The sequence below is a fragment of the Pseudorca crassidens genome, chromosome 1 (genome assembly GCF_039906515.1).
Source record: "Pseudorca crassidens isolate mPseCra1 chromosome 1, mPseCra1.hap1, whole genome shotgun sequence".
Classification (NCBI taxonomy): domain Eukaryota; kingdom Metazoa; phylum Chordata; class Mammalia; order Artiodactyla; family Delphinidae; genus Pseudorca; species Pseudorca crassidens.
In genome coordinates this window covers 191,464,964-191,711,975 of record NC_090296.1, presented here as the reverse complement: position 1 = coordinate 191,711,975, position 247,012 = coordinate 191,464,964, and the positions used below count along the sequence as shown (strand labels likewise).

At 41.5% G+C, this 247,012-nt stretch overlaps 5 protein-coding genes across 19 annotated transcripts; 2 read left to right on the top strand and 3 right to left on the bottom strand.

The window, feature by feature from the left end:
• Positions 1-15,947: 15,947 nt before the first annotated feature.
• MEIG1 (meiosis/spermiogenesis associated 1) lies at positions 15,948-24,212 on the bottom strand. Its single transcript, XM_067704240.1, has 3 exons — positions 23,971-24,212; positions 20,657-20,823; positions 15,948-16,133 (listed from the first exon to the last, which is right to left on the bottom strand). Exons 2-3 carry the CDS (start codon positions 20,792-20,794, stop codon positions 16,005-16,007), a joined length of 267 nt encoding a protein of 88 aa, XP_067560341.1. The 5' UTR covers positions 20,795-20,823; positions 23,971-24,212; the 3' UTR covers positions 15,948-16,004.
• Positions 24,213-37,297: 13,085 nt separating this feature from the next.
• Positions 37,298-94,309, top strand: DCLRE1C (DNA cross-link repair 1C). 4 transcript variants are annotated; one of them, XM_067703933.1, is made up of 14 exons: positions 37,298-37,500; positions 51,190-51,241; positions 53,846-53,930; positions 57,684-57,743; positions 59,786-59,841; positions 60,376-60,477; positions 60,900-60,972; positions 61,118-61,258; positions 65,062-65,163; positions 83,229-83,365; positions 83,896-83,950; positions 88,671-88,759; positions 89,869-89,963; positions 92,515-94,309. In XM_067703933.1, the coding sequence occupies exons 1-14, from the start codon at positions 37,392-37,394 to the stop codon at positions 93,489-93,491; spliced, it is 2,133 nt and encodes a 710-aa protein (XP_067560034.1). In that variant the 5' UTR covers positions 37,298-37,391; the 3' UTR covers positions 93,492-94,309. The 4 variants fall into 4 exon arrangements, with proteins under 4 accessions (XP_067560034.1, XP_067560036.1, XP_067560037.1 ...); XM_067703939.1 differs by lacking the exons at positions 37,298-37,500; positions 51,190-51,241 and adding an exon at positions 52,779-52,822; XM_067703935.1 differs by lacking the exons at positions 83,229-83,365; positions 83,896-83,950.
• A 3,889-nt stretch (positions 94,310-98,198) lies between these two features.
• Positions 98,199-120,266, bottom strand: SUV39H2 (SUV39H2 histone lysine methyltransferase). Of its 2 annotated transcripts, XM_067703942.1 has the most exons (6): positions 120,120-120,266; positions 117,384-117,529; positions 103,621-104,292; positions 101,497-101,643; positions 99,629-99,758; positions 98,199-98,857 (listed from the first exon to the last, which is right to left on the bottom strand). In XM_067703942.1, the coding sequence occupies exons 1-6, from the start codon at positions 120,148-120,150 to the stop codon at positions 98,751-98,753; spliced, it is 1,233 nt and encodes a 410-aa protein (XP_067560043.1). In that variant the 5' UTR covers positions 120,151-120,266; the 3' UTR covers positions 98,199-98,750. The 2 variants fall into 2 exon arrangements, with proteins under 2 accessions (XP_067560043.1, XP_067560045.1); XM_067703944.1 differs by lacking the exon at positions 117,384-117,529 and having other exon boundaries at positions 120,120-120,249.
• Positions 120,267-128,036: 7,770 nt separating this feature from the next.
• On the bottom strand, positions 128,037-162,688 carry LOC137205649 (heat shock 70 kDa protein 14). 11 transcript variants are annotated; one of them, XM_067703920.1, is made up of 15 exons: positions 162,518-162,687; positions 161,320-161,400; positions 161,162-161,244; positions 152,939-152,987; positions 152,713-152,818; positions 151,482-151,572; positions 150,446-150,550; positions 149,198-149,359; positions 147,826-147,981; positions 145,792-145,894; positions 144,152-144,250; positions 131,760-131,972; positions 131,171-131,344; positions 129,080-129,150; positions 128,037-128,211 (listed from the first exon to the last, which is right to left on the bottom strand). In XM_067703920.1, exons 1-15 carry the CDS (start codon positions 162,572-162,574, stop codon positions 128,133-128,135), a joined length of 1,629 nt encoding a protein of 542 aa, XP_067560021.1. In that variant the 5' UTR covers positions 162,575-162,687; the 3' UTR covers positions 128,037-128,132. The 11 variants fall into 11 exon arrangements, 10 of the variants coding, with proteins under 10 accessions (XP_067560021.1, XP_067560028.1, XP_067560024.1 ...); XM_067703927.1 differs by lacking the exon at positions 152,713-152,818 and having other exon boundaries at positions 152,950-152,987; positions 162,518-162,688; XM_067703923.1 differs by lacking the exon at positions 144,152-144,250 and having other exon boundaries at positions 162,518-162,686.
• A 186-nt stretch (positions 162,689-162,874) lies between these two features.
• CDNF (cerebral dopamine neurotrophic factor) lies at positions 162,875-180,601 on the top strand. Its single transcript, XM_067703906.1, has 4 exons — positions 162,875-163,180; positions 173,308-173,435; positions 174,505-174,646; positions 178,674-180,601. The coding sequence occupies exons 1-4, from the start codon at positions 163,066-163,068 to the stop codon at positions 178,850-178,852; spliced, it is 564 nt and encodes a 187-aa protein (XP_067560007.1). The 5' UTR covers positions 162,875-163,065; the 3' UTR covers positions 178,853-180,601.
• The last annotated feature ends 66,411 nt before the right edge of the window (positions 180,602-247,012 follow it).

The following is a 247,012-nucleotide window of genomic DNA, read 5'->3' as shown; positions in this document are numbered from 1 at the left end:
AATATTTTTGGCATATTATGCTTTATTATTTCAAGAAAGGTAAAAGCTCAACTGAAACGCCCCAAAAGATTTGTGCAGTGTATGAAGAAGGTGCTGTGACTGATCGAACGTGTCAAAAGTGGTTTCACGCTGGAGATTTCTCGCTGGACGATGCTCCACAGTCAGGTAGACCAGTTGAAGTTAACAGCGATCAAATTGAAACAATAAATGAGAACAGTCAACGTTATACCACGCAGGAGATAGCCGACATACTCAAAAATACCCAAGTGAAACGTTGAAAATCATTTGCACCAGCTTAGTTATGTGAATCACGTCGATGTTTAGGTTCCACAGAAGTTAAGCGAAAAAAATCTCCTTGACCATAGTTCCTCATGTGATTCTCTCCTTAAACGTAATGAAAACGTTCCGTTTTTAAAACAAATTGTGACGAGCGATGAAAAGTGGTTACTGTACAATAATGTGGAACGGAAGAGATCGTGGGGCAAGTGAAGTGAACCACCACCAACCACAACAAAGTCTGGTCTTCATCCAAAGAAGGTGATGTTGTGTATATGGTGGGATTGGAAGGGAGTCCTCTATTATGAGCTCCTTCCGGAAAACCAAACATTAATTCCAACAAGTACTGCTCCCAGTTAGATCAACTGAAAGCAGCACTCAACAAAAAGCGTCCAGAATTAGTCAACAGAAAACGTATAATCTTCCATTAGTATAACACAAGACCACAGGTTTCTTTGATGAGCAGGCAAAAACTGTTAGAGCTTGGCTGGGAAGTTCTGATTCAACTGCCGTATTCACCAGACATCGCACCTTCATATTTCTATTTATTTACGTCTTTACAAAATTCTCTTAATGGAAAAAAATTCAATTCCCTGGAAGACTGTAAAAGGTACCTGGAACAGTTCTTTGCTCAAAAAGTTTTAGGAAGATGGAATTATGAAGTTGCCTGAAAAATGGTAGAAGGTAGTGGAACAAAAGGGTGAATACGTTGTTCAATAAAGTTCTTGGTGAAAATGAAAAATGTGTCTTTTATTTTAACTTAAAAACTGAAGGCACGTTTTGGCCAACCCAATATATATAATATAGTAGCCAAAATTATTGAGTCCTTACCATAATACCAAGTAACTTATGATTATTATCCATTTAATCCTCACAAATGGGAACCATTATTATTCCAGCTTTACAGAGAAGGAAACTTAATTTAGAAGCCTAAGGAAGTTGCCCAAGTTCGAACGGAGTAGGAGGCAGACAGAACTCCAGAATTCATGACCTAACCGTACAATTCTATAACTTAGCTTAAGAAACATATACTATTTATATCCTTTTTAAATTTTAAAAATAAATGGAATATAAGTTGCTGCCTAGAGTCTTGATTTTACAAGTCTTGATTTTTTTTTTTCCTAAAAGGATAAAAGGTAAGAAGACTACACAGGCCATTTGTAAGAGCTGTGGCTGGTTAAAATTACCCAACATGCTGGGACTGTTTTCAAAGGAGAAGATACCAAGCTGAGCCTAGAATTTACACACTCCTGAAAAACAGATTTCAGTTAATCTCACCACCTGACATTTCTATCTTTTTGGTCCCTACTGCAGGGCTTCTTTTGGTCTGACTTTCTCATCTGAGAACAGCTATAACCATATTGAATCAATCGTTCTTTCAAGCAGTGGTGAAGCAGTGTAACCAAAACAAAGGCATGCGTCCCACAAGACACAAAGGACAACATTAACCATAGATTTGTGGTGGAAGAAACTCCCCCAAATGTCTTTCAAAACAGAGATTAAATACCTGTGGCCAAAAAATGCAAAATTTTCACCCTGGAGGACCGGCAGCAGAGCACAGGCAATTTCATCAACCATCTGGTAGATGTCACTTGGAAAAGGATCTTCCAGCCGACTTTCTCTCTCAGCAAGCCTTATGGCATGCACTGCAGATTGAGGAAGACAGTTAATACATAGAGACAGCGAGAGGAATGCTGTGATACTGTGAGAGAGCTTATGTTAATATGATGGGAGCAGTTTCAAAGACATGAATAGCAATGGTCAATGTAAGGAGAGAAAAGTTTTGGAATTTGCTGACTAGAAAGAGCACGAAGTACAGCAGACAAAATATCTGAAAAATATTCTCCAACTATAAAACATTTAGAAATACTAGCTGAGTCACATGTGTGCAGAGTTTGGCTCACAATAAGGTAAATGGAATACCTAGAAGAAAAAAAATAAGAGGGGAGTGAAAATTCCAGTCATGAGCCTGTGCTAACAGAATGGCTGTTTATTGCTTGTACCAGGAAAATAAAATACCAGGTTTAAAGGGTGGCCAAAAGGGACAAGGCATTGGAGTGCCTTAAATTTTTGAGAAAGGCAGATAGACCAATGGAACAGAATAGAGAACTTAGAATCAATATTGTGAAAGTAACTATACTACCCAAAGCAATCTAAAGATTCAATGCAATCCCTATCAAATTACCAGTGGCATTCTTCACAGAATTAGAATAAATAAGTTAAAAATATGTATGGAAACAACAAAAGACCCTGATAGCCAAAACAATCTTGAGAAAGAAGAACAGAGCTGGAGGAATCACACTCCCTGACTGGACTACAAAGCTACAGTAATCAAGACAGTATGGTACTGGCACAAAAACAGAAATATCGATCAATGGTACAGGATAGAAAGCCCAGAGATAAGCCCTCACACATATGGTCACCTAATTTATGACAAAGGAGGCAAGAACATACAATGGAGAAAAGACAGCCTCTTCAATAAGTGGTGCTGGGAAAACTGGACAGCTACATGTAAAAGAGTGAAATTAGAACACTACCTAACACCATACACAAAAATGAACTCCAAATGGATTAAAGACCTGAATGTAAGACCAGACACTATAAAACTCTTAGAGTAAAACATAATAAAAACACTCTTTGACATAAACCACAGCAAGTGGTCTTTTTTGACCCACCTCCTAGAGTAATGAAAATAAAAACAAAAATAAACTATGAGACCTAATGAAACCTAAAAGCTTTTGCACAGCAAAGAAAACCATAAACAAGATGAAAAGACAACCCTCAGAATGGGAGAAAATATTTGCAAATGAAGCAACGGACAAAAGATTAATCTCCAAAATATACAAACAGCCCATGAAGTTCAATATCAAAAAAACAAACAACCCAATCCAAAAATGGGCAGAAGACCTAAATAGACATTTCAGCAAAGAAGACATACAGATGGCCAAGAGGCACATGAAAGGATGCTCAACATCACTATTAGAGAAATGCAAATCAAAACTACAATGAGGTATCATCTCACACCGGTCAGAATGGCCATCATCAAAAAAATCTACAAACAATAAATGCTGGAGAGGGTGTGGAGAAAAGGGAACCCTTTGGCACTGTTGGTGGGAATGTAAATTGATACAGCCACTGTGGAGAACAGTATGGAGGTTTCTTAAAAAACTACAAATAGAACTACCATATGACCCAGCAATCCCACTCCTGGGCATATACCCTGAGAAAATGATAATATTAATATTAATTAATTAATTAATATTAATAAATATGCATGTTTTAATTTCTAAGGCAAACCTTTAAAAGAACAGAAACACATGATATGCTACCCAAACTGGAAGAGAGGAATGTTTAGTGAATCAGAAAGAAAGGAGAAAAGTAAGGAAAAACATAGAACAGGTAAAACAAGCAGAAAATACAAAATAGCAGATTTAAACCCCAAATATCAGTGACTGTGTTTTATATTACATATTAATGGACTAAATTCTCTAGGAATGATTCAAAATTGTCAGATTTGGTTAAATGCTGTGTGTATGAGACATATCTAGTAAGATATTACTCTTATGATTTTGAAATAATTTCAAATGTGAAATATTCACTGCCAGGCTCTGGCACAGAAGAAACAAGTTCTGAAAGATGACTAGCTACCAGCTAGGCAGTGGAAAAGAAGGCATGGAGAATGGAGTGCCAGAGAACAAGGCAGAAAGAACAACAGGTGCCTTAGCCCCAGAAGTGAGATGGTGCATGGTCAGTTCAGAAACTGAAAGGATGTGGATTTGTATATGGATGGAGGGCAGAGCATGGATGGGAAGGTGGTGAAAGAACAAGCAAGTATATAAGTAGGAGACAGATTGTGAATGACCTTGTGAGCAAGCAACTTGAAAGGTTTGGGACTTGATCTTAACAACGATGAGAATCCATGGAAAGGTACACTGACCAGAATCACCTTTCAGGATGATGCCTCTGACTACAAGGTCATGGCAAAGAGAAAGTTAGGAGGCTCTTGTAAGATCTAGGAGAGAAAGGATGATACTTGGGGTAATCCTAACATTAGGAAACACTTAAAGAAGAGTTACTAAGGGCCAGGCATCACTCATGATTTTAATATGTATTAAGTCTTTAATTTTCACAATTATGTGGACATTCTTCCCCCCACATGGTGAAGGTATTATTATAAAATATTATAAAATTATTATTTTATTTTATTTGTTTTTATGGCTGCACTGTGAGGCTTGTGGGATCTTGGTTCCCTGACCAGGGATCGAACCCATGCCCCCTGCAGTGGAAGCACGGAGTCCTAACCACTGGACTGCCGGGGAATTCCCAAGGTATTATTATTATCTACATTTTGAAAATGAAGAAACTAAGGCACAGAGATGTTAAGTGAGTAAAAGACACATGTTGGCGAGGAGTAGACCCAGATAGCCTGGTTCCAGAAGTTGTGCTCTTAAACCCCAGTATACGCCACCACACTCTGCATTGTGCATTGCGTGCCACAGCTGCTTCCACCCCTGGAGTCCATGGGATTTGGTGATTTATTAGATATGAGGAGTGTGGGAGAGCTCCAAACAGGATGACTCCCAGCTTTCTGGCTTAGGCAACAGACAGAGTGTGTGGTGATGTCATTTCTAGAGACAGAAAACAGGAGAAGTGGATTTGGGGGAAAGGTGGTGTGTTTCGTTTCGGATTGTTAAGGTTAAGGTATCTGTGAGGCATCTGTGGGGGGATTTCCAGAGAGTATTTGGCTGTAGGGATCTGGATCTCAGGAGAGTGTCTGGGAGTAGATTTGGGGATTGTCTGCCTCAAGGGGAGGGCATGAGAAGGCCTGCAGAGAACTGAGAACAGTGTTCTCAACTGGGAGTGGAGGCTGGGGAGGCGTAAGAGACTCCACGCCATATCAGACATATACGGCGGACGCTCTTTCTAGAAGAAATGCCCCTGCCTATTTATTGCATTGGTGCCTGGTGCCATTGTGGGAGTGGAGGTGAGGGTTGTGGATGCCCTCTCTCAAACCCACCCATAGATTCCGTAAGGGTCAGTGGGTTTCAGGTTAAGAGCGACAAGAAAATGGGTGAGGACAGAGCTCCAGGATTCACTAGTATCGAATCCAAGGGAAGCTTGGATGGGGCAGCCAGGAAATTAGGAAAAGTGAGCAAGAAGCCCCTTCAGGAAGAGGGCCCTCTGCCGCAGCTTGGGCCCTACACTCTGGACAGTGGTGTAGACATCATTTCAGCAGGACAGTGCTGGCTGAGGGTCTCAAAAAAACACCTACAAGTGCAACTTTATAGGGAGATATTTAAGACTCCAGCTTTTTTTTTTTTTTTTAATGAGCTGACCATTTTTGCCAGAGTGCAGCGTGGTCATGCTACAGACACATGAATGAGATTGGCAAATTCTCTGAGAACCTGCCCTTCAAAGCTACCACCGCATCCCCTCTTAGTGACTTTTAGTACATCCAGTGTTTTCTCCTGAAATCTCTCCAATATGGGTCAAGTTGCCAGAGACTCCTACACCTGCTGTTTGCCCCACGGGCTGGGGTGTGCCTCTCCTGATCCATCCAGACTGCGGTCTTGGCCTTTGGCTCTCTGCCTTGTCCGTACAGCTTGGAGAAGTCTTGTTCTCGGGCAGAGTTGTTGTCAGAGTAAAGACCAGCACTTACAATGAAGAGGCCGCTTAAGTTCAATGCCTCCCAAATGTAGAGACTTCAGGCCCAGGAGCTGTGGGCGTGCAGGATTCCTGGACCATTCCTTTGCCCCATTCAGATGCTCCACTGTCTGTGGACAGCTCAGGAGAAATGGGTTGCATATTTGCTGAAGAGACCACCAGGGAATGAAGTCTGCCCGTGTAGACATCCTGTATGCATTTTATTCTAAATGAATTAGAAAGCTAAATATTTTTTCCCAAAAGTTATAAAGCTAAAAGTGAAAAGGTTATAGGAAGATACTTATGTAATGTTGGAATTGGGAAGACTTTCTAAGCAAGGTAGCCGTAAGGCCATAAGGGAAAATTTTAAATAGTAGACCCCATAAAAATTTTGTGTCTATAAAGGAGAAAATACCATAAATTAAGCTGAATGCTAAAAACTAAACTGGGTAAAGTATTTGCAGTCTGAACAATAGACAACAAACTAGGCAATGGAATATAAGCAGAGGGTAGTATCTCTCATAGGCCTGTTGTGAGGATTAAATGAGATTAAAGTGCCCAAAGTAAAAATTCTTAATAAATGACAGGTTCTATCCGTGCTTTTATAAAGGACACCTACAAATCATTGTTTAAAAAGATGGATAATGGAAAAAGGATATGAATGAGCTATTTGTGGAAAAATATAAATGGCCCATAAACATATGAAAAGATATGTAGCCCCACTCCTGGTTAAATAAAGGAACATTAAATCTACAGTGAGATTTTTTTCTACCTTTCAGATTGTCGGGGATGAAAAAGAATGGTTATATTTCAGTGCTGGCAAAGACATAGGGAAATTGCTGTTCTCATTTACTGTTTGGTCCTTTGTTCTTCTACAGGTAAGGTAATTTTTCCTCTCCGGCTCTTTTCATCTTTGGTTTTCTGTAGTTTGAGAATGATTTGCCAAGATGCCATTTTAGGGGCATTTATCCTGTTTGGCGTTCTCTGAGCTTCTTGGACCTGTGGGTTAGCACCTGCTTTTGACTTGGGGAAATCCCCAGTCATTATTGTTTCAAGTATTTCTTCCATTTCTTCCTCTCTTCTCCTTCTGGTTCTCCCATTACACATATGTTATACTCTCTGTAGTTTTCCCACAGTCCTCGGATGTTCTGTTCTGTTTTTTCCATCTTTGTTCTCTTTGCTTTTCAGGTTTAGGGGGGTCTCTGAGGTTTCCACTGCTGTATCCTCAAGCTCAGAGATTCTTTCCTCAGCCACGTCCAGTCTACCAATAAGCCCATCAAAGACATTCTTCATTTCTGTTGCAGCGCTTTTGATTATTCTCGGTTCTTTCTTAGGATTTCCATCTCTGCTTACATCACCCGTCTGTTCGCACGTGCTGTCTGCTTTGTCCATTTGAGCCCTTAGCATATTAATCAGAGTTGTTTCGAATCCCATGCCTGATCATTCCACCGTCCCTGCCACGTCTGGCTCTGATGCTTGCTGTATCTTTCCCAGGCGTGTTTTTGGCCTTTTGGAATGCCTTGTAGTTTTTTCCGGATAGCCAGACATGATGTCCTGGGTGAAAGGAACTGCTGTAAGTAGGCCTTTGGTCATGCGGTGGTGAGGCGTGTGGGGCGGGAGGCATTGTGGGGTCCTGTGATCCGGCCTCAGTCTTTCAGTGATCCTGCGCCTCTGGACCGTGAGCTCACAAATGTGAACGGATGGCTAACGGGGGCTGGAGTCAGTCATTTCTTTTCCCCAGATTAGTTAAGCTCTGACCGTAGCCCAGGTTCTGACCGTAGCCCAGCTGCTTAGGCTCTGGTTGACTAGTTTCTGCTGAGGACAGACCTTGTTAAGAAGCACAGACGTCTGGCATTTTTCAGAAATGATTCCTCTTCCGCTCCCTCTACCAGAAGCACGAGGGGATTTTTCTCTGCTCTCTACTGTGGGAGCCTGACTGCGCTCCTGAGGGTAGAACTCACAAAAGCGTGGGAGACCCTGTGACTGGGCTCCTGACTCTGGGTCTTGTTCACATGTAGCCTCCAGGGCTTTGTGAATTGCGGTCCAGGGGTTCCTGCCTGAGCGCTGGCTCCCATGGAGGTTACCACGCGTGAGTCTCTGCTCCCAGAAGCTGTCTCTCCAATCTTAGGGGCAGCAGTTTGTCCTGTGTCCCTGCCTCCCACCCTTAGGGATCTCAGAAGAACTGTTGACTTTTCAGTCTGCTGGGATGGAGTGGTAATCCGTGGTAATCAGCCTCCGGAACAGGCTGATTAACTGTACATTTTCTTTTTTGGGGGCCGCACCTCGTGGCTTGTGGGATCTTAGTTCCCCAGCCAGGGATGGTACCCACGACCTCGGCAGTGAAATCTTGGAGCCCTCACCACTGGACCGCCAGGGAATTCCCCGGACGAGGTCCTCTCGAAAGGTGCATCTGCAGTGTTTCCTTAGCGGCCTCCTCCACCCAAGCCGACACCACTGTGGGGAGCTGGAGGCGTCTGGGCTACTTCTCGCATCTCAGCCACCCTGAGGCAGTGGCAAAGCACACACCTCTGTGGGCCTGGATTTCCCCCACTGCCTCAGGGGATGGGTGTGAGATCCGAGGACAGTATGAACGAGGGAAGGAGGGGTGCTGGGCCATGTGGTCTCCAAGGCGCCTTTTGGTTCTGACATTCTTCGATTTCATGACTTGCCAAGTTGGAAAATGGCATGCGATGCGCCTATGCTCCTTCACCCCCACCGGGTCAGTTCTACCTCCGTACCTCCTCCTGGGGTCTCAACCCAGCCCCACGAAAAGAAAGGGTGAGATGCTTTTGACTCGGAAGAAAAACAGGGCACGGAAGATGGTGTCGTTGGTGCTATTCCCAGGATTTGGAATGCCACTGCTCCAACAGGCCAAGCGTTCTCTGGTCTGTGGCCTCCTTTTCTCTCCTGTTGCTTTTCTCCACGTTCTAGAAGGTGCGGCGCCTTCCCTCGCTGCATTCTCTCCCAGCTCCTTCTCAACTCCTACTTCCAGCAAGTTGAACGAAGGACCCCAGCTTTTCAACTCTCAGGGCTTCCCAGTGGAAAACTGACTCTACATCCTCAGACACTCTGCAGTGTCAGCAACAGCTACAGTGGTACCCAGGGTGGACTCCCAAGATGACACGTCATTCGTCCGTCGTGGAGAGTACCTACAAGACCAAGATGGCAGGCCCCAGGCTGCTTCCAGCCTCAGCACAGTCTGCCACAGGCTAGCTTTCCTTCACCACCATTAGACCCCAGGATGGCCTTGGCCTTCTCCCATCACTGCCTTTTCTTCTGGAGTTCCTTGCCCATCAAAGAAGGCTTCCGTGCCTCCTGTAAAAATTTCTTCACCTCTTTCTCTACTAGCAGTTCCACGTGCTAAGGATTATTGGGTGGGGCAGCCCTCCTTGAGTTAGAAAAGGTCCATACTCTCCTTAGGGCCATAGGTGGCTATCTGGCCCCAGCTCACTTAACTAAGAGGAGCGACTTTGTTGAACAGCCAGCAGGCTCCCACTGCCAGCAGCTTTCCCTAAATTTCCACATTACCTGGCCCTGTCTGTCTGTCTGTCTCCTTTACTATCTCCACACCTCTCCCTCCCCTGCCCTCTCTTCCTCCCTCTCTTCTTTCCTTCCTCATCCTCTACTGCTTTCTTTCTATGCATATGTTAATGGTAAAGAAAAAAAAAGGAGTCGGTCATGCTTTTACGCCTAGATTTTTAACTTAGGAAAGGACTTGACCTTTTCTGTCACCCAGTATCTTGATTAAGTACATCCAGAAATCTGAACTTATGACCCTTAAAAAGTTAGGAACCACTGATTTCTAGCAATTATTCTTGCTAAGTACAAAATCCAAAGTCAGTAAAATCGCTGAACGAGATCAATACTTTCCTTCCTTGATAGGTATCAGAACGAAGAAAGCTGTTTTTCTCATGAGATAGAAAGGTAGAGAGGAATTTAATTTCCACTTCTCTGAATTTAAGAACATTTTGACCTCATGCCTTCTGAGAACCCCTTTAGAAATCCCTTCTCATGCCAGAAATGGCAGTAGTGAGAAGCCTAATGTATGTGGCACTTTGACCAGCAAGTCACAAAATTCTCTGCGATGCACCTGTTGGGGTAGTTTTCACTTACAGGATTTATTTGTGTTCTTGTTGAGAAGCATCACGCTAAGATTTCCACAAACTGCCTATTACCTTCCGGGCAATAAGGCAACACACGAAAGATGCTGGACAGTAAAGATGCTGGACAGTATCCATAAGGCCCTAGGGCAGTTTTCATTAAAGTTTTCATCTTTGTTTTATAGATTATGTGTGGTAACAAGAGGAACCCTGTACACCACTAAAAAATCATTCTGTGAAAGACAGAAAATAACAAGATAAATTAAGCGAAAGTAAAATAGCTTTTCCTCAATGCAGAACGTCTAGGTAGCTGCAGTTTAGAATGAATAGAAAGGTACAGGGAGGGCTTTGAAGCCGACATGCCGAGTTCGTCTCCCAACTCTACCATCTAACCAGCTCTGTGACCTGGGGCCAGTTACTGAATCTCTCTGTGCCATATGGGGTTACTGTGAGAATTCGGGAGTCTCAAATGTTAGCTGTAGTCCTTTTGGTTAGAAAGAAATACACCAACATTGTAATATATTTGGTATTTGAGCATGAAACCATAGGTGACTTAATTTTTCCTACTTAGGATAATTTCCTAAATGTTGTTTAATGAACGTGTACCACTTTCAAATAAAAAAAAAAAAAGAAAAAGAAATTCATCCAGAGTTTCCATTTCGGAATCCACTTGGATTCCATTTTCCAATGGACCCAACTTATTCTGGTAATAAATTATTCCTACCTTTATATCCTAGAGTTCTACCTCAGTTGTAACAATAGAATTCTATTTTGTTAGTTACTAGTCATTGGTACTATTCTTACTAGTTTGTTTAGTATTAGTATTATTCATTCATTCATCTACCCACCCATCCGTACTAGGTCTTCGGTACTAAGTGACACAAAGACGATAAACATGGGCAGTTCTGCCTCCTTGACTTCATCGTCTTGTAAGGAGACAAGGGGCGTGAGAAAACTGAGTGTGACAAGTGCTGAAATAAAAGGGCTCTATCAGGGGAAGGACCTCTCACCCAGATTGGAGGCGGTAGAGACCGTGAGGAAAGTCTTCCTCTGAAATGCGGCCCAGCTGAGCAAGAGGAAGAGTGGAAGCCAACCAGGAAAAAAGCATCGGGCTGGCTTGTGGGGAGAGCCACATGCGGCCAGTGAGAAGCCTTAACGGTCTGAAAACAGGTCAATTAGGTGTGGAGGTTGGAAGCTTTCAGAGAAGACGCCCAAGGACTAAACAATGACGAGGTCATGAAGGGCCATGCGGAACACTGGGTGGCATCGACGCTTCGTTTTCAGAATGATAGGGAACTTCCAAGAGTTTTACCAGCGAGGCAGCTTTCAGATTTGCGGTTTAGAAAGCTCACTCTGGCCGCAGTGAAGATAATGGGTCGGAAGGGACGAGAGCGGAGGCTGGGAAACCAGCGTGGAAGTTGGGTGAGGCCTGGGAAGGTCCCAAGGTCGGGAGCTTCTGTCCCTGTGGAGTTGGGGCATGACACCCTCTCCATACAGATGTTTGTCCCACACCCTGGGAAGCTGTCTGAACCCTCTGCTACTGGGATTCTGCGGACGCTTCGTCACTAGGCATGATGGAACATTAGCTCCATTTCTAGCCCCTCTCCCTTCTCTGGAGGATGTGGGGTTAGGGCTGAAAATTCCAAGCTTGATCTTTTTGGTGACCAGCCCCCATCCAGGAGTTCACCCAGAGTCACCTCAGTGGAATAAAAGATGCGCCCAGTCCTCTCGTCACTTAGGAATTTACAAGGATTTTAGGAGCCCTGTGTCAGAGACGGGGGTCAGAGATGAATATGAGAGCAAGAGATGCTTCTGGGGGGGGGGTCTCACACTTAGGAAGTTGTGAAACCATGCCATCCAGATTGGGACTTGAACCCACATTCTTCTAACTTAGATCGCACACCTGGTCTCAGGACTTAAGGAAGCTCAGGTTCTTGATGTCTCATCGCAGAAAGAATTCAGTGAGAGACAAAGTCATAGGTAAGAAGTGGATTTATTTAGAGAGAAACACACTCCACAGAGTGTGGGCCATCTCAGAAGGCAAGAGCAACACCAGGGTATGGGGTTCTCTGTCTTTATATAGGGCTGGGTAATTTCACGGGCTAATGAGTGGGAGGAGTATTCCAGCTATTTTGGAGAAGGGGCGGGGATTTCCAGGAATTGGGCCACCGCCCACTTTTTGACCTTTATGGTCAGCCTTGGAACTGTCATGGCGCCTGTGGGTGTGTCATTTAGCTTGCTGACGTGTTACAGTGAGCGTTTACTGAGTCTCAAGGTCTAGTGGAAGTCGACTCATCCACCATCTTGGACCTGTTTGGTTCTATTCAGTTTACGTCGTGTCCTCGGGCTATGTCATTCTTTTAAAGGTTGTGCCCTGCCCCCTTCCCTCCTGTTTCAGTTACAAGGGTTTCAGGAACTCTGTGCTAGCAACTGAGGACAGATGTGTGTGTGTGTGTGTGTGTCTGTGTGTGTGTATAGTTTTTTTTTCTATGATCTGACCCCAGAGATTATGGTTTAACTGGAATGGGGTGGGGTCCAGGCATCAGTATTGTTTAGATAATGCCTTGTGCTATTCCAGTGCACAGCCGGGCTAGAGAACCAATGAATGTGGAAGAATAAATACATGGTTAGTGAGTAATCAGCTGCTTCCTGACAAGCATCACCAAGTGCAACTTAATGGCAGAAACGAAACAGGTTTCTGATCCCCTGGAGAGAGGGGTCCTCCCCAAGTGCTCACTCATACTGGGGATGTCCTGCCAAGCTGGGGAGCCTGGCCCTCTTGCTGCTTCAGTCTGAAACCGGCAACTGCGTGTTAGGACAGCTCTTCTCCAGTATCTAGTATGGAACAGGACTGGGGTTCTCTTGCCATCATGGACCAAAGCCTGTGGGCCAAGTCCCAACACAGAACAGACACCCTACTATGAGTGACTGCCAATGCCGCTCTCCACAGCACCATACTGGTTAGCTGGCACAAGCACTTATGAAAAGTGGCCAAAAGGAGCTGAGAGGAAAGTGGCTTACCCATTTTTTAAGAAAGATTGGCACCCGCTATGCTCCCCATAAGGCACATTGGGAAAGCACTGGTCACACGGACTCAGCGAACCAAAACTGCATCTCGTGGTCCCAAGGGCCATGTTTCTGAAGTGAGTCTTGCTGCAGAGAGATACCATCGCATTTAGAACAGTCGAGCTAATTACTGAGAGCTTTCCAGATAAAAACTGCCTGACCAACTTCCTTGGATTGAATCTGAACCTGTAGCAAAATGTCCAAAGTGGCAGGCCACGGCTGACCTCATGCTTACTTCGAGACTACGGATGGTTACGGCTTCATCTATTCCATGTCAGTGTCCACTTCCTACCGCTGCTCTAACAGATCACCACAAACGGTGTAAAACAACATGAGTTTATCCTGTTACGGTTCTGGAAGCCAGAAGTCTGAAACGGGTCTTATCTGGTAAAACCAAGGGGTTAGCAGGGTCGTGTTCCTTTTGGAGACTCTTGGGGCTTTGTGTATTCTATGCTCCTTCCTTGCACGTCGCAGGCCTCTGCCTCCTTCATCACATCTTCTCTGACTCTGACTTGCCTTCTCCCCTCTTTAAGGTCCCGGGTGATGACACGGGGTCCACCTAGGTTTTCCAGGATAATGTCCACATATCAAGTTCTTAATCACATCTGCAGTGTTTCTTTAGCCATATAAGGTACCACGTCCACAGGTTCCAGGAATAAGGATGTGGTTGCCTTTGCAGACAATTATTCTACCACAGTAATTTTTTTTTAAAAGCATTATCAGATTCAGAAGACCTCCTATGCCCAGCACCCAGTGGTGTGCCAAACCTGGAAGACAGACAGTGACAGAAATCCTGACCATAGAGGTACAGATAAATGACTTGAAACAAGTGCTAAATAAGATGACCCCAGGCAGCATGGGAAAGGCACAAAAGAGGCTTACCAATCTATTTATCCTTTCCACGATGTGTTTGTTCTGAAAAGGCACACTTTTGTTTTGTTTTTTAAATGTTCACATCTTTTGCCTAATTTTATTATTTTTATTTTTTTTGCCTAATTTTAATTGTCTTGTCTTAATATTGAGAATTCATTATATACTGTGGACATAAGTCCTTTATTTTGTGTATGTTTTGCAGACTTAGTCTCCCAGTCAGTGCCTTGCCTTTTCTTTCTTTTTTTAAAATATTTATTTATTTATTTTTGGCTGTATTGGGTCTCTGTTTTTGTGCACGGGCTTTCTCTAGTTGCGGCGAGCAGGGGCTACTCTTCGTTGCATGCGTGGGCTTCTCACTGCGGTGGCTTCTCTTGTTGCAGAGCACGGGCTCTAGGCGCGCAGGTTCAGTAGTTGTGGCACACGGGCTCAGTAGTTGCGGCTCACAGGCTCTAGAGCACAGGCTCAGTAGTTGTGGCGCACGGGCTTACTTGTTCCATGGCATGTGGGATCTTCCTGGACCAGGGCTTGAACCCGTGTCCCCTGCCTTGGCAGGCGGATTCTTAACCACTGTGCCACCAGGGAAGTCCCAAAGGCACAGTTTTGAACTGGGAAAAACTAACGGAGCTTCGTGGGACAGGTAGTTCTGGAAAACAGGACCTGAAGTTGAATGAATTGATATATGTGAGCTCGTAACCCAAAAGCTATTTAAAGGTCAGAACTTATCAATGGGAACAGAAAGTCTTATCAGTGACAAAAAAGTTATAATGAAAATGATATCTTTCATCTAGTTAATTTCAAAGCCTCAAGGCTCACTGATCTGGGGGGACTTCTTAAGTCTCCCGGGGTTTAATTGTCTTCTTTGCACGTTAGCACTTGGGCAGTTTCTGCAGTGATGCCAGGCAGCACTGGAACACGTCTTCTATGGTGGTGGTGGCGGGGAGGGGACCCAGAAGCTGACACCAGGACCAGGCTCCAAGTCCCAGGAGGTGATTCAGGAGGGAAAGAGCCGCTGGCAGGGGAGTGGGGGAAGGGAGCAAGGATGGAAGAGAACCAGTTGCCTACGTCATCCAATGAGTTACTGCTGCACGTGAGCAAAGATTAACCTCAGGTTGATTCCTCCCTGCGGAAGCAGGTGGCTGGGCCTTTGATACCTCTCCGCCCCAGGCACCATCATTTCTTGGCATTTTCACTCAACTCAGTGAGAGGCAAAGGACTCCAGAGGCAAGAGAAAGCCCCTCGGGCCACAGAATGCAGGTCTAGCAGTTCAAAGTGATGGGCGTGGGGGGACTAACCTCTACACAACCGCTGCAATAGTTTCAAGTGGGGCTCTTTCTTCCCCTGCGTAGTACAGTAAGTCTCCTGCATACGAACCTTCAAGTTGCGAACTTTCCAAGATGCGAACGTGCGTTCCATCAGTGTCAGGCATGAGTGGAATTGCCGCTCACCCTCCATCTCCTATCGCTGACGATCCTTCAGCTCTACCATCGCCCACCTCCTCTCCCTCCTCCAGTCAGTAACTCTTCTTGCCGGCTCACTCGATGTCAGCCCCTGGATGCCAGCTGTTGTGCTGTACTACTGTCCTTTTCAAGGGACTGTACTGTAAGAGTAAAAATGTCTTCTTTATTTTTTGTATTTTTTATGTATTATTTGTGTGAAAGTATTCTAAACCTATTACAGTACAGTACTATATAGCCGATTGTGTTAGTCGGGTACCTAGGCTAGCTCTGTTGGACTTACGAACAAACTGGACTCACGAACGCGCTCTCAGAACAGAACTCGTTTGTATGTAGGGGACTTACTGTAGTTATGCTACCACGGTTAAAACGGGAAGAACCAGACCAAGGCGGGCACCAATGGAATGCTACTGCAGTTATATTTTAGAACAGAATGGGATGATTATTAGAGACCAAGTTTCATGGCTTTTGTGTCTCAAAACATTCCATTGAAGTCTGCATTTTGGAGTCTTTTGTAAAATGACACTTACATATGTAGAATCAAACAGTGGATTTTTAAAAAGATAATGACAGGTAATACAAAGAAGTAAGGCTAGTAAGCATAAATTTTCACTTTGTGGACTTCCTTGTCATCACATTCCCTCTGTCTGTTGTAGTAATAGAAAGTATTGTCCCGTCTCTGAAGTTTCTTCACATATCCTGTCTCTGGCCAACGATCTACCTGTATATTGAAAACCAGAGTACCAATATTGTAATGTTGATGTTCTTTTTATATAATATTTCACTATCAAACAGTTAAAAACACAAGTCACATCAAACAATTAAAGTACAACATTAAATTTAAAAATACTTGAGCTCTTAGTGATATCTTACACACACACACACACACACACACATAAAACACACAACATACGTTAAGTGGCAGCCTTATACTGCAGGGCAACTAATTCAGATCCCAATTTCTAGATTTAAATTTCTACTCTGCAGCCAAGATAAAACATTCAAAATAATCTAAACTTTATCCTTATGTTTACAAACTATTTTAAGCATTATTACTTACTAACTTCTAAAAATAATACCCAAGGAGGAAATTAGGGCTAGGCCCAGGCCACAGGGGTGACTAAAGGAAGCAGTTAGACTAGAGATATCTCAATCTCTACATCTAGAAAATCTCTGTATCTAGAGAAATACACGTGTATTTCCTCATGTCCATGTTTCAAGTTCACACTTGAAAACTCAAGTTTTCATAGAAATTGAGGTCATGAACGTAGTCCTTAGCAATCTCTTCTTACCTTCTCCCCACTAGTCTCTCTCGTTTGCCACATTGGTTTGCTTACTTGATCGTTCGGCTCGATCTTTTTGGACATTTTCCTCCCCTTCCTCTCTGAATTCGCGTTATACTTTCTTGCTCAGGTCAGTGCATTTCTGCTGTGGTTAGGTATGTTGCTTCTGGATTGTGTGACATGTACTCCACCACTGTCAAGACCCTAGTATTTCGCTTTTGTGTTCCCGGCATAAAAAACAAGTCCTGTCCTTCAACATCATCTCTACAGGCAGCTACTCATTCTCCAATCCCCCACTTATAAATCACAGCTTCCAAACTGGAACACGAACATGCCACGCATACAAAAGAACACACATCCTTTATTTTCTAGCAACACATTTTCGCTTTCTTCTGTGGTCTCGTTTATTTAGGAGTTAGCAAAAACGGGTAGCAGCCTATCTGGTAAACCTTGGCAGGCTCTCTGACACGTACATCATAGAGAAAAGCAATGCTTTCCATCACTTAGGTCAAGCCTGCCCTTTGTTGCTTCCATTACCCTCAGCAGAGAAAGGAAGAAGTTCTCAAGATACCGTTACCGCTGTCTTCCTCTTGGGGCCAAGAGGCTCTCTCATTTAGTAGGGTCCCCCAACCACCTTATTCAGTGAAGAAACAGTACACTGCTGCTGCTTCAAAATACCCACAGCACTTTATGTGGGATTGAGGAAGGAGACAGATGGGCCCAGGCTGAGCAGCTGCAGCCAGCCTCCTGCTGACACCTCGAGATAAGAGGCCAGCAGGAGCAGAGCCCTGATTGGGTGGAAGACAATGTGACCACAGTCTTCTCATTCTTGTGGCAAAGGGGATTTTCCAGCTGGACACGTGCGCAGAGAAGGTCCTCAGTCTCGGGAGGTGCCAAAGGAGAGAGGAGCCACCAGCCCATAATATGTCCTGCCAACCTCCCAGAAACCTTCACGCTGGAATCCATCTTGGCTGAGAGATACGTGTGCACCCACCAGGAAGGACCCTGAGTCAGGCCAACTGTGAGCATGAACAGGACAACTGGCCAGAGGTAACCCAGAAGACTGCCCCCATGTAAGCGATCTCAGCCACCCCTATTGCGTGCAACTCTGAGTCTGCCTGTGTGTTCTTCAACACATACTTTACTCCCAATGAACACTTTATCTGCTTCACAATCTTTGTCACTTTGCTGAATTATTTCTTCAAAGAAGACAAGGACTGAGGTCCTACTTCCAGCTGCCTCACCCTAGGAAATCGGGGGGGCTTCCAAACAGATGTGCTGGTTCTGCCTCATCAACCTCTAGGATTTTTTCTTTCTATAACCCTTTGCTCTTTCATAATTTTTTCTTCTTGGCTTTCTACCCATCACTCCCATTCAACCTAGGAAACCTTAATTCCTTAGAGAATGGTGGAGGCGGGTGATATGGTCCTCAAGTCAGCGCTCCTTGGGCAGGAGATCAGTAAGCACTAATAGTGCCCATAAGGACATGTGCTTTAGGTAAGGACAAGAACATCACCCAAACCCTTCAGACCACTGCCAATCAAGGCAAGCCTTCAGTTATCCTCCTGTCCATCCTTTAAGGCCCACTGCAAATGCCTCTCGGGGCATGAAGCCCTTTTGGAAGATTGTGAAGGAAGAAAATTTTATCTTCCTTTAATTTTGGGAGGCATATATTTTCACTTGCATAAGTTTTTATTGTTCGTCACTCTTAATCTTCCACTCCAAGATACAGGAATAATAAAAGCTATCATTCACTGAACACCATTCATTCACTCAACAAACTACTACTGAGCACTACAATGGGAGGCACTTGCAACACATGGTTTCATTTAGTTCCTGAGACAATTTTCTAAAGCAGGCAGTGGCATCGCCATTTTACACTTGAGCTCAGTAAGGGTTATGAACCTTGTTCAGGGTTCCCTAGCCAAGGAGGAGAGCCAGGATGCAAAGCCTGGGCAGACTGATTCCAAATCCTGTACTCCAAATTTCTTGAGGTCAGGCACTTGTTTTTATATCTATTTTTTTAAAGCACCTGGCACAGAAATTTGCACATGGCAGGTACCCAGTAAATATACACTGAAGTGAAATGCAAAACCTCTCTACAACTGTCAAGTCATACAGTGGATCGGGTTGTTACACACACACACACACATACACAACGCTCAGGTGCTTTTTGGGACTTCCCCTTTAAGGGTGTTGTTTGTGTTCCCTTAAATCTGATCTTATCTCAGTCTCTTATCTCTTATCTGATCTCAATCGCAACAGTTTCTGGGGTGGTTGGTGGTGTAGGTGCATCAGCGCCTGTGTGATCACCTTGCCTATATGATCCTGGGTCTTACACACCTTTCAGGGGCATTGCCTATCCCAATCTTAAGGCAAGTGCATGAAGCTTATGTTTGAACTGTATTAAAATGCTGATGCTTGTGTTTTACAGCTATTTAGAAGCCACAGATGATAGAGTAATGAAAACTCCCTTTTGGTAATGGGGACCAAAGAGTAAAATGCTAGTAGATATGAAGAAATGATATGTGAAAGTCATAGTCAGCCATCAAACCCTCATTTGATCAGTATGTTTAATTTCATTCTTTACCACCCCTCATAATCTCTACTGAATTAACATCCGTTAAATGAAAGAGTCTATTACATTTTAGCTCTGTATTGCCTCCATCTTTTTTCCTATCTACTTTTTTAGGACGTGTTAAGTAGAGATCAAAGAGTAGAATGAAGGAAGAAAAAGAATATGGGGATCTGAAAAACCCATCTAAGAATTAGTCTCTGAACAATGGTGAGTTAATAATAAAAAAACATAAAACAGAAATAAAAAACAAGTTAATAATAAACACTTTGTTGCAACCTCAGCTCTAAAAATTAAAATACATTTATGAATACTATGTTATATTCTATAATATCCTTCCGAACTCAGCCTCCTAGTATTCAGTAGAATAAATGAATTAAAAAAATCACATTATAAACTGGGGCCGTATCTAGATTTTGGTATAATCTTTGAAAAGCAAAACCATGTCTCTAGTCTCTCAAGAAAGTCTGGACACCGCGATGAAGAGTGGCCCCCGCTTGCCACAACTAGAGAAAGCTCTCGCACAGAAACGAAGATGCAACACAGCAAAAAAAAAAAATTAATTAATTAATAAACTCCTACCCCCAACATCTTCTTAAAAGAAAAAGAAAGTCTGGAATACACAACCAAAGTCGGGAGATTTTGTCACCTAAAGAAGAATTTAACCCCTTTATAATTTGTGGTAAAAATAAAAAAGAAACAGGAAAGAAATAATAGTTCCACAGCAAACTGAATATCTGATAATAGAATTACCTTAGGGAGAGAAAATGACTCTGCTTTGATGGTCTACCATAAAAGATTCACAGCGCAGTTGTCAGTAAAAGCTAGAAAATTCTTAATGTTTCTGTGCTGAGGAACCACCTCTTGCCTCAGTCTGCCTGAAAATCATTCTTCCGGGCCTCAGCTCCCCATCAGTAAAACGAGAGGCTGGAGTAGAATTCCCTTTTAGTATTCTCTGGTTCTTTGCTGGTGGTGGGTTTTTTTGTTTGTTTGTTTGTTTGTTTTTATTAATTAATTAATTTATGGCTGTGTTGGGTCCTCGTTTCTGTGCGAGGGCTTTCTCTAGCTGTGGCAAGCGGGGGCCACTCTTCATCACGGTGCATGGGCCTCTCACTATCGCGGCCTCTCTTGTTGTGGAGCACAGGCTCCAGACACGCAGGCTCAGTAATTGTGGCTCACGGGCCCAGTTGCTCCGCGGCATGTGGGATCTTCCCAGACCACGGCTTGAACCTGTGTTCCCTGCATTGGCAGGCAGATTCTCAACCACTGCGCCACCAGGGAAGCCCTGGTGGTGGGTTTTTTTTTTTTTTTTTTTTTTTTTTTTAGTGCTTTTCACCACCTAACAAACTCATATTGAGTTCAGGTTTGTAGAGGCATAAATCTTACCATAGCAACTTGCTTCACTTGTTTATATTCAATTTCATCTCGATATCCTGCGTGTTGAAATCTGTACAGATTTTCTATCTCTTCTGACCACTTTTTGGCATGACTTACTGATTTTGGTTTCAAGTCAGAACTAGCCATGGCTACAGAGGTCTTATTACCAGTTATTTCTGAAAATGTGAAAACAACATTAATAGATAACATAATAGTGACAGTTTGGGAAATCCCTTTAAGAATGGACAAAACTAGCATTTAAAAAAAATTAGAGAGTTAAGAATCCCAGTAAATATATTAGATTTTTAAACATTCAATTCCAAGAGTGAGAAGGATTCATGTTCTATTTTGGAAATAAAATAAAATCAACCCTGAAAGATACATAAAATTGCATTCAGAGTTATAGAGTGCTGTCCTAAATGCTGCAGACTAATTCTGCTATTTCAGACAATAGTTTATACATTTCTGAAATCACACTCCTCGTTTTAACTGCTCAGGAGATTGTCAAAATATCCCACCACCATTTCATTTAATCATATTCAAAACTTTATCTCCCTTTTTGTCCGTTAAGGGAATGTAAGATCAGTCTTCTCACTCTCTTCCTTTTCTTCTTACTGGGAAGCAATGGTTTCTTCCTCTTCCTTTTCTTGACTGTTTCGAAACATGCCAGTCACTGCAGTCCACTGACTTAGGCCACTGTGTCCTGATGTGAGAAGATGGACTATTAACACAGTCAATGACAGCTGTGTGGCTGTCCTGACACTGAGATCCCTGACTTTAAAACAATGTAGTCCTTAAAATTAAATTTTCAGCTCTAGTTCACGTAACAGTCTAGTCACCAAACTTGTATAGCCAGTTTTTCAAAGACATAATCTTGCACTTGTTTTTTTGGTGACTTCTTATTTTATTACCAAAATATATCATTCATTTAACATTTATTATTATATGTAATATTATATAATACCTATTATATACAATATATGTATATTTTAATATTATATAATTATTATATATTAATATATGTTACAGTCATTTATTAAAATAAAGTGCCCAGAATTTTCACCATGATTCCTTGAATTCATTCTTCTATTTAAATACGTTTCTATTGGCTGAAATACATTAAAATCAGACCTAATAAAGTAGGTTTCATCCTGTAAATGAATTCAAAGTTTTGAATTTTTTCAGTTATAATTACAAATGCTTATTATGTTTTGTTGTTGTCGTTGTTTTTTGCGGTAAGCGGGCCTCTCACTGTTGTGGCCTCTCCCAGGCTCCGGACGCGCAGGCTCAACGGCCATGGCGCACGGGCCCAGCCGCTCCGCGGCGTGTGGGATACTCCCGGACCGGGGCACAAACCCGTGTCCCCTGCATCGGCAAGCGGACTCACAACCACTGCGCCACCAGGGAAGCCCAGCAGTGATACTATCTTAATTTTTGTTTCACCCAAGCCATTTCTGCTTGAGGCTTGGCTTTTTGATATATAATAAAATACTTTTATTTACTCAAAGTCATTCAAAAAGTATTTTCCGGGCTTCCCTGATGGCGCAGTGGTTGAGAGTCCGCCTGCCGATGCAGGGGACACGGGTTCGTGCCCTGGTCCGGGAGGATCCCACACGCCGCGGAGCGGCTGGGCCCGTGCGCCTTGGCCGTTGAGCCTGCGCGTCCGGAGCCTGTGCTCCGCAACGGGAGAGGCCACAACAGTGAGAGGCCCGCGTACCGCAAAAAAAAAAAAAAAAAAGTATTCTCCTAAATGTTATCTATGTAACCTTTCATCATTTTCAAACATTTAATAGAGCAGAAAAATATGCTGCATTCAGCTTAACTACTGGGGAAATCGCCATTTTTCTCAGTAGAAATATGCATCCCCCTAAACATATCAGGCATTTGGGAGTTCCCTGGCAGTCCAGTGGTTAGGGCTCTGTGCTTCCACTTCAGGGGGCACAGGTTCAGTCCCTGCACAGGGGAACTAAGATCCCGCATGCCACGCGGCCAAATAAATAAATAAACATATCAGGGATTTCAATACTCTGCTTTCCCGAAATATCTAAAGGGGACATGAGTGTATTTTCACCATAAGAGGAACCCTAGTGGCTATACTATATGGTGATGGTGTAAATTCTTTTGGTCTATCTTACCACTTACTACTTATTAAAAACAGAATGCAACTAAAACTAGGAAAGATCAACTTAAAATTCCTTAAAGATTTCCGTGGTTCCCAGAAATTCACTGGCAGCACTAATTCTGCTGGTAGCCTTCAGCACTGCGAAAGTTAGTGGTTTCTTTAATGACAGCTGTGGCAAAAAATAATTTATATAAAATACATTTGACCTCTGTAATACTAAGCTGTGTCTGGAAAAACAGGAAATGGCAATGCCTGACTCTCTAGTTTGCAAAAATCAAATTTTATTAAACAGTATTAGGGTTTATGTGGGTATTTAAAAATCCCACCAATATTAAGTCCGTGACAATCTGAGGTTTTAGTCTAACAGAAGCCTTTGATGTAATTTCAAACTCCCTTCTATGCAAAAAGCCATCCATCACCTTCTTCTAGCTCTGAAAAGTGCTTTTACTTTTATAGTCGTATTAAAACCCCAAGAGCTATAAGAAAGGCTAATCTTCCATTTCTTTCCCCATTTTATTTTTTCTATTCCTAGACACAGCAGAATACGGCGGAGGGGCCTTTTAACTAGCATGTAACCTGGACCAAGTCAGTTCACTCTCTCGGGCCTCTGCTTCCTGAACTGAGAAGAGGTCTCACTAGATTATCTCTACAATTCTTACACTTCCCTTCCCAAAGTTTTTGGGGGTTCAGCTGAACAACAGAATTGGTTTCCATAACAGGCCTTGGTGGTCCATGGTCCAGGTGTGCTAGTGTGCATCTGCACAGCAGAAAGTCCCTCCTTTCGGGGACCCCGCGAGCTGACCGATGGGGCTTCTCTGGTCCCTCAAACTTTTTTTTTTCTTCTTCCAGAAATCAACAATCACGTCTGTAAGGTAAAATCTGCCTAGAGAAGGCTGAGATGGAGAAAGTATCCTAAACCCTGGGATCAAATGACTGACCTGCAGGAGGAACTCAGAAAGGAGCCCCCAGAATCGAGACCCCTAAAGACAAAGGGGGCGCGGAAACTACGGAGACTCGAAATTAAAGACCCTTCCTAAAAAAAGAGGAAACGAGAAAGAAGAGGAGCGAGGTGGACATATCTCAGGTACCCAGAAGGAGCAACGGGGCAGAAGGGGCGGAGCCTGGGCTTCGGGGCGGGGCCTGGCAGGCACAGGGGCGGGGCGGGCACGGCCCGGCCCCCCGCAGTGACGCGCCCACTCACCCGTGGGTCCTGCTCGCCTGGGTAACCCTCGTTCGGCCACCCTTGAGAGGCCGGGGCGCCCCGCCTGGGAGCTCGCCAGCGAGTCCGGTGGTGCTCGTGTTCTCCACTCGGGATCCGTGGGCTGGGCTGGGCCAGCGAGAGGCCAACTGTAGCGGCCTCGGCGACACTCGCTTCGCCCGGCAACGCCCAGCGCAGCACGAGCGCTCAACTCTTTCAGGCCCCTTTGTGCTCGCTCAGGCCCCGCCCCCTGCGATCGGGCCTTTGTGCGCAAGCGCGTGGGCGGGGCCCAGTTTGGAGAGTGAAAGTCGATCGCAGGGTGGAGCCTTGCAACTTCTCAACCCCACTTCGAGGTGGAGAGAGGACTGCTTGCCGCTGCATCAATCACAGACGGAATTCCTTAAAAAAGCCGGTCAGAGAACAGAGACCATTGGTGCTTCTGGTCCCTGATGGTAGATACCTCCTATCTGTCCCACCTCTTCTTATTTTGTTGGAATTAAATGAGCCAGTCCACTGGGTCGAGCACAGTGCCTGACAATTAGTAAACCTATGAGAAATGACACCTATAGCTTTATCTTTTCCCAACATTACCTACATTATTAATCATTTAAAAGACTGCCTATTTACTTACAACTCACAAATTTATTTCCTTAGACCAGATCTCTCTCCAAATTCTAGACTTGTGTAACCAACGTGTATTCAACGTCTGTCTGGTTGTCCAAAACAGCCACCCTCCGAGCACCCACCCTCAAACCTGCCCCTTCCACGCTCTCCCCCTTTCGGTAGGTGGTCCCTAGAGTCCACTTTCTCTGGCCCTCCATCAGCAAAATATCCATCCATCCGCAAAACCTGTTGGCTCTACTGATCCCATCCAGCGCAAGCCACCATCACCTTTCCCCCTCTGGTTATTGCAATAGTTCCCAACAGGCTCTTCTTGTCCCCTGCAGTCCATTCTCAACAAAACAATAGGTTCGATCTTGTTAAAACCTAAACAAGATTATGTCATTTCTCTCTCCCAATCCTGCAATGGCTTCCCGTTTTACAGAGTAAAAACCAACAAAGCCCTACAAGATTTGCATGCAATCCCTCCTCCCTTGCTCTGTAGCCGGGGATCACTCTGCTCCAGCCACACTGGCCTGGCTGTTCCTCGCCCTGCTCCCACATTAAGGATTTAGATGTAGCTGCTTCCTCTGCCTGGAATGGTCTTCATTTATTCCCTTGGCTAACTTCCTTGTTTTTAAGTCTTTGTTGATATCTCAACTTGCCCATCCCAATCCCTGTAGCTCTCTCTTCCCATCACGTTCTCTATCTGTCTTACTATGTTCTCGTGTTTCTTTTTTCCACAAGACTTATCGCCTTCTAATATACTATTTATATTGCTTGCTTCTTTTTTTTCCTTTTCTTAGCATAATGCTTTTTTATATTGCTTGTTTCTTTTTCTTTCTTTTTTTTTTTTTTTTGCGGTACGTGGGCCTCTCACTGCTGTGGCCTCTCCCGTTGCGGAGCACAGGCTCTGGACGCGCAGGCTCAGCGGCCATGGCTCACGGGCCCAGCCGCTCCGCGGCATGTGGGATCTTCCCAGACCAGGGCAAGAACACTTGTCCCCTGCATCGGCAGGCGGACTCTCAACCACTGCACCACCAGGGAAGCCCTATATTGCTTGTTTCTTAATTTTATTATTTATCTTTCACTAGAATGTAGTTTCCATCAAGAGAGAGATCTTGTTAACTAAATTCCTAGAACAGTGCTTAGCACTCAGTAGGTACTAAAACAATATATTCTGAATAAATATCTTTCACTACCACTGCCACTATGATGCTGTGGAAGCGGTACAGCATGGTGCCTAGGACATTGGCATCTAGGGCATGACCTTGGATTTGAATCTGGGTTCTACTACTTAAACTAAGTTTCCTTAATTGTAAAATGAAGACAAAAACTGTACCTATCTGATGGGGTTGTTGTGAGGATGAAGAAATAAATATACACCTAAATGTATTTAGGACAGCATCTGGAACTGCATAAACGATGTCAATAGATATTATTTCCACTAGAACGTGCGCTCCATTACCGCATGGGCTTTGCTTTGCTCACCGCTGAATCTTTAGTGTCTAGAACAGTGTCTAGCACATAGTAGATGGTCAACAAGTATTTGTTAAATGAAAAAATGAATTCTCACTATCGTATTTCCTGGAGTGTTGCAGTAGCTCCCTACCCAGACACCCAGCCCCAGACTGAGTGGTCTTTCTAAACTTGAATCCAGTGGTTCTCAAACTTTAGCATCTATCAGAATCCCCTGGAGGGGAAGGTGTGTTAAAACAGACTGCCATGGGACTTCCCTGGTGGTCCAGTGGTTAAGACTCTGCGCTTCCAGCACAGGGGGTGCGGGTTCCATCCATGGTTGGGGAACTAAGACCCCACATGCCAAGTGGCACGGCCAAACAAACAAACAAAAACAATCAAACAAAAAAACCCCCCAAAAGACTGTTGGGCCCATCCCCAGAGTTTCTGATTCAGTAGGTCTGGGCTGGGGGAGAGAATTTTCATTTCTAACCCATTTCCAAATATACTACTGGTGATGTTCTTCCAGGTGTCATATTTTGAGAAATACTGCTCTAATCTCACCTGTCACTGCCTTGTTTCAAACCACCCTGGCTTGCCACTGTCACTCAAGTTAGAGTTTCAACTCCTTGGCTTGGTGTACAAGACCTTCTTGATCTGGTCCTTTCCTTAAAATAATTTTCTTATTGGTGTGCAGTTGATGTACAAGATTATATAAGTTTCAGGTGTACAACATAGTGATTCACAATATTTAAATGTTATACTGCACTTATGGTTATTATAAAATCTTGGCTATAGTCGCTGTGTTGTACAATATATCCTTGTAGCTTGTATATTTTATACATAGTAGTTTGTACCTCTTAATCCCCTACCCCTGTCTTGCCCCTGCCTGCTTCCCTCTCCCTACTGGTAACCACTAGTTTGTTCTCTATATCTGTGAGTCTGTTGCTTTTTTGTTATATTCACTAGTTTAAAAAATTTTTTTTAGATTCTACAAATAAGCGATATCATACAGTATTTGTCTTTCTCTATCTACCTTATTTCACTTAGCATAATGCCCTCCAAGTCCATCCATGTTGTTGCAAATGACAAAATTTCATTCTTTTTTTATGGCTGAGTAGTAGTTCACTTTATATATATATATCTATCTCCTCTTATTTACCCATTCATCTGTTGATGGACACTTAGGTTGATTCCATATCTTGGTAATTGTAAATAATGCTGCTATGAACCTTGGAGTGCATGTATCTTTTCGAATTAGTGGGGATTTTTTTTTTTTTTTGATATATACCCAGGAGTGGAATTGCTGGGTCATATGAGAGTTCTATTTTTAGTTTTTTGAGAAACTTCCATACTGTTTTCCACAGTGGCTGCACCAATTTACATTCCCCCCAAAGTGTACAAGGGATCTCTTTTCTCCACACCTTCACCAATATTTATTTGTGTTCTTTTTGATGATAGTCATTCTGGTGTAAGGTGATATCTCATTGTGGTACTAATTTGCATTTCTCTGTTGATTAATGATGTTGAGCATCTTTTCATGTCCCTGTTGGCCAGCTGTATGTCTTCTTTGGAAAAATGTCTGTTCAGGTCTTCTACCCATTTTAAAATTAGATTGTTTGTTTTTTTGCTGTTGAGTTGTATGAGCTGTTTAAATATTTTGTATATTAACCCCTTATAGGTCGTATTACTTGCAAATATTTTCTCCCATTTAGTAGGTTATCTTTTGGGCTTGTTGATGGTTTCCTAGCTGCGCAAAAGTTTTTAAGCTTAATTAGGTCCCATCTGTTTATTTTGCTTTTATTTCCTTTGCTTTAGGAGACAGACCTCCAAAAACATTGTGACAATCTTTTATTTTAACTTTATCATTTATTTATTTATTTGGCTGCGTTGGGTCTAAGTTGCTGCGCGCGGGCTTTCTCTTGTTGTGGCGAGCGGGGGCTGCTCTTCGTTGTGGTGCGCGGGCTTCTTATTGCAGTGGCTTCTCTTGTTGTGGAGCACAGGCTCTAGGCACACAGGCTTCAGTAGTTGTGGCACGTGGGCTCAGTAGTTGTGGTGCGTGGGCTCAGTAGTTGTGGCTCGCAGGCTCTAGAGCACAGGCTCAGTAGTTGTGGTGCATGGGCTTAGCTGCTCCGCGGCATGTGGGATCTTCCCTGGCCAGGGCTCGAACCCGTGTCCCCTGCATTGGCAGGCGGATTCTTAACGACTGCACCACCAGGGAGGTCCCACATTGTGACAATTTATGTCAGAGTGTTACGCCTATGTTTTCTTTTAGGAATCTTATGGCTTCTGGTGTTACATTTAGGTCTTTAATCTATTTTGAGTTATTTTTGTATATGATGTTAGAAGTGTTCTAATTTCATTTTTTACATGTAGCTGTCCAGTTTTCCCAACAACACCATTGAAGAGACTGTCTTTTCTCCATTGTATATCCTTGCCTTCTTTGTTGTAGATTATTAGCCATAAATGTGTGGTTTATTTCTGGGCTCTCTGTCCTGTTCCACTGATCTATGTGTCTGTTCTTGTGCCAGTATCATACTGTTTTGATTACTGTAGTTTTGTAGTCCAGTCTGAAGTCAGGGAGTGTGATTCCTCCAGCTCTGTTCTTTCTCAAGATCATTTTGGCTATCAGGGTCTTTGGTGTTTCCATACAAATTTTAAAACTATTTGTTATAGTTCTGTGAAAAATGCCCTTGATATTTTGATAGGGAATGCTTTGAATCTATAGATTGCCTTGGGTAGCATGGTCATTTTAACAATATTAATTCTTCCAATCCATGAACATGGTATATCTTTCCATCTGTTTGTGTCGTCTTCAATTTCTTTCATCACTGTCTTATAGTTTTCCAAGTACAGGTTTTTTACCACCTTCAGTAGGCTTATTCCTAGGTATTTTATTCTTTTTGATGTGATTGTAAATGGGATTGTTTCCTTAATTTCTCTGTCCAATAGCTCATTGTTAGTGTACAGAAATGCAACTGATTTCTGTTTATTAATTTTATGTCCTGGAACTTTACCAAATTCATTGATGAGCTCTAGTAGTTTTCTAGTGGCATCTTTAGGGTTTTCTATGTATAGTATCATGTCATCTGTAAACAGCAATAGTTTTACTTCTTCTTTCCAATTTGGATTCCTTTTATTTCTTTTTCTTGTCTGACTGTTGTGGCTAGGACTCCCAATACTATGTTGAATAAAAGTGGCAAGAGTGGGCAACTTTGTCTTCTCCCTGTTCTTAGAGGAAGTGCTTTCAGCTTTTCACCATTGAGTTTGATGTTAGCTGTGGGCTCGTTATATATGGCCTTTATTATGCTGAGGCATGTTCCCTCTATGCCCACTTTCTGGAGGGTTTTTATCATAAATGGATGTTGAATTTTGTCAAAAGCTTTTTATTGAGACAATTATATGATTTTTATTCTTCAATTTGTTAATGTGGTATATCACATTGATTTGTGGATACTGAAAAATACTTGCATCCCTGGGATAAATTCCACTTGATCATGCTATATGATCCTTTTAATGTAATGTTGGATTCAGTTTGTTAATATTTTGTTGAGGATTTTTGCATCTATACTCCTCAGTGATACTGGTCTGTAATTTTTGTGTGTGTGTGATCTCTTTAATTTTGGCATCAGGGCGATGCTGGCCTTGTAGAATAAATTTGGAAGCATTCCTCCCTCTGCAATTTTTTGGAATAGGTTGAGAAGGTTAGGTGTTAACTCTTTTGTAAATGTTTGGTAGAATTCACCTGTGAAGCCATCTGGCCCTGGACTTTTGGCGAGTTTCCTTTTTATTATTACTGATTCAGTTTCATTACTGGCAATTGGTCTGTTCATATTTTCTATTTCTTCCTGGTTCAGTCTTGGAAGATTGTGCATTTCTAGAAATGTGTCCATTCCTTCTAGGTTGTCCGTACTATTGGCATATAGTTGTTTGTAGTATTCTCTTATAACCCTTGGTATTTTTGTGGTATCAGTTGTAACTTCTTATTTTTCATTTCTGATTTTATAGATTTGGGCCCTCACGCTTTTTTTTCTTGATGAGTCTGGCTAAAGACTTGTCAATTTTGCTTATCTTTTCAAAGAATCAGATCATTGATCTTTTCTATATATATATATTTTTTAGTCTCTATTTCATTTTTTTTTTTTTTTTTTTGCGGTATGCGGGCCTCTCACTGCCGTGGCCTCTCCCACCGCGGAGCACAGGCTCCGGACGCGCAGGCCCAGAGGCCATGGCTCATGGGCCCAGCCGCTCCGCAGCACGTGGGATCTTCTCGGACCAGGGCACGAACCCACGTCCCCTGCATCAGCAGGCAGACTCTCAACCACTGCCCACCAGGGAAGCCCTCTATTTCATTTATTTCTCCTCTGATCTTTATAATTTCTTTCCTTCTACTAACTTTGGGTTTTGTTTGTTCTTCTTTTTCTGGTTCTTTTAGGTATAAGGATAGGTTGTTTATTTGAGATTTTTCTTATTTCCTGAGGTAAGCTTTTATCGCTATAAAATTCCCTCTTAGAACTGCTTTTGCTTCATTCCATAGATTTTGGATCATTGTGTTTTCATTTTCATTTGTCTCCAGGTATTTTTTGATTTCCTCTTTGATTTCTTCAGTGATCCTTTGGTTGCTTAGTAGCATATTGTTTAGCCTCCAAGTGCTTGTGGGTTTTTTTCTTGTAGTTGATTTCTAGTCTCATAGCATAGTGGTAAGAAAAGATGTTTGATATGATTTCAATTTTCTTAAATGTACTGACGCTTGTTTTGTGGCCTAGCTTGTGATCTATCCTGGAAAATGTTCCATATGCACTTGAAAAAAATGTGTATTCTGCTACTTTGGGATGGAATGCTCTATAAAAATCAATTAAGTCCATCTGGTCTAGTGCATCATTTAAGGCCAGTGTTTCCTTATTGATTTTCTGTCTGGATGATCTATTAATTTAACTGGGGTGTTAAATTCCCCTATTATCATTACGTTACTGTCTTTTCTCCCTTTATATCTGTTAATATTTGCTTTATGTATTTAGATGCTCCAATATTGTGTGCCTATGTACTTACAATTGTTATAATTTCTTCTTGGATAGACTCCTTGATCCTTATGTATTATCCTTCCTTGTCTCTTATAACAGCCTTTATTTTAAATTTACTTTGTCTGATATAAGTATTGCTACTCCGGCTTTCTTTTGATTTCCATTTGGATGGAATATCTTTTTCTATCCCTTCAGTTTCAATCTGTGTGTGTCTTTAAGTCTGAAGGGATTCTCTTACAGGCAGCATATATATGAGTCTTGTTTTTGTATCCAATCAGCCACTCTATGTCTTTTGATTGGAGCATTTAGTCCATTTACATTTAAGGTAATTATTGATATATATATGTTCTTATTGCCATTTTGTTAATTGTTTGGGAGTTGTTTTTGTGGGTCTTTTTTTTCCCTTCTTTTGTTCTCTTGCAATTTGATGATTATCTTTAGTGTTATATTTGGATTCCTTTTTCCTTTTTTTTTTTTTGCAGTATGCGGGCCTCTCACTGTTGTGGCCTCTCCCGTTGCGGAGCACAGGCTCCGGACGCGCAGGCTCAGCGGCCATGGCTCACGGGTCCAGCCGCTTCACGGCATGTGGGATCCTCCCGGATCGGGGCACGAACCCGTGTCCCCTGCATCTGCAGGCGGACTCTCAACCACTGCGCCCTCCTTTTTCCTTTTTTATGTGTATCTATTATAGATTTTTGATTTGTGGTTACCATGAGGTTTTTAAATAAATAAATGTGTGTGTGTGATTGTTTTAAGTTGCTGATTAATTTTAAATGCATCTTAACTCTGCATTTATACTCTCCTCTGCTCACAATTACTATTTTTGATATCATATTTAATTTCTAACTGTTTTGTGTATCCCTTAACTGCATATTGTGAATATAGATGATTTTACTTATATTATCTTTTAACTTTCCTACTGTCTTTGTGTGTGGATGATTCACTACCTTTACTGTATATTTGCCTTTACTGATGAGCTTTTTCCTTTTATAATTTTCAGATTTCCAGATGTGGCCTATCCTTTTTCACTTAGAGAAGTTCCTTTAACATTTCTTGTAAAGCTGGCTTGGTGATGGTGAACTCTTAGCTTTTGCTTGTCTGTAAAGATTTTGATCTCTCCATCAAATCTGAATGAGAGCCTTGCTGTAGAGTATTCTTGGTTGTAGATTTTCCCCTTTCATCACTTTAAATATATTGTGCCACTCCTTCTGGCTTGCAGAATATCTGCTGAAATGTCATCTGATAGCCTTATCAGAGTTCTCTTATACATTACTTGTTATTTTTCCTTGCTGCTTTTAATATTCTCTCTTTATGTTTAATTTTTGCCATTTTAATTACAATGTGTCTTGGTGTGTTCCTCTTTGGGTAAATCCTGTATGGGTCTCTCTGTGCTTCCTGGACTTGGATATCTGTTTCCTTTCCCAGGTTAGGGAAGTTTTCAGCTTCTACATCTTCAAGTATGTTCTCAGCCCCTTTATCTCTTTCTTCTCCTTCTGGGACCCCTATAATGTGAATATTAGTATGCTTTATGTTTTCCCAGAGATCTCTTAAACTGTCCTCATTTCTTTTCATTATTTTTTTCTGTTCAGCATCAGTGATTTTCACTACTCTGTCTTCCAGGTTGCTGATTTGTTCCTTTGTATTGTTGATGCCTTCTAGTGCATTTTTCATTTCAGTTATTATATTCTTAATTTCTGGTTGTTCTTTACAGTTTATAACTCTTTGTTAAAAACTTCTAACTTCTCACTCTGTGTATCCATTCTTCTCCCGTGTTCTTTGACCATCTTACCTATCACTACCCCGAACTCTTTCTTGGGTAGATTGCCTATCTCCACTTCACTTAGCTCTTCTTCTGGGATTTTATCTTGTTCCTTCATTTGGAACATGTTCCTCTGTCACCTCATTTTGCCTAGGTTACTGTTTTTATTTTTATGTGTCTGGTAGATTGGTCGTTTCCTGACCTTAGAGAACTGGCCTTTTGTAGGAGATATCCTGTGCATCCCATCAGCACACTCCCCTCTTGTCACCCGAGCTATAGGTTCCCTCCTCTTATGAGGGCTGTTGGGTCCTTCTGTTGTGGCAGGCTGACTATGTAGGCAGGTTGGTAGGCTTGGTTGGCCGCTGGTCTGGTTTGTTGCCAGGCCCTGCCTTGTATGGAGGCTGCCAGCCACTGGTTGGTAGGACCAGATCACGAGGTGGCTGACTGCAGAACCCTGTGTGTAGGGGTGGTCCTGGGGCTAGTGCTGACTCACTGGTAGGAGGAGTCCGGGTCCAGAAGACTTTGGAGCTGTTGCTACCCACTGGTGGGTGAAACCAGGTCCTGGAGCTAATGCCAGTCTACTGGCAGGCAGAGTTGGCTCCTGCAATCTTGTTGCATGGCCCGGGGTTGGGGTGGGGTGGGGTCTCAGAGCTGGTGTCAGATTGCTGGTGGGTGGGGCTGGTTCCTGACACAGCTGGAGGCAGGGTCTGGGGCATCTTGAAGCTTTTATTGGCCTGCTAGTGGGCAGGGCCAGGGCTCAGCTGGTCCCAGTGCAGGGTCTGATCTCCTGGTAGGCAGGCTGGGTCCACAGGCTGTGGAGCTGTGGTTTTCTCGTGACTGGTGTCTGCTCCCCAGTGGGTGAGGATGGTCTAGAGGCTAGAGCAGGCTCGCTGGAGACTGGAGCCAGGCCCAGGGGAGTATGGGGCCAGTGCCCGCCCACTGGTGGGTGGAGATATGTCCTGGGCCCTCTGGTAGGCAGGGCTGTGTCCAGTAGCGGCTGGGGGCTCAGGAGGTAGTGAGGCAGCCTGTCTGCTGGTAGGTAGGGCCGTGGGCCCATGCAGTTAGTTGCTTGGCCTAAGGCATCCCCGCACTTGCCCCTGTAGGCTGTGGGGCCAGGGCAGGGCTGGGTCCTGGGACTCATAAGCTAGAGAAAGGGTTCCGTACTGGTGCTTGCCAGTGCCAGTGTCCACAAGGTAGAGCAAGCTCCTAAAACTGGCTCCGAGTGTCTGTGTCTCCAGGAAGAGCTGCAGTCGCCTCCTGCCTCTCTGGGAGACTGTCCAAGATCAGCAGGTAGGTTTGACCCAGGCTCCTATTAAATTACAGCTTCTGGGAATTCCCTGGTGGTCTAGTGGTTAGGACTCTGCACTCTCACTGCCAAGAGCCCAGGTTTGATCCCTGGTTGGGGAATTCAAATCCCGCAAGCCGTGCAACGCAGCCAATAAAAATAAAAAACATTTCAGCTTCTGCTCTAGGTCCCGGTGTGCATGAGATTTTGTGTGTGCCTTTGAAGACTGAAGTCTCTATTTCCCCCAGTCCTCTGGCACTCCCGAGAGCATACAGTTTTCGTTTTCTTGTGATGAGAACTTTTAATACCCACTTCCTCAGCCACTGTCAAGTATACAGTACAGTATTGTCAACTATAGTCGCTGTGCTGTACATTACAATTCCCGTGATTTTTTTCATCTTATAACTGGAAGTCTGTACCTTCTGACCACCTTCAGTCATCTCTCCCACCCCTCCCCCACCTCTGGCAACTACCAGTCTGTTCTTTGTTTCTATGAGTGCAATTTCTTTAAAGTCCACATATCAGTGAGATCATATAGTAGTAAATACCCCGAATAAATAATAATAGCTAATATTTATTGAGCTCTTACAGTTTTCCAGGACGTTGTGTGGACTTCATTGTTACCACCATTTTAAGATGAGAAAGCTGAGTTATGCAGAGGTTACCTTAACCAAGATCACATAAATAGTAGTGGCTCAGATGCAGCGCTATCCAGAGCCTGTATTTTTTATAAAAGAATAGCATAGGATACAGTAAATTTATAATGCAAGTTGTTTATATTGTCAACTGAAAAAAAGAAAGCACAACCTAAAAGTTGAGACTTATGTTTTATTTGGCAGACTGAGGACTTAAGCCTGGGATACAGCCTCTCAGATAGCTCTCAGGGTCTGTTTCAAAGAGGTAAGGGAGGAGCTAGGATATATAGGAGTTTCTGCAAAAAACAAAACAACAACAAATCAGGTAGTCAAACATCAAAAAATTATGGCTAATTAAAGAAAAACCAGACATCTCCTTGAGTGCGTTTCTATGTATGGGAGGATGCAAGAGTCTGGGCTTACTGAAATTATTCCCTTGATCTGCACCTTAACTATCTAGGGCTGGTATCCTATTTTTCTCCATCCTGAATCCCCTCAGGGTGCATTGTTGAGGGGGGGGGGTAACTGCAGTGGCTGATTTCTCGATGGCTGAAACATCCTCTGCTGACTGATATGGCAAGTGACATTCTTCCTCCACACTATGGACAACGATTTATAAGTACATAAAATTAAGAAAAAGATATTCTGTACTGAGTTCCTAACAAAAACTTGTATCTACCTCAATAAGTAGTTTTTAGGTATTTAACATAAACTTAATAGCAGTTTTCTGTCCTTCTGGGACAGAATAAATTGAGGACTTGGAAGTCCAAAGAGCTTTGAGATTGCAGAAGGATAGAAATTCCCAGCTGGGGAAGGAGGACATAGCAATGACTAATCATGTTTCACTCTTTTCTTTATGAGCAACCACAAGAGGCATTTCTCCTGGGACTTAGTATCCAGGTAATTGGGCTTCTTCCGAAAGTCCATTTCATCTGTATTGTGAGGATGCCAAAGTCTAGTAAGTGACTGAATCTTCCTCTACAAGAGCCAATATTACATGTGCTTGGGCTATGCTTACCCATCTTTACTATTTTATACCCTATCTTTTAATCCTGACTCTCTGTTTGCCTTTATTCTCTTGTCCTGTATCCATTGTTTAGAGGAGGGAATAAACACGGGGACAAATAAATAAGAATACGAGCCTCATCTTGACCTGTATGGCCAGGAGCTTCATTGTCAGAGGTAGACACACTGGATTCTGCAAATACCAGGCTCAGTGCAAGATTTGGTTTTAGGTATAGACAGCCTAGTCACAGCGACAGCCTTCTTTTATCCTATGACAAACCATCTTATGCCAAATCAAAGGTGTTGGCAATGTACACTAGCAGGGTGTTTTACTCAGATTCGTGACAATGTGTCCACACCTCCTCCCTCTTCTCCCCCCCCCCCTTCCTCCTTAGCATTTCACCAGAATCTGTATTTGAATAGAACTGTCTGCCGTGGCTGCAGGGAACACGCCGATATTCTCTGAGGGTGGCATTCTGATTCTTGTTTTCCCTGGCTAGAACGCATTGTTACTGAATTTATTCCTACATTACGTTGTGTCTTGTGGAAGCATTTATTTACCACGTTCTGCAAAGTTCTTGTCTCCAAATAGATTGAAAATGACTCGTAGGCGCATCTTAGTCGTCTCTGTCATCACGGCAGGGCTTGTTCGGTGCTGTGCACAAAGTAGGACTTCAAGTATTGGAGTTGTGATTAATAATACTGTGGTGTCAAAGGAGACTTGCTGCTAAGGGGCGCGGGTAATGCCATTGTGACTATTCGGTGAATGTTAATACTTTAGCAAACCTTTTCATAAAGTTGCTTTGGTGGTGAAAAAATTCCAGACCTTTCGCCCATTACCCTACCAATCTTTTTTCTTTTATACATCTTTCTAACTTCCAAAAGAAAAAAAAAGTTAGAAAAAAGAAAAAGGTCAAAAGGGGTGGAGGTAGGGGACACTAGCAGCTCAGCTCTCCTTGGGATCTTTACTTATCTACCCTAAGATCATGCATCTGAGCTGTGATCATCAGGGATCGTGGATTTACTCCGTTTGTAGATTACGTATAAAGGGAAGCAGGGACTAAGAGTTTTCGAATCTACCACAAGACTGATACCGTTTTCTCACATAATTCTGACATTTATCCTATAAGGTAGACATTGGGAAGGGACAAGAAAGAGGAAGAGAAGCAAAAGAAGGCTTGCAGGATCGCAGCTGACAAGCAGGAAGTGGAATGCATCCGATTTCAAAGCCAAGCGCCGCATCCCTGGGTGGAGCCGCCTGTTCTGGGTGTTGTCTCCCTTGGCGTTCTCGTTCCTGCACAGACACGGGCAACTCTTCACCAGAGTGACACCGTGTTATGTCAAGGTATCCGGGAGGAGCCTCACTCCTCGCACTGCACCCTGGATTCCTCCACCCGTCCTCCCAGCTTTGAGCGCAGGGTAGCCCAATTAGTTGGTTTCACCCCGCAGGTCGCGGGCTGCGGGAACTGACTGGAAGCTCCTTGGCGCTGCCCCCCTCCCGCCCCCCGGGCCGAGGGGCTGCTATGATTGGACGTGGCTGCGCCCGGCCGGCCAATGGTGAGGCGGCGGCAGCTTTCCGGAAGTGGCGGCGCGGCCGGTGGCGGCTGGGGCTTCCGTTGCTTTCTAGGCTGGGGGCCAGTCCGGCCGGGTTGGCGGACGCAATGAGCTGCTTCGAGGGGCAGATGGCCGAGTATCCAACCATCTCCATAGACCGCTTCGACCGGGAGAACCTGAGGGCCCGCGCCTACTTCCTGTCCCACTGCCACAAAGGTGAGCGAGCGCAGCGCGTGCCCAGTCCCGGGCAGCCGGGTTGCGCGGGTTCGGGCCCCGCAGTGAGGTCGTCCAGGGGCTGGAGGGAGGGAAGGCGGGGGTCGGGGTCCTTCAGGAGGGAGTTCAGGCTTTGGGAGGCCAGGGGAGAGACTAGCGACTCACCTTGTCCCGGCGGGCTCTTCAGCCCGTCTGACGATTTAATTCCTCATCGGTACCGCGGGACAGAACAGCGACTCCCAGTTGTCACTGACCCAAGCCACTTTGATCAGGCACAACTATTCGATTTTGGGGGAAGTTCTCCCAAGGCCCAATAGTCAGAGGTTGGCAAGGATTACTTAGTTCTTCCCCCATATCCTCGCGATCATGTTATAAAGACAAGTTTAGATGAAATTGTGCCACACCCGCAGACATTGATTAGCAAGCATGCACGCACTCAAATTAAACATTCTGTCTGTAAGCTCGGCGAAGTGCAAGCTCCGCCTCCTTATAGATGTTCTTTTCCCCCATGAAAGGTTCATTTTGGTCTAGAGGCAGGATGCGGTTTACTTTACAGACGGCCAGGTCAGGCAACCAGAATACCAAGATTTCACAGCTGGAGGCGGTTAGGACTTAAGCTTGGAGCATCACCCCCTAATGATATGGTCCCGAGGCTAGATGCTCCAGGCAAGACTGGAGCGTCTCTAAAACATTTTAGCCGGTCTCCAGAGCTGGAGCACCACTAACTTCACAACCACTGTCCATTTTTAACATCTGGTATGCTGACTGACACGTCACTAACTTTACCTATGAAAACAGGTTTAGTATTCATTGTGCTAATTATAATTAGCACAGCCTTGGGCATTGACCAGAGATGAAGCTTAACTGAAGCGTTCTAGAAGCTGCCTCTTGGAGTGTGGACTCCCAGAGTAGCTTAAGCAGGATGCCCCCAACCCCACTTTTGAGGAGTGACTCATACATATTCACGTATATATCACACGGTGTGATTTTAAAGTAAATTACAGATATCAAAACATGCCCTTCATCACACAGTTGATGTGAAGATCAGCTGTTGTCTTGTGTGTGGAATCACTCACTTTAACCTGGTGTAAATCATTGAAATTTCTGCTTTTGGGGAATGGCTCTGCTTTCTGGTTCTAAGTCCCTAATTCTCTCTCTTTAATGACGAAAATCTGGACCTCCTCTATCAATTTGCTAAAAAAGCACATGAGCCTCTGTGAGGGTCTTTCTGCTTATTTTTGAGGACAATATTTTTGTTTTTGTCTTGTTTTTCATTGAGAAGCCACTGGTGGAGGAGGATATTTTTACCTTTTGTGTTGAGTCTGCCAGCATTTCTGAACTCACATGTGGTGGCCACAATTAAAGAATGGATTTGGGGCTTGGCCTTCATGTTTTGGAGTAGTGAGTTTGGAGAATGAGTTCATCTAGAGGAATTTGTTCATTTGTTTTTGTATTTATATTATTTATTGATTTTACTTTTTAAATTGAAGTGTAATTGTGAAGGCAGCATCATTAGTTTGTACATTAAGCAAGACTCTCTCCTGTCCAGCAGTGTATAAGAACTTTTCCTGTGCTCTAATCCCACGTGGGTCTGTTTTCCCAATGAGGAGGTAAACTGATCAAGGGCAAGAACTCAACTTCTGCTTTCTGAGGTTTGCCACATTACCTACTGGTGGTTTTTAACCTTTTTGGGAAACAAGACTTCTTTGGATGTGCCATGGACTGAATTGTGTCCCCCCCCCCCAATTCATATATTGAATCCCTAACCCCCAGTGTGACTGTGTTTGGAGAAAGGGCTTTTAGGAGGTGATTAAGGTTAAATGAGGTCATAGGGGTGGGGTCCTAATTTGATAGGATTGGTGGCCTTCGAAGAAAAGGAAGAGAGATCTCTCTCTCTCCACATACACACTGAGGAGAGGCCATGTGAGCACACAGCAAGAAGGGGGCTCTTTATAAGGCAGGAGAGGCCTTACCAGAAACCAACCTTGGCACCTTGATCTTGGACTTTAGCTTCCAGAACTGTTAGAAATACATTCTGTTTAAGCCACCCTGCCTGAGCTGACTAATATAGAATATCTGACAAGGTCCATGGACTCTTGTTTAAAAAAATACACATGAACATGTTAACATCACAGTTTGATAGAAGTTGAGGTGGGCCATGGACCCGTTTGATGCCTCTTTATGGCCCATCTGGAACCCAGCGCTGTGCTCAGGGCAGACTTGACTAAGCACCAGTGAGGCCTGGAGGACACGAGGGGACCCGTGACCCGAGATAGTGGCCCAGCGTGGGGGAGGACCCCTTCCGGAGACCACTTAAGATGATTTATTCTGGTCAAGGAAAAGGAAAAAGGCCCTGGAAGGGAGATGCTGGGTGCAGTCCTAGCATCACAAAGTAAACTCCCCAGATTCCCTTGACTGGGGTGGTGGGCTGGGTTGTCTTGATAGGACGGGTTGCTGCACACTGAGGTAGTTTGGAAGCCTGGAGCAGAGTCCTGAGTCAGCCTTGTGTTTGCCGTGACTCAGACTCTCTGGAAACCCCCATAAGGGAGAGTCCTGCCCTGGCATGCACTCATTGGCCCTAAAAGCATGGACCAGGAGTGACCTGAGGAGATGCACACTGTGAGGGGGCAGGTGGACTGTCCTGTGGCGGCACGTGTTTGGTCAACGTCGCCCACTTGAGGTGTGGTGACGGCCTTGTTTTCAAGAGTTAAGGATTGTCACATACAGATTTGAGGGCACATGTGTTGGTGGTAATTAGGATAATTAGATTTTTTTCTTGTGGGTTATTGTTAGGCTGTTTAACATTGTCTCCCCATCAACCCAGCTGGACTGCCTTTGCCGTTTGCCTTCATCAAGGGTGGTAACAGGCAGTGTTTACATAAATTAATCAAAATGCAAATGAAAGTCATTTTTGATAAATGATTTGAGGAGGAAAAAACTTTCAAAATAATCTACTTGGTTATAGTTTTTTTTTTAAGTAAAATTAACTTTCCAGCAGCATTTATGTATTAATCTTAAAAGAGCTGGAAAAAAGTTATATAGAGAAAATAATTTTGTATAATTAGCTTTAAACTTATTATCAGTTTTTAGAAAACTTATAATGAAGATTGTTAATTCGTGGTGAGACAGCAGTTTTCATGGCTGAATAATATTTCATTGTGCATATATACCACATCTTCTTTATGCATTCATTCACTGATGGACACTTAGGTTGTTTCCATGTCTTGGCTATTGTAAATAATGCTTCAGTGAACCTGGGGGTGCAGATATCTTTTTGAGTTAGTGTTTTTGTTTTCTTTAGTTAAGTACCCAGACGTGGAATTGCTGGATCATATGATAGTTCTGTTTTTAATTTCTTGAGGAACCTCCATACTGTTTTCCATAGTGGCTGCACCAATTTACATTCCTACCAACAGTGCACAAGGGTTCCCATTTCTCCACATCCTTTTCAACATTTGTTATTTTTCTTTTTGATAATAGCCAGTCTAATGGGTGTGAGGTGGTATTTCATTGTGGTTTTGATTTGCATTTTCCTGATGATTAATGATGTGGAACATCTTTTCATGTGCCCGTTGGCCATCTGTATGTCTTGGGGAAAATGTCTATTCAGATCTGCCCATTAAAAAAATCAGATTGTTTTTTTGCTGTTGAGTTATGAGTTCTTCATATATTTTGGATATTAGTCCTTTATCAGATACATGATTTGCAAATGTTTTCTCCTATTCAGTAGATTTTTTCATTTCGTTGATGCTTTCCTTTGCTGTGCAAAAACTTTTTAATTTGATGTCGTTTGCTTAGTTTTGCTTTTGGTGTCAGATTCAAAAGATCACCACCAAGACCTATGTCAAGGAGCTTACGGCCTATGTTTTCTTCTAGAAATTTTATGGTTTCAGATCTTAGATTCAAGTCTTTAATCTATTTTGAGTTAATTTTTGTGTATGGTATATAAGATAATGGTTAGGTTTCATTCTTTTGCATGTGGCTGTCCAGTTTTCCTACCACCATTTATTGAAGAGACTGTCCTTTCCCCATCATATAGTCTTGGTTTCTTTATCCTATATTCTCAGTAATTGACACTATATGTGTGGCTTTATTTCTGGGCTTGCTATTCTGTTCGGTTGATCTATGTGTTTTTATGCCAGTACCATACTGTTTTAATTACTATACATTTGAAACAATACATTTTGTAACCAGGGAGCATGTCTCCAGTTTTGTTTTTTTTTCAAGATTGCTTTGGCTATTTGGGGTTCTTTTGTGGTTCTATACAAATTTTATGATTATTTGTTCTATTTCTATGAAAAATGCCATTGGAATTTTGATATGGGTTGCACTGAACCTGTTGATTGCTTTGGGTAGTATGGACAATTTGACAGTATTGATTCTTTCAATCTATGAGCATGGAATAGCTTTACATTTATTTGTGTCATCAATTTCTTTTATTAGTGCTTGTAGTTTTCAATATACCAGTCTTTACTTCCTTGGTTAAATTTATTCCTACATATTTTATTCTTTTTGATGTAGCTGTGAATGGGATTGTTTTCTTAATTTCTCTTTCTGATGGTTATTTGTGTGTAGAAATGCAGCAGACTTCTGTATGTTGATATCCTGCAACTTTACTGAATTCCTTTATTCTAACAGTTTTTTGTTTTTAATATATCTTTATTGGAGTATAATTGCTTCACAATATTGTGTTAGTTTCTGTTGCACAACAAAGCGGATCAGCCATATGCATACACACGTCCCCATATCCCCTCCCTCTTGAGCCTCCCTCCCATCTTCCCTATCCCACACCTCTAGGTCATCGCAAAGCACCAAGCTGATCTCCCCGTGCTATGCTGCTGCTTCCCACTAGCTAACTATTTTACATTTGGTAGTGTATATATGCTTTTTTTTTTAACTTTCGAATTTTATTTTTTTACACAGCAGGTTCTTATTAGTTATCCATTTTATACACATTAGTGTATATATGTCAATCCCAGTCTCCCAATTCGGTAGTATATATATGTTGATGCTACTCTCACTTTGCCCCAGCTTCACCCTCCCACCCCATGTCCTCAAGTTCATTCTCTATGTCTACATCTTTATTGCTGCCCTGCCGCTAGGTTCGTCAGTACCGGTTTTTTAGATTCCACATATATGCGTTAGCATGTGGTATTTGTTTTTCTCTTTCTGACTTACTTCACTCTGCATGACAGACTTAGGTCCATCCACCTCACCACAAATAACTCAATTTCGTTTCTTTTTATGGCTGAGTGAGATTCCATTGTATATATGTACCACATCTTCTTTATCCATTCGTCTGTCAATGGACACCTAGGTTGCTTCCTAGTCCTGGCTATTGTAAATAGTGCTGCAGTGTGGTACATGACTGTTTTTGAATTATGGTTTTCTCAGGGTATATACCCAATAGTGGGATTGCTGGGTCGTACGGTAGTTCTATTTTTAGTTTTTTAAGGAACCTCCATACTGTTTTCCATAGTGGTTGTATCAATTTACATACCCACCAACAGTGCAGGAGGGTTCCCTTTTCACCACACCCTTTCCAGCATTTATTGTTTCTAGATTTTTTGATAATGGCCATTCTGACCAGCATGAGGGGATACCTCACTGTAGTTTTGATTTACGTTTCTCTGATAATTAGAGATGCTGAGCATCTTTTCACGTGCCTCTTGGCCATCTGTATGTCTTCTTTGCTGAAATGTCTATTTAGGTCTTCTGCTCATTTTTTAACTGGATTGTCTGTTTTTTTGATATTGAGCTGCATGAGCTGTTTGTATATTCTGGAGATTAATCCTTTGTCTGTTGTTTTCATTTGCAAATATTTTCTCCCATCCTGAGGGTTGTCTTTATGTCTTGTTTATGGTTTTCTTTGCTGTGCAAAAGCTTTTAAGTTTAATTAAGTCCTATTTGTTTATTTTTGTTTTTATTTCCATTACTCAAGAGGTGGGTCAAAAAAGATCTTGCTGTGGTTTATGTCAAAGTGTGTTTTTCCTATGGCTTCCTCTAAGAGTTTTATAGTGTCTGGTCTTACATTTAGGTCTTTAATCCATTTGGAATTTATTTTTGTCTATGGTGTTAGGTAGTGTTCTAATTTCATTCTTCTACATGTAGCTGTCCAGTTTTCCCAGCACCACTTATTCAAGAGGCTGTCTTTTCTCCATTGTATGTTCTTGCCTCCTTTGTCATAAAGTAGGTGACCATATGTGTGTGGGTTTATCTCTGGGCATTCTATCCTGTACCATTGATCTATATTTCTGTTTTTGTGCCAGTACCAAACTGTCTTGATTACTATAGCTTTGTAGTATAGTTTGAAGTCAGGGAGCCTGATTCCTCCAACTCCATTTTTCTTTCTCAAGATTGCTTTGGCTATTTGGGGTCTTTTGTGTTTCCATACGAACTGTAAATTTTTTTTATAATTCTGTGAAGAATACCACTGGTAGTTTGATGGGGATTGCATTGAATCTGTAGATTGCTTTGGGTAGTGTAGTCATTTTCACAATATTGATTCTTGCAATCAAGAACATGGTATATTTCTCCATCTGTTTATGTCATCTTTGATTTCTTTCATCAGTGTTTTATAGTTTTCTGAGTACAAGTCTTTTGCCTCCTTAGGCAGGTTTATTCCTAAGTATTTTATTCTTTTGTTGCAATGGTAAATGGGAGTGTATCCTTAATTTCTCTTTCTGATTTTTCATTGCTGATGTATAGGAATGCAAGAGATTTCTGTGCATTAATTTTGTATCCTGCAACCTTGCCAAATTCATTGATTAGTTCTAGTAGTTTTCTGGTGGCATCTTGAGGATTTTCTATGTATAGCATCATGTCATTGGCAAACAGTGACAGTTTTACTTCCTTTCCAATTTGTATTCCTTTTATTTCTTTTTCTTCTCTGATTGCTGTGGCTAGGACTTCCAAAAGTATGTTGAATAAGAGTGGTGAGAGTGGACATCCTTGTCTTGTTCCTGATCTTAGTGGAAACGCTTTCAGTTTTTCACCATTGAGGATGATGTTGGCTGTGGGTTTGTCATATGTGGCCTTTATTATGTTGAGGTAGGTTCCCTCTATGCCCACTTTCTGGAGAGTTTTTATCATAAATTGGTGTTGAATTTTGTCAAAAGCTTTTTCTGCATCTATTGAGATGATCATATGGTTTTTATTCCTTAATTTGTTAATGTGGTGTATCACATTGATTGATTTGCGTACATCGAAGAATCCTTGCATCCCTGGGATAAATCCCACTTGATCATGGTGTATTATCCTCTTAATGTGCTGTTGGATTCTGTTTGCTAGTATTTTGTTCAGGATTTTTGCATCTATGTTCATCAGGGATATTGGTCTATAATTTTCTTTTTTTGTGATATCTTCTTCTGGTTTTGGTATCAAGGTGATGGTGGCTTCATACAATGAATGTGGGAGTGTCCCTCCCTCTGAAATTTTTTGGAAGAGTTTAAGAAGGATCAGTGTTAGCTCTTCACTAAATGTTTGATAGAATTTGCCTGTGAAGCCATCTGGTCCTGGACTTTTGTTTGTTAGAAGATTTTTAATTACAGTTTCAATTTCATTACTTGTGATAGGTTTGTATATATTTTCTAATTCTTCCTTTTTCATCCTTGGAAAATTGTACCTTTCCAAGAATTTGTCCATTTCTTTGTGGTTGTCCATTTTATTGGCATATAGTTGTTTGTAGTAGTCTCTTATAATCCTTTGTATTTCTGCAGTGTCAGTTGTGATTTCTCCTTTTTCATTTCTAATTTTATTGATTTGCGTCCTCTGCCTTTTTTTCCTTGATGAGTCTGGCTAAGGGTTTCTCAATTTTTTTTATCTTCTCAAAGAACCAGCTTTTAGTTTTATTGATCTTTGCTATTGTTTTCTTCGTTTCTATTTCATTATTTCTGCTCTGATCTTTATGATTTCTTTCCTTATACTGACTTTGAGTTTTCCTTGTTCTTCTTTCTCTAGTTGTTTTAAGTGTAGGGTTAGATTATTTATTTGAGAGTTTTCTTGTTTCTTGAGGTGAGATTGAATTGCTATAAACTTCCCTCTTAGAACTGCTTTTGCTGCGTCCCATAGGTTTTGGGTCATTGTGTTTTCGCTGTCATTTGTTTCTGTGTATTTTTTAATTTCTTCTTTGATTTCTTCTGTGATGTCTTGGTTATTTAGTAGTGCACTGTTTAGCCTCCATGTATTTGTGTTTTTTACAGGTTTTTTTCCTGTTATTGATTTCCAATCTCATAGTGTTGTGGTCAGAAAAGATGCTTGAACTATTTCACTTTTCTTAAATTTTCCGAGGCTTGATTTGTCACCCAAGATGTGATCCATCCTGGAGAATGTTCCATGTGCACTTGAGAAGAAAGTGTATTCTGCCACTTTTGGGTGGAATGTTCTATAAATATCAATTAGATCTATCTGATATATTGTGTCATTTAAAGCTTGTGTTTTCTTAGTTATTTTCTGTTTGGATGATCTGTCCATTGGTGTAAGTGGGGTGTTAAAGTCCCCTACTGTTAATGTGTTACTGTCTATTTCTCCTTTCATGGTTGTTAGCATTTGCCTTATGTATTGAGGTGCTCCTGTGTTGTGTGCATATACATTTATAATTGTTATGTCTTCTTCTTGGATTAATCCTTTGATCATTATGTAGTGTCCCTCCTTATCTCTTGTAACAGTCTTTATTTTAAAGTCTATTTTATCTGATACAAGTATTGCTACCCTAGCTTTCTTTTGATTTCCATTTGCATGCAATATCTTTTTCCATCCCTTCACTTTCAGTCCATATGTGTCCCTAGGTCTGAAGTGGGTCTCTTGTAGACAGCATATATTTGGGTCTTGTTTTTGTATCCATTCAGCCAGTCTGTGTCTTTTGGTTGGGGCATTTAATCCATTTACATTCAAGGTTATTATCAATATGTATGTTCCTATTACCATTTTCTTAATTGTTTTGGATTTGTTTTTGTGGGTCTTTTTCTTCTTTTGTGTTTCCTGCTTAGGGAAGTTTCTTTAGCATTTATTGTAAAGCTGGTTTGGTGGTGCTGAATTCTCTTAGCTTTTGCCTGTCTGAAAACCTTTTCACTTCTCCATCCAATCTGAATGAGATCCTTGCTGGATAGAGTAATCTTGGTTGTAGGTTTTTCTCTTTCATCACTTTAAGTATATCCTGCCACTGCCTTCTGGCTGCAGAGTTTCTGCTGAAAAATCAGCTGATAACCTCATGGGGATTCCTTTGTATGTTATTTTTTGTTTTTCCATTGCTGCTTTTAATATTTTTTCTTTGAATTTAATTTTTGTTAGTTTGATTAATATGTGTCTTGGTGTGTTTCTCCTAGGGTTTATCCTGTATGGGACTCCCTGTGCTTCCTGGACTTGGGTGACTATTTCCTTTCCCTGTTAGGGAAGTTTTCAACTATAATCTGTTCAAATATTTTCTCAGACCCTTTCTTTTTCTCTTCTTCTTCTGGGACCCCTATAATTCGAATGTTGGTGCGTTTAGTGTTGTCCCAGAGGTCTCTGAGATTGTCCTCAATTCTTTTCATTCTTTTTTCTTTATTCTGCTCCTTGGCAGTTATTTCCACCATTTTGTCTTCCAGCTCACCTATTCGTTCTTCTGCCTCCGTTATTCTGTTATTGATTCCTTCTAGTATATTTTTCATTTCAGTTATTGTGTTGTTTATCTCTGTTTGTTTGTTCTTTAGTTCTTCTAGATCTTTGTTAAACATTTCTTGTATTTTCTTGATCCATGCCTCCATTCTATTTCTGAAATTCTGGATCATCTTTACTGTCATTACTCTGAATTCTTGTTCTGGTAGGTTGCCTATTTCCTCTTCATTTATTTGGTCTTGTAGGTTTTTACCTTTCTCCTTCATCTGTGACATATTTGTGTGCTGTCTCATTTTTTTTTTTTTTTTTTTTTTTTTTTACGAGTGGGATTGTGTTCTTGTCTTACTGGTTGTTTGGCCTGCGGCTTCCAACACTGGAGTCTGTAGGCTATTGGGTAGAGCTGGGTCTTGGTGCTGAGATGAGGAACGCCATGAGCCCTCACTCTGATGAATATTCCCTGGGGTCTGAGGTTCTCTGTTAGTCCAGTGGTTCAGACTTGAAGCTCCCACTGCAGGAGCTTCGGCCCGACCCTGGGCTTGTGATCCAAGATCCCGCAAGCTGCATGGGGCGGCAAAAAAAAGAACAATAACAAAGTAAAAAATAAAATTAGACTAGGAAACTAACAGATATGTTAGAAAGAATATAAAAATAAAAGTATAGATGAATCAACAACTGGAAGGTACATCAGTACCACAATAGTAAAAAAAAGAGGAGGAGGGAAAAGAAGAAAAAAGGGGGGAAGGCCTTGGCTGAGGAGGGCGGGGCCTAAGCAAGGGCGAGGTTTGGGTGGTGGTCGGGGCCTATGCTCAGGACCCACAGGGCTGGAAAAGGTCCTGGGGGCCGTGTGGGGTGGGGCTTAGGCTCAAGGAACAGAAGGGGCCCAGGCGTGCCCCCCACCCCTGGTCTCAGAGGGCAGGGGACCTCACCTGGGAGCCCAGCAGGCTTCCTGGGCTCTAGTGGGTGGGGCAATCGCCCTCCGCTCCTCTCCCGCTCCTCCTGGATGACCCCTCCCACCTGCCTCTCCTGATCTCCCCAGCCTCCCTCCTATGCCTCCAGGATCCATGTGGCCTGGATCAGGCTTTGGGGGGGGTGGGTACTGGTTTGGGAGCTCAGCAGGCTCCCTGGCCCAAGTGGGCCGGGAGATTGCCCTCCACTCCTCTGCCGCTCTTCCCAGAGGGCCCCTCCCTTCTGCCTCTCCTGATCTCCCTGGCCTCAGGGGCACTGATCCTGTCTGGCACCCACTTCTCCTCCCCTCTCAGTCCCCCTACATCCTACCGGTTCACTTTGGGGTTCCTCCCATCTCCTTGGGCGTCAGAGTTCCCCACCCGCAGCCTTCAGGCACCCTAGTTGTGGGGAGATGCTAACTCTGCGTCTTCCCACACTGCCATCTTGACCAATATTCCTCTAACAGTTTTTTGATGGAGTCTTTAGGGTTTTCTATATATGTATCATGTTGTCTGTAAATAGTGCCAGTTTTACTTCTTCCTTTCAGCTTTGCATACTTTTTATTTCTTTTTCTTGCCTAATTCCTATGGCTGGGATTTATAATATTATGTTGAATAAAAGGCAAGAATGGGTGTTCTTGTCTTATTTCTGATCTTAGAGAAATAGCTTTCAGCTTTTCACCACTGATTATGATGTTTGCTGAGAGCTTGTCACATATGGCCTTTATTATATTGAAGTTTGTTCCCTCTATACCTGATTTATTGAGAGTTTTTAATCATAAATGGATGTCAAGTTTTGTCCAGTGCTTTTTGTGCATCTGTTGAGATGATTATATGGTTTTTTATCCTTCATTTTGTTCATGTGATTATAACATTGACTGATTTGTGGATGTTGAACCAAATTTGCATCCCTGGAATAAATCCCACTAAATCATGGTGTCTGATCCTTTTAATGTGTTGTTGAATTCTGTTTGCTAATATCTTGTTGAGGATTTTTTTCATCTGTGTTCATCAGGGATATTGGTCTGTAATTTGTGTGATGTCCTTGTCTGGTTTTGGTATCAGGGTAATGCTAGCCTCGTAAATTGAGTTCTTTGAATGTTTGTAGAATTCACTAGCAAAGCCATCTGGTCCGGGACTTTCGTTTGTTGGATATTTAAAGTTACTGATATTAGTAGAGATATTTAGTATCCTTACTAGTTATCAGTCTATTCCGATTTTCTGTTTCACCATGATTCAGTCTTGGTAGGTTGTATGTTTCTAAGAATTTATCCATTTCTTCTAGGTTGTCCACTTTGTTGGTGTATAATTGTTCATAGTAGTCTCTTACCCTTTCTTTTCCGTTTTAAGAGTTGTAATAGCTCCTCTTTCATTTCTGATTTTATTTATTTGAGTCCTATCTCTCCCTCCCTCCCTCCCTCCCTCTCGCCCTCCCCCCCTCCCCCCTTCTCCTTTGTTGCTTAGTCTAGCAAAGGCTTGTCAATTTTGTTTACCTTTTCAAAGAACCAGCTCTTAGTTTCACAACTTAGTTTATTTTCTAATCTTGGTTATTTCCTTCCTTCTGCTAATTCTGGGCTTTGTTTTTTCTTCTTTTTCTAGTTTCTTGAGTTGTAAAGTTAGGTTGGTTATTTGAGATTTTTCTTGTTTCTTGAGGTAGGCATTTGTCTCTTGACCTTCCCCCTTAGAACTGCTTTTGCTGCAACCCACAAATTTTGGTATGTTTTATTTCCATTCTCAGTCGTCTAAAGGTATTTTAAAATTTCTCTTTTGATTTATTCTTTGACCCATTGGTTGTTCAGTAGCATGTTGTTTAATCTCCACTTATTTGTGAATTTTCCAGTTTTCTTCTTGTAATTAATTTTAATTTCATACCATTGTAGTTGGAAAAGATGCTTGATATGATTTTAATCATCTTAAATTTATTGAGACTCATTTTGTGGTCTAATATATGGTCTATCCTGGAAAATGTTCCATGTGCACTTGAGAAGATTGTGTGTTCTGTTGCCTTTGCATGAAGCGTTCTTTATATATTTGTGAAGTTCATCTGATCTTATGTGTTGTTTAGGTCCAATGTTTTGTTACTGATTTTCTGACTGAATGATCCATCCATTGACTTAAGTGCAGTATTAAAGTCCCCTGCTCTTACTGTATTGCTGTCTATTTCTCCTTTTAAGTCTGTTAATATTTGCTTTATGTATTTAGATGTTCCTCTGTTGGGTGCATAAATGTTTACAAACGTTATATTCTCTTGTTGGATGGACCCAACAAGAGGATATAACATTTGTAAATATTACATTATCATATGTAACATGATAACGTCTCTTATTAGAGTCTTTGTTTTAAAGTCTGTTTTGTCTAAGCTTTCTTTTGGTTTTTATTTGGAATTAGGATAATTAGAATTGGTTTGATTTAACTAAGCAATTTCAAAATGTTTGGTTCTTGTTATCTGGGCTTTTGCATGCTAAAGATTCAAAATGTAATATTATAATGCACTATATATTTAATGTACCATTTGGTTTAAATGTTACCTTTCTTTAAAAGTCACCTTTCTGTGTTTGTTAATTTGGCAAGCTGTGGAGCAAGCCTCTGTGGGTAGCAATAACCCACCTTTCAACACAGCAGTCACAGTAGGCTGAGAAGATAATGAAACTCTTCTTATTCTGGCCTAAGCCTGAATGGTTTTCTTGAGGATTCCATGGAAGCAAACTTGAATTTCCAGATGGACTAACTTTAGTGACTGGAATTGAAGAGGTCACAGAGAGCATGGTCTGAAGGGTGGTTGGACTGAAATGAAAGAAGAGAGTAAAGGAAAGTGATGGAAGCAGTTCTGAATGAGGTCATGCATTCTTCTGTGGCTACTCTGAGTGATTTAGACTCTGCCCTAAGATGCAGAGGATCATTCTCCTTTTAAATGGCTTCTGTTGGCTCAGAGGTGGTCAACTTTTAGTGGTTCTTTTCCTATTTTCAGTGGATTCTTCATCTGCAGAAGCAAGAGCCAGTAGCTCATACAAATCAGTGCTCCTATAAAAGTGAACCTCTCATTTATTTTCTCTTGAAAGGAAGCCTAAAAAGAACAGACAGCTCAGTTTCCTTGGGCCAAGGAATCTTCTGAAAAAGATAATGTATTTATGATTTCTGATTCTTTTGTTTTCAGATCACATGAAAGGATTAAGAGCCCCTACCTTGAAAAGAAGGTTGGAGTGCAGGTAATTTCTTTTCTTTTCTTTTTTAAAATTATTTATTGGGCTGAGCTGGGGCTTAGTTGTGGCATGTGGGATCTTCGTTGTGGCATGTGGATCTTTAGTTGCAGCATGTGGGAACTTTAGCTGCAGCATACAAACTCTTAGTTGTGGCATGTGGGATCTAGTTCCCTGACCAGGGATTGAACCCAGGTCCCCTGCATTGGGAGCGCAGAGCCTTAGCCACTGGACCACCAGGGAGGTCCCCAGGTAACTTCCTTTGCTATTTATTTGTGTGTTCTATTTTTTTAAGTAAAAATTTTAATTGAGCTGTAACATCTACATAGAAAAGTACTCACATCATATGGGAATAGTCTGATGAACTTTTATAAGTGAACACATGTGTAGTGTCTGCCCAGTCCAAGAAATAGAACAGCATCAATATCCTGGGACAGAACCCTGTCCCTCCCCCAGTCAGTCTTCCCCACCCACAGGTAACCTCTCTTCTGACTTTTGTCATCATCATTTAGCTTTGGTTGTTTTTGAACTGTATTTAAATAGAATCATACTGAATAGACTCTTCTACTTGTTTTCTTTTACTTAACATTATATTTGAATGATTCATTCATGCTATTGGGTGCAGTAATAGTCTGTTCATTTTTATTTCTGTAAGAGTGTGTCTGTGTGTGTGCGTAAATGATTGTTCCATTATAAAGAGTCATATAATATTGCTGGATCCTTTCTTAAAGCTGAGTCATTGCATTCTTTTCCTGCAGTCATTGCCTAAGTCAGATTCCAAATTCTCAAGATATATGCAGTTGACCCTTGAACAACACAGTGGTTAGGGGCACCGACCTGCTATGAGGTCAAAAATCCACATATAACTTTATAGTTGGCCCTCCCTATCCTGGTTCCGCGTCTATGGGTTCAACTAACTGCAGATTGTGTAGTACTATGGTACTTATTTAGTGAAGAAAAAAATTCTGTACGTAAGTGGACCCTCCCAGTTGAAATCCATGTTGTTCAAGGGTCAACTGTATATAGAAAGGACCCTATTGACTTTTTGACTATTTGATCTTTGACTTAGCAGGCTTCTTTGCTAAGTGATATCAATAGTCTGTGTTTTTGATAATGGTAGCTAATATTTATTAAAAATATATATTCATGGGCTTCCCTGGTGGCGCAGTGGTTGAGAGTCCACCTGCCAATGCAGGGGACACGGGTTTGTGCCCCAGTCCAGGAAGATCCCACATGCCGCGTGGCAGCTGGGCCCGTGAGCCATGGCCACTGAGCCTGCGCGTCTGGAGCCTGTGCTCCACAACGGGAGAGGCCACAACAGTGAGAGGCCCGCGTATCGCAAAAAAAAAAAAAAAAAAAGGAAAAAAATATATATTCATACTAGATGTTGAAGATACAGTAGTGAGGAAAATAGGCAAAAATCCCTCTCTTCTTGGAGCTGACATTCTCCTTAGAGCCTCTTGATGATATTTTGAATAGATACTATTATTATTTCTATCTTACAGATGAGGAAACTGAGGAACCAGAAGGGTTAAATTAGTTGCCCAAGGTCACGCAGCCAGTAAGTGGCAGGACCAGGATTCCCACCAGGTCTGTCTGATTTTAGAGCCTATGTATTAGTTATCTATTGCTGCGTAACAAACTACCCCCAAACTCAGTGACTTAAAACAACACTGATCATGTATTCTCTCTGTCTGTTTCTATGGGTCAGGAGTTCTGACAGGGTACAGTGGGGATGGCTGGTTTCTGCCTGACTGGGTGTCGTATGGGGGCTGACATTACCTGAAGGCTCATTCATTCAATGTCTGACATCTGGGCTGGGGAGACTCAAACAGTTGGGGCACTTTGGGCATCTCTGTCTCTAAAAAATAGCTCTTCAGCATAGTGGTTTCAGAATAGCGGGACTTCTTAAATGGAAACTAAAATAAAAGTGTATGTCCCAAGAGAGGGCCAGCGGCAGCCGCACTGCCTGGAGATCTAGCCTCGAAAGGCCTGCTGTATTATGTCCATCACGTTCTGTTGGCTAAGGCAGTTACAAAGCTCTGTCTGGGTTCAAGGGGAGGTTAACACAGACGCCTCCTGTCAGTGGGGGAACTTCCATGACCACTTTGTAAGAAGACGGTGTGTGGTTAGGGTGTATACGTCAGTGTGGGCATCTCTGGAAAGTATGATCCGCTGTAGACTGTATTCCTAACCTCTGAACTGGAGTGTTGAATTTTTAAAGATTGTCATGAAGTTGATTTCTGCCCACTAAACATAAACAGAATAGATTTATATGAAGTAAAAGGCAGCCGTCTCCTGTCCCACTTCCCTTTCTGCAGAGGTAGTTTACCATTGGGTGGTATCTCTCCAGACATACCTGATTGTCTAAAACCTGTGTCTTTAAGATGAGAATGGTGAGGACCAGCCTTTGAGGAGGTCAGAGGACACAGTATTTTCCCTCCTCTGCTTCTTGCCCGTCCCTTTATAGTCTCGATGGGACTGAGGTGGGCACTGGAGTATTGGCCTGCCAGCTCAGTTTCTGAATTATTCAAGGCAACTGACATACTTTGAAACATATTTCCTAGTCACCCAGATGTCTCATTCTCGATTTTTTTGGTCTCTTGTTTTCAGCTTGAAGGTGTACTTATACTGTTCGCCTGTTACTAAAGAGCTGTTGTTAACGAGCCCGAGGTACAGATTTTGGGAGAAACGAATCGTAAGTTTTATTTTTTGAATGACACTAATTCTCCTTCCAAGTGGGAAATACGTTTTGAGGTGTATTGAGCAAAGCATTGGCATTATTCACAGCCCGCTTCCTCCACACTGTATTTACCCACAGTAATTACAGTGTTGCTGGTCAGCCTTTGTAATTCATTAGCTTGGAAGAGGTTGGCATTTTATCGCTGCTGATTTTTCTTTCTTGTCCCTCAACATGTTGACCTAGATTCTTAGTTTTGTCTAATCTCACAGGCTCTCTTGCTGAGTTACGTTTTATTACTTTAAAGTATAAAACATTCATTAACATAATTGATAAATCCTTTTATTTAGATCATGGGATAGATTAGGAAAAACAAACAGAATTTATGGGTTATAATAAGAAAGGGATAACAATCAGAATGAAAATAGAATGGATACTTTTGAATGTGGCAGAATAAAATGGATCTATCCAACAGAAGGTAAAGGGGAGAAAAAAGCATGGCACGTTGAGAATGCGAAGATGGTGGTACAAGTTCTATTATAACAGTAATTGCTATGAATATGAATGGATTTACTTCAACCCTGGATCAAAAGACAAATTCTTGGTTTGGGCTAAAAAAAAAAAAAGATCCACCAGTCTTGGTCTACAAGAGACATAAATTACTCTAAAGGAAAAATGCAGGTTAAAGGGGAAAAAATAAAAAGGAAAAAATATAATGAACAATTAGAAGCTAAACATGCCAGAGTGGCAACTTTTATATCATACAGAGATTGAAGGCAAAAAAAAAATATCATAAGCGTCAAAGAAGATGTTATTTACTATTAAAAGGAACAACCTTTTAATAGTATCAAGAAGATATGAACATAAATGCAATTGACAAAGTAGCCTCAACCTGGATGCAGTAGTACCTGACCACCCAGTGCTTGAGCAGAGGAAGAACCACGAGGAGCAGATAGCATCAGGGTTTGTGATATGGATTAAACCGTCAGGAACTGGGGGTGCTGGCAGAGAAGTCTGAACAAGCATCACCAAGAATGTTTGATGTCTGATTGCTGGCAGCTTTCCGCTCCCACCTCCACTTGCCCCACATCTGGGCAAACTGATTAAAAAAAAAAAAAAAAGCCTGCCCCTTCCTTGGTGCCTACATGGATTTCAAACATGCAAGCCCAGGCCCACCCTGTAACCACGATAAAAACCAGGGCCACCTGCTCCCATTTTCTCAGGTCACAAAAACCACTTCCTCCCAGCCTGCTCTCCCCAGAAGGTCCCACAGTGAACATACCGCAGTGTTTTCACACTCTCTTCGTTCATGTGTGGCATCTTCAGTCTTAGCCTCTGATCTGTCAGTTGGGGTGGGATCCGTCCCCCCTCTGCAGAGGGACACAACAGCAAGGCTGTAACCTTGGCCTTGGTATTAGACCTGAAGTTACTGTGGGTCAATCTGGCCAGCAGTCAGGAAGGAAAGCTGAAAAAGGAGAGAGGAGCAGAGATAGGCTGGAGTCCACAGGGACAAATGGGGACCCATGTCTGCCTCCCACTCCTTGGTCACTGAGTTCCACACACGTGGCCCAGGGCTCCAAGAAGCTCGGGAGGATACCCAGCGGAAGACGGAGCTGCCGCCATACTGCCCATGTCGGTGAGGTAAGCCAACAGGTCAACAGCGTACCTGGGCTGTTATAATTTCTGGTGCCTTTCAGAGCATTGAAAAATGGCTGCTAGTTCACGTCTGCCTTCCAAATCTCACACAGGTGTTTCTTGTGGCCACTGCTAACCTGGAAGTGTACCTGGAAGGGGCTTGTAGGATCATTCCAGGTCAGCTGAGTGGATGTAGTTCAAGGCCACCTCATAATCTAAGGGAGAAAGGGTAGCTGGAGAGCTACCCAGACCACTCTCAGAAGCTGAGAGATGAGGGAGACAGGAAGTAAGTGAATGTACAGAAGATTTAAATGGCGTAATTAATACATGCGAACCAAACGAAACACAGAGCTTTAAACCGAACAGAGAGGAGATCTTTGGGTAAACTTGGAAGGTTTATCAAAACTGAGCATGTACTACGTCAATAAAGAAGTTTCAAGAAATCCTAGTGATCTGTTCTTTTACCATAATACAATGGTAAAAGATGGTAATACAATGGTAATACAATGATGTTGGAAATCAGACATACAAGGAGAGTTAAAATCATCCCATACATATGGGAGCTAAATGCATACCACAAGCAACTCTAGGTTAAAGAGGAAATTGTAAAGAAAAACATACAATACTTAGGACTGATGGACAATGAAAGTGTGACATGTCAAAGTGTGTGGAGCACAGCTAAGTTAGTACTTGAAGGGAAATTGAGAGCATTAAATGCATTTCTTAGAAAACAGACTGGAACTAAATGGAATAAGTCTTTGACTCAAGAAGAATGAAAAGGAGCAACAAAGCAAACCTAAGGATATGTGAAAGAAGAAAATAATAGAAAAGGACAGGTTAGTGATATAGAGACTAACTACCACAGAAAATAAAAGGGAAGATTAACAAAAGTAAAAGCTGGTTTCTAGAGAAATAGAGGTAAATTTAGGGACTTCCTGGTGGTCCGTCAGTTAAGACTGTGCTTCCAATGCAGGGGATGCGGGTTTGATTTCTGGTTGGGGAACTAAGATCCCACATGCCGCACAGTGTGGCCAAAGCAAAGAAACAAAACAAACAAAAGAAAACAAAACGAAATAGAGATAAATCTTGCCAAGATCGATTAAAAGAACAAAGATGCATATAAAAATACAGAATGATAAAAAGGAAAATACCTATTAATAATAGCAGTGCCTTGTCTTGAAAATTAATATGATAGTATATTCAATAGTTTAGACACAGTGGATAAATACTGGAAAAGTAGGAAAATACCAAATTGAGGGAAGAAAAGTAGACCACTTGAATAAAGAAGTAGGCGTCAAAGACATTAAAACAGTTTTCAAAGAACCCTTCTTCAAAAAAGCCCCACACCCAGATGGTTTTATAGGTGCGTTTTGCCAAATGTTCAAAGAACAAATGATCCCTGTTGTAGGAGAGACTAAAAAGATAAGCTGCTCAACCTCACTGGCAGAATGGATAGTGATAGTAAGTGGGGGAAAAAGGGCCATTTCACGTGTGAATATCCTAATTAAGGTCATAGCTGACTGAATCTCGCAGTATTAAAAAATAGTGTATCACGAATACAGTGTGTTTATTCCAGAAATGCAAGGATATTTTCACACCTGAATTTCAGTCACTGTAAATCTTATGACATCAGTGGGCTAGAAAGGTGGGAAATTCTGTTTATTCAACAGCTACTTACTGGATGCCTCTCTGTGCTCCTCGCTCTTCTAGTAAAATGTGCACGTACACGCCGACCTTTTCATAGCAGCTCAAATCTGTGAATTAGGCCAACGCACCATGGACTGATGGCAGACTGTGTTCTGCAGCAGAAAACCTAAACACATAGAATACATGGAGAGGTGAAGGGAGGAAAATTGAATTCATAGATGTAGGCTTGCTGTGTCTGAGGATGTGTAAGTTTATAAGCCATTCAATCCATATTGCCACATCAACTTCAGGAAAGGTACTGTATTAGCTTTATCATGTTTGGGGCTGTTAAACCATTATTATAGTGAAATCAGAAATTGTTCCACAGAGAGTCTGTAACGTCTCTTAGTTCCCTTTCTGTGTTTGAGATGGCAAAGGCATATAAAGCCATGAAAACCCATGAAAATGTATAATGCAATGTATACATGACCTCTTATTTTATTTTAATAGATATCCATTGAAATTGAAACTCCTACCCAGATATCTTTAGTCGATGAAGCGTCAGGCGAGGTAACTAAATATTAAATACTGTGTTTTTAAAAATTATTATTATACCGATCATTAAATGATTGTTTGTCTTTCTCCATGATTTGATTGCTCACGTAACCAGAAATAAAATTTATAGTAAATGAGTGAGTTTGTAGGGAAAAAACGTTTGTGATGTATTTATTTTCTACATCCGAAGGACTGGACCATGTGGGAACTGCTTCTGTTTAGTGTCACATGCTAACTATAGGAGCTCCATAGAAATGATGTTACCATACAGTGTGATTGTCACATTCATTAAGTTTATTATAATGTTCAGGATATAAAACCGTGCTTAATGTTTTTGCAGCAAATTTATGTATATTGTGATCTTTTTTTTCTGAATCATTTTCGTATTCAAGAAAAAGACATTGTCCAAGTGGATCCAATTTATTTTTTTGTCCTTATATTTAGAGGCAGGTACTTTTGTGTTGTGCATTTATCTTTTTTAATAGTAAGTAGGAGTACCAACCCACCTTTTCTGTATTTATTTATTTTTATCTCAAATTATACCTAGGGCTAGGCAGTGTTTTCCTAATCTTCTGGCAAATCTAGTTAATATTTGTTCCATAGCCCGATTAGAACCTGCTCTGTGGACACGTTTAACTCTGAAGGGTGTCCTTGGTGGTGTGACTGTGATGGGACAGGGGCCAACATTTCACATGTCCTCCCGGGAGGAGATCAGGCATTGGAGTACTTCTAGACTTACTGTCCTGAGGGAGGGGAGAGGGATGGCCTGAACCTTCCTAAATGCCATCCTGAGCTCAGTTAGCTGACACTTTTGGGGATATGCTGTCAGTGCCGGTGGCCTGTAATGTGTGTTGGTGAAAGGCTTTCTCAGAATCGGGCACCGGGCAGCAGGTGGCTCTTGGTGAGCTGAGTCCAGCCGCCCTGCTCTTGTCCTTTCCATTTCTCCTCTCCCACTGAGACTGTGTGTCTCCAGCTCCAACCAGCGAGAAAGCCCCTTCTAAAGGGCCTTTGGAACGAACGATGTCAGACATCCAGGGGGAGTTACCATGGTCGAGTGGAGAGCTGACGCATCCAGAGCTCTGCCCCACCACGTACTGAGCCCCGAGAGGCTGTAGTGCCCATGAGGCTCCGCCTAACAGGACAGTACAGCGTGCTGCATGGTGACTTGGGACCAGGCTGCATCAGACTTTTTTTTTTTTTAACTGTCCGTGTGGCTTGCAGGAACCTAGTTCCCTGACCAGGGATTGAACCCGTGCTCCTTGCAGTGGAAGCGTGGAGTTCTAACCACTTGACTGCCAGGGAATTCCTTTTTATTTTTATTTTTTTAAATAACAGCTTTATTGAGACATAATTCACATACCGTACCATTCACCCCAGTTAAAGTACACTGTTCAATGGCTTTTAGTGTATTCACAGAGTTGTGTATCCATCACCACAATCAATTTCAGAATATTTTCATTGCCCAGAAAGAAGTACGGGACCCTGTTTCTCCCTCCCCCCAGCTCCTGGCCACTGCTAGTCTAGTGTAAGTCTCTGTGGATTTGCCCATTCTGGACATCGTATTTAAATGGACTCATACAGTGTGCGGTGTTTCGTGACTTCTTTCACTTTGCATAATGCTTTCAGTGTTTATCCATGGTGTAGGATGTATCAGTTCTTCATTTCTTTTTTTGGCCAAAGAATATTCCATCGTGTGGCTAGACCACATTTTGCCGGTTCAGTCGTCAGCCAGTAGACATTTTGGCTGCTTCTCCCCTGGCTAGTGTGAATAACGCTGCGGTGAACATTCACGTTTTGTGTGGACCTGAGTTTTCGCGTCTCTCGCGTGTATACCCAAGAGTGGAATTGCTGTGTCACACTGTAACTCTCCGTTTAACCATTTGTTGTGGGTGAGGATTCCACTTGTTTCCAGGGTTTGGAGAGTGGGGAAATGAGGAGAGAGGCACACCACGTTCTTGGGAAGTAGTTGTGTGTGTTGTATTCAGGAGGGATTTGTTTAGCTGGGTCCCAATGATAACTTGTATGATTATTATTTTCTTCTTTTATTTTCTTTTTAGAAGGAAGAGATTGTTGTGACTCTCTTACCAGCTGGTCATTGCCCAGGATCAGTTATGTAAGGGGCTCATCTATTTTGCCCATTTATTTTGTGTAGATATGTATTATATTTGTAGAAATAAACTTGTAGGGTCTAGAAAATAACCTGTACAGGGAGGTTCGAGTCTTATGATGGCAATTCCTGTAATCTTTGCTTCCAAATTGAACTTGGGGGACTGAGGTGCAGGTCACGTTCGAAACGTGGCTTTCTTACAATGGAAGTCTTCAGTAGCAGTCTTTCCACTGGCTTTGCATTTTCCCATCACATGGATTTTTCTCTCCATGAGCAGGGATGACCTCAGTACACAGTGGAAGGTGCTGATGTATTTCAGAGGACATTTCTTGCAAACTCAGCGATATCTCCATCATGTTATTATTTTCCCCCTTTGGGAAGAGGTGCAGCTGAGTGCCTGGTGTGGTTTAGTGCTGTGGAAGTTCCATTATCATAGTGGCTGTGCTTGGCAGGCAACATGGGCTGTGGATTTAGTATATATTTGCTTTATTAGGATTTTGTCTGAGACTTAGAAGTCACTGAGGTCTGTACCCTTTTCAGGTTTTTATTTCAGGGCAACAATGGGACCGTCTTGTACACGGGAGACTTCAGATTGGCAAAAGGAGAAGCTGCTCGAATGGAGCTTCTGCACTCTGGGGGCAGGTACTCTGGGCTTTACGTAATTCTTGAATGTTAAGGCTGCACTGTTTTAAAGGTTTTATTGTTCTCCCCCCCCCAAATATGAGCCTTTGTTTCTATTAGAAATCTAACTCGATTATAATAATATTTGTAACAGTAAAGCAAACTTTTCCTCTTGAAACGAGGTAATGGTAACATTCCGTGTGCTGACTGCGGTAGTAGTTACGTGAATTGGTCACAAGTCACTGAACCACATATGCAAAATCTGTGTTATTTTGTTATATGGAAATCATTTCCTGACAAAGTTGTTAATAAAAAAAAAAATTCCAAATGGAACATCCATTTGGATGTCTTAGATTTTCTCTCTCTAACGAAGAGTTTAGATTTTATCCATATTTTATTTCCCATGAGGTGAGTCACACCCCTTGTTTCATTTTTGTTTTCAGAGTGAAAGACATCCAGAGTGTGTACTTAGACACGACTTTCTGCGATCCGAAATATTACCAAATTCCTAGTCGGGTACGTCTCCCTGGAGCACGGCCCGCATTTCTTAGAGGGAAGCTTGTGGGATTACAGATCGCATGGTGATTGTCTCCATTTGCGTGAATATCTGGGAATCCTGAGAATGGAACAGCGTTAACTGCCTTTGAACCTTCCTGCCCAGGAGGAGTGTCTGCACGGGATCCTGGAGCTGGTTCGCAGCTGGATCACGCGGAGTCCATACCACGTAGTGTGGCTGAGCTGCAAGGCCGCCTACGGGTACGAGTATCTCTTCACCAACCTCAGCGAGGAGTTCGGAGTCCAGGTGCCTGACGGCTCTTTCTTTCCTCTTGGTCCTGTCCATCCTCCCAACTCTGCCTTTCCCCTCCTTCCCCCTTTCCCCCCAAGCCCCCCCCCCGCAAAAACTGGAAACCGTGACAGCCTTTGTCGTCTTTGTTTATTCGCTTCCTCTTGGGAGGAATTGACAGTGGGAAGAGCCCTTTGGTGAAAAGTCCCCTAAAGGAAGTAGTTTTTCAAAACTGTGGGTCATGAAACAAATTCAGTGTTTGTGACCAGCAATGAGAATAAAATTGAACTAGGAAATATCTGAGTGTATTGCTTACAGTCAGAATAAACATTGTCCTGTGAAAATTTGGGGAATCAGACACGTACATATCTAGATCTTCCTCGACTTAACCACAGGGCTACGGCCCAATAAATGCATCGTAAGTTGAAAATCTCATTGAGTCAAAATGTATTTAAATACCCCTGACCCACTGAACACCATAGCTTAGCCTCAGCTACCTTAAACCTGCTCAGACTTGAGGACACGGGGAGGGGGAAGGGGAAGCTGGGACGAAGTGAGAGAGTGGCATGGACATATATACAGTACCAAACGTAAAATAGATAGCTAGTGGGAAGCAGCCGCATAGCACAGGGAGATCAGCTCGGTGCTTTGTAACCACCTAGAGGGAGAGTGGGAGGGAGACGCAAGAGGGAGGGGATATGGGGATATATGTATACATAGAGCTGATTCACTTTGTTGTACAGCAGAAACTAACGTGACATTGTAACGTAATTACACTCCAATAAAGATGTAAAAAGAAAAAGCGCTCACAACACTTGGATTAGCCTACAGTTAGGCAAAATCACGTGACGCAAAGCCTATCTTACAATAAAGTGGGGAGTGTCTCGCGTTATTTATTGAGTGCTGTAGTGAAAGTGAAAACCAGAATGGTTGCCTGGGTCCAGAACGGTGGTCGGCGTGTGGACGGTGGCCGTTCACCCGCGGGATCGCGTGGCTCACTGGGGCGGCAGCTGGCTGCGGTGCTGACCAGCATCATGAGAGAGGATCGTACCGCCAGCTCAGGAAAAGATCGTAACTCAGAATCCGAAGTCCGTTTTCTACTGGATGCATATTGGTTTCTCACCATCGCAAAGCCGAATAATCCTGGGTCGAGCATCCCAAGTTGGGACCGTCTCTACATACATGCTGCGTATGCATCCTCGGTTGCCGTGGAAACATATTTCTTACTGGGGGTCATGGTCAGAAGTGTGTGAAGAACGCTGTGCTGAGGCACTGAGCCTCCTCCCCATGGACGATTCACATCAGGTCAGGCTGGGAGCCAGTGTTCGCCCGTCCCTTCCAGGTGGCTCGATGCTGGGCTCTCGGGACCCTGGGCAGCCGGGTGAGCATGCCAAGTGCTTCCTGCAGCGCCCGCTTCCCATGAGAGGAGATGGAGTTTTGGTGGCGACTCTGGACAAAACGAAACGCTGGAACGAGTCGGACATTTAAATTCTACTTCATTCGTCAACTTTTACTATCTATCCCCCAGCTAACAGACTTGTGCTAAGAACTTAACACTTATATACAACGTAATTTAGTAAAACTGAAAAGATTTAGTGCTTCTGCATTTGCAATTTAAAAAATTCCTCCCTCCCTCCCTAAGCCCTTACTTCCTAAGCCCTTCTTTCCTTAATTCCTTCCTTCCTTAAGTTTTTGTGTCCAAATGTTTTTGGTGAAAAGCTGCCAATTCTCCGTTTGGGGAAGGACTTGCTTTCATTCTGAGATTGTCGTTCTTATGTTCTTTGGTGTTCAAATGGTCCTTTAAATTAAAATCACAGTGGTAATAGGTTGTATGTTGCACACATTTTACTATTTGCTTTTTTTTTTTTCTCACGTCCTCTCTTGGCAAAATATAAAGGTAACAACCACTTACCAGTCCCAAATTTGTTTTGTGAATTTTAGTGGTGTGTGAAATCGAAAAGACTGGAAGCTCCTCCAGCTCTGCGGCCTCATAGGGAGAAACCCTGGGCCGAGGAGGGGTCCAGGGATGGAGGTGGGGGAAGAGAAAGCAGGCCTTAGGAAGGTGACCCCGGAAGCACCCCAGAGTGAGCCCTCTTTCAAGTCTCTTAATCCCTCTGTAGGGGTTAGAAACAACTCTAGAGAAGGAATTTTAAAAGGGAGAACAGTGAGGTTTTTTAATTTAAAAATTTATTTATTTATTTATGTCCATGCTGGGCGGCATGCGGGATCTTTGTTCCCCGACCAGGGATCGAACCTGCGCCCCCTTGCAGTGGAAGCGTGGAGTCTTAACCACTGGACCACCAGGGAAGGCCCTGGTGAGGTCTTTTGATAGAGGGACCTAAGAGATGATTTATGGCAACCTTTTCAAGCATCTTCATTTTTGTGAGGATGAAAGTTTCTCCCTGTTTCTCTGTACATCTCAGAATTTGCCTCTTTTATATCCTTCTTAGGCCAGAAAAGTCAATTCCTTGTTACTTCTTGTTACTCATTAGTAAACAGGTAGTGAGAGGAATAAGGATAAGTTACAGGATCTCACAGGATAAGTAAGAAGTCATGCTCGGGTTCTTTTTTTAATTTATTTATTTATTTTTGGATCTGTTGGGTCTTCGTTGCTGCGCGCGGGCTTTCTCTAGTTGCGGCGAGCGGGAGCTGCTCTTTGTTGCAGTGCACAGGCTTCTCATTGCGGTGGTTTCTCTTGTTGCAGAGCACAGGCTCTAGGCGCGTGGGCTTCAGTAGTTGCAGTACGCAGGCTCAGTAGTTGTGGCTCACGGGCTCTAGGTGCGCGGGCTTCAGTAGTTGTGGCGCACGGGCTTAGTTGCTCCGCGGCATGTGGCATCTTCCAGGACCAGGGCTCGAACCTGTGTCCCCTGCATTGGCAGGCGGATTCTTAACCACTGCGCCACCAGGGAAGTCTCATGCTCGGGTTCTTGCTATAGCTGTCTTGGTATTAATTACCACAGCGATTTAACATTATTCTAAAGTGTTTTGTTATTCAGACTTCAAAATGAGCATACTTTTTTGAGGAGTGCTATTTCATTATCCTTGTATTAATCTAAGTATTTGCTATTTACTCAAAACTACCCAGAAAACGATTCAAGTAAAACCGACATGTGGGTTTTAACAATTTAAAACATATTCGCTTTAAAATTCTAAAGGTGGCTGAGGTTTGTTTTGTTTTGTTTTGCTTTTTTGCATCTGCCCTCCTCCTTTTCATCCAATAAAAAGTGTGTGGAAAGGGAGGGCCTGGGTCTCCACTTCCTCGTCCCACTGGCCTCCCTCTCCCCCAGCTGCCCGTATGCAGCGTGTTGTGTGTGTCTTCATGAGCAAGTGATTCATTTGTTTAGTATTTTATTTATTTTTTGGCTGTGCCTCATGGCTTGTGGGATCTTAGTTCCCTGACCAGGGATCAAACCCGGGCCCCGGCAGTGAAAGTGCCAAGTCCTAACCACTGGACCGCCAGGGAATTCCATGAGCAAGTGATTCTTGATTGTTCTCTGCAGAACACCCCATATTTAGAATAAAGCTTGACATAGAGCAGGTGCACAATAAATATGAATCGAATGACTCTTGATGGATCAATCCAATGAAATCCACCAGCCGAGTCGCCAGACTTTTCATTACCACCCACAACGGGTGGTAACGCAGACTGCTGGAAATGGGATCTCAGCGTCCTGCGTTGAAATAGCTGAAAACTAGGCTTCGAGGAAGAAGAAAGACTTAGTTTTAACTGGATGATTTGCCCTTGCCTAATTACCCTTGAACACTTTATTTACAGGAAATACAGTTCCAATAATGTGCTTTATTTGTGTTGTTTTCCTCAGGTTCACGTGAATAAACTAGACATGTTTCAAAACATGCCTGACATTCTTCATCATCTCACAACAGACCGTGACACTCAGATCCATGCGTGTCGGCATCCAAAGGTATGAGGTGAAGTGTTTCTCTTATTGTTTGTGTGATCCATGAAAAACAGAATTTTAGGTCCAGAAGGAATCTCAAATTCCATTTTGTTGGCTCTTCAATTTACAAACGTAAAAACTGAGGCTGAGATCTTGTTCGTAGATGAAGGTCATGCAACTACACATCACTGTATTCCATTACCGTAAACTTCCTAATTAGGAAACAGACACAGATATTCAGTACTTTTAATTTTTTTTTACATCTTTATTGGAGTATAATTGCTTTACAATGGTATGTTAGTTTCTGCTTTATAACAAAGTGAATCAGTTATACATATACATATGTTCCCATATCTCTTCCCTCTTGCGTCTCCCTCCCTCCCACCCTCCCTATCCCACCCCTCTAGGTGGTTACAAAGCACTGAGCTGATCTCCCTGTGCTAAGTACCTGCTTCCCACTAGCTATCTATTTTACGTTTGGTAGTGTATATATGTCCATGCCATTCTCTTGCTTTGGCACAGCTTACCCTCCCCCCTCCCCATATCCTCAAGTCCATTCTCTAGTAGGTCTGTGTCTTTATTCCTGTTTTACCCCTAGGTTCTTCATGACATTTTTTTTTCTTAAATTCCATATATATGTGTTAGCATACGGTATTTGTCTTTCTCTTTCTGACTTACTTCACTCTGTATAACAGACTCTAGGTCCATCCACCTCATTACAAATAGCTCAATTTCGTTTCTTTTTATGCCTGAGTAATATTCCATTGTATATATGTGCCACATCTTCTTTATCCATTCATCCGATAATGGACACTTAGGTTGTTTCCATCTCCGGGCTATTGTAAATAGAGCTGCAATGAACATTTTGGTACATGACTCTTTTTGAATTATGGTTTTCTCAGGGTATATGCCCAGTAGTGGGATTGCTGGGTCATATGGTAGTTCTATTTGTAGTTTTTTAAGGAACCTCCATACTGTTCTCCATAGTGGCTGTACCAATTCACATTCCCACCAGCAGTGCAAGAGTGTTCCCTTTTCTCCGCACCCTCTCCAGCATTTATTGTTTCTAGATTTTTTGATGATGGCCATTCTGACTGGTGTGAGATGATATCTCATTGTAGTTTTGATTTGCATTTCTCTAATGATTAATGATGTTGAGCATTCTTTCATATGTTTGTTGGCAGTCTGTAAATCTTCTTTGGAGGAATGTCTATTTAGGTCTTCTGCTCATTTTTGGATTGGGTTGTTTGTTTTTTTGTTATTGAGCTGCATGAGCTGCTTATAAATTTTGGAGATTAATCCTTTGTCAGTTGCTTCATTTGCAAATATTTTCTCCCATTCTGAGGGCTGTCTTTTGGTCTTGTTTATGGTTTCCTTTGCTGTGCAAAAGCTTTGAAGTTTCATTAGGTCCCATTTGTTTATTTTTGTTTTTATTTCCATTACTCTAGGAGGTGGGTCAAAAAGGATCTTGCTGTGATATATGTCATAGAGTGTTCTGCCTATGTTTTCCTCTAAGAGTTTGATAGTTTCTAGCCTTACATTTAGGTCTTTAATGCATTTTGAGCTTATTTTTGTGTATGGTGTTAGGGAGTGATCTAATCTCATACTTTTACATGTACCTGTCCAGTTTTCCCAGCACCACTTACTCAAGAGGCTGTCCTTTCTCCACTGTACATTTCTGCCTCCTTTGTCAAAGATAAGGTGACCATATGTGCGTGGGTTTATCTCTGGGCTTTCTATCCTGTTCCATTGATCTATCTTTCTGTTTTTGTGCCAGTACCATACCGTCTTGATAACTGTAGCTTTGTGGTATAGTCTGAAGTCAGGGAGCCTGATTCCTCCAGCTCCGTTTTTCTTTCTCAAGATTGCTTTGCCTATTCGGGGTCTTTTGTGTTTCCATACAAATTGTGAAATTTTTTGTTCTAGTTCTGTGAAAAATGCCAGTGGTAGTTTGATAGGGATTGCATTGAATCTGTAGATTGCTTTGGGTAGTAGAGTCATTTTCACAATGTTGATTCTTCCAATCCAAGAAAATGGTATATCTCTCCATCTATTTGTATCATCTTTAATTTCTTTCATCAGTGTCTTATAATTTTCTGCATACAGGTCTTTTGTCTCCTTAGGTAGGTTTATTCCTAGGTATTTTATTCTTTTTGTTGCAGTGGTAAATGGGAGTGTTTTCTTGATTTTACTTTCAGATTTTTCATCATTAGTGTATAGGAATGCCAGAGATTTCTGTGCATTAATTTTGTATCCTGCTACTTTACCAAATTCATTGATTAGCTCTAGTAGTTTTCTGGTAGCATCTTTAGGATTCTCTATGTATAGTATCATGTCATCTGTAAACAGTGACAGCTTTACTTCTTCTTTTCCAATTTGGATTCCTTTTATTTCCTTTTCTTCTCTGATTGCTGTGGCTAAAACTTCCAAAACTGTTGAATAAGAGTGGTGCGAGTGGGCAGCCTTGTCTTGTTCCTCATCTTAGTGGAAATGCTTTCAGTTTTTCACCATTGAGGATGATGTTGGCTGTGGGTTTGTCATATATGGCCTTTATTATGTTGAGGAAAGTTCCCTCTATGCCTACTTTCTGGAGGGTTTTTATCATAAATGGGTGTTGAATTTTGTTGAAAGCTTTCTCTGCATCTATTGAGATGATCATATGGTTTTTCTCCTTCACTTTGTTAATATGGTGTATCACGTTGATTGATTTGCGTATATTGAAGAATCCTTGCATTCCTGGAATAAACCCCACTTGATCATGGTGTATGATCCATTTAATGTGCTGTTGGATTCTGTTTGCTAGTATTTTGTTGAGGATTTTTGCATCTATGTTCATCAGTGATATTGGCCTGTAGTTTTCTTTCTTTGTGACATCCTTGTCTGGTTTTGGTATCAGGGTGATGGTGGCATTGTAGAATGAGTTTGGGAGTGTTCCTCGCTCTGCTATATTTTGGAAGAGTTTGAGAAGGATAGGTGTTAGCTCTTCTCTAAATGTTTGATAGAATTCGCCTGTGAAGCCATCTGGTCCTGGGCTTTTGTTTGTTGGAAGATTTTTAATCACAGTTTCAGTTTCCGTGCTTGTGATTGGTCTGTTCATATTTTCTATTTCTTCCTGATTCAGTCTTGGCAGGTTGTGCATTTCTAAGAATTTGTCCATTTCTTCCATGTTGTCCATTTTATTGGCATAGAGTTGCTTGTAGTAATCTCTCATGATCTTTTGTATTTCTGCAATGTCAGTTGTTACTTCTCCTTTTTCATTTCTAATTCTATTGATTTGAGTCTTCTCCCTTTTTTTGTTGCTGAGTCTGGCTAATGGTTTATCAATTTTGTTTATCTTCTCAAAGAACCTGCTTTTAGTTTTATTGATCTTTGCTATTGTTTCCTTCATTTCTTTTCCATTTATTTCTGATCTGATTTTTATGATTTCTTTCCTTCTGCTAACTTTGGGGTTTTTTGTTCTTCTTTCTCTAATTGCTTTAGGTGCAAGGTTAGGTTGTTTATTCGAGATGTTTCCTGTTTCTTAAGGTAGGATTATATTGCTATAAACTTCCCTCTTAGAACTGCTTTTGCTGCATCCCATAGATTTTGGGTCATCGTGTCTCCATTGTCATTTGTTTCTAGGTTTTTTTTTTTTTTTTTTAACATCTTTATTGGAGTATAATTGCTTTACAATGGTATGTTAGTTTCAGCTTCACAACAAAATGAATCAGTTATATATATACATATATTCCCATATCTCTTCCCGCTTGCGTCTCCCTCCCTCCCACCCTCCCTATCCCACCCCTCCAGGCGGTCACAAAGCACCGAGCTGATCTCCCTGTGCTATGCGGCTGCTTCCCACTAGCTAACTACCTTACTTTTGGTAGTGTATATATGTCCATGCCTCTTTATCGCTTTGTCACCGTTTACCCTTCCCCCTCCCCATAGCCTCAAGTCCATTCTCTAGTAAGTCTGTGTCTTTATTCCTGTTTCACCCCTAGGTTTTCCATGACATTTTTTTTTTAAATGCCATATATATGTGTTAGCATACGGTATTTGTCTCTCTCTTTCTGACTTACTTCACTCTGTATGACAGACTCTAGGTCTATCCACGTCATTACAAATAGCTCAATTTCGTCTCTTTTTATGGCTGAGTAATATTCCATTGTATATATGTGCCACATCTTCTTTATCCATTCATCCGATGATGGACACTTAGGTTGTTTCCATCTCTGGGCTATTGTAAATAGAGCTGCAATGAACATTTTGGTACATGACTCTTTTTGAATTATGGTTTTCTCAGGGTATATGCCCAGTAGTGGGATTGCTGGGTCATATGGTAGTTCTATTTGTAGCTTTTTAAGGAACCTCCATACTGTTCTCCACAGTGGCTGTATCAATTTACATTCCCACCAACAGTGTAAGAGGGTTCCCTTTTCTCCACACCCTCTCCAGCATTTATTGTTTCTAGATTTTTTGATGATGGCCATTCTGACTGGTGTGAGATGATATCTCATTGTAGTTTTGATTTGCATTTCTCTAATGATTAGTGATGTTGAGCATTCTTTCATGTGTTTGTTGGCACTCTGTATATCTTCTTTGGAGAAATGTCTATTTAGGTCTTCTGCCCATTTTTGGATTGGGTTGTTTGTTCTTTTGTTATTAAGCTGCATGAGCTGCTTATAAATTTTGGAGATTAATCCTTTGTCCATTGCTTCATTTGCAAATATTTTCTCCCATTCTGAGGGTTGTCTATTGGTCTTCTTTATGGTTTCCTTTGCTGTGCAAAAGCTTTTAAGTTTCATTAGGTCCCATTTGTTTACTTTTGTTTTTATTTCCATTTCTCTAGGAGGTGGGTCAAAAAGGACCTTGCTGTGATTTATGTCATAGAGTGTTCTGCCTATGTTTTCCTCTAAGAGTTTGATAGTTTCTAGCCTTACATTTAGGTCTTTAATGCATTTTGAGCTTATTTTTGTGTATGGTGTTAGGGAGTGATCTAATCTCATACTTTTACATGTACCTGTCCAGTTTTCCCAGCACCACTTACTCAAGAGGCTGTCCTTTCTCCACTGTACATTTCTGCCTCCTTTGTCAAAGATAAGGTGACCATATGTGCGTGGGTTTATCTCTGGGCTTTCTATCCTGTTCCATTGATCTATCTTTGTTTTTGTGCCAGTACCATACCGTCTTGATAACTGTAGCTTTGTAGTATAGTCTGAAGTCAGGGAGCCTGATTCCTCCAGCTCCGTTTTTCTTTCTCAAGATTGCTTTGCCTATTCGGGGTCTTTTGTGTTTCCATACAAATTGTGAAATTTTTTGTTCTAGTTCTGTGAAAAATGCCAGTGGTAGTTTGATAGGGATTGCATTGAATCTATAGATTGCTTTGGGTAGTAGAGTCATTTTCACAATGTTGATTCTTCCAATCCAAGAACATGGTATATCTCTCCATCTATTTGTATCATCTTTAATTTCTTTCATCAGTGTCTTATAATTTTCTGCATACAGATCTTTTGTCTCCTTAGGTAGGTTTATTCCTAGATATTTTATTCTTTTTGTTGCAATGGTAAATGGGAGTGTTTTCTTGATTTCACTTTCAGATTTTTCATCATTAGTATATAGGAATGCCAGAGATTTCTGTGCATTAATTTTGTATCCTGCCACTTTACCAAATTCATTGATTAGCTCTAGTAGTTTTCTGGTAGCATCTTTAGGGTTCTGTATGTATAGGATCATGTCATCTGCAAACAGTGACAGCTTTACTTCTTCTTTTCCGATTTGGATTCCTTTTATTTCCTTTTCTTCTCTGATTGCTGTGGCTAAAACTTCCAAAACTATGTTGAATAAGAGTGGTGAGAGTGGGCAACCTTGTCTTGTTCCTGATCTTAGTGGAAATGCTTTCAGTTTTTCACCATTGAGGATGATGTTGGCTGTGGGCTTGTCATATATGGCCTTTATTATGTTGAGGAAAGTTCCCTCTATGCCTACTCTCTGCAGGGTTTTTATCATAAATGGGTGTTGAATTTTGTCAAAAGCTTTTTCTGCATCTATTGAGATGATCATATGGTTTTTCTTCTTCAGTTTGTTAATATGGTTTATCACATTGATAGATTTGCGTATATTGAAGAATCCTTGCATTCCTGGAATAAACCCCACTTGATCATGGTGTATGATCCTTTTAATGTGCTGTTGGATTCTGTTTGCTAGTATTTTGTTGAGGATTTTTGCATCTATGTTCATCAGTGATATTGGCCTGTAGTTTTCTTTCTTTGTGACATCCTTGTCTGGTTTTGGTATCAAGGTGATGGTGGCCTCGTATAAGGAGTTTGGGAGTGTTCCTCCCTCTGCTATATTTTGGAAGAGTTTGAGAAGGATAGGTGTTAGCTCTTCTCTAAATGTTTGATAGAATTCGCCTGTGAAGCCATCTGGTCCTGGGCTTTTGTTTGTTGGAAGATTTTTAATCACAGTTTCAGTTTCCGTGCTTGTGATTGGTCTGTTCATATTTTCTATTTCTTCCTGATTCAGTCTTGGCAGGTTGTGCATTTCTAAGAATTTGTCCATTTCTTCCATGTTGTCCATTTTATTGGCATAGAGTTTCTTGTAGTAATCTCTCATGATCTCTTTTATTTCTGCAGTGTCAGTTGTTACCTCTCCTTTTTCATTTCTAGTTCTATTGATTTGAGTCTTCTCCCTTTTTTTCTTGATGAGTCTGGCTAGTGGTTTATCTATTTTGTTTATCTTCTCAAAGAACCAGCTTTTAGTTTTATTGATCTTTGCTATTGTTTCCTTCATTTCTTTTTCATTTATTTCTGATCTGATTTTTATGATTTCTTTCCTTCTGCTAGCTTTGGGGTTTTTTTGTTCTTCTTTCTCCAGTTGCTTGAGGTGCAAGGTTAGGTTGTTTATTCGAGATGTTTCCTGCTTCTTAAGGTGGGCTTGTATTGCTATAAACTTCCCCCTTAGAACTGCTTTTGCTGCATCCCACAGGTTTTGGGTCGTTGTGTCTCCATTGTCATTTGTTTCTAGGTATTTTTTGATTTCCTCTTTGATTTCTTCAGTGATCACTTCATTATTAAGTAGTGTATTGTTTAGCCTCCATGTGTTTGTATTTTTTACAGATCTTTTCCTGTAATTGATATCTAGTCTCATGGCGTTGTGGTCAGAAAAGATACTTGATACAATTTCAATTTTCTTAAATTTACCAAGGCTTGATTTGTGACCCAAGATATGATCTATCCTGGAGAATGTTCCGTGAGCACTTGAGAAAAATGTGTATTCTGTTGTTTTTGGATGGAATGTCCTGTAAATATCAATTAACTCCATCTCGTTTAATGTATCATTTAAAGCTTGTGTTTCCTTATTTAATTTCATTTTAGATGATCTGTTCATTGGTGAAAGTGGGGTGTTAAAGTCCCCTACTATGAATGTGTTACTGTCGATTTCCCCTTTTATGGTTGTCAGTATTTGCCTTATGTATTGAGGTGCACCTATGTTGGGTGCATAAATATTTACAATTGTTATATCTTCCTCTTGGATCGATCCCTTGATCATTATGTAGTGTCCTTCTTTGTCTCTTCTAATAGTCTTTGTTTTAAAGTCTATTTTGTCTGATATGAGAATTGCTACTCCAGCTTTCTTTTGGTTTCCATTTGCATGAAATACCTTTTTCCATCCCCTTACTTTCAGTCTGTATGTGTCTCTAGGTCTGAAGTGGGTCTCTTGTAGACAGCAAATATATGGGTCTTGTTTTTGTATCCATTCAGCCAATCTGTGTCTTTTGGTGGGAGCATTTAGTCCATTTACATTTAAGGTAATTATCGATATGTGTGTTCCTATTCCCATTTTCTTAATTGTTTTGGGTTCGTTATTGTAGGTCCTTTCCTTCTTTTGTGTTTCTTGCCTAGAGAAGTTCCTTTAGCAGTTGTTGTAGAGCTGGTTTGGTGGTGCTGAACTCTCTCAGCTTTTGCTTGTCTGTAAAGGTTTTAATTTCTCCATCAAATCTGAATGAGATCCTTGCTGGGTAGAGTAATCTTGGTTGCAGGTTCTTCTCCTTCAACACTTTCAATATGTCCTGCCACTCCCTTCTGGCTTGCAGAGTTTCTGCTGAAAGATCAGCTGTTAACCTTATGGGGATTCCCTTGTGTGTTATTTGTTGTTTTTCCCTTGCTGCTTTTAATATGTTTTCTTTGTATTTAATTTTTGACAGTTTGATTAATATGTGTCTTGGCGTATTTCTCCTTGGATTTATCCTGTATGGGACTCTCTGTGCTTCCTGGACTTGATTAACTATTTCCTTTCCCATATTAGGGAAGTTTTCAACTATAATCTCTTCAAATATTTTCTCAGTCCCTTTCTTTTTCTCTTCTTCTTCTGGAACCCCTATAATTCGAATGTTGGTGCGTTTAATGTTGTCCCAGAGGTCTCTGAGACTGTCCTCAGTTCTTTTCATTCTTTTTTCTTTATTCTGCTCTGCAGTAGTTATTTCCACTATTTTATCTTCCAGGTCACTTATCCGTTCTTCTGCCTCAGTTATTCTGCTATTGATCCCATCTAGAGTACTTTTAATTTCATTTATTGTGTTGTTCATCGTTGCTTGTTTCATCTTTAGTTCTTCTAGGTCCTTGTTAACTGATTCTTGCAATTTGTCCATTCTATTGTCCATTCTATCTCCAAGATTTCGGATCAACCTTACTATCATTATTCTGAATTCTTTTTCAGGTAGACTGCCTATTTCCTCTTCATTTGTTAGGTCTGGTGGGTTTTTATCTTGCTCCTTCATCTGCTGTGTGTTTTTCTGTCTTTTCATTTTGCTTATCTTACTGTGTTTGGGGTCTCCTTTTTTGCAGGCTGAAGGTTCGTAGTTCCTGTTGTTTTTTGTGTCTGTCCGCAGTGGCTAAGGTTGGTTCAGTGGGTTGTGTAGGCTTCCTGGTGGAGGGTACTAGTGCCTGTGTTCTGGTGGATGAGGCTGGATCTTGTCTTTCTGGTGGGCAGGTCCACGTCTGGTGGTGTGTTTTGGGGTGTCTGTAGACTTATTATGATTTTGGGCAGCCTCTCTGCTAATGGGTGGGGTTGTGCTCCTGTCTTGCTAGTTGTTTGGCATAGGATGTCCAGCACTGTAGCTTGCTGGTCCTTGAGTGAAGCTGGGTGCTGGCGTTGAGATGGAGATCTCTCCGAGATTTTTGCTGTTTGATATTATGTGCAGCTGGGAGGCCTCTTGTGGACCAGTGTCCTGAAGTTGGCTCTCCCACCTCAGAGGCACAGCACTGACTCCTGGCTGCAGCACCAAGAGCCTTTCATCCACAGGGCTCCTTAATTTGGGATGATTGTTGTCTATTCAAGTATTCCACAGATGCAGGGTATATCAAGTTGATTGTGGAGCTTTAATCCGCTGCTTCTGAGGCTGCTGGGAGAGATTTCCCTTTCTCTTCTTCGTTCTCACAGTTCCCAGGGGCTCAGCTTTGGATTTGGCCCCGCCTGTGCGTGTAGGTCGCCGGAGGGCGTCTGTCCTTTGCTGAGACAGGACGGGGTTAAAGGAGCCGCTGATTCGGAGGCTCTGGCTCACCCAGGCCGGGGGGTAGGGAGGGTCACGGAGTGCGGGGCGGGCCTCAGGCCCGGCGTGACGCTGCAGCCTGAGGCGCGCCGTGCGCTCTCCCGGGGGAGCCGTCCCCGGATCCCGGGACCCTAGCAGTGGCGGGCTGCACAGTCTCCCCGGAAGGGCGTGTGGCTAGTGACCTGTGTTCGCACACAGGCCTCCTGGCTGCGGCAGCAGCGGCCTTAGCGTCCCATGTCCGTCTCTGGGCTCCACACTCTTAGCCGCGGCTCGCGCCCGTCCCTGGAGCTCTCTCAAGCAGCGTTCTTAATCCCCTCTCCTCGTGCACCAGGAAACAAAGAGGGACGTAAAAGTCTCTTGCCTCTTCGGCAGGTCCAGACCCCTCCCCGGACTCTCTCCCGGCCAGCCGCGGCGCACCAACGCCCTGCAGGCTGTGTTCACGCCGCCAACCTCAGTCCTGTCCCGGCGCTCCGACAAAAGCCGGAGCCTCAGCTCCCAGCCCCACCCGCCCCGGCGGGCGAGCAGACAAGCCTCTCGGCTGGTGAGTGCCGGTCGGCCCGATCCTCTGCGCTGGAATCTGTCCACTTTGCCCTCCGCACCCCTGTTGCTGTGCTCTCCTCCGCGGCTCCCAAGCTCCCCCACTCCGCCTCCCGAAGTCTCCACCCGCGAAGGGGCTTCCTAGTGTGTGGACACTTTTCCTCCTTCACAGCTCTCTCCCGCTGGTGCAGGACCCGTCCCTATCCTTTTGTCTCTGTTTAGTTTTTTCTTTTGCCCTAACCAGGTACGTGGGGGGTTCCTTGCCTTTTGGGAGGTCTGAGGTCTTCTGCCAGCGTTCAGTAGGTGCTCCGGAGGAGTTGTTCCACGCGTAGATGTATTTCTGGTGTATCTGGATTACTGTGATAGCCTTCTGCCTTGTCTTCCTCCTTCTGCCTTGGCCAACTTCAGTTCTCCGCCACATTCTGCATGATCCATTCTGGAGGTTGGGAAGTCCAAGATAAATGTGCTAGCAAGGCAAGTTTCATTCAGCGGTCTCACCCCTCGGCTTGTAAGTTGCTGCCATCTTGCTTTGTGCTCTCTAGGTATTTTTTGATTTCCTCTTTGATTTCTTCAGTGATCACTTCGTTATTAAGGAGTGTATTGTTTAGCCTCCATGTGTTTGCATTTTTTACAGATCTTTTCCTGTAATTGATATCTAGTCTCATAGCGTTGTGGTCAGAAAAGATACTTGATACAATTTCAATTTTCTTAAATTTACCAAGGCTTGATTTGTGACCCAAGATATGATCTATTCTGGAGAATTTTCCATGAGCACTTGAGAAAAATGTGTATTCTGTTGTTTTTGGATGGAATGTCCTGTAAATATCAATTAAGTCCATCTTGTTTAATGTATCATTTAAAGCTTGTGTTTCCTTATTTATTTTCATTTTGGATGATCTGTCCATTGGTGAAAGTGGGGTGTTAAAGTCCCCTACTATGAATGTGTTACTGTCGATTTCCCCTTTTATGGCTGTTAGTATTTGCCTTATGTATTGAGGTGCTCCTATGTTGGGTGCATAAATATTTACAATTGTTATATCTTCTTCTTGGATCGATCCCTTGATCATTATGTAGTGTCCTTCTTTGTCTCTTCTAATAGTGTTTATTTTAAAGTCTACTTTGTCTGATATGAGAATTGCTACTCCAGCTTTCTTTTGGTTTCCATTTGCATGGAATATCTTTTCCCATCCCCTTACTTTCAGTCTGTATGTGTCTCTAGGTCTGAAGTGGGTCTCTTGTAGACAGCATATATATGGGTCTAGTTTTTGTATCCATTCAGCCAATCTGTGTCTTTTGGTGGGAGCATTTAGTCCATTTACATTTAAGGTAATTATCAATATGTATGTTCCTATTCCCATTTTCTTAATTGTTTTGGGATCGTTATTGTAGGTCTTTATTTTCTCTTGTGTTTCTTGCCTAGAGAAGTTCCTTTAGCAGTTGTTGTAGAGCTGGTTTGGTGGTGCTGAACTCTCTCAGCTTTTGCTTGTCTGTAAAGGTTTTGATTTCTCCATCAAATCTGAATGAGATCCTTGCTGGGTAGAGTAATCTTGGTTGCAGGTTTTTCTCCCTCATCATTTTAAATATGTCTTGCCAGTCCCTTCTGGCTTGCAGAGTTTCTGCTGAAAGATCAGCTGTTAACCTTATGGGGATTCCCTTGTGTGTTATTTGTTGTTTTTCCCTTGCTGCTTTTAACATGTTTTCTTTGTATTTAATTTTTGACAGTTTGATTAATATGTGTCTTGGCGTATTTCTCCTTGGATTTATCCTGTATGGGACTCTCTGTGCTTCCTGGACTTGATTAACTATTTCCTTTCCCATATTAGGGAAGTTTTCAACTATAATCTCTTCAAATATTTTCTCAGTCCCTTTCTTTTTCTCTTCTTCTTCTGGAACCCCTATAATTCGAATGTTGGTGCGTTTAATGTTGTCCCAGAGGTCTCTGAGACTGTCCTCAGTTCTTTTCATTCTTTTTTCTTTATTCTGCTCTGCAGTAGTTATTTCCACTATTTTATCTTCCAGGTCACTTATCCGTTCTTCTGCCTCAGTTATTCTGCTATTGATCCCATCTAGAGTACTTTTAATTTCATTTATTGTGTTGTTCATCATTGCTTGTTTCATCTTTAGTTTTTCTAGGTCCTTGTTAAATGTTTCTTGCATTTTCTCTATTCTGTTTCCAAGATTTTGGATCATCTTTACTATCATTATTCTGAATTCTTTTTCAGGTAGACTGCCTATTTCCTCTTCATTTGTTAGGTCTGGTGGGTTTTTACCTTGCTCCTTCATCTGCGGTGTGTTTTTCTGTCTTCTCATTTTGCTTATCTTACTGTGTTTGGGGTCTCCTTTTCGCAGGCTGCAGCTTTGTAGTTCCTGTTGTTTTTGGTGTCTGTCCCCAGTAGCTAAAGTTGGTTCAGTGGGTTGTGTAGGCTTCCTGGTGGAGGGGACTAGTGGCTGTGTTCTGGTGGATGAGGCTGGATCTTGTCTTTCTGGTGGGCAGGTGCACGTCTGGTGGTGTGTTTTGGGGTGTCTGTGGACTTATTATGATTTTAGGCAGCCTCTCTGCTAATGGGTGGGGTTGTGTTCCTGTCTTGCTAGTTGTTTGGCATAGTGTGTCCAGCACTGTAGCTTGCTGGTCGTTGAGTGGAGCTGGGTGCTAGTGTTGAGATGGAGATCTCTGGGAGATTTTCGCCATTTGATGTTATGTGGTGCTGGGAGGTCTCTTGTGCACCAGTATTCTGAAGTTGGCTCTCCCACCTCAGAGGCACAGCACTGACTCCTGGCTGCAGCACCAAGAGCCTTTCATCCCCATGGCTCAGAATAAAAGGGGAAAGAAAGAAAGAAAGAGAGAGAGAGAGAGAGAGGGAGGGAGGGAGGGAGGGAGGGAGGGAGGGAGGAAGGAAGGAGATAAAATAATATAATATAAAGATAAAATAAAATACAGTTATTAAAAGAAAAAATAATTATTAAGAAAAAAAATTTTTTTAAAGAAAAAAAAAAACATGGACGGATAGAACCCAAGGACAAATGGTGGAAGCAAAGCTATACAGACAAAATCTCACACAGAAGCATACACATACACACTCACAAAAAGAGGAAAAGGGGGAAAAAATCATAAATCTTGCTCTCGAAGCCCACCTCCTCAATTTGGGATGATTCGTTTTCTATTCAGGTATTCCACAGATGCAGGTACATCAAATTGATTGTGGAGCTTTAATCCACTGCTTCTGAGGCTGCTGGGAGAGATTTCCCTTTCTCTTCTTTGTTCTCACAGCTCCGGGGTTCAGGTTTGGATTTGGCCCCGCCTCTGCGTGTAGGTCACCGGAGGGCGTCTGTTCTTGGCTCAGACAGGACGGGGTTAAAGGAGCAGCTGCTTCGGGGGCTCTGGCTCACTCAGGCCGGGGGGAGGGAGGAGCACGGAGGCAGGGCGAGCCTGCGGTGGCGGCAGAGGCCGGCGTGACATTGCACCAGCCTGAGGCACGCCGTGCGTTCTCCCGGGGAAGTTTTCCCTGGATCCCGGGACCCTGGCAGTGGCGGGCTGCACAGGCTCCCCGGAAGGGGGGTGTGGAGAGTGACCTGTGCTCGCACACAGGCTTCTTGGTGGCGGCACAGCCGCCTTAGCATCTTATGCCCGTCTCTGGGGTCCGCGCTTTTAGCCGCGGCTCGCGCCCGTCTCTGGAGCTCCTTTAAGCAGCGCTCTGAATCCCCTCTCCTCGCGCACCAGGAAACAAAGAAGGAAGAAAAAGTCTCTTGCCTCTTCGGCAGCTCCAGACTTTTCCGCGGACTCCCTCCCGGCTAGCCGTGGTGCACTAACCCCCTGTAGGCTGTGTTCACGCCCCCAACCCCAGTCCTCTCCCTGCGCTCGGACCGGACCGAAGCCCGAGCCTCAGCTCCCAGCCCCGCCCGCCCCGGCGGGGGAGCAGACAAGCCTCTCGGGCTGGTGAGTGCCGATTGGCACTGATCCTCTGTGCGGGAATCTCTCCGCTTTGCCCCCACACCCCCGTTGCTGCGCTCTCCTCCGCGGCTCCGAAGCTTCCCCCCTCCGCCACCCGCAGTCTCCGCCCGCAAAGGGGCTCCTAGTGTATGGAAACCTTCCCTCCTTCATGGCTCCCTCCCACTGGTGCAGGTCCCATCCCTATCCTTTTGTCTCTGTTTATTCTTTTGCCCTACCCAAGTACGTGCGGGGTTTCTTGCCTTTTGGGAGGTCTGAGGTCTCCTGCCAGCGTTCAGTAGGTGTTCTGTAGGAGTTGTGCCACGTGTAGATGTATTTCTGGTGTATCTCTATTACAAAGGGTAGGTTTTTTGGGTTCTTTTTTCTGTTCCATTTCCTGAGACACAATGGGTCTTCAGCTGTGGCATGAGGATCACAGGGTTTGGTGTCCTTTCTTTCTTGGCTTAAGGCTTTTGTTCCTGCTAGTGTTGAAGGGTCTCCTGCAGAGGTGGTGGGGGGTGGGGGCTGTGGCTCACCGTGGGGCAAGGACACTGGCAGCAGAAGTTGTGGGAAGTACCCCTTGGCATGAGCCCTCCCAGAGTCTCAGTACTTTTAATTATTAATGAAATATATTTATACAATTGATACGTGTTTATTTGTAATGACTTATGTAATGAACAGTTTATTTGTAAGGAAATTAGTAACATGTTAGAGCTTATAATTTAAGAAAACAATCACAACCCGTTGTGATTTACTTTTTAAAAAAATAAATTTATTTATTTATTTATGTTTGGCTGACTTAGGTCTTCGTTTCTGTGCAGGCTTTCTCTAGTTGCGGCGAGTGGGGGACTTCTCTTCCTTGCGAGGCGCAGGCTTCTCATTGCAGTGGCTTCTCTTGTTGCGGAGCACAGGCTCTAGGTGTGCGGGCTTCAGTAGTTGTGGCACGTGGGCTCAGTAGTTGTGGCTCGCAGGCTCCAGAGCACAGGCTCAGTATTTGTGGCTCACAGGCTTAGTTGTTCCGCGGCATGTGGGATCTTCCCGGACCAGGGCTTGAACCTGTGTCCCCTGCATTGGCAGGCGGATTCTTAACCACTGCGCCACCAGGGAAGCCCGTGATTTACTTCTGAGACTCATGACACGTGCGCATTTATAAACTTTATTTTCCTTCTCCTCATTTGAGATAAATGTCTAGATATAACTTTGCTTTGAATTTTGAAATAGTTACATGTATTGCTGGTCCAATTTCAAATGAATGTTTTTAGTGTCTTTGAAACTCACTGGTAATTGGTTTTCTGATGCCACCATAGAACTCCCTTCTCTTATTACCTGCCAGGTGTTAAATTTTAAATTGGCCTTCAACATTTCCATTTTAATTTATATTGTCATTCAATGTCACTGCTACTAATTAGTCATCTTCACATGTAGGGGTATGTGTGATCCTAATTGTTCTCTAAATCTTTAATCTTAGCATTCATATGCTGAGTAATTTTTATTTTAGTAAACAGTGCATTTATACATTTAGATAATCATTGTAACAGTAATATTAGGGCTTCCCTGGTGGCACAGTGGTTGGGAATCCGCCTGCCAATGCAGGGGACACGGGTTCGAGCCCTGGTCCAGGAAGATCTCACATGCCATGGAGCACCTAAACCCGTGCGCCACAACTACTGAGCCCGTGCGCCCCAACTATTGAGGCTTGCATGCCTAGAGCCCATGCTCTGCAACAAGAGAGGCCGCCGCAATGAGAAGCCCATGCACCGCAACGAAGAGTAGCCCCCGCTTGACGCAACTGGAGAAAGCCCACGCACAGCAACAAAGACCCAACACTGCCAAAAATAAAAATAAATAAAATAAATAAATTTAAAAAAAACAGTGATATTAGCTCCATCAGCCAAAATCCTAAAGTAAATTTGCTCAGCACTAAAGTAAAGCAAAATTTAAAAACAACAACAACAAAAAACGATTCTTATCCATAGCATGGAAGATTCTATTTCAGACCACTGCAGGAGAGCTACTAGGTAAGAAATTACTTTTGATGATTGGTCAGCTGCATACTATAACTTGCATCATGAATTTATTTCATCATTCTGTTTGTATATGTACACACACACATACACATGCAATGAATTAATGGATGGATAAAAACAATGTAGATACAAAGTAGAAACTGTTTTGTCCTTTTTCTTTTGGACTTGTAGTCTTTGCCCCTACCATGCCCCGTAACTATTTTAATTGGCAGATTTCTTTTTGGTCTAAATTTTCTCACAAACCACAAAGTAGCTTAACTAACCCCCTGTCATTTCCCACATGGCTACTCGCCTTGAAACACTACTTCTAGCAGCTTAAGGTATGTGCCTCAGGTCACATAGCCTTAAAAATATTCAACAGAGCAGCCTGCACAGCCCTGGAGCACTCTCATCCACAGCCTCGTGGGAAACAGCACCAAAAGTGCTCCAGTGATGTTTGATTTGGATGGAGTGTTCATGGTTTCGAAGGATTCCTATCTAAATGTAATGTCTTTGGGAAAATAGTCGCATTGGTTTTCAACCTTTTAAAAACACATGTTACTTTCCTCTCCAACTTTATTTTGATAAATTTTAAAGCAGGGCTTCCCTGGTGGCGCAGTGGTTGAGAGTCCACCTGCTGATGCAGGGGACACGGGTTCGTGCCCCGGTCCGGGAGGATCCCACATGCCGCGGAGCGGCTGGGCCCGTGAGCCATGGCCGCTGAGCCTGCGCGTCTGGAGCCTGTGCTCCGCAACGGGAGAGGCCACGACAGTGAGAGGCCCGCATGCCGCAAAAAAAAAAAAAAAAAAAAAAATTAAAACAGTAAATTTGTTAGACTAGTACAAAGAACACCATGTACTCTTTTATTTTAAATTGAAGTGTAGTTGATGTACAATGTTATATGTTACAGTTGTACAATGTAGTGATTCAGTTTTTAAAGGTTGTATTCCATTTATAGCTACTATAAAATATTGGCTCTATTCCGTGTGTTGTACCATATATCCTTGTAGCTCATTTTAAATCTAAGAGTTTGTAGCTCTTAGTCCCATGCCCTTATTTGCCCCTCCCCCTTCCCTCTCCTCACTGATAACCACTAGTTTATTCTCTATATCTGTGAGTTTTGTTATATTCACTAGTTTGTTGTATTTTTTAGATTCTACATATATCATACAGTATTTGTCTTTCTCTGTCTGACTTATTTCACTTAGCATAATACCCTACAAGTCCATCCATGTTGTTGCAGATGGCAAAATTTTATTCTTTTTTATGGCTGAGTAGTAGTTCATTGTATATATTTTTATGAACCACATCTTCTTTATTCATTCATTTGTTGATGGACACTTAAGTTGATTCCATATCTTGGCAGTTGTAAATAATGCTACTATGAACATTGGGGTGCATGTATCTTTTCAAATTAGTGTTTTTTTTTTTTTTCTGGATATATACCCGGTGTGGAATCACTGGGCCATACAAACACCACGTCTTCTTCCTCTGGCTTCCCGTGTGTTAACACCATCACGTCTGCTCCCTGACGTACTCTGTGTCTGTCTCTGTGTAACTAGCACCCCCACCCCCCAATCCACTTGAGAGTCAGTTGCAGATGCCATGACACTTTGCCGTAAACAAGGACGTTCTCCTGCACGACCACAGTACAGTTCCCACACTCAGGAAGTTTAGCATTGATACGACCCTACTGGATGTGATGGAGTCCATATTCAAATTTCCCTAGTTGTCCCAATCATGTCCTTTATGGCTTGTGGAGGGAAGAGCAGGGCCTCCTGTTCTTAATACAGTCATCCAGGATTTTATTAAGAATCATCTTTTGCATTTGCTCAGGCCTCTTCAGTTTCTTTTCATGTAGATCAAGTCTCAAACCTTTTGCTTTTCTTTCATCACACTGACATATTTGAAGAGTTCAGGTCAGTTGTTTTGTGGAACATTCCTCAATTTGGGCTTACCTGTTTCCTCATGTCTATATATATATATTTTTTTTCATGTCTGAAAACTCATCTACATTTGTTTTTGAGGCCCTGCCTACAAACAGATTTGTTGAAAATATTAAACTGCTTTACTATATTTTTAAAATCTTTTTTAGGCAGAGGAATATTTTCAGTGGAATAAGTTACCCTGTGGCGTTACCTCCAAAAATAGAATTCCACTCCACACAATCAGCATTAAGCCATCCACTATGTGGTTTGGAGAAAGAGCCAGAAAAACCAATGTCATTGTGAGGTAAGCAAGCAGTGTCTTTCAAGAGAAACCTTGCCTTGAGGTAAATCGATAGTTGAAATGCAATCTAGCCTAAGCCTAAGAAGAGGATATATTATAATTTTGGAAAATAACTTCTGAAATTTAAACTCTATTTAAACTAAAGAGATGTGGCTTTCAAAGCTGTCTATTGACTAATACCATTAGCCAATATTTCCTGGGGTCTACTTGAGTTAGACAGATGAGAGGGTTAGAGACAGGGCCTCTTGCCTGGCAGAGAGTTAGAAACTGACGTTGTATGAAGTAGAAGCCTTTGGTGGAGTAGAGGAGTCCCATACTGATCACCACGTTTTAGCAAATTTCCTTAACGTTGGCCATTCAGAATGTCTACAAAAATTTACATTTCTGGAAAGAGTTCCCCCTTGTCCCAGGAAGAAATTCTTTTTGGTAAGGTGATTTCATACTGCAGGAGCCTGAATAAGAAGACTTGAAATTTAGAACTTAGCTTAGTTTTGATAAGTGACCTTTAATTTTGTGTTTTCGTCTCACTTTAGGACTGGAGCGAGTTCGTACAGAGCCTGCTTTTCTTTTCACTCCTCCTACAGTGAGGTAAGAGGACCTCATATACTCCCCTTTGTGGCTTCTGCGGGCATCTCTTTTTCTACCGCTTAAGACAGGTTGTGGCTTTTCCTAAAGAAATTTAGGGAAGACATCTCAGTGGATGAGCTGTGTTACTAAGTCTAAAGGAAATTGCTATCATCACTTGTTTTCAGCCTAAACATTGAAGAAAACATATGATTAAGGTTTTCTTTCCAACTTGCTTTCTAAATGTATTTTAAATTCCCCACTTCAGTTCTGTTCATGTGTCATAAAAAATCATAAATCTGACTGTTTAGCACTTGGAACTGTATTCAGTGTCTTGTGATGACCTATAATGGAAAAGAATCTGAAGCTGTACACCTGAAACTAACACAATATTGTAAATCAACTATAGTTTAATAAATAAATTAAAAAGCAAACAAGCAAAACATAAAAAGCTTCCCCAAGGAAGTAATAGTTAAGAAGATAAAAGAAGATACTCCAACATTATACAAGCCAGGGAATATAGCCAGTATTCTATAATAACTATATGTGGAGTATAACCTTTCAAAGTTGTAAATCACTGCATTGTGTACCTGTAACTTACATATAATATTGTACATCAACTATACTTCAGTAAGAAAAAAAGAAGATTGAAAAAAAAAGAATCGTAAATCTTATTTGAAGGAGTACTACAGATAAAATCTCATTATTGGTAGCCTTAGGGTACTGTGCAGATTCTCGGCCTCTTCCAAAATTTGATTGTACTGAAAAGCCGTTTAAAAAATTGTCCTGAATATTCAGCAATGAGGAAGAACAAAGGTGACTGAGGTGTAGACCCTGTCCTTAGGACGTAGTATAGTAGAATTATTCAGTTGAAGAGGGCTTAAAATGGTATTGTTATGGTACTTTTTTTTTGGCTGTGCCACACGAAATGCGGGATCTTAGTTCCCCGACCAGGGACCGAACCCGTGACCCCTGCAGTGGAAGCTGAGAGTCCTAACCACTGGACCGCCAGGAAAGTCCCCGTTATGGTACTTTTTATATAGGAAATTGACATACTAGAATGGGAACCTGACATATGTAATTTATTTGCAGAATCCTCATGCATTTCCAAAGTAAATGCTAGCATCTTACAAGTGCAGGGATTCAGTAATTTCATATATTGGAGAAAAAGCAATATAAAAGCTGGCTTTTTATGACACTTTAAGTCATACATAATTTTAGTTTTGCCCTTTCTGCACTTAACGCATTTCCCTGATAGTGATTATTTTTGTATTGGGGGTACATGGATATAGCTCTGCAGCAGTAAGCATGGGCATGGTGATGATTTGAACAGGTGGATTCTTGCAGAGCTCCAGGTAGCAGCATTTTTTTAAAATTTTTTATTGAAGTATGGTTGGTTTACAATGTTGTTAGTTTCTAGTGTACAGTAAAGTGACTCAGTTATTTATATATATAAATATATATATTTATCTACATTCTTTTTCAGATTCTTTTCCCTTATAGGTTATTACAAAATATTGAATATAGTTCCCTGTGCCATATAGTAGGTCCTTGTTGTTTATCTATTTTATATATAGTAGTGTGTGTATCTGTTAATCCCAAACTCCTAACTTATCCCTCCCCTGCCCCCTTTCCCCTTTGGTAACCATAAGTTTGTTTTCTATGTCTGTAAATAAGTTCATTTGTATCACTTTTTAGATTTCACATATAAGTGATATAATACTTGGCTTTTTCTGACTTTCTTCACTTAGTATGATAATCTCTGGGTCCGCCCATGTTGCTGCAAATGGCATTATTTCATTCTTCTTTATGGCTGAGTAATATCCCATTGTATATATGTACCACATCTTCTTTATCCATTCGTCTGTCGATGGACACTTAGGTTGCTTCCATGTCTTGGCGATTGTAAATTGTGCTGCTATGAACATTGGGGTCAGGTAGCAGCATTCTTTTCAAGTCAGCCAGAAAACTGTAAATGATTATTTGGTATCAAAGTATCCCAGTGACATCTCTCTTCAATAGCTGGGTTTAGCTTCCAGGTGCAAATGGATTATTTGAGAGTAGCCTGGAAGTAATTCATCTGGATGGTATAATTTAGTTAACGTTTTCTTTATCAGTTTATCCTGACTTTTAGGTTGTTGTCAAAGCCCCTTCCTGGTGATCTGTCCTGGGCTAGGCATCTGGCCCAGCATCACTGTTGCTCAACCTTCCTCTTACCCCTCAGCATCCTTTTCTGTCTCAGTCACAGGGAGGGCTTCTAATTGGGGAAAACTTTTCAGTCAAAACTGCTCTTATTTCTCTTCTTCAGTATAGTTAGCAGCCAAGTTGGGAAGCACAGCCCTCCTGGGATTCCATAAAGTTAGCTCCCAATGGGGAGGCATCTCCCTGCTGCTTGGGTAGAGGGGTGGAGCGGCTGACCTGCTTCCTCTCTTCCCTCTCTCCTCGGATGACAGCAGTTATCCTGCTTGTGGCGGGGTTACCCTGAGCTCTGGTTACTCATCTTCTCTCACTGTGTCCAGTGAGAAGAGAGAGGCTTTCCGGAAAACTGCTTTAATTAATACGCCTATATCCTGTGTATAGAACACGCTGAACTATATTTAAAAATGTAAATAGTAGGGGGCATTCCCCAGCGGTCCAGTAGTTAGAACTCTGCGCATCCACTGCAGGGGGCACGGGTTCCATCCCTGGTCAGGGAAGGAAGATCCCGCATGCCGCATGGCGAGACCCAAAAAAAAAAAGGAAAACAAATGTGAATAGATTTAAAGATCATTTCCTTTTTTTTTTTTTCCCCAAGTACGGTTGATCCTCATTATTTGCGGATTCCTCATTTACAAATCTGCCTGCTCACTGACATTTGTTTGAATCCCCACATCAGCGCGAGTGGCGCTCTGTGGTCATTTGCAGACGTGCACAGCAGGGCCGCAAAAGATTTGAGTCGCCCGACACGCACATTCCCGACTCAGGTCGCACATGGTGGCCTCCTGCCTTCTTGTTTCAGCTCCCGGGCTGTAAACGAGTGTCCTCTTTGCCGTCTCTTACTGCTGCGTTTTCCATATTTGTGTGCTTTTTGGGGTGATTTTGCCGTTTGAAACAGCCTCCAAGTGTAGCGCTGAAGTGCTCTCAAGTGTTCCTAAGCTCCAGGAAGGCCGAGATGTGCCCTGCTGAGGCGGTGCCTGTGTCCGATAAGTTCTCTTCAGGCGTGAGCTGCAGCGCCACTGGCTATGAGCTCAGCGTTCATGAATCAACAGTATATTCTACGGACGATATCTTTAAAGAGAAGCACACATGAAAGAAGGTTGTGTACTTGATCGGTTGACAAAGCGCTGTGACTGGAGGTTCAGGGAAACACTGTATTTATTTCCGCCAGGAACAGTGGTCTACTGTCTGCAGTGGCTTATGGAGTGGAACTACTGCACAGAACCAGAACGGACTGTGTTAATGGGTAGTTTTAAGGCAGGCATCTGAAGAAAGGGCATCGGTGTGGACCAGTGGGAGAGGATGCCCTCTCCTGGGTATCTCTTGTCTCCTTGTGACCACTTCATCTCTGAGTAGATAGGGGCCATTTCTGGTGTGGGTCTGACCAGACTCTCTTCATTCTTATTCCCTTCAAAAGCCTCGGATTTCTACCAGCCTCGACTCTGGATTGATTATGCAAATCATATAGGTTGTGGGCAAGGTAAATAATGGCTTCTTTTTGCATGCCTACTCTGAAAGTACAAAGGAAATTGTTTATGAGAAGTATCCAAAGAATGTATCTGTTCCTGTCTTTCCCCTTTGTCTTAAGGTTCCCATTTTATTTGAATATAGAGTTATTAATAATTCCTGGGTTCCCTACCTCTTTTGACTTGGTGCTTTATTTGAAAAAGTTGGGTGCTAATAACTACTTTGTATCTCTGTCTCCCCATTTGCAGAAGGGAATAAAAATCTTTGTGTTGTCATTACCAACTTTGTAATAGACAGTTTTATTGAATGTTCAACTATGTGCCAGGTACCAGGGCTAAGCACTTTACCCACATTATCTCATTTATACTTTTAGATGAAGACTCTAAGACTCAGAGACGTTAGGTAACTTAACCGAGACCACAAGCTCACCAAGATCTAATAAGTGGCAAAGCAGAAGCTCTTCTGGGTTGTTAGAGGTGTTTTGAGGAATAGTGACAGAAGCCCTCCTGTTTAGCATTCTGAGCTTTGCAGAAAATCAAGATATTCACATTTTGGCATGTCCTTGTTTAGATTAGAGTAAACCCTGAGAACAAATCAAGCAATCTCAAAGATGTGGTTCCCCTTGGTATTGCTAACGATTATGTCGGAGGAAAGAAATGCAATTCTAAGACCTTGTTTCCTTGTGCGTCTTAAATACTCAGATGAATTCTCACTTCCTTGAAGGGGATTGGTTAACTACGGGTGAGTGACCCTAGATAAGGGAACTAATGTCATCTGAAGAAACGGAGGCTCTGCATCCCATTCATCAGTGATCCTCACTCCTTACTGGAGAACAGAATCACCTGAAGAACGTCCAAACCTACTGACCTCCAGGCCCCATCATAGCTCAGTTAGGGGACTTTTGGGGTTGGGTCTGTCTTCTCCTAGGAGGTCCCCAAGTGCTCCCCACGTGCAGCTAGCATTGGGACCACAGTCTTGAGAGACTTCTACTTCTCTTTCCCCGCATCCCTTTATCTGCTGCTCTAACGCCGGGGCTCTTCGCCGTAGAGATAACTGATGCATTTTATTTTCCTTCTTCCAGATTAAAGATTTCTTGAGCTACATCTATCCTGTGAATGTATATCCAAATGTCATTCCGTTAGGCACAACTATGGGTAAAGTTCAAGAAATGTGAGTAGTTACTACTTGTGGGACTTGTGTTTTTGGGCGGGATGGATCCAGAGAATAGTTTTGGGCCGGAAACCAGGGGCAAGGATGTAAAATGGGTGTGGCTGTAAATATGGTACTGGTTGGGAGTATATGGGCTTTCCTCACGTGAGTGTGTTAACATAAAATCCTAAACGCTTCTGGGAATCTGGCATAAGGAAGCCGTTGCAATACTGAATTCCCTGAATGCCAGAACGTGTTCCTCTATTGCTTAATAGGTTATTAGAATAGGACCTGCTTTTCTGCAGCATAAGAACAAAGATAAAAGTTTTGCTTTCCCCCCAATCCTACAATTAGATGAATATCTAGCAGGTTGTTTTAAGTGCTTGTATTTACCACTTTATTATACTGAATTTTTTTAAAAATAAATTTATTTGTTTATTTTTGTGGTACGCGGGCCTCTCACTGTTGTGGCCTTGCCCGTTGCGGAGCATAGGCTCCGGACACGCAGGCTCAGTGGCCATGGCTCACGGGCCCAGCCACTCCGCGGCATGTGGGATCTTCCCAGACCGGGGCACGAACCCATGTCCCCTGCATCGGCAGGCGGACTCTCAACCACTGCGCCACCAGGGAAGCCCCTAATTTTATTTTATTTATTTTTGGCTGCGTTGGGTGTTCGTTGCTGCACGCGCGCAGGCTTTCTCTAGTTGCGGCAAGAGGGAGCTACTCTGTCGCTGGGTGTGGGCTTCTCATTGTGGTGGCTTCTTTTTTGCGGAGCACAGGCTGTAGGCGCGCGGGCTTCAGTTGTGGCACGCAGGCTCAGTAGTTGTGGCTCACAGGCTCTAGAGCGCAGGCTCAGTAGTTGTGGCACACAGGCTTAGTTGCTCCGCAGCATGTGGGATCTTCCCGGACCAGGGCTCGTACCGTGCCCCCTGCATTGGCAGGCGGATTCTTAACCACTGTGCCACCAGGGAAGTCCCTGAAGTAATTTTTAATTATTAAACAATGCTTTTCAGTTTTGAAAAGTAGTGGTATGGTTTCCCCCATAGTTAGGTTTTTATAATCTCTAAAAGTGATGCTTACATTCCAGCAACTTCCCAACAGGAAAAATAAAATATTCGTATTCATTTCAGCTTAAAGCCTTTATGCCGATCTTCCCAAAGTACTGAGCCAAAGTATAAACCACTTGGAAAATTGAAGAGAGCAAGAACAATCCACCTAGACTCAGGTAAGAAGAATGACCTGGAGTCCCAGGTGTGGGTTTCCCTGCAAGACCGCTTTTCAGGGTGCTCTGGTCTGTGAAAGCTGTCTTTTTTACTTTCTTCATGATGTCTTTGGAAGTATAAAATTTTAAATTTTTGATGAAGTCCAATTTAATTTCTTTTATAGCTTGTGCTTTTTTTGCTTTTGGTGTCATATCTAAGAAACTCTTGCTTAACCCAGGGTAATGAAGATTTACTCTCATATTTTATCATTTCTGGGTAGTTTTGACTTTTTTCCTTATTATATAGGGTATTTTCCCACCTTTCTACACGTCTGTGGTAATTTTTTGAATGCCGTGACTATATAATGGTATATTTAATCTGTCGTACATGTTAGGTTATTTTGAACTTTTCACTTTTATAAATATTGTGATGAGCGACATTATGTGTAAGTCTGTTTCACAGCTTTCATTATTGGGTTAAATTGTAGAAATTATGGTGCCTGACACATACATATTGCCCAATTGTTTTCCAGTAGATTATACCAGTTTATACAGACATCAGCAGTACACGATGGTGGAAAGTACCTATGAATTATGACATTTGTCTTTTTTTATTAGGTTTAGGTGTGTTATCAGTTTGTGTAAATGTTAAGGATTTCAACACTTTATTGTGTTTTCTGTTATATGCCTTCCCATTTTCATAGAGAGAAATTTCAAAATTTTATATTGTCATAACAGAAAGAATACATAATGTCAGAATAAACTTCTAATAGTATAGAAACTTTACTTTTTTTTCCAGATACATACAGGTGAGTTAATGTGAGAATGTTTTGACAGATTATTTTTACAGTTGAAACATACCACGATACTGGTATAGTCACTGATCCAGAAGAACATGAAACTGTCCAACTTAGAGGTGATACAAAAAAGTTCCACAGAAAGGTAACTGGCACATTAGTGGAGGAGCTGTAACAAATTAATCCGTGGCTCAAAATGAAGCCATAATTTGGAGACCAGGGTGACTCCGAGTATAGACCCTAGACATCTTAGTCACCTTAAGTCCTTTAGAAAAGAAGATAAATAGCTGTTTGTTTAAACAACTGTAGTTGTAATACAGAACACTGGACTTCGGTCTCCTGACTGCGCACTGTCACACATCTTCTCTGGGCCTCCCTCCTCACTGGTAAAATGGGAGCTGGATGATGGTTTCTATTCCCCCTCCGCCTCCCTTTAAAAGCAGCTTTTAAAAATGCAGTTTTAAGCTACATCCTTTATCAGTGGGAAAATAGTTAACTTATAATTACCTGCTTCTTAACAGGAGGTTCTGCACTAGAACATAAGCTGCCCTCTACAGTAAGTAGCCTCATGAGCATTTTATTTCCTTCTTCGAGGTTAGGTTAGGTGCCATTAGGGCGCAGGAAAGTATCTGTCTTCCCCCCAGTTCCGTGCCATGTCATTTTAATTTATGTAAATTTCATCCTCCACGTAAGGTCCTCATTTTCAGAATGTAAGTGGACGGGGCTCACTCCAGGCTAGTGCAGCATGCTTAAGACAGTAAAATGACACTAGATGTGGCTTATTCAGTGTCTTGGTTAAAGCTGACTCGATCTGTGTGTCCCCCAGTGTCTCTCATGGCCTGTGCTCTTGGCATAGGGCTGCATAACAATCACCAGAGACTGGGTGGCTACTTCTCACAGTTCTGGCAGCTGTTGGGATGTCCAAGCCCAAGGTGCTGGCAGATGTGGTTCCTGGTAGGGGCCCACTTCCTGGCTCTCAGCCACCTTCTCACTGTGCACTCACATGGCCTTTCCTCTGTTCATGGGCATGGAGAAGGTGAGAAATCTGCTTCCTCTTCTCACAGGGACACTAAAATCCCATCACACGGGTCCCCCCCTCATGAGCTAATTATTGTCTAAAGGCCCCACCTTCACATACCACCATCACACTGTAGTCAGAAATTCAAATTATGAATTTTGGGAGGACACAGACATTCAGCCTATATAACATGCATAAAGTAGATATCAGAAAATGTTCACAGAAGGAAAATGTTAGGAAAAAATTGTCTCTGTTAGGTCAATCAGCCAACTCCTTGAGCATCTACTATCTGCAGAGCACAGCGAGTTTGCAAACGTATCTCTTAGTCTGGGTGGTTCAAAAACCTAGCTGATGTACAGAATTGGCTGTAGAACTTAACTTTAAAAGTAAATTATTCGGTCCTACTTTCAGGGACTCAGTAGGTGTGAAATGAAATGTAGAAAGCTGTTTTATTTAAAAAGCTCTCCAGAGGAGAACCACTGATTAAGGCTCTGTGGCCTTATTTGGGGAGCACAGATCTTTAGTCTCAACGCACAGTCTGGCTTTATGACAAGTTGAAGGCTGGTAGATAAATTGTTCAGAATAGCCCAAGAATACAGGGCCTTTTAACTTCTCTTGGAAGAAGAGTGAACACCCACTAATTGCAATTCCATGAATTAAAAAATATAGCTAAGAGCTACAAATTGGATTTTTAATTAGAAGCACAAATTGGTTCCTTTTGCATTGTGTTACCTACACACCTGTTCTGTTTATCCCACAGAGGAGGACGATGACAGTGACCTCTTTGATGATCCTCTGCCAGTACCTTTAAGGCACAAGATTCCAAACCAGCAAACTCTTCACCCTGAGGTATTTCCCACAACTGCGATATCACAAAACCAGCCTGAAAAACAGAGAGAAAGCACAGGATGCTTCAGAGCAGAGAGTATGCCAACTTTTCTTTGGGCAGACTTTATAGATTGTGAGGAATCCAACAGTGAAAGTGAAGAATCAGAAATCCCAGCTTCAGCTCAAGGAGACATGGGTCCTGTCCCACAGCTCCAGAAGAAGGCTGACGGGGAAGTACCACAGTGGGAAGTGTTCTTTAAAAGAAGTGCTGACCTCACTGATGATGACTGTTTGGAAAACCTCCCGTCCTCCACAGAGGCAGGGGGCTCTCAGTCTCCGAAGCTTTTCAGTGACTCCTCTGATGGGGAATCAACTCACATCTCTTCCCAGACGTCTTCCCAGTCAACACACATATCAGAACAAGGAAGTCAAGGCTGGGACAGCCAGTCTGACACTGTTCTGTTATCTTCCCAAGAGAGAAATGGGGGTATGACCTCCTCGAGCAGACGCGTCTATAAGCCAGGAATCAACAATACTCTTGCCCCTCAGATCGAACAAAATGTACTTTGCCCAAAGGACACATATTCTGATTTGAAAAGCAGAGATCAAGATGTAAGTATAGCCTCTAGTGTTGGAGAAACAACTACTCTAAGCAGCGGGAAGCACATGCCTCAGGAGAAAAGGCCACTGAACCTTAGCAGCAGCGCGGATTCACAGAGCTCCTCTGATTTTGAAATTCCCGCCACTCCAGAAGCCGAGCTACCTACGCGAGAGCATTTACAGTATTTCTATGAGAAGCTGGCAACAGGGGAGAGGATAGTAGTTGAAAAAAGAAAACGCTCACTTCATTCTAGAGCAACCACTAAAAAACCTATACCAAGAGATAACAGTCAAAATCCTAACAGATAAATTAAAATGGAATACTTAAAAATGTTCCTATAACCTAAAAGGTGGCAGTAAAGGGGAAACGGAGGACCAAAAAATAGAGGGAAAACACAGGAAACAAGATATGGGAGAACTAAATCCAAACCTATCAATAATTACATCAAAACAGGAAAAACCATAAACCAACTATATACTGTCTATAGGAAGCTGACTTCAAAAGACTTGGGTAGGTTTACCAGTGAAAGGATGGAAACCTTTACCATGTAAACATTACTTAAAAGGAAGATGGAGTGGCTATGTTACTAGTGATAAAGCATCCAGTTCACTGAGACAGAAGCCTAAAAGTACCGTACAACTTTGGACTATACAAAGCAAAAACAACTGAAAGGAGAAAGACACACTAATGCACAATTACAGCTGTAACAATTAGTCTACAGACTATCAGCAAGGATACAGAAGAACTGAACAGCACCGTCAACCAACTGGATTTAACTGACACTACGAACACTTCACTTCATCCAACAGCAGAAGACACGCTTCTCAAGTTTACAAAGGACGACGTTCACCAAGACAGACCATATCCTGGGTTGTAAAAATACTTCAGATTTAAAGAATAAACTTGGATCTATTACCATAAACTGATGGCGATAGAAGAAAGTCAGCCCCTTACCTATCTCAGGTGTTCCATCACTTAAGAGTACTGATGTGAATACCGTGGTAAAATCAAAACCTAAAAGAAAATACTTAAAAGGCATTCAGCTTCCTTAAAGTCCATCGATAGGTTATGTTTTTGCATAGTTATGTATGTGGATTTAATAAAGTTCTTAGCAAACATCCATAAACCCTTTGGTTTGCTGACATTTCATAGATTAAGAAAGCAAAAGCAGAGATTTCACTTCAAACAAGTTTAAGCAGAGTCTCTAGAAAACAATGTTCGGATCAATTAAACAATGAAATGCAGTATCACCATGCTACATTGTAATTAAACCAAAAATCAGTACTGGAGCCACAAAACTAATTAAGGTTGCAAGACTTAGAGTCAGCGGGAAAGGAAGATAAACTGGGTGTTCAGGGGAACCAATGTCAAGTGGACCCAGGAAGCCAGCCCTCTCACTTGTCCAGAAGGGAATTTTCCATTCCCAAATATTGGCAGAAGGATAAATTAGCCCTTGTCCATTGACATGGGAGAAAAACTGGACAGTGGCGACTACACTTCAAATTTCGGCTAAGAAACTGGCACCAGAGAGGGGTGAGGGGAAGGAACCGACACGATTATTAAGGGTCAGGGCTGAGAGTAAGGGTGCAACTCCTTTCTGACTGTTCTCTGAGGAATATGTTGGATCACAATTTATAGCACGTGTCTCTGCCCTAAATTACTCAACAGTAAGTTTTATTAATATGTACACCAACACAGACTGGTCTGAGCATAGTAAGGTAGCTGAGGGCAGAGGTGTGTAAGCAAGCATGTGAAGTTTAAAGGGAACACTGACCCCTTTCTCTCTAGCTCAGATGCTACCCTGAGCTTCTGATGAAATACACTCTACAGACTCAGTATGATTGGGGCAGGATTATATATTACTCCATTTTGCCCAGCTCCCCGACGAATACCATTATCTAAATTCAAGGTGATGAATATATAAGTCACTGGAGAGAACCGGTAGGGACTGCACAACGTTCAATACTCGTAACTACAACAGGCCTGTTACAGGAACCCAGAGACTTCATTTTTAATCTTAGGCTCTAAAAACTAGTTACACTTCATAATTACACATCACATAATCAAATGTTACTACTACATACATTTGTATATATTCACTGACATTTAAGACTTCATTTTAATAGTATAGCTTATGATCCAAGGTGGGTGTTTAAAACATGCCTGTAAACATTCTTCTGAATATATTCTTAGCATTTTATAATCTCACCATGAATTTAATATTCCATACTGCCACATTTTCATTGTTGCTTCATAGGCAAGCCTGGCATAATAAACGCTGGCTGAACGAATTTAAGCGCTAAGCACTAGAACAGACGTCGATCAAAAAACTTGTAGTGACCACCAAATATTTTAAAGTACAGGTTTATAGTACAGAGTAATTACAGCTAATTCTTATATATGGTACTTACTCTGTGACAATGCTCGATTCTCTTACACACTCTCTCCTCCTCACAACCGCCCTTTGAGGTAGGTACACTTACTATCCCCACTCACAGATGAGGAGGTGAAGGCACAGGGAGGTCAGTCCGTGTAGTTCGTAAGGGGTGAAGCCACGACTCAAACAAGGCACTTCAGGCCCCCAAGTCCATGCTCTTAACCACTCTGCACTAATGCCTCTCAAAAAGAGCATAGAAGTGGGCAGGGTTAATTACAGTGGCTACTTGATTTTTACTTCAAGAACTGTGACGTATGAAGAAGTGAAAAACAAGTTTCAAGATACGTCACAAAGGAAACCCAGTGGCTAGCTACATTTGCCTTAGAGAGGAATCCAGGACTTGGAAGTTTGTTTAAACTAACAAACAGTAGAAATGGATTTTTTAAAACAGTCTGCCTGAAGTTGGTCAAATATTTTAAAAGTAGTCAAGTTTAGTTTATGATCCTGGGGATGTTAACGTTCCCTAGCCGGTCTAAGCCTGTTTTTCCAGTATGCTGCTATAAGGAGGACGGCACCAACCTCACAGACTCATGAGAAGCACAGGAGTACGGATAAAGGGCTTAAGACTTGCTCAGAGATCATTAGCTCTAATTCTAAAATTCCTCTGTACTTCCAGGCAGTACTTAGCACAATATGTTTAAGTACCTGGTGACTAATAGTAATGCTCAAAACTTTTAAAAAGTATCCGTCTACCTTATGCTAAGTGTAAAATTCTACTTTGATATTCAAATGCATGAATCATGACAATAATAGACTTTCTTAAAAGTAACATTTAAAGGAATGGTATATAAACCTTTGGTTGATCTCAATAACAGGTAGTCATGAATACATCAATATTTTTCTGCCCTTTTTGTAGCCTTACTGGAAATGACAGTAAAATATTCAGAAATAAAGCTAAGCCATGATAAAATAGAAAGTCAAATGCCAAACTAAATTTATTTTGCTAAAGAGAAACTGTTGAACTATAAGAAAAATAAGTGCAGTCTAGATTTTGTGCATATGTGGGGAAAAAACCCTGAGATTACCAGTTGTGTACCACAATCCTCTTCTGGAGATACCGAGAACAACGGTACCGATACAACTTGAACAGTGGATTAATTTACAGTTTAAACTTGATCTAAATATTGCCCTTGAATATTTGCTTTATATTGAGAGAACAAATTCTGACAACTTAGGGAACTAAAGAAGCTAAATGTTGACTTAAAACAGTTAAAGCTCCGAACAGCTTCGATTAAATAGTTTCTATCATTTTACTGCTTAAGTTCAGCTTTTCAACAACTTAAGGGTAATGCAGGTTTTTAAAAATTTCAAAGGTTCATTACGTTTCTATTAATAAGGACAAGACAAAACGGGTTTACCGAAAACAGTCAACCTCCCTTTGTCCTCCAGCTTTACATTTCTTTAACAGAGAGTAGACAAGATCAAATAACTAGACAGTAAAACATTGACCTTTTAAAAAGAATGGTACAATTACATCTTTGAACCTGTGAGAATTATAATTCAAAGCAAGTTTGGCCTGTAAACCTGTGACGCTTTTTTACCACTGACACCATGTGACTATTTTTTCATAAAGAAAAAAATGGCACTAAAATATTTTTTTCCTTGACACCTTCGGCAAATTTTGGTGAGCAGACAGAATATACTCTGAGACTCCAAACATGTAAACAATTTACCCTATGTTATGAAAGAGCAAAATCCCGTGATAGCAATATAACAAAGTGTAGCTTCTCCCAAAAAAGAGGTTAAGGATGAAGATGTGAAGTGCTGCTTTCTTAAAGTCAGCTCAGCTTTACCCAAGCTTACTGTAGGTCATTAAAGCCTCGGGCAGGGACCTCTGGCAGAACTTAATTAAGAATACCAAGATTTAGACTTATCTGCTGCATTCGCCTTCATGTTGGACACCGTGATTAGAAGTCCCAGGATCAGAAAGAGATGAAAATATAGTTTTTCTGGACTGAGGTTTCACTACATAGGAAAAAACAAAAACAACAAAAAAACCCCAAACAATGAATATATTCCATTTCAGTCTTCATAGTTCAAGTAATAAATGGTCATAATTCAGACACGCACTTTGGCCAAGCCAAGTTTAGCTTTATCACATTAAAAAAATTCATGTATAAAATAAGTATCAGTTCAAAATATAGATCACTTCTTAAAAAGGGCCTGCAGGCCCTTTATTTATTATAAAAATAATTAAATTTGGTGGAAAGGAAATGTTAAAATTACCTGAAAATTCAGAAAATGTAATGTTAATTATAGTGAGGAACATTATCGTTACATACAGCCGCTCTCAGGGGGCATCTCGTTTTACTGTGGAGGCCAGAGCTGCTCAGCATGGACCGCCTACTTCATGTTATCAAGTGCTGCATCCCCCCTGCCTGGCACTCCAAAAAACCCCCCTGGGCCCAACCGCCCCATCCTTTCAAAGAAGCATAACCGCTAGCCGTTCTAGAATTTCAGGGGGAACATTTTGGGTATTTTTCTTCTACAGGATTAAAAAATATTTTAGAATTACTGGTTCAGACATCCACCGCTCCTAGTGGTCTAGATTGCTTCAAAACATTAAATCAAGCTGTAATTAAACTTTTTTACATTTAATTTTAGACCTTAAATTTCTGTATCATTAAGACCTCAATGTTTTAATGAAAGTAGAAAATAGAGTATAATTCAGTATCACCTATTTGTCTCAAATACAAGTACAATGAGTAGTAAGTAGGTAAACAGGAATGACAATAACAAAAATAGAACTTGTGTATTTGTCCAATAAGAATTAACTCTATTTCTCTAAATTCAAGGTGTATGGCAAGTCGAATATTTGATCTTAGTGACTATTACATCATTAGTTTAACACTTAAACACTGAAGGAGGCAGTTCTCTATTCACACAGACTTCTTTCTACACAGATCTGTAAACAGTCTGAATATGTATATTTCAAATTAGTCTATGTGACCCTGTGTTCCTCTCTTCAGAAGCATCAGTAATGCATTTGGCCAATAGTCTGAAACACGAATTGTAAATTAACATAGTGTATAATCTTGATAATATGAAAAGAGTCCCAAATACTTATTTTTTAAAAATGGTAACATTAGGAAAAAAACTATAATCATCATCAGTTCTATTTCCTGAAAATTCAGTTGAGGTAACCTCTGCAAGTCACAGCTCCACATTTGCACACAGTTCTGGCCCTCTTTTTGGCTGGGCTGTGGTCAACAGAATCTGAAGATATATCTCCAGAACCTGAATACGTAGAAAAAGAAATACAGAAGAGTTAAGACAATTCATAATGAGTTTCAAATTTTCTTTCAGTTGTAAATTGACAGAATCTTTACAAACTGTCTTGAAAGGATGCTGTGGGCTAGTAAGAGGTAAAGTGTATGTTATTAGTCCATATTTATGAGAATGGATTTGTGAAATGATGAAACTTACTAGTAAAATCCAGTATACACGCATTCATTTCATAAATTGCTTAAGAGCCATAAAGCAAGGTCAAGTAGTAACAATACGTAAAGGGCATCATACTTAGAAAAACAAAGAAAAGAAAACACATGTTGTCACAGTAAAGCAAACAGAATTAAATGTTCTCTTTAAAAGCCAGATTCAGTTAGGAATGGAATAAGCTCATATGTGATTTAAATCATATTTTCAATCTTACGAATATACATCTTTCAGTAAATATTCAGAAATGTAGGCTTAAAATTTTTTAAATACAAGTAATATTGAGAAAAGATGTTATAATAAATAAGCTTCTGTATGGAAGTTCTGAAAAAAGCAGGCAGCAACATGCTGTAGAAGAAAGAGCATTACTCAGCCCAAGATCAGGCAGACCTGGATTCTAGTATTAGCTCTGTCAGATTAGCTTTGTGCCCTCAGCAAAAAGACAAACTCTTATAGCCTCATTTTTTAAAACCTTAACATGAGTTTGGTTCAGATACTCTAAGGTCTTCTCCTATTCTGATTAGATTCTTCACACTGAAACTCCACCAAAGAAACTGTATTTGAAAATCATACCTTTCATTTGATAATCAAAAGTGAGCTCTTCTCCAGCATTTATAGTTCTCGTGGAAAATAATGCTATTCGGGGAAGACGGGTGTCGAGGTTATCAATGAAAACGTTGAACACCTGAAGATTCGGGTCACACTAAAAAGGAACGTGAGAACCCACTGAAGTAAAATTGACATGAACGAGCTCTTCTACATGCTATATAAAATCTTTAATTTCCCGAAGTATTAGTTTTAAGTTCTACTAGAAATTAACTTGCTTATTGTTTAGAGGTCTTTGAGGCATGCACATTTAAAAATACTGTGTTCCCTTACAGAAAATTTCAGACATACATAAAACTAGAGAAAATAATATAGTAAGTCCACATATATCCACTATGCAACTTTAAAGCTTATTAACATTTTTGTCAATCTTGTTTCATCTAGTCCCAACTTCTTAATTGTTTTTGGGGAATTTTAATGCAAATGTTAGATAACATTATCATTTCACCTGTAAATATTTTAGTAAGGTATATATATATATTTTTTGTTGTTGTTGTTGTTGTTTGCTTGTTTCTGAAATTTTTAATTTAATATTTTTGGAGCATGTTTCACAGCCGGTAACTAAAACCACAGAAGGTGCAACTGCAGATAAGGAGGGACTACTGTATCAAAAGTTTATTGAAGAGCCTAGAAAGATTCAAAAAATGCCCAAGTAGAACATCTAGACATAGAAATAGAATTATTGAAATTAAAAGTAAAACATGCTCTAGTAAGGCATATTTAAAGAACTTGAGTAACTTTTAAAATAATCAAATCAGCATTTTAGAGCTCAAATTTCATGTTGCATGGGGTTTCATTTCTTAAACTTCTGTTTGGAATTGCTCAGCATTTCGAGAACTCGGCACTACATTCTAGCATATGCAAGAAAGATCTGGTGAATCATACTGAGAAATCAAAGTAACTATTTAATTGTCCTTGAATAGAATACATCTATTTGGAGAGTATCTCAATTTTATCGTTAAGAAAAAATTCAACATGTAAGTAAACCAGGAAACAAAGGAGTCAGAAGGTCCCTGACATTTCGTTACTAATCATAAACTAGTTTTTTGGTATAAAATCCATCAAAAGATTAACATGGTCTACCTCCTTATATGATCAGCTATAGAACTTATGCTCCAAGAAACATTTTCCTTGTAATCTATGAAATGGAGATAATGTCATCTAATCTATAGAATAATGTCAGTCTCACAAGCCTAATACTATGTTATCCATCTAGCACTTAGGAGGTGTCCAGTAACTCCTAACCTCCCTTACTTTTGGAAATAGTTTTTATAGAGTATAAGGTTCTGGAGTTAAGGGTCCAAGTGTATTCTAAGTTCTTTTCAAACAAGAATTAAGAATACTAATTCATAATTTAGAAAAGTAGCCCTAAATACTTCCTCTAGAAATTCTTAAATTTTATAAAAATGTTAACATGTTTACATTTTAAGAGAACACGGCAAATCTACCCTTCTTTAGTTGTGTATCCTAAATTTAGCTGTGTTTACTTCTGTAACCCATATAGTTATGTGTTAATTCTTAAACTTTTTACCTCTTAACTCCTCTGCTCATTAATTTCCTCCTCTATACGAGGACAATACCTATCTCATAAAGTTGTTGGAAAGTGTAAATGAAGTAACATATGTAAAGAGTCCTGCAAAATGGATGTTATTTGGTAGGCACCTCGATGAATTTTCCTAAAACAGCAATAATACCAGGAATTAACAGAAGAGGCCCTTGTATTAAAATACTTTGAAGATAATAAAAGAGTATATAATTTAAAGACAATTATTCCTCAAGTATGGAAAATCTTTTAAAACAGTACTAATTAGTCCTGTCTATACTTTCTCTCTTACACTGTGATTCACAAAATGAGACACATTTCCGTATCGAGCTGCATCCACTGTGAATTCATCAGATTCATAGTCCAGATCAAAGAGATATGTGATTCCTTTGTTGTCATATAACTGCCCCCGTCTTTCAGCTTCTTCACTTGTGATAACCTAAAAAGAAAAAACTATAGTATATTATATAGCTATTGCTGAAGAAACACCCATCCATAAATCTATTAGTTAACATATTAATGCCTTCAGGTGCATAAAAAGAAGTAAAAGTGCCATCAAAGTAAACATTCACATAAACTAAAAGAGCTAGATGAACAGAGGAGGGCAATCAGAGAGGAGAACGGGTGGCGCAAACGAAGTATGACTGTTCAAATGAGAGTGAGGACAACCCAACAATCAGCAAGCGGAAACAGTACCCACCTTCGATTCTCATTTATTTGATATGTTCAAAAAAGCTACACAACTACAGCTCTGTGTAAGACATAACAGAGTGTAAAGGACTAAATTTAGAAGTAGGTTTGCTCTAAATAGGCTCTGAAGGCATTTTTCCTATAACGAATCTGTGTACAGTTACAAATGGAAATTTGTTACAAATACAGGAGAGAAGGTACGTTAAATTTGCGGTCAACTGTTTGGAAAGTGTAGTTTTGTAGAATACGTGGTTTTCATGAAATTCTGTAGCTCACAGCCATCATCTATACAGTTCTGCTCTGAAGAACACAGCCTGACCACACGCTCAGCTCAAGAAACCAAAAATGGCTCAAGTGATTCATGGTGTCAACCAAATTTAGCTGCCACATTCAGTAAACCAAAAGAAGAGAACAATTTGATTATACAAGGTCTAGTATTCTGAATAGTGATTTATAATAATCTGCCATTATCTAAAAATTTCAGGATCAAAATAGGGATGCAGTTTAACCTCAGAATTCTGGATGAATACAGATAATTAAAGGGGATCTAATTCCAAACAACTTTTAAAATACCTGGTTTGACAACCCCAGACATGCAGTCACACTCATTGTTCTAGCCACAGCTTAGCCCACCACTCAGTTTGAGGAGGTGTGGTGTACGGGTGAAGTGCAGCGATTCTGCAGCCTTGGTTTTGAACCTCGGCTCTTCTTTACTACTAACTAAGTGACCTTGGGCGAGCTGCTTAATTTCTCTGTGCCTCAGTTTCCTGCTGTACAATAATGGAGGAAATACTACCACCTCACAGAGTTGTTGAGAGAATTTAGTAAGAGTTGAAACGCAAGGTGCTTAGAATAGTATGCCTAAAATAGTATGTGGTAAACACTATTTTTTGTATATAAGCATTATATGTATAAAAATAAATGTGCTCAGTAGTTGGTATTTTAGAGAATGGTCTTTGTAGCTGAGTTACAGATGCAAAGAGTTTGGATTTTTCTTATCGGTGGCTGCAATAAATGTTTTTTTTTTTTTTTTTTTTTTTGCGGTACGCGGGCCTCTCACTGCTGTGGCCTCTCCCGTTGCGGAGCACAGGCTCCGGACGCGCAGGCTCAGCGGCCATGGCTCACGGGCCCAGCCGCTCCGCGGCATGTGGGATTTTCCCGGACCGGGGCACGAACCCATGTCCCCTGCATCGGCAGGCGGACTCTCAACCACTGCGCCACCAGGGAAGCCCAATAAATGTTTTTATGTGTACTTTACAATACTTGCTCATAAAACATTCATGTACTCTACAGTATCATTCATGCTGATGCAAAATTGAGTTTTGCCAACTACACTTAATCATATTTGGTCAAATGGGTGAAGTAAATTACAATTTAAAAGTTTCTAAGTCAGGATGTATTTAGATCTGATATTCTTCTTAGGACTTTTGTGTAAAAATACTGGTCATATTTTCAAAGTTGCAAACGCCAGTTTCAATGACTATGAGTGGGTGTTTGTTGAAAGGCGACTCTACTTCATTTGTCACTGCGTATAATTTTTTTTGTTCACATTCAAGTTTGTATTTCTCATGATGCCAGTGAACCCTTCCCTCAAACCTGAAGTCTGTACATATCTGCAAACGGTAACAGCAAAACGTACCAAGCGTGTTTGTTACTGAGGTAAAAGGCGGCGCCTCAAGAGCACGAGCCTCCCGCACACTGTGCGCTATGAGAGAAGCGAGCGTACCTCTCCGACATACTCCATGACAAAGCTCCTTCTCCTAATCTTCACGAGGGTCTTTACGCCCCAGCCACAGCCATTGCTGGTCCGAAAGATGCAAAGTGAATACTGCGTGCCTTTTTGGACAATCCTGTTGGGACAATCGGGTCCACACTGACACCTTGAGTTGCATTCGTAAATGGGGGTGCCAGGTGGGATTTTAATTTGCTGATTTTTATTATAAGCCAAAAGAACTCCAGCTTCAGCAGGACAACATTTCTCAAAGAAGCAATCTGTGCATGAACAACCAAAGGTGGCTTCATTCACTAAGCTGATTCCAGGAGCTGGTTTGTATTCATTAATGTAGTAGAAGTCTGAAGGGGGGCCCTCTAAGTCCACAGTATTTTCAACAAAAATCATTCCTTTGTGATTCTTCCTTCTGTTGAGTTCATCCTGCCATCTCTGCAGAGCTATCCTTTGTTTAGCCTTCTTTACAATGTATTCAGCAATGGCAGGTTTCAAAGCTCTGTGATTTTCTTTTAGAGTTATTGCTTTGCCTTTCTTTACCTGAGATAAATAATTATGCTTGTCATTAGAGAACTGCTGAAGCAGTAATGGGCACTTGAGATTTTGCAAAGGTTCCCAAGTATTTGTAGAATCTGGCCATCCTTTCCATTTTACAAGATAATATTCCATATCCTTAAAATATAAAAGAAAATGCAAATCAGATTATGACAGACCCAATTACTGTAATATCTTAAAGAGTAAGGTATTATCATTTTTCTTAATAAAGTTCAGAATACACAGTCACAAGTTACTAGCAGATGAAATACAAATCATAAAAATAAAACTATTTTTCTTTATATTACATAAACTATGCATAGAATTTAGATGTGGCATGACGTTTGACCAGAGACAAAAGAGTCGCACCTGGAGAAAGATAAAAGTACTGAAAGTCATGAATATGTTACCAAACAGTGATCAAGTGACACAAAATATATTGATCTTGATCATGGAAATAAGTTGTCCCAAAATGAATAATTTATGACCCAGCTCAGTGGCTAGCTTGGCCAGCACAGATGTAGGCATCCTCTAAGGTCCGTAATTTCATATTTTACACTGGCTGTGAGGGAAGTTCTTTTTCTCAATGTCCTGGGCACACATCCCCTAGATTTTCTAGAGTGAACTGTTCCATACAGTCATTCCTGGCTGCATGTGGCTATGGAGCACAGGAAATGTGGCTAGTCTGAATTGAGATGTGCTCTAAGTGTAATACACACTGCACTTCAACAACTCAGCACAAAAAAATAACGCACAATATTTGTTAATTTTTAAAAAATATTTCTTAATGTGTAAATATCGATTACACGTTGAAATAATATTTGGGGTTAAATTAAATGTATTACTCAAAGCAATTTCACCTGTTTCTTTCCATTTTGTTTAACACGGTTACAAGGAAATTTAAAATCATAGTCGTCCTTCGGTATTCACCAGAGGATTGGTTCCAGGACCCCTCTCGGAACCCAAAATCCACAGATGCTCAAGTCTCGTATGTAAAATGGCACAGTATTTGCATATAACCTACTCATATACTTTAAATCATCTCTAGATTACTTACAATATCTAATATAATGTGAATGCTATATAAATCGTTGCCAACACATGGCAAATTCAAGTTCTGCTTTGGAACTTTCTGGAATGTTTTTCTTTTGCAAGTATTTTCGATCCGGGGTTAGTTGAATCCTGGGGTGCAGAACCGGAGGACACATAGGGCCGACTGTATACATATGTAGCTTGTACTATATTTCTATTGAACAGCACAATTCCAGAGAGTTCTTACCTTAGACTCACCCGCGGCTGGATTAGGTGGCAGGCCTTCAAGGCACCAAAGATCAAATACTTTGACTTATCCCTCAGACTGCTGCTGGCCACCATGGTACCTGAAATCTTGCCTTCCCACCCCAGTGACTAGCTACGGTTTCTTCCCTTAAAGCCAGGCAATGCTATGTTAAGTTTCTCTTAAAAAAGGTAGTCTAGTGTACGTAAGAAAAAAATTTTTCAAGTAAAGTCTCTCAATTTTGTCTTTGTTCTCTGGAATAGTGAACATATATCCACGAGTGCTAGGGTAAAAGGCCTTCTGAAATATGAAAGTGATTAAACTGCATTCTACGGTTTTTAGTTATTTTAATTCATAGATATTGATAAAAACTTAACTGGGATACATTTGCTTTTTCCTGAAATTTTTAATAAAGGTTTTATTATAAAGTAAGGATGTTTTACTAGTCATAGTTTATTAACGCCAAGTGGCCTGGCAGGTCTAGGCAATGTGGTATAAGCCGCACTGTGGAGGCACCACTGGGGGAGGGGCACTGAGGCAGCTTTGCAGGAGGTCACCTGACGAGTGAGAGGGCTTATCTTCATCTCGAGGTTTTATTATATTCTACCCAATAAGCAGTAATGCTTGTTAATTAAAAGACCTTTGCTTCTTTGTGAAAACGGTCAAAATATGTTTTGTTAAAAAAAGTGGCTCAATTATGGTGTGCGCATATGCACAAAAACTGTACTTCTATGAAAATATATACTATGATTCCAGAAAAAAAAAAAGCCTAGACATATACTGAAGTGTCAGTCATACTGGCTCACTAAAACGTAACATGGATTTCTCCCTCCTGAGGTGACTACTACAATTCGGGATTGCTGTTGGCAGATATATGCTCAATAATAATGAGATCCACTTGGCAGTATCTAACATTACCGATTCCCCTTAATGATGAAAGTTAAAAATGTTTCTGATTCCAAAATAAAGCAATGCAACCCTGGTCCTCTTTTTTTTTTTTTCCTGCTGTAGTTTTTCCTACCATAGCCCTGGGTTATACCAAAGTTACCAGCAAACAATGAAAGAAACAGAAATGGTGGCTTCAAGTCAGATGATTAAGCTAAATTATCATTCAGCAAAACTAAAAACACTATGCCACTGTAGTCAACTTCCAAAATAATGTTTTATGATGAGTCGCTTGCAAGTTTGGTATGTTAATCACATTGTACCTACCTAATTTACGGATGGTAAAGATGCTTCAAAAACCTGAGTGCTACAGAAATATTAGTAACGTTTTATTTCTACTTTGTAGACTCCTTTTATTTTATAAGCCTTGTTTTACTTTTAAAATCAAAAAAAGATCTTTCCATTTTGAAAAATAAGATAATTTTATACAGAAAAATCAGTTTGACTTAACAAATTCAATTACTTCAATACCCTAAAATTTCAAATAAAAGTCAAAAATTTCTTAAGTCTCATAGGATATCAGTATCTTATTCAGATATGCAATCAACTCTTGATTACCTATAGAAATGGAGTGGAGTCATAAAAATGGTCTGTTAATCATTCCTGTATAATTTGGAATGCATCTTATTAATTTTTTTCTTCAAGACATTTTCCCCACTATGTTTAGCTTAGGTTAAATTCATTCAAATATTTTAGTATCTATTATGAGCATATGAAAGTTTGGTCACTAGAGGGTGTGATGAGATGCAAGGTAATACTAGCCTTTAGGAGCAAAATCTCGCTGGGAAAGGAAGGCAATAGTATGTAAAATAAGTAGCAGTGCAAGGTGGTACAATTTTAAATGCCAAAACAAATAAGACAATAGATACCACTAAAATACACAGAGGGAAATCAATATAGGTCAATGAGAAAAAGGTACAGAGGAAGTAGAACAAACTACACTGTGAAAGATTGATAGCATTTGTTGGGTAGGGCACAGGGCAGGCAGGATGAAAAACACAAGCAGAAGCCTGGAGCTAAGATTTGCGTGAAGTATCCAGAAAACAGTGAAGAGATGGACTTAGCCAGCTTTACAGTTTAGAACACTGAAGCGAGAGAGAGAACGGTAACGGCAAGGCAAGAGCAAATTCCGGACAGCTCTGAACACCTGACTTTATCGTAGGCCAATGGTTTTTACAATTCTTAGAAACCATGGTGTTTCTGTGGGGAGCTTCATTCCATGTAAATACATTTAATTCCATCTTGTCTACTAGGAACTGCACTTACACAATGCAGACACTCAGGGCTCTGTCTTTGGCCCCTTTTCACACTAAACAAGGGTTCATCTCTTTTGAGAATCTGAAGAAAGCCACAGACCTTCCCCTATCAAAAGTCACATGTATGATACAATGGGTAAATTCAGGATATGTGGATTCCAGACTAAGAATTCTTGCTCCAAATGTTCTCTCTGGGCAACCTCTTCACTCCAATGGTTTTAACTGTATGCTGATTCTCCCAAAATTTTAGCTGCAACCCCATATAGTCAATAGCCTACTGGATGTCTGTCCCACAGGTTCTTAATCAATCTATCTACATGGAACTCGCCACTGTTGTTCCTGAATGGTTTCTCTCTGTATTCGCCATCAATGGCAGCCTTACCCCCACCTACCTAGTCACACAAGTCGCAAACCACGTCAATCTCACCTCTTCCTTCCTCTCAACCCAACCCATCACCAAGTTTCTCCACATGCTTCTTCTGGCCCACCTCTTTCGCCAGAATGCCCGTTCCTGCAAGCCTTCAGCTTTGCCTGGATTAGGACACTGATCTCCTACCGGTTTCCCTGCCACCAGACTGATAACACTCCACTCTGTCCTCTACTAACGTGTAGTTTTCTTATAAAAACAAAACATCCACAGTGCCAGCCATTCTGTTATTTTCTTGCTTAAAAATTTTAATGGCTCGCCCACTGCCTAAAGAATTAAGCTCAAACTTCCTATTATAACAAAGATCATTCTTGACTGGGTCGCTGATGCCTCCCTGACTCAATGTTCCAATGTGGCCCATTCACACACCGCCCTCCAGCCACACTGAACTGCTGTTAGTGACTGAACATGCCAGGCCTTTTCATACTTTTCTGTTGCTTTGTTCACCCAGTTATTTCTAATTAGAATGTCTTCTTCCATTTGCCTACTGAACACTTATTTCAGTCTCATCTTTTATATGCAGAAAAACCTACTCATCTTTAAAACTCAGCTCAAATGTCATCTCTCCCGTGAAGTCTTCCCTCCCTCTGATTACTGCCAACTCGTGTTCCCATTTCTAATCTAAACTATAAGCCATTTGTGGGGAAGGAAAGAATCTTATTCTTTGCAGCCCCAGAACCAAGCACAATTCCCTACTATATCCTAGGCTTTGACTAAATGTTTCTGAATGTATAACGAAAAATACAACTACCAACACGTATGCAATATAAAAATCACAACAGTAACGATATGAATCCTTAAAAGAAATACAGGCTGCTCAACTTAACCTGGAGATAGCAATTCATGGTTTTTCAATATTTGTTCTGTCATCTGCTGTCTGTAGTCAGTAAGTGGTAGCTAGCACAAACACTTTAAAATACATATACATATGGGGGCACAAAAAAGAACAACAAAAAAAATCTGCCTTCCCATTAGCTATTTTTCCCCTGCAAGTTTTGAAGTAATCACAGTATTCACTATTAGTGGTAGAACAGCCTTAATCTGATTATGAAAATCCCAGTGTTCCATGAGAACACAGTTCGAGAACTATTACAGTCAATGGAAAGTCACTAGATTTCCATACCAGTAACCGACAGAGGGTAGGAGTTTGGGGGCCTGGGTTAGAGGCCCAAGGCTGACACAAATGAACAACATGACCTTGGAGAAGTCCCTCTTGGAGCTCTGCTTTCCTGGTCTCTAAAATTCAGGTTTTAGTCTAATGATTTCTGTTATTCCAGTTCTTAACCAATCACTCTTAAGTGCAATCAGTCTTTTAGGAGTATGACTCTATTGTTAAATGTGGCTATTTTGTTAGTATGTGGTAGTATGTGGCCGTGCAGTATAGTGGTAGTCCTAGAGACATAGAATGATCTGGATACTTTAAGAAATCAAAGCTTTGGTTAGTATTTCTTTAATATTTGATTCCTAAGCAAGAAGCCCCACTGATGTGCATGGGTGTCCTTCACTGATGAGATGAGGATGTTAATAAAGAGAACCCAGTTTTGTCAGAAATTTTTCTGTATGAAGGGGTGACATGGCAAGAACATGGCACAGGAAAATCACACAGCAGTGAGACTACCACAGTTTACATCCTTTGAGTTCCACTGGACCTGACATGAGCTCATCACAGTAACCACCTGCTTGTTCCCCCAGCTAGCATTCTTTCCACTTCCCGAGCTGGCTATTTCAGACCTCCTCCACTTCCCTCAGGAGTCCCTATCCCACCGCCTCCCCCGTTATTTTCAGTAGCACGTGACCCTAGCGTGGAGCTAGACAAGAAGGGGACCACAGACACAACAGGAGAGAGGCCCTTCCTCCGTCAATTACCCCCATCTCCTGTCCCTTCAGTCTCTTGCTCTCTCCTGATCCTCTCTAGCATCTGAATCTCCCTTATTTTTTTTTTTTTTTTGCGGTACGCGGGCCTCTCACTGTTGTGGCATCTCCCGTTGCGGAGTACAGGCTCCGGACGCGCAGGCTCAGCGGCCATGGCTCACGGGCCCAGCCGCTCCGCGGCATGTGGGATCTTCCCGGACCGGGGCACGAACCCGTGTCCCCTGCATCGGCAGGCGGACTCTCAACCACTGCGCCACCAGGGAAGCCCTCCCTTATTTTTTAAAGGCAAAATTAAACTAAACCTCCTTTGAGATATAAATGCTTGAATAAGTAAGGGATCTTGAAAAGATATGATAAATTACTAAAAGGTCAGAGATCGGAGACTAAGGTATAGTCTCAGTATAAGATGCTTTATAACATGCAATTTTTAAAATCATATTATCTACTCGGATTTTTTTTTAAATTAAAAATTATAAACACCCTTAGACCCTACATAGCCCTTCTTCAAAGCTAGAGTTCTGGAAGGAGTCGCCCATACCACTTGACCCTACTTTCTCACCTCCAACTAATTCTTTAATTCATTCTATTTCGGCTTCTTCTATCCATACCACAGAAATGCTCTAAGGGTGTCAATGACCTGTCCATTGCTCAGTCCAGAGGGAGCTTTATGCTTCTTTGACCCACTGGGTATGACTCTATTTTACTGACATTATCTCCTCCTCAGGCTGCCGTGTTTACTCTTCTGATTTTCTTCCTACCTTTCCTGCCAGTTTTTCTCCGTTGCTTTGACAGTTCTTCCTGGGAGTACCACTTACTGTTCCTCAGTCCTGGCTCTTCACCTGTTTTCTTTACTTGGATCACTGCAATGGCCTCTTACCCTTTCAATCCACTCACGGCACAACAGCCAGAGTGATATTTTCAACACTCCTCTCTCCCCAGTTCACTCCCCTGCTCAAAACTACAAAATATTTCCCTATTGCCCTTAAGATAAAGTCCAAAATTCCTTTCTTGGCCTACAAGAAAATGCACTTTCTGGGGCCTGCCCCATCCTTCCAGCCTCATTTCAATCCCTCTATGTTCCACTCACACTGCAAATTCCTTGAAGGAGTCAGGCTCTCTTCTGACTCAATACCCTCCCCCATTATCTTTTCACCCTTTAGTACTAAGTTTAAACATCAGTCCTTACGGACACCTGCCTACTCTCTCCAGGATGAGCTAGAGCCTTCTGTTACATTAGCCTTACCTCAACTATAATTAAGTCCTTCGTACAATGATATTTAAGGTTTTTCTACTCTCACTGAAAGATAGACCCCATGATATCAGGGACCATGCCTCTGTGTCATTCTCTGCTGAGATTGCTAGTGCCCAGTGCGTGACATGGTAGATGGTAGAAGACTGGAGAAATATCTGCAGAGTTAATGAAGGTGTAACTGTACCCAGTCCTGGGGCTTCAATCCCCATCTTCTTGCCAATCGCTTCAAGAACAATGCTTCCACTTAGTTCTCACTCTTGATTTGGAGCCACATTTCCAACTATCTACTGGTCGTCTTACACTTAAATGCTCTCAACCTTCTTCTCCAACTTCAATCTAGTCTTCCTATCCTAATCCTCCTTAAGCCTCATCTTCCTATATTCCTGGGTCTTGGTGAACAGTATTACTCTCCACTCCATGGCAAGCTTTCCTAGATGTGGATCCCTCACTGCTGGATCCCCAGCCAACCCCCTGACCACTAAACCACAGACTTAAATTTTACATCCACTATAATTCAAAATATCACCAACTTATCTTCATCTTTATTGTTACTACTTTAGTTCAAGCACCATCTCTTCTTGCCCAGATTACCACAACAGCCTTTCAGAATGTGTTATACATATGTCATTCCCCTTCCTGCCAATCCACGTTCCTCACTGCGGAGAGAAAACTCTCTGAATTGCACATCTGATAGTGTCACTCTTTTCAGAACCGTTCAGGTGACTCCCCACTGCTGCAGGATGGCTGGAGTTCCTCTACTCGTCTCTCACTGTCTCCCACTTCCAGATCCTACCACCCCATTCTCTATGTTAAAGCCTTAAGGAAAGACTCTACTCATCTTATCAGGCCCCCGCTGGATATTACCTTTTCTGGGAAGCCTTCTCTGACCAGCCCAGGCATACCTCTCACAGATCACATCATGATGTCTGCCCTAGCACTTATTATACTATTGCATTGGGTGATTTACTTGTCAATCTTTTTCACTGGGCTGTGAGTTCCTTAAGGTTAGGGACAGTTTCTCATGAACCTTTATTTTCCCACTGCCTAATGTAGTACCTGACACACAGAAGAAACTCAAATGTTTATTGAGTGAGACAACAGAAAGGTGAAACCAGAGATATCAGGCAATAAATTGCTGCTATAATTTAAGCGTGACGCTATGGAGGTCTAGTCTAACAGTGACGGTGAGGACTGGAGAAATCACTGACACAAAACCCAATTCAATTCATCAACCATGAACTAAATACCCATTACGTACTAGGGGCTATAGTAAGACACAGTCCTGGCCCTCAAATTGTTGCCAGTTCAGCAGGTATGAAACAAAGCTACAAAATGTGAACAGCTCTAGAATAATGACAAGAACAGTGCTTTATAAGTCCTGAATATAAAGCAATTAATTTTGCTAGAGGTGGGGAAGGGAAGAAGGCTCTATGGTTGGTGGTAACCTTTCAGTTGAACTTTGCAGGCCATGCAGATTTTGCAAGGAGAGAAGGGAAACAATATTTCAAAGAGGGAAGTGGATGAGAAAAGCAAAAGGGCACAAAGGTGCATGATGTGTTCAGATATTGGAATATAAGCTATGTTTGTTTTTTAGCTAGATTCTCAATGCTTAGAAGAGTGCTCAGCTCTTAGTAGATACTCAGTAAACCTTAGCTACATGGAAGAATTTACAAGTATATCAATGAGGTAAGGAAGTAGGAAATGTTACAAGAGAACATACAAGTAGGGTATGTTACAAGTAGGGTATGTTACAAGCTGGAAAGGGGGCTGGTGGCCAGATGATAACAGCCTTAGTCCAAAGGGTCTCAGCTTAGACTGGCAGACACCAGGGAGCCATTTAAAGGGCTAAAGGAAGGTCCTAATGCAATCAGAGCTGTGTTTCAGAAACAACTGTAATGGCTTTGAAGAATATGGTACTGAGACAGTGTCTTTCATGAGCTAAATGGAGGGGAACACATAAGAAAAGGATAGGGTGTTAAGATCTTTCACCTGCCCTGAACATGAGAGACAGACAGACAGAAAGACAGAAAAGGTAGAGGTACGTTCAAGTAATACTGGCTTACAGATTCAGTTATCTGTGTTAGGCAGGATAAGAATGAGGAATAGGGATCCCCTGGTGGCGCAGTGGTTGAGAGTCCGCCTGCCGATGCAGGGGACACGGGTTCGTGCCCCGGTCCGGGAAGATCCCACATGCCGCGGAGCGGCTGGGCCCGTGAGCCATGGCCACTGAGCCTGCGCGTCCGGAGCCTGTGCTCCGCAGCGGGAGAGGCCACAACAGTGAGAGGCCCGCGTACCGCCAAAAAAAAAAAAAAAAAAGAAGTGAGGAATATAAGTGGGCTGTAGGAGGACATAAGTGTGCAAAGCGTGCTTATTCCAAAGCAAGGAACCAAAAGGAGAAGGATGAAGGAGAAACTAGCAGCAAAAGTTACCCAAACTGAACTATAATACTCAGAATTCTGTAGCATAAGAAAGAAAACTGGCAGCTCCTTCAATGTAAGCACAGACTCCTTGGTAACTTACTCTGTCTGTCAAAGTATAACAGGAATGAACAGGAAAAGACAGAGAGGTAGAGACTACATAATCTGATGACCTATTAGATGTAGAGGGTAGGGAGGAAGGAAGAATTAAAAAAGTATGAAATTATAAGGTTAGGTAACTGGGAGTATTATGATTCTGTCAAACTAGGTAGGGAACACTAGATCAGGACACAGATTTGAGGGAGGAAAATGGGTACAGTTTTGAAAACGCTGAATGTGGTAACTGTAGGGTGTCCAGCTTAAAATGAAGCTCAGAAAGAAGTCAATGCCTCACAAAGATCTGAGGGTCATGAGCCAAACAGACAGAAGTAGAAACCACTGGGAAAGAGGTCGTCTGCAGAGCAGCTTCGAGGTGAGAAGGGGGCCAAGGACAGAGCCTTGGAGATTATGTATGAACACTTCAGAAGGACAGGTAAGAGACTGTAAAGGAGATTCAGAAAGAACAGTAAGAAAAACTGGTGGCGAAAAGAAGTGGAGATAGAGGTGAGTAACAATGATGAGAGTACACCCCTCTACGGCATGACCGCCGCAGGTCAGTCTCCGCTCACAGTAACCCCACGAGCCGCTGCCGTAAAGATCCTCATCCCGTACGGGAAGCAGCGAAGGAGAGAACCTACGCAATGTGCTGAAGGTCACGCAGCTAGTACGTGGTAGAAGCAGAATGTGAACCAGAACCTAGGCAGTCTCTCCAAGACACGAGTTTCAGAGAAGAAAAGAGTAGCCAACAGTGTTAGGTGCTGCAAAGTGGCACAGTAAGGTCTGAGGTCCTCGAGTGTGGCCTTGAGGAGGCCACTGCCAGCCGCCAATCAGACAGAGGGGGTTCAAAAGTCAGTAACAAGGGGAAAGGCAAGCTACAGCAGAAATGTTTTGCAAACTGTGTATCTGATAAGGGACTATCTAGAATACACAAAGAACTGTTACAACTCAATATAAAAAGACAAACAGCCCAATTTAAGAAAACAGGTAAAGGATCTGAATAGACAGTTCTCCGGAGAAGATACACAAATGGCTACAAGCAGCAGTCCCCAACCTTTTTGGCACCAGGGACCGGTTTCGTGCAAGACAATGTTTCCATGGATTGGGGTGGGGGAGGCGGGGGGAGGATGGTTCAGGCGGTGACGTGAGCGACGGGGAGCGGCAGGTGAAGCCTCGCTCACTCCCCGGCCGCTCACCTCCTGCTGTGCGGCCTGGTTCCTAACAGGCTGCGGACCGAGAGCTATAAGCACTTGAGAAGATGCTCAGCATCATTAGCCATCAGAGAAATGCAGATCAAAACCATGAGACACTCCATACCCACAAGGACAACTATAATCCAAAAGTCAGATAATAGCAAGTATTGGTGAACATGCAGAAACTGAAACCCTCATATGCTGCTGGGGGGAATGTAAAATGGGGCGGTCACTTTGCAAAACAGTTTGACAGCTGCTCAAATGGTTAAACACAGAGGTACCATATAACCCAGCCATTCAACTCCTAGGTATATATCCAGGAGAAATGAAAACACGCCCACACAAAGGCTTGTACATGAATGTTCATAACAGCATTACTTATAATAGCCCCCAAACAGGAACAACCCAAATGTCCATCAAGCGATGAATGGATAAATTATATGTGATATATCCATACAATGGAATATTTGGCAATAAAAAAATGAAGTATTGATACGTGCTACAGCATGAATGGACCTTGAAAACATTATGTTAAATGCAGGAAGCCAATCATAAAGGATCACATAAATATTGTACAATTCCATTTATATGAAATGTCCAAATAGGCAAATCTATTGAGACAGGGAGCCATTGAGATTCCAAATCTATTGAGATTAGTGGTCGCCTAGGGTTAGCGGGGAAAAGAGATGGGGAGGTTTGGGGGGTGATGGCTAAGCAGTATGGGGTTCTTTTTAGGGTAATGAAAATGTGCTACCATCTCCACAAAAAGTTTTAGAATAATTCTGAGAGGGTACAAAAACCTTTGAATTGTACAGTTTAAATTGGTGAATTGTAGGGTATGTGAATTATATGTCAATAAAGCCGTTTTTAAAAAGTTAATGGGAAATGAAGTAGAAGGAAAAGACAGGAAATGCTTGAGTGGGGATGGAAGACGTAAGAAAGATTTCGGAAGGTTAAGGAAGATCTGAATAGGTTTATTGATTAAGATAAAGCAGTGGAAAAACAGTGCTTGATACAAAAACGACATCAGAGAGCTTCCCTGGTGGCGCAGTGGTTGAGAGTCTGCCTGCCGATGCAGGGGACACAGGTTCGTGCCCCGGAGCGGCTGGGTCCGTGAGCCATGGCCGCTGAGCCTGCGCGTCCGGAGCCTGTGTTCCGCAACGGGAGAGGCCACAACAGTGAGAGGCCCGCGTACCGCAAAAAAAAAAGGACATCAGAGATTAAGCAAAGTCCTAAAGGGGATGGGTAGGAAGAAAAAAGAAAAATGGTGACACCTCTGAAAGAATGAACAAAGATACAGATAACTGGTGTGAAGGTAACTTGAAAGTTCATCCTTGAAGGATCCAGTGAGGCAGAAGTCTGCAGCTGAATATGAGAGGGGGAGGGATACAGTCAGAAGTCCAGAGAAGTAATAAAATTTGGGGAAACTGATGACAAAAATGGAAGGAGCAAGCAAAAGATAAAAAGCTTGTCAAGTAGAACTGAGCAGTGCAAGAATAGAAATAATATGTAACGGAACCAAGAAGTGTGATTATATGACACCTGTGGCTAGACTGGTCAGGCCAGGGTTTATAAACTGAATTGGCAGATGACAGGGTTGTTTTGGGGTTGAAGGCTGCTGAGAGTGTAGGTGAAATGCTTCATCATAAAATCCCACTGAGTGGGGAAGTCAGTGACACCAAAAAGAAGATGGATGTTTCAAAGGAAGAATGGGATTTAATGACTGAATCCATATGGAGGATGAAAAAGAAGGAAAACAAAGAATTAAACAGGATTCCTGATTCATTCATCTGCAAGAATGGACAGATTAATTAATTGAAACAGAGTTCTTGTAGAGGAAGTAGACTACAGAAAGGTGAATTACTCAAAAATACATTGTAAGGTTTAGATTGAAAGAGCTTCTTGAAGAACAACCCTGTAGAGGAACAGAAACAAAGTGAGGCCCAGAGAAGTTAAATGACTTTACTGAAGTCATGAGGTTCTAGACGAAGCCTAAAAATGACTGTGAACTCCAGGCCATTTTATTGCACAACAGAACCTCACTGCTAGCAGGAGTTTGACAGGATGGCAGGAAACACAAACGGTGATGCTTCTTGAGGAGATTCAGTACCACTAAAATTGGCTTGAATTTCTAGGTTCATCTCAGGTGATAGTGGGGAAACATGATTCAGGAACAAAATGAATGACAGGAGAAGCCAATCTCAGATAAAACATTTGCTCTGGTAATCCACCTGGAGATAATCAAGAGTTGGATGTAGAATGATATTGATATAAGCACCTTGAAATATTCTAATACAAGAACATTTTATGCTTCAAAATCCTCTCAATGTTATTTGGCAAAACAGATGATAGGACACAACTTTATTATGGCCAAGAATTTTAACCATTAAGAAGAGTTCTGCTTACTTTTAAGGTTCTTTTTATGTCACAGAAATATGAAATACTGAATTGAAGTCTGATTAGGTCTCTTTTAAGGGTCTAGATATTTGCCTTACCTTTTCTACCTTGTAGTCACACAAGTATTCCACCTCATAATTGTTTAGATTCCTTTTGGTGATTCCAATCGATTTACATGTGAGCTTTTCTTTTCTACATAATTCCTGAAGAGTATCAAGTGAAACTAGGCAAGGCACACACCAAGCTACAATAAGAAAATAGAATTCTTTACTAGTGAAATAGCTACTCAATTAAAATAAAACAAAACAAAAAACCAAAAGAAAAAAAGGGGAAAACTCAAGACCTCTATATCCCCACCCTTCAAGTGGCAATTTTATAAGACTAAAAATTCATATGACAAGGAACCATATACACGTCTTTAAGAAAAAGTTAACCATTAAAGAACTCTCTTGGTAAATTGGTCTTCCTGGATTTTCTCATGGGTCTCTATCCTACATGTTTAACTGATGTCAATTTCTACTAGGCCCCCTGAACAAAATGTTTCATGTCTATAAGCTTGCATTAGATTATATATAGATGCAAAAGTCGAGATAATATTTTTGACTTTTTCATTGTATTCTACACAGAATTGCTCATTTAATAAAATGTAGATCTCAAGGACACGCTCATTATTGTTAGAAATACATCTTAAATATATTTTAAAATAATCTTACATTGTTAAAAAGTAACAATGTAAGATTCTTAGTTGAACAATAAGAACTGAAATCTAATTGAAATCTAATTCTATAGTTACATACTCATACATCACATGGCCTACTTTTCCCATTTTGGAAGGTTGCATAAAATTTTAACTCCGATTTTGCCCATGCTGCAATGTATTATTATCAAGGTCAATAAACCCAGGAGTTAAAATAAAACAACGGAGAGTATATTGAGTTTTGTTACTACTCATTTCCTATATTGCTTCCAAAGCCAAGAATGACAATACAGAGAGTATTCAATTTACATAATCCACACACCAAGCTTGAAGAAAGTCAGCCGTCCTCATGATCAACCTTGTAGAAGCCAATAACTAACTCTGCTGCGGAAGATTTTACCCTCAAATTCCCGTAAACAGTATGCTACCATACTGCATTTAAAGTATGTTAACACAAACTGATATTTAGAAACAGGTAATGAACCTGGCTTTATGGCTAGCGCTAGTAGAAGCACCAGGGAGGATCAAGAGGTCCTCTGCCCCAGGCTCCGCCAGGCCACCGAGCTGCATGATTTTAGGGAGGTTTCCATCTTTCTGGGTTTCAGCTTCGCTGAAAAAAATGGCAGGGTTGGAGTAAACTGGGATTACCAAACAAAATTTATCAGTAAACGCTGGCTTTACTTGGTAGCTCTCCAAGGTAGTGGTGATAACCTTTTGGGTTAGAGGTAATTTCCAGAGAGGAGAGAACAGCTGGTCTTCCTATAATCTCCCCTCGCCCTCCCCATCTCACACCGGGATTTCACGGTCAGAAACCCTCAAGTACGATTTCCACACGTGCCCCCAACCCCTTCCAAAAAAGGATGCATGATTCTAGACCAAGAAAGCGAAAAGGATTTTCCCCCAAAATATCTGGGGGGCGAGTCTGCTGGTTTTGGAGTGGTGGTTTGGGGGGAGGGGAGCGGCAGAATAGAAACGACCCCTGTATTGACATAACCTCAGGATGTTTTGTGTAAAAGGTAACCTCATTATGCTGATCACATGCAGAGGAGGTTCCTCTGGGCTATCTACCCAGCGTGGATTTGTCTGCCGTTCCTACCATTTTCACCCAGTCCGAGTTACACGAGGATTCAAGACGCGACCCTCCACGGAAATGCTGTTTTGGGGAATAAGAAAACTTGGAACATAAAAAACTGCAAACCCCCTGCCCCCACGGCAGAAAAATAATTCATTGGTAAGATTAAACATTTCATGACCACCACGAAAACTTGACACTAGTTCCACACTAACCCCTAGCGGAGGAAAAGTTGGGGGGTAATGAATCCATAATCCACGCAGAGAGGCGCAGCGCTGGAAAATACCTTTCAATTCTATAAGGCAGTGAAAGTTCCCGTCCTTCAGCGCGCGCACAAACACACGTTAGGCACCGAATTCTTCGGCGTCCACATAAATACCTCGCAAGTTACCGGGGTGGGGGGGGGGAACCGATTCCCGTAAGCCAGGGGCTGCCGCCGCCAGTACCCACTTACTGGGGTTCTCTGCAACGGGGACCCGCCCCTCCCGGTGCGTCCGCATCGGGGTGCATCCTCACTCAGCCTTCACACCTCTGCCCCGACCTCTCTCCGCTCCTCTGACACTGTGGTCACACTCACCCCACGGGGTCCTCCCGCTCCCCAGTTCCGAAGCCAGCCCGACCGCAAACGTCCCGCTCAAACCACCACAAAGGAGTCGCGCCCCCAGCGTGCCCACGGACCTCGAGCCGCGCCGGGCTCCGCCGGGGCCGCCCGGACGCCACCGCACGGCTGCCCCGCGGGGAGGGGGCTCGGGCGCGGCGGGCGGCGGGGGCCGGGCCGCCGGGTCGGCGGGCCGGCAGCGGTGCGCGCGGGCCGGGCCTCGCGGGGGTCGGGCGCGGGAGGGGACTGAGGGCAGCGGGCGGGCCGAGCCGCGAGGAGGGTCAGGGGCCGGGGGCAGGGAGGAGCCCGAGGCGCGCGTCTGGGGGCCGCGGTGTCAGTGGCGCGGGAGGCGGCGTTTCGCCGCGTCGCGCTCCGGCCGGCCCGCGCGTCCCGGCCCCGCTTCCCGGGCCTCGGGAGTTTGCCCGGCGGACGGGGGACAGTGCGGGGCGCCGCTCTCCAGCCCTCACCTCCTCGCGCCTCGGCCCCGGCCGCCGCCATCTTGAGGAGCTTTCATTCAAACTGGCGCGGTCTGACCGGATAGCTCAGCTGGCCTGACGCCCCGCCCCAGCCCGGCCCGCGCGGAACTCGGGGGCCGGGGCGGGGGACTAACCCGCGAGGCGTCCTGACGTCAGCGGAGGCCGACACAGCCGCGGCGGCGAGTGCGCCTGCGCCCCAAGTCTCCTCCGGGCGCTCGGAGGGGCGGGGCGCGGGGGTGGGGAGCGCTACCCTAGGTGAAGGGCCACCTGCCCTGGCCTGGCTGGCTTAGCGCCTGATTCAGGGTACCGACATTAGGCCTTCCCACGCTTGTTAGTTCTTCTACACGGGCGCTACGTGTACGTTATGCAAAATTGCAAACGCAGAGCGGAGCTATGCGGTGCAGAGTACGTTTGGCTCTCACACCTGCTCCTCAGCCACCTGAGCCCAACTGGCCATTGTTAACGTTTCCGTCCACGCTACGCCCCTAGATCACAGGTTCTCAAAATTGGCTGCACGTTGGGATCACTTACAGGTTTTGTATTTTGGTTTCACTCTCGGAGATTTGATAGGAATGGGGTGCAACCGGGACGTTGGAATTTTTTAAAGCTCCCCAGGTGATTCTAAGTGTGCAATTTGAAACCACTGTTCTAGATCAGTGCTTCTCACACTTGAATGGGCAGAGGAGTCTGGGCATCTGGTTAACATGCGGGTTCGAATTAGGTAGGTCTGGACTGGGACCTGAGGTTCTGCGTTTCTGACGAGCTCCCAGGCTACGTCCCACACCAGTAGCCAGGCTGCGGGATGCCCAGTTCCCCTCACCGGGCCCACACCGGTCTCCACCCCCCAGCCCGCCCCCATCCAGCCGTAGCACCGCATCCATGGTGATTGTTCTAAACAATCTGAGGCAGAAGCCTGCCAAGAGTAAATTGCGAAAGTTCGGTAGAAAGCCGTTTGACGTCTACCAAGGATTTTTAAAAGAAATTTGTGTAAAATAAAAAAATATTTTAAAGCATCCTGTGTAAGTTTGACATGTTGGAAATAAACACAGAACATTAAAGGAATTAATTTGTTTTGATTACGTTATGAAATAGTGTCTAGTCATTTAAAAAGATATTTATGAAGCCTTTGGTGTCATGGAGAAGTGTTTAACAGAACTTCTTAAGGAAAACATAAAAACAAAAAGCTGTAAACATACAGAGTTTCAACTATGTAAGGAAATGTATAGGAAGATAGATAATAAGATCTCTGGGAAGTAGTTTCCTTTTTGACTTCTTGTTTTTACATATTTTCTATAATGAGCATCTTATTACCTTGATAATAAGGAATAAAAAGTCCTCCAACCTTATTACATGGAAAGCCCTTTGTGATATGGGGATTCCTGCCCACTTCTCAAGCCTCATTGCTCATCATCTCCTCCTGTTCTAATTCGTAACTTCCTCGAATATTCATTTCCCTGCTCCTTGTCTGCAGGACTGTTCTCTCTGCCTAGAAAATGCCTACTTTCCCCGTCTGTGCTAGGATTACTCCTACAGACCCTTTAAGACTTGGACAGAGGCTCACCTCCAGCCAAGCCTCTTTCTGGGGCTTCTCCCCCGCCCCCGAATGTACTCTCTGCTCTTCATATGTGTTCTTACACCTAGGAAGGAGGAGAGCATCCATCCTCACCAACTGCCCTCCTGGTTTTCCCCCCCCTCATTGGCCACTCTTCACTCCCCCTTCTGGCTCCCTTTCCTCTATCCAACCTAAATGCTGGGGTTCCTCAAGGCTTGGCCTTGAGACATTTCTCTTATGCTTTTTCCCTAAGTGACTGCCTCAATTCCCATGAACTTAAATATCTTTATGGTTAAGATTCCCAACTTTTTGTCTCCAGCCCTGACCTCTACTCCGAATTCCAGACTTGAATATCCACGGTGTCTAGCTGACACATCCACTTAGGTGTTAAACAAACATCTCAAATTGAACATACCCCTTATTTACCTGGGATAAGTTCCAAGACCCCCAGTGGATGCCTGAAACCACAGATAGTACTGAACCCTATATATACTATGGTTTTTCCTATACATACATGCCTATGATCAAGTTTATTTTACCAATTAAGGGATTAACAACAATAATAGAACAGTTATACTGTAATGAAAGTTATGTGAATGTGGTCTCTCTCAAAATATCTTGTATGACTACTCACTGTGTTCGTAACTATTGCAGTTTGAGGTGCGACAGCAAAACTAGCACAAATTTCTTTTTCCTATTTGTTTTTACTGAAGATGGTGGCAACCTCAGCATATGACTTTTTCCCCTTTCCTTGCTAAGTCGAGAACTTTCACCCTTTCACTTAAAGCAAGTACTTTATGGATTCTCTTTGGCATATATGAATTGCCAGCATCACTCCTCGTGTGCTCTGGGGTCATTGTTAAGTAAGATAAGGGTGACCTGAACACAAGCACTGTGATACTGTGACACTCAATCTGATAACCCTACGGCTACTAAATGACTAAGGGGCGAGATACGCTGGACAAAGGGATGATTCATGTCCCAGGTCGGCCAAGATGTCATCACGCTACTCAGAACAGTGTGCAATTGAAAACTTATTGATCATTTCTGGAATTTTCCATCTTGTATTTACAGACCAAGGTTGACTGTGGGTGACTGAAACCTCGGAAAGTGAAGCCTTGGGTGAGGGGACTAACTGTACTCATAAGAGTACCCTTGATTTTTGCCTCCTGACCTGGCCTTCTCCACGCTAGGCCCATGAACCATCTCATCTCCATACACTGGTACCACCTGCTCAGGTGTTCAAGAAGTAAATCTAGTCGTCACTTCCTATCCTCATTCTCCAAATTAATTCCATTAGCGAGTCGTGTCAGTGCCAGGTCCAAAATACACCTTGATTCTGCCCCTTTTCTCTATCACTACTGCTCTTAGTACAGGCTGTCATTTCTCAACTGGAGTCCTGCAAAAGCCTACGTGGTGTCACTCCACTATTGCTCCCCTCCAGCCCATCTTCCATACAGCTGAAAAAGTAGCCTTAAACCGAAGTGGGACATGTCCTCCTTCTGTTCTAAGTTCCCAGTGTGCCTGGAATACAACCCTAACCTCTGATGGCCTACACAGCCTCGTGGGACTGCTCCCTGAGCCTTACTTTGTGCCCCTCTCCCTCTGCTTGCTGCTCTCTAGGACTTGTTTCACTGATTCAGAAATCTGCACTGTGCATCTATGTGCGAGGTACTGTACGAGGTGCTGGGAATGTAACAATGGACAACGAAGAAACAGACCCTCTCCTCAGAGAGCTTATATCCTTGTGGGAGGAGCAGATAATAAACAAGGAAATAAATAACTTAAGGCAGCTCTAAATTACTTCCTAGTTCAGAGGACTCTCTCTCCCCACATGGCTGGGTCTCAGCTTAAGTGTCACTTCTTCAGAGGCCTCTCCTGGTCACCCTGTCTAAAGGAGATATCTTTGGTCTTCTATTCTTTCTCCTTTGCACTCTTAAGTGCACTTATCGAAACTTGCAGTTATCTTGTCTGTTTTTTGGGTCTTGATCAGTTTCACTACAAATTTATAGAATGAATGTATTAGACTCTTTTGTAAATCAATTGTTTCCTTTGTTTTTCTGGTTTTGGATCCCATTAATTCCAGAGGACAGATTAGGCCTTGTGTCTTCAACACGCATCACTGTGCCTACTGTCTAGAGCAGCAACTCTCAATGTATGGTACAGGGACCCTAAGACCCTTCCAGGGGCTCTTAAGTTCAAAACTATGTCACAAGAATACCAAAATGATGTTATCTGCCTTCTTCACTCTCCTCTCACGAGTATATGAAGTTTTCCAGAGGTTACACAACTTAGATATTGAAACAGATTGAATGAAGAAGCAGATAGCAGAAAAGAGCAATCTTCTTAAGCCAGACATTAGAGAGATTTGAAAAATGTAAAACAATACCACTCTTGCCACTAAATTTTTTTGAAAAGTTTTTTCATAAAAATGTTACTTATATTAACATTTTTTATTTAAAAAATGATTTTAAAAATATCTTGGTTTTAATTTCTACATGGTGAATAACAATGTATATAACGAATACACACACAAGTTAGGTTCTCAATAATTTCTAAGAGTGTAAAGGAGTCATGAGACTAAAAAGTCTGGTAAATCCTGGCTATAAATGAAGAGGGAAATAAAAAGGCACTAAGAAGCATACACCAGTGTCCTCAAGAAAAAAATTAAAATACAGGATTATGCCTCCATATCCCAGTTTTTTTTTCATAAAGACCACTGAAAATATATTTCTGGAGGGATATGGAATGTCTCCTTTCCCATTTAAACAGAGTTTCTTCTTCGAGAGGCAGAGAAGAATAGTAGAACGGACACCAGAAAATGTGAATTTAAATTAAAAAAAAAAGGGGGGGCACATAATGTGCTTAGGATAGTAAGCAATCAGAAAAAATTAAGTTTACCAAAAAAGCACCTGAGTATTACTTCAAAATCCACCATTTATTTGCTGTGAGACCTTGGGAAGTTATTTAACTTCTCTGAATCTATTTCCATATCTAGAACACAGAAATAGGGAACTCCCGGGCAGTCCAGTGGTTAGTACTCTGGGCTTTCACTGCCAAGGGCCTGGGGGTTCAGTCCCTGGTCAGGAACTAAGATCCTGCAAGCCACACAGTGCAGCCAAAAACAAACAAACAAACAAAGTAGAACACAGAAATCATACATGCCACAGTACTCTCTCTATTGCAACTACTCATGTGGTAAAACCACAATTTAAAAAGGAAAAATGAATTAAAGCAAATTAACAGCAGTATTATTATAAATGTTACATGGTCACTCACAGTTATTTTAGAAATCCTGGCATTTTCCCATAGGACTTGTTTTTGTGCTCTGATACTTTTTTCAATCTTTTTTTAACTTAAAAAAATTAATTAATTAATTTTTTGGGTTGCATTGGGTCTTTGCTGCTGCACGCGGGCTTTCTCTAGTTGCGGAGAGCGGAGGCTACTCTTTGTTGTGGTGTGCGGGCTTCTCGTTGCGGTGGCTTCTCTTGTTGCGGAGCACGGGCTCTAGGTGCACGGGCTTCAGTAGTTGTGGCACGTGGGCTCAGCAGTTGTGGCTCATGGGCTCTAGAGCGCAGCCTCAGTAGTTGTGGTGCACAGGCTTAGTTGCTCCGCGGCATGTGGGATCTTCCTGGATCAGGGCTCAAACCCGTGTCCCCTGCATTGGCAGGTGGATCCTTAACCACTGCGCCACCAGGGAAGTCCCTCAATCTTTAAAAACTCTTTGCGATGAAATATTTTGTGGCTTCCCAAGACTTTCATAGCATTACATATACTGTGAATATATTATGTATTATTATATATCATATTGTATACAGGCATTTCTTTCTGTATTTATATTTGGCTCCGTCCTTTAGACAATGTCAGATATGTAAATAGGCAAAATTATAATTTGACATAACATTCTGCTGGTAAAAGCACTCAGGTGTTTAAACATATATGAGATACTGCAAAGATAATTAGAAAGTGATTGAAAAGATTATCAAGATGCTCACCAAAAATATCTTAACAGTTGTTACTCTGGGTGGTAGAATATAGGATGTTTTATATTACCTTCTTTTTAAATTTTAATTTTATAATGAACATGTATAATCAGAAAAATGTTAAAGGTATTCTCACCTTAAAAAAAAAAACTAGAAAATTTAATTGGCAAATCTTCCGTAAATTTAGAAGAAAAAAAAGAAAACTTGTTATTTGTGGATACAAGAAAATTTGGGAGTACAGTTGACTCTTGAGCAACACAGGCTGGAACTGTGCAGGTCCACTAACAGGCGGATTTTTTAAAATAAATAGGTACTACAAGAGCTCCGCGGTTGGTTAAACCTATGGACGTGGAACCACAGATATGGAGGGCTGACTGTAAAGCTATGTGTGGACTTCAAACTGCGTGGTGGATCGGCACCCCAACCCCCAAGTTGTTCAAGGATCAACTTTATATTTCACTGAGCAACAGAGCACTTTTGATGACAATTTCAAATTTGGTATGTTTGGGGGAAAAAAAACGTGCAAAGATGACCAATAAAGAAGCAGTGGTATTCCTTTCTCTTTCTACGGTATTTCTAAACAAACCATAAAATATGCAAAAGTTGTATTTACTGGCCATTGTCCTGTAGGATACAAAGATGACATTGTTATTTTTTCTTCCATGTAATTCACTTATTCAATAGACATTTACTGAACACCGATGTTCAGGGATTATTCTAGGGGCTAGGACATGATGGTGCCTAAAACTTAAGAGTCTCTTGCTTTCACAATGCTTAATAATCCAGTGGAGAAATAAGTAAATAAGCAGTCAAATAAGTAAATTATTACATGGATATGGAAGTAAAGAGAAATCTTGAATAAATCCTTATGATATTTTATTCTATAAGTTTCAATAATCTATTTCAGGGGTTGACACACTTTTTCTGTAAAGGGCCAGACAGTAAATATTTAAAGCTCTGTGGGTCACACAGTCTGTTGCAACCATTCAACATTGCCATTAGAGTGGCAAACAACCACAAACAACACATACACGATTGAGTGTGGCTATGTTCTGGTAAAATTTTATTTACAAAGATAGGTGTGGGGTAGGACAGACACATTGCCAATAGTTTGCCAACCCCTGGTCTAAAGAGCTAACAATAACTACAAAATAAAATCCTACAGCACTTTTCCAAAGCATAACTGAAAGCATTTAGATGTAGCAGTTCAACTAGTTCAGCTGGTATCTTCCTATTTTCTGAAAATACTTAATGGCTTATATATAATTATTTTATTTCAAAGTTTTTGTAACTTGGGAAAAGATCATAAAAGATAACTAAGTACTCAGCCTTAGTCAAAAGGATATACCTTTGAGGCTCCCTCTTTGTGGACTTAGACTCATACCTTAATTTTCCTTGTGTTTCTGTCAATAATTTGATGCAGAATAATAATAAAAAATTTAAGTTTGGTTTCTGCATCTTTAGAAATAGAAGATTACTGCCATCTAACTCCATAAAAAGCAGCTATAATAATAAAGCACATCCCAAAGCTTGAACAGGTGGAAAATAGCACAGTTTTAAAATTTTACTGAGTAAAGATATTTCTTCTCAGTCTGCTGGGAAACAAGGAGAGAAATGAATGGAAATCCTCTCTTGGTAATAAAATCTAGAGTCTGATGTACACAGCTCACCTTCAAGCTCTCCCCTCAATACAGGCAGATTACTTGTCTTGTTTTACTAAGAGAATAATCTTTTTCCTTAGTAACCCACTGAGTATTCTCAATGCACTAGTCAACATTTTCTGGTGAACAGAATGTGGCTAGCTCTCTCTTCAAAATAAAAAAATCTTTCAATTTCAAATGAGAAACATATCTGTTAGAGGGAAAAATCAAACTTAACATAATTGTAAAAAGAAAAAGTGCCTCTCCCCTATTTTCCTCCACCAAAGAAGCCACCGTTAAAAGCGTCTGGTGTTTAGTCTTCTACACTTTTCTCTACATATGTCACATGCATATTTATAAACAATTATTGAGTTTATGAGTTTAGTTTTTTCTTTTAAGCAAAAATGGTACCTTACTTTGCATATGGCTCTGCAATTTTGTTTCATTTAATATCAAAGACTTTTAAATTGTTCTTAGTTACCTAATAAGAATTAACAAACGACTTCTTAAAATCAGAAGTTCTAAAGACAGAAACAATTTTAAAATGCAACGTTAAATTTCTGGTAAAGTTTCCTTTAATCCACTCAAACAATTTAATTCTAAATAGCTCCATGGTAGAAAAAGTTCCTTGTATTTCTCACTAATAAAGGAAATCTTTAATGGAAAACAAAAAAAAAAAGGTTGCAACACTTAGCAATATACTGTAGTTAAAATAGAAACATAAATCATACAGTTCATTCAAAAAGTATTTTAATATAAACATCATTTATAAACAAAACAAATAATGTTGATATTTTAGTTCTAAAAACTTCGTGGTTTCTCTCAAACACTAAGATGCCACCTCAATAGTGATTGCCTCACATTTTCCGGTCTCTTGATCTGTGCATGTCACGTGTAAAGATCCATCCCTAAGCAAACAAAAAATAAATAACAATTCATAAGCTCGATATATAAAAACAGATAGTCCTTAAGAAATTACTTGAGGACTTTGAGTAAACAAGAGATCATTTTACTTTTTGAAAGAAGAGCATTAAGAGATAAAGAAGAGACACAACTTTATGTCTTTACATTTAGAACCGTATGCCATAATTAGGTAGTTGTTCTTAAAAATTTCCTCCTAGATCACTGTGATTAAAAGTTGTATTCCTTGAGAAATGATGATGATAAATACCTTAAGCTGAAAACTTTATGCAAGTTCAAGAAGTATCAAGCTGTTTTCAAGCCCAGGCCATGGCAGACCTACCCTAATGAATTCTACATTTTGGCTAATTATGGTTTGTGGAATGAATTGTCCTTAATGTTAATTTGGAACTGATTTACTTGTAACACATAGTATTATGGATGGACTGTTGTTAAGGAAATGATAATAGCTGGATTTAATTAGTAATTTATTTTCTACAGATTTCCTGTTGCAATATTGAAATAAACTTACCCTTTCATAGGACAAAAAATCAATTATGTAAATCTCAGAAAATTATATTTAAAGTCGATGAAAATTGTATCTCAAACTTGCATGGACCAGTTTTTTAGGTTGACTACACCCATAATAATCAAAGAGTTCATAAAAAATTCAGAGTGCAAACGACCTGAGATATACTTTTCTTTGTAAATATAGTAATTTTACAGGGCAAAAATTTAAGTTACTGATAAGATCTTTATAAGTTTTTAATAAATGATTTTCCCAGAATGACAACAGGTTAAGAATCAATAAACTAATAAAAAAGGTCAAGTCTCAAAGCAAATTTTCTTAACATCAGAAGTAGTTTAATTTTTCACCTTTTCATAGTAAGAACAGCTAATATGTCACGTAATCCATTTTCTTTTTTATCTAAATCCTGGAGTACAACCTGTTTAGGCAAAAATAATACAACGATGATTTAGTACTTTGACATATTAATAAACTGATGCATCAATTATTCCAATGGACTAAATCTTACTCATTACTGAAATGAACCTTTTAAAACAGGGCCGTTTTCAATTCTCCTACCATTTATCATAATTTGGAAAATAGAATTAAGCTTTCTTAACTGACAACATGTCTCCTCTAAAAAGAGGGCATGTAAGATAACTAATATATTTAATATATTTGTCCCTCTTAAATGTCATGTCCTAGATTACGATGATTATTTATATGAAGTACTGTTTGTCTGAGAAAATAAAGACTAAAAAAAAAAAAAAGAAAACAAAATAAAGACTGCTTTTCTTTTTGGTAATTGCACCATTACAGTAACATGTAAATTACATTTTGGTAAGCCTTTTATATATACTTTAAAAAATTCAAATATTTTAAATGCACTTGGAAAACCGATTTAAAAGAAATACATGTCAAATTCTTTTGTACAGCTAAGATTACACTTGTAAGTAAGAGATACTAATGAATTTACCATAAAATTCCTTGGTTTCCTAAAGGAAGGTATACCAATAGACCAAGTTTGAAAGTGACTTTTCAGATTTTGCCAAAATCAAGTTTTATGACCTTAGGTAAGTACTAAGTCTACTCATTTGTAGAATGAGGAGGTTAGAAGAGATGGAATCTCTAGAAGATTCTCTTCCAAATAAAGTATTATGTGACTAATTTTTCTCTTTCCAGCATCTGTAAGTTAGGATGTAGTGACAGTAGCTGTAGTGTCTCAAGAGTAGTATGTGGAGAGAAAAGGTAAGAAGTGTACCAGAGAGGAATACTAAGACTTCCACCTGAGTTTAGAAATCTGGTGCACGGGAAAATGCTTTTATAGTGACATACCACAGAAACATCTGGCGGAGCTTTGAAACCTTTACTAGTTGAAAGAGCCCTTCTCCAGTAGATCCTAAGATGTTAATTCTGAGGTGGAGCCCAGACATTATGTGTGTGTGTTTTCATTATCCTTTTGTTGAAATTAGAAGACAGATATAAAGCTAAAGATACTATACATTCTCTTTTGTTACCTACATTTGTTTTATTTTTACTGTAAAAGTAATTAATCTTCATGTTCTGTTCTGTCTGTAAAAAATTCAGTATGAAGTGTTAAAAAGTAAAAAAAAAACCTTCTTGGTACCTTCAAATCTACCCACTGTCAAGTTTCCTCAGTACAGTCCAAATACCTATAGTTACTTTCCGCATCCACGCGTGGGTATCTAAATACACACACCTATCCAAACACCGCCCCTTCACACACACCCACACTCTCAATCGCTTTCCTTAAACACAATGGTACCATGCTGTAAATGCAGTTCTGCAGTCCTTGTGTGTGTGCTTTAATGAAACTGTATTTCTTGGGCATGTTTCTAAGCAAATAACATGGCTCCACCTCATTCCTTTTAAAGGATGTGGAGGACCATATCCTATGATATATGCATGCGGTATTTGAAAAAACAAACTTATCCTATGTCAGAGGCAGCATGGTATAATGGCAAGAGCATGGGCCCAGGAGTAAAACCAACCTGAGGCTAAATCTCAGCTCAGTCAAGAAAATAACAAGGTATTTACTACCATCAGCCTGTTTCTTAATCATCTATAAAATGCATATAAAAATGTCTATCTCACAGCACTTTGAGATTATGTTTGTAAATTGCCTAGTACAGCACACCTGGCATTTAGCAAACAAAGAAATGTCATTTCCCCTGCCACTGACCTTATTACCAAGGAGGGTTAAGAGCACAAAGACAAGCAGTAGAAATACAATTGTACTTTATCTTCCTCTAACTCTTTCAAATGCAATTGCCTATTTCTTCTCTCTTTCAAAAATAAATAAGTACAAGTAATCCATTCATAAAAATGTGTTAAATGTCCTATATGCATATTATATTGATATTAAACTGAGTCTAATCCAGAAGGAAAAACTAAAGAGTTTCAAGTGATTAATTCATAGTCCAATCTGATGTAGTCACCTGTGCAAACTTGTTTTCCTCTTTTGCAGAGTTTTTCCCCTCAGACTCATAGAGTTCAAGACATACTGAGGATATACTTCCAGGAGCCTGTAACGTGTGTTGTCTTCGAGCTGGCAAAGGCGTCCCTGACGGAAACAGTACTTTGAAACTGTTGGCTCCTGATTCATCGACTCCCTAATAAGCAGGAAAATAATATGCACATCCTTTGATATCATTACAATGATAAAAAATCACTCCTATTATAAATTAATATATATTCCTTGTTGATAATCTGGAAACTACACAGCGGCAAAGAGAAGACAATAGAAATGATCCTTAATCCCAACCCACTTTATTTAAAAATAAATTGAAACATACACCTCTCTACTTGTATTAGAATCTTAAGCTTAAAAACACAGTTAATTAAGAAATTAACATATTAGATTAATACTAACTAAAAGAATATCAGAAACTCATTAAAAGTAAATTTATAACTCGAAATTTAAAATTTTTACCAGTACACAAGGTTTTATTTTAAAAACAGTACGTACGTAAACCTGTGGCAATAAATTTATACTACCATGGAAGAGTGAAGAGAAGCTCAACATACCTTAACTAAAATATCTTTGGCTGAACACTCTATCTTAAGAGCGTCCTCCACTAAAAGGTTTTCTTTCCCAATAAGGATTCCTGCTTCCATAGCTGCACCAATAGGGATAACTTCATCAGGAGGGACAGAATTGAGAAGCTCAACAGCTGGGAAAAGATCTTTAATCATTTGCTGTAGCCGTGGGATTCGAGAAGACCCTCCACAAAGGACAACCTAGAAAATAAAAATAATTTTGTTTTTTACTTTTAGAACAATGATTGTTTCTCAAAATTAAGTGTAACAGGACAAGTCATCTTCATCACATGAAAAGGTAAAATATAAGAAGCCCTATTTTAACATATTATTTTATGTTATACTTACCATATATACATATAAATATGTATTTAATACATTATAAATATTTAATGTACTGTTTACCCATAGCAACAAAATTTAAAACGAGGAGATCTCACCACATATTAGAAAATATAATATAATAAGATATATATGGCTCATGATGAATACTGGGCATATGAGGCTTAACCATAAATACACATTTGTATAGGAAATACTGTACTTAATACTTCGTACTGTTCAAGCATTATCTAAAAGAAGTGTTTACATAAATCACAGCATTTCTGTGGCAAAATAAACAGTGGCAATCTTCTCTATGTGAAAACTATGCCATAGATTTTGTCTTCACTGTGGAATAATAATTTTCTTGAGGAAAAAGATGTTTTTTATACAACTACGTTTTAAGCTCTAGGTACCACTTGATTAAATATGCACAAAAACTCCATATAAAATTGTCCCTTTATGAGCCTGCCCACACATCTAGTGCCCCAACTTTTATAGCTGCCACCCAAAGGATGGGCCCCCAGATCTCCAGCTCTGAGAGCCAACAGGGCTTGCATTCATGAGTCCCATAGGATGAGAGCAAACAAAGAAGCAGTTTTTAAATGGGCAAAGGAGCAACTCTTGCCCTGTGGCTATACACCAGGGTTCAGCACAGAGGGAGAAGGCAAGCATGCCCATCTCCCAGCTTCTCCCTGGAAGGGTGTGACTGCATGCTTTCCCAGCTGCTGCTGCCTGAGGGTCCAGTTTCTAATCAGCCTATATCTAGGTGCTGCCTTTGATCTTCCTCTTTTTTTGATCATCATCACTCATGATGGTCTTGGCACACTCTCAAATACTGAGAGCCACCAAGAACACAAATGGCAGCTTAGACGGGCACAAAGTTTTGAGAAGCTACCAGGAACTCAGGTAGGGCTGACTAACAAGGTTCATCTCCTATACAGGACCAGTCTGTCAAAACTGGAAGAGGTAGCAGTTTTTTGTTTCTTGTTTTTTTTGAGGTAGCAGTTTTATGTAAAGCCCAGAAACCAATACAGAGAGTCTAGCAAAATGCAGATACAGAAAAATATGTTCCAAACAAAATAACAAGATAAATTTCCAGAAACTGATCTTAATGAAACAAAGATAAGTGATTTACTTGATAGAGTTAAAAACAACTAATAAAGATGTTCAATGAAGTCAGGAGAGTAATGCAGGAACAAAGTATGAATTTCAACAGAGATAGAAAATATAAAGTACCAAAGAGAAATCATAGAGCTGATGAATACAGTAACTGAACTTAAAAACTCAATAGAGGGTTTCATCAGCACACTAAATAAAGTGAAAGAAAGGGTCAGTGAATTTGAAGACAGGGCAGAGGAATTTATTCAGAGGAGCAAAAAGGAAGAAGAATGAAGATACATTCAGGGACTTACAGAACACCAGTAAATGGACCAATATATGCAAATATAAGGGTCTCAGAAGGAGAAGTGGGGGGAGAGGGGGGCAGAAAACTTACTCAAAGAAATTACGGCTGAAAACTTCCCTAATCTGGGGAAAGAAACAGCCAGATCCAGTAAGCCCAAAAAGTACCAAATAGGATGAATCTAAAGTGACCCACACTGAGACACATCATAATCAAATTGCCAAAAGTTAAAGACAGAAAGACTTAAAAGCAGCAAGAGAAAAGCAACTTGGTTAGATACAAGGGAACACCATTAAAACTATAAGTGGGTCTTGCAACAGAAGTCTTGCAAGCCAGAAGGGAGATATTCAAAGTGTCATAAGAAAAAAACCGTCAGCCAAGAACACCCAATTCAGCAAAGGTGCTCTCCAAAACTGAAGGAGAGATGAGTGTTTTCACACAAACAAAAGCTGAAGGAGTTCACCACTACTAGATTGGCCTTACAAAAGATGTCAAATGGAGTTGTTCGAGTTTAAACAAAATGCTAATTAATAAACATGAAAACATATAAAAGTATAAAACTCACTGGTAAAGATAAATATAGTTAGATTCAGAATACTCCAATATTGTAATGGTAGTGGGTAAATCACTTATAACCTTAGGACAAAGGTTAAAAGACAAAGGCATTACAAATAACCGTAATTACAATAACTTGTTAATGGATACACAAAAGATGTAAACTGTGACATCAAAAACATAAAATGTGGGGAGAAGGAGTGTAAAAATGTAGAGCTTTTGTATGCGTTTGAAGTTAAGTTGTTGTCAGCTTAAAATAGGCTATTTTAACTGTGTAAGATGTTTTATATAAGCTTCATGGTAACCACAAAAGAAAAATCTGTAGTAGACACACAAAAGGTAAAGAGAAAAGAATTAAAGCAAACCACTACAGAAAGTCATCAAATCATGAAAGAAGAGGACAGGAAAGAAAGAAATGAACTATAAAACAGACAGAAAATGATTAACAAAATGGCAATAGTAAGGTCATACCTATCAAAAATTACTTTAAATTACTTTCTACACACTACAAATTACTAGATGAAGAAATTAAGAAGACAATCTCATTTACAGGACTATCAAAAAGAATAAAATACTTAAATAAATTTAACTAAGAAGGTGAAATATCTGTACCCTGAAAACTGCAAGACTTTGATGAAAGAAACTGAAGACACAAATACATGGAAAGATATTCCGGGTTTATGGATTGGAAGAATTAATATTGTCAAAATGTCCTTACTACCCCAAATATTCAATGTAATCCCTATCAAAATTCCAATGGCATTTTTCATAGAAATAGAAAAAACAATCCTGAAATTTGTGTGGAACCACAAGAGACCCCAAATAGCCAAAACAATCTTGAGAAAGAAGAGCAAAGCTGGAGGCATCACACTTCCTGATTTCAAACTATATTACAAGCTGTAGTAATCAAAACAGTAAGGTATTTGCATAAAACAAGTCAAATAGATCAATGGAACAGAACAGAGAGCCCAGAAATAAACCCACATATATAGGGTCAATTAATTTTCAATAAAGGAGCCAAGAATATACAACAAAGAAAGAAGAGTCTCCTTAATAAATGGGGTGGGGAAAACTGGATATCTACATGCAAAAGAATGAAACTGGACCACTATCTTACACCACACATAAAAATCAACTCAAAATGGATTAAAGACTTGGAGTAAAACCTAAAACGATAAAACTCCTAGAAGAAAACATAAGGGGTAAGCTCCTTGACAACGGTCTTGGCAATGCTTTTTGGATTTGACACCCAAAGCAAAGGAAAGCAAAAACAAACAAGTGGGACTTATCAAACTAAAAAGCATGCACAGCAAAGGAAACCATCAACAAAATGAAATGGCAGGGCTTCCCTGGTGGCGCAGTGGTTGAGAGTCCGCCTGCCGATGCAGGGGACACGGGTTCGTGCCCCGGTCCGGGAAGATCCCACATGCCACGGAGCGGCTGGGCCCGTGAGCCATGGCCACTGAGCCTGCGCGTCCGGAGCCTGTGCTCTGCAACGGGAGAGGCCACAACAGTGAGAGGCCCGCGTACCGCAAAAAAAAAAAAAAAAAAAAAAAAAATGAAATGGCAACCTATTGAATGAGAGAAAATATTTGTAAATCATATATCTAAAAAGGGGTGAATATCCAAAATACACAAGAATCTCATTAACTCAATAGCAAAAAACCAAATAGCACAATTTAAAAATGAGCAAGGGACCTGAATAGACATTTTTCCAAAGAAGACTTACAAGTAGCCGAAGGTACCTGAAAGGGTGCTCAACATCACTAATCATTAGGGAAATGGAAATAAAGATCACAATGAGACATCACTTCATACCTGTTAGGACGTCTATTACTAAAAAGACAAGAGATAACAAATATTGGTGAAGATGGAGAGAAAGGAGAACACTTATACGCTGTTGGGAATGTAAACTGGTACAGCCACTATGGAAAACAGTATGGAAACTCTTCATGAAATTAAAAGTAGAATTACCTTATGATCCAGCAATCCCACTTCTGAGTATATACACAAAGGAAACAATCACTATCTCATAGAGATATCTGTACTCTCATGTTCACTGCAGCGTTATTCACAATAGCCAAGGTATTTGGAAACATACTATGGAAAGATCATAAGTGTGTGTCAGTGGATGAATGGATAAAGAAGATGTGGTACAGATATACAATGCAATATTATTCAGTTTAAAGAAGGAAGTCCTGCCATTTGTAACAACCTGAAAGAACCTGGAGGGCATTACACTAAGTGAAATGAGCCAGACAGAGAGACAAAAACTGCACGGTATCACTTATACGTGGAGTCTAAATTAAAACAAAACAAACAAAACAACTCATAGAAACATAAAGCAGAAAAATGGTTGGGGTTGAGGGGGTAGGGAAAATAGGGAGGGGATGGTAAAAGGGTACATACAAACTTTTAGTTATAAGATGAATAAGGTCTGAGGATCTAATGTATAACATGGTGATTACAGTTGATAATATTGTGTAGTATATTTGAGATTTGCTAAGAGAGTAAAACTTAAGTGTTTTCACCTCCTGCAGAAAAGGTTAATATATAAGGTGATAGATGTGTTAATTAACTCGATGGTAATAATAATCCCTGCACAATACATATACTAAATCTCATGTTGTATACTTTAAATACCTTACAATTTTATTTGTTAATTATACCTCAATAAAGCTGAATAAAATAAAATTGCTCCTTTATAAATATTTTAATTTCCTCCTTAATTAATACGTTTAACACTTGTAAGTCCATGGGTATGCAGAATATTGAATATGTTCTCTCAAGGAGGGAAATCATCAATAATCACTACTAATTTCAGTCTATATACGGATGTTCTCAAAGCTCCATGTGGTGGAGAAGATGAGCAACTGATGAAAATGAGGCCCCGCTCACATCAGCCGTGAAAACGAGGAGGGAGACCACGTTCCTCCGCAGGTAAGGGCATGAGGAACATCAACTCAGGGTTACAAAGAAAAAAGAAAAGCAGGTTTGCCTCGGCAGAGTTCTCCCAAAAGTCTGCTTTGGAGGTAAGTTAAAAGGAAAGTCTTCTCTAAAATGTCTGATACCAGGTAAATACCATGAGAATAAAAATGGAGGTTATGCCTTTTCATGAACTTCTTACAGTCAACATCGAAATGCTTTATAAATAAGCAATAAGTGGTGCTGTGTTAAAACAAAAAACAAAAAAACCCCTGGAAAATCTTGTTTTTTGGTATTCTCATTTAAAGGGTAAAAAGTACTAATAGTGTGTCATTATTAATGCTGGCAGTAACCGGAAAATTTTAATTTAAATAAATTCTTTAAACATTTACTCTGTAGTCTGATTTTCTTTTGCAAACTTAGAGGAAAATTGAAAATATTATAGATTATTCTGAAAATAAAGAAAATAGTAAAATCTATCAGAGCCTGTGGAATAAAACCAAGCTGCTAATGAGTAAAATGGTAGTTAATTTTTTTTTTTTTTGCGGTACGCGGGCCCCTCACTGTTGTGGCCTCTCCCGTTGCAGAGCACAGGCTCCGGACGTGCAGGCTCAGCGGTCATGGCTCACGGGCCCAGCCGCTCCGCGGCATGTGGGATCTTCCCGGACCGGGGCACGAACCCGTGTCCCCTGCATCGGCAGGCGGACTCTCAACCACTGCACCACCAGGAAAACCCGGTAGTTAATTTTTTAGTTAGGGAAAAAATGAAATAAATTAATTAATGTTCAAAATAAACATTTATAAAAATAATAAAAGTATCCTGGAAAGACTGGAAGAAATAAAGTGCAAACCAGAAATAAAACAATTAGAAAAGAGAAATATATCACCTGGAAAAAAAAATCTAAGAAAGTTTTTTTTGGGTTGTAGTGCCAGGAGTTGGGAGCAAAAAAAAGAATAAAACAAATATCTACAAAACCTAGGAAGGAAAAAAAACAGATAAACTCAAAAAGAAAAAGATAAATAAATAAAAAGAGAAAAATCGGCCAGTTTTAATTTAAATAACTTCCTTATACTTTAAAAATTTAATATCAAAAGCTACGTAAAATTAAAAATTACAAGAACATTATGCAAAGTTGTATGTTAAAAGTTTAAATCACTATGAAATAGGTCTATAAAATACTTTAATTCAAAATTGAAGCAGGGGCTTCCCTGGTGGCGCAGTGGTTGAGAGTCCGCCTGCCGATGCAGGGGACATGGGTTCGTGCCCCGGTCTGGGAAGATCCCACGTGCCGCGGAGCGGCTGGGCCTGTGAGCCATGGCCACTGAGCCTGCGCGTCCGGAGCCTGTGCTCCGCAACGGGAGAGGCCGAAACAGTGAGAGGCCCACGTACCACAAAAAAAAACAGAACAAAAACCAAAAAAACAAAATTGAAGCAATAAAAAGAAATTATGAAAGTTATAAATATATTTCAAAAATTAGTTTCAGACAAAATGTGTTTATAGGCAAATTCTTTAGAATTCTTGCGGAACAGAGATTTTATGTATTATGCACTAACCTGGAATACTTAAAAAGATGAAAACGTATTAAATTCCATTTTATAAGCACCTGATAGCCTTGAAACAAAACAGTAAAAACAAACAGCAATAAAACAACACGTTCTGGAGTAGAGGTTGCCAAGTAGCAACTTGCAAATTCTATCAGGCAAGCTATATTTTCTCTCTTCACATAGTGTTTTCAAAGGTTCTGCATTAGCTACTAACATTGAAACATTAAAAAGTCTGATGGTAAGCCCTAGTTTTGAGAGTCTGTTAAAACGCCCCAGGTTCCAACAGCACTGGCCTGCATCGCTGGATGGCAGTGACTGGTGGGGAGCAGCAGCTGCCCCTTCTGGGCTAGAACAGCTCCTGGTGTGTGTGGCCAGCCCACCACTACCACCCGTGGCCCTCCCACCAGCTACTGGTCCTTGCCAATTACAATCCTATTTGTGCTCTTACTTTTCTTACAGCAAAGAGTTCAACGTGAAACTCTTTACTCTCTAAACCCAGTTCTCAAACTAGTAGGAGAATGAAAGGAAGATCGCCAGGACTGTGTGTCTCAGGAACAATGGTTGGGGGACATACTTCTCTTTGGGAGAATGGTATGGTACAGTGAGTCTACTGTACTACATGGCATCTGGGCAGCTTAACTGTGGTGTAGGGCCTAAGATACACATACTGTTATTTTTATGTGCGGAAAGAAACTGACCTTCTTTTATATCATCTTTGGGAAAAATCCCAGCATCAGTGCGTTGGATAAGATTGGGGCCGATGATGTGCTTACGACTGACACTGAATTCCATATAAACACTACCGATACTTTGGTCCCCGTAAAGGATTTGATTTGCTTATTCCTAGAGAAATGAGTATTTTGGAAAACTCACAAGGCAAGGGATTTGGCACACTTTCTTATGTTGAACTTAATTTACAGCTATGAAAGTGATAACTTAAAATCATATTCCCACAATGTGGAACTGAAGGCTGACTTGAGAATTGTACATCTATCTTTGGAGTAGTCATGCGAACCTATTTTGTGAGTTGATATTTTTCATGACGAAATGAAATGAGCTTGGACCCTCTCTCACACTCTGCCTTGGGTTATGAAGAAAAGGAAGGTACTATCAGCCTACTTCCTGAAGAACATCGTGCATGATTATGTTACCTTGGAATAAAGGGCAATTAAAGCACCGGATGTCTTGGTTTAGAAGGTACTGTTCTGAGTAAACGAATTAGATATATTGTGATATTTTGTCATTCTAGGTAAGTTCAAGCACTTTAAAATCCCCTATTTCTTGAGTATGTCTCAGGAGCTTTTAAAAGAGAAAAGCAGCCTTTGCTTACAAAGTTATACAACCTTAAAGAGCAGGTCATGCTGTGTGGACAGAAAAAAAAAGGGAGGTGGGGAGAGGAACGGTTAGCAAAGGTCTGAGCATTGGCTCCAGCTTCTCACTCGCTCATTGCTTGAGACTCAACCATGTGCCTCTGGCTCTCCCTAAACGGAAGCCTTGGGGACATACCGATAAGCCATGGTCCATCTCATCATCCAGGAAGAAGAGAACGAGCTGGAGGCAAGAAGCTAAGGCACTTCTTTAGACCAATGCAACCCAAAGCACAGGACCATTCCCCTTTTCAGTGTCTGATGTTAAAAGGGGTTACGTTATTCAGACAATATGCATAAGGCAGGAAAGTTCGAAATAGCCCATCTCATTTCTGCTAACTTAGCATGAACAGCATGAAAATGATACATGAATTATCACAGAAAATTCAGTAATATATCAAAAGAATATTCCTCATAACCAAATAAGATCTATCCCAGGAATACAATGATAGTTCCATATTAGGAAATTATCAATAATTCATCAAATAATTTGAAGACAAATATAAAGAAAACCATAAGGCTGTCTTGCAGGTGTCCGAAAGCAATTGTAATGACTCAACACCTATTTCATATTAAAACACCTTTAAAAAGAAAAAAAGAGAAATGCTCAATATGATAAAGAGAATCTATTTCAAACCAGTTACCAGTAATTAAATCTGTTGGTAAACAACTAACACTATTCCCCTAATAAAGAGAACAAAAGAAAGAGGTCCAGTGTCAACTAAAATATTCAAGGCCTGACCAAGGCAATCAAATATAAACAAGAAGCGAGAACAGGGAACTCTACTCAATACTCTGTAATGGCCTGTGTGGGAAAAGAATCTAAAGAAGAATGGATATATGTATATGTATAGCTGAGTCACTTTGCTGTATACCGGAAACTAACACAACATTGTAAGTCAACTAAACCCCAATAAAAATTTAAAAAAGGGCTTCCCTGGTGGCGCAGTGGTTGAGAGTCCGCCTGCCGATGCAGGGGACACGGGTTCGTGCCCCAATCCAGGAAGATCCCACATGCCGCAGAGCAGCTGGGCCTGTGAGCCATAGCCGCTGAGCCTGCGCGTCCGCAGTGGGAGAGGCCACAACAGTGAGAGGCCCGCGTACCGCAAAAAAAAAAAAAAAAAAAAAAAGCAGCAGCAGCAAGGGGTACAGAGATGCAAGATAAAAGTATCACCAAACACGGATAAAACCCTCTCCCAACGCCCACAGCCCACTCCAGCTACCACCCCATTTCCCTTCTGCCCTTTTAGCAGAACTTCTCAAGAGTTATTTATATTTATCGTGTCCATGGACTCACCTTCTTTTCTATTTAAACTCACTCCAGTAAGGTGTCTCCCTCCGTAACTCCACTGCAACTGCTTTTCCCAGTGATCTGGTCCCTTGCTCCCTCCTCCCACCTCCTCTGGCTCACTCGGTCCCATCCCTACTGCTACCCCTTAAACATACCAAGCTTGCTCCCCTCTGGCTGTTCCCTCTGCCTGGAAAAGCGGCAGAAATTCACCCAGTCTGTTCCTTCATTTCAGTCCCTGCAGGGCTCTGATCAAAAGCCATCTCCTTAGATGGGATTCTTATCTGCAAAATCACCCTCTGTCACTAGCTATGCCCTTATCCTGCTTTATTTTTCTTCATAACAGTTATCACAACTGGGCATTATTTTAACTGTTTCTTGACGGCAAAGACTTTATGTTTACTGCTGTGTCCCAAGTGCCTAGAACCCGCTTGGAACGGAGCAGGTGTGCTCAATAATTAGTTGTGTGTTAACTAGTAAATGGATTTGAATGCATGCCTAGGAAATTCAGAAGACTCCTTGAAAAATTATCAATACCAAGAATTCGTGAAGTGGCAGAGTATCAGATAAAGAGGCAAAACCAGTAAGTGTTCTATCAGCAAAACCAAATTAGTATTGATAAATAAAAGCAAAGAAATATCTCATTCACAACAGCCAGAGATCCCACAATTACGAAAACACATAACTCAATATAAGTATTAAAGAAGATTTGAACACAGAGAGATACCAACTTTGTGGTTAGGAAAACTAAATACTGTAAAGATAATATATCACTCCCCAAAATTTTATTGGCTTAATACAACTGCATCAAAATCACAATGGGATTTTTATCTAAGAAGTTGAAAAAATAATTCTAAAGCGCCCTGAAAAAAACCAATATGAATAAAAAGAATTTTAAAAAATTGCAACGTTAATAATGAGGGTTTACGCCTACTCAGAAAGTAAATTGCTTTTGGTGAGCAATCTGATAAATACTAAAAGCCTTAAAATTTGGGATTCTACTCACAAATCTTATTCCAAGGAAATTAAGGATATTAACAAAGCCACAAAGACTGCTATTTATAAAACCAAAATAACGTACACACTCAACACAAATAATTGGCTGTGTAAATTATGATACATCAATGCAACAAAATACTATGCAGGTATTAAAACTGCAGCTGAAGAGTCTGGATGCTTGGTAAAAACGGCGAGAATTAACTGCATCGGTATATCTACGTACCCTTCTACAAGCCCACTTGTAGACAATAAGGGAATTTAAGAAGATATAAATGGCAGAATAAATGCAGGAGAGAACTTGAGCTTGAGATTTCAGCAAATTTTGGAAGCTGAAAGGGAGAGAAGTAACTGTCTTAAAGCTGACGTGGCCTGAGATAAACAAAGGGGAAGCAAGATGGTTTGCGTCACAGAACCCAGAGCGGCTTGGGACTGCGAAGCACCAAAGGCCACAGGAAGCGAGGGCCAAGCCGAGGGGTGAAAGCGGGACACCGGGTGGACAGCAGCCCCGCCCGCATGCGCACGGGGCCAGCAGACCCCCAGACCTCAGCCCTGACCCATCAGCGCCTCCTGCCCCCTCAGACACGGGGCTTCGGCCCAGCTTGGGGACAGCAGGGGAGAGAGGGGAGCACGGTGCTGAACACACGGAGATAAAGGAAGTCTACCGTAATGAAAAGTAGGAACCCTGACGCTCCCTGTCCTCAGAGATCAGCCGTGTCCTTCTCAAGCACTCGATGAGAGGATTCCTTCGGGAAAAACCAAATATTCCTAAGACTAGACTGCCCGATACTAGAGTGGGAAAGGCGATGGGCGTAAGAGTAAAGAGCGAGCACGAACTGCAGGGGCAGACTGTGAGCTCCAATCCCAGCGCCGGCACGTGCGTGCCAGCGTTACTTTAAGCAAAGCACTTAACCTCTTTGGAACCTTTTTAGTTTCCTCCTCTGGCCATGGAGATAGCGGTGCCTATCTCCTGATGCCTTTGTGAGGATTAAACGTGTGAATGACTGTAAAGCCCTCCCTCCATCCCCATAGGAGGATTATACTTACCGGCCCACTGCCACTGCCCGGAATTTGCAACCCCTCCATGCAGGTGGAGATTTCCCTGCCCACACTCAGGCCTGGCCATGTCTAGCTTTGGCCAAATGAATGTGACTACACTGAAGTACAACGTATCTAAGCAGAAGCTTTAAAAGCCCTGCACGTTCTGCCAGCTCTCTTCCTCTTTCCCCTCCACAGTGAGAACCGCACGTCCCAGAGAGCTGCTCCTTTAGCCTGGATCGTAGAAGGAGAAGCACGGAAAAGAGCCATAGCAGTAGACCTACGGCCACCTTCAGCTGCCCACGTGAAACACTAGCAAGAAAAAATTGTCTACAGTAGAAAACCAGTGAGACTTGGGGGTTGTTTGTTACTGCTGCAAGGTCAACAAACTACAGAGACAACTCTATATTTTTAAGTTCTCAAAAGCTTGTATTTTAGAAGTATCTGGAGAGTGAATCTTTAACAATATTCTTAATCCTAAGAATGTACTTGACCTCTAGTCAAGCAATTGAGGATCGTACCATTTGTGGTATCTAATGTGAGGGCTGTATGACCAGTTAATGAAGGAAGAGAACTCACATTAACTGATCATCTACAATACAGCACACCCTGTGCCATACATGATATTTCATTTAATCCTCATAACAACCTTATAGAGTAAGTTATACTTATAAGTTAAGTATTATCACCCTCCTTAATAAGAAGAGACAAGTAAGGCTCATGAAATTAAGTGATTTGTCTGTTCTGGAACAATCAGCAGTGTGAGCCTTCCAGTTCAGGTGGGTCTGTCTCCAAGTTCATTCCCTTCCACCCCTGCCTTGTACCACTCTTCCATGTGCCTTAATCTTTGTAAGCCACCTTCACCCTCCCACACACACACACCCCCAATCACCTAGCACAACGCATGGCATGTTATAAGTGTTCAAAAAAAATACTTACTGAACTAGACTGAAGGGAAAACCTCCACCAAAAGACAAAAAAATGCAATTTCCATCTTACAGCATACAGCAAAATAGTGAAAATATAAAAACTTTCAAACTACAGCAAAAAGAAAATAGTATTAAATACACCTGAACAAAGATGGAATTTATAAACTTAGAAGCAGCTGAAGAAATCAGAGTAACAGACCAACAGATTTAAATAGATAAATAAATGAAACCTCAGTGTATCAAATACCCTCCTCCATAACAGGACCAAAGTTAAACAGTAAACTGCATGCCTCAAAAGAAGACTATAGTAAACAGCAGTTAATTTTCTGATTATATAAAGCATTTACACAAATACATTTTAAAAAATACTAAGATTTAATTGATCAAACAGGCAAAGGATATGAAATATTTACACATAAGGAAACACAAGATTAAACATTATTTAATAATATTAATAATAAATATTTTTAAAGAATCCTATAGTACCCAACAAAATATAAAGTAAAAAATATCTTTTTTTCAACTACCTAATGGAAAATTTATCTTTAAATGATAAAACTCAGTGTCAGCAAGGTTACAGTAAAATGTCTGTTCTCATATATTGCTGATGAAAGTATAAGTTAATTCAACTCTCTTGGAAGGTAACTGAAGGTAAAAATAGGTTTAAGCTATTTATACTCTTTGACCCAATGATTTTACTATGGGACTCTATCCCAAGGAGTAACCTTAAATATGGGGAAAGATGGGTATCACTGTTCTGGGGAGGGGAAGACCCGATCTAGGAGTCCAAACAGAACAATGAAATAATCTACGGTGCTCTTCCTTTTCTAGGATATTGAGCCTATTTAAAATTGTGTTGATGAAGACTACACAGTAATATGGGCAAAGAAATTGATTATATTATTATTTAAGGAACAGAGAATTCAAAATTGTGCATACAAATTAGACTAGTTTATTATAAAATAAAACACTACCTATTTTCTGAGTTTTCTTATATGAAAATTCCTTTATTAACAAAAATGAAAAAAATGTATATGTATTTTAAATGAGTAGAAATAATCTTGGGAGAAAAGAGAACAGTAAACAGTTGGAATATTTTTGAAAGTCTCAAAATCTTTTCTTATGCAAGCAAATATGCAATATTTCTCAGCAAGCAGAGAGAAGCAGTTTGGTGTACTGGTTAAGAGCAGACTTGGGAACCACACTGAGTTAAATCCTAGCTCTACCACTAAACACACAATTACCATGAAGTTACTTATACCTTTGAACCTCTGTACCTCCAATTCTAAAATGGGGATAAATAATAACACCTACTTCATGGAGCTGTTGGTGAGCAATCAGCAAGTTAATACATGTAAAACGCTTAGAAACAGTGCTTGACACATGGCAAATGTTCTAATATCTGTCAGTTTTTACTTACATATAAAAAAATATACTGAAAAGGAATTAGTCTTTTTTGCTAAGAAAATGAACATACAGAACTATGAGTTCATCAGAGCCATTAATCAAAATTTAATCAATGTCCTTCCTAATATAAGCTAAGAAAATATTTAAATGTGTAAAAATATTCTTTCAGTACCAAGGGGCTGCTTCCTAAATTCCAAATTGAAAATTACTCCCAACATAAATAAGAAAATACAAAAGTATTACCTTGTTGATATCATCGGCTGTAAATCCACTTTGTTCTAAGAGTTCTCTGATTGCTTCTATACATTTATTAAAAAGTGGAGAACAGAGAAGTTCAAATCTTGCTCTGTACACACACACACACACACAAATACACATACACACAGAGAAGACACAGAAAAAAGTCAAACAAGACATCTTTTTCTTGTGAAGGTTAATGACAAAAAACCTACTGTGATGAATCTCTTTAGAATAGGTTTATGATCAGAACAGGATGTTAAACACCCAGCAGTGCAATATCATGGGGTGAAAAGGTCTAGGTTATCCATCTACAAATGTATGAAGATGTTTAGTATTAAATTCAGATGGAAGATTATCTTACCCATAGCCTGCTTGTAAGCTTTCAAAACACCTAAAAATAAATACTCAGTGTATGGCATTTCTGACAATAAATCTATTGATCCAAATCAAACCACCATTTGGAAATTTTTGCTATTTTTATGTGTTAAAATTTTTAAAATTGTTTCTCACTACTTTTCTTTATAGTCTGAGCCCATGCTGCACATAGGTTTAGTTCTTTTGCACCGAGAAGCTTAAATGCTAGCAAATAAAATTACGAATTCTATTTCCTTCTTAATAAATTCTATTTCCTTCTATTTCCTTATTAATAAGCAAACATATACTGAGTACTTGGACAAACTTAGCACTAAGTTGATATAAAGACTGTTGCCACAAAAGAGATTTAAATTCAATTTAACAACTTTCTTTTAGATTGTAGCTTGAAATCTCTCTTAAAAGATCTAGAGAACTTTCTGGAGCCACTGGCTACATGAGACTACTGAGCACTTTAACTGTGGCTAATGCTACTGAGGAACCGAATTTTTAATGTTATTTACCTGTAATTAATTAAAAAGTTTAAACAGCCACAGGTGGCAGTGCTGACCTGGAGTCTTCGAGAAAGCCCAGGGAGATGAGGAAGCTAAACTACAAGGGCCAGATGAAGAGAGAATTTAACCACACAGACTCAGTAAAAGCCTAAAAATAATATAATACTGTAATTCTGGACAACTTCACTATGCTTCCAAGTCATCCATTATCTTGTTGGGAGGTTTAAATTGTGCTAACGGTAGCTATTATTATTCTGAGTAATATGCAATGCAAAATGATACGATGATAGGACAACGGCCTCCCTTGGACTTCCTGGGTGAAGGTGCAATCATTTGTAAGCAATGTTTTGGATTAAGTAAAAGATATGAGCATTAAAAACAATTTTATGCACATTAAACCTGTGTTTACTAAATGTCATAAAAGCTATTAAAATTTACAATGCTGCCAATGGATGACAGATCAAATAAAACCAAGAAAGGGATCAATCCTCAAAGTACTGTGATAGGTAACAGAACTCTGGAGTCAAAACTAGCTGGGTTTGAGTCCAAGGTCTGTCACTTACTAGCTGGATAACCTCGGACAAGAAATGAAACCTGTGTTTCAGCTTCCTCCTGTGTAAAGTAAGGAAAATAACAGTACTTACCTCATCAGGTTGTTAGGAGAATTTGAGAGTTAATACATAGAAAGTACTTAGAATACAGCCTGCCACACAGGGGTAACGATCAAGTTATAGTAACAACCACTGATACATGTGCAAGCCCCAGAGAGAACTAGGGACTATACAGGTGGGACTGCTATTCAGTAAGAGAAACTCGCAAATCTCAAACTTCAAGTCTTCTCTCATCTTTCTTTCAAAGATCTAGGAATTGTAAAACAATTATACCCCAATAAAGATGTTAAAAAAAAAAAAAGATCTAGGAAGCCCTTTTCACACACTGCTCTTCGTAGCTGTAAAATAACAGGGCAATCACAGCTGACATGATTACTTTGCGAACAGTTATTTAGTCTGACAGGAGTTGGACCCCAGAAGTAAAGACAGGAAAACTCCCCTTTTATAGAGGGCTAATAAACCTCAAATGAGCAAACGAAAAACCCAAAGTGAGAAAATTACACCTAAATGTGAATACACTTGAAAGTTTTTTGTTTAAGTTTTTTGAACTGCAGTTTTACCTGGACACATTGCAGTCAAAATCTTGACCTTTATACAATGAGTCAAGGAAACAATTGGCACTTCCCAAGGTTGACAAAGAATGTTTTGCAGTGTCAGCACTGTTCATCAGTTTCACCATGGCACGGGCATTTCCTCTCACGTCATGTTTGAAGGATCTAAATTAAAAATACAATCTTTGAAGTTTAAAAATTACTAGGTCATTTAGAATTTATTGTAACTAAAATCTGGATAATCCTTATTAGGATAACTATAAGCTCATGAATCAATATTACTACCAGATTTTAGTATCTCCAAAATATCCAAAGAAAATTCTCTGCATTTAAAGAAGTGTCTCAAGAAAAATGAATAATCAATATACTTAACACTTTGAATTGCTGGATTCTGTAATCACAATAATGGACTGTTGTGCTTTGAAGAAGTACAGGAACCATCATCTTTTTGCAGATGAGACAAAAGGAGGTTAAAGGAGATTCATGCAACTGGGTCAAGTCTCACACCTCACCCCTTACAACCACAGCATGATTATTGTTTGAAGGCACAAAATTATCTGTCCAGCAAAAAAAAAAAAAAAAGAACTAAAAGTGCTTCTTCAGAGAAATTTGAAACATAACGAAATACGTAAAATTTTAGTTCCTCTACGTCCAAGGGGAGTTAATTGTTAAAACTGCTTGCTAAGTGGTGATGTTGATGGCCCTGTTTTTAAACATGTTGAAAAACTGAAATCCGTAGTAAAATTAACACAGCCCTTCCTTGAGTTGGAACTCCTTTACAACAAAAAGCAGTATAGGTCTTCATTAAAGAAATGAGAAATTATCACTTTTTCAAGACTTTTTTTTACCCAGTTTAGTCAAACTGATGAAAATGCTATTTCAGCTTCTTTTTACAGTAGGAATGTCCCAAATATAACCTTTATATATTTGACTCATAATGTGCCAAACAGGATTAGAATTTTGAATGGAATAATTATATCCAGCAACAAAACTAAAATATTCCTTGTGGTAGTAGATTAGTAATAAAATAAACACTCTGCAAGACATTCACTTACTGGAATGTAACTATAACATAATCTTCTACACCTGTAAAAACTGTTCAGAAGGTAGTGAGGCCTCAGTGCTTTTACCCTCCTTCATCCAGACATAAAAGCAACCACTGAAGAATTGAGGGAAAAATCCAAGTACACTGCACTGGGCAGCTTGGCCTCTGCTTCCCCCTGTTTACCAGAACAGACCTTAGAACTTTAGACACAAAAATATCCAGCGCACTGGAAAAAACATGTCCTCCTTTGAAGGGCAATTTCAAATAAATTAGGAAAAAATTAAACCTGAAGTGAAACTTCAATCGAAATATATCATCAAGTCCCTTTATACTCACCTCTGAAACTCAGAAGCTAGGTACTGTGCTAAGGTTTCTGTGAAATGTGTACCTCCAATGTTATTATCAGTGTTTGTTGAAAGAACACGATATATTCCACTGTTAACTTCCATGACACTGATAGATAAGGATGTTCCTCCAAGTTTGAATACCAAAATGTTGCTTAAAAAAAAAGATAACATGAGTAAGTTATGAGAGAATCACAGCATTGTAAAGCCAGGTTCGACTTCTTAAACTAACAAGTCACTATAAATCACATATGAGGAAACTGAAAATCTCACATGAGTAACTAAGTTGTCCATGGTCATCACTCAGTGATGACTTAAGCCTAGAAACCAGATCTTCTGATTTTAAGTCAAAGCTCTTTTTCATTTAGTTGTACTGGTAAAACTGTATTCTTCTGACTAACTGGAGTTCAAAACACTAACTTTTCAAAGTAAATAAAGAAGAGATTTGTAATTAAAGTGAATTTTAAGAGAATTAAACAGAGAAATTTTATGTTAATATTGTCCTTGTTACTACTGCAATAACATGTTCTACAAAAGTAAAACATATGCAAAACTAGGAGCTAATTTCCTATGTATCAAAATCCAAAATTTCTGATATTGTAATTTATATTCTATATTTGAGTTTACCTAAAAAAAAATCTGCTAGTAATTTATACGTATTAGGTTAATTGTGAGATATGAATGAAATGACACAATTAGGGGAAATTAACACATCTGAATTGATTTCCCTAAAATTACACGATGTGTCAGATCTATTAAGACAAGTTTTATAATTAAATTAGGAGTATGTCTTACTATTTCATTATCAAATGAAGTCTTAAATCCCCATACTGGCTTTTCCCCCATCTCCTGCCAAGACAAATGTACATAAAAGACCTCACTGTTTCTAAGCATGTTTAATAATTAGAATTGGTAGTAAAATTAACGGTGCCCTAGAGCTTCAGCTGGAACTTGGCTGGGCTTATAAATTTCAAATCTTCCTCCACTAAGGGGACAAAGTGTAGGTGATAAGAGAAGGGCGGAAAAGCTCAACCTTCCCTCCTGCCTGTTATACTCTTTCTCTGCTTTCCTAGGACATCTTTCTCATCTATTTGAAAAACTCCAGGTGAGAGTTTCGATGTCTTTCCATCCATAAAGGCTTGGAACCACTGTGCTATGTAACAATCTCTACTGAAATAATTGCTATAATCTAAAATGTTTTCTGCAGTGAAAAACTTAAAGCTGCAAATATGGTTTTTACCTTTTTCCAGTGGGGGAGTCTTGTCCAATTCCATAAGCCAAAAGAGCTGCAGAAGGTTCGTGGATTAACCGCAAAACATTGAACCCAGCAGCTCTGGCTGCTTCCCTGTGGACAATTTACTTTTAATACATTTAGTATCACAACATGTTGAAGTCTACATTTTTAGAAATGCTCTGCTGAAGATTTTATGCAATAGCATATAAGACTTTGTAAGTAGAACATGAAGGGTAATGATCTTTAGAAGATAACAGAACATAAGAAACAGACCTAAATCTTTAAGCGTAGATCACTTCTGTTTAAAATAATAATGTTCAGAGTCTATTTCCCTGACAAAGAAAATAACGTGCTTATACTGAGTAAGGAAGAGAAAGCTCTCCAAGTGCTCAAGCTTACAAACTTTAGAAAGAGATTAGGACATATTTATAATACATTTTAGCATTTTCCAACTTCTTTAATTTAGGGTCACAGTTTTAACACCCCACAAGTGCAAGTAAATAAAGCAATTCTCTGCCCCAGAAGCAACTCAGGTGTTCAGCAAAGCCCCATAGGGAACTCTATCCACAGAGCAAAAGACTGGGTGCTTGCCAATTACATTTGCATAACAACCTATAAAAACTAAATATAACTTTTTGTTTAGATGTTAACCTAAGGTGAAAAAATAATCGCAAATATTTTCTAAAATTGCTTATTTTTATATAATTCCCACGTAAGCCTTAATTACATGACACTAAGGCAAAGTGATTCATAAACATCAACTTAACCTGGTAATCAAAAACATTTCCAATCAAAATAGCTAGGAAAGTACATTTAATTTTATGTTCTTTTGACATTTCATAAAATAAAGGAACTATTAATGATTACTACCATAACTTTTTACCACACGATTTACATATGTAAATATACATGTATTTACAAATACAACTTTATTGTGTAAGTTATTTTCAAATGCAATTTTACCTTTCACTATATAGTGATACTGTGAAATCTGTTATTTCCTTTAACTAAGCAAGTAAAAGAAACCCCATATTATACTTACCCAAGAGCATTTTTTTGTTTTTCTCCAAAATCAAATGGAACAGTAATAACTACATCATTTGCATCTGAGCCCAAGACAGAATGTGCTGTTTCTGTACGTGAAAAAAATATTTTAAAAGTTCACAAAACGTACTGTGGTAATCATGTCATGATATACATAAGTCAAATCATTACGCTGTACACCTTATACAGTGCTGTATGTCAATGATATCTCAATAAAATGGGAAGAAAAATATATATAAAAATAAATTCTGATGATACACAAAAATGTCAAGCGATACTCTGAGGTTTGTTAATTTGAGCCAAAGACATTCTCACTATAAGGATTTGCCAGTTCACTTGACTGCTCCACCCCAATGATCTTCTCTTGCTCTCTTAAACTGTGCACTACTTTTTTGTGGTTTTGGTGTAGTTTGTGGACATGGAACTAAGTACTTTCCAAAGTGCCTTGCTCTTAGGCTTCCAAGTTTCAACCATCTCCCAAATTAGACGGGTTCTTAGACAATGAGCTTCCAATGTACTAATGTGCAGACCAATGACCATGGTGAAAGGCTGCCTTCCATCCCACAAATCCATTACACATTCCAGAGCTGAAGTAAGCCTTGTCAGTAATCTACTCCAGAACCCCTCAAGTTGCTCCACAGATGGCTGCTCAGCTAGCTCCAAGCCTTCACCTGAAGTGGAGATAAAACCAGACCTACTTAATCTGCCTAAATTACCGTGGAGAGTGCACTGTCAATCTTGAAAGAGATACGACATTCACTATTCGCCAAGCTTATTGGCCACTTCATCTTTTTAAAAAAATATTTATTTATTTGGCTGCACTGGGTCTTAGTTGCCGCATGTGGGATCTTTAGTTGCGGCATGCGAACTCTTAGTTGCAGCATGCGTGTGGGATCTAGTTCCCTGAGCAGGGATTGTACTCGGTCCCCTGCGTTGGGAGCGCAGAGTCTTAGCCACTGGACCACCTGGTCACTTCATCTTAAGAAGTTTTGAAAATGCTAATTTGGCCCCATCCATTTACATTACTTCTAGGGAAACCAAGGTCAGGGAAAATAAGTCATTTAACCACGGTCACATAGCCAGTTAGTGGCCCGGGCAGGTCTAGCATAATTTAGGTCTCCTCACTGCTCATTCGCTCAATCACCCTGCTTATTAGCCCCAGATCAAAAACCATCTCTAGATTTTTTTAAAGGTCAGTTTTTAAAAAGATCTTTTCTTTTGCTCAATACCTTTCATTTTACTAAATATCAGTCTGGCAACATCTTCTGGGCTGACAAATTTCTTTTCTTCTCCAGTATCTATTTCATAGCGTAATTTCCCATTTTTTTCAATGACCTATGAAGGAAATTATGAGTGTGTTAAATAAGGAATGATTTTAATAAAAATACAGTTTCAAATCAATATAATTGGCAATTACTTTGTGTAATAGGGAAATAATAATAGAAGCATACTCACTAAACACTTACTATCCCTGATGTATTTCTGAGCCTGTGGATCATCAGAGCTGTCCATAGAGATAAACATAGTTAAATATTTATATCACTATTGTTGACATATAAGTTTTAAAGAAGACTATATTCTTCAATACCACTTGACAAATATAAAAATATAAACAAAATTAAGTTGCTTAATATTAAAAGAAATCTTGCAATATTAGAGTAGGTTTAGACGGTAGGAATGAATGGCTGCAGAATTTACAAGGTTGAGTAATTCTATTAAAGTGCTAACTTCACATTTGAAAGTGAATAGCTGTTCCTTGTTCTGATCTTACTATCAACAGGTGTTAAACATTTGGGGATGATTTTCATAATATCAATGATTTTATGTCATATATACTCGTATCTTTGATCCTGAAGACCCAACCACTGAGATAAAAAGGACAAAAGGACCACAAACTAATGGCAAACCAGAATACCTAACACCATCTTTGCTGCTTGGTTTCTGAATATGAATCAATGCCTGAAACCTGAAAGGACTAAGCAAAAGTATGAATATTATATATGTGAAAGTGCAGACTACTGCAGGTAGATATATAACATCCTATACAAAGTAGGCACTAAACAATTGTGTATGGCAATGGAAAAATTAAAACAATGGGCGTTATGTTGCTCAAAATAGTAATACGAATTAATGCAGACTGCAAAATGTTTTCACATGTATTACCTTACCTGATCTTCCCAACACTATAAGGGGCAGAGTCAGTACTTGATCCCAGGCCTTCTCTACCAGGCTAGGGTTTAGACTGCCTCGCGGTGAGATGCTAAATGACTAAGGTACTTTTGCCGTGAGCAGGGACAGGAGTCTGATCTTTGGCTTAATTTCAACGAGAAACGAAGATGAGGTAGACCCTTTCACTAAATCCTTCTTGCAAGGGGCAGTGGCTATTCTGTCCAGAGACCAGTCTTAACTGTTTAGTAACAGCAGGTGAAATTTAACACTGGCTAATTGCTGAAGGGTAACTGAACATCGGAGGACCCTAGTCTTGTAAAGGGGAAAATGCCCAAAGTCACAGGACTAATTAATAGAACAACTGGCTGGAATCCAGATCTTTAACGCAAGGTTTAATATTCTTTCCACTAGCCTTCCCCCACCCCTGCCCCTTTTCTAAACCCAATATTTATACTAGCTCCTGGACAAATATTTTAAGGGTAAGAAAAAAAAGATTAAGTGTGCCCACAGTAATTTTTTTTTCCTACCAATACTGTAATTTTGGCATGACACTTAGTGGTTCTGTTTCCTTTAGGACAGAATTTAAGTCAACCAGGATAATTTCACCAAATAGCTATCTATCACTCAGACAAGATAACTTGCCAGAAAAGGATATTTTAATGGAATTTATAGAACTCTGAGAAACAGAAAATTCTTTCTCAATTGCCATGCAGAGAGGGCCTCGCTCAGGTGAGGCCAGAAGCACACGTAGCTCTGAGGGCCACAGAGAGGCCAGACCCTGGAGGTTAGCCAGTGGAGGAGCAGAAAGCAGAGAATGGAGGTGACGACAAACGATCACGGTAGCGCCAGAAAGTAGTGGACTGACCACAGCCAGGTACAGATGACAACTTTATTTGTCCACACCAGGATTGAGTTACTGAACAGAGACAGAGGGTGGTGGCAGGCTGGCATACACAGCGCCATTTACGTGGAGGGCTTCAGGAGGCAGGCAGAGCATCACTCCTAGCAGGGTACCAGGGCCTTCATCCTGCCCCTCCCCCTCCCTGCTGAAGGGCCCTGCCCCGCACTCACCAGCACTCACCAGCACTCACGTACTGCCGCGCTTCTTCCCCCCCACTCTCCCAGTAGAGCCCACCCGGTCTGGAAACGTCTGTCTTTACATTCATCTGCCCACTGGGCCCTCACACAGCTCCTGCGAGGTAGCAGGGATAGCCTCCCACTGGATAGCGGAGGGGCCTGAGGTACAGAATGGTAAAGTGACCTGCCTGCAGACTGACAGGGAGTCACGGCTGGGCCTACAGCTCAGACAGGATTTCTGGGCCTGTTTCTCTACAGCCTCCCCTTATTACGACTTCTCTCCTCTTCACAAGATTTGGCCTGTTTTTTCTGTTTTTAAAGATTTTTCCCTTGTTTTATTCCTAACCTTACTCTGCCCATTAGACCTGCACACTACTTCCTCCCAAGTTCACCTTGACTTCTGCTCTTCAGCACTTCTCTTATCTCAAATAAATCCCTGCCTATGTACTTTGCTACCATTAATAGATTAATATAGTACAGGCCTAACTCTTTCAAGTACTTCCCTGTTTTTCCAGAAAGTCTACCTATCTACAGTAGTGTTATCCAGTTGTAACTGACATGGACCCCTCCACGTAGGGCCTAAAACTGAGAAAAAAAATTATATATCTCCATTTCCGTGCCTTAAACATACGCTCTTTTAAAGCACGGAATCTGTGTCTGGGTGTGGTGCTTACAGAAGTTCACAAGTACATTCATAAATATTAATGCCATAGAATGCTTCCTTACAACACAATTGTTACCAGGATTTCACATACGTTAATACGCTGCTGTGTCTGAAAATATCGCAATCAGAATTTCACTTTGCCTCGTTATGCTATTCATCTAATTTTTTAGAACTGGAAGGTACAAGAAATGTCACCTAGTACAAACCTCTCATTTTAGAGACAAACCGAGGCACAAAAAGGGCAAGTGATCTGCTCAGTGTAACGAAGTGTGGCAGCATTAGAATTTGGGGGTTCTGTCTAGATTCCAGTGTGTTCTACCTCACGCTGCTTCCTACAGAATGGCCCATTCCCCAGAGGAACCTGCCATCTATTCCTGCTCCCCATATGTTCCCGCCGTGGTCTGGACCATTTCTCCACCTATTGCTATTTCCAGCATTTAGGTAAGCAACCAATCTGGCAAAATAGAAAATAAAACCTCTCCCTACATGCCTGCACTTTTTTTCCAGCCTCTTGATTACAGGAAAGCTCTTTACATTCTAAGTCTTCTTTTTGTACTTTCTGAAAGTACTAAATAACCGCTAAGAGCTTTAAGTTAGGTTAACGATGGTCAGTAATGGCTTCCTTTCTAGAGTAAATTGGAAGCATGGCTCAACACCATCATATCTCCTCTAGGATGTGTATGTGTTTTGGAGGGAAAAGGGGATGGATTTGTGGAGGGTTGGTGCTTAAAGAGAGCTAGCTATTGCAGGCCGTCCTTATCCACACCACCCAACTGTTCCCAAAGCTGTTTTATTCCATCATATGCCATTAATGAGGTGAACTTTTGTCTATAACGTGTGAGAAAAAGTGACTTTGGAAAGTTCCCTAAAAGTTTTCTAGGGCTTGCCTTCTGTAACATACTAGACAGAAAAAAGGCTAACAGAGAAGAACAAAATTAGCTAAAAGCATTTGGGAAACTGATATCATCTGAATTGTTTCCACGAGGTCCAAATGGCAAACCAATGCTCAAGATATATAATTATGCATAATCATGGAACCTAAAAAATATGGAATGCAAAAAATTTACTTACATGTAATATTTTATAAGACAGCCAATTTCTCATTATATCAAAGATTATCAATATGAACCAAAAAGCACGATTGTGGCTCCCTGTCAGTTGTGAATTATATCCATAGTGTTAAGAGACTGAGGACTAGTAAAATGGAGGGAAAGATGGTTTGACTATTGAGTGTGTGCTAGTCGGTATGTCACAGACACAGCAGTGAAAATATGAGATAAAGGTACCAATACGTGTTGTGTCTATATTAGCCTCACGAGCTATAGAGAGATTTAAAGAAGTGAAGCTTGTAAACTCCAGGAAGCAGTCAAGTTAAACTAGTAGATTCAGGCAATGAGGTCTTGGTATACAGCCCTAATTCTACATCTTGTCAGCTACCGTGCTTCATCCTAGCCTGACCTCAGCCAAGGTCATATGCTTTAATAACTTACATGTGTATAGTGCTTTTAAACTTTTAAACCCTTTCACATCTATTTAAGCCATCTGATCCTCACAACAACCCTGTGAGGTAGGCAGGCTGCCCCCTTTTAACAGCTGAGGAAACTGGTGTTGAGAAGTAAACTAAGTTGTCCCGCATCAGTGGTGAAGCCAGGGCTAACTAGTTCTCTGGACTTGCCTGCTTCCGTTGTCTACTAGGCCACCTCTCACGTTTCTGAAACGTCTTTCAACTAGTGGAGACGCTTGGGAGAAGCAAGTATTCTACCCTTGAATATTCTAGTATTACTACCCTTCTGCACGTTAATGGTCCATCCACTCTTTTTTTTTCCTGAGGACACGGAAAAGGAGGCAGGCTACCAGAAGGCAGCCGTTGGACCCGGGCCTCTGCCAGAGTAGGAAATACACCCTTGTGTGATCAGCTCCTAACTTTTGGTGTTTGAAATTAACCTCTGAAGCAACTTTTCAAGCCCTAGCTGGAAAGCACCGGTTGCCTCTTCCACCGCTGTGGCCAAGCGTCTGACGGCGACCACCGCATCCCTGCGCAGCTCGTTGGCTGTGTCCTGCTGAGCACTGGCCTCCTCGCCAATGGCAATCAGCCGGTCCAATTTTTCCTCCTCCCGCTTTGAAAGTTCTCGCGCCAATCTCCTGTTTTCTGCCAACTCGGCTGCAATAGTCCTGGCCACGGACCGCCTTCTTCGCCTTGCCCACCTGGGAGGGGGCTCACTGGTCAAAGGCCCATCCCCACCAGAAACAAAAGGAACTCTGGAGGAGGAGCCCGGAGGCCGCTGTGCCGAGGCCACCCCGGGAGTGTTTCGGCTGGAGCTGGTGCAGGGGCTGGGCTCACCGGACACCCCCAGTCTGGTCACGGGGCTGCTCTGACAGGGAGCAGCTGTACCTCTGAAAAGGTGGTGGGAGCTGCTGTAGCTGGGGGTCCCTTGAGAGCACCCTGAAAAACAAAGCAACAATGTTGCAGAGATTACATTCCTGCTACGGGAATGCTTGGAGCCAGCAGCAGAGCTGAGGGACAGTGACAAAGCTATGGTATTCCCAGCAAGGCCTCTTTCCACAAGGGATGGGGAAGAATTCACTTCCTTATCTGGACATTTTGTTCTGTTGCAATCACACATCCAAAACCTCTCCCCTCGCCTTCCTGAGCCCCCTTCCACATAGCTATCCAACCTACTCTACAGCCACAAATTCCTAAGTCTCCATTATTAGCAATGCCCAAACTAGTCTGGTTCTAAGGAGTGCTTCCAGGTTTAAAGGAGCTCTAATATCTTACATACCTAGGGTCACGCCTCTTAAAAACCTGAAGCCCTTTATCTTACCATTAGATTTAAAAAAGAGGGCAGGGGGCAGAAATAGGGACTATGCTGACAAGGTCACCATCCAAACATGTAACGATTAGAAACAAGTGACTCTGGGACCTTGATCCTTCACACGCTGGGGAGTTACCTGCACCCGAAGATTCATCCCAGGAGTCCTCAAGGTCACTGGTTTCTCGCATCTGGTCACTGATCCTCAGTTGACAATCCTCATCTGATTCCTTAACTGTTTTCAAGACAGGCTGATGATCTGCTGCCTGAGTCCTCTTTGCTCCCAGAATGCTGGCTCCTTCTTCTCCTGGGGCGTCAGGGGCCGCTAAGTTCCGATCACAGTGCTTGGCCCAAGCAGCATCCTCCATTACGTTGTCTGCGTCAGTCACTATCTGATTTCGGAGAAGCTGATCCAACGTATCATAAAAGGGACAGTGTGGTGGATCACCCATACTTGTGGCGTGGGCCACATAGGCCTTTAAATATAATGCCTTCAGGACTTTGAACTTGGAGCGGCACTGACGCTCGGTGCGGCGGAAGCCTTCCTGCTGCATCCGCTTAGACACAGCCTGGTAGACGTCTGCATTGTGATGCACGGTCTGGAGGCGCTGAATATACTCTGCCTCACCTAGTATGGAGAGAAGCGTGCGTGTCTCCTGTCTGGACCACCGGATGCCTGCGCTGCTATTGGAAGTGGCCATAGCGGACTGGGAAGGAAGGCTAGCTGGAGGAGGCTCCTGGGCAGCAAGGTGCCGATCTGAAGGTGTGGGGAGGCTCTGTGTGCTCAGGTCTATCTCCAGGAGCCAGCCGATTCTTCCCTCTCAGGGCTAATTGCTGAGAAGCCAGGTCCAAGGACCGCATTTCTGGCTGGAAGGCCACAGGGGAATGAAAGTTACAGGGATGGGTAAGGATAATTGTGGCAGCAAGTTAAGCGGTGCTACCTGTAAGTAGGCTGCAAAGAGGCAGGATGCCAGCACTGAGAAAGCCCAACTTTGGGAGTTCGCTCAGGATGGGTACTGGATCAAGGGCTAAAAAGGGCCTTACTGGCTTGGTAACAAGGGGACTGGCTCCTCCACAAAGGGCAGAATGCTTCCAAGGCTGAGACCTGGTACAACTGTGTATCTATAAAAATCACCATTAACTTCTAAGCAGACAGACCGAGGCGGAGAAATGCCTGGACCATGAGGCAGCTCATTCTGGAGAAGTCCTAGCAGGACCATGGCATAGCAATACATGTCTAAAGGGGCTCATTCCTTACTAACCTTGGTCTAAGTAGCATGCTGTGCCTATGTATTACCCAGCTGACTGTCACCATTGCACTCTTTTGTGAAAAGGTAACTTCCAGGGCCAGAAAAGTGAGCTGAAGTTGTTCTTGCTAATACAAAGCTTTTTGCATAATATGGCAGAAGACCTCCACGTCTTTACTTCCACCACCTGCCCCAAAATAGCAGCAAAAAAACAAACAGGGCTACCAAGGGGATGGATCTGTGGAACTGTTCTGTATCTTGATTATATCAATGCCAGTACCTTGGTTGTGATACTGTAGTATAGTTTTGCAAGATGTTACCACTGGGAGAAAATGGTAAATCCAATAATACATTCCATCTCTCTGTATCATTTCTTGTAACAGTATGTAAATCTACCATTATCTCAAAAAAAAAAAGTTTACTTAAAAAATACATTGTTGGCTGCTTACAATGAGTGAATTTAGCTTCCACAACTCCCTGATTTCTTTTTCAGTCTATAATTTGAAAATTTTTGACACCAACTCAAATTATTTCCAATATGCTCAGTACTAAATTTTGTCAACAGATAAATGGATATGGGAATATATGTATCATCAGAGAATATTTGAATTCTCTCTGAAATACTACAAGTTTTGATGTAATGCATAAAGATCCTAAGGGGAAAAAAATGAGTATCAAATTCAGTTTAACTAAACACAGGTAAGGGATAGTACAAAATATCTGTATGTATAAAAGAAATAAATTTTAAATTTAATCCATGATCCCCCCAATCCTAAAGTCAACACAAGGAAATTTCTACCTAAATTCTTAACTGACGAAGTAGAAAGGAAAGAACCTGGGGCTAACGGTTAGGCACCCTGGACTGCAGTCCTTTCTAGTTTACCCCCTAACTAATTTAGGGATATCTAACTTCTGTGTGCCTTGATTTTCTCATCTAGAAATGGGAAGGGATAAAACCTGCCTGACAATCTTACAGGGATTTGAAAGGATTAAATAAAATAATAGATGTGAAAGCACTTTGAAAATTTAAAAACACTATAGCAAGTATTACAACTCCAGTGAAAATGAAAACCCCTAATTATCATGGTAATCTATAATTTGAGGAGACAGAAGTCTGGGGAAGCGAGCCTCTTTAATCTTTTAATTAAAGTTACAACAGCTGATTAACCTGATTCTTAAGACATTAATTAAGCTGTTTCCCTAATGCTTAAATTTGAAAGCCAACTGTTAAACTTAGTTCCCAGAAAGTGTCACAAAAAGATCTGAGGAAGAAAATCAATAGCTTCTACATAAATATTTCACCAATTATAATAGATTCCACGAAATTCAACTACAGTGCAAAGAAATCTTCAAATTCGCACACAATCTTTCAAGTTCCCTCAGTTAAAAAAGTACTGTACAAATGTGATAAGTCCAAATTCCCACCTCTGGATAACACAAATTATCAAAACTAAATGTATGTTGGCATCTATCAATAGTAACAGATCTGAAAGCAAGAAACAATTGTCTGAGTGAATCCCATCCTTGAGAAGACTCAGCAGAAGATAGTATCAGAAGATAACAGCCTCCTAGAGTATTCTGTGAAATGACCCAGTCATAAAAAACAATGAAAAAACACACTGGCGTTTCTAGTTTCATTTCACATTACACTTAGAATGTATAAACACGTTTTTATTACCATGGGTAAAAGTATTATTTTATTCCATACCTTCTGCCAAGGATCTGCTTTACTTTCATTACTGTATTTGAAATATTCCTCATTCTACTTTGTTTTGCTGCCAATCCAACAACCTGAAAAAGAGCAATATATTACAACGCACATAATTTTTTCCTTATTTCAAAGTTCAAAAATGAGGGGAACAGTACCTCTTCATTTTCTGAGTAAGCAACAACAGCTGGAGTAACTCTGTCACCTGCATCATTGGCGACCACATCAGCCCGGCCATCCTGGAGAAAAATACGCAACTGTATTAGTTCTTTTGTGATGAAATATACAGTCTCTTTAGATATATTCAGACATGGGTGGGCCAGTGTTACTCTGACATATATGTGGAGAGAAAAACTGCTTTATCATTATTTTAAACAAGTAGATTTAATTGTCCTTATCAATTTCCTAGATTTTAATTAAGATCAGAATTCCATGAAGAACTACCTCATTTTTTTCAGTCTGCTCTGCATAGTGGATAACAGAACAGACGTAATAACAACCTATCTATGTACAATAGCAAGCCTTATTGCGTTAAACTTCCTACTTCTCTTCCTTTCCCTATAAATGCATCTTTCTTCACTCTCTACATGTGATGAAGTAGCATTAAACCCTTTGGCTTTTCCTTACAAATCATTTGACATTTAAACGTGAGACTAGGATCAGGGCTGTCCCTCATTATTGCTCCTTCCACCTGCCCACTGATGACAGGAAGCCCCGAACTCCTAGTCAGGCTCTCTCATTTCCAGAAAGGACAACTGAATAGAGCACACACCATCATCTGGCTTCACACGCTTCGCGGGATCAACACCTCCAGTTCCAGAATGCGGCCACCCCGCGTTCTGGCCAACGTCCAGAAACCTTTCTTGGCCAACATCCAGAAACCTCCGGGTACCACACTTTCAGGTCCCCCTCGGGGCCTCCAGCGCCCGCGATGTCCCGGGTCCGCCCTCCCCTCGGGGCCTCCTGCGCCCGCGATGTCCCCGGTCCGCCCCCCCTCGGGGCCTCCTGCGCCCGCGAGGTCCCGGGTCCGCCCCCGCTCGGGGGCTCCTGCGCCCGCGAGGTCCCGGGTCCGCCCCCTCTCTGGGCCTCCAGCGCCCGCGAGGTCCCGGGTCCGCCCCCCCTCGGGGCCTCCTGCGCCCGCGAGGTCCCGGGTCCGCAGCGGCCTTCCTTGAGGAGCCGCGGGGGACGAGGCCAGGTCCGCCCAGCTCTCAGCCCGAAACTTCCCCACAGAATCACCTCTCCGCGCGACGTCCCCAGAACGGCGACACGCCGTTCACAGCCCCGCAGGAGACCAAAGGACTTGGCCTCGCACCCAGAGAACTGGGTACGCGCAGCCCAAGTCCCCGAGTCCCTCACCTTATAGACGGCCACACAGGCTGATGTGCAGCCTAGGTGAACCCCGATGGCCGCCATGAGGCGGCAGACACGGCGGTAGCAGTAACGACCGGTGCCCCCGGCCGCAAGAGCGCCAGGCCGCGGAACAGCCCCATCAGGCACCGCGGAGACTTCACGTTCCCGCCCGCCCACTGCGTCCGGTCCCTCCGCCGCGGCTTCCCGCGTCCCCGCCAATCAGCGTGAAGGTCCCGCCTTCCCCCTCGAGCAGTCAGCGAATAGCTTTACTGCGTCTCTCCCCGCCCCGCTGGGGAGGCACCGCGTGAGCGAGAGTGCGCACGCGCAGGTCGGGGAGGGAAAGGAAGCAGCTGCTCCGCTCCGCCCGCTTCCATGCCCTTTTTTTGAGAGCCAATGGAAACTCACGGTTGAGTTGCATCATGTGTCCCAGTAACCCCAGGCAGATTATTTTCCAACTCAGGGTCTGCGCTCCTGCGTCCTGGAGTAGCCCCGGGCGATAGCAGCGCGGCGGTTGGTTTAACAGGCGGCGGCGAGGCGTTTGGAGTTGGCTCAGCATGTGGTGCGGGAGCCCAGCCGCAGTGGTGGCCTTTTGCGCCGGGCTTTGGGTCTCTAACCCGGGGCGGGCGCAGGGCCAGGAGGCCGGGGGGCGGCTGGGCGCCGACTGTGAAGGTGAGCGGTGTGAGACCTGCTTGCATGGCGGTGACACCGCGTCGCAGCGCAGCTGTTGTCGGCTTTGGCTTCTCTCGGGCCTGTCTATAAATAGCATTTCACTTAGGAAATACGGGCCCTGGCCGTGGCTTCCGATCGCCTTCGCCCAAGCCTAGGCAAAAGTTCGAGCCGGGCCCAGTGACACCTTCAGGCCGCGTTCTTGGTCTTGCTCGATTAAACTGCCTCAGAGCTGGTGGGTTTGGATTTGGATTCGATTTTGTGCAAACGCACGTAGAGGCAGACGACCCTGGCTCCAAAATGATTCTGCTGCCCTAACCGGCGAGACTTGCCTTTCCTTGCACAGAAGCCTTTCAAGTTCAAATTAGTTTATAACTCCCCAAAGGAGAAAACATGACAAATTGTAATTGAGTTGAAATGGCTTAAATCAGAGCACATAACTAACATTTGTTAGGACTTTACAGGGAAAAGTTTCTTAACAAAGGCGTACCTTAACTCCGTAGAAAGAGGAGGAATACAAAAAAAGATTCCTTTTCTGTTCACAGAATCTCAGCTGTGGACTTGCACTCAGAACAGGTGGGTCTACGTCCCACCCAGCCTTCTGGCTCTGAGGCCACTGTACCCGGTTCTGGCAAAATCAACGTGATAATACCTACAGCAGAGGGCTGGTAACGAGGTCAAAGGAGATAATTAGCTGTGCTACCTCCTTCCTCCTGGACTACTGTAGCACTTACCTCCGTGTTTCATTCATTAAAATAATTAGCTTAGATGTATATCCGCTTCACCCTTCTCTGAGCTTTCGAATCTATTCTTACATAACAGGAAATGGTAGGTTCACAATATATGTTTAATGAATGGGTGAGTATAGACTGTAATATAACTGAATAAAGTCTTAACAATTGGAGTCCAGTTTTCTATCAGCCCTGCAATAATTAAACTTTTCTCCAGAAATTTAAAATACCTACATGATGCTATTGTCAAACTTTAGATATAGATATTTGTTCAGCCAAGTTATAATTTTCAGTTAAAGATCCCTTATAACTGGGTACTATACGTTTAAAGCAGAATTTGTGAGGCATAAACAGTTGACTGGCTTAATCATCAGTAATTTAATTGCTGGAGCTTCTACTTAAAAACATTTCAGAAGAGCCAGAGCCTCTGGATTAATTGTGAAGCTTCTAACATCTTTCTTGAATTTATTACAGCATATTGTGATTATTAACTTGCATGTCTCAGTAACCTGGGTGTATATTTCCTTATATTTTCCTTTTCTACTGTAGAATCACAACAAAGGAAATACTGGTTTTAGAACAAAAAGAAATAGAGTCTAGATCTGGCTCTGTTTCAGCTTATGAGTCTTTATCATTCGCCAATTAATTTTCCCTCAGTGTATAAGATTAAAATTCTATACATACTGTAGGGCAAATTTCCATTCTTATCTTGACTACTCTGTGGCATGGGAAACCAATGACTTCTTTTATCAGTAAAAAACTGATAGTTGGGCTTCCCTGGTGGCACAGTGGTTGAGAGTCTGCCTGCTGATGCAGGGGACACGGGTTCGTGCCCCGGTCCAGGAAGATCCCACATGCTGCAGAGCGGCTGGGCCCGTGAGCCATGGCCGCTGAGCCTGCGCGTCCGGAGCCTGTGCTCCGCAACGGGAGAGGCCACAACAGTGAGAGGCCCGCGTACCGCAAAACAACAACAACAACAAAAAACCCCTGATAGTCCATGAACCACCTGGGACCTATTAATGTATTTTATTAAGTTCACAAAGTATTTTGAAAAAAAACATCTAAATTAATTGGCTATATTTTAAACTTGGGAGATGTCATTTTAAAAAGTTCAGATTTCTGGCTTATCTTGAAAACCAGGTGACCAGTCAAGACTAGCCCATATGTCCATATAGTGGGAACTGATGGTGGCTGCTCTTTTTAGAAAGGACATGTGTTCTTTAGGTTTTTGTTTTTCCTAAACTTGGATTGCTTTACCCATTCATTTTACTTGCCTGGGCCCTGTGAATATTCAAGTTTATGACTGCTTTAGGTCATGTGAAGCTTACTGAAAAAAAAAATGTAAACGTTTCTGAATTTATTTAAAAGGATTGTATTATGGGGCTATTAATTTTTTTTTACTTTGAAATAATTATACATTCACTTATGGGACTAATTTTAATAAACAAAACCCTATGACATAAATAAAAAGACTATGGTTATCTGGTTATAGCAATAAATGCATGCCAGGATCCTTAACTTACTAATTTGTTAGGTGATTTATAGTGAGATTAATCTCACAAGCTTCTTAGATAGCCTCATCCACCAGAGGGCAGACAGCAGAAGCAAGAACTACAATCCTACAGCCTGTGGAATGAAAACCACATTCACAGAAAGATAGACAAGATGAAAAGGCAGAGGGCTATGTACCAGATGAAGGAACAAGATAAAACCAGAAAAACAACTAAATGAAGTGGAGATAGGCAACCTTCCAGAAAAAGAATTCAGAGTAATGATAGTGAAGATGATCCAGGACCTCAGAAAACGAATGGAGGCAAAGATCGAGAAGATGCAAGAAATGTTTAACAAAGACCTAGAAGAATTAAAGAACAAACAAACAGAGATGAACAATACAATAACTGAAATGAAAAATACACGAGAAGCAATCAATAGCAGAATAACTGAGGCAGAAGAACGGATAAGTGACCTGGAACAGAATAAAGAAAAAAGAATGAAAAGAAATGAAGACAGCCTAAGAGACCTCTGGGACAACATTAAACAACATTCACGTTATAGGAGTCCCAGAAGGAGAAGAGAGAGAGAAAGGACCTGAGAAAATATTTGAAGAGATTATAGTGAGATTAGTCTCTTCATGTAAGCCCACAACAGCATCCTTCCCATGACAGGGTGATCATGTTATTTCCTCACTAAATATCTTTCAGTGATCTCCCAATTTCCTCCAGGGAGGTGCTTCTCCTTTGTTCTCCCACACTATCTAGTACATGTCTCATAGTGGAGAAATCGTTTTGGTCTCCTCCATGTGTGCATTCCTTGACAGTCAAGACCGTTTCTCTCACCACATCATCTCCAGTGGCTACCGTGGTGTGGGGCATAAGGTAGGCACCCAATTCTGTTGAAGACATGTACGCACATATGCTGCAATAAAATATTATATAGCTTTTAGTGAGTCAAAAGTGTATCTTTCAAAGTACAAGTTAGAATTCCCAACACCCACCCTCTAGGTAATACATTGACAACAGAGCAACAGTTAAGGTGTAGAAATCATCTGAAGGTATATTGTGGGAGTAGAGAAAGAGCTTTGAGGCATCAGGACACAGGGTTTCTTTTTCAGGAAGAGGAGAATTACAGGTCACCAGGAGGCTTTAACGATGGTTTATGCATGGACCATTACAGTAGGTGTCTCCCTTGCATACTTGGTCTTTTGCTAATTAAACTTAGCAAAATACGTGTTGGCAAATGTCTCGTTTTCCTCATTCTATCAGTAGCATTTCACACAGCTGATCAGTCAGTCCCTCCTTTTTAACACTTTCTTTGCTTGTCTTCTGGGACACACTCACTCTTTGTTCTCATCCTCCCTTACTGGCTGCTCCTTTCAGTCTTTTTCTGGTTCTTTCCAATTTCTAAACAATGGAGTTTGACAAGACTGAGACCCAGGATCTCTCCCTTTTGTGTGGTCTCATCCCACAAAGATCATTTTAATGTTGATGACTTACAAATTTAGTGTTTGTCCTAGAATTCACCCCTGAACTCCAGATTTATATCCCCAGCAGCTCTTTACTGTTTGCAGTGTCAGACATTATATTAGGGGTCTCCAGAGGAACAGACCAATAGGATACATACATACATCCAGATAGATTTATTATAAGGAATTGGCTCTCCTGATTATGGAGGCTGAGATGTCTAAAATTTGCAGTGTGGGCCAACAGGCTGGGGGCCCAGGAGAGCCAACGGTGCAGAAAGCAGTCTGCTGGAGCATTCCCTCATGCTTTTTTGTTCTATTCATGCCAATCCTTTGTGTTCTATTCAGGCCTTCAACTGATTGGATGAGGCTTATCCACCTTATGGAGGGCAATCTGTTTTAGCCAGAGTTCACTAATTTAAATGTTAATCTCATTCAAAAACACCCTCCAAGTGGACACATCAAATTAATCGTCACATTTGTCTAGAAGTATCGCAAAGTTCACATGTCAAGACTGAATTCCTGCTGGTCTCCACAAACTTGCTTCTCCTGCAGTCTTACCAGTTCAGCAAATGGCAACTCCCCTCTTGCAGTTTCTCAGGCCCAAATCCTTGGGGTCATTCTTGATTTCTGTCTCCGCCCGCTGCCGCCGCCCCCGCCCCCACCCCATGCCACATCCAATCCATTAGTAAATTCTTTTGGCTCTGCCTTCAAAATACATCCAGAATCCAACCATTCTCATCACCTCCAATGCTCCCACCCTGGTCCAAGGTATGCAGCTATTTTAAGAAACTCCAAATGGTTATGCCTGCTTTCATTCTGGCTACCCTGCAGTCTATTCTCCAAAGAACCTCCAGAGGCATAATTTAAAAGTAATGTCAGATCACTGCACCCTTTTGCTCAAAACCTTTAATGGCGTGCCTTCTCAGAGTAGGACCCAGAGCCCTTACCATGACCTCAAAGCCCTAGATGACCTGGCATGCTGCTGTTCATTTGACCTCATTTTCTACCATCCTCCCTCTTGGTGGGAGGGAGGCTCCCTTATGGTTCTTGGACCTGCCAAGGACATGCCTACGTTGTTCTTCCCTCTGCCTGGAGGGGTCTTCCCTAGCACTCCACTTAAGGTGTTCTCCCACTTCCTTAAGCTTTATGCTCAAACACGACTTTATCTGAGAGACCTTCCCTGACCACCCCATTTAGAATAATACTATTACCTTATACTATTACTCTATCCTCCTTACCAAATTTATGTTTCTTCACAGCCACAAGATACTTTTATTTATTCACCAGAATGTAATCCCTGAGAGTAAGAGCTTTGTTTTTCCAACAACCTGTAGAATACTGTCTGGCGCTTAACTGATTGCTCAATAAATATTTGTTAAAACCACGACACGGCTATATTATATTTAGCGTTCTGTTCCTAGTAAATAGCATTAGGAATGAATATGACTTCATGTTCTAAAAACTGACATTTCTGATTGTCTAGCTGAAAACAACTGAAAACACTGGATAAAATAAAAATGTGAAAATGTTAAGTGTGAGTTAGTAAGGCATACCCAGAGGCCAAAAACAATGTGAAAGTGGAAACCAAAAGAGGTAAAGGGACCCCTGAAGCTGGGATTTTTCTTGAGGGTATTTGCCACCCAGGCAATTTAAACTTAGATTTTCATGGATGTAAAATAAGGAGAATGAATAAAATAAAAAGAATAATGACATAGCCCAGAACCTTCCCAAGTTAGGTGTGTCATACTGGATCCTCCCCCAATTAGTTTGGAACCCCAGAGAGCTAGACTTTCCTTATAAAAGGTGACCTGGAAATAACCACAATTCTACCACCATTCTTTAGAGACTAAAAGAAATTGCAGTACTTGAACTTTTTACTGAATAAAAGGTAAAACAAAAATGTCTCTTGATCACTCATACTCACAAGCTACCACACATATGCATTGAAGCCCAAATGGACACAGCCAACCCAGGTGATCCAAAACGTCTCAAACTGAGAATTTAGTTTACAGGGATTTCAAGTAGGCATCAGCAAATGTTAATCTCGCATAGGAATCCACCTTCAATCCAGTCCCACAAAATTCTAATAATTCCCACAAAGTTCTAAGAAAGAAAGCTCACATTCGGAAAAATCACAAACCCATGGGAAGAAGAGCACCGTAAGTGACAGCCAGTTGAGACAAGAGACAGAAGAAGCATACCTGGACAGGCTTCAGGTTTTACAATTATCAGGCACTGAATATAAAATATTTTTATTATATTTAAAGAAATAAAGGAAGGGATTGAAAATATGAATAAAGGGCAGGAGGCTATTAAAAATGTCCAGACAGGGCTTCCCTGGTGGTGCAGTGGTTGAGAGTCCACCTGCCGATGCAGGGGACGCGGGTTCGTGCCCCGGTCTGGGAAGATCCCACATGCCGCGGAGCGGCTGGGCCTGTGAGCTATGGCCGCTGAGCCTGCGCGTCCGGAGCCCGTGCTCCGCAATGGGAGAGGCCACGACAGTGAGAGGCCCGCGTACCAAAAAAAAAAACCAAAACAAAAAATGTCCAAACATATTTGGAAAAGAACCAAATAAACATGTACAAATAGAAAGTAGTGAGATTAACCGCAGACTAGACACAGCTGAGAAAAGAATTAGTGAGTTAGAAGACTGAAGAAATTGTCAAGAAGGAATCACTGAGCAATTAAGAGAATAAAAATATGAAACAGAGATAAAGGTACAATGCAGATCAAGAGAAAAATTCCCACATATGTTAACTGGACTTCCAGAAGGAGAAGAGAGAGTGTACGGGTGGAGCAAAAGAGATGATAGCTCATTTTTCCAAACGGATGAAAGTCATCAATCCACAGGTTTGGAAGTCCAGTATATTCCAAACAGTATAAATAAAAATACTTCCACATCTAACCATATCAGAAGGAAATTGCAAAACACAAAAGGAGAAAAGAGAAAATCTTAAACACAGAGAAAGAAGACTGATGAACTTAAAGGGAATGGCAATTAGACTGTCGGGTGATTCAACGTTGAAAGGCCCAAAGCCACAGCTAGTAAATATTAACTAGTAAAGCCAGGATTTGGACCCAGAGAGTCTGGCTTCAGAGCCAAAGCACTGAATCCCTACCTATACTGCTTTCTGAGTGTGGAGTTGGGAACTAATTTATTTAAGGCAATATTAAAAATAAAATTAGAACAATGAAGTAATATACAAATTATTCAAGAGCTTCTGGTTATTCTTAAGTCTTAACTCATGACAACATGTATTTTATTCCTAGGTAGCAATTCTCCCCTAGTACCGGTACCAGCAGGACTAATCTGGTGTCTTTTTTTCCTTCCAAAATCAAGCGGGAGCAGATAATGTAGGACTGCCTTCAGTTCTAGAAGGTGTGGATGGAACTGCTGAAAATAATGTTCCTAGCCCGCTGATAATTTAATAATTCCACTAACTTGATTTTAAACTTTATTATTATCTTTTCTAAAACGTTGTAGCTCTTTTCCTGCAGGTGACATTATTATATTTTTCAAGTACTAAGTTAAGGAGTAAATACTCAAGTTAAAAGACAAAGATTGTAAGCCTACATAAAAACATCCAACCAAATGCTTTTTACAAGAGATGGGTCTGGGCAAAAGAGTTAAATCTTTCTCTTCCACGGGAAAAAACTATAATAAATATCTAAGACTAAAAATAAAATTAGGAATTAGCCACACAAATATGTTATTTAAAATTTGTAAATTCCAAAGGAATCAGCTATAAGAGTTGAAAACGAAAGCTTTGAGTTTGGGGAAATGGGGAAGGGGAGACAAGGGACACTATTTTTCAAACTGAACATTTTATAACTCGCTGGCTTTAAACTTGGTGTGGGGTGGGGGAGGGACAGAGAGGGAGAGAGAAGAGACCTGGAAACTACAAGTATAAAAATTATTTTAGAGTGTTTTTCTTAAACAGGAGTGGAGAAATGGGATGTGATGTTGAGAGAGGTTGTGTTGCTTTTAAGATATAAGAATTAACAGCATGTTAATGGAAACAAGACAGGAGAGAGAGGGCAGAGGTGCAGAAGCAGGGAGTTGATAGGATCTACTTTAGCAGGTGGAAGGGTTGTCACAGTTCATTCATAGAATTAAGGTAGACTGTGCTGATACACGTGTTGTAGATGTGGTGGCAGAGCAAGCGAGAGTTCTTTCCTGTTGCTTTTTTTTTCCCTCAGAGAGATAGGAAGCACCACCATCGCTGAGGATGGGGTGGAGGTGTGACACAAGGTTTGAGAGAGCTGCGCAATTGTCCTCTTGGGAGTGGGAGAGAGTGAGAATGAGGTCAATGTAGTAGGATTGTTGGGAGCACTGATGGCTCACTGAAATGAGCGGTCATGAATTTACAGTGAGACCAGTGAGTACGGCTGTGCTATTTCCTCCAGCCATGTTCAGTGAGTATAGGTGCAAAGTTTTAACCAGGGTTAGGATTTTGCTGGGTGAGTCCAACAAGGGAGAGAGATGCAAGGGAGTTCAGTTTGTGTGCAAAGGAGTTATTATAATGTTGAACCACGGAATCTAAGCTGGGTGGGGAAGCAGGGTGAAGTGGTGGCAGAATCAATGAATAGTATGACCTGGCGGGGTCAGGGAATTGTTTACCTTGGGGTGTTAGAGGATGTGAGCTGGAAAGATGGGAGATGATGATCAGACAATGGGATGTTTCCACTGAGATTATAGAGGTTATAGTCATTGGTAATGACTGGACCTAAGGGTATGACCATGGTGATTTTTCATGTATTTTGGATATTAATCCTTCGTCAGTTTATAAGTTGTAAATATCTTCCTCCAGTTTGTGGCCTGTCTTATCATTTGCTTATGATTTCTTTTGCATTAAAAAACTGGTTAATTTTGATGTAATCAAATGTATGATCCGTGTTTTGGTCTCTTCTTTAAGAAATCCTTCTCTATCCTGATGCCATAAAGATGTTTTCCAAAGGTTTCTTCTAAAACTTTTGTAGTGTTGCTCTTCCCATATGTCTTTATTCACCTGGGATTCACGTCTGTGTGTAGTTTTGGATAGGTGTCTAAGTTTAACTTTTTCCATGGCAGGTGGTCCTAGTACCATTTATTGACTAGCCCATTTTTTCCCCCACTGATTTTCAGCATCACTTCTGTACTCTACCAAGCTCCTCTAGATTTGTGGATTTGTTTCTAGACTCACTAGTTTGTTCCACTGGTCTATTTCTGTGCCAGTCCCACAGTGTTTCAAATGCTATAGCTTTAGAATTAGGTCTTGATATCTGATAAGGTCAACTCCCCAACCTCCTTCTTCTTCAAGTACTTCTTGACTTTCATTTGCTCTTGTTTTTTCATCTGTATTTTTGGATCAGTTTATCAAATCTATAAAAAAGCCTATTGAGATTTTCATTAGAAGAGCATTGAGTTTATCGATCTACTTAAAAATAATTATCATCCATAATATTGAATCTTCCCATCCATGAACATGGCTATTCTTCCCATTTCTTAGGTCTACTTTTAGGTCTTTTGATAAAGTTTTCTAATTTCTTTCCTTCAGAGTCTTGCTATACTATGAAATTTATTCCAGGTTACCCTAGAATTCGCCACTCTTCCTCATGCTATTTCCCTAAAATTCTTTCTAATGTGAGGGCTGCTGTTTTCCGGCATATGCTCTGGCCTCCATGTCCTTCTCTGATTGCTTGGACACTTCCCCTTTGGGACAACAACGTGGGAAAGCAGCCTCCTTCTAATTCATAGTACCCTAGTGGATAAGCATGTGGGCCCAGAGGGAGACCATCTGGGGTCAAACTCCCTCTACCACTTACTGGGCAAGCTCACTGGCCTCTCTCTGACTCAGGTTCTTCTTGTGTAAAATGAGGATAGTAATGTATCTACATCCGAGTTTTGTTCTGAGACTTGAATAAGTTGATCCACGTAAAGTACTCAGAACAGTGCTAACCAATGGTAACTGTGGTTGTTCTTATTGCCTGTGCCTCTTCTGAGGGTCATCTCTTCACTGACTCTGGACCGTGGGATTGAATATGATTGTTCCGACTGGGGTTCAAACTGGAACATACAGGCAGATGCAGACTACCAAGGGGCTTCATTCCAGACACATGTTCTGTTTTTTCTCTATACTTTAAACAAAGCTGTCCCAAGCATCATATCCCAGAGGAGGCAATATTTTCTTTTAGGGTGAGTGACATTTTGTGGGAAAGTTCTCCTATTAAGTGGAACTTGGTTCCACAGATTGACGGATTGATTCAATAAGCTCATGTTATTCAAGGCCCAACACTAAGCTAAAAGCTACAGGCCTGAAACCATTCTTAAGATATGAATTTAATTTGTCACAATGCATTGAATCATACTTACTTTTTTATTTGGTGGGAGAAACATATACATAGGTGTGGTAGTGGTGATATTGTACACAAATACATAATTTATTTGTTCCTTCTAGTGTGTCAAGAATTCTTGAACCGATTCTACAACTCCTTGATAGCCAGAGGAGTCAACTTTTCTCTGGACACCATAGAAAAAGAATTGATCAGCTTTTGCTTGGGTGTCAAAGGAAAAGAAAACCGCCTGGTATGGTAAATCTTCACCTTTCATTTTCTCCCTGTGCTCAGAGAAAACTGCTAATCGTTTCATTTCTCATCTTGAATTTAATGTTCTCCTTCTTCGATGCTTGCCTCAAGCCTGCTCACTGCAGAAAGCAAGCAGAAATTGATCTTTCAGGGAAATGGAGTCAATGTATTTTCATCTAGAATATGTCTCATTTCATTTGGCTTTTTGAAAAAACCATAGGCAACCAATCCCACGATTTCTTAAAGGAAATTATACAACTGAATTCCTAATGAGAATTTACTGTCCTGAGTTAAGAGTGGGTAGACTTTCCACTTCTTATCAAGACAATTAGTGAAACATATCAAAATATTTTTACATCATTATTTATGCATAATTAATGAAGTACTTTTATTATCTTGTAATGGTGTTTCCTGGGTATACACAAATGACCTGTTTCAATATACTGTTTTTACAGCGCTAAAGACAAGCTTGGGCCAATTCATTTTGCCTAAAATCGTCATGTTGAATCTGTCAGTTAAATTTTCCTCGTTGACTGCTCACCACTGACACACTATAAAAGTCTCAGCATTTGTCTGCACCATTAAGCTTTATATTTTTAAAAGTCAAACGCTTGTCAGGGAGCTTGAAAGGCAGTAGAACATGATGGAACAGGGCATGGACTCCAGAGCCAAAAGGCTAGATTTTTAAATTAATTCGGTCTTTTCTTCTCGCTAGTTGGGTGACCTCCAGTTGGCTTGGGTGTAAAATACTAGTACCTACGTCACAGGATTGTTATGAAAATTAAATACATCAATACCTTTAAAGCCCTGAGAGCAGTGTCTCGGCGCAGATAAAACATTTAGCAAGTGTTAGCTCTTATCAGTAGTCTTTAAGCATCATGTGAATTGCAGGGCGCTTCTAATTAGGCTGATCCTGGGAATGGAGCCATTGGTTTTCTGGTGTCTTAGCAGGGGTTAAATTTAAAAGCTGGGCCACAAAAACTAGGTTAACCTCTTTCTCACTTCTTGAAACTATACTACTTGCTTTTTTTCAGTGTCTGGGCCCCTAAAGTCTCTTCATTCCCCTTCAGTGCTACTATCTAGGAGCAACAAAAGATGCGGCCACAAAGATCCTAAGTGAGGTCACTCGCCCAATGAGCGTGCACATGCCTGCAGTGAAGATTTGCGAGAAGCTGAAGAAGATGGACAGTCAGATCTGTGAGCTGAAATATGGTATAACGGAGTCAAATGTTTTTTTCCCCAAAGGTCCAGCATATTGCCAATTCTGTAAACATAGGGCCAGTTTCTAAAAAGTCAGCGTTAGAAAGAAAGAAGCTCTACACTTGCTAATAGGATGCTGGACTGCTGTGTGGTGCCTAGTGCCATCTGAACTTCTTGGGGGAAGAGAAATGAAATCTGGTACAGTCAGCATTAGGTAAAACTGCCCACCCAAATGGCAAAGTTTAACCTCTAAAATCACCAAGGCGTTGTCAACTACATATGGCAAGGAAGAGTTCAGAATTTCAAGGGAGCAGCTACTCGTGGTGAATTAGCTCTTGGTAACCTATTAGGACAAAAGCTGCATCTATTCAAAGGGGATGTAAGGACTCTGAAGTTTTAAATGGGACTCTAATGTTCTTCCTAGAGCTATCATTCTGCCAGCTTCAACTTTTAGGAAATAGGTTATTCACATCAAAGCAGGTTTTACCTGACGAAATAGCCTTATCAAGGGTGCCTAAAATAAACAGCCAGAAAAGGAAGATGTCCTATTTAAAACATTATCCTTGGCCTTATAAATTTTACATACATAGATCTATTCTTATACAGAGGATTTGTATCTGGGCCAGTCTTTCGGGTAGATTGATTAGGTATCATAAAAGGCTGGAGGGGGACTTCCCTGGTGGCCCAGTGGTTAAGACTCTGTGCTCCCAATGCAGGGGGCCAGGGTTCAATCCCTGGTCAGGGAACTGGATCCCGCATGCCACAACTAAAGATCCCGCATGCTACAAGGAAGATCCTGAGTGCGCAACTAAGACCCGGTGCAGCCAAAGAAATAAATAAAATAAAAGGCTGGGGGATTCCCCACTTAGCCTATCCTAACACCTGTAATTCCACCAGTAGAAATCCATTTCCTTTGCTTACGTCATTGTTTGATGTTACATACCTGGCATAGTCTTGTAAACTACCTAAGTAATTAGCACCCAACTCTGAATTACTTTAGTCTTATTTTCCAGCATAGCTGTGTAATATAAGCCTATGCACCATAGCTACACAGATGTCTTTAAATAGGTTTAAGGTCAGAAGATAGCAAAGACAAACTGTTTCTCAAATGGCCAAGGGCAGGCCCTAACTTCCAGGGTGGTTGATGAGGCAGATTTATTTTTTTATTGGCTTTCAAGTAATGAAGTAGAGGCAGGAAGCACTGAGTCCATATAAACGACAGCCCCCAAAGGGACAAAACTGTCCTGATTCTTCCATTCAACAAATTTCTTTTGAATAGCTTTTACTATGAGCAAGGGATCTTACTGGGATCCTTGAATAATAGAAAAATTAATCAGATATTATTGAGAAGAGGAGAGTACTTATTAATGTTTTGGCAATGCTGGCCACTAGAGGCCCTTGGGGAGCCATGGACTAGATTTACTGTTGGTATTGACCTTTTCCCTGTAGTTTTAGGGAGTCATAGAGGATTTCCCCCTTTTAAAGTTAATGCCAAATGCCAAATCCTCTAGAATAACCTGAAGAAACTACCAACACTTGCAAGAAAGTATTTTCTTCCTTCAACCATTTATCTTGAATAGACCACTAGTTCTAAATTCTTCCCAGCTTATATTTGGCAGGAAAGTTGAGACTGAACAGGGGCCTTTGAGCTGTGTAGTATTAATAATTTGGGCTATAAAAGTTTCTACTCCTAAAGGTATTTTGTCATGTCAGGCAGGAAATTAACAGACAAGGTAAGTGTAGACTTGGATTATGTTTTCAATTAGGAAGGTGTTATTTGGTTTTTGACCTGAAAGAATGTTTTCGCTTGCTCTGTTTTTTATTTTTATAAATTTATTTTATTTATTTATTTTTGGCCGTGTTGGGTCTTCCTTGTTGCACGTGGGCTTTCTCTAGTTGCGGCGAGTAGGGGCTACTCTTCGTTGCAGTGCACGGGCTTCTCATTGCGGTGGCTTCTCTTGTTGTGGAGCACGGGCTCTACGTGCGTGGGCTTCAGTAGTTGTGGCACAAGGCTCAGTAGCTGTGGCTCGCGGATTCCAGAGCACAGGCTAAGTAGTTGTGGTGCGTGGGCTTAGTTGCTCTGCGGGATCTTCCTGGACCAGGGCTCAAACCTGTGTCCCCTGCATTGGCAGGTGGATTCTTAACCACTGCGCCACCAGGGAAGCCCTTTGCTCTGATTTTTAAAAGAATGGGAATCACTATTAAAAAATGTAAGGATTCTCTGGAGCAGAGTGTAGCTGACCCTCCAAATAAAAAAGCCTTTAAAATCCAACTTCTATTTATTTATTTCCAGCTTTACTGAGATGTAATTGACATATAACAGTGTGTGAGTTTAAGGTGTACAATGCATTGATTTGATATACCTCTATCTTGCAATATCATTACCATGTTAGCTAACAGCTCCATCATATCACATAATTACCGTTTCCTTTTTTGTGATGAGAACATTTAAGATCTACTCCTCAGCAACTTTCAAATATGTAATACAGTATTCTTAACTATAATCACCATTTTGCTGTTCTTTTTCAGGATTGCTTGGGCAATTCAGGGTCCTTTGTCATTCCATACAGATTTTAGGATTTTGTTTTTCTATCTCTGTAAGAGGTACCACTGGCATTCCGGTAGGGATTGCACTGGTTCTGTACATTGCTTTGGATGGTACGGACATTTTAACAATACGAATTCTTCCAAACCACAAACACAGGATCTCTTTCCATTTGTTTGTGTCTTCTTCAATTTCTTTCATCAAAGTCTTGTAGTGTTCTGTGTATAGATCTTTTACCTCCTGATTACATTTATTCCTAAGTCTAAAATCCAACTTTTAACTTAGGGTACACTGACTGGAAGTTCTGATAAATCACTTGACAACTATGTTAGGTTATTAAAAGGCTTTTAAATGCCATGTTCTACTATGTAGGGGAAAAAAGGAGTGCTTCAAGAGGTCAAGTTGAAAAAGTCCTAGGCTGCCACTAATTGTAAAATAAGTCAACTTAAACGCTGTATCTATGTTCAGGCACACCCCTGGTGGTGAGGAAGGGGGAAGGAGACTTTCCTTCGAAAGAGAAAAATAGCCCCTTTCTCACGGGGAAATCAGAATCACAAGTATATTATAGATGAGCTTAATTATTTTTCTATTTTTGGGCTTGGCAATAGAGAAGTAGCTGAGATCTTGACAGCCTTTGCAGATAATCTGTAAACAGGGAAACAATAGTCTCGCTAGAGGAGTTAGATGTTGGTGATAGGTATTATTGGCAAGAATGTTAGGAGCCAGATTGGCTGGTACCGAGGCACCAGCCTTAGAGAGGTGGCTGTACCCCCAAAGGTCTGTCAATAAACCCTGTGATGATTTTGGGAATCCCAGTGGAGGGATGGAGGGGTCAGGTGAGTTTAAGCAGAGATCCAAAACAATTAAGGATCAGTGTTAATGCTCCTAATTTTCTTCATGGGTTTGGGTTTCTTTAATTTGTATTTAAAAACTAGTTTACATTCTTTAGATTGTATTTAAATTCTTTAAATTTGTATTTAAAAACTAATTTGTATTAGTGCTTTGTAATATGTGTGCTCATCTGTTTTACCACAGACATATCTCATATAAAAGTGAATCGTAACTTTCTAGCTAGTTACAATCTATGGCTTTCAGTTGGCCGCACACACAGGGCCATCCCAAGGTACCGCCTTTTATTGATTCCATTCTTCTCACCTTAGGAGCAGCAATTAGGATGCGGTGCTATTTGTTTTATGAACATTGATCTTGAGAAGCCATGGAGTGGTAGCAAAGACTGCAAAGCTACACAGGCCCTGTTTTGAAGCGAGTGTAATTCCATGCAAAGAAAGTCCAACAGATCATGAGTTATCCCAATAGCTTTGCATATGATACATTTTTCTTAGGTATGTCTTGTTTTCCATAGACAAGGGAACTGTTCCCCACTTTGAATCACAGGGTAGTCAGCACCAAGATAAGTAACACTATTTGCTTTTCTAAGTGTTTCATAGTTGGTTTTGTTTTTTAAAAATTGTGCTTTTCCTTTTTGTCATGAAGAAAAAAAATTGGATTTGGCATCAGTGGACCTGTCCAAGATGAGAGTAGCAGAGCTGAAACAGATACTGTACAGCTGGGGAGAAGAGTGCAGGGCCTGTGCGGAAAAAACCGACTATGTGAATCTCATCAAAGAACTGGCACCCAAGTACACAGCGACGTACCCCAAAACAGAACTCTGACCCCCCAGAAGCTGGTGCACCACTGATTGTGATTAGAGACAAAATGCCTCTCTAGGATACGGACGCGTTTGTTGAGAGGAACCAGGAATTGCAGTGTGTGTGGTCTCAGACTTCTTGTTTTGATATTACACCTCAGAATTGGTTACCTGGGTTTATAAGTAGAACTGCTAGTATTAGTGGTTTCTTAAATCTGCAGTGTACCAAAACCTACAATTGCCTTTCTCATGATTTTCTTGTATGTGAGTTACCATTGCCTATCTCCTAAAACGGGGAAAAGTGAACCACTGAAAAATCGGTGTAGGAAATTGATTCTAAGCAGGAAGAGAGTGCTCAGAGGTTCCTATCTATGCACTAATTTTTTTTTTTTTTTTTTTTGCGGTACGCGGGCCTCTCACTGTTGTGGCCTTTCCTGTTGCGGAGCACAGGCTCCGGAAGTGCAGGCTCAGCGGCCATGGCTCACGGGCCCAGCCGCTCCGTGGCATGTGGGATCTTCCTGGACCGGGGCACGAACCCGTGTCCCCTGCATCGGCAGGCGGACTCTCAACCACTGCGCCACCAGGGAAACCCCTGTGCACTAATTTTTAATTAAATATGTTGGATTAGAGAAAGACAAATATCATATGCTATCACTTATATGTGGAACCTAAAAAAAGGGTACAAATGAACTTATCCACAAAACAGAAATAGAGTCAAAGACATAGAAAACAAACTTATGGTTACCAGGGGGTAAGTGGGGGGAGGGATAAATTGGGAGATTGGGATTGACATAAACACACTACTATATATAAAATAGATAACTAATAAGGACCTACTGTATAGCACAGGGAACTCTACTCAGCCATAAAAAGGAACGAAATTACATCACAGTACTCTGTAATGACCTATATGGGAAAAGAATCTAAAAAAAGAATGGATATATGTATATGTATAACAGATTCACTTTGCTGTACACCTGAAAGTAACACAACATTGTAAATCAACTGTACTCCAATAAAAGAAAATGTTGGATCATGACAAAAGAAATGATGTTTAGCTTATCTAACTCCCAACTTCAACCCAAATGATAACCTGGCATAATCAGAAGTCTTTTAAAAAGTAAACTTTGTGTTTTTAACTGTAAATCACTCTACCTTCTAGCTCTCTTTGGTATCAGAAATAGGAGGGCAGGAATCACTACTTGAAATTAGTGTTTCCCAGGTGAAGAAAACCTTTTTAAAACCTATTTAAACCTACTTAGAATAGATCAAGAATCCACATGAGTACAGCCAACATTTTAGGGAATTGTATCCACACTCACACTGTTAACTGAACCAAGCTCAAAGTCATTTGCCCGGCTTCCTATCACACATTAGACAAGCTTTTGATAGAGGATTAAAGAATATTAACAGCACCTGTGGACAACATGGAGCTTTATGGTTCTTAATGCTATTTTATCAGCTTTAAATTGTAAAATCATTTTTGGTTCCATTTTCTGGCCACACAAGAATAAGAACCCCACTGTAGACATGACTGCCTCTCTGTGGCAGGTGGAGGTGGGGAATGACTGCAGGGCAGCTGGAGGGGACGTTCTGGGGTGATGGGAATGTCCTGAATCTTGATTGGGGTGATGGTTACATGGGTGAATATGACTGTCCAGTTCATCCAGCAGTACAATTAAGATATGGGCATTTTATTGTATATAAATTATACCTAAAATACTGCTGTAGAAAAATTATTTGAAAATTAAGTAAAATCAATTGATTCAAAACATCTTGTTTCTTTAAGAATTGCATTTTCTTAGAGTCGCCATATGACCCAGCAATCCCACTCCTGGGTATATCTCCCTCTTGGGCATATACCCAGACAAAACTATAATTTGAAAAGATACATGCATCCCTATGTTCATAGCAGCACTATTTACAATAGCCAAGATGTGGAAACAACCTAAATGTCCATTGACAGATGAATGAACAAAGAAGATGTGGTATATATATATATATACACATACATACACACACACACACACTGGAATACTATTCAGCCATTAAAAAGGACATTTTTGCCATTAGCAACCACATGGATGGACCTAGAGGGTGTTATGCTCAGTGAAATAAGTCAGACAGAGAAAGACAAATACTGTATGCTGTCACTTATATGTGGAATCTAAGAAATAAAACAAACTAGTGAATATAACAAAAAAGAAACAGACTCACAGATACAGAGAACAAACTAGTGGTTATCATTATCAGCCATAAAAAGAATGAAATAATGCTATTTGCAGCAACATGGATGGACCTAGAAATGATCATACTAAGCAAAATAAGTCAAAAAGAGAAAGACAAATACCAGATGATATCACTTATATGTGGAATCTAAAATATGACACAAATGAACATATCTATGAAACAGAAACAGACTCACAGACATAGAGAACAGACTTGTGGTTGCTAAGGGGAAGTGGGGTGGGGAAGGGATGGAGTGGCAGTTTGGGATTAGCAGATGCCAACGAGTATATATAGGATGGATAAACAACAAGGTCCTACTGTATAGCACAGGGAACTATATTCAATATCCTGTGATAAACCATAAGGGAAAAGAATATTTTAAAAAAAAGAATGTATATATATGTATAATTGAATCACTGCTGCACAGGAGTAATTAACACAACATTGTAAATCAATGATATTTCAATAAAATAAAAAAAAGTTCATTTACTTACTAGGAGTTCTTTTGGGGAGTGGAGGAGAAAATTTCCAGACTGAAAGTACACAATGAAAGTATAATTTTCACTCTGAAATGCCACATAGGTAAAAGCATTTCCAGCTGGGCAGTTGGGATACAACTGAACTTGTCAGAGAATTAGTGGTTAGTAACTTAAAAATGAGAATAAAAAAGCTTTGATGTAATAAATAGCCCAGAGGGTTATTGTTTCTGGATGTGGGCAGCTTGGGCATTTTGCGTAAAGCACCTACTTTATTATGAATTATATTTTTTAAAAGTCCAAATTTAGGCTATTTACAACCTTTATGTTTGCTTTTCTTCAGTGCATTTTGAACCTATCGAGAAACTTGTCATTTGAAAATAATATGTGTGATGTCTGCTCTCAAAATCAGGTCATATTTCTGTGTCATGTTTTCAGGATATAAATCTAGGTAATGAGAACACTGCCCAGCAAGTCATTCAAATCCATGACGTTTAGTCTGGTTTTGATCTTGTTACGATGTGGCTTCTGACTCAGTAGGGCTGGGTGGGACCTGAGACTCCGCATTTTTGGGGTGTGTTTTTAACCCCAAATCTACAAGCACACAAGTTAGAAATCAGACATTCTGACTTCAAAGAGTGACAAAACGCTGGGCTAAAAATTCTCATCTAAACAGTGGTGGTCTGGGGCAGACATTATTCCTAATCTACTCTAGATCTCAAAAACTCCAAGCAGAGGACCCTTTAATTTGGTTCCCAAATACACACGAGAGGCTAGATAGAGCACGACTTAAAAGTTGTAGTTATTCACTTGAGTATAGATACTTGTAATCTACATTCCACTGAAGAGTGTTAGCTTTAGAACTAGTTACCTTGCCATACAGGACAAGAAAATATTTGATTATCAGATCCTTAAAAAAAGCAGAGCATTTTGTGATCCAGAGGCCCCGTCTGTGGGTTTGAGCAGCTCTTCTTAAGAGTCTTTTCTAAGCAGATATCTGAGTTTTTATCCTGAGTGTCATCCAGAAGAAATTATTGTCAGGTGTCCATTCGTTCACAGTGTGTTTGAAAGAAAAACAATTGCATCAAAAGAGAAGTAGGAAAGGGAATGAGTAGTATGTATGATTAAGTTTGTTTGTTTGTGTTTGGTATGCTTTTCACTGGTAAAAACTTTTGAGAATTTGGGATTGTGTGGGCATATCCAGTGCTGAATTTCTAAAGCTCACCAGGATTTAAATTAAATTTTTAATGCGTGGGACCAACAAATTAAAAATTTAAATGTGGTTGTTGAGAGAGGAAAGGTCGTTGGTTGTCCATGAAGTGGATCAACTTTAAGGCAGTATTTTTGAAGCTTCTTGGGTGATTTCCCCGTGAGGCTGTCCTAGGTTCTCTGCGCATAATTCTGACATCTGCCTCCCCACGGTGATAGTTCCTTGCTGTGGGAAGCTCAGCCTGTGCATTCAGCTCTCCCAGAGTTTGCTGGCAGACTCTGCGAGCCAACATACATAGTACGGCACGTTGTGCATTTTCTGTGAATGTATCCCTACTTCTGAAGACACCTAGTCGATCATACTGTGTAAGAGATGGATCAACCCACATTTAGAACAAGAGAAGAAAGCAAAAAGGACTCATAAAAATATATAATACAGGCCCATGACCCATCACCAAAAATACTTGGAGCTAGGTATTCTTGGAATTCATAATTTTTCAGATGCTGGAAAGATAATATGATGCATATACTAAATATTTCATAATCTCCTCTGGGCTTGTGGCTGTGCCCTTCCATAAACCCAGGTCAGGTTTTGTCATTAGGAGAAATCAGGCCAGGTTTTGCTTGTCAAAGGAGTTGCAAAAAAGAACTTGGTATTTTCAGAGCTTTTCGGATTTCTGAGTCTTAGATGAGAGAGCGTGGCACTGTAGTTCTGTGGTGACTCCAATCTAGGGTTTATCAATCATGAATTAAGACTTCAGCCCTTCTTTGATAAAACCTCTACCGCCCATAGACTAGTCTCCCATAGACAGAACTTGTTTCTTCTAGAAAGGAGTTGAAAAGCACCTGGGGGCCTCAGAAAATTAGGACTCCTAGTGCCTTCTTTCTTTCTTTTTTGGTCACACGCCTTCCATGAGCATGGTGTGTGGTAAGCATGAAACACCCACCTAGGAACCAGTGCTCACCGGGCTGTCTTCCTTCCAAACGAGGTGGGTCAGCAGTGGTTTCTCCTCTTCAGGTCATGGTAGCCAAGAAGCCGAAAGGAGCAGCTGGGCTCCTTTCTGCAGCCCCCCACTGCCTTAAGAGCCCTTCTCTTTCCTCAGACTGAAAGTCTGCTCAGACTTTGCAACCCACTGTCCTGTCTTACAATCAGCTGCAGAAGACATTGTTTACAGGCTCTTGCCTTTTTCCTTTTGAATTTTTTAAAACCTATTTTGGAAAGAACAGATCAGATGTTGGTGCCTTCGTGACAGAGCAGCTATAAATACATTCTGAGGGATCTTGGACCATGCAATTTCTAGCAGGTGGTAAACTTGCTCACCTGCTTGATATTATCTAAGAATGTGTGTGTCTGGCCCAGGAATTCATTTCTCCCTATTTCTGAGTCTTCCACTGACAGCCAGATATTCACTTCTCATATACCTCTGTTCTTCCTGAGTCCTAAATGAATAAGTTCTTTGTTTCTTTCAAAAAAGAAATCCAGAAAGAAATTATGTTTGGGCCTCCCTGGAAAGTTCAGTGTCATAGCACCTTGACCTTGGGCTGTAAGTGCTCAAAAGCTTAGTTCAGACCCAGACTTTGCAAATGATCTTTGCAGTTTCTTTTACTTTCTCTAATATAGTTTATTGGTGGTTCCCCCAAATTTCATTCTATTGGAAAATCTTATTACTGTAATTAATAGCATCTTGACTATACAAAGATAGAAATAATAAGATGGAAAGAGTATTGAATCGGAATTTGAATTCTAGGTTTGCCTGTGGCTGGTGGTGCTACCTGAGAAGACTCATTTAACTTTTCTGGCTCTCTGTTTTTCATCTTAGGATTCAGCTATCTACTTAATTGCACTATTGTGAGGATTAAATGGAAAAAAATATAGGTAAAAGATGTAACAGAGTGCCAGCTCAGGGTGGACGCCTCAGTAGATATTAGTTGAATCTGAATTGCACTCTTGAAAGTCTCATTTATTGTCACAGCATTGTACGTAAAGACGTTTTAGAGATGAGGAAGTGAGGGGACATTTAGCAACTTGTTTCCTGAGGCCAGGAAATGAATTCAGGCCACCCGGCTTCTGGACTGGACGTAACTTTTAGGCTGAGAAACTCAGGGGTGAGAGAGTTTGATGATTTGGAAACTTGGACTTCAATCGTTCGGAATAAGGAACATTCACACCTCATGCCTTACAGTTCTTAAAGGGATGGCAAATAAAGTGGTTGGAATTCGATAAATGATGAATATAATGTAGTCTAGGATGTCACCTGTGATCAGTAGTGGGCTATCTCTTTTATTTGGGGTAACTCGATATTTCTGGAGCATCCTTTAATTCTACACCCCTCCATGACACTGTTGCACTTTGTAGGACGCAGGAAAATATAGGTCAACTATCTTGTCCAAAAAAAAAAAAAAGTCTGAGTATGTTCATGGATATTTTTATTGCAGCCACATCTACCAGTTCTCTGGAAACACCTGGAAAATTTATTCATCAGCATGTCTCTAGAAAGCCTATACAAACTTTTGAAACTCAGCAATCTCAAATGAAGCACTTTGTGAGTTGTGCTTGATTTGAACGAGTTTGACTCTTAGTAAATTTCCCATCTGCCTTCCTTTTCCTATTAGACAAAAAAGATAATATACCAGAATGTGATAGCCTATTGTTCTGTTTTGAAGAGTTGCTTTTCACTTGTTTAAATTGTTAGAAATGTAAGGGTTGATATCCTTTTCCTATTTTCACAGTAATATCAACTATTTTCATCTGACCTACACCTATTGGAACACACTCTAAATTACATATCTCTCTGCTGGAGAGAGGGGAAAATGTGTAATATAGTGCTCAAGAAAATAAATGATTATTTATGAATATGCTTTGGTTATAAGCCTACTTACACCTTAATTTTAAACTTAGGCCTTCTATGAGTAAATTATTATAAGTTAAATAATTATATATATAAAATTATATATATTTAATTTAAATAATTTTATATATAAAATTATATATATATAAAATTAAAATACATAATTTTATATATATATAAAAGGCCACGTAATGCTTCCACTAATCATTGCAATTTACTCAGATGGAATTTTTCCCCAGCTGTAAGAATGATGATGAATTGATGATTTAATATTTTTAGAGTGACTTAGTATCATATACTTTTGGGGGTAGGTTTTACTTTGAAATAATTTTAAACACAGAAAAATTTCAGTTTCAAGAATAGTACACGTAAGTCCTATATACCCTTCCCCAGATTCACCATTTGTTAATATTCCACCATATTTTCCGTCTCTCTCTCTCTACATATACACATATTATTTCTTCTCAACCCTTTGAAATTAAGTTGCAAAAGGTGTGATGCTCTGTTACACCTGTAAATACTTCAATGTGTAACAAGAACATTCCCTACATAGCTGCAGGACACCCATCCAAATCAGGAAATTAACATTGATATTGTACAATCTTCAATGGGGATCCCAGGTCCCCGTTCAAATTTCACTGATTGTCCCCATGATGTCCTTTATATGTCCAGAATCATGCATTGTATGAAGTTGGCTTGTCTGTTTAGTCGTCTTCAGTCCGGAACCAGTTATTTAGTCTTCTCTTATCTTCCATGATCTTGACATTTTTGAAGTGTTCAAGCTAATTACTTTGAAGAATGTCCCTCAAAATGTTTTCTCACGATTACATTCAGGTGTATCACAGGAATGTCTCAGAAACGACTCTGTGTTCTCAGTACGTATTATCAGCAGGTACGTGATGTTGATTTAACCTATTATTGGTGATGTTAATTTTTCTCACTTGGTTAAGATGGTGTCTGTCAGGTTTCTCCACAGTAAAGTTAATAAGAAATCTGTGGTGGGATATTAATAAGTATTGATAAGTATTCATTACAATGTTAATAAGTATTTTGTGGCGAGTTAGTTTAAGACTGTGTAAATATCTAATCCCTTGTTAAACCTTTATCCATTAATTCTGGCATCTAGGGGTGCTTTTCACCTGACCCGATCATTATTAAGATGGTTGGTAATTAATTATATATGCTACCATTCCTTCTATACATATTCGTTGGCATCCTACTACAAGGTAGACCTTTCTCTTCTTATTTATCTATGTCAGTATGGATTCATGGGTTCCTGTTTTATTGAATGATTTATCATCCATTACTGGTACTACTGCTATTACTATTACACCTACTATGATGCTTCAGCTGGCTCAGATTTGGCCAGTGAGATCCTTTTCAAGCCCCTGTGACTTTTGACAGTCTCCATCATCCTTGGAGAACTTCCTTATTCCTCACACAAGAAAGCCAAGCACGTCTGATACTTTTGCTGCCCCAGCCTTGGAGTCATCCATTTCTGCAAGAAGCCCTAGTTATTTTCAGCTGAGAATGGTACTTAGAAATCAAGATTTAGGCATTGAAAGTGCTTGATGCTACCAGGGTGTCATCATTTCCATGTCCTCTCTATGGGTAGAGCTATATATACACATACATACGTTATCTGTACCTATGTATTCTGGAAACCCTGTGTTCATGCCAATGCCTCCAATTACAATCCAACATTACACGAGTTAGTTACTCTAGTCTTTCCTTTCCCAGATTTGTACCTCCCTCTCCAACAGTGACTAGCTGGCCCCCATTTTCCGCAACATATCTGATTAATTCTTTCAGATGTAACTCCCACTCATCTCCAGTGATTCTTTTTTTTTTTTTTTTTTTTTGGCCACACTTTTGCATGGCTTGTGGGATCTTAGTTCCCCAACCAGGGACTGAACCCTGGCCTTCGGCAGTGAAAGTGCCAAGTCCTAACCACTGGACCGCCAGGGAATTCCCTCATCTCCAGTGCTTCTGACTCACATTGGCCAGTGCAGGGCGAGAGCCACGAGGTCCCCCCAGCCCTGGTGGTATGCCAGCTGAGAGTCCCTCACCCTTATGGTTTTGAATGAATCTTGACTCTTTTACTGAGGGGCTGTAATCTAGTGGTTACGTGTGAGATCTCTACAGTCAGAATGTCAGGTTTACATAACAGCTGGGCCACTTGAGAGCTGTGTGATCCTGGGCAAAGTAGTTAACCTCTTCTCGGCTCTAAGATCCCTCTCTTCAAAGACAGGCCATAGCAGGAGAGCGTGGGCCACCCTGCTGCTTCTTGCTGACTTGGGTACAGATCCGGAGTCTCAGAATAAAGGCTTCTGCCTTCGCTGGTCCAGTAGCCATTGACCGAACGCTGAGCAGCAGCCTTCAGCAGGCCCCGGGGCTGGAGCATGTGAGAGGGCTTCAGGGGAGTGGGTGGCTGTACCAGCCAGGTGGACCAAGTGTCATCAAGAGGGCTTGCCTACGGCATCAATCCACTTGGGATAACTATAACCCAGTGCAGAATCATGTCCAGTCGTGGCCTTAGTTTCTTCACCTGTAAACTGAGGGTGGTGCTGTGGGCTCCCCGATCTTAGGAAATTGTTGTGTGAGGATCAACTGAGCTAGTGTTCCCCAGTGCATGAAGTGGGAGATGTTTAAAGAACATTTCTCACCCTTTACTCCCTTTTAAATCCAATACATTTTCACTGTAGAAAATTTAGAAAACCAATGTAAGCAAAAATAAGGTATTAGCTGTCACTGGTAATATCACTGGTAACCCCATCAAGCAAAGATAACCATTTATACTTGGGAATATGTCCCTCCAGTCTTATTTCTGGGCACATCGTCGTAAGGTACTAAGATTATGGAGTTCCCGCTCCCTTCTCTTCTCCCTGTACGAGGTGAGGACAGATTCCTTCTGGGGACCATTCCCGGATACCCCGAGCCGCTCGCTGGCTGGACCCAGCAGTACAACACCCCCACAAAGCAGGCAGCAGGCACGCCAGGTCTACGTGTGCAGCCAGGGCACCTCGCACCACGCACGCCTCCTGGGGCGGGTCTGGGGCGGGGCGGGGCGGGGCAGGAGGTGGGTGGTGGCGCGCTTCTTCCTTCCCAGGTGCAGGAGGCCAGGAAACAGGTTTTCTCACTCTTTGATCATAATGAGTTATCTAATGCGGAAGCTGCCTGCCGCCCAGATTCCAGGGGAAATAGCAGCGCAAGCCTTTTCTATTCGAGGGCTACCCCGTGACAGCTTCTCTGGGTTGAGGTTGTTTGGGAAAGCGGATAGATTCAGAGGATGTGGAGGGTCGTCGTTCTGAGAGATGTGCACACATTGACTCACGGGCTTCCCATCCCTTCTGCCCTTCCTTTGATGTTGGTGTCAGCTTGTCTGGCTGGTCCACTGACCATACGCTTGGTCATTTTGTCAATATTTTCTCAAAGATTGCCTAACACTATATTGGTGCCTGGGGAGAAAAAGGGGGAGAATCTATAAAAGCGAGCTTTATTCCCTCAGAATTTTTACCATGTAACTAATGAACAGATACTAGTCCAAGTTCAAGATGGCTTTGAAGAACCTTCAAGCAGCTCCTCTAAGGATCCACTGATCTTCCCAGCACTTACGTCCATCACATGTCACCAGTCTGGGCCCTGTTCTGGCACTGACATCTTCATATTTTGATTCATTTAATAAACATATTAATCTGTGCTAGGTATTCTGACCCAGATTCGTTCCTCACTATCTATTAGTGTTTTCAATTTTCACCCTTAGAGATCTGAGACCTTTGTGTCCAGATTTTATTGGCCAAAAAGCAAGTGTCTGATTAAACCATAAATAGCCCTTGAGCTTTTTCATCGAATGCATTGCTGTGTGTTAGTTGATACGAGCTCTGTGTAGGGCCTACATGGAGGGAAGGAGGGGAGGAACGCACCAAGGGAGGCGGTGAGGGGGACCCAGGAGGAACTAAAGCCAAGCATCGTGTGGTTTCATCATTTAGCAAGCATTTGGATGTAGCTCATTACTTTATTCAAGTCCGTCACCTCTGCCCCGTGTCTTTACTTCCCTTCTCCCCAAGCTTAGCAATGTCAATGAGAAGGAGAAGACCACATCTTCTGTCCTTTCCTGAAATTCTAGCACCTCCTCACTGGTCCACCCTCTCAGCTGATGACCTTGACTCCAGTTGATAAAATAGACATGATCCCAAGAGAACAGCCTGGATTTTCCCCACCAAATCTACCCACCTCCTTGCCTTTGTAGCAGACACTTTGCTTCCTCTTTTGTTACAAAACAAAACGAAAATCAGTCCATGCTCATCCCTGTGTGTGTTTTTAAAATGCAGTTTTGCATTTTCTAACTGAACACCTATATTACTTTTATTAAAATATGTCAACAAGAGGAATCTGAGCAGGTCAATTGTGGTCTAATTTTGCTTGCTTGTTTTCCCTTAATATTTCTCTGAATTAAAAAAAAAAAACACCAACACCTAATATCAGCCTCCTGAGGCAATAGAAATAAAAACAAAAATAAACAAATGGGACCTAATCAAACTTACAAGCTTTTGAACAACAAAGGAAACCATAAACAAAACAAAAAGACAACCTATGGACTGGGAGAAAATACCTGCAAATGATGCAACCCACAAGGGCTTAATTTCCAAAATATACAAACAGCTCATACAACTCAACAACAATAAAAGCAAACAATCCAATTGAAAAATGGGCAGATAGACCTAAACAGACATTTCTCCAAAGAACACATACAGATGGGCAACAGGGACATGAAAATATGCTCAATATCACTAATTATTAGAGAAATGCAAATCAAAATTATGAGGTACCAGCTCTCACCACTCAGAATGGCCGTCATTAAAAAGTCAACAAGTAACGTGCTGGAGAGGGGGTGGAGAAAAGGGAACCCTCCTACAATGTTGGTGGGAATGTAACTTGGTGCAGCCACTGTGGAAGACAGTATGGAGGTTCCTCAGAAAACTAAAAATAAAATTACCATATGATTCAGCAATCCCATTCCTGGGCATATATCCAGACAAAACTATAGTTCAAAAAGATAAATGCACCCCTGTGTTCATAGCAGCACTATGCACAATAGCCAAGACATGGAAACAACCTAAATGTCCATCAACAGATGAATGGATAAAGAAGATGTGGTACATATATACAATGGAATACTACTCAGCCCTAAAAAGAACAAACTCATTCTATTTGCAACAATACGGATGGACCTAGAGATTATCATACTAAGTGAAGTAAGTCAGAAAGAGAAAGACAAATACCATATGATATCACTTATATGTGGAATCTCAAATATGACACAAATGAACCTATCTATGAAACAGAAACAGAATCACGGACATAGAGAACAGACTGGTGGTTGCCGGGGGGGAAGGGGTTGGGGGAGAGATGGAGTGGGAGTTTGGGGTTAGTAGATGTAAAGTGTTATATATAGAATGGATAAACAACAAGGTTCTACTGTATAGCACAGAGAACTGTATTCAACATCCTATGATAAATCATAATGGAAAAGAATTAAAAAAAAGAGTGTATACATGTGTATAACCGAATCACTTTGCTGTACAGCAGTAATTAACACAACATTGTAAATCAATTATACTTCAATAAAAAAGATTTTTTTAAACACCTAATACATGTTTTATTATTTTTAATAAAATGAAAATATTTTCAAAACCTAGAATTTGAGTCACATTAAGAAAAGAGCCTTATTGGCTGACAGAATCTTGTTCTGCAACCCTCCCCTTAGTGCTTTTGTCTTATCCAATGAGTCTGCTGACTACTGTTAAAAAGAAATAAAATTCACTCTTTCTGGAGAAGATTTGACATCTTCAAGAACCATGAAAATATTTATATTCTTTGTGCTAATATCTTGACTAATAGACTTTGTGCTATTATCTTGGGGTAATCTAAAATATAGAGAAAAGGCGATATTCATGAAAATTCTCCTCCCAGTATATTTATTATAGTGAAAAGCAGAAAGTAGCTATATGACATGTAACAGGCAGCCACTGAAAACAATGATGTCAAGACTTTGTAGCAGTGTGAAATATATGCTATAATAAGTGAAAAAATAGGATTATAAAATTGTATATTATCTATGATATGGGAGAAATTATTCAAATAAAATGACTAGAGTTTATATTCATTGTAGGGTGGTGAAATTATAGATGTTTTGAGTACCAGTTTTCTTAGATTGTGTAACATTAAATATGTAATAAATAATTTAAAAATTTACTAGAAATAACTAATATTTAAGAAAGTAGGCAGCTCTAAGAAGCAAAAGTGCTTTTATAAATTATATAGCAACACCATGGAAGTAATTAAGTTGCTACTGTATTAGGGTGGGAGGTACCTATAGCATTATTTTGAGTTATCCCATTAACATCTTAAGCAACATAACATCACAAAGGAATGGGAATAGTTCAAGGGAACTTTGGTGACATATTCTATGTCTGACACATTCTGGTTCCATGTATTCCAGAATTTTCTCTATCTCTGTATGTAAAAATGTAGAGATATGTGTGTATATATATATATGTAGGTACATGTATATTTAAAACTCAAAAATACATATTTAAAATTATTTTCAGGATATTTTGGGATCAGAGAACAAAATGAATAGATATTGCCTCCTATTCCCATTCTCTGCTCTGGTGTTTATTGAGTCTTTGGTTTTTTTTTTTTTTTTTTTGGTATCTTGAATACAATTTTTTTTAATTAAAAAAAACAGCTCATACACAACACATACAATGTTGTGTTAGTTTCTACTATACAGCGAAGTGGAGTTCCGTGTGCTATACAGCAGGTTCTTCTTAGTTATCCATTTGATACATAGTAGTGTATATATGTCAATCCCAATTCATCCCACACCCCGCCCCCTGGAATACAATTCTTAGCATGGATGAGAATAAGGCTAGGAGCTGCTAGCCTTCCTTTTGTTATACTTTTCTTTCCCCTCCTAATAATATTAGTTTTCAGTACACAGAGTTCAGTATAACCTTGGTCACAATTGGTAACATCTGAAGCTAGGTCTGCTAATGTGTGAGCAAAGATAGATTACTCTGACAGAAGTGAGAAGCTGGCCAAGATCCAAAAAGCTAAACCAGGGAAGTGCTCTATGAGTAACTTTCAGACACAAGGTGTATTTAGATCCTGGATACCCAAGACAAGTTTAGAAAAGGGCGCATAACTATTGAGTACCTAAAAGCGTAAGGTTTTGAGCTCCTTCCTTTATGGGAATGACTTGAGAGCTTTCAAGTGGTGGCTGGAAATGGCCGGAGGAGAGAGGAGTGCGTCTGTGTATTCCCTGTGGATAACCTTGTCCAAAGCCAGTTCTACATTCTCCTATGTGAGCCAACAAATTCCTTATTTTGCTGCACACATTTTGGCTTGAGTTGTTTTTCTCTTGCTGCCCAAACCATTATAACTGACAGTTATGAAAACTGATGCAATGACCTTTCAATGTGCAGGGGAGACACTTTTACAAAGGCAGTGGAGGAAGGGGCTTTGAAGTACAGTAATGTGAGAGGAAATCTAATAGATGCTCGTTGCATCCACTTACAGTCTCTGTTAGCAAGCTTCAGGCTGCTTGAGAAGCCTGAAGGCCCCCCTAATATGCTTCTGGTTACAGAATTAATTCTGGTACAATTAATTCAGGTGGAAGAAGAGAAAGCCAAGGATATTGAGACCCAAAAAAAAAAAAAAAGCAAGAGTGCTTCTGTTATTGTTTTCTGAGCTCAACTCTTAAAGGTGATATGAAAGTGATCTTAGAAAAGCAGGCTAACCAGTTGACAGACTGTTCCTAAAGGCAGGGGGAACTGGGAACCCCCAAGGTAAAGGAGGGGAATCTCCTGGACAAACTCACAGATGTCCTCAACAAGGCGACCTCAGTGACCCTACGCTCAGAGCACGGTCTGTTGGTCAGTCTGAACCATCTCTTAAGCATCTGAAAATCCACACACATCATAATTCCCTGATTTTCTCATGTATCACAACAATTGAAGGCTAGTGTATTTACAGATCAGGGATTTAGATATAATCTTATTCATTAAAATTATTTAATAATGGACGTTAATTCATTGATCTCTGACAGAGAAACCCTCCCAGAATGGTCCCAGAGCAGAAGTAGCTCTAGACCTTTATTTTCTACCTGAAGAAATGAAAGCCAACAGAGACTTCATGATTTGTTCATGGTCGAGTAGTTCTGCAGAGACAGAGTTGGGACGCCCTCGTGATACCTCTGACTCATAGCCCACTGCTGTTTCAAATGTATTACTATGGCCCCAGCCACACTTGTTTTATTTTTCATCTGTGTAGTAAGAGGAAAAACTTCATACAGAGATGTGATCTTCCAACCAGCAGGTGGCAATCTACTGAGAAATCTCAAAAACGTATTTGGTCCTGCTCTAGGTTGATAGTTTGTTACTCTGATTATTTCCCATATATAGCAGATGCAGCCTGTGGTTGGCCCCATCCTCTCTCCAGCTATGCTATCAGACATCATAAGATGCTTGGGACGGTAAAAGCAACACCTCATCAAATAAAGAGTGAGGATAGCTGTGATATAATAATAGTTATTAACTTCGGGGGCAATCGTTTTAAAATTTACATTTTTCTGGTTAAATGTGAGTGAACATAAAAAGCCGTTCTATCCTAAACTTAGCTGTTGATGTTTTAGATGTGTTGTTCGGTCCATTTCCTGCACAAGTAAATGAAGTATGTGAAGTATAATTTGCTATATGAAGCAAAGGATTCTCTAACAGAGATCAATATGAATATTAATTCTCACTGCACAATATTGATGATGTACCTGCAAAACCTAGATGATAATATGCTTTCAAAATACATCCTTGAAGTCTTTGAAATTATTTTTTTCAAAGGCTGCTGTCCCAAGACTGAAAATATAAAGACTATCAGGAAAATTGTGGGTTTCACTAGATGAAAAGTTTTCTATGTGACCAAAATTAAAAATCATGATTTCTTTCCTGATTCATGTAAACACACTGTATTTTAACTGGGGCTGCCGTCACAAAGTACTGCCAGCTGGGTGGCTTAAATATAACAGAATGTATTGTCTCACAGTTCTGGAGGCTAGAAGTCCAAAATCAAGGTGTAGGCAGGGACATGCGTCCTCTGAAACCTTTCGGGGAGAACGCTTCCTTGGCTCTTCTAGCTTCTGGTATTCACCATCAATCTTTGTTGCTCCTCAGCTTGTCGATACATCGCTGCCTCTGTGGTCACGTGACATTCTCCCTGTGGGTCTGTTTCTGTGTCTCTTCTCCTTTTCCTTTTAAAGACACCAGTCATGTTGGATTAAGGGACCACCCTACTTCATCATGATCACATCTTAACTAATTATATCTGCAATGACCCTATTTCCCAATAAAGTTACATGAGGTACTGGGGTGGGGTGGGACTTCAACGTATCTTTTGGGGGGGGACACAATTCAACTCATACACATCTTAATGAAATTAAATTTCATGATTTTTTTCCGTATCTATGTAAACATTCTCCATTTGTCCTCCTAGAACCATTCTCTATGCGTCTTGCCCTGTTGTGTATCCCAGGAGGCAGGCCTCTGTGGTCTGTCTGCCTTTGGGCTTCCTGTTGGCCTTGGGTTTGGCCAATGGGAGGCACCAGCAGGAGATCAGAGGGCAGGAGAGTGAGAGGTCGGGTATTTATCTTCCCTGTTCCCTGCCTGTGTCACCGCAGTGATGGCAGTGGGTGCATTTCTCACAGCTGCTGTCAGGCAACCCTACTTCCAGGGCTCTAGCTGTCTCTGGCCTGTGGCACCCTCCCCTTGACCTTTCAGACCCATGGGTCAGGATGCTTTGCCTTCCCCTTGTTAAACCCGCCCCCATCTCTGTACATGGTCCCTCATTCAGTCCCATTAATATCACATTGTGAGCATACCATCTGTTGCCTGCTTAGACCCTGATTGATACAGTAACCAAAATATATTGCCTTGGGAAAATGTAAATGTTATGGTGGACAATCCTGTCCTTTGGGAAATTAGAATCCTTTATTCCATAGTAATTCTCCTTAATCCATGTGGTATTCTAACGGCAATTTTCTATTTCCCTCATTTCTATCTTTATTAATTTGTATTCTTCTATAAGAAAGAGTTGCTCCTTCTCTTCTATTTATTTATTCAGTTATTTATATTAGTATAATCTTAATTTTTGGATTATAATCCAACATTATCATTATTTATTTTATTGCTTAATTTATTCCAGCTTTAGCCATGAGAGCTCTTCCAAGTTGACTTTTGTGTTCTTTTTAATACGCCACCATCCTTTTTAGTACTTCTTTACTTTCTAGCACCTTGAGGTGCTCTAGGCTCATCTGGTATTTTCTCAGCCCCAATCACTCCTGTAAAGAGCCCTGTTTCCTTTTATTGGAGAATGGTACTTAGAAACCAGGATGTTGGAACCAGGTGTGCTCATTGCCACTAGGGTGTCACGACTTCTAGGTCCTCTCAGGGGCCGAGCCAAGAAACATTTGTATTTATACTAACTCATGTATACATATGAATTATTATAAACATATACACGTATACACACACATATATGTATTTATTTCTGTATCTATTTGTGTGTACGTATGTGTATATTTGTATGTATGTATGAGTTTGAATTGGAAGGCAGTGGAGTAAAGAAGTAGATACTCCCTCAAATTTGTTCTAGTGAGGGTAGCCAAACTTTTAACATGGGAGACAATTTTAATATCCAATAAAATAGTATTAAAAGCATGAAAACATATTAAGGAAAAAAGAGGGATGTTCCTACAAAAGGAATAAATAGAGCAAGAAGATATAATCATCATGAATATATATGCGGCTAACAAAATACCCTCAAAGTATAAAAAGCAATTGATATTGTGGGGGGAGAAATATATAAATCAACACATAGAGTTAGAGGTTTTAAAATTATTATCTCAGAAATTGATAAAAAAAAACAAGCAGACTAAAAGTAAGAAAGATATAGATCAGAAAAATGCAAGTAAGAACCAAACTATTAGATGCTGTAAAATTACTACAAACCTAGTGGTATAAAACAACACAACTGAATTCTGTTACAGTTCTGGAGTCCAGAGATCCAAAATGAGTCTGATGAGGTTGAAGTCAAGATGTCTTTAACCTGTTCCTCCTGGAGACTCCAGGGAAGATTCAGTTCCCTGTCTCCTCCAGCTTCTTTCTAGAGCTGCTGGCATTCCCTGGCTTGTGGCAGCATCACTGTGATCTCTGCTTTCATCATCATTGCCCTCTCCTTTTCTGTACTCAAATCTCGCTCTTATAAGGACACTTGTGATTGCATCCAGGGCCCACCTGGATAATCCAGGATAAACTCCCCATTTCAAGGTCCTTAACTTAATCACATCTGCAAAGTCCCTTTTTTCATGTAAGATAATATTCACAGGTTCTGGGGATTAGGACACGGATATATTTAGGGGCCACTATTCAGCCTAACTTAGATACATAAATAGAATTTGTTACCTAGCAGAGAATACACACTTTTCCCAAGTACACATATAATATATACACACCGAACACATACTAGGTCATGAGAGAAACCTCAGTAGATTCCAAAGAACAAATATCATATAAATCTTGTGCTCTGACTACTATGAAAAATGGTTAGAGGGCTTCCCTGGTGGCGCAGTGGTTAAGAATCCACCTGCCAATGCAGGGGACGTGGGTTCGAGCCCTGCCGAGAAGATCCCACGTGCCATGGAGCAACTAAGCCCATGTGCCACACTACTGAGCCTGAGCTCTAGAGCCAGTGAGCCACAACTACTGAAGCTCACCCGCCTAGAGCCCGTGCTCCGCAACAAGAGAAGCCACCGTCATGAGAAGCCCGTGCACTGCATCGAAGAGTAGCCCCTGCTCACTGCAGGTAGAGAAAGCCCATGCACAGCAAGGAAGACCCAATGCAGCCAAAAATAAATAAATAAAATAAAAATTAAAAAGAAAAAACAGAAATCAGTAACAACAGGATATCTAAAACAAACAAACCTATGTCTAGAAACCAAATAACATATTACCAATAACCTGGTAAGAAGAAAAATAGGGAAATTCTGAGATACTAGAACTGAAAAACAATGGCAACAGCATATGTCAAAAATTTTGAGGGACACATCTAAAGCAATAGTTAGAATGGTGCTGTCTGATAAAAACTTTCTGTGATAATGGGGTGTGTGCAATGTTTTAGGCATTTTTAAAAAGGGGGATTAATAATTATAAGGAATATGGAAACAGGTAGTTATTGCTGGAGAAAATCAATGATTTGGAGAAAGACAATGAAAGGCTGAGAGTTCATTTTTTCTTCTCTCCCTCCCTCCCTTCATTCTTCCTTCCTTTCTTAATAATTTCTTATCCATCATTTTCAATGTTCTCTCCTTTTGGAATATCTATTCACCAGACATTAAACCTCCTGGGTTGATCTTATTTTCTTCTGTCTTCTCTCTTATTGTTCATTTCCATGCATTCCTCTTTCCCTAGACTCAAGCCCAGAAACTTTCTGATTTAATTCTACAGGGAATAACAGTCTAGTCTTCTGTGGGGGATGAGGAGGGAGCAGCTCCTTGGCTGCATGGACTAGAGAAAGGACATCGTTATCTGAGCCCTCTTTAACAAATTTTCAAACGATCTCCCATCCTCCCAACCTCCAAATTACCAGGTGCCTCCAATTTCTAAGCTTTTGGATGGACTGGGGTAGAGTGGAGGTGTGGAGAGGCAGTACAGTGGAGAAGATAAGCTTGTTTATCATTTTGTATCCTTCTCAGACATGTGGGTTTCAGTCAGCTAAGACAGTTTCACTCTCCTCCAGTTTCCTTTTATATCTGTTGTCTTCTATTTCTTCTTCTGTAATGTTTGTATCCTCCCAAAATTCTCATGTTGAAGCTCTAACCCTTAATGTGATGGTGTTTGGAGGTGGGGCCTTTGGCAGATACTTAGGTTCAAGATGAGGTCATGAGGGAGGGCCCCCATGATGGGATTAGTGGCCTTCTAAGAATAGGAAGAGTCACCAGAGCTCTCTCTCTGCCCTGTGAGGATGCAGAGAGAAGGAGGCCATCTGCAAGCCAGGAAGAGAGCCCTCACCTGGAATGGAATTGGCTGACACCCTGATCTTAGACTTCCCAGCCTAGAACTGTGAGAAATAAATGTATGATGTTTAAGCCCCTCAGTCTATGGTATTTTGTTATCGCATCCAGAACTGAGACATTATTTTAATGTTATTTTAGTTAGATTCCTATACTGTTATTTTACTACTCTTTAGTCATTTAGAACTTGCACAAAAGCTTTGAACCACATCAGAACACATATTCGCTTTTTATTTAAAATTCAGTTTCCCTTTTTTTTAACAAATGAGACCATATATGATGCTTTATAATCCCCCTTTTTTAAACTACAGTAAAAAGATTTTTTTACTACAGTTAAAAGATTTTTAATTTGTGGCCAACTGGCCAGGGGACCTACCCTCTTCATCCCTTCATCAGCACCTGCTGGTAGAGCAGGAAAACAAGCATGGTTACCACACCTGCCCCAGGAGGATGGAGACTGCAAGGCGCTGTAAGTCCTAAGTAAGGTGAGATGTGAACACAGGATGAACCACTACCCAGGCGCTACTATTGGGAAAGGACATGAGGTGTGTGGTCTAGGGCAGATGCCTTTTTACTCTGAAATTGCTGGAGCAAAAATTTATGCATATCCAGACTCTGTCTATGGGTAAGACATCATAATGACTGTGTACTGAGATGGACTAGCCACCGTCATAAGGATATAATTCTATCTGCCTTTAAGAACTCACCAGTACTGCCCCCAACACCCACTGCGTATTCCTATGGCCACCCTGGGGGCTGAATACACCCCTCAGTGGCCGGCTGTGGACCAAGAAGAATGGTGGAAGGAGCTGGGAAATGGGCACATCTGGGGAATATTTGACTTCACCCAAAGATCAAGGGCCCCATGGAAGGAGGCTAATTAGGAACCTGATATATCAGTATTTCCCCAGAAGTATTCGTGGAAGCTGTAATGATGGAAATATAATCCTGAAGCTTGGAGATTTGTTGAGCATCAGAGAAGGTTGGCTTTTTTCAGCCTACCTGACGTATCAGCCCTTTTAATTTCAGCTGTGCTTTCAGGTGGAAAGCAGAGAAGCTTTTGCTTTTGCTCCCCAAGGAAGATCATGTTGTAATCAGCTGGAATTTCAGTGTGAGGATTAAGAAAAGGGGTAAAGAGAATTCTGGAAATGCGAGGGTAGGACAGTCTTCATCTGAGGCACATAGTCAAATCTATTTTGCAACAAATTACGGCATTTTCAATGGTCTCAGAAATGTTTGAGAAATTTTTACCAGAAAAAAGGGAAGCATATTTTAATTTATGTTCTGCTTTGTTTTAATTTTTGTTTCCTTTTTTTAACTTATTTTTAATTCACTTTGATTTTAAAATAAATACGAGGAGGGGGAGAGGATGTGAAATCACACGGTGCACTGTTACTGGCCTTGTCTGGAAGCACAGCTGTGTTTCTGGGTCTGACACCTGAGGGGCCTGTTTCCTGCCCCTCCCCTGCCATTCCTCTCTTGGTTAGGTGACCTTCCTTTCTCCACACTGAGGAGGAAGCTGACCCCTCCTGCTACTTTCAGGGACCCGGTGTTGGACCCCTGAATTCTGGTGTGATTGTCTTGGTGGGAAGTGGGTAAGGCCTGGGGGCAAGGAAAGTCTTCTGTTGGGACAGGGGATGTTCCCAGGGTCAGTCACACTTGGGCAGGAAATACCTAGCAAGGTGGCTATCGGGAGGGAGAGGGAGCCCCTTCCTTTCTCGGGGCCTTGTCTCTTAAGCTTAGTCTCTAAGGAGTCTAGAGGGGTAAGATGGTCATTGCCGCTTGGAGCCTGGACAGGAAGGAGGCAGAGGGGAAGCCCTGGGGGACGCTGCAGGGCTCTCCTGGGGCTTTGAGGAACTGACAGCGACGTTACCTAGCAGCTAGTGAAAACAAAGAAAACAGGGTTTAGAGAGATCTAATTCCCTTTTGTAATCAGTAAAGTCTGCTTCCACACCACTATGTAGATTAGTCAGGACTCTTCAGAGAAACAGAGCCAATGGATAGATAGATATTTAGATAGATAGGTAAGTAGATATAAGCGATTTAGTATAGGAACTGGCTCACGTGACTATAGAGGCCGAGAGGTCTCACTACCTGCTGTCTGTGAGCTAGAGAGTCACGCAAGCTGCTGTGATCCGGTCCTAGTCCAAAGGCCTGAGAACTGGGGAGCTGATGGTGTAAATCCCTATCTGAGCCCCACAGTCAGAGAACCAGGGGCACCGATGCCTGAGGGCAGGTAAAGGTAGATGTCTCACCTCAAGCAGAGAGAGAATGAATTCATTCTTCCCCCACTTTTTGTGCTCTTGGGGCCCTCAGTGGCCTGGCGGGTGCCCACCCACACTGGGGAGGGGGTCTATGCATTCAAATGCTCATCCCTCCTGGAGACACCCTCATGGACACACCCAGCGATGTGGGCATCCCTTAGCCTGGTCAAGCTGACACCTAAAAGCAACCATCATAACCGCAAAGTAGTATCGGCTGAGCCGCGGAGGAGAAGCGACAGGTGTGGTTTTCTTGGGCTGGATTTGCAAAGGGGAGGGCAGTGCCCCCGCTCCTACCACCCCCAGGTTGTGCGGCAGGGCAGTGACGAGTGGGATCCGAAGGAGAAAGTGAACGTCCTCAGACCTGAGCTATGAGGTCAGCCATCCTTCCCCACACAAGTCACATTTCATTTCTGGGAGCCAGTGGGTTTCTCTTACCACTTAGCACACTCTCTCTCCTGCCCCGCTGGCCTTGGAACTCCAGGAAAGCAAGAATCCTATCTTGTTTGGCTAATATGCCCACGGCAACACGGAACTCAGAATCTGACCTACAGTGGCTTCTCAATAAATAGCATTTAAATAAATGTGCCGCAGTGTCAGTGTTTCACCTAGGACTTCTGTACGGAGAATGACCCATGTCCTCAAGGCATTCTGATGGTGGCACGCAATGACTCATTCACTCTTAGGTGACCGAGACAACTCTGTTAGTCTTCTCTTTGGAGAGGTCACTTCAGCCAAATCCTTGACTTTTATCTGAGACTCTGCCTAGAGACCATTATGTTGGTGACGTGGTACTTTGGAATGTTTCTGCCCTAGACTTTTTTTAATTGAAAAATTCACATTTGCGTATGGTTAAAAAAGTCCAACAACAGGGTAAACCATGAAAAGGGTCATCTTCCCGGGCCAGATGTTTAGTGCCCTCTCTCCAGAGGCAGATACTAACTTCTTGGACACACTTCTGTGAATTTTCTATGTAAATGTAAACACACACGTACATATTTATATGGGCATATTTACAGGTATGCACATGTGTTTAATACAACTGGGAAGAGATTATGTATAACTTGTTTCCAATTTGCTTTTGTCATTCAAAATATATCTTGAAGATTTTCCCTATTGCAACATGTAAATTGACTGTATTCCTTTTTTTAAAAAAAAATGTATTAAGATAATACTTGCATGTGATATAAGTATGAACCATACATAAGGGTTTATAATGGAAGGGAATCATCGGTCTCATCTTCTCACTTTAGCCCTGACCCCTTCAAGGCAACCTCTTACAGTAGCTCCTGTGTCTAGTTTTTCTGGTAAACAGCACATTCATACTCCTTAATTTATCGACTTAAAATATTATCTATTGACACTCTGCTATGATGGATGATGAATACCATTAACTAAGATGCTTATGTCTCCAACAATTCTAGACGTTATCTATGTTATCTATTAATTTTCTCATAAGATAGATGAGCATTTTGCACTTCCTCCACCCCATCTCTTCCCAATTTTGTACTGTCTCTATTTACAATCCCCGCTCTGGTCACCTCTGCAGCCTCAAACACCACACTTAACTTTATTTCTCTTTGCATCGAACATAGGAAGCATCTTCTGATTTTGAAATATAAGAACACGAGCAAAGCTACCCTTCTCTCTACTTATCTCCTCCGCAACAACATTCCCCTTTTTCAAAGTCTCTCAGCGCCCCCTTTATTTTGCCATTGTCAAGGTGGATTACATTCTCATTCTATTCTGTAACCGTAATGACGTCTTCTTCCGTGATTTGCTGGTACTTGCAGGTCATATACTGATTTGAACTCTTTCAGCAGCGAGTGACGGAAAGCTCAACCCAAAGCAAACGAAACAGGAAAGGAAGTTTGCTCACGTAACAGTAAAGTCTAGGGGGAAATGCGGCCTTAATGCAAAGCTTCATTTAAAAGTGTTATCAGGACCCAGTTTCTCTCTCTTCACCTCTTAAATTCTCTCCCGTCAAGAAGGCAAGATGCTGGCAGCTTTCACTTTCTCAAGTTCAAATCCAGTAAATTCAGGGGAAAGGAGAAAGTTTCTTCCCGGTCATCCTGATTGGAATATTGTGTTCTCATGCCCATCCCTGAACCCATTGCTGGGACCAGGGTGGGGGGGGGGGGCGGGACTTTGGGTGTGCTGATTATCTAAGCCTCACGTCTGGAACCAGGCCTGGAGCTCCACCCAAGGCACAGAAGGGGTTCCCGCAAAGGAAATCAGGGTACTGTTACCAAAAGAAAGGGGGAAAGGATGCTAGGCACCAAAAATAACAAATACCCACCCTAGACCACAAACTCTTCAGGGTTCCGTTTATATAAACTTGTGAACTGACTGAGCGCAGGACACAAAGTGTGGTGGCTTCTGTGATCTAACGGCGGTGCAATAAATTTTTTAAAATGTCATCAGCCAAACAAAACACATCTGGAGGCCTAATGTTGCTTGAGAGCCACCAGTTTGCTACTACTGGTCTGTATGTTAATTCTGAGAAAAAAGTGTGCACAGTGTTTATATTATTATAGCTATGTAAACAGTTTTTATGGCAGAGAGAATTAATGTTTTCAAATTCTCTAGGATTCCTGTCGTGCCTCCTGCGGCACTCAGAGAATGTTCTTGGTATCAAGTTGCAAAGATTCTCCCCCTTTACTCTCCCCCATCACTCAGAATCCAGCTGTGCTGTAGTTTGCTGCATACTTGCCCCAGACTTTGAATGGCAGATACGGTTGCCTACGCCCCTGACATTCCCTCGTTCTCGCCTGCTCGGATCTTTTCTTTGTTTCTCTTGGTTGTTGTCATTGATGTTGCAGTTCTTCTTAAATGTCTTGTGATGTCTTATGATCTGTATTTTTCCCTGAGAGAGGAGTTTGAAGTTAACAGGAGCTCTGTGAATCTTGGTGGGATTCGTCAACAGACCCGTTCACTTTAAGTGAACAGGCAGGGAGCTTTCTGTTACAATGTCTGGTCTATATAAAGAACAAGAGGGTCTTTGTTCTTGGATACTGACATCCACACTAGCTATCCTGACAGTTCATTAGACAGTTCATTAAATACTTTAGATAAGAACTGATTACACAGCTCATTAAATAGCTCAGATGTTTCAATAAGACCCTGACCCCTACCTTAATCTTTATTTTTAAAATTTATTCATTCATTTTATTTATTTAGGCATCCATTCACTAATTTATTCATTTTAATTTATTCATTATTCATTTTATAGTCTGTCTGCAGGTAGGGGAGGGTATAGAAACTTTTGACTTCCATATTCAGACCTTCAATTTTTTTTCTTTGTTTTGGGCGGTATGCGGGCCTCTCACTGCTGTGGCCTCTCCTGTTGCGGAGCACAGGCTCCGGACGCGCAGGCTCAGCGGCCATGGCTCACGGGCCCAGCCGCTCCGCGGCATGTGGGATCTTCCCGGACCGGGGCACGAACCCGTGTCCCCTGCATCGGCAGGTGGACTCTCAACCACTGCGCCACCAGGGAAGCCCCCAGACCTTCAATTTTATCCCACATTTTCAGACCTACTCTTTAGTTCCACCGTACCTGCTGCCTGGGCCAAGAGCTTCCATGGGGTGCCACTCAGTATGCTGGCTTTCTGGGTTTTATTTTTTTTCCTTTTTATTAATTAGTAATATTTCATCTGCTTTTTTTTCTACAGAAAGTTGTTGAGTTTTCTTGTATATTAGTGGCCTCCTTCCTATTCTCTTTAGTGTTGTGAATTTAAGCCTTTGAAAGGATTCCATTACTATCATCTTCACGGTTTCTTAGAAAGGCGACGACATAAATACATGTGCTCCATTAGTACACCACATTAAACTGGAAGGCTCTACATCCTTTTTTTTCCCCAAGTAATTTTTAAATTTTGCACCCATTAAAGTTCACTCTTTGTGTTGTACAGTTTTAAGGATTTTGACAAATGCATAATGTCATGTATTCAAAATTACAGTATTATACAGAAGAGTTTCACCACCCTAAAATCCCTTAGACTTCAACCTGTTCATTACCCTCTGACCCCAACCCCCATAGGACCCCTGGCAAACACTGATCATTTTATTATCTCTGTAGTTTCTTTTTTCCAGAATATAATATAATTGGGATTACAGTAGATAGCCCTTTCAGACTGGCCTTTTTCACTTAGCAATATGCATTTAAGGTTCCTCCATGTCTTTTTGAGGTTTGACAGCTCCTTTCTTTTTGTTGCTGAATAATATTCCATTGTATGGGTGTATCACAGTTTGTTTATCCATTCACATATTAAAGGACATACTGTGCTTCCAGTTTTTAGTGACTATGAATAAACTTCTATAAGCATTTGTGTAAGGTTTTGCGGTAGACATAAGTTTTGAACTCAGTTGCTAAGTATTCAGAAGCACAACTGCCCAGGTGTATGCTAAGACTATGCTGAGCTCTGTAAGAAACTGCCAGTCTTCCAAAGTGGCTGCCCCATTCTGCGTCCCTATGAGTAAGGAATGAGAGTTTCTGTTGTCCTGCATTCTTGTCAGTATTTAGTACTGTCAGCTTTTTTAGATTTTAGCCACTTGAAGAGGTGTATGTTGGTATCTCATGGTTGCTTAATTTGCAATTCTCTAATGAGAAATTATATTGAACATCTTTTCATATATTACCTATTATCTGTATATTTTCTTAGATGAGGTGTCTGTTCAGATATTTTGCCCATGTTTTTGCCAACTAGATAGTTAAAAAAAAAATCCTTTTTTTTTAATTGCTGCATAGTATCCAACTGTATGGCTATTTTCTTATATATTTACTTGTCTTCTACTGATTAACAATTAACTTTGTGACTACAAACCCTGCTGCCGTGAACATTCTTGGACATACCTCTGTGCACATGTATTTATCTGTAGAATAAATCCCCAGAGGTAGAGTGCTGGATTGAAGGTTGTTGGGAAGTTCCTCTTTGGAGTGTGTGTGTGTGTGTGTGTGTGTGTGTGTGTGTGTGTGTGTGTTTGGAAAGTGATACTGCATAGTAAGTAAAAGCATGAACTCTGAGGCCAAGCTGCCTGGGCTCATAATCCTGGCTCTCTTCCTTAGCAGTGCTGTGACCTTGGGCAAGTTACTTAAGTTTCTGTCTTGTTTTTCTAATGGGTAAAAACGAGAATTAATATATCACCTTTCTCCCAGGGTTGTGAGGATTAAATGAGTTAATTTCCTGAGGCTCGTGTCTGATCATAAACACTCAATCACCATCACCTGTTAATGTTGTTATTCTAGGTTGGACTTAGCGACCACACTAGTGAAGATAAGGCACTCTTCTAGGTGGGCTGGAGCTGCCCTCTGGCTATCACTCTTGCGACTGCTCCTTGTGGGAGGTACAGTGGTCTCCACAGAGGAGCTGCAAGTTCAGGGCCAAGAAGAGAGAGACAGACCTTAGGGAGGGGCTTGGAGCTTTCTTACCCAGTCATCTACTGAATGTAGCCACTCAAAAGCTGCCCCGTTAGCTGCTGTCCCTCTAGTTCTAGAAGGTGCTTGGCACATAGCTGAATGAATAAATGAATGAGTGAACGAAACCAGGCTGAAGAATTACTTTTTCTTCTCTTTAATTCCTTCCTGTCCTCCTTGGGTCTTCAGTAAATTCTTGTTAACCATTACAGCCTCGCTGTGTTGTGAGCTGCTTGGGAGGGAGGGTACTGAGGAAGAGCATGTAGGAAAGCATCACAGAGTCGTCCTGCCCGAGTGCGTGGCAGCAGTCACTGCAGAAGAGACACAGAACGCAGGGCCCAGGGCTCCCCAGAAATACCTGGTGGGGGGAGCCTGCTAAAGGCCTGGACCTCCTGCTTCCACGGAAAGGGATCTGCACTGCTTGTACTTGGGTATTAAAAGGAGAATGATCTCTCCAGACTGGGAAGTCTGATATATCTGGGTTAGTACAGGGACTGTTACTTGGTAACCTTTAAGTAAATGACAGCTTTTTACATTTTATTTCTAAAGGTTGGTAAAGACTAAAACTAAAGTCCTCATTTGATGCTGTATCCACTCTTCCTCCCACCATATCTGACCTCATGTATTATCGATACGGCTGCACACTCAGGACAATATTCCTAGTACAGCTGTTATTTTGGTAAGATGATTGTCAGGTCGAATGGGACTCAGAGACCAGATAGGATAGCAGGGGTCTTGGGCTTTCAACTAGCCCTTCTCAACAGCATAATCTTGCGTTAGAATCTTGAAATTTCAAAGAATCGGTTTCTGTCTCCATAAAATGGGGATACATGCTGTAATATCTACCACCTGTCCGAGCTTAAGAGCACATCTTGACATTATATTAAAAGAGAGAGCAAACAAATAAATTAGAAAGGGCAATATACCCTGAAATCTTGACCTGAAAGTCACTATTAATGGGAAAACCATTACAGTATTATATTTCTTTAGCATTCCTAGCAGATGCTCGGCTAAGGAAAGATCTCAATTTTGAGCATTGTTTTGGAATGTGGTTATAATTTATGATTCTTATTCTATTTCACCATTCACAAATTGATGTGTTGAAAATAGATCTATGTTCAAAAGGGGGTTATTTTCCAAAATTAAGTAATATACACAGTAGATGGACAGAACACACATTCACACATACATAATATCTGTGTTAATTGCTCACGTTGGCTCCTTTTTTTTCTTTTTTTTTTTTGGTGTTGTTGAAAATTAATAAAGGACTTAGCATGGATAGTAAAGACCAAATTAACAAAGACTTCTTTGTAGTTACCAGGCGACAATATGGATCCTGAAGCCAGGAAGTTTGTTTGGGAGAAGATTCAGGAAAGGTCGAGAAAAGTTCTTGGGACATCAGACCCAAACATGGATCTCTCCAGACGGAAGATTCAAGTCGGCCTCCTATTTTAATAATGAAACAGCTTCCAGGGTCGAGGACCTTCTCGGGGGTCTTCATTTGTGACGCATAACTGGGTGGTTTTTGTTTTGTTGGGGGGAATAAATATTTGAAGGGGGTAACCGAAGAAGGTTACGTGGCTGTTGTGATGTTATTGATACACGGGCTGACGCTATTATGGCGGATGCTATCAGCTACATTATCTTTATGCCTCCAAGGTAATCTGAAGCAGCTGTCCATTGACTTGGCACCACCTCACACTGAAGTGTCTGCCCCGCCTGGGGACTGTAACCCAAGTCAACCACATGCCTCACAGACAGCTTTCTTTAGCCACTGACGGCATCAAGGAAGGAAGAGCGTGAAATCGCCGGGAACGGATGCTTCAGAAGCGGGGCTGGCTGCCGAGGGACTCTCAGGGAGGGTGGCCTGGCCATCTCCTAATCTTCTATTTGGGGGCAGCCACTAAAGGTCCTTCAGGCAAGGAAACAGTCACCTACTATGGAGGTGATCAGAATCCCTGGAGAATTTTCTTTCCCCCTTTGAACTCTGTAATGTTTCGCCGCGGGTCATGTCCAGGTGGAAGGCAAGGCTGGCTGAAAGCCTGAAATCTCCACCTAGAAGGATGCATCCATTCCCGTGCTCAGCGCTGCTGGCTTGTTTTGGGGACACAAGGGAGACTGCTCCCTTCGATCAGCCCAGCGCAGCCGATAGCCCTTCCACCGTCTTTGTTCAGCCCAAGGCCAAAGCGGGCCGACACCCAAGTCACCCACGAAGGGAAGAAGGAACTCCAGAGAAAAGGCGAGATTCCGGCACCCATTCAGAGAGAAATGGCAGTGCGAACCGGAACTCAAGTAACCACGCTGCTGTCCAGCCCGCGGAGACCCCTGTGGATTTGCCCAGCTCTCTAGATGGGGCGTCGGACTGTGAAGCAGTTACTTTTCAGACTTCTATTCCCAGACCATCAATTATTGAAACGCCAGCGGTGAGTGTTCCCAGTGTTACTGTAGAAGGAGTGGTGTTGGGGGAGAGTCCAGTGTTTGGTGAGTGTCTTCAGGAAACAAGCTTGTTTAGCGTTATGAGTGAGTGAGACATTGGGGGAGCTCTTACTAGCGAGAGGAAGTGTGTAAAGCCTTTTAAATTCTCATAAGGTTCTCAAAGGATGCGGAGGGAGGCCATGACAATAAGCACCAGGGCCTTGGCAGTGGCCAACATTGACCTTTACCTGCCCCTGGTGCTCCAGAACCAGCAGTGTCTCAACACAAGATGAGGAGAAATAGGGTCTGGAAAAGCATTTAAAAATTTTTACTGGTTTGTGAATTTATCTATATGAAGATCCACAATACGAAAGGTTTGATTATAGAATTTAAGAAGTTGCCTCTACTTACAATGAATCACATGATATTTGGGAAAATTTGGAAAGGACCATCAGTGTACGCATAGCAGTAAAGAAAGGAACTGGCCTATAAACCTATTCGTAATGGGGATGTTTCTGTGATCGTTTTCTGAGACTTAAAGGGCGTTATTTGAAAAAAATGGTGCTGCTGCTCTTAAAAGGCGGCATCTTGAGTTATTTATATATCTACTTTCCTGTTACTGGAATTACTGGATTTTAACTTTTATTTTTTGTTTTGTTTTGTTTGTTTGTTTTAACATCTTTATTGGAGTATAATTGCTTTACAATGTTATGTCAGTGTCTGCTGTATCACAAAGTGAATCAGCTCTATGTATACATATATCCCCACATCCCCTCCCTCTTGCGCCTCCCTCCCACCCTCCCTATCCCACCCCTCCAGGTGGTCACAGAGCACGGAGCTGATCTCCCAGTGCTATGCGGCGGCTTCCCGCTAGCTATCTGTGTTACGTTCGGTGGTGTATATGTGTCCATGCCTCTCTCTCACTGTGTCCCAGCTTCCCCCTCCCCCTCCCCGTGTCCTCAGGTCGAATATTCTGATTGGAATGAGCTACAAAGTCATTTCAAAGTTCCTGGTAATCTCAATTTGGGAGACAGTATAGAGGCGGGGTTTCTTGAATGATGTTTCCCAGAGACACCCCTTGAGCATTCTGGGGTTGTATTCCTGCCCATGTAGCTTAGGACCAGATTGAAAAAACCGAGAAGTCTTTGGCATCAAACATTACTAAGATATTCTGATTTTTTAAGATTATTTTTTCTATCTAGTTTAACAAATCGCTTTTCGTCTGACTTGCTGATTTGAACGCAAGCAATGAGAACTGCCAAACAGTGAAGATAGGATTAAAACGGGATTTTAAAAATAGTTTCACTTGACATTCTACAGGCTTATATTAAATGATGGAAGCTCAGCCCTACTGTCTACATCCTTCTATTCTGAGACTGGACCGAGGATTTCACCAAGTCCTCTGTTATAGCAAGAACTGTAATTTTTTTTTTCTAAATCAAAATCCCAAACAAACAGAACCCCAAATATTTCTTGTTCAATTTTCAGTTTACACCCACAACCAGAATAAGACATTTGTAGTAGTACCGTACTTAGCTTAGTGGATGGCATGGCTAAGATGATATCTGCTGCGTTAGTTAAAGGAACAAATGATGCACTATTTTAATGGGCTGGAAGGGTTTCTTTTGGGTAGAGATTCCAGCAACCCAGGACCCACCCTATGTTGCTAAACATAGCAGCAAGTACAAGAGTTGATTTGATTTTATCTTTCTGTGCTAGTGGCATATGTGACACAGGGGTTCAAGGTAAATAAGTGTATTCAAATATAACCAATTAAACGCAGCAGGGTAACATCCATATTTGTTGTCCACTTGGTATGAACAAAGCCAAGGACAGACCACAGAGGTGAGGCAGGCCTTATGATGGAAGCAGCCCTAATGCGAATCTGAATATAAGTGTCTCAAAGAGAAATACACATAGGACGTTTCAAAGGAGGTTGGAGGGTCTGGAAAGGAACATTGCAGGGGAGGTGGAATTTGAGGTTGGTCTAGAAGAAGGGTTAGGATTTTTAAAGGCAGAGATGAAGGGGAGGACCTTGCAATAAAAGGAAACTGTATGAACAAAAGCTTGAATGTAGGGGAATGCAGCATAGGGATAGGCAGGTACATCTGTTTGGTTAAGTTGGAGCGACATCTGGAAAGGTAAATTGAGGCCAAAAGTGGTTTGAAAGCTGTGGTGAGAAGGCAGTGGGGAACCTTTGGGAATTTTGAGCAGAGGAATGTCACGCTTGGGATTTCACTGTGGGAAGATAAACAGGTGAGGCCACGTAGGATGGATTAGATTTGGGAAGCCTGGAGCTGAGGGGCCATTGTAATCATCCCAGCCTGAGGATGGTCACAGAAGGAACAGCAGGAAGGTGGGGTGGGGGGAGGCAAAGAAGAGAGGACCCCACGGGGTAGCAAACGCAGCAGTGGACTCTGGGTCCCAAACTGAGCAAGGAGGAGAAAAAGACCAAACTGGGAGTGATGAAATGGAAACACTGCAAAATTAAGTGCCAGGGTGTGCAGTCCCGTGGGCGTAGTAAACGGGCATCTGTTTTGGTTCCGATTTGAGGAGCTGATATTCACAGAGCACTTGCTGTCCACCTGCCATTGTCCTGAGCGCGTTACATAGAGTACCCTATCGTTACATGGTTACAGTGAGGCGCATATTCTTACAAGTCCCATTGTACAGATGAGGACACTGACCCTCAGAGAGGGTCAGACACTTGCCCAAGGTCACAGAGGGAGGGAGTAGTAGACCCAGGATTGGAGCCCAGTTCTGTTTATCTCTATCCTGTCTATCCTCTGAATTATGACATGCTTCTACTGCTTATTATTATTCTTTGTAGGATGTTTGAGGATTTACAGTCAAGTATTCATACCTGAATTCATACCTTTCATTTTTATTAATTTGCTTAACATTGTTTTATCTTAGTTTCATGGTGTATAACACGACGGAAAGAGATGCTTTCTACTTTGCCTCCTGCTGATGGCAAGGCTTTGTCAATGACAGTGTGGGATTGCTGTGAGATCTTCCCATTAAAAGTGCCATAGGAGTGCCCAGATTTTTCATTACCTGGTACTTTTGTCATGACATGTTTCCTCTCAGAAGATGATGAATAAGCTTCTTTGTTACAAGCTTGCCTGGAGGCAAAATAGTTCTCTTTTGGAGGCACTGAGCCTCATCGTTTAAGCTGTCTTGGAAGAGGCAACAAGTAATACTTTTTTTTTTTAAGAGCTCAGCCTTGGTACATAATCATACCTGAGAAATGAGTCCCTCTATCTGTCTTTAGTTTCCTGGGGTTCAGACAGGAGGGTGAGTCATTTCAATGTGAAACAACATCTGGTCTGAGCAGGAAAGCTCAAGATAGGGAGGCCAAGTGAACTAATTAGAGAGGAAAGGTTTTCGTTTGTGTAAGTTGACGTGCACATATCTGTATTTCTGAAGTGATGCCAATTAGTCTTCAACCTTTTTGCGGTCATCTCTTCCCTGATCCAGGACTAAAACCAAGGTGATAACAACCCTAAAAGTGGAATGTGTCTTATAATTGCTGCTATCTTCTGATTATAAATTTTTTCTTTCTTAGTGGTCTTGCAATGGAAAAGTCTTATAATGGGTGGGATCGTACAGTCAATGAAATACAGCAGTAGGCTGCTTACTCTTTATTTTTCAGCCAAGAAGTACTGTGTTCTTAATCTGTGCCAGGACAGCAGTAGTCCTGGAGAAACAAAGATAGTTTAAGACACAGTCCGTGAAGCTGCTTACATTCCAGTAGGAGATACGGTTGGGTAACTGGGCAGTGTCAGTGCAGTACGAGAAGGCTTATGGGTCAGCACTGGACACCACAGGAGCACATGGAAGAGACTCCCATCTTAGCCTTGGGAAGACAAGGGGGGCTGGAATATATGGAGAAGGATTTCTACTTTATTTTATCATTGCATATCAGACCTAACACTGCCTTCTTCCTAGCTGAATGGTGCTATTTTTCTCCTCTCTCCCTCTCCCTTGACAAATCTGGCAGTGTAAGAAAGGCACAGCTCCCACAAGAAGCAACTAAGGGCTTCAGAGTTAGTTTGGAAGTTTCAGAAAGTCTTTCTATAGCAGTGGTAAGTTTTCATCCAGTTCTTTTTTTTTTAATATTTATTTTTTTAATTTTTTTTTATTTTATTTTATTTTATTTTATTTTTGGCTGTGCCAGGTCTTAGCTGCCGCAGGCGAGATCTTCACTGCAGCGTGAGGGCTTCGCTCTCTCTAGTTGAGGCACGAGGGTTTCGCTGCGCCACGGCATGTGGGATCTTCAGGGACAGAACCCGCGTCCCCGGTGTTGGCAGGCGATGCTTTGCCACTGGACCACCGGGGCAGTCCCTTCATCTAGTTCTTACGCCAACAAAGTAGCCAGCCTAACACAGGAAGAGAAAGTAACTGTGGTTCTGGAAATCATTCCTGGGTATTTTAACTAAAAGGATACTTTACAAAAAGGAAGGGAAACAGAGCCCGTAGTGCAGTTGCTAACTGCACTGCTTTTTGTAACAGGCTGGCTTTGCTACTAGACAGAGAAGTGGTAACCAAGACATCCCCAAAACGCAAATCGTGCTCTGGACGCAGTGTCACAGGCTCAGGTGGTCACTCCTTTCACATTGTTGTGCAATCATCATTACCATCCATCTCCAGAACCTTTTTCATCTTTTCCAGCTCAAACTCTGTATCCATAAAACACTGACTCCCCATTGGCTCCTCTTCCCACTCCCTGGCAACTACCATTCTACTTCCTGTCCCTATGAAGTTAACTACTCTAAGTACCTCATGTTAAGTGGAGTCACACAGTATTGTCCTTTTGTGTCTAGCTTATTTCACTTAGCATAATGTCCTCAAGGTTCATCCATGTTGAAATGTGTCAGAATGTCCTTCCTTTTTAAGGCAGAATAATATTCCATTGTATTTTTATACCACATTTTGTTTACATATTCATCCACCAATGAACACTTGGGTCATTTCCACCTTCTGGCAATTGAGGTTATTGCTTTTCTGAACATGGGTATACAAATAACTCTTCAAAACCTTGTCTTCAATTCTTTTGAGTATATACCCAGAAGGAGAATTGCTGAATCATATGGTAATTCTATCTTTGCTTTTTTGAGGAGCTGACGTACCGTTTTCTACAGTGGTTGTACCACTTTATATTCCCACCAACAATGCACGAGTGTTCCAACTTCTCCACGTCCATGCCGCCACTTGTTGCTTTTTGAAGTTTTGTTTGTTTTGATAATAGCCATTCTATTGGGTGTGAAGTGGTGTCTCACTGTGGTTTTGATTTGCATTTCCCTAATGATTAGTGATATTGAGCATCTTTTCATGTGCATATTGGCCATTTGTTATATTCTTTGGAAAAATGTCTATTCAAGGCCTTTGCCCATTTTTAAATTGAGTTGTTTATTTTATGTTGTTGAATTATAGGAGTTCCTTATATATTCTGCTTATTAATTCCTTGTCAGATATGTGATTTGTAAATGTTTTCTCCCATTCTGTGGGTTGCTTTTTCATTCTGTTCATAGTGTCCTTTGATGTACAAAAATTTTAATTTTGATGAAGTCTAATTTATCTATTTATTCTTTTGTTGCCTGTGCTTTGTGTGTCATATTTAAGAAATCATTGCCAAATCTAATATCATGAAGTTTTCTCTATGTATTCTTCTTAGACTTTTATAGTCTTAGCTCTTACATTTAGGTCTTTTGAGTTAATTTTTATATCTGGTATAAGTTAAGGATCCAAATGCATTCTTCTGCACATGGATATCCAATTTTCCCAACACCGTATGTTGAAAAGACTATCCTTTCCCCATTGAATGCTCATGGTATCCCTGTGAAAAATCATTTGACCATGTATGTGAGGGTTTATTTCTAGGCCCTCTATTCTATTCAACTGGTCTATATGTCTGTCTTTATGCTAGTACCATACTGTTTTGATTACTGTAGTTTGTAGTAAGTTTTGAAATCAGGACATGTGAGACCTCCAACTTTGTTCTTTTTCAAGACTGTTTTGGCTATTTTGGGTCCCTTGAGATTCCATATGAATTTTAGGATGGATTTTTCTATTTCTTCAAAAAAATTATTGGGATTTTGATAAGGATTGCATTGAATCTATAGATCGCTTGGATAGTATTGACATCTTAAAAACATTAGGTCTTCTAATCCGTGAATATAGTTTGTCTTTCCATTTATTTGTGCCTTTTTAAATTTCTTTCAGCAATATTTTGTAGTTTTCAGTATACAAGTCTTTTGCCTCCTAGGTTATGTTTATCCCTAGGTATTTTATTCTTTTTGATGCTATTGGAAATGAAATTGTTTTCTTAATTTCTTTTTCTGATCTTTTGTTGTTGGTGTGTAGAAATGCAACTGGTTTTTTCGTACATAGGTTTTTCATCCTGTGATTTTGCTGAATACATTTATTAGTTTGAATAGTTGTGTGTGTGTATATCTGTGGAATTTTTATATTTTATACATATGAGATCATTATAATCTGTGAACAGAGATAATTTTACTTCTTCCTTTCCAATTTGGATGCCTTTTATTTCTTTTTCTTATCTAAATGATCTGACTGGAACTTTCAATACTATTCAGCAATACTGTGTTCAACAGAAGTGGCAAAAGCGAACATCCTTGTCTTGTTCCTGATCTTAGAGGATAAGCTTTCAGTCTTTCACCATTTAGTATGATCCTACCATTGAGTACAATGTGGGTTTTTCATATATGTCCTTTATTATATGAAGTAATTTCCTTCTATTCCTAGTTTGTTGAGTATTTTTATCATGAAAGGGTATTAAATTTTCTCAATGCTTTTTCTGCATCAATTGATATGATCATATCTTCCCCCTTCACACTGTTAATATGTTGTTGTATTGATTGATTTTTTTTGTATGTTGAACCATCCTTGTATTCCAGGATTAAATGGTATAATCCCACTTGGTCATGGTATAATCCTTTTAATATGTTATGGAATTATGTTTGCTAGCATTTTGTTGAGGATTGTTGCATCAGTAGTTATCAGGGATATTGATCTCTAGTTTTCTTTTCTTGTAGTGTCTTTGTCTGACTTGGACATCAGGGTAATGCCTGCCTCATAGAATGAGTTAGGAAGTGTTCCGCTCTCTTCAATTTTTTGGAAGCTTTTGAGAAGGGTTGGTGTTAATTCTTTTTTGTTTTTTTGGTGTTAATTCTTTACATGTTTGGTAAAATTCACCAGTGAATCTGGCCCAAGGCTTTTCTTTGTTAGGAGGTTTTTGGTTTCTGGGTCAATCTCCTTACTAGTAATAGGTCTGTTCAGATTTTCTATTTCTTCATGATTCAGTCTTGGTGAAGAGGAGCCACTTTGATAGCACCACTTAAGTATGGTAATCACCATCATGATTACCACTTGCTGAGCACTATTAATAGTTTAGGCGTGGTGCTAAATGCTTTACGTGGATTAGATCATTTGATCCTTCTAATCCTTCTACAATGTTAGCTTCTGATAATCCCAATCAATTCTCAGCTCAAAACCCTCCAATGGCTCTCTCACTCAGAATAAAAATCAAGTCTTCACAGTAGCCCATAGGTCCTTTACAAAGTATGTCCCATTACCTCTCTGAACTCACCTCCTACTGATGGGGAAATTAAGACTCAGTGGAGTTAGGCATATGATCCATTTCCACTCTAAGGGTAACCTTTGCAGCAGGCTGGGAAGCTCAATTCAACCAGTCAAAGCATGACTTTCTTGGGCTGTACAGAACTCATGTTGCCAATAACTGAATAGCTGTTAATTCTGTTCTCCTTGTCTAGGCTCCACGCCCATCCTTCCTCTTCTCTTGGCACAGTCTCTGTTAAGACCTAGGATAGTTAATTAAGTGGGTTTCAGCTTCCTTGGTTAGAATCAGATTCCGACTATGCTCTCTTGGTCATGTTAATTGGAATTTGGTGTTGGAGAGGCTCCTGGATACCTATTAACAGAAAAACTCTTGGAGATATTCACCTCCATAGGCAACTGATCTCATTCAACAAATTAATTTTATTTTCAATGTCTTAAAGTTGCCTTGAAGTCAAGCCTTGGGAATACCATCTGTAGAGGGCAGTGTTGCTTAGAAGCATATTGTAAACTTGTATGTAAACATCTATCATTCCCTCATCCCACCCTAACTCTGCATTCCCTTTATTTAAGCATCATTAGGGGCAACTGTGCTAGGCTGCATTTCTACTTTCTAGTACAAACTAGTGTTCCTGCATTTCTTTAGAATGAAATCTTCCCTTCTTTTTCCTATGGACCCTAATAGAAGAGAACAGAATTCTAGGCTACCTATTAAAAAAAATACCCTATTAAGAAAGCTTTCTGCTAGACAGATGATTTGACATAAAAGCAATTCTAATAGAAAGCAACTGACAGACCCATGCAATCAAATGTTAGTTTTCTAGTTCCTTTTCATACTCTTAGCAAAATCACAAACTGCCCCCCTCGACACACACACGCCAACACCAACAAGGTGGGTATCTTAACAAGCTGGTGGGAATACCATACCATTCATTTTAAGCCCTGATAATTTCTTACACTAGGTTTCTACTTTCAAAAGATGTTAAACATAGTGGCATGATAGTGCATGATACACCCAGTGTGCTCAGACAGGAATTTTCCAATCCAGATATTCAGTTGCATCCCAACTGGAAAAGAGAGAGACAGCTTCTTGGATTCTCTTAGAATGAAATAAAATAAATAGTCCTCATAAAACCATGCAAATTTTACATCAAACCACTTTGACTATTGGAGACCATCCATAAAAGACGACATGATGGCAAAAATGCAAAATTTTCAGACAATTTAGAGCTGAGGGGCATATATGTTCCAAGCTAAGAAATAAAAGTTGAGTGCATAGGGGCTTCCCTGGTGGCACAGTGGTTGAGAGTCCGCCTGCCGATGCAGGGGACGCGGGTTCGTGCCCCGGTCCGGGAGGATCCCACATGCCGCGGAGCGGCTGGGCCCGTGAGCCATGGCCGCTGAGCCTGTGCGTCCAGAGCCTGTGCTCCGCAACAGGAGAGGCCACAACAGTGAGAGGCCCGCATACCGCAAAAAAAAAAAAAAAGTTGAGTGCACAATTTTAGCAAATTTTAAAGCGTTGTTCTCAAGTGAGGTTTCTCCTGCGTTCACAATTCAGATAAGAATTATATATATTTTCTGAGGTGGTGTTGATATGTTGGAGGGAGAAGTACAAAAGGAAGAGGTCAGCCCATTTCTGAGCCACACCTATTTCTAGCACATCAGAGAGAACCTGGCAATCTGCCCATGACCTAGTTGATCCTTTGCCCTCCTTTTCACCGGTGGTTAATAAAAGAGCAGGGTTTACTTTGTTCATAGGCAATGGCCTGGGATTGTCTAACCAAAGAGTCACCAAGGAGATTCCAAGACCCATTTTCCCAAAATAACTGCTTCTGTAGAGTTGGGATTTCCATCCTCTTGATTATATAATATGTAGTTGTCCTTTAGTCAAAAAATATCTGCTATTTCACTCACTGAGTATACTGGAAACTTTAAAATTTCATATGCTCCAGGAACCATAGGGACTAGTTGAATGAATGTGCTACACCAATCATGGGAAGTTAAAGGCTTTTTCTCTAGCCAAGGACATGTGTTAACCTGATCTGAACTGCCTTTAGTTTTGCACTCACAGTTCCTCCCTTCCAAAGAAAATAGATCTCATCACGTTAACACTTTTTCCAGTATGAGGTTGACACGCTCGCTTTTGTAATTCTGCACGGGGGAGGTGAGAGTTTGGAAATTGGAGGCAATTAGAGGAAGAGGGAGTCTCCACAAAGGGCACAGGAAGTGTTTATGATTTTGTTGTGGGAAGCTGGTTTGTGGGTATCCCACATTCAGTTAAATGGAAAATGACAGCCCTGGCAACTGTTATATTTTTAGATAAAACAACAGAGTCTTATAGAAAGTTCAAATGTGATATATGTATACCTATAATTAGAGCCAATTTAAAGTTATCTCTTTTAAAAAAATCACTTATATATGGCCAAGTAATCTTCACCAAAGCCACCAAGGATACTCAATGGGGAAAAGACAGTCTCTCCGATAAATGGTGCTGGGAAAACTGGACATCTACATGCAAAAGAATGAAATTGGACCTTATCTTACACCAAACACAAAGATCAACCCCAAATGAATTAAAGACTTAAATGTAAGACCTGAAACCTTAAATCTCCTAGAAGAAAACAGGGGAAAAACACTTGACATGGGCCTTGGCAATAGGTTTTTGGATTTGACATCAAAGCACAGGCAACAAAAGCAAAAATAAACAACTGGGGCTACATCAAACCAAAAAGCATGTGCACAGCAAAGGAAACAATCAACAAAATGAAAAGGCAGCCTACAGATTGGCAGAAGATATTTGCAAATCCTATATATGATAAGGGGCTAATAAAATATATAAGGAACTCGTACAATTCAATAGCAAAAAACCCTCAAATAACCCAATTAAAAGATGGATAAAGGCCCTGTATAGACACTTCATCAAAGAAGACACACAAATGTCCAATAGGTACATGAAAAGAGGTTTAATATCACTAATCATCAAGGAAATGCAAACCACAATGAGATATCACTTCATACCTGTTAGGATGGCTATTATCAAGAAACCAAAAGATAAATATTGGCAAGGATGTGGAGAAAAGAGAACCTTATGCAGAGTTGATGGGAGTGTAAATTGGTAAGCCATTATGGAAAACAGTATGGTGGTTCCTCAAAAAATTAAAAATAGAACTACCATATGATTCAGCAATTCCACTTCTGGGTATATATCCAAAGGAAATAAAATCACTACCTTGAAGAGACATCTGAACCCCCATGAACACAGTGGGGTTATTCACAGTAGCCAATACATAGAAACAACCCAAGTAACTGTCAATGAATGAATGGATAAAGATAATGTGACACACACACACACACACACACAGACACACACACACACACACAGGAATATTATCCAGCCTTAAAAACATGGAAATCCTGTCGTCTGTGACAACATGGATAAAACTAAAGAACATTATGCTAAGTGAAATAAGCCAGACACAGAAAGACAAATACTGCATGATCTCACTTATGTGTGGAGTTCAACTAGAAAAGCTGAACTCATAGTAATAGAGTGATTGTTGCCAGGGGGTGTGGGTAGTGGGGGAAAGGGGAGATGTTGATCAAAGGTACGAACTTTCAGTTTTAAGATGAATAAGTTCTGGAGACCTAATGGACAGCATGGAGACCTTAGTTAATAATAACATACTATATCCTTGAAATTCACTAGGAGAGTAGATCTCAAGTGTTCTTACCACACACACAAAAAGAGGTAACTATGTGAGATGATGCATATGTTAGCTAATTGGGGTAATCATTTCGCAATGTATACAGATATCGACACATTACGTTGCATACCTGAAATATATACAATTTTCTGTTTGTCAATCACTCTTCAGTAAAGCTGGAATAAATCACTCTCCCACATCTGCTTTCTGATATACTGACTTAAGGGGGAAGGAAGGAGGCACTAGACCTGGGGAGTTGCTGGCCATCAGGAAGTGCTGGCCACCCCCTGCTTGTGAAAGATGGCTGTGAGAAAAATCATGTATGTAGAGGCCGAATAAATGGTGAGATCTTGGGACTTCCCTGGTGGCGCAGTAGTTAAGAATCCACCTGCCAACACAGGGGACACGGGTTCGATCCCTGGTCCGGGAAGATCCCATGTGCCGCGGAGCAACTAAGCCCGTGTGCCACAACTCCTGAGCCTGAGCTCTAGAGCCCATGAGCCACAACTACTGAAGTTGGCGCGCCTGGAGCCTGTGTTCTGCAAAAAGAGAAGTGACCGCAAAGAGGAGCCCACGCACCACAACGAAGAGAAGCCCGCACTCGCCGCAACCAGAGAAAGCCCGCGCACAGCAACGAAGACCCAACGCAGCCAAAAATAAATAAATAAAATATAAATAAATTTTTTTTAAAAAGGGTTAGATCTTGTGTAAGGAAGCTCTTGAACAGGAACATCAATGCACATGCCCTTAACCAGTAATATCTGCTTTCTTACCCTCTTTGACTGAGCTGGATATTTTAGGAGACACACACACAGGAAGCAGGAAGGAAGGAAGAAGAGCAACTGAATAGACTCTGCTGCATAGTCAGGTGATGGCTCTCCTAGCTGGCTCTCCATCCGAGGGCTTTACCTAGGATTCCAGGAAGCCTGTCTCTGGACTGAGTCTCTGCCAGGACCCACCTAACCTGGATGTGTAATACTTGAGTCTCTGTAGGGAGAGGTATCTTGGTGTGGTGGTGTTGCAAGTTGACCTGAGCTATTTTGACCATTCAGAATTGTCCAGTAGACAGTGGTAGCCTCCAACAAGTAGAGGCGCCTGGGGGCTCCATGTCTACCCATCCACAACTTGCTCCCCAGTGATGCGCTTCACTAAAGAAAGTCTGACATGAATCCTGCCACGGGTACAAACATCTGTTGGCGAGAGCACACAAAAAGAGGCATCTTCCCTGACCCTGAATGCTGGAAGAAGTCCCCTAGCTCTTGTCCTTTTACGTAGTAGCCCTTGGCATGAATAGAACGATACATAGGAAGGTGACAGTATTCTAATGGCAAAACCAGCCAGCCATGTGCGTCAAATGGGGCGAAGAGCCCTCTGTTGGATGTGGGTCCAAGACCACCTGGAGTTTAAGATCCAGGATGTGATAAAGGAGTTGGACTTCTGAACCGGCCACCTTCTCATACTTCATTTCACAAAGGCAAAACCTCTGGTCAGTCAGGGACCTTGAATACCATTCATTTCACAAGGGAAAAATAATTTCCAAAATCTCTTAGGATAATAACAAATCCTCTAGTTGAGATGTAGCTAGCCTCATGTGGAACATTTGCTGTGGTCATCTCTGGAAGTAGATACCTGAATAGGGTGCTTCAAATACTAACTAAGCACCTCTGAGTGTAGCCTCCAAAACTTTCTTTGCTCTCAAGAAGGAACAAAAGGAAAAATGTTCTGGAATTTGGCCTTTGGACATTGTTGGGTAAGGATGGGATGCTTGGTGCTGCTGTAGCCATCCTGTAAGTGGAAGAGGACACACTTGTAGATAAAAGCAAATAACCTTGAGATGGTGGAGTAGGAAGAAAGAACCTGGGTTCCTGAAGATGCCATGGAAGCACTTCAACTGCAACTCAATGTCCAGGGGATACAGATACTCAAAGTGTTTATGCCGAAGTATTAAAAAATAATTACAGATGTTTTAACAAGGGTGATCCAGACTGACTTACCTATCCCCGGGAAATTTCCAGGTGGTCTCACAGTCATCTCAAATTCAATGTGTGTAAAAATGAACTATCCTTCCTCCAAACCTCCTCTTCCATGTATCACTTAGGATGCTTTTAGCTGTAAGAAACAGAAAAACTTAAACTTAGACGCTATGTAAACATATTATGTCGCTTAAAAACAAGCCCCAAGGGTGGGTGGCTTTGGAATGGGTTGATGCAGCAGCTCAATGAAGCCACGGAGCACCTAGTGTCTTCCATCTTTCTGCTTAGCCACCTGTGGCCTTGGCTTCACCAACGTGTGTTTCCCTTGGTGGTGATGAAATGGCTCCCAGTAGCAGCTGGGTCACGTGACTTCTCCCTCCCCCTCTAACCTCCCACACACTTTGGACAATCCCTCCTCATAATGTTATTGTTCTGTCCCCTTCTCTGTCACCATCCCCAATACCTAGTTCCAGGTTGGTGCCTTCTCCTGGGCTGGCCTAGGACTTGGTGTTTACCTCAAGTAAAGCACTTATTAACCTGCACCATATTTGTTCATATGTCTGGCTGTCCCACTAGGCTATCAGGAGCTTGAGGACAGGGGCTGTATCTTTTTTCCTTTTTACCTATGATGGGCAGTGCCTAGAACAATGCCGGACATGTAGAAGATACTTAACAAATATTTATTGAATAAATTGAAGGATGAATCAGCAAAATCAAAATCAGGGGAGAGGTTTATTGTACATGAGCCTTCACAGAGCCTTCTGTTTAGTGTTGCCAATATCTTTGTGATCCATTCGTTGTTTTAGAAATGGATGGAAATAATTTAAGACCACACCAGAGAGTAGGGGTCAAGATATTTTCCCTTTGAAGGATGAACTGTTTATTACTCAGGTTTAAGACAAATGAGCCAGAAAAACTTATTTTGAAGTGAACTCAGCTAGAGGAAGCAGTTTTCTTTCAACTGTCCTTCTAGACTACTTTCTGGAGCCCTCAATGAATTCCCCACATGGCAAAGAACTAACCTCTTTATGCTTCTGTTTACCTATTTTCAAAATGAGCGTTTTTATTATTCTAGTGCCGTGTTGGAAAGAATGACTATTTATACAGAAATTTAAGGAATACAGGAGAAAATAGAGAATATTAATAACAAAATGATGACACCATTGAAACGGGAGCTGAAGAAAACAAAGAGATGCATTCACCTCATTACTCTCTGTGACTTTAATAGCATGTGGAGAAGTATACAGATAATCTTGTTCACATTATTAAGACCCTGAGCTGTATTAAAGACACTGCAATAATGGCTTAAATTTTTTCCCACAATTCTGACTTTACAACGTTTTTGGCTGAAAGAAAAAACTTTTTTTTCTGATTTGCAAAGAACTCAGTATCTAAAAGATATTTTCAGTTAATCTGGTTAAAGCATAAAGCATATGATTTTGCACTTAATGGGTTACTTTCTAAATCGGAGATAAAAGCCAATGATGTACATATTATTGTCAAGTTAGAGGGTGTTAATGGAGAAAAAAAGTAATTTGATTTAACAAGGAACAAATCATTTCATTCAGCAGGTTATTTCTTCTGTGCTTTCAGTAGTTAGTGTGAAGTCTAACTTGGGAGCTTTAAAGTTTTCATTCATTCCTCGGTTCAACTTACATTAATGGGGGCCTAACACATGCTGGGTTAGCTGCTGAGTTTGCCACAAAGAACCAAGCACTCATTTTGCCTTGGAGCTGCTTGCGGTGCGTTAGGACAGGAGTCAGGCAAAAAAAAACAAAAAACAAAAAACAAAGAAAACCAGCTGCAAAATGAGGTCATCAATGCCAAAATGGCATTATCTCATTTCTACAGCTTATTGTTCAAAGCATTATACAATTATACACACTCTTTTCTTTCCCATCCAATGAAACTGCCATAAACCCAAATGATCACATATCAGTTTCTCATAATTACAGTCTCAAACTTTTCCCATTTTGCTGTCTCCTGTCTCCCCATTTCCATTGTGTCCTTTATCGTTCTTGTCTCCTTTTCTCCTGACTCACACTTATGCTTTGGCATTTCTGCTGTCACAGGGGGTCTCTATCTCTAAGATCATTGATTCACTTAGTCATCGATTCATTCATTCATTGATTTATTCATTGATTCATTCACCTTTCAATTGTGCCATGGACTCTTGTCAGTTCTGGAAAAACAAAAGGGAGAAGACATACTTCTTTCTCTTAAGGAGCTTACCGTCTGACCGACAGAGACAGAAACTTCAGTAACAACATTGGTGCCATGGTAGATGTATAGTGTACTAAGCAGGTGGGCAGTGAATCAATGCTGCATGAGAGCAGGGTCTCAAAGCTAGAAGGTGTTCACCAGGTAAGCAAGGTAGAGAAAGGCAGTAGGTGGCCAAGAACCTGACTCCAATTGGCTTAAACAGGAAGGACATTTCTTATCTCACATAACTAGATGTCCAGAGGTTGGCTGCCTTTGGAGTTGCTGAAAGAAGCAGAGGGGCACTTTCAGGCTCTGGGGCAGACCCTCTCATGTCACAAGCCCATTTAGCCCCCGGGGGGGATATTCATCTATCTCAAAGTGGATGGCTAGATTTTTTCAGTGAAACTTTTATTAAGAAGTTAAGGAAACAGAGCAAATAGAGAGAGGGTTGAAATGAATGTTTACAGAGCATAGAGATTCTCTTTTTAAATCCACTTGCAGGCCGTTTGTGTTCTGCTTTTCTTTCAACTAACCTGGGGATGCATGTCAGCTGTCCCAGCAGCCCAGCCCAGACTTTGAACTTCAGGTGAAAGTTTTGCATTCCTCTGCTCCTCAGGGACCAGCTGGTTGGCACCTCCTGCAGATGGGAACCCCAGGCTGGGCATCTAGGGCATCCCTCCCCTCCTACCCCCTGCAGACATGCTCTGCTCTCTTGGAAGAAGACACGTTCCCTGCTGGCCTGTAAGGTATTTTCCTGGGCATGGAAGCATGAGCTCAGGCCTGTCTCCTAAATACCTCTTTGACTTCAGGTCTTTGAAATGATATTCTTATCCCAGGCTAGTTTTAAAATGCATGTTTGCTTCAGGTATTCACTAGCCAATCGTTACGGCCAATTCTTCACTTTAGATTTTCTGTACTTCCCGTGCTTGTGTGTGGCACCGTCTTTCCTGCATGACCATCTGGATTATAATTCATTGTCCCCAAGGCCATAAGCAAAGCCCCTCTTTGAGTTCCAAAGGCTCACTGTTGAATGACCTACTGGATTGTTTATTCCTGTCTGAGGGAGCTTCCAATGGGTGGCTCATTTGCAGGACACAAATGACAAGTCCCCAGCCAAGGTTGACCAGCTCTCCCATTGTCTTCTTGGATCATGGAGGAGCTCAGTGAGGAGCAATCCTTCAGAAGCTAATTGCTAAGTTTTACAGCAGCAGAATTGCTTTACAAGGACAGTACCGAAACCAGACCTGATTCCCATGGATTCATTCCTTTATGCAACAAGTATTTAGCAAGAACGTGAGATGTGACCAGGCACCGTTCTAGGAACTAGACAGCCAACCGGTTGCGAAGAAAACAGCCCTTGTGGAGACTCCAGCCTACCGAGGGAGGCACACGATAAATAAGATAGACTAGTAAGTTATATAATACGTTACAGATAGTAATAACTGCAGGAGAGAAATGAAGCAAGGGAAAGGATGTAAAATGTTGGGGGTGAGGGGGTGCAGAAATTCTGGAGAGGGTGGCCACAAAGGACCTTGCTCTTATTTGGGGTTGATGCCTGTCTTAGTCTGTTGGGGTTACTATAACAAAAGACTACAGACTATAAACAACAGAAATTTATTTATTATATAAATTTATTTATTATATAAATTTATTAGAACAGGTTTATAAACAACAGAAATTTATTTCTCACAGTTCCAGATACTGGGGTTCTGAGAGCAGGGTGCCAGCATGGTCAGGTGAGGGCCGTCTTCCCAGTTAAGACTTCTTGCTGTGTCCTCACATGGCGGAAGGGGCAAGGGAACTCTCTGGGGTCTCTTTTATAAGGGCACTAATCCCTTTCATGAGGGCTCCACCCTCATGACCTAATCACCTCCCAAAGGCACCATCCCCTAATACCATCAGCTTGGGCATTAGGTTTTCAAATATGAATCTGGGGGTGGGGACACAAACGTTCAATACACAGCAATACCAATTTTGTGGTGGTCACTATTCCCATTGTTCACGCTGCTGTTTAACTGATAAACAGTTCCATCCCATTCTTTATCCCAGTTGTTCTCAACCCTGGCTGCATCTAGAATCATTTGGGGGAGTTTTTTTTTTTTTTTAATTGCTAATACTAATACTGACTAATAATTCTAGCACTCTCAGAATTTGTATTTAATGCATCAGAGCTGGGACTATTGCATCAGTATTTTAAAAGCTTTCCCCAGAGAGATGCAACATGTAACAGCTTCTTTATTGTTCTTTTACCCTCACATTTTTTGAGATCCTTAAGGAAAACAATGCCCAGTACCAGATGTGAAGGATTCCTGATAATTCCTTTGTAAAGTGAATGGTGAAGCACAGTAAGAAGGGAAAAGGAAGTTTCTGTGATTTAGTTTGTTTTTTAAGTGACTATTTCCTACTCAGTAAGTCATGCCTTTTCAAATCTCCTTTGAAGCTTAAAACAAAAATCGCCCTGCCTATCAGCACTATATGTACATGTATTTTCCCTCCTACCATGCAAATAGAATCAATGGCATCCTTCAAATATTAGGCTCAAAAGCATAGTTATATACTTGGCAACAAACTGGCAATCTTTCAAAATTCACCTTCAAGTTCCATGACTTGCCTCTCTAAGAAAGAAGGACCTAGATGGCTTTATAAAGAGAAGAAGAAAGAGAATGGCTTTATCCTTCCTTCTTCGGAACCAGTTCCAACCAAATTATTTCCACCCTAACTGAGAGCTGCTTGTTTTTCCTTTACTATGACATTATCGGGAGACGACTCTGCCTGCTTTAAGAAACCCTCAATGCTACCACCCTTTCTTCGGCTGCTGGAGATTCTTTCCCCATAGTTTCCACTACATGACATAGCAGTTTTGAGGTCTTAGACACACATTGCCATCTCCCTGCAGAAATCGTTAGGCAGTGGTTTCTTACATCCTGAGGAGTTCCCTCTTAATCTCTCTCTCTTTTTTTCTTTTTTTTTGCGGTACGCGGGCCTCTCACTGCTGTGGCCTCTCCCGTTGCGGAGCACAGGCTCCGGACGCGCAGGCTCAGCGGCCATGGCTTACGGGCCCAGCCGCTCCACGGCATGTGGAATCTTCCCGGACCGGGGCACGAACCCATGTCTCCCGCATCGGAAGGCGGACTCTCAACCACTGCGCCACCAGGAAAGGCGCACTGCGCCTCTTAATCTCTTGATCTTCATCAGGGGAATTTTGGATTTGCCTTATCTGATTCATTGAATAGTGTATCTGTCAGAGTTCTCAATAAAAACAGAACTAATATGGTCTGTGTGTATCAGTATCTACCTGTTACATCTATCTATCTATCTATCCATGTACTGAGAGAGATTTTAAGGAATTGGCTCATGAAATTAAAGGGACCTGCAAGCCCTAAATCCACAGGACAGGACAGCAGGCTGGAAACTCAGGCAGGACTTGATGCTGCAGTCTTGAGGTAGAATTCCCTTTTCTTCAGGAAACTTCAGTCTTTACTCTTAAGGCCTCTAATTGATTGGATGAGGCCCGCTCATGTTATTGAGGGTTCTCGCCTTTCCTTAAAGTCGTCTGTAGATGTTAACCACATCTACAAAATACCTTCCAGCAACACCTACATTCGTGTTTGATTAAATGCCTGGGTAGCATAGCCTTGCCAGGTTGACAGGTAAAACGACCACAAGGAGTTTGACGAAGAGAAAAGCATCATGGAATTTGGAGTCAGAAAACATGGGATCTAGTCCCAACTCTCCATTCAACTTGCTAAATGGATCCTGAGCTTGATTTTGCCCTTCTGGAAATTTGGGGATGGGGCATCGACAAGAAGTTTCTAATGCAGTGAAATCCCATTTGGATCTAGAATTCTCAGAGCCTTTCGAGATCATTCACCATCTGGAATGTTCCCCCCCTTATCTTAAAGTAGGTCTGCTCCTGGGGTACAGATTTTGTGCTCATTACCACAAGGGCTTTGCCGTGAGTGAAAAGGTGTTCTCTGAGGAAGAGTGGATGAAAAAAGAAATGGATGGAGTGACTCCTGGAGAGACTGGCTATGACAGAATTGATTGGAAGGATTGAAGCTGAGGATGATGCTGCAGCATTGTGACTACAGAGTCTTTGCTTTGGAGGCCTCTGAGCTCCTTTTGATTCTATTGGGGGTAAGCATTGCTCTCCCGGACTCAACCCTGGCCTGATACCAAGTGTGACTTTTTGTTGCTCAAAAGAGATTTCTCTTGGATGACTGAATCATTTTAGGCTTATTTTAGACCATGGTTGGTATCAAATACTCCATGCAAGTGTCAAGTCACAAGATCTATAGAGCTGCCCCCCTCTTATCTATGGGGGATACATTCCAAGGCCCCCGGTGGATGCCTAAAGCCAGAGATAGTACCGAACCCTTTATATACCATGCTTTTTCCTATACTAATGGGTGGGTCGCATATACAGTGTGCATACTCTGAACACAGGAATGATTTTGCATTCTGGGCAGGACGCAGCGGGCTGGTGGGAGAGTTCATCATGCTACTCATAATGGTGCACAATTTAAAACTTAGGAATTGTTTATTTCTGGAATTTTCCATTTAATACTTTTGGACTTCAGTGGACCGTGGGTAAATGAAACCGAAGAAAGCGAAACCGTGGATGAGAGGGGACTACTGTATATTTGTTGACTTGTTGCAAATGGTCAGTTCCCAAGCTTCTCTTCCTCTAAAAATATGCTTTCCCCCGACAGTGAAAATGTTGGCAGATAAATTCATTTAACTGTCACTAACAGAGATCTTAACTCCAGCCCTGGCCTTGGACAGCAGAGGTGACCTCAGCCCTGTTTACTCACTACATCCTGTTGCTGGGAATCAAACCCGAGCTTTGGTGTTAAGAAGCATTTTTCATTCTTCCCCAGATCTGTATTTCATCTGTGGCTGAATAACTTTAAAAGGAAAGAAGTTCATAAGTTTCAACATATTACAGATTTCCATAAAAAAATGAAATTATCCATGTGGCTGCAGACACACGATGTGCTGTACCTGGCAAAGGGCCTGTGTGTCTTAGGGGAAGAAACCCCAATTCAGACGACTGAGGCAAGTACAGCTTTTATACGGAAAAGTCCAGAGTCGGGCGGGCTTTGCAGTGCCTGCTACAGTGACCCAGAGATGGGACCAGAGACCAGCTCTCTCCATGTCGCCTCACTGGTTTTCTCGTGTCACTTTGTTTTTTTTTAAGGTTGCCTCCGCTCATGGTCACCTCAGGCTACCAGCAGTAGTTCTTAGGGCTTCGGGTGTTCACATCCCCGTTCAGCTGCAGAGTTGTTCTTTTCCAACCATAGACCAGGTCTTGGACTTTCTTGTCTTGTCCTGATGTCCATGGAGATGGACGTTGTCTGCTAGACAAGTCAGATCCTACCTCTGGCGCTGGGCTCAAGGTCACCCTACCCGTCTCGTGCGCCTGTCCATCAGAGGAGGGCACAGTGGATTCAGGAGAGGCTCGGTGACAAGTACATTTCAGAAATGACTTGGAGTCATTCTTTTTTTTTTTTTTTTTGCGGTACGCGGGCCTCTCACTGTTGTGGCCTCTCCCGCTGCGGAGCACAGGCTCTGGACGTGCAGGCTCAGCGGCCATGGCTCACGGGCCCAGCTGCTCCGCGGCATGTGGGATCTTCCCGGACCAGGGCACAAACCTGCGTTCCCTGCATCGGCAGGTGGACTCCCAACCACTGCGCCACCAGGGAAGCCCCATTCTTCCTTTAAACATTTTGATGTGAAAATTGTTTAGTTGAATTCCAGGTAATTTTTGTTTTCAGCCATCACACATGTTATATTTTATATGTGGGAGGACAATGTTGATGATTTGGAAAACCACTCACAAAAGACTTTCTTTGGTTATCAAAATGGAAAAGTTGAGCGTACTTTTCTTCTTTCTTTGAAAAGCAGTAAAAGTTCTCTGCGTCACTGAAGAGCAGATGGGAAGTAAAAAGTCTGAATAACAAAAAGTCAGTCCTATAAATGTTCATCCTCACCATTTCGTTCGGCTCTATTGCTCTCATTTCCCTTCCACCAGTCACACACAGTAAAGATAACATGGATGGGAGCAAAACTAAAAGAGGAGAATGCTAGTTTACCATTAGTTTGAGTAAGTATTAAATAATCACAATGGGCCTCGACAGTAAATCTAGAAGTTCCTTCTAGACTTTGTGAAACTTGACCAAGCATCATCGACCAGGCTGAGGAAGACCTGCCCATGATTGTATAATGGGCTTTATACTCCCAATCCTAACTTCTACTTTCTGTTGCCATCCTGACTGAGAGCAAATAGTAGAGCTTGGCTTGTCAGGAACAGTGTAGCCATAAAAACTTTGTATACGTGTGTCACTGTGGCGCTTGTGCGTGTATGTGTGCGCGCGCATGTGCTCTAAAATCTATTACCACTCTTTTTATTACTACCCTTTTGATAGTATCATAAATAGCTTTTGAACTAGAAACTTTGTGCTTTGGGAGCACTTAAAACTTTATTAAAATTATACTTGGGCTGGTAAAAATTGCCCATTCTTACATTATCTTTTATACGATATGCTGTTTGAATGGCTAAGTTTGCGTGAGCCTTATTCACCCCATCTTAAGATCAGAGACCGTCACACACACAGAGGTCCCCAGTCACATGACAGGCTTACACACCATGGCATACATTCAGTTCCATTGGCATTGGCTGTTCATATCCTATACCAAAGGGTTACTAGAAGCCACGTGCCTTTGCACCTGGACTGGGCCTGGAGGGGAAGTAGAACTCTTATCTGAACATTTTGCAAGTGAAATGGGAAAGGGAAACCGTTGAGTGTGAAGCTGGGTCCCTTCCAGGCACTCTGTCCCTTCCAGAGTGTTCTCTTTGCAGAGATGAGTGAGGAGCAAAAGGGAAGAGACTCTGACGTCATGAAGATTTGACGGGCCATAGGTTGAGTCCCTTTTTCCAGGCATCACTTTCCAGGCTGCAGTAAAATGACCTGAGCAAATGGGTCAGAGTCTCTGCAGAAGTCAGCTGCACCAGCAGACGGGGTATTGGGAAACCTGCGGGCTGGGAATGACATCATTGAGATGGAAAAATCCGCCCTGGCCCCGTAAATATGAAAATAGGGAGACGGGTATTTCAAAAACCATTTGCAACCCAGAGCAAGAGAGGCTGTGAATTAGACCTCTTTTCTGATTCCTTTCCTTCTTTCTGCAATCTCCTTGTCTTCACAGCCACTGGGGAAGGCTTTCTGGTCCTGTTCACAACCTACACCTTCTTTGGAGAGGGAGGTGGGAGCTCGGGCAGGTAGACTGCAGTCTAGATATGTTACAACCTCTTCTCAAGAACCTGACACTTACTTGCCCTCCTGTCCCTGCAGCTCTCAGAGCCACAGACCAGTGAGAGGGACACCCAGGGACAACTCTGGGGGCATCTGGGGGTGGTCTGGGGGAATTATGGACATCCCAGGACTTTCCACACTTTTTCAAAGGATTAGCATATCAGGTCACTCTACTCAACCTGCCTCCCGCAGGGCTCTGCTCAATGCTTGGCATCCCAGACTCATTCAGCTGCCCCACTTTGGTGGCGGTCCCCCAGCCTGAACCGGTAAGCTCAAAAACTGTTGCAGAGGACCAGCTGTGCTATCAAACACGCTCGGGCCCTTGCAGGACAAGGACCATGTATGGGAAATGATATAAAAACCAAATGGTTTCCCAAAACATCCTCTAGTTTTCATGGCAAAGAGAGCGTCTTTCAAAGCCCACATGTGTGGGTTTGCTTTGCAACATTCTCTTGCTTAGGAGGGCCGGGGGTTGGGTCTCTGTGCTTGGATTCAACTTCTCTCTAGGGACCATAGTAAGGAAGGAAGGGAGCAGATGTGCACACCCCATCTGCCCAGCTGGGGCCCATCGTCCTCCCCTCACGACCTAGCAGATGCCCACCAGCATACGGGGCCAGCCCCTTCACAGATGAGCTGACACAGAAATGATGCGTTAGGCAGACCTACTTCTAACATTTGCAGGATTGGAGCCGGAGTAAAAACGTCCGAGGTCAAGCTCCCCTTTTTGTGCCATCCCTGGTTCCTTCCTGTGCCCTGACGGAGCCTCTAGCACATGCCTCTGGACGCCTCTGCCTGCAGATCCCAGTGCTATCCCATCCCTCTCCAAAGAGCCACCCTTTGAACTCTCTTTCTCAGCAGAGGTGCACACACTTGCCATGTGGTCCCTCGGGAGTCCAGACCTGAGAAAGAAGGCTCCACCTGGGTGGAATTCCTGGGTCCAGAGTCCCAATGGTCTGCAAGGGGGAATGGGTGCTGGGTGGGCACATCGTCTGGCCCAGAACTCCTTGAGTGGAATTCTCTAGAGCAAAGTGCTGCAGGCAGAGGTGCTGCCTGTCTGGGTCCAAGGGCTTGATTCTGTGTCCTGAAGTTTCATGACATCCCTGGGACAATATCAGTAAAAGTTGTGTGCTGTGTTTGTACTTTTCATAGACTGGAATGTTCTCATCTTTGATAGCTTTACAGTGCTTTAAAAATGCTTTTCCAAAAAGAACAAAGCAGGAGGCATAACCCTCCCAGACTTCAGACAATACTACAAAGCTACAGTAATCAAAACAATGTGGTACTGGCACAAAAACAGACATATGGATCAATGGAACAAAACAGAGAGGCCAGAAATAAACCCACACACCTCTGGACTATTCATCGACAAAGGAGGCAAGAATATACACTGGGAAAAAGATAGTCTCTTCAGCAAATGGTGTTAGAAAAGTTGGACAGCCACATGTAAATCAATGAAGTTAAGAACACTCCCTCACATCATACACAAAAATAAACTCAAAATGGCTTAAAGACTTAAATACAAGACATGACACCATAAAACTCCTAGAAGAGAACATAGGCAAAACATTCTCTGACATAAATAGTACCAATATTTTCTTAGGTCTGTCTCCCAAAGCAATAGAAATGAAAGCAAAAGTAAACAAATAGGACCTAATCAAACTTACAAGCTTTTGCACAGCAAAGGAAACCATAAATGAAAAGACAACCTGCGGCCTAGGAGAAAATATTTGCAAATGATGCGACCAACAAGGGCTTACTTTCCAAAATACACAAACAGCTCATACAACTCAATAACAAAGAACAAACAACCCAATCAAAAAGTGGGCAGAAGACCTAAATAGACATTTCTCCAAAGAAGACATACAGATGGTCAATAGGCACATGAAAAGATACTCATCATCGCTAATTATTAGAGAAATGCAAATCAAAACTACAATGAGGTACCACCTCACACTGGTCAGAATGGCCATCATTTAAAAAGCCTACAAATAATAAATGTTGGAGAGGGTGTCGAGAAAAGGGAACCTCCTTACACTGCTGGGGGAATGTAAATTGGTGCAGCCATTATGGAGAACAGTATGAAGGTTCCTCAAAAAACTAAAAACAGAGTTGCCACATGATCCAGCAGTTCCAGTCCTGGGCATATACCCAGACAACACTATAATTTGAAAAGATACATGTATCCCTATGTTTATAGCAGCACTATTTACAATAGCCAAGACATGAAAGCAACCTAAGTGTCCTTAACAGATGAATGGCTAAAGAAGATGTGGTATAGATATAGGATAGAATATTATTCAACAATAAAAAAGAATGAAATAATGTCATTTGCAGCAACGTGGATGGACCTAGAGATTATTACGCTAAGTGAAGTAAGCTAAAGACAAAGACAAATATCATATGATATCACTTATATGTGGAAGCTAAAATACGCCACAAATGAACATACCTTTGAAACAGAAATAGACTCCCAGACATAGAGAACAGACTTGCAGTTGCCAAGGGGGAGGGGTGGGAGGGGAGGGAAGGACTGGGAGTTTGGGATGAGCAGATGTAAACTAGTATATATAGAATGGATAAACAATGAGGTCCTACTGTAGAGCACAGGGAACTATATTCAATATCCTGTGATAAAGCACAATGGAAAAGAATATATATATATGTATAACTGAAGTCACTTTGCTGTACAGCAGAAATTAACATTGTCAATCAACTATACCTCAATAAAATTAAAAAAAAATGCTTTTCCAGGGAATTGGTGTTGGTCTTTCCATTATGATACAGCTCCGTTGGTTTCCACTGATGTCCTAAGTCCCAAGAGACAGGCCACAGGTGACAGTCAGTAGTTATCCCAGGGAGGAGGCATTTAGAAGACGTTCATGAATGAGTGCAACTTGTTTCCATAAGAAAGGTCTTGGAGATGGTACCAATGGATTTTCATACGAGCCTTGCCTCCAATTGTTCTCCTGGCCCAGGTGGTCTTTTCCTAGGTGTTCCCCTTATATGAGCTGTTCACTTGCATCTTTCCGTGTTCCCAAGTGCCCTGGCTCTTCAGGACGACCACCGAGGTGCCTCATCCATGACTGGCTTCCATGATGGGGTTAGACCTTTCTTTTCTTCCCTCTTTCTTATCTGAGGTTTCGTTCCCTCAAGGTCTGCTGTTTGTGGATGTGTTAGTGGCTGTTAATAATAATCCCTCCCATGACACATCTGCATTGTCATAAGTGGTTCTGGAACGATGCCTTGTCACAAAGACACTACTGCTGGTGATTCTAGGCACCCCAGGAGGGAGGATATTATTGGGAGGGGGTGGGGTCTTGGTGCCTCTGCTCCCTGGGGTAGAAGAAGCCAATGGTGAGAAATCACCCAGCTAGAATGAGGCTGGCAGAGAGCAACTACTGTCCTTCTGACTCATTTCACATCGCTGAGAAGACCTCACTATGACTGGGACATGAACTGTGGTCATGCCTCAATTCTGAGAAGGCCATCACATTATTTATTTGGGCAGAGAGTAAGAGTGCTGGCACCAGGGGAAACCATTATATGATGAAGTGTTTTTTACTTAACAGATGAACTCATAGTCTAGCCTTGATCTACAGAGTAGATTCTGATGAGGGACTCGTATCTCAGAAGCCAGGTTGACTGAGAGGGGAAGGGGGTGTCCGGGCAACGCCAAAAGGCAAGGATCTCGTTGAAGGCTGCTAAACCAATAGCACATTGGATCACGTGAGCAGGGGAAGACTTCCTGCTCACCAGCCACCCTCCGGAGTGTCACCCAGGTTCCAAGACCTCGGCCAAGCTGGCTTCCAAGAGGCTGGCAGATCACATGGTCTGGGCTTTTGTTTCCCCTTAATGGCATTGTTCCCTGGCTTACAAACACAGCCATTCCACCCCTGTGACTCCTTCCCAGAGAGGCTGGCTGGAACCAAACCCCAGCTCCCTCGCGAACTTTAATAGGGCTCATCTGGTGCTAAACTCTAAGCACACCGCAGGACAGGAAGGATTTGACTCCAGGACAAGGACTCGGATTTCTTTTTTTTTTTAAAGGAAAGTTACTCTGGATCCCAATGGTATCATCAGATCTATTCTTACCCCTTGTTTTGAAGAAGGACGGGGCAAAATCCAGGCCAGCTGGCACTCGAGCAAGCGGCTCACACGGGGCCACTTGGGGCTGCTGAGGCTTTGATGTCCCTGCAGTTTCACCTAGTTTCCTTTGTGCTGCATCTCCGTTAGATGCTGTACCTTTGAAACCTCTGGGTACCAGTCAGAGTTTGTAGTTGCAAGCAACAGAAATTAACTCTGGTCGATTGAAACAAAACTGATCCAAGGATAGCTGTGTAGCTTATAGAGGAGCCGGAATTAGGTTCTGGCCTACACAGCCTGGAACGACACTCCGAACTGTGCTGTAGAACTGGTCCTGTGAAGACCACCACTAGCATAGGTGGTGTGGCCACCGCTAGCATGGGTGCTGCAGCCTGCTCCTCTGGTTCTGCTGGCTCTGGACACCGCCTGCTGCTACGAGCACCACTGCTGTTGCTGGCAAGGGATACATATTTGCCCGATGGCCCCTCTTTCCAGTTCCATCTGTCTTAAGCTGCTAGCTTCCCATTCAAGGTCTTGGGGGAGGGGGCGAGCATCTGACTGCAGGAAGTCAGGGGAGAGTCTCTGCCATAGCTACAGGTAAGACTGGGATAATGCGCTACTGCATCAACAGTGGCAGGCAGACGCTACTCCCACTGAGACTCAAAGTCCCTAGATGTGGGAGGGTCAGATACTGGGTGGCCAGAAAGAATGACAGACGTCCACTACCCTCTGTTAGATCTAACCTTGACCCTCACGTGCTCACTCCCAGCTTAAAGACATTCATTCGCTCAACGTACATTTGCTGAACACTTGTTGAGAGCCAGGCACTGGGATAACTTTGTGTGGGACGGGGTGGATTATAGAGATAATAGAGAAGGACCTTCTCAATAGACACCGATCTAGTGGAAAGGTAGACAAAACAGAATAAGAAAGGTGCAGTAGGTGCTTTGACAGAGTAGGCACTGGGGCACCTAATCAGAGGAGGCAACACAGAAATTAAATCTTGAGGACTAGGTGGGAATTGCCAGGGCAAAGGCAGGTGAGGGTGTTTCCGGAAGAGGAACTTCATTGCAGCTGTGCATGGTTGCAGGGAGGGGCCAGGTTGGGGCTGAGGGTGGAGCGACAGACAGATCATAAAAGCTCTGCACGCCTCACTGAGGAGCTTGGATCTTATATTGAAGGTTGTGGGGAATCATTGGGGAATTTTAAGGAAAATCAATTTAGAAACACCACTTTGTCATGGCAATCGCAGGCAACAAGACTAAAGGTAAAGCCTTTCACTTTAGGAAGTTACAGGAGTCTAGGGACGAAACAGCGACAGAGAGATCCAAGAATAAAATAATTCAGGAAATGTTTCGGAGGTGGAATTGACAGGATTTGGTAACTGATTAAATGTGGGATTTATCGATATAAGAGGAAGAGAAGTTACAGATGACTTGCAGCTTCATGGGCTGGGCAATTATGGGGAAAGTGATGTCATAAATTTGGAGGAGAGAGGATGTGTTTGATTTTGGAAATGTTGAGATCGAGGTGCCTATAAGGCATTGGAGTAGAAAGACCTGGGAGGCAGAGGAGCACGCAGAGCTGAACTTCAGGAAGGAGGGCTAAGGTGGAGATGGAGGTTGGAGACTGTCACCATCGTGGTCGTTGTCAAAGTCATAGCGATGCTGCTATCACTCAGGGAGAATCAAGAGAGAGCAGAGGTGGGGAGGAGGCCCAGGGATACCATATGGGTGTGGATCATCCGTGATTCAAGAAGACAGTAAAGAGAGTCTGTGAAGCAACAGAGAAGGGTCAAAGTGACAGAGGCAGGAAGAAGACCTGAGGAGTGCGAAAGCCGAAGGAAGAAAGGTTTTTAAGGAGGAGGAAGTAGAAAGGGTCAAGAGACACAAGCACTAAAATGTGCATGTGGTTTTGGTGGGAAGACACCATTGGTGACCTTTATGAGAACTGTTTCGATGGGGGGTGGCTGTCAGTATTACAGTGAGTCTAGGAGAGAAGGAGGGTGAGACCGTGGAGATAAGGAGTACAGAGTATTTTCCAGGAAGTCTGATTATGGAAGAGGAGGGATGAGACAGGGCAGGAGCTAAGGCGTAATATAGGATCCAGGGAGGAATTGCTAAAATCTGGCCATTACTCCCTTTGCAGCATTTTATTACCAGATACTGATCTTCGAATGTATGTAATCTACTGCCCCTCTTCCCTTTGCCTCCCATCAAGAATGAACAGAGAACTGACCCAGCATTTAATAAATACTTAGTGAACACCTCTTGCAGTCCAGGTACCGTTTAGGTTCACTGGTACACAAAATACACAGTGATTGCTGCCCCTCGTTAAGCCCAGATTTCCCCAGGGACAGCATAATAAAGAAATACAGTATGTAAGTGATAAAATGCTAGGGAGGAAGAGAAAAAGCAGGCAAGGTACGGGGGAACGGGAGTGCCTCCTGGGTGCCATGCAATTGACACGTCCAGCGGTCTGGTCGGAGAAGGCATCACTGCTCTTGATGCCTGACTTGTGTCTTGCTCCCCGGGCCTGACTGTCTTGACAATCTGTTCAGTACTGCAGCTCCCACCTGGCTCTTGCCATTCCCCATCCGCTAGTCTGGAGTCCTGCCCCGGAGCCCTCACCTGGCGCCCCGATCGTGGCTGGCATACTGCCCACCACTGCTCCGATCACCAGAGCCGCGGCAGCTCCCCCCTGGTGCCGCCTGCCCACTGGAAACCCCTAACATCCCTTGCTGATGGCTGTCGGACCTCAGTGGGTCCTGTCATCGTGTTTGCATGTTGTTTCTTGACCGCCAAGCTGGATTTCCTCCCAAAACGTATCAGGACTTTTTATGATTACAAGTGACAGAAAATGAACCCAAGTTTGCTCAGGCTGCAAAGAGAATGTATTGCCTTGTGGCTGTATAGTCGAGGGGCTAGGCTAATTTGGGGCATAGCTATATGTCATCAAGACTCTCTCTAGCTTTAAAGATAGACCTTACTTTTTAGAGCAATTTTAGGTTTATAAGAAATTGAGCGAAAGTACAGAGTCTCTACATACCCCCCTTCCCACCCTTCCCCCCCACTCCCCTCCCCCTCAGCTTCCCCTATTATTAGCATCTTGCATTGGCGTGGTACAATGGTAACAACTGATGGACCAATATTGATATATTATTATTTTAAAATTATTATTATTTTTTGATGTGGACCATTTTTAAAGTCTTTACTGAATTTGCTACAATATCGCTTCTGTTTTATGTTTTGGTTTTTTGGCCACAAGGCATGTGGTATCTTAGCTCCCCAACCAGGGATCGAACCCATACCCCCTGCATTGGAAGGTGAAGTCTTAACCACTGGACACCAGGGAAGTCCCTGATATATTATTATTAACTAAGTCTATTGTTTCATTAAGGTTTACTCTTTGTTTTGTACATTCTATGGGTTTTGAAACACATATAATGATATGTATCCGCCAATATAATATCACATAGACTAGTTTCACTGCCCTAAAAATGCCCTGCGTTCCACCTATTCATCCCTCCCGCCCTCCTTCTACCTGAAGCCTTCTATAGTCTTGCCTTTTCCAGAAAGCCATATAGTTGGAATTCCATCATACGTAGCCTTTAGCCTTTTCATACTGGTTTCTTTCACTTGGCAATAAGCATTTAAGTCTCCTACAAGTCTTATTGTACCTTGATAGCTCATTTCTTTTCATACCCGAGTAGTGGAGTCCATTGTATGCACATAACTCAGTTTCTTTTTTCATTCACCGATTGAAGGAAATCTTGGTTGTTTCTAATCCAGGGCAATTGAGAATAAAGCTGCCACAGACATTCGTGAGCAGGTTTTTGTGTGAACATAAGTTTCTAACTCACTAGGGGCACAACCGTTGGAGCACATTGTAAGAGTATGTTTAGCTGTGTAAGAAACTACCAAGCTGTATGCCTAAGTGGCTGTAATTTTGCAGTCCCACCAGTCATGAATGAGTTCTTATGCCTCCGCATCCTTGCCAGCGTTTGGTGGTGTCGGTGTTTGGGTCTCAGGCATTTAGCTGAATAGTCCTGGGGATGCACTAACTTTCGGCACAGCTGGATGTCGAATTAGGTCATGAAGACTCTGATTTGCTCTTTCATCTCTGCTTTCCTTTCCCCCAGGGCAGCTCCATTCTCTTGCAGGGATCTACCTTGTGGTAACTCTCGATGGCTCTAGGATTAATGCCCATACTCAAGTCCGGTATAAGGAGGATACCTCTTTCCCAGTCATTCGAGAACTTGAATCACGTATCTAGTCTTGAAACAATTCTTGGGGCCAAACAACTGACATCTTTTTCTTTCATTCATTCATCCTGAGCACCTCCTACGTGCCAGGCACATTCTAGGCACTGAGGATGACTGTTCAGTCCCAAACCACATGTTCCAGGGGTAAAGTCTATTCTCTACCCGAACCGCGTGAACCGAGAACTGAGGATGTAAGGTGCCCCCAGGGTGCAGCTGCCAGAAGACAGCTGGTCGGATCACGGATGCTGGGCTGGAAAAACCACTGCTGATTGTGCCCACGGAGCTTGCCCGACCCAGCGGGGTGCTGCAGTTCTGGGGCAGTTTCTCCAAATCCACCAATTGCCTGGGCCCTTTCTGGCCAGACCCTGAGGCAGGACATGTGGTAGTTTGATGTTCCCCCCATGGAGAGGTGGAGGCTGTTCCCCCCAACCCCTTTGAAACCACTTTGGACCACTCTGTGACTGCTTTCACTAACAGCAGGATGGAAGGGGCGTTCTTCTTCTTCTGGACGGACTGGCAGCTTTTGTCTTGGTCTTTGGAAGCCATTCACCATGTTAGAAGGATGAATACCCTGAGACCACCATGCTGGGAGAATTCTAAGCCACGAGAAGGGGCCCAGGTGGATGAGAAGCCACTTGGAGAGGGGCTCCCCTATGTGTGGGTGAGGAAGCCACCTGGGAAGGGGGTCCTCCGGCCCCAGCTACCCCAGCTGATGCATGTGGATCAGAGCTCAACAGCCCAGCTGAGACCTTTCCAAACTCCTGACCCACAAACTTGTGAGCGAAATAAAATAGTTGCTTTAAGCCACTCGTTTTGGGGTTGTTTGTTACGTAGCGATAATACCCAGAACAGACAGCAGCTAGTATAATATGGTAATCAACTGAAACTGAGCACACCAACCCATTCAGCCCAGGTCACTCGTCAGCCTTCCTGTCTGGACACCTCGCCTTTACTAGCCCTGCGGGCAGCCCTGCAGGTGCTGTTGACCTCATTCTGTATTGACTCACCTAACCTCCTTTCTCAGGAGGTATGTGACACGCTTCAGGCTACCCAGAAACAGGCTACGGCTGGGAATCTGGAGGGAATGTTTTGGAGCTAAAAGGGCCCTGGGAGACCATCTCATTTTACAGAGGAGATTTAAAGAGACCTAAAAAAGTTAGGGGCATGGCTGTGGTCAGGAAGAAGAGCCTGGCCTGCAGCCCAAGATGATGGCCACTTACACTCCTTTCCAGTCCACACTCACTTATCTGTACAAACAGTGGGCTCAGTTGGTGGTGTAGATAATTCCAACTTTGCTCTGAAACACACTTTATCTCTTCCCTAACTCCCATCCCCAACGAACTCACTATTCTGATTGCTCTATCTCATCTAATTCAAGATTATTTGAAGACAACCCAGGCTCTGGAGTTGACTGTGGATTCAGATCCCAATTCAGACATTTATTACCTTTGTAATAAGATACTTAGATTTCCCACGTTTCAGCTTCCTTAGCTGTAGAATGGGGAAATCTTCCTCCCTGGGTTTTTGTACATCTGTAGGTATAGCTATTGTGAAGTTCCAGCGAGGGCCTGCACATAGACTGTTTCTCCCAACGCCAGCACAGGGTAAAGGCTTCATTCGGAGGTACCAGCTACTGCCGAGTGTCATGGGAATCAAATGCCTAGAAACAGAGCTTTTGCCTGTGAACAGGTTCAGTCCCAAGGCGGTCAGCATGTCTGACAACATCGCCATCCGTCAGTGGGGTAAATGGCATTTTCAGATGAGGAAAAAAGATGAACTGAGGCATGGGGCTGCTGCCTGGTCCCAGTGAAGCCAACGGGCTGGTTGGGGAAAGAGCAGTGCCGCACGGGGATGGGCTGGCCCATCGGCCTGGGGAGCATTTTCAGAGGGGCCTCTTGGTCCGGGAAGATAAACTTATCTTAGACCATTTCCCTGTGGAAATAAAATGCTTCTCCTGACGAAAGGAAGGGCTTTTCTTCATTCTCCTCCCCTCTCTTCTCCCACTTCCTTTTTCTCCCCATGGCATCCCAACCCCAATTCTGTGATAGACGAATAAAAGAGAAACCATATGAGCAAAACAAAAGGGCCTCCTGTCAAGCAGAGATGAATGGCCTCTCTCAGCTGCTTCCCCACAGCCCTGACAAGGTTTCTGGCTCACTTGCTTCTTTGCCTGCCTTATGACTCCCTCCCTTATTCCTTGTCCTTCTGCGGGTTCACAGAACTTCCCACTCCTCACGCTTTCTCAGGCAGGGAGGTCTTTCCCCAGGCTGTCCACACAGCCACCTGGTGCTGGCTTCCCAATGGAGTGCCCGGCGTCACATCATCAAGACGCCAGTGGATCCCTCTGCAGCTTTAAGCCACCACGTTCACTCCCTATTTTACGGGCAATGTTTCCCATGGTATTCATTTAGAATCTATTTTTAGCTGACCCTTTCAGAATTACAGCATTGCCTGTCCTGAAATAATGCTGCATGCTTGTGAGGGGCCATAAATCCCAGTAACAGTTACCCCTGGCCAAAGTGAAAGTGTCGGAGGTGAATAGTTACTGATTTATGATGTTTGTACTTAGTAAAGGGTTTTAGTGTATCTTGGACTTAGAAAAGCGTATTGACTGATAGCGCCAGTGAGGAGAACTGAGTGATAACGGGGTTTGAGTTTCTTGGTAGCAGACTTACTGTGCTTATATAAAGTGTTGTTCAATTTAACACAACAGGATGTTGAAGGATATACAAATGGATAGAGATTTAATTGTGAGTCTATAAGAAAGCTGTCAAACAGTTTGGGTTGTCCCTTAGACGGGGGGTGGGGGGTGGAGTGGAGTAAGGGAGAGGCGGATTACTCTTCATCAGAGACCTGATGAAAGTAGGTTGACGAAATTACATCAAGATACCATTTCGTGGGCTTCCCTGGCGGCGCAGTGGTTGAGAGTCCGCCTGCCGATGGAGGGGACGCGGGTTTGTGCCCTGGTCCGGGAAGATCCCACATGCCGCGGAGCGGCTGGGCCCGTGAGCCATGGCCGCTGAGCCTGCGCGTCCGGAGCCTGTGCTCCGCAACGGGAGAGGCCACAACAGTGAGAGGCCCACGTGCGGAAAAAAAAAAAAAAAAAGGAAAGATACCATTTCTTTTAACTTCCAGCAGCAATACAGCGGAGCACGAGCTTTGGAGTCATCATCTGTTTATTTAGTTATTACTATCTCTTTGTTGTTTTCTTCATTTGTCTACTCACTCGTTCAACACATATTTACAGACTAGTGCCAAGCCCTGAGCTATATAAAATACAGGCAGACCTCATTTTATTGTACCTCCCTTTATTGTGCTTCACAGATACTGTCTTTTTTACAGGTTTCTGGTAACTCTAAGTAGGTCTATCAGAGCCATTTTTCCAACAGCAGTAGCTAGCTCACTCCATGTCTCTGTGTCACATTGTGGTAATTCGTGCAATATTCCAGTCCAGTGCTTAGGACTCCATGCGCTCACTGCTGAGGGCGTGGGTTCGATCCCTGGTCGGGGGACTAAAATCCCACAGCATGCCCCCCCCCCCCACAAAAAAACAAACAACAAAGAAATTGCCACCCTGATCAACCAGCAGCCGTCAACACCGAGGCAAGACCTTCCACCACCAAAAAGATTACAAGTGGCTAAAGGCTCAGATGATGGTTAGTATTGTTAGCAGTAAAGGAGTTTTTAATTAAGGTGTGTATACTGGCTTTTTTTTTTAGACATAATGCTATTGCACACTTAACAGACTACAGTAGAGTATAAACGTAACTTTTATACGTACTGGGAAACCAAAACAATTGTGTGGCTCACTTTATTGCGATATACCCCCCCCCCACCCCCCTACCCCCCCCCACCCCCCTTTATCACAGTGGTCTGGAACCAAACCTGCAATACCTCTGAGGTGACACAGGAAGATTCAATCACACCTGTTGAACCACACTGGCAGAGCAACTGTTAAGTCCAAATACTTCTTCAGTTATTCTGGCCTCACTCTCTAGGTTGTCAACATAATCTTCTGGATATAAATGTTCTTCCACGGTGTCAAGACCCCCAGTCTCCTCCCCAACCATATTTTCTCCCCACATAGCTTTTTCCCTTTGCTATCCGGGGTGTATCACTTCTAGTGTTCTTTTGCCAATGCCTTCAACATCCTTGCCTCTTGAACAAAGTCCACAGCAGCAGCTGGCAGACCCATAAGTTGGATTATTCCAGCCATCCACTTTCTCCAGTTCTGCATGTGAGTATTTGAGAATTGCTGGGGGAAGTTACAATCAACCATGGCTGTCACTACAGCCATCCAGCCACATGTTCTGTGTGCCAGACACAGTTGGAGCACTGGTGTAGCAGTTGGCAAGACAGCTGAGTTCCTGTGCCCGTGGAGCTTATGTTCTTGTGGGGAGACAAATGAGAAAGAGGGAATAAATAAAAACGTGACAGTCATAATTTCCCTGAAGAGAATTAAACTACATTGTTGGGAAAGCCAATGACCAAATGGCCATCCTAAATTACGTATCCTACGTGTCCTAAGTTAGGTGTTGAGAGAAGGCCTCTCAGACGTGGTGACTTTTGGGGTGAGATCTGAGTGAAGAGAAGGAGCTGGGGATCAGGGGAACAACCTTCCCAGTGAGGAAGAGGACTGGCACCAGTGCCCTGGGAATGAGCTGTGTAGACTCAAGAAGGAGGCCCAGAGGCAGCCAGAGCTCTGTGCACAAGAGAGGACGTTCAGAGGCAGGTAGTGGCCAGATAAGAAACAGGGCTTTGTGATATGTGCACCCCAGCGTTCACAGCTTGCATTACTTGCAACTGTGAAGATATGGAAGCAACCTAAGTGCCCATCAGCAGATGAATGGCTAAAGAAGATGGGGTGCACATATACAATGAACTACTACTCAGCCATAAAAAAGAATGAAATTTTGCCATTTGCAGCAACATGGATGGACCTGGAGGGCGTTATGCTAAGTGAAATGAGTCATACAGAGAAAGACAAAAACTGTATGATATCACTTATATATGGAATCTAAAAAATACAACAAACTAGTGAATATAACAAAAAAAGAAGCAGACGCACAGATATAGAGAACAAACTAGTGGTTACCAGTGGGGAGAGGGAAGTGGGGAGGGGCAAGATGGGGTAGGGGATTAAGAGGTACAAACTACTATGTATAAAATAAGCCACAGGATACATTGGATACATTGTACAACACAAGGAATATAGCCAATATTTTACAATAACTATAAGTGTAGTATAACCTTTAAAAATTGTGAATCACTATACTGTACACCTGTAACTTATATAATATTGTACAGCAACTATACTTCAATAAAAACAGAAACAAACAAAGAAAAGAATCCCCAGGGTTTCATAAGCCAGAAAAAGAGTTTGGACTTTAATGGAAATTTGAAGGAAGTTTTAAGCGAGCACATGATACGGTCTGGTTTCCATTTCTAAAACCTTGGCTGCAATGTAGAGAAAGAATTGAGGAGGATGAAAGTGGAGGCAAGGAGACATTTAGGTCATGTCAGTAGCCCTGAGATAGGGTGATATGACTTAGAGAAGAAGCTAATAGGGGGACTGCGGAGAAGTAGACAGATTCAGATCAGATTTTGGAATCAAAAGGACTCACAGACGAGCGAGTGGTGAGGGGGTAGAAGGTGAGATAACACTTAGATGTGGAGATCGAACAATTAGGTGCATGGTGGTGGTATTTATGTATGTGGGGAAATTCAAGGAAGATAAGGTTGGAAGGAAATACCAAGGATCTCCCAATTCTACTTCTAAGAATATACTCAACAGGAATGAGTGCCTATAGCCACCAAAAGACATGTGTGAGCATGTTCCCAGCAGCTTTCTTCATAATGACCCAAACTGTAAGTAACCTAAATGCCCATCTACAGGGGAATGGATAAATACATTGTGATATATTCACACACAGCAATGAAAAAGATCAAACAATGGATACACACAATGACCTGAAAGAATCTCACATTGTCTTGAGTGAGAGAGAAGCCTGACTCAATTTATATGAAGTTCAAGAACAGGCAAAACTAATCAACAGTGTTAGAAATCAGAAGAGTGATTCCTTCTGGAGGGGCAGAAGCACTGGCTGGAAGAGGCATGAGGGAATTTTCTGGTCTGGTGGAAACATCTGAATCTACGTGGTGCTTCTACAGGGGTATAATTCATCGAGCTATTGGTTAGTGTTAACTATGTAAATTATGTCTCAACTTAAAACATACACTTTTCTTTTTGCCATATTAAGTTTAAGATACTTATTAGACCTCCAAAAATGTCAACTAATCAATCGGATGTAGAAGTCTGCAGTTCCAGTAAGACGTCAGATTGGAAAAGATTTTTTTTTCAAGTTAACTATATTGAGGTATAATTTATATATCATAGGATTTATCCATTTTAAGTGTACAATTCAATGATTTTTAGTAAGTAACCTGAGTTGCATAACCACAATCCACTTTTAGAACATGAATTTTAGCACCACAGTCAGATCCTTCATGCCCACTTACACTTAATCTCTGTTCCCACTCTCAGCCCCTGGCAACCACTAATCTTTCTGTATTCATAGATTTGTCTTTTCTGGACATTTATTTGATCTTTTGTGTCTGGCTTCTTTCACTTAGCATAATGTTTTGAAGTTCATCTGTGTTTTAACATATATCAGTACTTCATTCCTTTTTTATCGCTGAATAATATTCTACTGCATTGTAATGCCACATTTGGTGTATCCATTCACCAGTTCATAGACATTTGAGTTGTTTCTCCTTTTGGGCGTTATAAGTAATGCTGCTATGAACATTCACATACAAGTCTTCGTATGAATGTATGTTTTCTTTTCTTTTGGGTTGATACCTAGGAGTCGAATTGCTGGGTCATATCAACTTACATATCACGTTGTAAGAAACTGTCAAACTCTTTTCAAAACGGCTGCACCATTTTTCATCCATACCAGCAATGCCCGAGCACTCTGATTTTTCTACATGCTCACTAATGCTTGTTATTGTATGTCTTCTTGATTATAGCCATCCTTCGTGTGAAGGGTGTGAAGTGTCATCTCAT

Bases quoted from the DNA above. Each gene is read 5' to 3' on its own strand.
- MEIG1 (XM_067704240.1), bottom strand. From the start codon at position 20,794: ATGGCTAGTTCTGACTTGAAACCAAAATCAGTAAGTCATGCCAAAAAG. The intron at 16,134-20,656 runs GTAAGATTTATG...TTCAATATACAG, and splicing joins AAGTGAAGCAAGTTGCTATG to GTAGATCGTTGGCCAGAGAC.
- DCLRE1C (XM_067703933.1), top strand. From the start codon at position 37,392: ATGAGCTGCTTCGAGGGGCAGATGGCCGAGTATCCAACCATCTCCATA. The intron at 61,259-65,061 runs GTGCCTGACGGC...TGTTTTCCTCAG, and splicing joins GCGAGGAGTTCGGAGTCCAG to GTTCACGTGAATAAACTAGA. The intron at 89,964-92,514 runs GTAAGAAGAATG...TTTATCCCACAG, and splicing joins AACAATCCACCTAGACTCAG to AGGAGGACGATGACAGTGAC.
- SUV39H2 (XM_067703942.1), bottom strand. From the start codon at position 120,150: ATGGCGGCGGCCGGGGCCGAGGCGCGAGGAG. The intron at 99,759-101,496 runs GTAAGAGAGAAA...GTTCCTTTTTAG, and splicing joins CTCATTTTGTGAATCACAGT to TGTGACCCGAATCTTCAGGT. The intron at 98,858-99,628 runs GTATGATTTTCA...CTACGTATTCAG, and splicing joins TTTTGATTATCAAATGAAAG to GTTCTGGAGATATATCTTCA.
- LOC137205649 (XM_067703907.1), bottom strand. From the start codon at position 158,907: ATGGCCACTTCCAATAGCAGCGCAGGCATCCGGTGGTCCAGACAGGAG. The intron at 150,551-151,481 runs GTAAGTATAATA...AATTGTCCACAG, and splicing joins AAACAAAAAAATGCTCTTGG to GGAAGCAGCCAGAGCTGCTG. The intron at 131,973-144,151 runs GTAAGTATTTTT...TTTATTTTCTAG, and splicing joins TTTCCCTTCAGTCTAGTTCA to GTTGTCCTTTGTGGAGGGTC.
- CDNF (XM_067703906.1), top strand. From the start codon at position 163,066: ATGTGGTGCGGGAGCCCAGCCGCAGTGGTGGCCTTTTGCGCCGGGCTT. The intron at 163,181-173,307 runs GTGAGCGGTGTG...TGTTCCTTCTAG, and splicing joins GCTGGGCGCCGACTGTGAAG to TGTGTCAAGAATTCTTGAAC. The intron at 174,647-178,673 runs GTATAACGGAGT...TTTGTCATGAAG, and splicing joins GATCTGTGAGCTGAAATATG to AAAAAAAATTGGATTTGGCA.